This window comes from Gorilla gorilla, chromosome 7, assembly GCF_029281585.2.
Source record: "Gorilla gorilla gorilla isolate KB3781 chromosome 7, NHGRI_mGorGor1-v2.1_pri, whole genome shotgun sequence".
NCBI lineage: Eukaryota > Metazoa > Chordata > Mammalia > Primates > Hominidae > Gorilla > Gorilla gorilla.
The window spans coordinates 125683238-125970538 of record NC_073231.2 but is presented as its reverse complement, the minus strand read 5'-3'; the positions used below and the strand labels follow the sequence as shown (position 1 = coordinate 125970538).

General features: G+C 42.8%; 2 protein-coding genes and 1 long non-coding RNA gene across 4 annotated transcripts; 1 reads left to right on the top strand and 2 right to left on the bottom strand.

Annotated features, from left to right (window-relative positions):
* Positions 1-66070: 66070 nt before the first annotated feature.
* Positions 66071-244866, bottom strand: DEPTOR (DEP domain containing MTOR interacting protein). The gene is made up of 9 exons (XM_019032870.4): positions 244561-244866; positions 191729-191907; positions 190383-190506; positions 154898-155076; positions 118502-118687; positions 117111-117245; positions 113351-113421; positions 111099-111203; positions 66071-67407 (listed from the first exon to the last, which is right to left on the bottom strand). The coding sequence occupies exons 1-9, from the start codon at positions 244680-244682 to the stop codon at positions 67279-67281; spliced, it is 1230 nt and encodes a 409-aa protein (XP_018888415.1). The 5' UTR covers positions 244683-244866; the 3' UTR covers positions 66071-67278.
* A 4662-nt stretch (positions 244867-249528) lies between these two features.
* Positions 249529-262175, bottom strand: LOC109028103 (uncharacterized). Its single transcript, XR_010135036.1, has 2 exons — positions 262049-262175; positions 249529-249863 (listed from the first exon to the last, which is right to left on the bottom strand). It is a non-coding gene; the product is annotated as an uncharacterized lncRNA (long non-coding RNA).
* A 232-nt stretch (positions 262176-262407) lies between these two features.
* On the top strand, positions 262408-286367 carry DSCC1 (DNA replication and sister chromatid cohesion 1). 2 transcript variants are annotated; one of them, XM_019031863.4, is made up of 9 exons: positions 262459-262797; positions 265206-265374; positions 267919-268053; positions 273926-274016; positions 277252-277390; positions 278175-278227; positions 279070-279224; positions 282618-282766; positions 286019-286367. In XM_019031863.4, the coding sequence occupies exons 1-9, from the start codon at positions 262616-262618 to the stop codon at positions 286125-286127; spliced, it is 1182 nt and encodes a 393-aa protein (XP_018887408.1). In that variant the 5' UTR covers positions 262459-262615; the 3' UTR covers positions 286128-286367. The 2 variants fall into 2 exon arrangements, with proteins under 2 accessions (XP_018887409.1, XP_018887408.1); XM_019031864.3 differs by lacking the exon at positions 267919-268053 and having other exon boundaries at positions 262408-262797.
* The last annotated feature ends 934 nt before the right edge of the window (positions 286368-287301 follow it).

Genomic DNA, 287301 nt, shown 5'->3' with positions numbered 1-287301 from the left:
TAGATTCTTTCAATCTAGCAATTCACATGCTTCGTTTCTAGAAAAATCTCCTTAAGCATCTTATTAATGAAATCCTCCCTTCTATTTTTCTTTTCTTTTTGTCTGGATTTCCTTTTTCAGATAATAGACCTCTGAGAGTGATACTGTAATGTTATTACTTTTTCTTTACTGTTTCTCTCTTTGTCTTTTTGTTCTACCTTATGGATGTTGTCACTTTACTTTTAAATTTTATTTTAATTTCTTGATTTCCTGGCCTTAAGAAATTCACCCATATTGGCCTCCCAAAGTGCTGGGATTATAGGCATGAGCCACTGTGCCTGGCCTTATATTTTAGTTTCTAATTTCTGCTATTACATTTTGATTTCCAATAAATCCATTTTGTGTTTTTTAAAGGTTTTTATAATAGTATCCTATCCTTGTTTCATACGCACAACCTCTCTGAAGATATTAACAATTGTGTTTTTTTAAGCTTTTTTCTCTCTGCATAGACTCTATATTTTCCAAAAGACTTCGTCTGTTTGTTTGTTTGGAATTCCATCTCCACATTAGGAACTTTACTTAGATTTCTGCTATTCCTTGGTGGTCTGAGTATGAGAAAGTATCATGTGGTTCCAAAAAAAAAAAAAAGTCTGTGTAGAGAAGAGCAAGAGAAGGTATACAAAATGTTAACATTTGATGAATTTATGTAAAGACTATATGAGTATCCTTTGTACTAATCTTTCAACTTTTCTGTAGTTTTTTGTTTTTGTTTTTGTTTTTTTCAAGATGGAGTCTCACTCTGTCTCCTAGGCTGGAATGCAGTGGTATGATCTCGGCTCACTGCAACCTCTGCCTCTTGGGTTCAAGCGATTATTCTGCCTCAGCCTCCTGAGTAGCTGGGATTACAGGCACTCACCACCATGCTCAGCTCCTTTTTGTATTTTTAGTAGAGACGGGGTTTCACCACGCTGGCCAGGATGTTCTCGAACTCCTGGTCCCAAGTGATCCACCTGCCTTGGCTTCCCAACGTACTGGGATTACAGGTGTGAGCCACCATGCCCACCCTGAGATTTTAATTTTTCAAAGTAAAAATCTGAGATATAAAAAGAAAGGAGAGTAAACGCAGAGTGGGAGATTGGAAAAGGAATTGGAAGCTGAACATAAGCCCCCGCTTTTTAGGGTGACCTTCACTGTAGCCCTTTGTTAAGAAGCCCCAGGGTCAGTGTCTTTATTCCTTCCTCTTGGGCTGGCAGCTTCCTCAAAGTGTGCACTTCCTGTCCCTTGCCTCAAGGACAAAGTCTGGCTGCCAGAGTTCTGATTGAACGAGTTGGCTTGAGGACTTCAAAATCAGCACTCCTTATGCATATGGCCTCTTAATCCTCTATTGTCAGTAGCACGCCTGTTCTCTTCACTGCATGGGTTCACTCACAGGCTCAAAACTCCAGGTTTTTCCATCTCCAAACAATAAACCTGTTTTGTACCAACATACAGGAGTGTAGCATTAAGGAGAGGGACTAGAAATTTGCCCTCTTAAACATCTTCCACCCAATCCTTCTTATTTTAGCACCAACTCTTTTTATCCCATGGCTCTGGGCTGAATATTTCTGTCCTCCCAAAATTCATAGGTTGAAGCCCAAACCCCCAATATGATGGTATTTGGAAGTAGTGCCTGTGGGAGGTAATTAGGTATAAATGAGGTCATGAGGGTCGAGCGCCCCGATGAGACTCATGCCCTTACCAGAAGAGTAGACCAGCTAAGAAGCATCTCTAAGGGTCTATAAAGTGGTACTATTACACTCCTTATTTGCAGAAGAGGGAACTAGGGTGGAGAGAGGAGATTACCAAGATTACTATGGAGTCTGTAAATGGAAGTGAGAATTCAAATGTCACCAAAGCTAATATCCTTAACACTATGCTGATCTATTTCCCCATTCACATTCTTTTAATCAACTTAATTTCATGTTGCCTATTTTTTCTCTTTTAAGGAAAATTACTTGACTATTCTGAGGAAGCCACAATAATAACACACACCCCCAAAAAACAGTAAAAACTGATGACAAGGATGAAGCATTGTTACCTGTTACCTGTTGCCTATTGGTCAAGCCAATATGTTGCTAAAGGAAAAGAAAGAAGTGGTGATTGCACTGTACATCGAGCCTAAAGCTATGTCTCAGATTATTTCCTGCTATTCAGGCTGTTGCTCCCATATACAGCATAGTCCATAGATTCACCAAGGCTAGCCTCAGGCCTCTGGTGAGACTTCCTCCAAGAACCTACACCCCAGAAAAAAATTTTGGATAACATATAACCACCAAGATATATCCACTGAGACTACAGAGAAATTTAAAATATTAATAGGAGCAAAACTTTAAACCAAAGGAAAGACATCCTAGGGCAGCATTTCAAGAATCAGCCTTGGGAAGATTGAAGAGGGCCAGAAAGTCCTCACTGAGGACATTTTAGATTTTCCAGAGAAATGAGAAGCACACAGAGCTAGAAATAAAGAGAAAACCACAGAGATCTCTTCTTTTAGAGAATTGAGAGAGCAGAGAGACAGAGAATGCATGAGATAGAAAATCTCATATGGGTCTGGGTTTTGGAAAATTCTGTTCATTATGCTGTGGTGAAGTGTTCTGCGAAATTTGTTATTTGTTTTGTTTTCAGATGTTATTCATGTAAGTTGTGGTTCAAGTTAGTATCTCTTCTGATCTATGCCCTTTGACGTGTTAATTAATTGATGAAACTTTTGTTCTCAAACTTTTTACTATTTCAATCCAAAACCTTCAGATTTGTCTGAAAATTCACCATGGGCCACTAGACTGAGAATTTCTCTACCCTGGAATAGCCTCAGTACAGAAGCTTAGAGGAAACCAAGCTGAGCACTGAAATCAGTTGGCAGTGCCCTGCTCCCTCCGTGACTGTATTCACTTAAAGTTGTCCAGATTATGTTCTCAGGATCAATGACCATTTTATTTGTGTCCCTAGCACCTGGCTTAGCATATATTATCAATCCAAAACATGTTCTCTGAATGAATGAACAAAAGCAAGAATGAATGACCAAACCACCATATTCCAGCAGAGCACCATGATGGTTTCGAGCTTGTGTTCGTCTCCAGGCTTTGCCCTCATGAGTTGGGTGTCATTAACTAAGTTATTCAAGATATGCCTTCTCATTAACTTATGCCACAGATATTACTGCTGGGCTCTGAGTATGCATGGGGTGAGCAAAACAAGTTTGTTGGCCTTGTGGAGTCTAGAGTCCAGCTACACAAACACAGACTGACAAAACATGAAGTGCTCTGATGGTAGCAGGCTGAGGGGCGAGAGTGCAGGTATTATGCAACTTATTCAGGTAGAATGATCAAGAAGTACATAGGTGAGGAGGTGACCTTTAGGCTGACAAAAAGAGAGACAGCCAGCCTTGAGAAGATATGAAACAAAAGCATTCTGAAAAGAAAGAAAAGCTTTTATTAAGTCCTTGGGTTTTCAACCAAACAATTGAAAAAAAGAACAAGAAAACAAAGTCATCGGGCAAGAGAGAGCTTGCATAGGCCCAAATTATTTTGAATGAGCAGAGTTTGGTGAAATCAGAGGAGAGACTTAAGACCAGGTGGAGTGGCTCAGAGGCTTTGTAATCCCAAGACTTTGGGAGGATCACTTGAGCCCAGGAGTTGGGAACCAGCCTGGGAATAAGATCTTATCTCTACAAAATAATAATAATAATAATTAAAAATTAGCCAGGCATGATGACACGTGCCTATAGTCCTAGGTACTCTGGAGGCTGTGATGGGAGGATCGCTTGAGCCTGAGAGGCACAGGTTGCAGTGAGCCCAGATCATGCCACCACAGTCCAGCCTGGGTGACAGAGCAAGACCCTGTCTCTAAATAAATAAATAAATAAAGATGGGTGATGTGAGACACAAGAGGTGAACAAGGATCAGACCTTGGACAACCCTGTATGCCAAGGTAAGTATTTTGACTATATCTTGGCAATGGAAAGTTTTAAGTAAATGAGGGAAACGAGCAACCCAGAGTTTCTTATTTAGCTGACCAGGAGCAGGGGCAGACATGGGTATTTTATCAGAACCTTCTCAGTGATTCTAGCACACAGCCAAGGTTGAGATCAACAGTCTGTATATTCCTGCAGGAGCAAACCCACTTTACTTACATCCTTCACCTGCTCTGATCCTCCCAGTGGTGGCTCCTTTAAACAGAATAAGGTGTAAATATATTAGCTTAGTAATCAAGTTCCTCCGTGTCTGCCTTAGCCTAACTTTCCTATCTTATGTCCACTCAACCTCCTGGACAAACTTTATAATGTAGATTAAGGATGTGAGTTCTGAAGTCAGACAGAGCCAGACATGTTACTTTATCCACATTGTAGCATGGTAGTTATAGTTACCTCTTATCATGTTTAGGAGATTTAATTTTATAATATCTGGAAAGCTCTTCACCTATTACTTAGTAAGCACTTCCTAAAAGTTTGCTCTTGTATTATTCCCTGACACCCAAATAGAATTTTCCTAATTCTGCCCTTTTTCTGATGTTAAACCATATGAACACTTTTCTATTCCCATCTACCTAAACAGAACCCACCCCTCCTTCAAGTTCCTGCTCAATACTACCCCAGGTAGAACTTATCTTTGGCTCCTTTGATCCCTTATAGTCATTATTGTGTATTTTTGAAAAAATATACATATTAATTTGAGAGAGCTCTGCTCTCAACTCTGATATTTAGATTCTTTCTTTCTTATCTGCCCAGGTGGAATGCATGCTTCCTTGGAGCATGTTCATTCATAATGCAGTGATTAAAAGCATGGATTCTTGTGCAGAATTCTGGCACCACTACTAACCTTGGACAAGACGCTTAACCTCTTTGTGCCTGTTTTTTAGTATGGTTAAATGGGAATAGTAAGAGTACCCACTATGGTACTCATGGGCATGTGGTAATTATCAAATGAATCAATCCATCTAATTTAATTAATCCCTTGAAGCCTTCAGAAGAGTGTCAGGGACACAGTAAGTCCTCACTGTTAACTAATATTAACTGTGCCAGATACCACTCTGTGTCTTCCACTATTTTTATTCCAGGCCTTTTGGGTAATGAGGCCCTAATATATGTGTGCACTTAAAATTTGCTCTTATGAAATTGTATAGGTAAATACACCAGAAATAAACTATATGAGTATTTGCACAAAAATGAGTCCTAAATGTTCAGCTAATAATGAGAAAAAGGCCGGGCATGGTGGCTCACACCTGTAATCCCAGCACTTTGGGAGGCTGGGGCGGGATGATCACCTGAGGTCAGGAGTTTGAGAGGAGCCAGGCCAACATGGCGAAACCCTGTCTCTACTAAATATACAAAAATTAGCTGGGTGTGGCAGCACACACCTGTAATCTTAGCCACTCAGGAGGCTGAGGTGAGAGAATCGCTTGAAACTGGGAGGCAGAGGTCGCAGTGAGCTGAGATCGTGCCACTGCACTCCAGCCTGGGCAACACGGCAAGACTCCGTCTCACAATAATAATAAGAAGAAGAAGAAGAAGAAGAAGAAAAATATATGTTTCTGACTAATTTGTAATGGCACTTTTATTCTCATCTCCATCAAAAGTTCACATCAATGAACGGTGTGGGTACATTATCAGAATTAACAGAATTCTAATAGCTTTGACATTTGTACCTTTAGAAGCACTCAGGTTAATGTAGTCTGCAAAAGTCTATAATCTTATGCTGTATTACTGTACAAATTCTTTTTCCTGAGTATTAGATTGCCATTATTTAAAGCTGAAAGAGTGACGTCCTTGTGAAGTGTTTCAGTTGAGATCATAAGCAGCACAGTGCCTTGCTCATAGTAGGGGTTTCAAAAAGGCTCGTCAACTTACATTTTATTTCAGCAGAAATCAGAAGAAATGGTCTTAGCTGACTGAGGAAGTCTTTCTGCTTTAGTTTCGTCTGTATGGAAACCACCTATTATAAGCCTGTTTTAGAGAAGCAGAAGTGCGAATATCAACTCCAACACAGGATCTTATTCATAATAGGGACTTGGTAAATGTTTGCTACATTGAATTGAACAAAATTAATCAGTTATGCCTCTTCAATCCTTCCCATGTGGCTGTCATCAGTTTTAAGGCATCTACCTAAATGCACATGTGCACCACATGCTGTCTAACCAAGAGAGCAGCTGGCAGAAGACTCAGGGGCCATTCACTTACTTCCATGTTCATCCATCCCCTTTGACCTACCAGGTGAAATTCTAGGTATCAGGGATACACAGCAAAAAAGTTCCTTCCAACCGGAGCTTACTCATGGGGGAGACTGACAGAAAACACATAACAGAGGCCGGGTGCGGTGGCTCACGCCTGTAATCCCAGCACTTTGGGAGGCCGAGGAGGGCGGATCACGAGGTCAGGAGATCGAGACCACCCTGGCTAACACGGTGAAACCCCAAAAATACAAAAAATTAGCCGGGCGTGGTGGCGGACACCTGTAGTCCCAGCTACTCGGGAGGCTGAAGTAGGAGAATGGTGTGAACCCAGGAGGCGGAGCTTGCAGTGAGCTGAGATTGTGCCACTGCACTTCAGCCTGGGTGACAGAGCGAGACTCCGTCAAAAAAAAAAATGAAAAAGAAAAAGAAAACACATAACAGAGAAATATATAATATAATGTCAGTGGTTAGTGCTGGAAAGAAGGGTAAGACCCAGGGGTGAAAATGGGCACAAGCTGCCCTTTTAGATGGAGGGGGGTCGAAGGCATTTAAGCAGGCAGCCACCCTTGGAATTAACTGGAGGAAGGATGCAGGGAGCCCCAAAAGCAGTCTCTGGGGATGTCAGAACAGCAAGGAGGCCTGTGGGGCATAAGAGGAAAGAGTAAGAGTGAGATCAGAGTGGGAAGAGGGTCCAGATGTCATAAGTATTGTAGCTGGGTCCAGATAGCGTAGACAGACTTTGGATTTTGTTCTGTGTAAGTGAGGGATTTCTGAACAGCACAATGAGATGGTCAGATTTAACTATCAAGATGCTCACTCAAGGCTGGCGTGGTGGTTCACGCCTGTAATCTCAGCACTTTGGGAGGCCGAGGCAGGCAGATCACGAGGTCATTAGTTCGAGACCAGCCTGATCAACATGGTGAAACCCCGTTTCTACTAAAAATACAAAAATTACTTGGGCATGGCGCCTGCAATCCCAGCTACTCAGGAGGCTGAGGCAGGAGAGTCGCTTGAATCCGGGAACCGGAGGTTGCAGTGAGCCAAGATCGTGCCACTGCACTCCAGCCTGGGCAACAGAGCAAGACTAGGTCTCAAAAAAAAAAAAAAAAAAAAAAAAATTAGCCAGGTGTGGTGGTGCGCACCTGTAGTCCCAGCTACTCCGGAGGCTGAGGCAGAAGAATCGCTTGAATCTGGGAGGTGGAGGTTGCCGTGAGCCAAGATCATGACACTGTACTCCAGCCTGGACAACAGAGTGAGACTAGGCCTCAAAAATAAGAATAAAAATAAAGATGCCCACTCAAGCATCCATATCTGACTTTCTCAGAAGGTTTTCTTATGAAAATCTTGCCTCTAAGAGTGATAATAAGAATAATTTTTATGAGATAGCCATTTCACTTTCAAAGCTTCCTGAAATAAACTATCACGCATGATTTTTATCACAAACCTATAAATATAGGAAGAGCATGTAGTAACATCCATTTAGAAAAAGAAATGGAGGCATGAAGAAATTAAATTAAGAAAAAGGGGATTTGTGATGATGTAGCCAGTCCCTAGGAGGCACTACCTCACCAGTATGAGGGCCAACTTGCAGCATAATTAATTGGATTAATATCTCAAACAACACAAAACATTTCCATTCAGAAATCCAGAGGAGGATCCAGGACCATAAAGGGTTAGATATATTCCTTGCTTAGAGGTATTCTGCACAGGGACTCAGCCTTAAACTAGAGGATAGATGATGAACCTTCAGCTTATTCCAAACCTCTGTGAAGTGAACCTGCCAAGTTTGATCTGTCAGCACTTGCGATAATGAAATAATTTATGAGGGTCTGTGATGATAGAATTGAACACGATTTAAAAATCTTTCCTTACTACACAGAACAAAAATGCACTTTCAACTGAAAGATTTCAAATCAACGATCGAAATAAATGTATCTGTCTGATCTTTGGAATGAGTACATGTAGCATAGTTGACTTACTGCTAGGGACCAATTAATATTCATTTGTAACACTGGAAGGACTTTCAGTTATCTTATTGAACACCTAAACACAACTACATCTTGGAGAAGAAAACAATTCTGTTGATGAGGGTGTGGGATTCTACTAAACCTGAATCATGTTTTAGAAAAAAAAGTTGTCTTTCAAAATAATAAGTATAGTGTACATATTGGTACAATTAAACTTCACAGTGAAAATGACTGTTGGTCATCACCAAGTCTGGGAGACTAACTGAAAGAAAGAAATTGATTTGGATGACCTTACACTGTCTTTCCTGTTTTAATAATTCTATGATGTATGCAAGTGGAATTTTCCTGGAGTCTCAAGAGTATTCTTTTTGTTTTTCCAAACTTTTTTATTGTACAACAGCAACCACTTCTACACACAGTTGATCTTTTTGGTGTGGCATTGTCTTGCAAATTTGCCCAGAAAAGGGGCTGTTGTGATGTCTTCAGAGTTCATAATTTCTTGGTATCCACACTAAATTTTGTATATTTTTTTACCTGGTCAATTCTAGAAAGACCCATTAACAAGATCAACTCTAAAAGAGTTGAAGCTGTGAAATTCTTCATCTGGAGTTAGTTAAGTTTTCTATAATGAGGTAGTGGAAAAAATAAGAGCTAATTCCAGCCAGGGGACACTCATACAAAATAATAGAATCATCCGCTGGAAAGCATTTGCAAGATCATCTCTATTTTCTGTTTCCAGGCAAGACATCATCTAAGCCATTTCAACTCCTCAAACTACTTGCAATGTTTTGGAAGGCTCCAATGAAACAGAACCACATTCTCTGCTCCCTTTCCATTGACAGCCTCATTATTGGGAAGAGCCTTTCATTTCTGGAAATCAGATAGCTCTACAGAAGACAGAAGCCTACCCCAGACTGATTTTGCCAACAGGCCAAAAAAAAAAAAAAAAAAAAAAGCTTATCTGTAAAATATGACTTTAAGTCTAAGCTGATGAATTTAAAAAGATACTGAAATAGTATTGAAAAAGACTAACACTATTCCTGCTTCGTATTGAAATATTTCATTCAGATTTATATGATTTTCAAATAGGTTTTTATATTTTCAGCTGAATAATCCATGTTTATTATGGAAAATTACAAAAGGGGAAACAAAAGAAAAAAAATCACTCATAATTCAACCTCCCAAGCAGCTACTGTTAATAATCACTTTTGTATAAAACAATTTCCTCTCTATGTAAAAATCTCTATGAATGTTTTCTAAGGATGGGCTCATACTTTTTACAATTTTTTAACTTTTCGTACTCACTGGCCATTGCACCACCATCTTTCCATGTTTAAAAATAGATATCTATCAACACCTGTGAAAATAAGGGAAGAAAAATGATAGAAATAGATATCTATATGATAATTTTAATTCATTTTAAATTAAATGTATTTGATGTTTCAGAAATCACTTTAGATTTCCAAGTCTGGTGAAACTAGGACAGCCTGCATACTCTTAACAACTTCTCCACTGAAACAACCAAAAAGCTATATAACATATTTAAATAGGCGCTTTCTAAATGTATTGTTAACCTAGTGAGAAAGTTTTTAAAAATCCATAAAGGTCAAAAATTAATAAAAGTCTCCTGGGAATCCAGAAAGGTGCACAAACACTCAGGCATGCTTTTGTCCTGGGGCATCTGCCAAACCCTGGAGACTGAGTTTTGCTGTGACAGCCACTCAAGCTCAAGGCTAGGGCCCCCTAAAAAGGAATTTTTCCAGGAGATCCTTACAGAAAGCTGGCAACGTAAACAGTCGTACCTTCCATGGAAGTGAGATCCAGAAATAAACCTGCTCTCAGAGCAAACAGTAAATGATGTATTTATTTATTTTTAATCTTGGACCTGGCTAAATAAGTGAGGAGAGATTTTCTTCTGAGATGTACAGCCCTAACACAGCCTTCATCCAGTTTTGTAGCCTGAATTCATATGATGTGTGTGAATTTCAACAGCTCATGGCTAAGAATTATTTTAAATTGGTTCCAGGTTGATATTGGTCCTAAATACCTAGCAAAAGCAAATTCAGTCCTTTCTAGAGGAGCTCACTTTAAACATAGGCCTTGAACAATTCCACGGATAGTGTTCCAAGATATACAAATACATGATTTTTTTAAAAATCACAAAACCACATAAGGAAGTAAGACACTGTAAGCAATAGCCAGCAGAAATAAAACAAGTGGACAATAGACTCATATATACAAAGACTTTAGGTAAGATGATTAATAAGCATGCAATAAGTTATGTTTAAAATATTTAAAGAAGAGAGATAATTGAAAATATGAGTAAGAATAAAAGATTATTAAAATAACGGTGTATATTTGGAAGAACAAAGAGTTTCTAGAAAAGAAAAACCTAGTATTTAAAAAAATAAAAATTCAATGGATCTAGAGAATCGATAATAAAACATATGATTTACAAATCAGAAAGATAGCAAGATATAAAATGAATATACAACAATCAATAGAGTATCCATCATATATATGCAAACAATGGAAGAGTGAATCCCATTTACAATAGCAATTACAATAGAAATAGCCTTAAGAAAATTTTAAAATCTACATAAGGGAAATGTTAAAACACTTCCAAAAACTTAACTTGTGAACTTAAACAAATAGGCAGAGAATGACTCAATGTCATAAAAATGTCAGTACTCCATAAGTTAATTTTCAGATTTAATAAAGCCCCCATAAAAATGCCAAAAAGATTTGATTATCTTAAAATGAGATAATTTAATACTAAAATTTATATGAAAAAAATAAACATGCATGAATAGTCAGGAAAACACTGAAAAAAATAAAGAGCCATCGAGGGACAGGTGGAGGTAGAAATCTCTGTCATACTCAAATATATCAGAAAGCCATTATAATTACAAGATTATTGTACTAGTTCATGAATAGACAGATTACTTAGTGGAATAGACTAGAAGGCACAAGTATATATGGAAATATAATGCATGATAAAGTCGACATCTCTAATTACTGGGACCTAGATAGACTTTTAGTAAATGATGTTAGGTTATGACAATTGAAAAGCCATATAGATGATAATATTGTATCCTCACAGTCTACACAAGAAAGAAAACCCCAATGGATTAGAAAACTCATTATAAAACTGAAGCCATGCAAGTATTAGAAGAAAACATAGATAAATACCTTTGAAATCTGGTGATGAAAGACTTTCAAAATATGTCTAAAAATCTAGATACAATAAAAGAAAAGATTCATGAACTCAACTCTATAAAAATTTTTAAAATTTTTAAAGAACTTTTGAATGACACAAAACTCTGTAAACAAAAACATAGACAAATGATGAACTGGGAGAAAATATTTTCAACACACATTGCAGATAAAGAACTAATATCATTAATATGTAAAGAACTTGTAAACATCAAGATTAAAGAAGGACCAAAACCTTATAGATAAATGGGCAAAATACATGATGTAGACAATACACCCCTAAAAAGGTACAAAATGTCCTTACACCTATGAAGAGATCTTCTATCTCATTCATAATTAAACCCAAATGAAAAAGAGTAAAACATTTCACATCTATCCAAGTGATCAAAATTAGTATGTACGATGATATACTCTGTAGGGTAATGAGCACTCTTATATATTGCTGATGTGTGTGCAAAATGATGCAATCTCCGTGGATTGAAATTTGGCAACATCTAACAAAACTCGATACACATTTTACACTCTGACCCAGCAACCCGACTTCTGGGAATTTGCCCTGAAGTTTACTTTCAACAATATGAAAATAAATACATAAAATGTTATTTATTAAGACATTATTTGTAATTGCCAAAATACTGGAAACAACTCAAAAATTCCTATATAGAAAATTGATTGCATGAATGATAGATCCTTGCAATAGAATACTGTGCATCTTTTTTTAAAAACAATAAGGAAAACCTATATGAACTGATATAAAATGATTTCCACGATTGATTGATTGACTGATTGATTTTGAGACAGAGTCTCGCTCTGTCACCCAGGCTGGAGTGCAGTGGCACGATCTCAGCTCACTGCAACCTCCACCTCCCAAGTTCAAGCCATTCTCTTGCTTCAGCCTCTTGAGTAGCTGAGATTACAAGCACTGGCCACCATGCCCAGCTAATTTTTGCATTTTTAGTAGATATGTGGTTTCATCATGTTGTCCAGGCTGGTCTCGAACTCCTGATCTCAGGTGATCCACCCACCTTGGCCTCCCAAAGTGCTAAGATTACAGGCGTGAGCTACCACACCTGGCCCGATTTATTTTTAAGAAAATAAGCAAGATACAAAAGCCTCAATGGGAAAAGGTGTCGTTCTCTGAGATCAAAAATGCCAAAAGAGTCTAGAATGACAGGAAAATTAAAAATATTGTTTTGGGTTGGGAGTGGTGGCTCACACCTGTAATCCCAGCACTTTGGGAGGCCAAGGCTGGTGGATCACCTGAGGTCAGGAGTTCAAGACCAGCCTGGCCAACATGGTGAAACCCTGTCTGTACTAAAAATACAAACTTAGCCAAACCTGGTGGCACATTCTTGTAATCTCAGCTACTTGGGAGGCTGAGGCAGGATAATCGCTTGAACTCGGGAGGTGGAGCGTGCAGTGAGCTGAGATCACGCCATTGTATTCCAGCCTGAGAAACAAGAGCGAAACTCTGTCTCAAAAAAAAAAATTTTTTGCTTTGAACTAATTAAGCTTCAGATGCCTTTGAACTCTTAATTTTGGTATGGTTTAATTTATTTATATTTTCCTTTATGGTTTACATTATTTGTATCTTGCACAAGAATTAAAATACACTTTCCCATAATGCCTTCTAAAATTATTTTTTGTTTGTCTTTAATCTAATCTGAAACTAATTTTAGCATGATGCAGTGATTAAATTTTATAATTATTTCTCCAAATGTATTTACTTAATACGTATACAGTATTTTATGTGTGTGGGCACCTTTCTGCATTATACAAATAGTAAAATTAAATTTTCATAAATACATAGCATGCTTATCCCTGTTTTACAGATGAGGGAACAGAATTTTGAGAGGTTAAGTAGCTTACCCAAGGTCACAAAGGAAGTAAGCAGTATAGCCAAGGATTTTATCCCAGACACTTTGGCTCTGGAATCCATGCTCCTGGTCCCTAATGAATAGCCAATTGTTCCAGCCAATTGTTCTCCTATTTCTCACTGACTTGCAAGTGTGCCAATACCACAGTTTTTACTGTGTAATATCTTGTTTCCCATAAAGTTCCACCACCTAATAACTTTAGCATCCAGTAATGATTCTTCCTAAGTCAATTTTTACTATATTTGGAATCCTTCTATATTCATTGCTTGGCATTCTACAGTAAGGAAGGCTATACTATTAATATCTATTTATCTATCTACCTCTAGATCCATGAATTTTTAATTTTTATTCAATGAACTATAATACATTACTATCATAATTTATTTTGATTCTCAACTTATTCCGTATTTGGCCAGTGGAACCACTTCAAACTGGCTCTGTGTCCTTTTTGACATGACCTCATCCATTTTTGAGCAGTTCTTTTACTTTCTGGAACAAGATGTCCCACGCTTACCTTGTATTTTCCTTTTCTCAGTCCTGGAATCAGCTATTTCTCCAAAGTGGTTCCTTTCACTGGGGGAGAGTATCTAGAAACCAAGCTCTGAACACTCTTGGGACAACGTTGCCTATAGGCTCTTTGCAGTTCGCTACTACGGGGCTTCTCTTATAACATAATTCTCTCTCCTTTCTCCACAGTCAGAAACATAACTCCCCAAAACATCAATCTATTTCCTCCTTTGCTCAATCATACAACACACACAAGATAGTTTCAGAATTGCCATACTCATACCATTACCAATAATAAACTCGCTAAATACAATTCAAGGTTTCTTAGTAGTTATTTTCTCTTTACATTAGTGATATTTAATCAGAGGATGGGATAGAGAAGTTATTCGGATTATTCTCATTTTCCATTAGGGTATGGGATTATGTAAAGAGACCAAACCTGTGGCTCGTTGGCATCCCTGAAACGTATTCAATAGAAATATGGTAATGTTTGTTTCTGTTTGTATTAAAATTTAGGTTTCATGCCCATCCATGTTGCTTTAATTTTGTGTTTTGATTATGCAAAACACTAGGTAGTTTATGATAGTCAAAACTATGTGCTGCCATGCACACTGCCACTGCTGGCACACACGAGTGCGGATCCTGCTGCCACCACCCCAACGAAGCACTTTTGCTGGCACGCTCCCTCACCCCATTGGAGTGTGGTTGCCAGCAAATCAGGAACACTCCTCAGCCCCTCCAATGCAGCAGGCACTTAACCTCGAGGGGCAAGAGAGCAAACCTGTGGGGCAGGTCTTAGCCCCCCAAGGTTAGAGCACAAAGCCTAGGAGTGTCGAACTGAGCCTTGGCCCCCTAAAATCATCCAGAAATAAGGCCAGTCAACTAAACCCAACTTATACCACAGTCAAACTCTGAAGGACATCAAAGAATATAAAAGCAAAAAAAAAAAAAACCCCATCTGAAGGAAAGCAACTTCAAAGATTAAAGGAACATCAGCCCACAGAGATAAGAAAGAACCAGTACAAGAACTATGGCAACTCAGAAAGCCAGAGTATCTTCTTACCTCCAGATGACCATACTAGCTCCCCAGCAAAGGTTCTTAACCAGGCTGAAATGGCTAAAGTGGCAGACATAGAATTCAGACACTGAATAGCAATGAAGATCATCAAGATTCAGGATGAAATCAAAACCCAATCCAAGGAATCTAAGGAATCCAATAAAATTATATAAGAGCTGAAAGATGAAATAGTCATTTTAAGAAATAACCAAACTAGCCAGGCACGGTGGCTCACGCATGTAATCCCAGCACTTTGGGAGGCCAAGGCAGGTTGATCACTTGAGGTCAGGAGTTCAAGACCAGCCTGGCCAACATGGTGAAACCTTATCTCTACTAAAAATACAAAAATTAGTGGGGTGTGGTGGCACACAACTGTAATCCCAGCTACTCGGGAGGCTGAGGAAGGAGAATTGCTTGAACCGGAAGGCAGAGGTTGCAGTGAGCTGAGATCACACCATTGCACTCCAGCTTGGGCAACAGAGTGAGACTCCATCTCAACAAAAAAAAGAAAGAAAAGAAAAGAAAGAAAGAAGGAAGGAAGGAAGGAAGGAAGGAAGGAAGGAAGGAAAGAAAGAAAGAAGGAGAAAGAAAGAAGAAAGAAAGAAAGAAAGAGAAAGAAAGAAACGATCCAAACCAATCTGATAGAGCTGAAAAACTTACTACAAGAATTTCATAATACAATCAGAAGTATTAACAACAAAATGGACCAAGCTAAGGAAAGAATCTCAGAACTAGAAGACCAGTTCTTTGAATCTATTCAGACAGACAAAAATAAAGAGAAAAAAAGTTAAAAGAATGAACAAAACCTCTGAGAAATGTGGGATTATGTAAAGAGACCAAACCTGTAACTCATTGGCATCCCTGAAACAGAGGGAGAGAGAGCAAGCAACTCAGAAAACACACTTAAGGATATTGTCCACAAAAATGTCCCCAATCTCACTAGAGAGGTTGACATTCAAATTTAGGAAATTCAGAGATCCTATACAAGACACCCATCCCCAAGACACACAGTCATCAGATTCTCCAAAGTCAATGTAAAAGAAAAAAATATTATTATTATTATTATTATTATTATTATTATTATTATTATTATACTTTAAGTTCTAGGGTACATTTGTGGGCGAAGGATATGAACAGACACTTCTCAAAAGAAGACATTTATGCAGCCAACAGACACATGAAAAAATGCTCATCATCTCTGGCCATCAGAAAAAAATCTTAAAGGCAGCCAAAGAGAAGGGGCAGGCCACCTATAAGGGGAACCCATCAGGTTAACAGCAGACCTTTCAGCAGAAACCCTACAAGCCAGAAGAAATTAGGGGCCTATATTCAGCAGTTTTAAAGAATATAAATTCCAACCAAAAATTTAATATCCAGCCAAACTAAATTGATAAATGAAGGAGAAATAAAATCCTTTTTAGACAAGTAAATGCTAAGGGAAATTGTTACCAGCAGACCTGTCTTACAAGAGACCCTTAAGGAAGTACTAAACATGGAAATAAAAAACCATTTCCAGTCACCACAAAAACACACTTAAGTACATAGATCCTTGACGCTGTAAAGCAGCTACACAATCAAGTCTGCATAACAACCAGCTAACAACATGATGACATGTTCAAATCCACACATATCAATATTAACCTTGAATGTAAACAGGCTAGACATCTCACTAAAGGCAAAGAGTGGCAAGTTGGATAAAGAAGAAAGACTCAGCTCTATGCTGTCTTCAAGAGACTCATCTCACATGCAATGACACCCACAGGCTCAAAGTAAAGGATTGGAGAAAAATCTACCAAGCAAATGGAACACAAAAAAGAACAGGGTTACTATTCTAATTTCAGACAAAACAGATTTCAAACCAAGAATAATCAAAAAGACAAAGAAGGACATTATATAAAGATAAAGATATAAAGATAAAGTGTTCAATTCAATAAGAAGACTTAACTTTCCTAAATATGTATGCACTTAACACATAAGCACCCAGTTCACAAAGCAAGTTCTCAGAGTCCTACAAAGAGACTTAGTTAACCACACAATAACAGTGGGCCACTTCAACACCCCACTGACAGTATTAGACCCATCACTGAGGCAGAAAACTAACAAAAAAAGATATTCAAGACCCAAACTTAACATCTACAGAACATTCCACCCAACAACAACAGAATACATTCTTCTCATTCTTATATGGCAAATTACCCTAAAATTGACCACACACTCTGCATAAAACAATTCTGAACAAATTCCAAAAAACCAAAATCATACCAACCACACTTTCAGACCAGAGCACAATAAAAATAAAAGTCAATACTAAGAAAACCTCTCAAAACCATGCAATTACATGGAAGTTAACCTGCTCCTGAATAACTTCTGGGTAAACAATAAAATCAAAGCAGAAATCAAGAAATTCTTTGACAGTCAAAACTATGTGCTTTCATGCACACTCTAGAAGAAATCTAAAACAAATGGATAAATTCCTGGAAACATACAACTTGCCAAGATTCAACCAGAAAGAAATTGAAACTTTGAACAGACCAATAATGAGTTCCAAAATTTTCAAACTGATGAAAACAAAGATACATCATACCAGAATCTCCGGAACACAGCTAAGGCAGTGTTAAGAGGAAAGTTTATAGTGCTAAATGCTCACATCAAAAAGTTGGAAAGATCTCAAATTAACAAATTAACATCACACCTAGAGGAGCTAGAGGAACAAAAGAAAACCAACCCCAAAACTAGCAGAAAACAAGAAATGACCAAAATCAGAGCTGAACTGAATGAAACTGAGATGCAAAGAAAACATACAAAAGGTAAATGAAACCAAAAATTGGTTCTTTGAAAGAGTAGATAAAAGTGATCGACTTCTAGTGAGACTAACAAATAAAAAAGAGTGAAGATCCAAACACCATCATAAATGACAAAGGGTTATTACCACTGATACAACAGAAATACAAAAAACCCTCAAAGACTATTATAAACACCTCTACGTACATGGACTACAAAATCTGGAAGAAATGGAAACATTCCTGGAAACACACGACTTCCCAAGATTGAACCAGGAAGAAATTTAAACCCTGAACAGACCAATAATGAGTTCCAAAATTGATTCAGTAATAAGAAGCCTACCAACCAGTAAAAGCCCTGGTCCAGATGGATACAGCCAAACTCTACTAGACATATAAAGAAGAGCTGGTACCAATCCTACTGAAACTATTCCAAAAAAATTAAGGAGGAAGGACTCCTCCTTAACTCATTATATGAGGCCAGTATCATCCTGATACCAAAACCTGGCAGAGACACAAGAAAAGAAAATTTCTGGCCATTATCCCTGATGAATATAGATACAAATATCAGGAACAAAATCCTAGCAAATTGAATTCACTAGCACATCAAAAAGCTAGTCCACCTCAATCAAGTAGGCTTTATCTCTTGGGTGCAAGGTTACTTCAACATATGCAAATCAATAAATGTAATTCATTACATCAACAGAAGTTAAAACAAAAAACACATGATTATCACAGTAGACACAGAAAAGGCTTTCAATAAAATTCAACATCACCTCATGTTAAAAACCTTCAACAACTAGGCATTGAAGAAACACATCTCAAAATAATAAAAGACATTTATGACAAATCCACAGCCAACATCAAACTGAATAGGCAAAAGCTGGAAGAATTTCCCCTGAAAACTGGAACAAGACAATGATGCCCACTCTTACCACTCCTATTAAACATAGTACTAGAAGTCCTAGCCAGGGCAGTCAAGCAAAAGAAACAAATAAAAGGCATCCAAACAGGAAGAGGTAGTCAAACTATCTCTCTTCACAGATAATATTTTATACCCAGAAAACCCCATAGTCTCTACCCAAAAGCTCCTAGATCTGATAAACAACTTCAGCAAAGTTTCAGGATACAAAATCAATGTACAAAAATTAGTAACCTTTCTGTACACCACCAACATCCAAGCTAAGAGCCAAGCCAAGAGCACAATCCCAGTCCCAATAGCCAAATAAAATAAAATACCTAGGAATACAACTAACCAGGGAGGTGAAAGATCTCTACAACAACAGTTACAAAACATTGCTGAAAGAAATCAGAGATGACACAAATGAATAGAAAAACATTCCATGCTCATGGATAGGAAGAATCAATATTGTTTAAATGGTCATACTGCCCAAAGTAATGTATAGATTCAATGCTATTCCTATCAAACTACCAATATTTTTCACAGAATTTGAAAAAGCTATTCTAAAATTCATATGGAACCAAAAAAGAGTCTGAAGAGCCAATAAATCCTAAGCTAAAAAAACAAAGCTGGAGGCATCACACTACCTGACTTCCAACTACACTACAATGCTACAGCAACCAAAACAGCATGGTACTGGTACAAAAACAGAAATGCTGACCAATGGAACAGGTTAGAGAACCCAGAAATAAAGTCTCATACCTACAGCCATCTGATCTTCAACAAAGTCAACAAAAACAAGAAATGGGAAAGAACTCCCTATTCAATAAATGGTGCTGGGATAGCTGGCTAGCCATATGTGAAGACTGAAACTGGACCCATACCTTTCACCATATATGAAAACCAACTCAAGATGGATTAAAGACTTAAGTATAAAACCTAAAACTATAAAAACCCTAGAAGAAAACCTAGGAAATACCATTCTGCACATAGGACCTAACAAAGATTTCATGACAAAGACTCCAAAAGCAATTGTAACCACAACTGAAATTGACAAATGGGACCTAATTAAAGAACTTCTGCACAGTGAAAGAAACTATCAGCAGAGTAACAGACAACCTGCAGGATGGGAAAACTATTTGCAAACTCTGCATCCAAGAGGTCTAATATCCAGAATCTATAAGGAATTTAAACAAATTAACAAGCAAAAAACAACCTCATTTAAAAATGGACAAAGGACATGAATAGACACTTCTCAAAAGAAGACATATAAGCAACCAACAAGCAAATGAAAAAATGTTCAACATCATTAATCAATGCAAATCAAAATCACAATGAAATACTATCTCATACCAGTCACAATGGAGATCATTAAAAAGTCAAAAAATAACAGAGGTTGGCAGGGTTGCAGAGAAAAGGGAATGCTTATACACTGTTGATGGGAATGAAAATTAGTTCAGCCACTGGGGAAAGCAGTTTGGAGATACCTCAAAGAACTTAAAACAGAACTACAATTTGACCAGCAATCCCATTACTGGGTATATACCCAAACAAAAATAAAATAAATATCTGCCTTAAAGACACATGCACACATATGTTAATCACAGTACTATTCACAATAGCAAAGACATGGAATCAATCTAAATGCCCATCAACAGTGGATCAGAGAAAGAAAATGCGGTGCATATATACCATGGAATGCTACACAGCCACAAAAAAAAGAACAAAATCCTGTCATTTGCAGCAACATGGTTGGAGCTGGAGGCCATTATCCTAAGAAAATTAATGCAGGAACAGAAAAGCAAATGCATGTTCTCACTTATAAGTGGGAACTAAACATTGAATACACATGGACACGAAGAAGGGAAAAATAGTCACTGGGGCCTACTTGAAGGTAGAGAGTAGGAGGAGGGTGAGGATTGAAAAACTACCTATTGGGTACTTCACTTATTACCTGAATGATAAAATAATCTGAATACCAAACTCCTGTGAAATTTTACCCATGTAACAAACCTGCACATGTATGCCTTGAACGTAAAATAAAAGTTGGAAAGAAAAAGGAAGCAGGTAGGGGGGTTTCTTTAAATTTATTTATTTATTTATTTATTTATTTATTTATTTATTTATTTATTTATTTTGAGATGAAGTCTCACTCTGTTGCCCAGGCGGGAGTGCAGTGGCGTGATCTCGGCTCACTGCAACCTCCACCTCCCAGGTTCAAGCAATTCTCCTGCCTCAGCCCCCCAAGTAGCTGGGATTACAGGCGTATGCCACCACGCCCTGCTAATTTTTGTATTTTTAGTAGAGATGGGGTTTCACCATGTTAGCCAGGCTGGTCTGGAACTCCTGACCTCAAGTGATCTACCCGCTTTGGCCTCCCAAAATGCTGGGATTACAGGTGTGAGCCACCACGCCCAGCAAGAAAAAAAACAGTTAAGAGAAACTATGATAAAAGGTATATTTGAGAAGTCACACCCTCCCCTATTACTCTTACAATTCTTCTCTATGGGTAAGCAATTTCCTAGTTTGTGGTTATTCTTAGTGTTTGTGAGGGTTTTTTTGTTGCTATTTTGGGGTTTTTTTGCAAAAAGAAAAATATAAGTATGCAGAAACACACACACACTCACGCACATGCACACACATACACCTATCACCTATTGTTATTTTTTCCTACTCTCATAGAAAAGGTAGCACTATTGTGTATTTAGGAATCATCCTCAATGCCTCAGTCTTTGTTGAATTCCATAGTCCTGTTAATCACCAAGACCTTCCCACATCCTCTCTTGCTTACTCTGCCAATCTATTTTCTTTTTCTTTTTCTTTTCTTTTTTTCTTTTCTTTTTTTTTTTTTTCTGAGACGGAGTCTTACTCTGTCACCCAGGCTGGAGTGCAGTAGCACCATCTCAGCTCACTGCAACCTTCACCTCCCTGGTTCAAGCAATTCCCGTCGCAGCCTCCTGAGTAGCTGGGATTACAGGCGCACACCACCACGCCCGGCTAATTTTTTTGTATTTTTAGTAGAGACAGGGTTTCACCATGTTGGGCAGAATGGTCTTGAACTCCCGATCTCAGGCAATCTGCCCGCCTCGGCCTCCCAAAGTGCTGGGATGATAGGTGTGAGCCACCACACCCGGCCTCTACCAGTCCATTTTCTATATTGAAGTGAAAGTAAACTTCTCAAAATATCAATCCAAACAGGTTACCCTCTACTTAATCTCCTTCAATAGTTTCTTGTTACTGTTAGGATAAAGTCAAACATTCTTAATATGGCCTAAAAGATTGCTTTTCCTACTTTGTAACTTTGTCTTGCTCCAATGTTGCCCTTTTAATGATACTTCTTAGAAGACAAGTTCCCCCTGACTCTCTTGCCATTAGTCATGTTTAATCACAGGAAAAGCTAATTCCTCTATGATTCCTGGTTGTGCTTATACTTGTAAACACTCATACCAATAAACTTCAGTTCATAATATTTATATCTAAGATTTATCAAGATTATCCCATGAACTCATTTTAATCAGATAGCAGATGGATAAAAATATTTGCATTTGGGAGAATAACCAGACATGGTCTTTTATCAAACAATTCTTCAGCAAATGGAGATATTACAGAGTAAACCAGAACAGCAGTGCTGTGAGTCTTGTCACATCTCCAGGCTGCCTATGAAGGTTGGAGAGGAGAGGAGAGACTGGGAATGTGTATGGAAACTGAAGAGAAGACCTTCAAAATATGTGTGCTATTTGACTCAGAAAATATAGTTATGATATTTACTTCTAGAATTATCCTAAGGAATGACCATGGTTATTTTTGAAATTTAAGAGACAAGGATAATCACAACAGCAAAACAAAATGGACAAAGTATGTGTTATATGTGTTAAGAAGGTCTGGAAGAATATAGACCAAGGAGTAATAAATCATAATTTCCTCTGGGTGATGAGGTGATAGTAATATAAATTTTATTCTTTTCTGTTTCTCTTTATTGCTAATGATGTCTACAATTATTGTACCTTGCTTTGATCATTTTTGGAGGTAATTTTTATTTTAAAAAAATTGTGTTGGAGTCTTTACTGAGTTTGCTAGCATTTAAAAATGTTCTCTCCTCCAAGAATAGAAGTTAAAATTCCAGAGACGAAGTAGCTAGTTGCAAAGGAGAGAGATGGGGAAACACTGAGGGGAAGTAAAGTTCCCTCCCCATCCTCAGCCCATCTATTCTGAAATTTAGCCAAGTCTTCTCCAGCCCACACTTCTGCCATGAAATGACTCCCTCTGCGTCACACAGACACCTGCAAGAGGCAGACTGAATTGATGTTTAGGCAGCAAGCCTAGGAAAAAGTGGAGGGCCCTTGCCAAAAACGAATTCAGATTCCTTCTGAGTTTAATTGTTTTCCATTTCACCATGCCTAGATCTCCTCTTTGTCTTCTCCATCCCAAGAATCTTCCTGAAGCTTGGGTACTTAGTCAGGTCTCAGGTGTGAACTATTTGGAAAGAAATAAACATTTTCTGTACCAAAAATGTGTCAGACTCTGAGTCAAGTGTTAGCTCTGAGCCCTCAACAACCTTAAGATTTCCCCCAGGTGTGGAGAGAATGAGAAAACCGCCATAATGGACGATATGTGAGAATCAGGCGGGAAGGTCAGTGGGGTCCAGTCCATCACGGGTAAAAGCATGATTGGAGCACAGCCTCCAAGAGATGCATTTCCATGATGTTTTCTGAGCATTAAGAGACATGGGCTTCCTTAAGACAAGAAAATGTGGGGCTGGGCGCCATGGCTCAGGCCTGTAATCCCAGCACTTTGGGAGGCCAAGGCAGGCGGATAACTTGAGGCCAGGAGTTCCAGACCAGCCTGGCTAACATGGTGAAACCCCATCTCTACTAAAAATACAAAAATTAGCCGGGTGTGGTGGCACACCTGTAATCCCAGCTACTCAGGAGGCTGAGGCAGGAGAATTGCTTGAACCCAGGAGGCGGAGGTGGCAGTGAGCCAAGATAGGGCAACTGCACTCCTGCCTGGGCGACAGTGTGAAACTCCATCTCAAAAAGAAAAAAAAAAAAAAAGAGAAAGAAAGAAAACATTATGGTTAGGTAGGTATTTCAACCTAGATGTCAGTGACTCTGAAAATATGTTTTGTTTTTGTTTTATAAACCTTGTGATATTGTCACCAACTATATCAGTGTTTTTAAAACTCTTTTCTACCACAATAAAGAGATTTACATCATAACCTAGCATACAGTCACATATACTCTAAAACACATTTACAAAGAAAATCTTCCCAAAACAATATACACCTTTCCTAAATGCAGAGGGATCATTACTATTCTGTCCTATTTCTACTTTTTATCATGCTGGTTTTAACCCACTCTGGTTTCAGAGTAGGCTAGTTTCAACCTGTGAAATATATTTCACAACCCATTAATAGATCCAAACCTGCCTACATTATTTACATAAGTTGCTTTAGGTGATGTTTTCCTGATATTAGCTTTTAAATTTTCATGGATTTATTTTTTACACAAAATTATATTTTGGCCAATATTTTCCAATACTATTATTATCACTACAAATAGGCAAGAGAGGTTGTTCTGTGTTTGTCCACATTATTAGTAAGTTTCTTATTCAGACAAAGCCTTCTCAACCTTCTGTCATTAAATATTCTGTCTTTAACTGCTTGTGTAGAACCTTTATCGTGTGGCTATTACAGCCATTGCATTTCTGAGTCATAATATTTGTGAAGCAGGGGAGAAGCTAGTTCTCTAAGGAATGCTATATAAAGTGAGTCTGAAAAATAGCATATTTCTAGTTTTTACAAGTATCCAGAAATTGTCCATTCTTCCTTGAATAATATGCATGTTTCTAAAGATAAAGCATTGCAGTGATTGTGTGATCTTAAGGAAGACATCTCCGAGTGACCGTTTCCTCACCTGAAAGATCATACAATCTCCTAGGGTAATTGGGAGCTTTATAGGAAATAATCCAGAGAAAGGGCGTGGTTCAGCACCAGGCACAACATAAGTTCATTTTGAGACATGACTATTATTATTACTATTAATGAATCCCTTGTGTTAAACTAAGTCCTCTAGAAAACAGAGCCTGAAACAAGAATTAAGATCCTAAAACGGTTTTGGGAAAGTGAGAACCCAAAAGGCAAAGAAAGATGAAAAGCAACACAAGGGGATGTGTTCCATGCTGTCTGCTGTTATGTATTTCATGACACATTGCAAAGAGACAAAGCAAGTTTGCCTTGCACAAAGAACCTCTCTAGAAGGGTTGCCAGGAGGAACTCCATCTCGGAGTAGCCTATGGAAGAGAGAATGGTGAGGAAATCTACTCACTCTACTACTCTATCTCTCTCTTTTTTTCCCATTGGTTATGTTTCACTCTGTAAGAAGCTAACTCCTCTGTACTTCTGTGTTGTGTCTAACCCCTTGGCAGTTGCTGAGGAAGTCAGAGCCCTGCTGGATTAGTCCGTTTGTGTTACTATAAAGGAATAGCTGAGACCAGGCAATTTATAAAGGAAAAAACATTTATTTTGGCTTATGGTTCTGCAGGCTGTACAGGCAGCATGGTGCTAGCATCTGCTTCTGGTGAGGGTCTCAGGAAGCTTACAATCATGGTGGAAGGTGAAAGGGGAACCAGCGTGTCACATGGCAAGAGAGAGAGCAAGAGAGAGGGAGGAGCTGCCAGGCTCTCTTAAACAATCAGATCTCACATGAACTCATGGAGTGAGAACTCACCTCATTATTGCGAGGACCACACCAAGACATTCATGAGGAATCCGTCCCCATGACCCAAACACCTCTCACCAGGCTCCCCTCCAACATTGGATGTCACATTTCAACATGACATTTGGAGGGGACAAAACATCCAAACCATATCACCTGCCCTGTTTTGTGGTGTTTCATCCCAGTCTCAAAATGGAAGACCAACCTGGCTGAGGTGAGGTATCACTACGAGAGAGAAAATTAGAGGCGACTGAGGATAGTAGTAAGAAAGCGTGAAAGGTCTGGGGCTCAGTGCACCTCAAGTGCTCTCACTGGACTCGTCTCAACCCTTAGTTCATGACACACTACTATCATTGTTCCGTACATGTTCACTTTTTTTTTCTTTTTTTTTTTTTTTTTTTGAGGGGGAGTCTCGCTCTGTCACCCAGGCTGGAGTGCAGTGGTGTGGTCTTGGCTCACTGCAACCTCCTCCTCTGGGGTTCAAGCGATTCTCCCACCTTCTTCAGAGTAGCTGGGATTACAGGTGTGTGCCACAACACCTGGCTAATTTTGTATTTTTAGTAGAGATGGGGTTTCACCATGTAGGCCAGGTTGGTCTCGAACTCCTGACCTAAAGTGATCCACCTGCCTCAGCCTCCCAAAATGTTGGGATTACAGGTGTGAGCCACCACGCCCAGCCTCACTTTTTCTTACTATGATATAATATGATAAAATGATACCTGTGAACTTATCACCAAGCTGAGAACTAGAATACTGATAATAAATTACAAATATATATCTACACTCATGGATATGTACATAAATATACATACACATATACATAAATAGATACATATACATGCTGTATTTTTAGTTTTAGTTATTTTGAACTCATTTTTTAATTCAATATTGAAGGATTTATTCCTATCGATACATGTAGTTATAATTGATTTTCAATGATACATAGCATTATTTGTGGGACTGAATTGCATCTATGTTCTCATTATCTAAGCAATGGGTTTTCAGATTGTTGTCCTTTTTATTTTCTTGTGAATAGTGATGCCAGTACAGGAATGGGAATGCTGGTTCACAGGGGTTAGAAATATTCAACCTCATGAGATACTGCCAAACTCCTTTCCAGTGTGATTGTGCCAATTTATTCTTCCTCCAGCAATTTATAAGAGATGTAAGAGATTTTTATGATAACATCTTTCTAAAGGTCGGTTTTGTTGGGCTTCTTAATCATTGCCAATTATAATGAAATAAATACGAAATGAAATTAAATAAATGTATCTCGGTCTCACAGTGGAATGCTACATATTATTAAAAATCAATTATATATGTAATCAAATATATATACATACATAATGAATAGGTGTAAAATGATGTATCATTAAGACATAGTAAAATGGCCTTATTTGGCCCAGCAGAGATAGAACCCTTGGACTTGGAATGAATGGACAAGGAAATAAATTTCTTTGTGACAACAACAACAGTAGCTAACAGTTACTGGCTGCCTGATACAGCCAGGTATTCTAATTTTATATATAAGGTTAAAGTAAATATGTGAGAAATATTTTTATTCGATTCATTTTACTAAAAAACAAACTGGGGTTCAGAAAGGTTAAGTTGCTCAAGCAAAACCTTAATTTAAAGCTACTTCATGTTAGGAATTAGGATTCAAAACTCAGTCAGTCTAGCTCTACACGCACAATGACAAGAGCAGGTATGACAGTTTGAATCTTGTAAAGGTTTCTTAGGGGCAACGCATCTATACATTTCTGCCAGCCCTGTAGGATTTCACTAGCAAAAGAGAGAGTAGAGGAAAGAAACAAGTTATACCACTAGGTCAGAAAAATAATTTTTAAAAAGAATGTTTTTATGTTCATGTTTTCTTTAACTTCTGTTATCTTCAGTTTTAGGACAGTCTTTCAAAAATGTCAGCCTCTCAATCCCTCAATTTTGGCTGGTGAATTCTGAGTGGAAGTAAACATGTGTTATTACTGAGTCAGGACAGTGTGAGAGACCAGATCGGTCAAGACCAATGTGATGATGGGAATGTTCCATAATCCACACTACAAAATATAGTAGCCAGTAGCCACAAGTGGAAAAAACTATCAGGCACTTGAAATGCACCTTGTGCAAAGAAGGGACTGAAATTTCCATTTTCTTTGATTTTAATTACTTTTGAATCAAATCTAAGTAACTGCAGGTGGCTACAGGCTGTGTAAAGCACAGTCCAGTTCTAGGGTTTTCTTTTTGTTGCAATGACCAATGTTGCTCCATCTAGCGGTTGGTCCATCAGCCTGAGAAGGGGCGACTCAGAACAGCGCTTCCCAGCTGATGGTTGATTTGAATGTGTGTTAAAAAGAAATAAACTTCTGTTGTTTTAAGCCACTGAGATTATTTTCCTGCAGTAAAACAACCTATCCTACGAGAGACAGGAGTAACTAGATGAGAGCTTTAATGGAAGGGTTGGAATTGAGTTTCCATTGCCCACTGTGGTGCAGGCATGGGTGGCCATGTGTTCCATGCACAGACACGGCCCTTCTAATGGCACCCTCCTGACACCTGCACTGTGGCCTCTCCAGCCCGGGGCACTACCCTAAAGAGTGAGAATAAAGCACGTAATGTTGGGTATCATATAACCTAATTTGAATTTCTGCACCACCACTTAATAACTGTGTAAGCTTGGGAGAATTACAAAAGCCTTTGAGCACTAGTTTCAGGGTCTCTTAAATAGCCGTAATGGTAGTCCTTAATTTATAGGATTGTTACGAAGACTAGTTAAGAGAATGTTTATAAATTGGATGACACATAGTAACTGTTCATAGAAAGATCAGCTACCTCTTCTTATTCTTACACTGTTACTCTCATTATGTTCATGGAAGTGCAGAGGTGCAGGAGCACACACACAATGGGGAGTCTGCACACACATGTCTTCAATCTCAAATTCTGACACTCATGAGCTGTCTGACCCTAAACTATCTAGTTTCTCTCAGATTACTCATTTCCAAAATGGATAATAAAATACTAAAGTGAAGGCTGGGCACGGTGGGTCACGCCTGTAATCCCAGCACTTTGGGAGGCCAAGGCGGGCGGATCGCCTGAGCTCAGGAGTTTGAGATCACCCTGGGGAACATGGTGAAACCTGGTCTCTACTAAAATACAAAAACTTAGCTGGGTGTAGTGGTGTGCACCTGTAGTCCCAGCTACTCAGGAGGCTGAGGCACGAGAATCTCTTAAGCCCGGGAGGCGGAAGTTGCAGTGAGCCAAGATCATACTACTGCACTCCAGCTTGGGCTACAGAGTGAGACACTCAAAACAAAAGCAAAAACAAAACTAAAGTGGAGTTGCTATGAGGGTTAAATGAGAGAGTGTCTTGAAGTGCCTGGTACATAGCAGATGTTCAGCATGGACTCCTTTTATGTCCAAGCTGCTGCCTTTCCTATCTTACCCTCCTCTCTGCATCATACTTACCATTCTTTCTCTCTCTTTCTCTGTCACACATACAAACACACACACACTCTCTCACACACACACACACACATCTGTATATCCTTCCCATTATCTTATTTAACCTGGCCATAAACAACTGGACAGTTTCTGGCTACAGTAATAATGCTTAAACCATTCCAAACTCACCGCATCCTGCCATATGTCAAAGGAACTGACTAAGGTAAGCAGTGGTGCAGCTGGCAGTACACCAGGGCCACCATGTAGCCAGCCCTGAAGAGACAGTAAAGATGTCTCTTGAATTTCTAAGCTTATGAGATGGAGAAAATGTCATTGAATAATATTCCAGGAAGCAGGAAATATGTGATACGTTTCCTCACCCATCATAAGGATCAAAGCTGACACGCCATAACAAAGGACAGGTTAACAAGAGAAAAGCATAACAAATTTATTTAATCAAAGTCATCCATGACATGGGAGCCCTCAGAAATGAAGACCCAAACACCCAGAGAAAATGGTTCATTTTTATCCTTAGATTTAGTAAAGTGTAGACAGCCATGTGGAAATGTGATTGGAAAAACGGGTATGATCTAATGGTAATAGACTGGGGGAGAGTTAACCCAGCAAGGCCTGTCTGTTCAGATTCTTGCTGGCCTCTCTATGCAGCACCTCTTCCTCCTGGTATAGGACAGAAGCCCTCTAGAAGGAGGGTCTTATGACCTACTATCAGACAAGGTAGGTCAGAGAATTTCTTACGGCCAGTCCTACACAGAAGGCAGGGAAGGTTAGAGTAATATAGCTGTTCTATAACCTGCCCTGGGGAAGAAGAATTCTAATTTCTCTCTCTCTTTTTTTCTTTTTTGAGATGGAGTCTCGCTCTTCTCACCCAGGCTGGAGTGCAATGGCACACTCTTGGCTCGCTGCAACCTCTGCCTCCTGGGTTCAAGCAATTCTTCTGCCTCAGCCTCCTGAGTAGCTGGGATTACAGGTGTGTGCCACCATGCCCGGCTAATTTTTGTATTTTTAGTAGAGACAGGGTTTAGCCATGTTGGTCAGGCTGGTCTCGAACTCCTGACCTTAGATGATCCGCCTGCCTCGGCCTCCCAAAGTGCTGGGATTACAGGCATGAGCCACTGTGCCTGGCCTCAAATTATAATTTCTATGGCTTGCCATCAAGGAAAAAGGAGAGGAGACCTCAGGGCAGGAGAATGTTGGAGAGAAAGACTTTGCTTCTGAGGCTACTTCTGAGGCCTTCCAATCTCCTTTAGTTCTAAGTACTCAACAAGCCAAAGCATTGTATTTTGGGGTGTCATTTTCTGAGCTCCTACAGTGGAGTCAGCCTAACCTGGCACAGTTACTCCATGAGAGAAGCAATGAGACCTGGGGACGGGGCCACATTTCCTCGGTGACAGTGGATTATTATGTGGGGACAAAGTGGAGCTTGAAGAGAGAACCTAAAGAGATAATGAAATCTAGGGTCCCATCTCCCAAGACGCTGCTAAACATCATGAAATTCCAGGTGTGGTTGAATTTGTGTGCCTAAAGTAGAAGATGTGGAAACTTCTGCTCCCAATTGGAACTGCTACAGACTGAAGGAGACTAAGGAGAAATAACAACTAAATGTCATATGGAGTTCTGGATAGGATCCTGGAACTAAAAAAGGACAATAGTTGAAACACTAATGAAACTGAAATAGAGTCTACATTTAGTTAGTATAGTGCCAATTTTAATTTCCTGGCTTTGGTAATTGTACTATGGTTATATAAGGTGTTTGCCTAAGAGGAAGGTTATTTGGGGCCAACCCTCCCATTGAGAATAAACAAATTTAAAAACTGGAATAAATGATTGAGGTATAATTTGTATGCCGCAAAATGTGCAAATTTTACATTAAAATTTATTGCATCAAAATATTTTTATGTAAGGCCGGGCGCAGTGGCTCATGCCTGTAATCCCAGCACTTTGGGTGGCCGAGGCGGGCAGATTACCTGAGGTCAGGAGTTCGAGACCAGCCTGACCAACATGGAGAAACCCCATTTCTACTAAAAATGTAAAATTAGCCAGGCATAGTGGCTCATGCCTGTAATCCCAGCTACTCGGGAGGCTGAGGCAGGAGAATCTCTTGAACTCGAGAGGCAGAGGTTGCATGTGGTGAGCTGAGATCGCGCCATTGCACTCCAGCCTGGGCAACAAGAGTGAAACTCCATCGCAAAAAAAAAAAAAAAATATATATATATATATATATATATATCAAAATATATATATATCAAAATATATATATATATCAATATATATATATCAAAATATATATATATCAATATATATATATCAAAATATATATATACATCAAAATATTAAAATACATATTTAGGCCAGGCACGGTGGCTCACGCCTGTAATCCCAACATTTTGGGAGATCGAGGCAGGTGGATCACCTGAGGTCAGGAGTTCAAGACCAGCCTGGCCAACATGGTGAAACCCCATCTCAACTAAAAATACAAAAAACTAATTAGCTGGTCATGGTGGTAGGTGCCTGTAATCCCAGCTACTTCGGGAGGCTGAGGTGGGAGACTCACTTGAACCCAGGAGGCAGAGATTGCAGTGAGCCGAAATTGAACCATTGCACTCCAGCCTGGGCAACAAGAGCAAAACCCTGTCTCAAAAATAAATAAATAAATAAATAAATAGAATACGTATTTATCAGGCTGGTGGATCACTTGAGGTCAGGAGTTTCAGACCAGCATGGTGAAACCCCATCTCCACTAAAAATACAAAAAGTAACCAGGCATGGTTGTCCATGCCTGTAATCCCAGCTACTTGGGAGGCTGAGGCAGGAAAATCGCTTGAACCCAGGAGGCAGATGCTGTAGTGAGCTGAGACCATGCCACTGCACTCTAGCCTGGGTGACAGAGCGAGACCCTGACAAAAAAAGAAGGGGGGGAGGGCAGTATTTTTTAAACATTTTGGTCTTTTTTTTTTTTTTTAAGAAGAAAAGAAGGGATGGAATGTCACACTTATTGTGGCTCAGGAAACCAAGCAATAGAAATCATTTTAAAGTCTTTCAGATCCTAGGCACTAAAATTTGTGCCTGGGCCATGTTCTCCACAATTCTCCAAGGGACAAGGTATCCCCAAGTGACATCTGGGCTATTACAGGGTAGTTTGTCTGAGTGGCTGCAGTATTCCAGATGAAAGAATGACCACTCTAAGGGAATGAGGTTGGCATTTAGAAGAAGACTTTGCTCTTCCTTAAATGAAAAGTCAGGAATATTTAGTCCAATAGGAGCTGAGCGGGGCCAGCAAGTCCATGTTCCAAGTCCAGGAATGATTCTCTTAGGAATAAGAAACAGCAAGTATTGCCTTTCTCTATTGTTAAAATGATATTTACATTTCTCCAAGGATATTGTAAGAGAGCTTTTAACTTAATGAGGTGTAGTAGTAGCTACTCATTTGATTTTGGCAGTTAGGAAGATGAGTGAGCCAAAAAAGAAATGATAGAAACAAAGAAAATTTTTAACAGGTCAATAAGCTTTAAATTAAAAATTTATTTTAAAATCAAAACAGAAATTAAATGAACCCTGCAAAAACACAAGGGGGCAGCATTTCATAACATTACAAATAAATGCTGAATCAGCTTTTTGGGGTAAAGCTATATACAAATAAACGCAGAGGTTATCAAGTGAGTCATCCTAAGTAACCTTAAGTCACAGAGCTCAAGAGTAGCAAAACAAGGACAATCACTAATGCTTCCTACTATCGAGTATTTTTTTCTTTTTTGGGGGGGGACAGGGTCTCGCTCTGTCACTCAGGCTGGAGTACAGTGGCGCGATCTCGGCTCACTGCAACCTCTGCCTCCCTGGTTCAAGCAATTCTCCACCCTCGGCCTCCCGAATAGCTGGGATTACAGGCGCACACCACCATGTCCAGCTAATTTTTGTATTTTTAGTAGAGACGGGGTTTCACCATGTTGGCCAGGCTGATCTTGAACTCCTGACTTCAGGTGACCCGCCTTCCTCAGCCTCCCAAAGTGCTGGGATTATAGGCGTGGGCCAGCATGCCTGGCCTCACTGAGTATTTCTCCACCCCATGTTGTCTCCTATGGTGTTCCTGGATTAAAGATCCCTGCTACATGCTGAAAACGACTGACTTCTCACCAAAAGACCCATGGGTAAGGTTTCTATTTTCTGTGGACACCAATTAGGGCATAGGTGACTGACACCTTGTCACTAAAGATGAATAGTTCAATTGGAGTAAAACATGAATCAACTTCCAGAACAGACCTATGCTCTCAATGTAATTATGCACGAATCTTCAACATCAAGGAGGCCTTAAGGAAATGGTTAGGTTGAGACAGTTTTAAAAATGTATTTTGCAAATGTTAAAACTGTGCATTTTCATTTCTCCCTTGAATCATGTTTTATTGCATTCTCTTACCTACCTGCCCTCTTTAGAAAGACAATGAAATCAGGCTTTCTGAGGAGAGAAAACAAGGATTTGCTATAGCACTTTGTAGAGCCCATCTTTAAATCAAGGTCAGGGCTGGTGGATGAATTTGCAGTTTTTCGTAATGTAGGGAAGCTTCCTTTTCTGCCCATGACAGTCAGGCCCTGGGACTTGCTGCTCTATGCTTAAAGGTGGCTACAATGTCAGAGAGTAGGCAAAAATCTTGCCTCTTCTAACTGAAGGGACTGTGGGAAGAAGGTATACAGAAAGAAAGGAGGAGGATGAAGTGGTCGGTGTGTTTGTTTTGGGTTTTCTTCTTGGAAATAGAGCCTGAAGGCTGAAGAAAGCCAATGGGAAGAGAGATTTCTACCCTCCTTCATACTCAGGACTCTAGAAGTGATGGCCACTCCTTAGCTGCCCAACTAGGCAATGGCCACTTCAAAGTAAACCTGGCTGTCCTTCGTGGTTAGTAGAGAAAGTAAATGACTCTGAGCTTCCCCAGACAATTTTCTGTAGAGGGTCCACGAGATCCTGAGGCTCCAAGAGACCTTGGAAGGCAGCAGTGTGGAGACCCTGAAGGTGTCCTACGTGCCCACTGTGGCAAAGGATAGAGCTGCCCCAAGGCAGAACCCGAATGTGGGTGGCAGAGCCAGAGGGCCAGGAGGAAGACATGGTGGAACCAGGGTAGCTGTAGGGCCAGAAAGAGCCAAAGTGAGACTGAGACAGCCAAAGAGGAGCCCAGGCCCTAGCCAGGCAGAGAGAAAACAGATTGCAGATTACAACAGCCACAGCCTTGCTAAAAGCTGAACATAGAGAAATGTCCTCCTACTTAGGACAAACTCCTTATTAAGTTGAAAGCAGGACAGCCTTCCTCCCTCCCTTTCCTGAGGATGCTTATTAGCCTACTTCTTCTTTTCTGTTTGATTCACTAATAGTCCCGGTATGTCCCTATTTCTCTAGGGACTTGATATCAAGTCCCTGGTACTGAAGCATAAATCAACTTGAATGACATTGAACTGAAAAACTTATCTCTTTGTTAATTCCCAGATGGTGTTCCAAACTTCTGCGTCCCAAGACAGCTTCACCCTTCCTGGGGAATGCCTTATGACCGGGCACACTGCCTGGGAATTCAAAAGGAAGCCACTGATTCTCCCACTCTTCTGGGAAGTTTAGGCCTGGGGACCAGCTATGAGTCCAAACTCATCCACCCAGGGTGCATCATGTTTTCGTGCTAATAGGATGCTCGTCAGCCTGTCTTGCGTAACCTGGACATTCTCTCACATGCCCAGTGAGATAAGTGGCCACAAGTATGCAGTGAGGCCTTTACTCTGAGACCTTGACTACTGCTCTGAGGAATTATGTTCCCAGATAATGATGTTCCCAGAAGAAATAGTTCAAGCGACTACCAAAAACACTGCTCCTGAACCTCTTTCTGCAAGGCAGTGGGAGTCGGTATGCCTGCAGGTCTGAGGCTCTGGGATAACTCTCTCCACTGGCCTAGGCAAGAATTCAAGAGACTTGGTAAAGGAGTCCCGTGAGTGGACAAGAGATTTTGATGTTTGTTTGTTAGTTAGTTAGTTAATTAGTTAGTTAGTTAGTTAGATTTATGACTGCTAACTCGGCCACACCTCCTGAATTCAAACCCCATCTCTGCCACTTACGGGGTGACTTTAGGAAAGTTCCTTAACCTATCTGTGCCTTGGCATTCTCATCTGTATAATGAGGATAGCAACACTACCTGCCTTAGAGGGTTGTTGCAAGAATTAAATGGGACACAACAAGATATTCCATGTAAAGTATATGGTGTCTGACACATAGGAAGGTCAATAAATGTTACCCATTATTATTATTAGCTTAATGGTATTAGCTTCCTTAAAGAGACAAAGCTTACATAAACTCTAGAAAGCAACATATCTCCATGTCTAGATAGAAGTAATCAACACAAAATTATACTTCATTAAAATTTATGGGCACAGATTCTAAACCCTAGCCTACTAAATAGCCAAGCCTGTATGTAAATAATATGATTCCCTCTACCTTTATTTCTAGGAAGAATTATCAATGTTCTTTGGTAAATTATCTAATCAAGACTGTACTTATAAATAAGGTGGCAAATTATTAGTAAGACAGCATTCAGGCCAGGCACTGTGGCTCACACCTATAATCCCAACACTTTGGGAGGCCAAGGCAGGCAGATCACTTGAGGCCAGGAGTTCCAGATCAGCCTGGCCAACATGACAAAACTCATCTCTACTAAAACTACAAAAATTATGTGGGTGTGGTGGCGCACACCTATAGTCCCAGCTATTTGGGAGGGTGAGGTAGAAGAATCCCTTGAACTCGGGAGGTAGAGGTTGCAGTGAACTGCTATCACACCACTGCACTCCAGACTGGGTGGCAGAGTGAGAATTTGTCTCAAAACGAAACAAAACAAAAAAACAGGCCAGTTGTGGTGGCTGATGCTTGTAATCCCAGCACTTTGGGAGGCTGAGGTGGGTGGATCATCTGAAGTCAGGAGTTCGAGACTAGCCTGGCCAACATGGTGAAACCTCCTCTCTACTAAAAATACAAAAATTTGCTGGGTGTGGTGGTGCATGCCTGTGATCCCAGTTACTCAGGAGGCTGAGGCAGGAGAATTGCTTAAACCTGGGAGGCAGAGGTTGCAGTGAGCCAAGATCGTGCCATTGCACTCCAGCCTGGGCGACAAGGGCGAAACTCTGCCTCAAACAAACAAACAAAACAAAAAGCAGTACTCTATAGATGAATTGTGACTTTTAGAAGATGCAGAGGCACAGCTTCTGCCAGCTTCTGATCCTTTCGATCCGGGATTACAAAGGTGTGAGTTAAGGGGATCATTGGGCCTGCAGAAGTGTTTGTTTCATTAGGGCAGTGGTTTGGTTATATTTTGCTTTAACACAAAACACTGTTGTGAATTTGAATGCTTTAGGAGGAGCACGCTGTCTGCAGCTAACCACAGTCCCTCTACTCACCATTGCCTTATCCCCTGCCTCTGCACACATTTCCATACCCACATGCCAACACGGCATTTGAGTTTACCACCTCTTAAAAAAAAAAAAAAAAAAACAGAAAATAGCAACAAAAAAATTTCAGGACCACTGGGATTCTTGTAACCAGTCTTCTCATTGCAGAAGGACTATTGTTCATACACAGAATCCACATACAACAGCGATCCACCAGTTCCCAAATCTGCCCTTCCTTCCCTCTTTCTCTTCTTCGCACTTCCCTTTCAGCTCTCCAACCAGTTTGCAGACTTGGATTCAGCAGAAGAGGGGCGTTCCTATCAATCTTTTCAGTGTTTCTCACGATTTAAATAGGTAAGACAAATTACTTGCTTTTTTTCACAGTTCTTAAAAGATGTGACTCTTGGCTGGGGCTTTTCCTGAGTAAACAACATGGCAACAGGGAGATCCAAGCCTTCAGGTATCTTCTGACTTATTGGGCAGCTGTCGGCACAAAGACAACCCCAAGCTGCAGGCTGGATGGGAGAAGCTTCCAGATTTTAGATCTCCTTTTTTTTTTTTGCTTCAATGTTTTTCATATAGAGCCAAAGCTCTTGGTGACACCATTTTTAATTCTTGTATTCATGTATCATACGTCATGGCAAGTTCTCTGGAACTGAATTGTTAAATTTGCTGAGAATTTTAACATTCCTTCTATCTTTATATACCTACATTCAACTGTATATTCCCTGTTTAATTATTGCATTGTCTCAAAGATTGTTGGGTTTTGCTTTTTTTTGTTTTTGTTTTTTTGCTCTGCAACCAGAAGGAGTGAGGTAGGGGCGCAGGTAGAAGAGCACTGTTCTAAGTTCCAGTAATGTGTCTTCGTTATTGTATCTAAGTTATCTTAATGTATCTAAGTTAACATATCTAAGCTATCAGCTGTGACACTTTGGTGGTATTCTCCATGACAGTTTCACAAAGTCTCATTTCCTTCACATGGAAATAGAGCCAACTAATAATTTTGAATCCATCATCTTGTGGTAAGAGCTTTTGTTACCCGGTATAGTCAGGAAAAAAATTTAAAAATAAATAAGTTGATAAAAGCCCTACAAGGCCTATGAGAGAGATTACTTATCTGCGTAAGACCACTGTAGGGCATGATTCCAGGAAGCATCATTCCTCACAGTTTGTGTGAATGTTGTCGCCTACAGCTGTGCAGGATGCAACCAGCATGACCCGCACACGTTGGCCGTGTAAAATGTGGTATTTCCTGCTCTGCGTCTAAATATGTCTGTTTTAAATAGGTAAGTTCTATCTGTTACATCAATCTACTTATAATAATTGCTAGAGAGTATTTTTTAACTTGGGGCTTTATGAAACAACAATAAAATTTGTTGAGATGAACTGAACCTACACTCTACAATACAAATTATTTATACTTTACTGTGCAATTAATATACCATAATTATGTAGCTCAAATTCTCGTTACTATTCAATGGTATTCTACCAGAGAATGCCAATTACTCTCCTTAACCAGGAAATGCTGAAAATCATTAGTTTATGTTAGTAAGAATACTGGCCTTTTCTGCTGTGGTACAGATTCTCTTCTTTGTTTTTCATTTAAGTTCTTCCTTTTTCTTTTTTTGAGACAGTCTCGCTCTGTCGCCCAAGAGTCTGGAGTGCAGTGGCATGATCTCGGCTCGCTGCAACCTCTGCTTCCTGGGTTCAAGAAGTTCTCCTGCCTCAGCCTCCCAAGTAGCTGGGATCATAGGCGTGCACCACCATACTTGGCTAACTTCTGTATTTTTTAAAAGAGAGATGGGGTTTCACCATGTTGGCCAGGCTGGTCTCAAACTCCTGACCTCAAGTGATCCACCCGCCTCAGCCTCCCAAAGTGCTGGGATTACAGGGATGAGCCACCGCACCAGGCCCAGGTTGTCTTCTTTGAATTGCCCAGGGTTTGTTGAAACTGTTATATGTGTCTCACAGTGTTCTTTGCTTGCATATAACTTTCTTATGCCAGTGCCTTCATCACTGTTTGCAGAAAAATCTTATATACCCTCTTATGATATTGCCAGTGAGGTCTTGCTTACCTCCGGTATGCTCTGCTTACTGCTGGAGCCATGTTCCCCCATTGTATTAGCTTCCTAGGGCTGCCATGACAAAGTACCAAAAGCTGGGTGGACTAAACAACAGAAATTCATTGTCTCACAGTTCTAGAGGCTAGAAGTCCAATATTAAGGTGTTAGCAGGGTTGGTTCCTTCTGACGGCTGTGAGGGAAGGATCTCTTCCAGGTCTCTCTCCTTGGCTTGTAGGTGGCCTCGATCTCCCCGTGTTTCTGCACATCATCTTTCCTCTGTGCATGTCTGTCTCTGCATCCAAGTTTGTCCTTGTTATGAGGACATTAGTCATTGGACTAGAACCCACCCTGATGACTTCATTTTAACTTGATTACCTCTGTAAAGACCCTATCTCCAAATAACATTATGTTCGGAGGTATAGAGGGTAAGACTCCAACATCTCTGTTTTAGGAGAGGCAATTCTACTCATATACCCATTTTCCTGGAAATAGCTTTTCTTTTCTCTTTTTTTTTTTTGACAGAGTCCTGCTCTGTTGCCCAGGCTACAGTGCAGTGACGCAATCTCAGCTCACTGCAACCTCCGCCTCCAAGGTTCAAGTAATTCTCTTGCCTCAGCCTCCTGAGTAGCTAGGATTACAGGCACACACCACCATGCCCAGCTTATTTTTTTTGTATTTTTAGCAGAGACAGGGTTTCACCACGTTGACCAGGCTGGTCTCGAACTCCTGACCTCAGGTGATCCACCTGACTCAGCCTTCCAAAGTGCTGGGATTACAGGCGTGAGACACCGAGCCCGGCTGGGAATAGCTTTTCTTTGTTTGCTAAATATTACAGCCTGGCTGTACCCTGAACATCCCACTCGGCTCAGTCACTTGGGGTTTCCTTCTTTCTGCCAGAGCAATCATTTGCTGCTGTTGTATCAGCGAATGTGATTAGAATTATCTCCCTTTGTTGAGAAGACAGCCTTGTGTAGAGTTCTATTTTGTTTTGTTTTCCCTTTGAGCAGAAACATGGGCATTATGACATTTTTCTGTGTGAATCCAGCATAATAATCTCCAATTGGCTAAAGTTGGAGTTTACTATTAACTGTTTCACTTCCACTTGGATATAAGCCAGTGATTTTGAAGTTTATGACTGTGACCCAATCACAGTCATAGGAGAGTTTTGAAATCAATATATAGGGTTCTGACTAGCATTTTCTGGAAGGCAGTATAATTTTTTTTAAAAAAAAGGTTTTAGGCCAGGCACGGTGGCTCACACCTGTAATCCTAGCACTTTGGGAGCGCAAGGCAGACGGATTACAAGGTCAAGAGATTAAGACCAGCCTGACCAACATGGTGAAACCCCGTCTCTACTAAAAATACAAAAATTATCTGGGTGTGGTGGCACGCACCTGTAGTCCCAGCTACTCAGGAGGCTGAGGCAGGAGAACCTCTTGAACCCAGGAGGTGGAGGTTGGAGTGAGCCGAGATTGCACCACCACACTCCAGCCTAGGCAACAGAGTGAGACTGCCTTAAAAAATAAAGTAAAAGGAACAGAATAGAATAGGGTAGGGTAGAGTAGACTAGTACCTAGTTGAATTAAAAAGAAAAGAAAACATCAGAATGTATCTACATGGTAAGGGTACATGCTTGTGGCAGTCATTCATGCTGTTCATCAGTTGTTTTTAGTTTCTTTCCCAGGCACATGAAGGGATGGCATTTCCCCACTCCTTGAAGTTAGGTGTGGCCAAATGACTTAGCCAATAACATGTGAGGAGAAGTGTTGTGTATCGCTCCAGGTGAAGCTTTAAGAGCCACTACAGATTTGCTGTGCTCCCTTTCTCTCTACTGCTAATGTTGGTGACCTTTGAGATGGAGGCTGCTCCATCCTGAGTCCTGGGATGAAGAAAAAAATGGAGCAGGATTCCCAGCCACCTCATGATGCGCACAACACAAGCCAGAACAAAATTTTTATTGTTTTAAGCCCCTGAGATTTGGGGTTGTTTATTACTGCAGCATAACCTAGTTGATCTGTTTCAGTATGCTGTGTAAAACTTATATTTCAGTTACATATGTCATTATACAAAATGAATCCTTTTTTTTTTTTTTTTGAGAGAGAGAGAGAGTTTTGCTCTTGCCGCCCAGGCTGGTATGCAGTGGTGTGATCTTGGCTCACTGCAACCTCCACCTCCCAGGTTCAAGTGATCCTCCTGTCTCAGCTTCCTGAGTAGCCAGGATTACAGGTGCCCGCCACCATACCCAGCTAATTTTTGTATTTTTAGTAGAGATAGGGTTTCACCATGTTGGCCAGGCTGGTCTCGAACTCCTGATCTCAGGTGATCCACCCGCCTCAGCCTCTCAAAGTGCTGGGATTACAGGCATAAGCCACCACACCCAGCCCAAAATGAATCTCCTACTGTACATTGTAAGCAAGAAGTTTGATAGCCACTAACATAGACTGCATTTTTATCTTATGTCATTTATCTTATATTTATCTTGTATCATTTTTATTTATCACAAAATAGATTCATTTTGTATGATGATATATAAAACTGAAATATAAGTTTTATGGAGTATACTGAAACAGTTAGATCGAGGTTATGCTGCAGTAATAAACAACCCCCAAATCTGAAAGCGACCTCAGAAATAATTCTAGTTCAATGCTCTGGTTTTAGAAGACTACTGAGGCTAAAAGATGTCAAATAATTTATCTGAGGCTAGGCCTGGTGGCTCATACCTGTAATCCCAGCACTTTGGGAGGCTGAGGCAGGAGGATCATTTGAGATCAGGAGTTCAAGACCAGCCTGGCCAACATGGCAAAACCCTGTCTCTACTAAAAATACAAAAAATTAGCTGGGTGTGGTGACACACACCTGCAGTCTCAGCTACTTGGAAGGCTGAGGCACAAGAATTGCTTGAACCTGGGAGGTGGAGGCTGCAGTGAGCTGAGACCATGCCCCTGCACTCCAGCCTGGGCGACAGAGCAAGACTCCATCTCAAATAATAATAATAATAATTTACCTGAGGTCACAGTGTAAAGGAGGACCACACTCAAACATACATTTGACTTCCAAGCCAGTGCTTTATCATAAGTCTGTGCTTTGGAGATAATCATATGAAAATTCTTTGAAACTACAAAACCTCATAAGAATGCAAAGTAATGACAGTATCACAAGAAGGGATAGAGAGTAAGGTGGTTAAGAGCCTAGGCTTTGTCAAACCTGGTTTCAAATCCCAAAGGACATTATTTAATCTCTCTGAACCTCTGTTTTCTTATTTGTGAAATGAGGATACTTTTCCTTATTTCATATTTTCTCATGAATAAATGAGATGATCAATGAAAAGTTCTTAGCACAATACCTGGCCCACAAAGTGTTAATATATTATTAGTAGTAAATATAATACCAAAGAATCTATGTTTTAAAAATAAAAGGCGAAAGCTACTCTGGGCTGGGCACGGTGGCTCACGCCTGTAATCCCAGCACTTTGGGAGGCCGAGGCAGGCGGATCACGAGGTCAGGAGTTAGAGACCAACCTGGCCAACATAGTGAAACCCCATCTCTACTAAAAATACAAAAAAAATAGCTGGGCATGGTGGCAGGAGCCTGTAATCCCAGCTACTCAGAAGGCTGAGGCAGGAGAATCGTTTGAAACTGGAAGGCGGAGGTTGCAGTGAGCCAAGATTGCACCACTGCACTCCAGCCTGGGCGGAAGAGCAAAACTCTGTCTCAAATTAAAGTATTACCCATATGATATAGATAGCAGTTTCTAACCCTTGTGTTGCTGACATTTTGGGCCGTCCTGTTCATTATAAAAAGCTTAACGCACCAGATGCTAGTAGCACTCAGTTGTGATGACCAAATATCTTTGGAGACGTTGCCAAATGCCCCCTGGGGACAAAATCAGGCCTGCTTGAGAACCACTGCTGCAGAACCTCCGCTTAGAGTTTTTCAATTACTACTTTTTTTTTCCTCCAAGTTATTGGTAGAAAAGAGAATTACTGCTTTCTATTAGACAACAAAAGCAAAAGCACAGAACAAGTTTAACCCCTCTGAGAGAAAGGTATCTGTGCTTCCTTATTGTTACATTTTATTGAAGCCACTAGATTAATGTCTATCTCACCCACTAGAATAAAAGCTTCACAAAGGTACTATGTCTGGCTCTTTTCTGCTGTGTCTCTAGGGTGCAAAGCACCAGACACATAGCAGATGCTCAATAAAAATATCACCAAATGGGGCGTGCACAGTGGCTGACACCTGTAATCCTAGCACTTTGGGAGGCCGAGGGGGGTGGATCACCTGAGGTCAGGAGTTTGAGACCAGCCTGACCAACATCATGAAACCCGGTCTCCACTAAAAATACAAAAACAAACAAACAAACAAACAATTAGCTGGGTGTGGTGGCAGGTGTCTATAATCCCAGCTACTCAGGAGGCTGAGGCAGGAGAATTGCTTGAACCCCAGGGGATGGAGGTTGCAGTGAGCTGAGATCGTGCCACTTCACTCCAGCCTGGGCAAAATAGCGAAACTCTGTCAAAAAAAAAAAAAAAAAAAATCACCAAATAAGCAAATGAGTAAATGAGAGAGTAACTTTTCTCTGCAGTCCCTCCTACTAATAGGAAAACAGTTCCTGCAGGATCAATAGGTTAGAGTAGGTTTGTGGAAAGTAAGTTCTTTCCGGCTCCATCCCTAAAATAAAAAGGTTCTCTCAAGACAGTCTATTCTTGCAAACAATAAGGTCTTGTCCAGAGCACAAGTCCTCAGATGGGGATTTGGAAAGGTTAAAGAGAATCCCAGTTTTTAGAGTCAGCTATGAGGACGCAATATGATGACCCTATATGGAACTCCCAATAGTATTCCAACATGAGGAACTCCTTTCAGGTCAAACTGACAGAAAAGCAAGATCTACAGTATTTTCAAAATTCCCTGTGGCAGTAAGGACAGGTCCCATATTGAACACTCTCCCATGGGTCACAGCCATAAACTTCAAAATCACTGGCTTATAACCAAGTGGAAGTGAAACAGTTAATAGTACATCCTAACTTTAGCCAACTGAAGATTATTATGCTGGATTTTCACAGAAAAATGTCATGGTGCCCATGTTTCTGCTCAAAGAAAAAACAAAAACAAAACAGAACTCTACACCATTAGAGTCTGTCTTCCCAACAAAGGGAGATAATTCTAATCACATTCACTGATACAACAGGAGCAGATGATTGATCCGGCAGAAAGAAGGAAACTCCAAGTGACTGAACCGAGGGGATGTTCGGGGTCGAGCCAGGCTGCAATATTTAGCAAAGAAAAGCTATTTCCAGGGTAAGGAAAGGTCCCATGCTGAAGATGCAGTGTGAAGAGGGCCAATTTTGTAGTAGGCAGTAAAAGATTGCAAAGCCACTATAGATGTGACTCCACTCCCCTCCTGCTGCTTGTGATTGTGGGCTACTCCCCAGGAGCAGAGCTGCATGAATAATGATGTTTTTGTGTTCCAGGTCACTCTGCCCTTGTTATTTCTCACATGTAGTGGTTGAGTGAGCCTGAAAAAAATATACACCTTCTCTTCTAAAGCCATGCTATCTATTTACTCAGCTCGCGACTCTGCCTGGATACACAAGACCAATAGCAGTCATTGTGTTTTATTCTAACTTCTTTTTTGGATACCAGCTGGTAAACACAGCCTTCTCTAACTATTCTTACAATCACACAGTCTCATCAGCTGAGTGGATTTTCGTGATTCTTGCTGGCACCCACCCAAAGCTACCACTTTGTCTTTCCTGAGTCCAATAGCTGGACTCAATCTTTTTCTTTTTCTTTCTTTTTTTTTTTTTTTTTTTAAGACAGAGTCTCGCTCTGTCACCCAGGCTGGAATGCAATTACATGATTTCAGCTCACTGCAACCTCCGCCTCCTGAGTTTAAGTGATTCTCCCACCTCAGTCTCCCAAGTAGCTGGAATTACAGGTACCTGCCATCATGCCTGGCTAATTTTTGTATTTTTTTGTAGAGACGGGCTTTCACCATGTTAGTTAGGCTGTTCTTGAACTCCTGACCTCAGGTGATCCACTTGCCTCAGCCTCCCAAAGTGCTGGGATTACAGGCGTGAGCCACCGCGACTGGCCTGGACCCCATCTTTTTCTACGGCTTCCTCAACCCCACCTCAATTTACTTTTCCCCATTCAAGTCTATGACTTTGCTGTCGTAGATGAATCTCATTTCTTCCCTTCTCCAGCAGCTTTGAAGCCCGTGTTTATTATTTCCTACATGCTTCTCTGTATGTTTTATTTATCTGTTTCTTACTTTTGTCCTTAAACAAAATATGACTCCTCTTTCTCTCTCCTCCAGAGATGGCCTCTGTAGGATCTCCCAGCAGCCAACGGTAAAGAAAAGACTGTCTTGACAAACCAACAGAAAATGGGCAAAGACTCAAATAGATATCCTCCAAGGAGAATGTCCAAATAACCAATAAACATATAAAACGTGCTTAGTGTCACTGGCCTCCAGGGAAGTCCAAATTAAAACCACAATGTACTACCACCACACACTCACCACAGTGGCTGAGTTTAAAAGGGTGGAGAAAACACCAGGTATTGGTCTTAATGCTCATACACTGCAAGTGGCAGTATAAATTGGTACAACCACTTTGGAAAACTGCTTGGCAGTATCTACACAAACTAAATATATGCAGTTCCCTACAGCAATGAGTGCTTAGGCCCATCCAAAAACATATTCTAGTATGCTCACTGCAGATGTATAATTGCCTCAAACTGGAACTACCCAATATTCATCAACCTAAGAATAGAAAAATAAATGGTATTATATTCCCACATGGAATATTACATAGAAATGGGAATGAATTGGCTGGGTGCAGTGGCTCATGCCTGTAATCCCAGCACTTTGGGAGGCCGAGGCGGTCGGATCACGAGGTCAGGAGATCGAGGCCATCCTGGCTAACATGGTGAAACTCCGTCTCTACTAAAAATACAAAAAATTAGCTGGGCGTGGTGGCGGGCGCCTGTAGTCCCAGCTACTCGGGAGGCTGAAGCAGGAGAATGGCACGAACCCGGGAGGTGGAGCTTGCAGCGAGCCGGGATCGCACCACTGCACTCCAGCCCAGGTAGCAGAGTGAGACTCCGTCTCAAAAAAAAAAAAAAAAAGAAATGGGAATGATTGTACAGCCTCATGCAACGTGAATGAATCCCACCAACAAGATGTTGAGTAATGGAAGCCAAACACAAAAACAATGTACACTATATAATACCATTTAGACAAAGCCCTAGAACAGGTGAAAACAAATCTGTACTGTTAGGAGTGATAACAGTGGTTACCCTTAGGTTAGAAGGGAGGTGGGTGCTGGTCATACAGGTGTGTTCATTTTGTAAAATTCATGAAGTGGTACCATTATAATCAAGGCACTTTCATTGTTTTCTTTTTTGACACAGGGTCTCACCATCATAGTTCACTGTAACCAAAAACTCCTGAGTTCAAGTGATCCTCCCCACTCAGCCTCCAAGTAGCTACCTCCACATCTGGCTAATTTGTAATTATTTTTGCAGAGACAGGGACTTGCTATGTTGCCCTGGCTGTTCTCAAACTCATGGCCTCAAGGGATCCTCCTGGCTCAGCCTCCCAAAGCTCTGGGATTACAGGCATGAGTCATCGCTCCTGGCTACTTTTCAGGGTTTACGTTATATAGTATCAGGGATCAGGTTACCTGGAGGTTGACTGAGATTAATATCTGTGGATGAGAAGTTGACTGGGGCAGATGCTCTCAGGAACAGTATCTGTGAAAGAAGAAAGGCAGCAATGAGCACAGCAAGCAGATGAACCGAGAGACAGTCAAAGGCCTCAGCCAAGCCCACTGGAAACTCTGGAGCTGTGATGGCTTTTCTGCTACAAACCCTGCCCTGTGGAAGTAGCCAGCAAGTGGCCCTTCCAGGTTATCTTAAATTGGGCTTTAAGGGCTGGGTCTTTACATGTCCACATTGATTACATATCAATTTTTTAAGAGGTGTCTTCAAGTATTTGCAATGTAGTCAGTCCTTTCTTTAAAATTGTGGGCTACCACAGGGACGGGAGCATGACCTTGAACCAGGCAGCTCTCTTTAGCAGAGGTCATTTTTGGAGAGAGGCTCAGATGAGAGCTACTGACCACCAGCACTCCTAGCAGCCAGGTAAATGAGTGTCTCAGTCCAGAAGGAGGCCACAGCAACCAGTGCATATGTGAATAAAAAGTTTAAAAACAAAGACTGTGTCTTGGACAATGAAAGAAGAATCAATTGAAAGAACAAACGAACATATGGGACACACAAGATGTACAGTGAACATATACCGGCACTGAAGCGATTTATCAACCACCAGTCATTTGTTTCATTATCCCGAACTCTGGGCCAAAGTGGGCTATTTCATTAGCTAGTTATCATGAGCAGATGTTAATACGTGTGTTTATTCCCATATTGCTTAGTTCCAAGAAGAATTTCCTGTGACTTGCCCAGATACTTACAACCCAGCCAGAGAAACTTTACTTATTAGTAGCGCATTATGGAACTTCCCATATACAATGTGGCATTCCAAAGAGTGGTTGAGCACTTTCAGCCTTGCTGGCTACTTCCAAAGGGCAGGGTTTGCGAGCAACATTCCTGCTGTTCAGTACTGTGGCAAGGATAGCCCTATCCGCTCCAACAGGGCTTGGGCTGAGCTGGTGGATTATTTACTAGAGTTGAGGCTGCAGTTTTCTGGAAGGCAAAGATGACTGAGAGGTTGAAGAGCTCTCTTCAGTAAACAGTGTGTTCCCTGTCGTGGCAACGGGCCCATTGCGAAATCACGTTCCACTGGGTCTCACTCTTCTCCCTGCCACTGGACTGAATCATCTCTTTGGGTGGGAGCCCACAGTCACTCAATCAATCTTCCATACATTTATCCACTCCTTTTTCTCCCAGAGAAAGTCTGGGCTGGGGACAAGCAGATTCTTGTTGAGTTTTAGCCACCAAGAACTCTTCTGCAAGGTAGAGAGGATCATATCACGGTGGCAAAAAGTAGCGTCTCTCTTTGTTCCAAGTTTCATCATAAACGGTTGTTGAATTAGGGTTCTCTAGAGGAACAGAATATATAGTGTGTATATATATATACACACACACACATATAAGGGAGAGATTATTAAATATTAACTCACACAATCACAAGGTCCCACAATAGGCCATCTGCAGGCTGAGGGGCAAGGAGAGCTAGTCCGAGTCCAAAACTGAAGAAATTTGGAGTTCGATATTCCAGGGCAGGAAGCATCCCACATGGGAGAAAGATGTAGGCTGGGAGGCTAGGCCAGTCTAACCTTTTCACATTTTTCTGCCTGCTTCATATTCACTGGCAGCTGATCTGGACGGTGCCCATCCAGATTAAGGGGGGTCTGCCTCTCCCAGCCCACTGACTCAAATGTTAATCTCCTTTGGCAACACCTTCGCAGACACACCCAGGATTAATACTTTACATCCTTCAATCCAATCAAGTTGACACTCAGTATTAACCATCACAGTTGCGCTTTCCAACAATGGAGATGAAACAGGAACTGGGGCAGGTAGAACTGGGAGCCTAGCCAATCTTGGATGGAAGGGAAGTCTGCCTCTAGCTGCCCTCTTTCCTAAAGTTTTTCTATGGAGTCCTTGCTTTCCTTTCTGTTCCCCAACTCCTCAATGAAAGCCTAAGGTGCCCAGGGTGCTGTGGCTCTGCCAGTGGCTTTTCAGGACAAAGCCAAATGAGAAGAGCACCACAAAATCAGATCTATTCCTCTCCCTACATTACCACCATCATTTCATTTGAGAGGTGCTAGTGGCTTATAGGAACACTGACCCCTGGGGCCTCACATACCTGCAATGGGCAATTACATACAAGACTATAAAGGGATAGAGCGGCCCCATGGCTCTTTGTTAAAGCAGATTGCAAAGGGCTTCCAAGGTCTCAAGGGTCATGGTTCAATCCTTTCCCAGGTAGCTCCAGAATGTTTTATGTAACACTTAACAGTTCCCATACTGCAAGTGGACTTGGCAGAGACACTCTATAAAAGGCTGCCTGAGTGGATATTTATGGTTTTGTCTTCCAGAAAAGCCTTTCTTTCAAGGAAGTGCTGCTCCAAATTATTGGGACTATGGATTCATAGGACTCCTATGTCTTCAACACAGTAAACACATGTGACCCAGATGAACCCATGGTAGGTTAGGAATCCATCTCTTTATCCACAGAAATTGGCCCAGGGATAGTATGTGATGTAGGTCAGACTACTTGGAATTCTTGGACAAGATATTTTACACTGGAGCAAACAAAAGAAGTATCCTTTCCTTTCTGATTGGTAACCTGTAAGAATTCGAGCCCAGAGCTTCTGTCAGCTGTGCACACACACACACAAAGAGAGAGAGACAAAGAGAAAGATACAGAGAGAGAGATAGACCCCTGGCAGGCAGCCTTTCAGGTTTATTCATCATAACTTCCTTACACTAGGATGAGAAGACATCCAAATGGGTATAGGGCCCATTTGTCCCAGTTTACACCTGTTGTTCCAGCTTAATCATTAACTTTCTTTCTCAGAAGTATAGCTCTTTCAGTCTCAGAAGTGCCCCAGGTGGATGATAAATTATTTAATCATTGTTCCTGTTGCAATGTGGTTAACTAAAGCAATACAGCCTTTTTCTTTTCTCTTAAAACTGGTTCAAGCTGGTTTTCTGTCACTTGCAAGCAAGAAACATTATGACTGATCTACCACTCTTTTCTGAATTAATCAGGCAATCTTTTCCACAGTACACCTTCTGAATCTGATTGCTTGCATTCTTGCTTGAATTCTTTGGCAGATGCCTGATTCTGTGTCTGGTGCTTGGTCTCCAGTTCCTCTGTGGAATTGATACCGTGGACTCTTCCAAGCTTACTCAACCACCTTGTCCTAATCATGAGTTATTTACTCCCTATGTCACGAAAGGCCACTATAGTCCACAGATTTCATCCAAAAGCTCTAGGACCATGCTGAGAGAGGAAAGCAACCAAGACAGGCCTGGGGAACAACCTGGGTGAATAAACTTCAACTCTTTTCTACACCTTTATATTCTTCTGCTCAAAATTCAAAGTCCTGGAAGGGAATGTTAATTGGTATAGCTTGGGTATGGGACTCATTTTCACTAGGAGAGACTGGGGCACCATGATAGATATCTCACAAGAACCACACAAAATGAAGGAAAGGCAATTTACTCCCAAAATACAGGTGTTAGCAAAAGAATAGGAATAGGTACTGGGGGATGAAAAATATATTCAACAACGTGCATTTAATAATTCAATAGTATAGGCAGCTATTTGTATGTCTATACCATTGAGAGCTGAGTGAACAATTAAAATACATATGATTGGTGCTCAGAAGAATTGGGGTTGATCTTTCTGGAATAATCAAGAATCCCAAATATGATCACCCCAAGTGATAATTTACCTAGTCTTGATCTATTGGACATTTCCACTCTTCATAATCATGGCAAAGACATTTTGGGCTAGTATTTGTAGGAAGTTTTGGTGGTTTCTTTGATATCCTCATCCCTTGTCTCAAGTCTACCCTGTTGGGTCCTCTCTATCCTGGTGGCCCCCTTAACCCACATCACATGAAAGCTGGCTTCTAGCATCCTCCTATGGTTCAGTCTCCAGCTTGAGCCCTTTTCCTAGTGTAAATTCTGTGGCTCTATGCTTCTGCCCTGTTCTCTTCTTTTGACTTCTGACCTCATGATTTGTTTTCCTATTTACAGCACATCTCACCGCTCTGACCCTCCGGCACTCCCTCTAGAGCTTCATACTGTGGTTCTCTAATTTCCCAACATCCTTAATCTGTAAAAGCCCAAGGCTAATACATTATTCAATCCTGAGTCCTTGTACCTTAGCATTGATCCTTGCAGGAGGCACCTTCAGTGCTTCGCCCTAAGCTGATGAAAAATGTAGTGAACAAAAGTACTGGTCCTGAAGTCAGAAACACCTGATTCATGTTCCAGGTCTGCCATCGTCGTCGCTGTGTAAACCTGGGAGTTAGTCTTTCAGCAGAATGCCCTGTAGCTTTCCAGAAACTCTGCACACAGTTTTGCAGATTTGTTTTTGTTGTTGTTTTTTTCTTGTTTGTGTTTTTTTTGAGACGAAGTCTCACTCTGTTGCCCAGGCTGGAGTACAGTGGCATGATCTCAGCTCACTGCAACCTCTGCCTCCAGGATTTAAGTGATTCTCCCACCTCAGCCTCTGAGTAGCTGAGATTACAGGTATGCATCACTACGCCCACCTAATTATTGTATTTTTAGTAGAGACATGGTTTCACCATGTGGGCCAGGCTGGTCTCAACTCCTGGCCTCAAGTGATCCGCTTGCCTCAGCCTCCCAAAGTGTTGGGATTACAGATGTGAGCGACAGCGCCCGGCCCCTTTCCATTTTTCATTTTGTCTCCTAATGTATTTCCACCAAATGTATTGTGTAGATTATGCTTTTTGGCTCCATCTCCAATTCAGGTCCAATACCAGCACCTGGACTTGCTTCTGAATATATCTTATTGCTGCCCGGGTGCTGACTTTTGGCTGTATTTCCCATCTGTCATCCTACATGAATACACCAGCAGATACAGCCTCTCCAAATGAGCTCCACAGTGCTGCTTCCATTGTACAGTTTTGCCCCCACACTCATATTTATGCTTGCCCCCAGTGTAGCCAGCATCTCAGAGACCCCCATTGTAGCCAGCATCCCAGAGAGAGAGCTCAGCATTCAATGAGCGCTGGAAGAGGCTGCCACAAGCTGATAAGGAGACGTAACAGATTGTGAGTAAAAATGGGGAAGGAAACAGTAAAAGACAGGCAAAGTCAGTTGGTGGTCATGGAGAACAAACAGCAAGGAGATCAAAAGGAAATAGCCTTGCACTTTAACTCCTAGTCAGCATGAATTTTTAAAAAGGGAAGCTTTACGTGAACTTAATCTAGAGTCTAGACATTAACTGTAAAGAAATGTTTCCACCAAAAAAAGGAGGGTATTGAATGAGAACTTGTATTTTTATTTTTTGTGGTAGAATTCTTTTTGGGGTGGCAGGGGTTAGGAGCGGGGGCAAATGAGAGGCAGTCTCTGTTCACGCAAGGAGGGGTGTCAGCCCTTACAGACCCTCCGATTGTCTGACCTCACCAGAGTTGCCAGATGAACCAAGGCATGCTTTGTTTCTGGACTTAATCTTTTTCATATTAAGAGGTTTACATCATCCAAAGTCATCCATGATGTAGTTGATGTGAACAGAGGCCATTTCCTACTAGTAAGAAGAGAGTACTTCAGTCCCTGGTTGAAATTGGCTAAAGGGTGTTGTGTGCATTCAGCTCCCCCTTCAGACAACTGGGAGGGAGCTGGAATCAGGAAGCCCCCTAACAATTATGGGCATTGTATTACACAACCATAAATATGCACAGCCATTGAGCTGTTTTTGCTCTGGCACTAATGATCTTGAATTGTTCACAGCTACTTTCTCTCCTGATAAAACTTTGAGGTAGTCAGTAACTTGGCTAGGCAGTCTTTCTAAGCTGGCTGGATGACACGTTCACCTAAGTAAAAACTCCAACACATTCTTCTGGACTTCTAATTCACATAAGAAAGGCACAACACATCCAAGAATGAAGGAGTTGTCAGGAATTAAAAGACAGCAGCAACTCTCCCATCCTGAATTAAGATGAATGTGTTTTTTCCTTCAAATGTGTGTGTATGAGTGTGTGTGTGTGTGTGTGCACATATGTGTCAGTGCAAAGTCCAGCTGTAACACAGAGCCCTGACCTTATGACTAGTTGTTTTGCATGTTGGAGGTCAAAGGGGAGGTAAAAGATCAAAATATAAGATGGAATTGGGCCAGGTGCAGTGGCTCACACCTGTAATCCCAGCACTTTGGGAGGCCGAGGCTGGTGGATCACTTGAGGTCAGGAGTTTGAGACCAACCTGGCCAACAAGGTGAAACCCTGTCTCTACTAAAAATACAAAAATTAGCCAGGCGTGATGGTGGAGGCTGCGGTCCCAGCTACTCAGGAGGCTGAGGTGGGAGAATAGCTTGAATCTGGGAGGCAGAGATTGCAGTGAGCTGAGATCGCACCACTGCACTCCAGCCACTCCAGCCTGGGTGACAGAAAAACATTGTCTAAAAAAAAAAAAAGTTTAAGGTGGAATTGATGAAGCATTGTGAGAGGTATTAGAAAGTGATTACATGGGACTATGTACACAAAGTAAATAATATACTTCATAATGTACTGTGAACCCAGAACATCTCAGACAGGTCTCAGTTAATTTAGAAAGCTTATTTTGCCAAGGTTGAGGACACATCCATGACACAGCCTCAGGAAGTCCTGACGACATGTGCCCAAGGTGGTTGGGGCACAGCTTGATTTTATATATTTTAGGGAGACATGAGACATCAATCAATATATGTAAGAAGTACATTGGTTTGGTCTGGAAAGGTGGGACAACTTGAAGCAAGGGCAGGAAGACTCCAAGCAGGAGGGAGCATCCAGGCCACAGATAGGTGAGACACAAATGGTTACATCATTTTGAGTTTCTGATTAGCCTTTCCAAAGGAGGAAATCAGATATGCATCTATCTCAGTGAGCAAGGGGTGACTCTGAATAGAATGGAAGGCAGGTTTGCCCTAAGCAGTTTCCAGCTTGAGTTTTCCCTTAGTGATTTGGAGGGCCCAAGATATCTTCCTTTCACAGCTCAGAAAACACTTAGCATGTATGTGACACATCATAGATGTTCAATAACTATTGATATTGTCAGTGAGAAACTTTCTAGAGTCTGGAATCCTGAGGATTTGGCTTGATTCATTTTATGGTGGTTCAGTGACCTCAGATCTTGTGAAAAAAATTAAAAAGGTCTCTGCCTCTCCTCCATCCTTGGGGTAAACCCATACTTTATTCTCTCTGAACTCTAAGAAAGACACCAGGTTAAAGGTCTCCTGTCCTCCACCAGATGTCAGTCCGGACCTATGGGTGTCTTAAGAAGGACCTAGGGAAAGAGAAGATACAAGCTCGCTTCCAGGAATGAATGAAAAGAGAGTAGAATGTCTCTTACAGGCCATCTGAGAAAGGAGGCAAGAAACAGACTTCAGCAAGACTTCAATTCTAGGCCCACTTACATTTCAGGAAGGGCAAGGGATATTTACAAATTTGCAGAAATGTTTACAAACATATACTTTCATTAACAAATGCTCATCAAGAGGCTTTGTGCTGACCGTTTTAGGCCCTGGGCATGTAAGAATTCATTGATGTAGTTCCAATACTCTAGAGCTCCACGACTTGCCAGGTTACTTTTTGGTTGCCCACCTGTGGTGTTGCAATTTAATATTTACCATAGCAAAGGTCTCCAGCAAATCAAAGAGTCAATCATCGTGTTGAATGAAATGAAACAAAATACATGGATAAAAACAAAGGGTCTGGGTGTTGGCTTCCAGAATAAAACCTACAAAGGAATCTGAAAAATAAGCTACTACACTCCCAGTTTGGGAGCAAGGAAAACCCAGCAATGAACCAAATGATAGGCAGTGATGTTAAGAAGAAAGAGGAAAGCAGGTGCAATCACCAATGCCTGCAGAAGAAAAGCAAGGATGTAATGGCAGCCACCAAGTTACAGGAATGAGCCCTAGATCCCTGCTGCTCAGGAGGGGGCTGGGTTTGGTCTCCAACAGCAACACCGAGAAAGTGGGGTCCAGGTGCAGTGGCTCATGCCTGTAATCCCAGCACTTTGGGAGGCTGAGGCAGGGGGATCACTTGAGGTCAGGAGTTCAAGACCAGTCTGACCAACCTGCTGAAACCCTATCTCTACTGAAAATACAAAAAGTAGTTGGGTGTGGTGGCGCATGCCTGTAATCCCAGCTATTCAGGAGGCTGAGGCAGGAGAATCACTTGAACCTGGGAGGTGGAGGTTGCGGTGAGCTGAGATTGTGCCACTGCACTCCAGCCTGGGTGACAGAGCGAGACTCTGCCTCAAAAACAACATCAAAAGAAAAAGAAAGTGGGGTGCTCCCAAAGAACAAGCTCTTGCTCTAGATTGTCTTCTTCCAGCATGTGCATGAGTGACCTTGTGCTTCTGGGCAAACTGGATGGAACTAGGAGGCAGATGCCCTCAGTAGTCAGTGACTGGGTTCCAAGCCTGGCCCCATGGCTTGTCCAGTACATGACCTTGTACCATTGACTTAACCTTCCTAGAGAGCTGAGTTCCTTGCCTATAAAAAGAGGATTTTGGCAGGGCACAGTGGCTCATGCCTGTAATCCCAGCACTTTGGGAGGCCGAGGCTGGTGGATCACTTGAGGTCAGGAGTTTGAGACCAACCTGGCCAACATGGTGAAACCCCATCTCTACTAAAAATACAAAAAATTAGCTGGGCATGGTGGTGAGTGCCTGTAGTCTCAGCTACCAGGAGGCTGAGGCAGGAGAATGGCGTGCACCCAGGAGGCAGAGCTTGCAGTGAGCCGAGATCGCGCCACTGCACTCCAGCCTCAGTCTCAAAAAAAAAAAAAAAAAAAAGAGGATTTTATTAGAACCTACCCCATGGACTTGTGAGGATTAAATGAGACTATCTGTAGAAAACATTTAGTAGAGGAGCTGGCATATATTTGGTGTGCAATGAATATTAAGTATCAGTATGAGTTATTTCAAAGACTTTCTGAGTTCCTAAGGACATAGCAAAACAGCACACTTACTGATTAAAAAATGGTCACTTACTGATCAAAAAAAGTTCTATGATTTCATATTTTTGTTTCCATTTATGTAATAAGTTGGGAAGTGAGCACCTACTATGTGCAGGAAAATATATAGGAAACAAACAAACAAAAATAATAAGTTGGGAGGGTATGAAGTATTGATGAGAAGATGGAAAGCAAAGAAGGTGGATGGGTAAGTAGGGAATTGAATGAGTGGATTGTCCTGTGCTTGCAATAAAAAAATAATACATACTTTAATGGCATGAGATGGTATACATGAAGCATGAAAACACTAGAAAATTTTTAACATCTTGTGTAGTCCAGGATGGCCAAGAGAAAAATCTGAAAAAACAGGGGTTCTTTCTCTAACACAGACAGGCTGGTCTGACATTTGGTGAGTCCCATCTTCTTTAGAGCTTCTCACACACTCATTTTCTGCTGCTGCATACCAGACCTGGGAGACTCTCTGCTCAATAATTAACTAGTCTTGATATTTCCATGTCACACCATCCATGGGTTTTTTGGGTTCAGGAGTAGGGGCTAGTATTCTGCTTCCTTACCTTTCACAGCTGCAGAAATATCCAAATCTTTTAAAACCTGGGCTCACACTTACCCACACATTTTCAAAATTGAGTTAACAGGCCAATTGCGGTGGTTCACGCCTGTAATCCCAGCACTTTGGGATGCCAAGGTGGGTGGATCACTTGAGCCCAGGAGTTTGAGACCAGCCTGGCCAACATGGTGAAACCCTGTCTCTACTAAAAATAAAAAAATTAGCCAGGCATAGTGGCACGTGCCTGTAATCCCAGCTACTCGGGAGGCTGAGGCAAGAGAATTGCTTGAACCTGGGAGGCAGAGGTTGCAGTGAGCTGAGACCACGCCACTGCACTCCAGCCTGGGCAACAGAGGGAGACTCAGTCTCAAAAAACAAACAAACAAACAACAACAACAACAACAACAAACATTGAGGTAACAGAGCATACATCTTCCCTCTCTCTTTCTTCCATCCTCTGGGATTGAATCTCAAGAAGTGTCAATGGCCACCTATATTAAGTTTCAATTATGAATTGGCCTCTGTGGACCCAGTCATCTCAGACTTCAAGAAATTTAGTATTTCACCCCAAGGGAGAAAAGCACATTTTAGAATAAGATAGGGAGTCCCTCTTGAGGCAAAGAGAAAAATTCACATAAGCAGAATGACATGCAAAAGAAAAAGAGAGTTGTCAGGTCCTGGAACTAAGAAAATAGACACTTCAGCCAAGTTCTTTACAGAGCACTCCTTTATTTTGCTCAGTGCATTCCATGACAGCAGTCTGTGCTTCCATCTCTGACCGCAGAAAGCTTGTGCTAACAGAAGCACATGGGGGTGGTGTTGCTTACATAATTCTGGCATGAATCTCTAAAACCTGTAGACTTAGGAGGCTGCCCTCAAAAGACAAATAATGTCTTAATTAAGGTGTGTTCAGGAAAAGAACCTCCTTTGTCATCAAAACTAAATCTCCAATATATCCTGAGAAAGAGTGTTTGCTGTATAAAATACTCAGTACACAAATGTTGATTACTTTGATTGCTTTTCTAACAGGCTGTAAAACTGCGGAGAGTCTGATAAGGTAGTAAGTAGATAATATTAAGCAGTGTTTTAAAATTATTCTGTATGAAATTTTAAATTTTAAAGACTGAGAAGTTATTTACTTATAACTTTTAGTTTTAAAAACTAGGTAGCTGAATAAGGATCCAATGCAAAATTATTTTTGCCTTCTGCGAATTTAGAGCCAAAAATCCAGGCTGGAGTGCAATGGCGGATCTCCGCTCACCGCATCCTCCGCCTCCCGCGTTCAAGCGATTCTCCTGCCTCAGCCCCCCGAGTAGCTTGGATTACAGGCATGCGCCACTACCCCCGGCTAATTTTGTGTTTTTAGTAGAGATGGGGTTTCTCCATGTTGGTTAGGCTGGTCTTGAACGCCCGACCTCAGGTAATCCACCCGCCTTGGCCTCCCAAAGTGCTGGAATTACAAGTGTGAGCCACCGCGCCCGGCCAGCAAAGCTACATTTTCTACCAACCCGTTAATTTCTTTCTCAGTACCTGAGGAATATAGGGAAAGCAACAGAATGGGTGATTTCCTTTACTGTACTCCATTGAATATAGAGTTTATCATATGTATTTTTCTAATACTTGTATTATTGTCTTATGACAATTAAAACAACTAACATGCATATTGCCAGTGTATTAGTCCATTCTCGCACCACTATAAAGATACTACCCGAGACTGGGTAATTTATAAAGGAAAGAAGTTTAATTGACTCACAGTTCAGCATGACCGGGGAGGCCTCAGGAAACTTAAAATCATGGCCGACGGGGAAGCAGTCACCCTGTTCATAAGGCGGCAGGAGGGAGAAGACAAAGCAAAGGGGGAAGAGCCCCTTATAAAGCCATCAGATCTCATGAAAACTCACTCGCTATCGCGAGAACAGCATGGGGGAAACCACTCCCATGATCCAATCACCTCCCTCTTTTGAAATGTGGGGATTACAAATCCAGACGAGATTTGGGTAGGGACACAGGGACAAACTATATCACACTTGTATTATTGTCTTATGATAATTAGAACAGCTAAAACGCATATTGCCGGTGAAGATATAAACGTATAGACAATGTAATGTTCTTGTGCATTAGTGTGGGCCTGCCAAGATGACAGGTAATTAACATAATATAGTATTAATAATGATAACAATACCTATAGTTAATTTAGGAGCACCTACTATGTGCCAGATACTGTACTAAAGCTTTACATGTATTCATTCATTAGCCTTAATAAGAGATTACTACAATACTTCACATGAGATTATTATCCCACTTAAAAATGAGAAAACTAAGGTGCAGAAGATGGGCTGAAAAAAAGCATTGGGCTGAGAATTTCTGAGCATGAATTTTAGTCCCAGCTACACATTAGTTGGTGTGAGTTTTGGGGCAAATCACTTCTCTAGAGTGCATTTTCTCTTTTGTTTAGTAGGTACGAAAACAAGAAAAACATTCAATTATTGATTAGGTATTATGGGTCAGTCACAGGGATAAGCATTTTACCTGCATCATCTAATTTAACCCTCACAGTAGTCAAATAGAGTAGGTACTGTTACCCCCCTTTTACAGATAAGGAAACTGATGCCTGGAGAGATTGAGTAACTGGATGTGCTCCTGAGTGTTACAGCAGGAATCTAAACCTGGACTTCATTTATTTATTTTTGTTTTTGAGACGCAGTCTCGCTCTGTCGCCCAGGCTGGAGTGCGGTGGCGCAATCTCAGCTCACAGCAACCTCCACTTCCTGGGTTCAAGTGATTCTTCTGCTTTTGCCTCCTGAGTAACTGAGATTACAGGTGCCCACCACTACTCCTGGCTAATTTTTGTATTTTGTTGTTGTTGTTTTTGGTTTTTTTTTTGAGACAGAGTCACTCTGTCACCCCGGCTGGAGTGCAGTGGCATGATCTCAGCTTACTGCAACCTCCACCTCCCGGGTTCAAGTGATTCTCTTGCCTTAGCCTCCCGAGTAGCTGGGATTACAGGTGCCTGCCACTACACCCAGCTAATTTTTTGTATTTTTAGTAGAGACGGGGTTTCACCATGTTGGCCAGTCTGGTTTTGAACTCCTGACCTCGTGATTTCCCCACCTTGGCCTCCCAAAGTTCTTGGATTACAGGTGTTAGCCACCACGCCCGGCCTAATTTTTGTATTTTTAGTAGAGATGGAGTTTCACCATGTTGGCCAGGCTAGTTTAGAATTCCTGACCTCAGGTGATCTGCCCGCCTTGGCCTCCCAAAGTGCTGGGGTTACAGGTGTGAGCCACTGCACCCGGCCTGAACCTGGACTTTATGTCCCCAGAGCCCATGCTGTTAACCACTATGATCTTGACAGTCTTGGTTCCTTTAGACTTCCTGTTTTCTCTGCAACGCTTTTCTTTCAGATTTCTCTAGGGCTGGCTCATTCCCATACTTTAGGCATTAACTCAAACCATCAGGTTTGCAGAGGCTTTTGCTCAGGGCTGTTGCACTCCATAACTCAGAAAGTGCTGTTCTTATAGACTGTAATGTTAATGGTGCCTCACTGGAATTGTAGACCCGGAAGCCCCGTTTTTCATTCACTTCTTGAAACCTGGTCATTCTCTATCACTCATTCAGTTTTATTTACTCCTTAGCACTTACCCCTATCTAAAATTAACTATTTCATTTATATAACTTACTTATTGTAAGAATATGCAAGCTTCGTAAAGAAAGGGATCTGTCTTACTGCTGTGGGCCAAATATTAAGTGACTGGCCATAGTAGGCACTTAATAAATCATTTGTTGCATGTTCCTGACTATGTCATACCAATTCCTAATAATTCTGGCCTCACTCAAGTCACAGAGTTGTAAGGTAAAAGTTTCAAAACATCCTGGGTATTATAAAGACAGTGATGTAGCAAGTTAGGATGGCAAACTACTTCTTAGGGTTTCTGTGCTTTAAAGTTTACTAGCTTTGCAGCAATGTAGAATCCTTAGTATCAACGACAAAATAAACACTTATTTGATCAAAATTAAGAAGTTTCAAACATCAAGTGTTGGAGAAGATATTGATTACTGTACATCTCCCCCCACCCCCACTTTTTAATTTTTTTAGACAGAGTCTCGCTCTGTCACCCAGGCTGGAGTGCAGCAGTGTGATCTCAGCTCACTGCAACCTCTGCCTCCTGGGTTCAAGTGATTCTCCCGCCTCAGCCTCCCGAATAGCTGGGACTACAGGCATGCACCACCACGCCTGGCTAATTTTTGTATTTTTAATAGAGATGGAGTTTCACCATGTTGTCCAGGCTGGTCTCGAACTCCTGACTTCAAGTGATCCACCTGCCATGGCCTCCCAAAGTGCTGGGATTATAGGCGTGAGCCACTGCGCCTGGCCTATGCATCGCTTTTATGTTTTACTTCAACCAATTTGGAGGCTAGCTAGATGCGACTTTGTAAAGTTGAGCGTTCACATTTCTTATGACTCAGCAATTTTTCTCCTAAGTGGATTCCTAAGGGAAACTCCTTCACTTGGACCCCCAGGAGATGCTATGAGAATGTTCACAGTAACCCCACTTATGAAAACAAAAATGGAAACCACCCAAAAGCCCACAGACAAGGAAATAGATAAATAATTGGTGGTCTGGAAATTTATGAAGCTGTGATAAATGAATGAATCACAACTATACACAAACATTTGAAAGAAACTTAATAATATTAAAACTGGACGAAAACAACCAAGTCCTAGAAGATTATATAAAACTTGGTGATGTTTTAATGAAGTTCATTTTTTAAAAACATAAACAACCCTTAAGAACAAAAAAAGCAAGAAAATTATAAACTCAATGCTCATCATTGTGTTTTCCTTGGATAAGGAAAAGTGGCTGGGAAAAAGAATACAGGTAAGTGTAAATTATTATCTGTATTCTGGTGCTTGGGTTGGATGGAGGTTTCTAGCATTAAGCCACCTGTTTTAACACGATGATTTTTTATTTCCTCCTATATGTGGAGACTTCCAGGATTCAGGCTCAAAGGTGACTCTCGAAGGATTATCTGGGTCCAAGGGCATGTCTACTCATTTTTGTATTTATAGTACCTATATACAATGTTCAGCAAAACCCAAGTCCTCAGTAATGTTTCCTGAATGAAAGAATGAATGAGTGAGTGAATTACAGAAAATTCAAAAATATTTTTAGTTATTATTGAGTATAGTCTGAATAACCTCTCACCCCAATACTTAACAGTAACCCATACACGCATGAAATTATGTAATTGATTTCCTAATTCATTGGGAAAAAAATTAACATTCTGCCAAAGCAGTAAATAATCACATAGTATTTTTCCACATAGAATATTCTATTACACCAATCAATACTGACCTAGGTAGGGAGAAAATAATTCTGAATCCAGCAGAGTACCAAAAAAGCTTTTTAATGCACTATTTGTTTTCCAGGCAAAAGATCTTCAGAAAATATCCGTCATTAAGTAGACTTACAAATGGCACTTTTGGCTACATAGGAGAATCAGATATGAGACCCATGTGTTTTTTCTGATAAGCTAGTAGTAGGTCAGCTTTATAATACAACCCTTTCTTAGAATAAAAAATGGCTAATTTGTTTTAAAAGACAGGAAAAGCTGAAACCCTAAAGTCATTGTTTTAAAAAATGTGGGCCAGGCGCAGTGGCTCACACCTGTAATCCCAGCACTTTGGGAGGCTGAGGCGGGCAGATCACGAAGTCAAGAGACTGAGACCATCCTGGCCAACATGGTGGAACCCTGTCTCTACTAAAAATACAAAAAATTAGCTGGGCGTGGTGGTGTGTGCCTGTAGTCCCAGCTACTCAAGAGGTTGAGGCAGGAGAATCACTTGAACCTGGGAGGCAGAGGTTGCAGTGAGCCGAGATTGCGCCACTGCACTCCAGCCTCGTGACAGAGCAAGACTCCGTCTCAAAAAAAAAAAAAGTAACATTTATTTCATGCTATACAGCTATGTGTTTTCATACAATAATTTTAAGTATTATGGTATACATTTTCATAAGAGGAGCAAGTAAATCTCAACATAATTTTAAAATAAAGATATATATTAAGTATCTTTAATATTTATTAATGCATTTGACAATACCATATGCTGTTTTTGATGACAAATTTCATTTTGGTACATGGCAGATTTGTCCTTTTGGTACTGAACTGAAGAAAAAACATGTCACACCTGAAATTCTGCCTTAAGTGAGTAAAACCATGGTCAACTACATCAATAGATTTCAGCCAACCAGCAAAATTGAAATGTTTTAGTCATTCTGATTATTTGTAATAAAAATGAAACAAGATTAATAGTCAACAGGAGAGAATAGTTAATATCATCAGTTTAAAACAGGTCTTTTTATTTTTTCGAGATAGTATCTTGCTCTATTGTCCAGGCTGGAGTGCAGTGGTGTGATCACAGCTCACTGCAGCCTCAACCTCCCAGGCTCAAGCTATCCTCCCTTCTCAGCCTCCAAGTAGTTAGGACTACAGGCACGTGCCATCACGCCTGGCTAATTTTTTATTTTCTATAAAGATGGGGTCTCACTCTGTTGCCTAGGCTGGTCTCAAACTCCTGGTCTCAACCTCCCAAAATGGAGGGATTACAGGTGTGAGCCACTGCACCCAATCTAAAATAGGACTTAAAGCAGATTACTTATACCACATATTCAAAAGAAAATAATATTTGGAAATGTAAGATATCAATCTGAACTGAAAACATTTTTAATGTTAATTCCTGTCTCTCCAATGCAGCCACCTTTCATATGATAGTGTGAGGTTGATCACATCTAATCTATGCAAAAATGGGTATCTTCTTCATGTTATCCACCATTTCCCAACTAGTCTCTATATTAATTTACACAATTATTTCACAGAGATTAATAAAACATCAGATAATAGAATCAACCCAAAAGGCAACAGCATTTTTCTTTCTACAAGGGAACATGGCTTTCAATGTACACATCCTATGCTAATGAAGAAACAAAAACTACTTTCATCTCCGTAGCAAAAACATAAACACAAACACCTGGAAAATCATGGTTTTTTTTTAAAGGGGGCAAAGAAAGACATTTCAGAGGTTCTCAATGAGTGAAACCTCACGCACAATATGCTTTCCTATTTGAAGATTATACACACACACATATATGAAAAGCTATTAGAAACACTGCTTATTGTTAATTTAGGATAAATCTTGGTATTACATTTAGAAATTGGAATTTTACATTTCAAGCAGAACAACTGTGAAAATATCAGGCAAAATACTTATTTTTTTAAAGATATCATTCAGCAATGAAGACTTGAGTCAATTGAAATATATTCCCCCAGCATCAAGGTAGATGGCACCACTTTCAGTTTACGAATACTCCAAAACCAAAGGCTTATTTTGGCCACGTTACCATCCACTGCAGAAGGCTATAGCATAACAACTATAAGACTGGAAGGCAGAAGACTATAGCATAACAACTATAAGACTGGAAGGCAGAAGACTGGCATCTGGCACAAGCTCTGACCCAACAAGCCTCATGAGGCTGGGCATGCCGTGAAACCATTCCACACCTGTATCTTCATTAGTCCAGTGAAAAGACGAAGCAGGTGGGCATGGTGGCTCATGCCTATAATCCCAACACTTTGGGAGGCCGAGGCAGGCAGATCATTTGAGGTCAGGAGTTCGAGACCAGCCTGGCCAATCTGGTGAAATCTCATCTCTACTAAAAATACATAATGGGGCATAGTGGCACATGCCTGCAGTCCCACTACTCAGGAGGCTCAAACAGAAGAATTGCTTGAACTTGGGAAGTAGAAGTTGCCTTGAGCAAAGATTGTGCCACTGCACTTCAGCCTGGGGGACAGAGCGAGACTCCATCTCAAAAAAAAAAAAAAAAAAAAAAAAAAAGACAAAGCTGTGCTCTATGTGGTGTGGCCCTGTGTAGCACAATCATTTTAGGATTCTCTGACTTTGAAGTTCTTGTTAGGCAATAGGCTTTATTTACAACTTAATTTTTACAATTCTACCCAAAAGTTGGCCAGTTATTTGGTAGAATTTTACAAGTACCAGTAATTTGGTAGAATTTTGGGCAGAATTTTATAATTCTACCCAAAGGTTGGCCAGTAATTTGCATCTGGATAGCTAAAAAGCTTTCAATAGGGCTTTATTCAACAAATAGTGGGTACCTACTCTTCATGGATTGGAAATGACTACAAATTCTTTGAAGCTCCTTCCATCAAAAGGTGGGGTTTATTTCCCTCGATTCTGGGCTAGCTTTCAAGTCAAAAGAAGATCTTGTACTTTCTGTTCTCACCCTCTTCAATCTCGGATCTCAGCCTGGGCTGGCCATGGGGAAAGGCCACGTGGAGTAGAACTAAGGAATTTCAGCCGACAGCCCCAGCCAACTTTGAGACACATACATGAGGCCAGTCAAGGTCAATCAGCCTCCAACCAATCTGCTCACTAACCACAAAGGTGTGTGGAGTCCCAACTGGCACCCATGGAGCAGTGGTGGATCACGCCGGCAGAGCTCTGCCCAGACTGCCAGAGCACAGGATTATAAGCAAATAAATGGTGTTGCTATAAGCCATGATTTGAGGTGGGTTTTTACTTTTATTTTTTTTAAGCCATGATTTGAGATGGGTTTTTATTTTTATTTTTTTTGAGACAGAGTCTCACTCTGTCGCCCAGGCTGGAGTGAAGTGGCACAATCTCGGCTCACTGCAGCCTCTGCCTCCTGGGTTCAAGCAATTCTCCCACCTCAGCCTCCCAAGTAGCTGGAATTACGGGTGTGCACCACCACGCCCAGCTAATTTTTTGTGTTTTTAGTAGAGACGGGGTTTCACCCTGTTGGCCAGGCTGGTCTCAAACTCCTGACCTCAAGTGATCTACCCGCTTCGGCCTCCCAAAGTGCTGGGATTATAGGTGTGAGCCACTGTGCCTGGCCGGGTTTTTATTTTTTATTTACTTATTTATTTTTTTGAGTTGGAATCTCGCTCTGTTGCCCAGGCTGGAGTGCAATGGCACTATCTTGGCTCACTGCAGCCTCCACCTTGTGAGTTCAAGCGATTCTCCCACCTCAGCCTCCCAAGTAGCTGGGATTACAGGTGCTTGCCACCACACCCAGCTAATTTTTCTATTTTTTGATAGAGACATGGTTTCACCATGTTGACCAGGCTGGTCTTGACCTCCTGGCCTCAAGTGATGCACCTGCCTCAGCCTCCCAAAGTGCTGGGATTACAGGCATGAGCCACTGCACCCCACCCTTGAGGTGGGTTTTTAGACAACAATAGAGAGCTGACACACTACTCTGTGGCAGGAATTGTGCCAGGTGAAGAAAATACCCTGGATACTAAGACATAGCCCCTGTTCTGCAGATGCTTAGAGTCTACTTAGGCAAACAGACATGTAACAGGGGAATTTCAAAGTAAATGTCATCAGTGCTCTAACAGGGCATAGGGAGGACTTAAGGATCCATGTAAATTTAGAGAAGAGGCATCAATCCTAGAACTGGGGAGCTGGTGAAGGCTTCTCAGAGGAGATAATTTCTAAAGGGAGTTTACATGAAGAAAGAATTTTCCAGGCAACAGTAAGACAGAACATTCTTCTTTCCACGAAGAAGAAAGTACGTGTGCAAGGGCTGGAGGGAGTGAGATAGGGTCCCCAGGAAGGTAGGGGTAGTCTTTTTAATTGCTGTGTAAAGATGTCAGGGGTGGGCTGGAGGAGTGGCTAAGGGAAAGCTCTCATGGCCTTTGGCTTTTGAACTTAGGGTGATGGGAACCAAAGAAGGAAATCCTCTCTCCCTTCTTTCCTTCCTTCCTCACAGCCAAGAGGAGATCGTGTGCAATAGATACAGAGAAATGCTTCTCTGGTGCTTAGGTTGGCTGAAGGGAAGTTCTATTATGCCAAGGTCCAAGATAATGGGTAAAGCAGGTAAGAAGAAGATACCATTTCTCAAAAGGAGATACCATTTCTCGAAAGGTATTCCTTCTTCTTTTGTCACTTAATGAATACCTGAGCACAGAAAGCATTTAAGACTCATCTTGTAAAGATGCTATAAAAAATTTTTTTACGCCAGTGGTAAGGTTTCCCACTTTATTAGTTTTGTGGCCTTGGGCATATGACTAACCACTTTACAAGTCAGTTTCCTCATTTGTAAAATGGAGATAATGACCGTATTGACTTCACAGGTAAATAAGGACAAATGGCGTAAAGTCTTAGCATAGAGCCTGGCTCAGAATAAACCCTCAATATAAGGTCCTTAAATGGGGAAAAGTTGAGGGGAGTAACATGGGATTTAGCGTTAAACCTGTGTTTACATTCAGCCTATTTCACTTAGTAGTTCCTGCAGCCGTGTGAATTTAGAGACCATTTTAAAACTTGCTCAGGCTTAGTTTCCACATCTGAAAAATGTGGATGTTAATATCTACCTTGCAAGGTTGTATTGAGGGTTAAAGGATATCATATATATTAAATGCACAGAGCCTGCCATACAGTACAAATGCACACCCACAGAGGTGATAGTATTTCTCAAATGTATATCAACAGTATTACTGTTAGACATTCTCCATCACTCCAAAATCCTATTCTCTGACTAAAGCTACAAATCAGAAAAGTTGGATTACCAGAAATATATATATATATATGTCTATAACGTATTTAGCACGGTAGGTCCATTCCACCAGTACCTATACATTCCGATAACCTAATGAAAAGAAATGGCTGTGGTACAATTCTCATATTTTATTTTGTTAATGCATGATAAAAAATTAACCTCATCATTCAGATCCATTACTTGGAATGAAGAATTTAGTATTTCCTGACTCCCTAATTTGGCACTTTGAGGAATTTCCTCTGCACGCTGAGCCCCAAAATGCGCTATTTTCTAGACCAAAAATGAAAACGTGCGTATATACAAGTGAGCTGAAAAGTTACAACACAAGATGATCATTTTGGTGAAAAATAATCCCCCCAAATAAGCAGCATGTCATGTCCTTAGAATATGTTACGCTAGAAAGCTAGTAAAAATTCAGGCTAAGGAGGCAATTTAGAGTTCAAGTTTTATCACATATCAGCAAAGTTTTAGCCTTCCCTTAAAAACAGACACCTTCAAAGTGAAATCTTGCCAGAAGGGTTGATTTTTAATTATGTGTATATACAAACTTCTCTATTTTAACATTCAACATATTCAGGCTTAATTCTAGAAAGATGCTATAGCTGATTTATAAAACAAAATGATTTAGGATCGGAAAGAAAATAGGGGCACACAATTTCATGTAGTCTCTCCCTAACTACCCCCACCCATAGCATCGCAAGGTTTTTTTTTCCCTAATGCGACAATTGAAACCTGTATTAACTTAAAAGTTGACACTAAAGGCAGGAATTAAGAAGTCACTTTTTATGGCTTTTAAGCACTTGAATGCTTTAGAACCCCCTTGAAAATGCTAGTGAACAGGTCTTATTCCTTTAAATGTTGCTTTGATTTCAATCTTGGTGAAATCTAGATTCCCTATTAAATAGCTGCATGCTAATTTTGGAGAAAGTACAATTTAAAACCTTTAACAACTACTCTATTGACTCTGAAGAAGGGGACTTTAGCATGTCACTGTTTGGGCTAGAGAAGCATTTCAACACCTTTCTGCAAACTAAGATAAAAAACAATGAATGAGAGCTACAAATAGAAATCTAGTAAGGCAGTTCTATCATATAGGAAAATGGTTTCCCAAATGTTTTCTACGCTGACATTTTTTTAAAAAGATATGATACCCGGTTCTTCCACATTCAGTGTATAAAACTCAACTTTAGACATGTATGTGCGGAGAAGACTCGTATGTCCAAAACCATCCATTTGCATGGCAATCTTGTCTTTGCATTGCTTTGTGTCATTCTGGCTTCCGTCACCCACAGGCCACTGGAGGGCTGGGAGGCCCAGGAGCTCAGCACTCTAACTCCTCCATGACTTCCATGACAATCGTCCGTGGGCCCGTCAGAATCAGATTGCTCACGGTCCGGTAGTCTACATGCAGGACATTGAGCCCGTTGACAGAGACGACAAACTGACAGACCTAAAGGAAAGATGCAAAGAAAGAGCATCTATTATAGCGCCTGGTTTTGCACAAAGCTTTAATAAAGACAGTGTGTAGCCCTAACAGGTAACTTCATTCTTAAAATATCCAAATGTATCCAGCTGACGACTCCAATTCAATAATTTCCAAGGAGCTACACATTTTCTGGAAGGCAGTATAATTTAAAAAAAAAAAAATCCTTTTAGTGTTTTACAAAATTTGGCTTAAATCCTAACTCAGGAACATACTAGCTTTAGCTAGGTATTTAAATTTCTGAGCTTTATTTCCCTCAACCCTAAAATAGGAATTAATAATAATAATAAGAGTAATACCTACCTTATAAGACTGTTGTAAGAATTAATGACATATATAGAGTTTCTACTTGCAGTAATTCACAGGCACGCTTGCTCCCAATTATTAATTATTAGTGTTGAGGACTCAACCAAAGAATGTAAAAAATACCAAAACACCTTGGGAACCATCATTTCCTTTTATTGTTTTCTGTGTGGGTAATATCGATATAAACTTAAACATGATATTAAGTCCAAAAATATCTATACTTATTACTTAGATACAACAAAATTGGAGAGTACTGAGAAGAGTATTGGAAAGCTCTGTCACTGTGGAAAAGATGAGGGGACTTAGAATCAAAGATACAGATTTAAGTTATAGGTCCCTTTGGTGGAATACATTAATCAAGTAATTTCTCCTCTTCTATGTTTCAACGATATAAATGCCTCACTTGTAAAACAGGTAAAAATGCCTATTCTCACAGGCTCACACTAGATAGTGCATTTGAAACCTCTTTGCAAACACCAAGCACTACACCGATGCTGAGTACTATTAATTTCTTTCCTTTCAAAAAATACCCACTTCTTTCACGGTCACAGGCAAAACAAAATGGAAAGCGGGCAGTAGTACACAGACTGCTTATTTACTCAATAAACACTCGCTGTTGTCATAAACCTCGATACTTTGCACTCCCCAACCTACATGACTAGGGTGTTTTCTCCACATAAGATCACACTATTACTGTTTCTCTTTTCTTGGTTCCACAAATTTGTCTTCATGGATTCAGGGTACATCTTATACAAAATCAGCAGTTTTCAACCATGATGGAGGTCACAGTCATAATCAAGGTCACACAAGCAGGTCACAATCTATCCTGAACTAGGCCACAGTAATTTGCAAGACAATTTAGCAGTAATTTGCAATTTAGCAGGCATCAGCCTGGGCTTTGTTTTTTTCTGCTGCAGCAGACTCATGAGCCAAAGAATGAGAAGAATTTCACCTCCTTCCCAACCCAGAGCTTTAGACCCTAGACTTGGGAATTTCAAATCACTTGTCTTTTCCACAGATACAGGGGTTTCTTTTTCCAAAAAGATGAATAGCCTTTTTGCACTGCCAAATAAGAGGGCAGGAGCTGCCAGGTGAGTGCCCTCTCCAGCTGACCCTTCGCAGGCTCCCTGAGATTAGCCATGTCTCCGCATCGCTCAGGGATCACATTTCACCATTTACTTTTTTTTTTTTTGACATGGAGTCTCCCTCTGTTGCCCAGGCTGGAGTGCTGTGGCACGATCTCCTCCATCTCCCAGGCTCAAGCGATCCTCCCACCTCAGCCTCCCGAGTAGCTGGGATTACAGGTGTGTGCCACCATGCCTAGCTAATTTTTTGTATTTTTGGTAGAGAGGCGGTTTCACAATGTTGGCCAGGCTGGTCTTGAACTCTTGACCTCCGGTGATCCTCCCACCTTGGCCTCCCAAAGTGCTGGGATTATAGGTGTGAGCCACCGCACCTGGCCTCAGCATTTAGTCTTAACCACAATTGTGTGTCCTCTGTCACACATCATGTTTGTTTTAATTGACCAGCATTTAAAATTTAGAAAATCTGCCAGGCACAGTAGCTCATGCCTGTAATCCCAGTACTTTGGGAGGCCGAGGCAGGTGGATCAGCCTGGCGGGTGGATCAGCCTGGTCAACACAGTGAAACCCCATCTCTACTAAAAATACAAAAAAATTAGCTGGGCGTGGTGGCGGGTGCCTGTAATCCCAGCTACTTGGAAAGCTGAGGCAGAAGAATCGCTTGAACCCGGGAGGTGGAGGTTGTAGTGAGCCGAGATCACACCATTGCACTCCAGCCTGGGCAACAACAGTAAAACTCCATTTCAAAAAATAAAAGTAAAAAATAAAATAAAATTTAGAAAATCTTTGCATAAAAATCCAGACTCTGGGCTGGGTGCGGTGGCTCACATCTGTAATCCCAGCACTTTGGGAGGCCGAAGCGGGCAGATCACCTGAGGCCAGAAGTTCAAGACCAGCCTGGCCAACATGGTGAAACCCCATCTCTACTAAAAATACAAAAATTAGCCAGGTGTAGTGGCACACCTGTAATCCCAGCTACTCAGGAGCCTGGGGCAGGAGAATTGCTTGAACCTGGGAGGCAGAGGTTGCAGTGGGCCGAGATTCTGCCACCGCACTCTAGCCTGGGCAACAAAGCAAGACTCTGTCTCAAAATAAATAAATAAATAAATAAAAACCCAGACTCTGGCTTCTCTGGGACAATCAGAAGCTGTGATCATACCAGGTGTAGATGGCCATGTGGCCATGGCTGAGTAGAGCCTGCCTGTTCTACACATGGCATGGACACTCACTTGCCACAGTCCTTAGGGCTTCCTATCTTCCTAACACCTGGCTGACAGGCATGTGAGTTTGTGGTCCCTGATCTATGGCCACCAGAGGGAAAAGCGTTGAAGACAGGGTGACTTGAAGCTTCAAGAACTGAAGGACCCCAATGTTTGTCAACAGATGAAAGGAGGTTGGGCGTGGTGGCACATGCCTGTAATCCTAACACTTTGGGAGGCTGAGGCAGAAGGATTGCTTGAGCCAGCCTGGACAACATAGTGAGACCCCGTCTCTACAAAAAATATATATCTATATATTTTAAAAATTTAAAAAGACAGATGAAAGGAGAAATATAATTCAGTATATCCATACAGTGGAATATTATTTGGCCATAAAATGGAACATACAACATGCTACAACATGGGTGAGCCCTGAAAACATTATGCTAAGTAAAAGATGCCAGTCAGAATAGACCATAGAGTGTAAGAGCCCATTTATATGAAATGTCCAGAGTAGGCAAATCCACAGAGACAGCAAGTAGATTATTGATTACTTAGGGTTGGGAGCAGGGGTGGTGGGGTGGGGCATGGAAGTGGTTGGTAATGGGTACGGGGTTTCTTTTAGGGGTGATAAAAATGCTCTAAAATTGTTGTAATAGTGACATAACTCTGTGAATATATTAAAAACTACTGAATTCTACAGTTTACGTGGATAAATTGCATGGTATGTGAACTATATCTCCATAAAGCTCTTAGTTAAGTAATGAAACAAAACAAAACAATAAACATTGAAGGGAAGAGGGCCCTGATGCTAACAGTGGGTAGATTCTTGGTCTACAAGGATCTCCCTTCTGTCTGGAAGGGAGAGGCTGGTTTGGTTCAAGATGGGGTCCTGTGCACCTCTTGATTGCAGAGCTCTTGGAGGCCTCAGAAGCTAGGACGGTCAAGGCTGTATGTGTGGGAGGATGAGCATCTGGTGAACTCTGCACAGGACCTTTACCCAGGTGTTCAGGGGTAGGAAAAGGGCAGTCAGCTGGGCTGTCTGGCCAAGGGCCAGTGGCACCAGTCACAAATACTGGTCAGGGTTCATTTTACTGGACTGCCTAAAAGCCCTGGGATAGGGGCTGTGGTGGGTTATGGTGCACATGATCTCAAATGGGAAGGACACAGGCAAGGGACACCAAAATGATCTGACATTGAACTTGTCATCAACCTTGGTGATGGTCACTTCAACTGAATTTAATTTTAGAAAAACAGGCCGGGCACTTGCAGTGGCTCACGTCTGCAATCTTAGCACTTTGGGAGGCCAAGGCAGGCGTATCACTCGAGCTCAGGAGTTCAAGTCCAGCCTAGGCAACATGGCGAAACTCTGTTTCTACAAAAATAAAAATAAAAAATTAGCCAGGTGTGGTGGCACACGCCAGTAGTCCCAGCTACTTGGGGGACTGAGGCAAGAGTATCGCTTGAACCCAGGAGGTTGAAGCTGCAGTGAACCAGGATCATGCCACTGCATTCCAGCCTGAGTGACAAAGTGAGATCCTGCCTAAAAAACATAAAAAATAAAAAATAAAAAAATTAGAAAAACAGAAAAAGGTCATTTCTTGTTTTTGTTTTCTAAGTGCATGCACACACACATTTCTCAAATGCCAAAGTTTGTGACTAATTCACTCTTTCATAAAGTAAGGCTGATTCAGGGCTACCCTAGGCATAAAGACAGTCTCACTCCCTTGCGTTCCCACATGCTGTCCAGAGCAGCCAGTCAAGAGTGGGGTCAGAGCAAGCACACCGTGAACTGCTCATTTCACACAAACCTTCTTACTTGTGCTGCCACCTGAGCACATCTCTAGGGTTATAGAGGATCAGGTGAAGACCCTCTGTCACAGGTGTTCTGGAGAAAAAGCCCATGACATCTTGTACCAACTAGTGTGTGGAGAACTTAAATAAGATTTATTAGGTAGGTGCATAAGCAATTGTGGTTTTGCAACTTTTAATTGCAAAAACTGCAGTTACTTTTGCACCAACCTAATAAATACCAGCATCTTTGCCTTCATGAAGCTTACAATTTAGTTTAGGAGGCAGAGTATCACAGGCAGGATCCTTTTCAAAATAGCAGGCAACCTCTCAATCCAGTCATATATTAAAAAACCTAGTATTTCTCAAGTGCCAATCCAAGTACTTTACACACTTAATAAAAATTGTCCTAAAAGTCATATGGTGACACATCTGTTGGTTTTTGGTTATCCAGCTTCATTTCACTACAGTTGACTTGATATTCTTTTCAGGTATCACCTTTCCTCTGCTGTGGGCAGTATGGATAGGAATGTCAACCAACATGCTCTGCCCTCCCCCTATTCACAGGGTCATCTGACCCTAAGCTTGGCCAATCAGACTCTGTCTCCTGGACCACTGACTGTGGAGCTGAGTAACACAGGAAAGTTCATTTGCTCTGGTATTTGGGTCCCCAAATCTGCCTTGATTCCTGTCCTTTATCAAGCTTGGTTCTCCAGGCTAGGCACGGTGGCTCATGCCTGTAATCCCAGCACTTTGGGGAGCCAAGGCCGGTAGATCACCTGAGGTCAGGAGTTCAAGACCAGCCTGACCAACGTGGTGAAACCCTGTCTCTACTAAATACAAAACATTAGCTGGGCATGGTGGTGCATGCCTGTAATTCCAGATACTTGCGAGGCTGAGGCAGGAGAATCACTTGAACCTGGGAGGCGGAGGTTGCAACAAGAGCAAAACCCCCATCTCAAAAAAAAAATAAATAAAAAAAAAAATAAAAAGCTTGGTTCTCTGGATCTGCCTTTGTTTTACATACTTAATATCTTTCTAATCAATTTCTTTTTTCTTTTTTTTTTTTTTGTTAGGCTAGCTGATTTCTGTCACTGGCAACCCACCATCCCCAATGCAATCTCTTTTTTTAAGACAGAGTCTTGCGCTGTCCCCCAGGCAAGAGTGCAGTGGCAGGATTTTGGCTCACTGCAACTTCCTACACCCGGGTTCAAACAATTCTCATGCCTCAGCCTCCCAAGTAGCTGGGAGTACAGGCACACACCACCACGCCCAGCTAATTTTTGGATTTTTAGTAGAGACGGGGTTTCACCATGTTGGCGAGGCTGGTCTTGAACTCCTGACCTCAGGTGATCCACCCACCTCAGCCTCCCAAAGTGCTGGAATTACAGGCATGAGCTACCATGCCTGGCCCCCAGTGCAATCTTTATAAACAAACTAAATGTCAGAGAGGTTAAATTATTTGCTCAAGTTCACACAACTAAGTGCTGTATCTGGAATCTGACCTCCAGGATACTCTACAGGCCTACATAAGAACAAATTTATAAAGTAAAATATGTATATGCAAGTTCTCAGGCATGCACAGAATAGTGGATGACAAACGTTTCTTCTCTTTAATTGTTAAACAGTCCCTAGGGCCACTCAAATATCTTACGGTATTGATGTTTAGCTTCTTTCAGCTTCTTAAGAAGGTTTTTATTCAATTAAGGTTTTGGGTTTCTTTTTGTGTCACTAAAAATTCTGAATAATATGTAAACTTAGATACTTATTTCAAACTTTTTCCTTGAATAAGGCAAAAAATAATGCCTTCAAAACATTTATCATGTTAATATTCAAGGTAGTAATTTTAGATTTAGGCTGTTAGGGCCAGTCACGGTGGCTCATGCCTGTAAACCCAGCACTTTCAAAGGCTGAGGCAGGCAGATCACTTGAGGTCATGAGTTTGAGACCATGGGTGATGGGTGTACCAAAATCTCACAAATCACCACTAAAGAACTTACTTATGTAACCAAACACCACCTGCTCCCCAATTACCTATATAGATAAAAAATTAAAAAAAAAAAAAAAGAGTTCTAGACCAGCCTGGCCAACATGGTGAAACCCAGTCTCCACTAAAAATACAAAAATTAGCCAGGCATGGTGGTACATACCTGTAATCCCAGCTACTCGGGAGGCTGAGGCAGGAGAATCACTTGGAACCTGGGAGGCAGAGGTTGCAGTGAGCCAAGATTGCACTACTGCACTCCAGCTTGAGCAACAGAGTGACACTCTGCCTCGATAAAATAAAATAAATTTTAAAATTAAAAAAATAAAAAGAAAAAAATACGCTGGGCACAGTGCTCACACCTGTAATCCCAGCACTTTGGGAGGCCAAGGCAGGTGGATCATCTGAGGTCAGGAGTTCGAGACCAGCTTGATCCAACATGGTGAAACCCTGTCTCTACTAAAAATGCGAAAATTAGCCAGGCATGGTGGTGCATGCCTGTAATCCCAGCTACTTGGGAGGCTGAGGCAGGAGAATTGCTTGAACCTGGGAGGCGGAAGTTGCAATGAGCCGAGATAGTGCATTGCACTACAGCCTGGGCAACAAGAGCAAAACTCGGTTTCAAAAATAAAAAATAAAATAAAAATAGATTTAGGCTGTTAGAAAAGACGTCATCTGTCCCTAAGTGGTCTGAACAACTGCTGTGGTTCCAGTAATTCCAATGTCCTGTTAGTAAAAATGTACAAAATGATCTAGAAATGTAGGTATTACTATGTAACATATTCAGTTATAATGAATTTTCATTTAACATCTGTGGTACACTATGTGTTGCAAATCAACACACATTATGAGTAACCACAGGAAGCACTCAGCCTGGGGGAAATTATTTCTCCTCTGTATTCAAAAGCACACAGGCACAAACACACAGAACGCGTGACTACCTCTGAATGGCGGGCGGCCACCTTAGGAACTTATTACCTTCTACTTGAGGTGGGGTGACTTAGATGCCACCCACTGGTGGTAACAAGAGTTCAAGTAAGGTTGCAATACTTTTTTTTTTCCTTATAATTATTTTTATCGGATCTGTTTCCAAAGATGGGATTGCATTTCCCTAGTTCTTGGAAAAGGGATCCATCATGAGCTCATATAACTGCTCTGTAACTCATCTCCCACAAGGAGGTAGTACCTTCACCTTCAAATGAAGGGATAAGGAGCAAATTCTTGAATGAAAAGGAAGAACAAAACTTTCACAAGTAATATGAAGCCTAGGTAAGTAATGTCTCCAAGCAAGTGGGCACTGGAGGAAAGTTCTAAGAACCGCTGGGTGCAGTGGCTCACGCCTGTAATCCCAGCACTTTGAGAGGCAAGGTGGGTGGATCACCTGAGATCATGAGTTCAAGACCAGCCTGGCCAACATGGTGAAACCCCGTCTCTACCAAAAATACAAAAATCAGCTGGGCGTGGTGGTGCATGCCTGTAATCCCAGCTACTCTCGAGGCTGAGGCCCAAGAATTGCTTGAACCCAAGAGGCAGAGGTTGTAGTGAGCTGAGATGGCGCCACTGCACTCCAGCCTGGGTAACAGAGTGAGACCCTGTTTGAAGAATTTAAAAAAAAGTTATAAGAACCTAAGTTAGCCTTGTAAGAGTTAACAGGAAGCAGGAGGCAGGACTCAGCACATTTCAGGGTGTGATCAGGTTGGGATAAATACCTAGGCTGAACTCCAGCCTTCCTCCTGATAGGAAGCCAAACTTACTAAATAATCTTGCCTACAATTCCTCTCCCTGCGCCAGTCCTGGCAGATGTACGATAATCCTCTGGATAGACTGAGTGCCCATGGGATTGTTCAATTGCACATTTGTTCTTATAGGCTGGCGTCCCATCACAATGATTCAATTGTTTCATCCAAAGTGGGAGTGAAGTTGGGGAGAAACACTACACCTATGATTACATAATTGTCTTCTCACTGTCATGGAAGTCTGTATTCACTAAGAAATTTGCATCCCAGAAATTGTTGCATTCATGTCAATACCTTCTTGTTTTTTTCTTTCTGATCTGGAAGGAGAATGAAGGATTGAAGGGGAAGGCTGCTTCTGACTATCCCTGAAAATAACATACAACATTTAACAATACAGAGAAAGACTCAAACAGAAAAGAATGATAAGATACACACAAATAGATGTGGAAAATGACCAGGGAGAGCTGAGATCTGCTTAGTAGAGTAGGAAAGGCTGCCCGATTAAATGATACAGAAAGCAGAACAAGATGTTAAGTAGCAAGCCATTACTAAAATCTTAATCGAGTAGAGCACTCATTTGTGTTCTAGAGATCATCCTGATCCAACTCCCATAAAAAGTGGAATTCTTTCCTACACGTCCCTACTAGGTATCCAGCCCATCGCTCTGGAATACTTACGTTAGGAAATGCACCACTTAGTGAGGAAGACTTTTGGAGTCCAGTTGCATGTTAGAAGTTCTAGCTATGCATTTGGTTAACATTTGGGCCATTTTTCACTGCTCAATTGCTCAAGTGAAAAAGCACAACCAAATAACAAAAAAAGTGGCTCTCAAACCATAGTGTAAACATGAGTCACCTTTGGGATCCCATTCTAAGTATGACTTCTCAGATCTTATCCAAGACCTACCAAATCAGACCCTCTGGAAGTATGTCCCAAGATTTGCAATTTCATTGAGCTTATCAGGTAATTTGTGTACAGAACTACATTGAGAAACAGTGCCGATAATTATCTGCTAGGACTCTTTTTTTTTTTTTTTTTTTTTTTTGAGATGGAGTCTCACTCTGTCGCCCAGGCTGGAGTACAGTGGCGCGATCTCGGCTCACTGCAAGCTCCAACTCCCAGGTTCATGCCATTCTTCTGCCTCAGCCTCCTGAGTAGCTGGGACTACAGGCGCCCACCACCATGCCCGGCTAATTTTTTGTGTTTTTAGTAGAGACGGGGTTTCACCATGTTAGCCAGGACGGTCTTGATCTCCTGACCTTGTGATCTGCCCGCCTTGGCCTCCAAAAGTGCTGGGATTACAGGCGTGAGCCACCAAGCTCAGCCCTGTTAGGATTTTTTCTATCAAAAGTTAGTTTAAATGCTCATCGCATACCTGTTAGTATTATAAGAGAGCATTCTTTCACCATGAGCATTAACTGCCTCATGCAAGAAGAAGGCTGATGTTTTAGTTATTAAAATTATTACTTGCCTAAAGGTCGGGCATGGTGGCTCATGCCTGTAATACCAGAATTTTGGGAGGCCGAGGCGGGCGCATCACTTGGAGTCAGGAGTTCGAGACCAGCCTGGCCAACATGGTGAAACCCCATCTCTACTAAGAATACAAAAATTAGCCAGGTGTGGTGGCATGTGCCTGTAGTCCCAGCTACTTGGGAGGCTGAGGCACGAGAATTGCTTGAACCGAGAGGCAGAGACTGCAGTGAGGCGAGTTTGTGCCATTGCACTCCAGCCTGAGCAACAGAGCGAGACTCTGTCTCAAAAAACAAAAAACAAATAAAAAACAATAAAAGTATTACTTGATGAAAGTCTGTCTCATTTTTAGAGCCAAATTTTGCTATTTTTTAAACTTCAAAACTAATAATGATGGACAAAAATGACTAAGTTTAGAACCATTATCGGAGATAATAATCAGGCTCCTGAGAATAAGGACTCAGGCTTTTTGGCAGCCAAAATATCAAAAAGAAAAAGGCTGAGACTGAAGCAGAGCAACAAAAATCATGAGTAGGTTAAGAAATATTTGAAAGCCGTTGAAATTTAGATTTTTGAAAGAAAAGTTATTATTTTGATTGTTCCTATTTCTTTAAACTTTGCTCCAAATCACACATCTGGCTTTCATAACATGATATCAGATTGTGAAAGCAATGTCATACACATTTAGATAAAGCACTATCTTCTTATGATTTGTTATTTCTCCTCTCTGTCCTGTACCTGAGGAAGCCTAGCCATTGGGTCCATCCATGTCTTCGTCTGTTTGGGCTGCTACAACAAACATCAAATACCATAAACTGAGTGGCTTATAAACAATAAATAGTTACTTCTCCCATTTCTGGATCTTGGTTAAGTCCAAGATCAAGGTGCTGGCAGGTGTCTGGTGAGGGCTGCCTCTTTGTAGATGGCACCTTCTATGTCCTCACATGGTAGAAGGGGCAAGGAATCTCTTTCCAGCCACTTTCATAAGGGCACTAAACCCATTCATGAGGGCTCTGACCCAGTGACCTAATCATTTCCCAAAGGCCCCGCCTTCTAATACCTGATCACTTTGAGAGTTAGGATTTTAGCATATGAATTTGGAGGGGGTGTAAACATTCAGACCATAGTAGTTCATATCCCCAGACTACTTCTTAGGTCACAACTTGCCAGTCAGCATGGGCAGTGCTATAATAGCTAATAAGAACATCTAACAATTTTCCAAAACTCTTTACATGTGTAATTTCATTAAAAATTCCCAACGCAGGTCCTATTATTTTTATTTCCATCTCACGATTGAGGGGGTAGATTCAGAAAGTAAAGTAATTGGCCCAAGTTCACAGAGCTAGTAAGTGGTGAAACCAGGATCTGACTCGAAACTTGTACACTTAAGACCTCGGCTACTCTGCCCCGAGTAGTGGATAATCAGCTTCCCCCAAATAGGCACAGATACCACATAGATGAGCATACTAGCCTGGTGTCTAAGCACCTCTTTTCTTTTCTTCTTATTTATTATTTGTTTATTTATTTCTCTTTTTTTTTTTTTTTTTTTTGAGATAGGGTCTCACTTTGTCACACAGGTTGGAGTGCAGTGGTGTGATCTTGGCTCACTGAAACCTCTGCCTCCCAAGTTCAAGCTATATCCTCCCACCTCAGCCTCCTGAGTAGCTGGGACCACAGGTGTGTGCATTCATGCCAAGCTAAGTTTTGTAGAGACAGGATTTTGCCATGTTGCCCAGGCTGCTCTTGAACTCTTGAGCTCAGGTGATCCACCTGCCTCGGCCTCCCAAAGTGCTGGGATTACAGCCCTGAGCCTTTGTGCCAGGCTATAGTGAATTTCTTTTTTTTCTTTCTTCTTTTTTTTTTTTTTTTTTCTTGAGACAGACTCTCGCTCTGTCACCCAGGCTGGAGTGCAGTGGCACAATCTCAGCTCACTGCAACCTCTACTTCCTGGGTTCAAGCAATTCTTGTGCCTCAGCCTCCCTAGTAGCTGGGACTACAGGTGTGCACCACCACATCTGGCTAATTTTTTTGTATTTTAGTAGAGACAGGGGTTGCATCATGTTGCCCAGGCTGGTCTCGAACTCCTGGCCTCAAGCGATCCACCCGCCTTGGCCTCCCAAAGTGCTAGGATTATAGATGTGAGCCACTGGGCCCAGCAGAATTTCTTAAGAACACTGCATTTGACTTTTCCTGCCATCATGCCTGAAAATGGAATAATGCTCACTTGATAATCATCATTATCACCACCATTGCCAACACCATTGCCATCATCTTTATAGATGGAAGAAAATGATGGGGAATGTGACAGGGGCATTTTCACTCTTTTAACAATAACCTGGACTCATCTCTACACCTGGGCCATATCTGGCAGGGGCATATAGCGTCTTACCTTCAGCCAGAGTTCAAATAACAAATAACCATGTGTATTACAACCTAGAGGAGAAGGAGGAAGTTCCCTCCCCCTGTTGGCAGCCCCATTCTTCTGCTAGAGTGACACTAGGACGTAATAATAAGGTGAAGATTAGTGTCTCCTGGATGAAGAGTTTAAAGATTCCAGGTGGAACGATAACACATGAATATAAAGTGTATAATTACCCACGGTGACAACGCTTCAGCCAACAAGCTCCCCCCACACACCATTTGTCACAGTGACTGATGGCATCACCTAATCTCTGCCTTTAACTGACAGTACCAATTCCACTCATATTCCTTCTTTGTTGTTGCTGCAATCTTTGCTTCGTAATAGAAACAGGACAGCAGAGGATTAAATAATTTACTATCTGTCTTCTGTAGGTGGGTGAGAAATTCGGTATGAGGCGATCGACACAACATGAATGTTACTATGTTCAAGGGGGGCACCCTTCACTTGCCTAGAAAGCTTGGCTTAACCATAGCAAAAATGAATTCCTTAAGAAGTTTATCTTCGGCTGGGTGCGGTAGCTCACGCCTGTAATCCCAGCACTTTGGGAGGCCAAGATGGATGGATCACAAGGTCAGGAGTTCGAGACCAGCCTGGCCAATACGGCGAAACCCCCTCTCTACTAAAAATACAAAAATTAGCCAGGCATGGTGGTATGTGCTTGTAGTCCCAGCTACTAGGAGGCTGAGGCAGAAGAATCGCTTGAACCCAGGAGGCGGAGGTTCCAGTGAGCCCAGATTGCACCACTGCACTCCAGCCTGTGTGACAGAGTGAGACTCCGTCTCAAAAAAAAAAAAAAAAAAAAGAAGTTTATCTTCAGGAATACTCTCATTCTCTTCCTTCTTCTCTCCTCCATGATGGTTCCCCCAAAGCTAAAGTTAAGTGTAGGGTAATGAAGAAAACATTGGATCAGGAGACTGGAGATAAGCTCTAGTCTCAGCCCTGGACTTCATGAGCTGAGTTGCTGTGAACATTCAACTTCACTTCTCAAAGTGTTCATTCTCCATCTGATAAATTGAGTAGAAAAAAAGTATACTTATTAGGAACTTTAAAGTATATTTCAGTTCATGGCTTGGTGCGGTGGCTCATGCCTGAAATCTCAGCACTTTGGGAGGCCGAGGTGGGCAGATCACTTGAGACCAGGAGTTTGAGACCAGCCTAGCCAACATGGTGAAACCCCATTTCTACTAAACATAAAAAAGTTAGCCAGGCATGGTGGTGCACACCTGTAATCCCAGCTATTAGCCAGCCACTCAGGAGGCTGAGACACAAGACTCACTTAATCAGGGAGGCGGAGGCTGCAGTGAGCTGATATTGCACCACTCACTCCAGCCTGGGCAACACAGTGAGGCCCTGTCTCAAAAAAAAAAAAAAAAAGTATATTTCAGTTCTTAAATTTTATGTTAGAAAAATAACTTCTACTTGTTAGTGATTGAAAAACCCAGTTACTATTAACAACAACCAACAACTTTGGTTTACTGTTTACAAGAACTAGATCAGGCATTTGCTTATATTACATTTGTAAAGAAAACACTCTTCTTGGATATGTAAACTGAGGTTCAGAACAGTACAAATGAAAGAATGTAAGAAGAGAGTCTCTCTCATGCCCACAAACAGACAAAAAAGCTAAAAGATATATCATAAAGCTATATTCTTTTAGGACAGTGTAGTATTGGTATAGACAGATAGACAAATATAACAAAATTGAAAAATCCAGAAACTAAACCCCATACACAGACACTTGACTTACGATAAAGGGAGCTGCAGAAAAGAGACCTTTTATAAAGATAAAAGGTCCAATCCATGAGAAGGCTATGAAAATTAAAAACATACATGCACCCAACAAAAAAGCCCTAAATTACATGAAACAAAACTCACAGAATCCAAGAGATAAACAAGTATTTTGACAATAATAGTTTGGTCCTACTTTCAATAAAGCATAGGACAGCTAGGCAGAAGATCACTCTAAATATATTATATACACATACATAATCTATGACCAGTAATTCCACTCCTAAATATGTACTCAATACTACAACTATATCATACTTAATTCATATAAAGTTCAAGAGTATACAAATAATATATGGTCTTAGAATTTTCTTGGTAGTGGTTACAATAGCAGTTCATTTTGTTTTTTGTTTGTTTGTTTGTTTGTTTTCGATGGAGTCTTACTCTATCGCCCAGGCTGGAGTGCAGTGGCAAAATCTCAGCTCACTGCAACCTCCACCTCCCTGGTTCAAGGGATTCTCCTGCCTCAACCTCCCAAGTAGCTGAGATTACAGGCACCTGCCACTACACCCAGTTAATTTTTGTATTTTTGTAGAGATGGGGTTTCACCGTGTTGGCCAGGCTGGTCTCGAACTCCTGACCTCAGGTGATCCACCCATCTTGGCCTCCCAAAGTGCTGGGATTACAGGCGTGAGCCACCACGCCCGGCCTAGCAGTTCACTTTGTAATAACTGGAGATGTGTATAAATAATTTGTACATTTTCTATATAGTTCAATAAAAAATTGCTTTAACTCCCACCTTTACAATTTATAAGTTGTATGACTTTGGGCAAGTTAGAAATTCTCTGAGTTATAATTTACTCATCTGTAAAATGGGGATCAAGTTTATTATGAGGATCAACTCTAATTAAGTACTAATCCCAGTGTTTACTACCACTGAATGTTAAATAAATATTGGTTTTCCTCTTCCATCCTTTCCCATGCACAATCCCTGCTCCCCAAAATGGCCAAGATGATACAAATTGTTGAAAGGCAGACAAACCATTGCATGGGTCCATACCCAGAAAAGCCTGTTGGGATTCTGTCTTGGAAACGGCAATAGGTGTTAAGTGATGATGTTATTCATTCAGATCACAAAGGAAAAATTAAAATAAAAACAAAAACCAACACAAGGTATGAGAGAGAATTTGCTTCAATCTAAGAGAACCTCCCAAGGACAGAGAATCCAGAAGCTACTATAAACAATCAGCATACTTTTAAAGGAAACAGAGCAGTCAAATTCCGTTAAGGAATCTCTGATCTTGACCATAAGGTATCCACATTAACCAAGTTGCTTTAGAACTGAAACAGCTGTACAGTGTAACTAGACTCCTGGATGGTCCTTCACCAAAATATTAGACAGAGATGTAAACTGAGTCAAGATTGGCTTGTATCTAGGAATTCCTTACATCTTTAGAATGTTTCATATTCATGAAAACACTCACATTCAGCAAGGACACTACTTAGGAGTTTTGGATACTGCTGTAGTAAATAAGTTATGTGTTTGTGTCTAGTGCACACAGCCCTGACAGCAGGACACTGTTCCTGGAAGAAAAAAAAAGTAGAAGAAAAGAAAACTTGCAGCTGTATGTTCAGTCCCATAAATCTCTCCGCCAAGTATGCAACTGGCTGCGGAGTGACTGTGTGGGAGGAGGCAGGGATCCAGTTCTTGGACAAACACAGAATTCTCTCCAGAGAACTAGTCTTCCTCTAAGCTTTATGCATTTTAAGCAGCTATAGGGCTATGCGGTGCCCCCAAAGAACAGACTGTGCAATTGACCTTGAAAGAAAGCCAACCATATGTAAGAATGACTAACTTTCACAATAAGACAACAACAATAAGTAGCATTAAAGCATTTTTGTTTCAAATTGAGAAGTTTGTAATGCCTGCTGGTCTCATACAGAATCTGCCCCCTTTCAGCCCCAATCAATCAAAGCTCTGTTTAAGATCTAGGCTCCCTCTTGGTATGCTCTGCTCAGCAGAGTGGGTCAATCACAGGGTGATTGTGGTGTACATAAAAGAGGGGTAGGTATGGGGAACCCTGGTTCAGTCCATACATACTGGATTCCCAAAGTTAGGGCAAAAACTTGCCTGCCTGGGAATTCTCTCTAGAGGCATAGATCAGGCTGAAAGGAGAATTTGTGACCGACACTGATGTCACCTTCCCATCGGCAGCTCATGACAGCTCTAGAAACAATTCCAAGGGCCGCTTGCATTAAGGACAGACAGCATTCTCTCTATCTGGTGGTTTCTGAATGTTATAAGAAGTGTTCAGTTGCATGGCCAGGTCCAGTTGCTCATGCCTGTAATCCCAGCACTTTGGGAGGCCGAGGCGGGTGGATCACCTGAGATCAGGAGTTCGAAACCAGCCTGGCCAACATGGCGAAACCCCATCTCTACTAAAAATAGAAAAATTAGCTGGGCATGATGGTGGGCACCTGCTATCTCAGCTACTTGGGAGGCTGAGGCACGAGAATCACTTGAACCTGGGAGGCGGAGGTTGCAGTGAACCAAGATTGCACCACTGCACTCCAGTTGCTGAAAAGAAGGCAACATTTACACACTATAACCACAAGATTCTGTGGACTCCCTCCTTTACCACTGAAGGAAAGGTATCTATCACCTAAGAACAAATTCTCACTCTTACATTCCTACACTCCCATACAAAATTTGCTTTTACTGTGGATATAGGAAGTTCTTTAGAATACCCTGTATAATTTTGAATGGGATGGGAAGGAGGGGTTCCAACAACAAGAGACACATTCTTTTCTTTCTTTCTTTCTTTCTTTTTTTTCTGGGCAGGGTCTCACTCTGTCTCACAGGCTGGAGTGTAGTGATGCCATCTCCGCTCACTGCAACCTCTGCCTCCCAGGTTCAAGCGATCCTCCCACCTCAGCCTCCTGAGTAGCTGGGACTACAAGCATGCACCACCATGCCTGGCTAATTTTTTTGTATTTTTTGTAGAGACAGGGTTTTGCCATGTTGCCCAGGCTAGTCTCAAATTCCTGGATTCAAGTGATCTGCCTGCCTCGGTCTCCCAAAGTGCTAGAATTCCAGGCATGAGCCGCTGTGCCTGGCCAAGAGACACAGTCTTAACACATATATCACTCCCACACAAGCTTATAGCAAAGAGGAAAGAGATTCCACAAGGACAAACTTTCTCCCTGATATCAAATTTTTTTCCTCTGTAAGAATCTTTTGCCCAATTATCTGTTTGGCTTTAATAAATGTTTATCAATAACTATTTAACACCCAGAAATTATTTTTCTTTTTTCCAGATTATGCCAAAAATGCAAAATTAATATAACAAAGGTTTTAAAAGATTAAGTACTAAACAAGATGCAGTATTAAAGTTACTAATCATAGCCGGGCACAGTGACTCACGCCTATAATCCCAGCACTTTGGGAGGCCAAGGCGGGTGGATCACTTGAGGTCAGGAGTTCAAGACCAGCCTGGCCAACATGGAGAAACCCCATCTCTACTAAAAATACAAAACAATTAGCCAGGTACGGTGGCCGGCGCCTGTAATCCCAGCTACTTGGGAGGCTGAGGCAGGAGAATTGCTTGAACCCTGGAGGTGGAGACTGCAGTGAGCTGAGATTGCGCCACTGCACTCCAGCCTGGGCAGCAGAGCAAGACTCCATCTCAAAAAAAAAAAGAAAAAAAAAGAAAAAAAAAAGTTACTAATCATGCAACTAATCACATTACAGCTTTGTTTTTATAAATGCAATGCATTTTTTCATATTTATATTTCATTCATAGGGGGTGATTTAGGATGTGTTGGTGACATTATCTAACCTGTAAGGGTGAGTCAACATACCCGATTCTCCTTATTCTTCCTCCAAGGTGGCGCTGCTCTGATCTCAGCTAAGAATACAATGTGTGTGTGTGTGTATGTGTGTGTGTGTGTCTGTACATGCTTTGCAGAGACACACAGTTATACCACTATCTTGTTGGTAGTGTTTTGGTGGGAAAAGTAAGAGGATTATAAATAGGACTGAGCATGGAGCAACCTCTTTTTGGGTGTGATGAGATCGGGACTAAGCAACCTTCAACATCCTTTGCTGGATGCCCCCAGGGGAGAGAGCCAAGTAGCTGGTTTCTGCTCCAGAGCCCCTTTGTCTCACTCTGTCACCCAGACTGGAGTGCAATAGTGTGACCTCGGCTCACTGCAGCCTCCACCTTCTGAGTTCAAACAAGTCTCCTGCTTCAGCCCCCGGTGGAGCTGGGATTACAGGCGTGAGTCACCTGCCCCTTCATTTGTCTACCAGTACATAGCTATATTCAGGACCAAGCAAGTTGTGGGACAGGGATTGGGGTTGCCAATCAAACTACTCAGGACTGACTCAGTTCAAGAAGTCACTCTAAAGGCTTAAGAGAGTGCTCCATACTGACTTGGCTAAAGATTGGGAGTAAATCCTTGCCTGGCAATTAAAACGTGGATGTGGGCCAGTGAGTCATCTGTGTCTTGTCATCTTTAGGAGCCTAGCACACCAGTCAGAGAAATCTATGGATTTGGAGATTGAGATCCCTCCAAATCTTCGTTCCTAGAGAACATCTAACCTCTGGCAGAGTGAAAAACATTTTGCCAATATCAGCCTGATGGAAAGCTGAGGATCAGAAAAGTCAGGTAATATCACACATTTGAAGGGTGCTGTGATATAATGAAAAGACCAAGGGCTCTGGAGCCAGACAGACCTGGGCTAGCTTGGCTTCTGGCTCTGCCATGTAGTTACACAACAAGAGGCTGTGACTCAAACTCTTTCAGCCTCAACTATAAAATATAGCTCACAGCTAGACACAGTTGCTCACACCTGTAATCCCAGCACTTTGGGAGGCAGAGGTGGGTGGAACACCTGAGGTTAGGAGTTCGAGGCCAGCCTGACCAATATGGTGAAACCCTGTCTCTACTAAAAATACAAAATTAGCTGGGTGTGGTAGTGCATGCCTGTGATCCCAACTCCTTGGAAGGCTGAGGCAGGAGAATTGCTTGAACCCGGGAGGCAGAGGTTGCAGTAAGTTGAGATCGCATCATTGCACTCCAGCCTGGGCAACAAGAGTGAAATTTTGTCTCAAAAAAAAAAAAAAAGAATTCCATATCCAGTAGCATGTATTAGGTATGACACTCACCAAAAGCTCTCTAGCCCCCTTATTAGCCCATCCTCACTTCTCTTTTACTGGATGACTCTCACATTCATTCTCCCCATTCCTGGCTCACACTTGCACCGAGCACATTTTCTGGACCAGTTATGAGGAAGAACATGAAACAAATAAGAGGGTGCAGCTTTGTGGTGTCAACTTGGCCAAACCAGAGCTACATTTTTCAGATTCCCTTTCCTGCACAGTTCCAGATTCAAGTTGACCAGAAAAGAATTTTCCATAATACCTGGAAGGTAGAAGTGAAGCAGCCACCATGACTCGTGGCTGTTAGGGTTAAATGTAGTGAGAGGTAGACGCAGAGGTGCTGAAGGATTTCAGCTCGGCTTTGCTCTCCATTGCTCCACATGCAGTTCTGCTCCCCAGCTGATGGCCCTACCGACCAACAGTGGACTCAAGGCCCCCACCAGCCAACAAGGTCACAGCCTTCATCACCAGCTTCACTTGTGGTCCCACTTGGGAACCTTCAGGAATGAAAGTTAGTGTTGGCTGGGTGTGGTAACTCACGCCTGTAATCCCAGGACTTTGGGAGGCAGAGGCAGACAGATCATTTGAGGTCAGGAGTTCGAGACCAGCCTGGCCAATGTGGTGAAACCTCATCTCTACTAAAAATACAAAAAAATTAACTGGGAATGGTGGCAGGCACCTTTTAAGCCCAGCTACTCTGGAGGCTGAGGCAGAAGAATTGCTTGAACCTAGGAGGCAGAAGTTGCAGTGAGCCAAGATCGTGCCACTGCTCTCCAACCTGGGTGACAGAGCAAGACTTTGTCTCAAAAAAAAAACAAAAAAAAAGAAAGTTAGTGTCATATAAGAATGAAGTTTTGGAAAGTATAAGTAACTGAAGTGCTTGCTGAGGGCTCAGGGAATATGGAATAAATATTAGAAAAGGAAGTTATTAATACAGAGGCTAGATGCTGATGGGTTACAACCTGTTCTCTGAAGTGAGAGGTAAAGGCGGAAGTGCTGTTAGTTTCCAACTTGTTCTCACTCTCCCGCACTCTGTGTCCAGCTCTTCATCCCAACTGCCAGCCCTGCTAACAGGGAGAAGCCTCAGCTCACCACCAGGTCCTTTCCTTTTCCCAGACTGGTAAAAAAGGACTCATCCCTCAGACTTGAGACAGAGGATGAAAGAGCCAGAACTCAAGTCACAGCGGTGGGAATTGAAAGGAGGCGTAAAAAATGGAAGCTCCCCAGGTTTGAGCAGGGAGGCTGAGGAGACAAGAGAGCTCCCAGTATCAAGGCTGCCTAATTTGAAGAAAAATGTTGGCAATGATGGAAATGGGGGAGGGGATTAACAGGAGAAGGAAGTTTAAGGCAAAGATGAGTAGAGACTTAGAGGCATCACTGTGTTGATGAGATGTGCTGGCACTGGTGTCTGGGATGGGATGGAATATGGGCAGAAGCTCTGAGGAAGCATGGGGTGCAGTCAGCTTTGGGAGGTGATGGATAAAATGGAAGGGATGGGCGTGAAATCCTTACAGCATGATGGAGCACATAAGTAAATGCAAATATGCATTTTATTATTATTATTATTATTATTATTATTATTATTATTATTATTTTGAGACGGAGTCTCACTCTGTCACCCAGGCTGGAGTGCGGTGGCGCAATCTTGGGTCACTGCAACCTCCACTTCCCGGATTCAAGCGATTCTGCTGCCTCAGCTTCTCAAGTAGCTGGGATTACAGGTGCACGCCACCACACTTGGCTAATTTTTGAATTTTTAGTAGAGACAGTTTCACCATGTTGCCTAGGCTGGTCTTGAACTCCTGACCTCAGATGATCCACCCACCTGGGCCTCCCAAAGTGCTGGGATTACAGGCGTGAGCCACCGTGCCTGGCTTTTAAAAATAATTTTTTGTAGAGATGGGGTCTCACTATGTTGCCCAGGTTGGTCTGAAACTCCTGAGGCTCAGGTGATCCTCCCACCTTGGGCCCCCAAAGTACTGGGATTACAGGCATGAGTCACTGTGCCTCACTAGTATTTTTAAAGTAAACTTTATTTTTTAAGATAGTTTTAGGTTCATAGCAAAATTGAGAGGAAGCTATAGGACTTCCCATATGCCTCCTGCCCCACATAGGCACGGTATCCCCCATTATCAACACCCCCCACCTGAGTGGTACATTTGTTACAACTGATGAACCTGGAGGTTGCAGTGAGCTTAGGTCAAGCCACCGCACTCTAGCCTGGGTGACAGAGCGAGAACCTGTCTCAACAACAAAGAAATTGATGAGGCTGGGCATGGCGGCTTACACCGGTAATCCCAGCACAAGGCGAGTGCATCACTTGAGGTCAGGAGTTAGAGATCAGCCTGGCCCACATGGTGAAATCCTATCTCTACTAAAAATACAAAAATTAGCTGGGCGTGGTGGCATGCCTCTAATCCTAGCTACTGGGGAGTCTGAGGCATGAGAATTGCTTGAAACAAGGAGGTGGAGGTTGCAGTGAACCAAGATCACACCACTGCACTCCAGCCTAGGCAACACAGTGAGACTCCAGCTCAAAAAAAAAAAAAAAACAAACAAAAAAAAAAAAACTGATGAACTTACACAATACATCATTATCACCCAGAGTCTATGGTTTACACTGGGGTCACTCTTAGTGTCGCACATGCTATGGCTCTGGTCAAATGTATAATGACCTGTACCCACCATTATAGTATCAGACAGAGTAGTGTCCCTGCCCTAAACATTCAAACAGGTACTTTTTTTAGTAATTTCTTTTAATACATATCCTATTTCCACAATATCAGAAATAACGGAAGAGAAAGGACATTTGACTCCTGCAGGATTGGAGACACTAAAATCTGTTCTCCGCAGATACATCACAGCCCAGGATTCCAGCTTACACAGATGAGGGTCCGCCATGGTATTTGGCCTCCCCTGGCTTGGCCAAGGCAGGGGACACCCATGCACCCCTAGGCTTAGGAGGATATGGTTTGTGTCTGGTCCTGATTACTCTGGCTCTAAAAAGTGAAACTTGATCTCATTAACCCAGCTGTGGGTACATGCAGGCAGTCACCCCACCCAGAGCACAGGGCAGTTAAGGCCCCAGCGATCAGCAATTACACAGCTGGCCACATCTGGCCATGATAAAGACAGCTTTCTCCTCAGAGATGCAGAGGGCCTCTCTGGGCCTCCCTTATGCAGATAGCTGGCATTCTGCACTCTCTCCATCCCAAGAGTAAGGCCCATTTAACACCCTGCTCTGTGAACTTTTCACCAGTCAGCACAAACTCCTGCCAAAACGGACTGGATATGGGTCTAGGTATTATGGAGAGGGGTGGGGAGAAGTAAACATTTTCTTTTCAGCAGAAAAAAATCCATATTTTAAAACTTGGCTGGGTGCGGTGGCTCACGCCTGTAATCCCAGCACTTTGGGAGGCCGAGGTTGGTGGATCACCTGAGGTCAAGAATTCAAGACCAGCCTGACCAATATGGTGAAACCCTGTCTCTACTAAAAACACAAAAACTAGCCGGGCATGGTGGTGTGCGCCTATAGTCCCAGCTATTTCGGTGGCTGAGACAGAAGAATCACTTGAACCAAGGAGATAGAGGTTGCAGTGAGCCGAGATCATGCCACTGTACTCCAGCCTGGGTGACAGAGTGAGACTCCGTCTCAATAAATAAATAAATAAATGAAATAAAACTCAAGACTCAAAGCATGTTTGAATTAATAAGATATTGCCCTCCTTGAACCTTCCTCAGGATAGTATGAAGGATATTTTCCTGTTCTTTAAAAAAGTGTCCGTTGCTCAAAGAGAACAGTAGAGGCTTTCTAGGATACAAGACCAAAGCCATTCATGGGTACCTTCACTGGGTATGGTACATGAAACAAGAGCTATGTTTTACATTGGCAGTTAGACGGGCCAGGTGTCTTGCATGTCACATGGCACAGGTATGACAATTCAAAGTAACCAAGATGAGTGCACGAGCAATATTGATTTTTTTTTTTTTTTTAGATGGAGTTTTGCTCTTGTTGCCCAGGCTAGAGTGCAATGGCGCGATCTCAGCTCACTACAACCTCTGCCTCCCAGGTTCAAGCGATTTTCCTATTTCAGCCTCCCAAGTAGCTGGGATTATAGGCACATGCCATCACGTCTGGCTAGTCTTTGTATTTTTAGTAGAGACGGGGTTTCACCATATTGGTCAGGCTGGTCTTGAACTCCTGACCTCAGGTGATCCTCCTGCCTCGGCCTCCCAAAATGCTGGGATTACAGGCAGGAGCCACTGTGCCTGGCTGCAATACTTAATTTTAAAAAACTGTTTTTAGATTTGGAGGGGCTGGGCACGGTGGTTCATGCCTATAATCCTAGCACTTTGGGAGGCCGAGGTGGGTGGATCACTTGAGGTCAGGAGTTCTAAACCAGCCTGGCCAATATGGTGAAACCCATCTCTATTAAAAACACACAAAAAATGAGCTGGGTGTGGTGGCAGGCGCCTGTAATCCCTGCTACTTGGGAGGCTGAGGCAGGAGAATTGCTTGATTCACTGGAAGGGGGAGGTTGCAGTGAGCCGAGATCGTGCCATTGCACTCCAGCCTGGGTGACAGAAAGATACTCCATCTCAGGAAAAAAAAAAAAAAAAAAAAAAAAAAAAAAAGATTTGGAGCTGTTTCTTTGCTTGGTTTGCTCCAAGAAAATTTTTACATCAAGTGGAGCTAATAAATTCCCAAATGTGTGTGTAAATGATACTGTGCAAAGAAATACTGCAATGTCAAAAGTATATCATTTAGGCCAGGCGTAGTGGCTCATGTCTGTAATCCCAGCACTTCAGAAGGCCGAGGTGGGCGGCTCATTTGAGGTCAGGAGTTCAAGACCAGCCTGGCCAACATGGTGAAACCTCATCTCTACTAAAAGTACCAAAAAACATTAGCTGGCCGTGGTGGCACATGCCTGTAATCCCAGCTACTCAGAAGGGTGAGGCAGGAGAATCGCTTGAACCTGGGAGGTGGAGGTTGCAGTGAGCCAAGATCATGCCACTGCATGCCAGCCTGGGTGACAGAGCAAGACTCCATCTCCAGAAAAAAAAAGAAAAAAAAAGTACATCATCTAAATGCCTTCACAATATATTTCATAAACAAACTGTGGAACACCACCTTCCATTTGAATTTGAGGCATGAAAATCAATGCAGCCCTTTATCCAGCAACATGACCGGATTACGCAGCATCATATCCATCTTTAAGAGGTCTGAGCCAGTAGGCTGTCTCTAAGCTCCACTTTAAAATTGCCTGGGAGTTTCCAAACTGCGCTGATGTCTGAGCCTCACCCCAGACCAACTGAGTCTGTATCTTTGGGTATTTTCTAGAAGTTTCCCAGGTGACTCCGACACGTAGTAAAAGTTGAGAAAATCTAGTCTGGGCATTCACCCAAGGATCTCTGTGTTCTTGTTTATGCTTGTTTTAAATAAGAGGATTCTATTCCAGCCCAGTACCTGAAAATGGAATTCATGGCATGAGAGAGTTAGAATTTACTCTTTTTTTTTTTTTTTGAGCTGGAGTCTCACTCCCATTGCGCAGGCTGGAGTGCAGTGGTGCAATCTCGGCTCACTGCAACCTCCACCTCCTGGGTTCCAGTGATTCTCCTTCCTCAGCCTCCCGAGTAGCTGGGATTACAGGCACCCACCACCACACCCAGCTAATTTTTGTATTTTTAGTAGAGATGAGGTTTCACCATGTTGGCCAGGCTGGTCTCAAACTCCTGACCTCAGGTGATCCACCCGCCTCTCCCTCCCAAAATGCCAGGATTACAGGTGTGAACCACGGAGCCGGCCTAGAATTTACTCTTAAATTGGTCCTGAACAACCTCTTTGGGTCTCCATCATCTTACATGTGAAACTGAGTTGGTAGTACTTAACTCACCTCTATTTCAGAAAGTTGGGAAAATACAATGAGAAACGTGACATCCTCTGACAAATGTTTTACAAAAGAAAGGCATTATTATTATTATTATTATTTTATTTTATTTTTTTTGAGATGGAGTTTCACTCTTCTTGCCCAGGCTGGAGTACAATGGCACAATCTCGGCTCACCGCAACCTCCGTCTCCCAGGTTCAAGCGATTCTCCTGCCTCAGCCTCCCGAGTAGCTGGGATTACAGGCATGCATCACCACACCCCACTAATTTTTTATTTCTAATAGAGATGGGGTTTCTCCATGTTGGCCAGGCTGGTGTTGAACTCCCGACCTCAGGTGATCCACCCACCTCGGCCTCCCAAAGTGCTGGGATTATAGGCGTGAGCCACCACACCCGGTAGGCATTACTATTATTAAGAACAGTTGAATATAATATAAACTTTAAAAAGTCTAGATCATATTAGTCTCTGAAACAACTATGATAGTAGAAGTGGAACATAGGACAGAGAAGGGATGGAAAATTTATATTATGAGTGCCCAATGGGCCAAGCCCTGAAGTGAGTCTATTTCATACAACTTACTTAACAGCATGGTCAGGAGTGACCAGATTCCACTTCTGTTTATCTCAGTTGACCCTGGATAAGTCATTTCAATTCTGGGCCTTACTTTCCTTACCTATAAAATTAGGATGCTTGGCCGGGCACAGTGACTCATGCCTGTAATCTCAGCACTTTGGGAGGCTGAGGTGGGTGGATCACCCGAGGTCAGGAGTTCGACACCAGCCTGTCCAACATGGTGAAACCCTGTCTCTACTAAAAATACAAAAATTAGCCAGGCATGTTAGTGGATACCTGTAATCTCAGCTACTTGGGAAGCTGAGGCAGGAGAATCGCTCGAACCCAGGAGGTAGAGGTTGCAGTGAGCCGAGATCACATTATTGCACTCCAGCCTGGGTGATAAGAGCAAAACTCCATCTCAGAAAAAAAAAATTAGAATACTTGAGTTCCCTGCCCCCCTTAAAGTGACCACGCAACACAATTCCAACCAACGAGCTGTGAGCAGAAATGCTATGAAAGTTTTCCATCTGTCTCATCAGACTGCTACAGCAAAATACCATAGACTGGGTGGCTTATAAACAACAGAAATTTATTTCTCGTAGTTCTGAAGGCTACAAAGTCCAAGATCAAGGTGCCAGCACATTTGTAGTCTAGTGAAGGCCCACTTTCTGTTTCATAGATGGTGCCTGCTGGCTGTGTTCTCACATAGAGGAAGGGGCCAGGAAGCTCTGTGGGGCTTTCATATAAGGTCAATAATCTCATTCATGAGGGCTCCACCCTCCAAACCTAAGCACTTTCCAAAGGCCCCATTCTAATACCTCACATTGGGGATTGGGTTTCAATATAAGAATTTGGGTGTGAGAGGTGAACGCAAATATTCAGACCATAGTACCATTCTAACTAAAAAGGAAGAGACGTTTAGGGTGTAAAACATGTAAACCCAGTGAATAACCATGAAACAAGAATTCCAGGAGGAAGACACAGCAAGTACAAATGCCCTAAGAGAGTCCAGGTGCGGTGGCTCACGCCTATGATCCCAGCACTTTGGGAGGCTGAGGCAGGCGGATCACCTGAGCTCAGGAGTTCGAGACCCGCCTGACCAACATGGCGAAACCCCGTCTATACTAAAAATACAAAAAAATAGCCGGACATGGTGGTGCATGCCTGTAATCCCAGCTACGTGGGAGGCTGAGGCAGGACAGTCACTTGAACCCGGGAGGCAGAGGTTGCAGTGAGCTGAGATCATACCACTGCACTCCAGCCTGGGCAACCAGAGTGAAACTCGGTCTCAGAAAAAAAAAAAAAAAAAAATCAAAAGCCCTAAGAGAGAAAGCTACCACTGGTTTCAGGAGCTAAAAAGCTATAATGGAGGTAACGAAGGAGGAAGGCAGATCAGGTAGGACTGTTTGGGCCAAGGTAAGGATGCAGTGGGAAACCAATGATGGATCTCAAGCAGGAGTGTGGCATCATTTCCTGATTTCCTTTGGTTGCTTGGTGGGGAATGAATGATAAGGGTGCAAGAGTAGACGAAAGGGGACCAGCTAGAGCCACAGTAGTACTGGTAAGAGATGACTGTGGTTTGGATTTTGGGAAATGAAGAAAGATGCATTCAAGATGCATTCTGGAAGTATCTATAATCGGAGGGCAAAGAGAAAAGCAAGCATGACTTCTAGGTTTCTGGCCCCAGTAACTGGGTGGATGGCAATGATATTTACTGAACTGGAAGAGACTGGAGGAGGAACAGGAATGTGCAAAACAAAGCATTCAATCAACTGAAGCTCCATAATTCCTGTTCCAGTAATCTGACCCTCTGCCAAACAAATGTTTTCCCATTTTGGCTTTCCATCATTTCTCTCTCTCTCACAGGCTCTCCTTGGAGAACCATAAGCTGTAACTAGAATGCCAACAATATTTGATTTCATCTGGCAGAAAAAAAAATGGTGGGTGGAATTAAGAGACTCTGAAGCTAAAGACAAAATGACAGACCCAACACTTGACTTTACAGTCTTCATCACAAAATTCTGAAAATGAGTGAAATGTCCAAATATGCCAAAATATGTATTTGAGAATCCGTCTTTTACCCAGTAATGTTCCTGCCAAATGCACATATCACAGTCTGTAATTAAACATTACATTTAATTAAAATCTGTGTGGATTAACGTAGCTTGTAATTAAATATTTGCACGTCATTAATATCTGTCTTGTCACTAGATCTGAAGCCCCCTGAGGGCAGGGACCTCACTGGCTTTGCTCACAACTGGATCCTCAGTACCTGCCACAGTGTACTATATGCGGTAGGTACTCAATAAATACTTGTTGAAGGATGTTTGTACATTTTTTTCCGGTCAATGACAGAAACTATTGGTTTCTCCCCTGTATCCAATGCCCTGACCCCTTTTCTAATAGAACCCCCATTATTTTTCTGGGCACATGGCCACTGTGTCCGTTTCCTAGGACTACAGTAACAAAGTACCAAAAATTAGATGGTTTTAAAAACAGAAATTTTTTTTTTGTCTCACATTCTGGATGCTAGAAGTATGAAATCAAAGGTTCAGCAGGGCAGGCCATGCTCCCTCTGATGGCTCTAGGGGAGCATCATTCCTTGTGTCTTCCAGCTTTTGGAGTTTGCCCACAATCCTTGGCACTCCTTGGCTTATAGATGCACCACTCCAGTCACATGGACAATTCCCCTTCGTGTCTTTACATGATCTTCCTTCTGAGTATGTCTGTCCCTGTGGCCAATTTCCCCTTCTTAGAAGGACATCAGTCATATTGGATTAGGCCCACCCTTATGACCTCATCTAAACTTGACTACCTCTGTAAGGCCCCTATTTCCAAAGAGAGTCAGATTTTGAGGTACTCAGGGTTAGGACTTCAACACATGTTTTTGGGGGACCAAATTCAACCCCTAACAGCCATCCAGAATAAATTCTACATTCCCCAGATTCCCTCACACCTAAGTACACCCATGTGTGGTTATGTCCTAGCTAATGGGATGTAAAAGAAGTCATGTGTGCCACTTCCAGAGGTGTCTTTTATTTTTGTTTATTTATTCATTTTTGAGACAGAGTCTTGCTCTGTCACCCAGGATGGAGTGCTGTGGCACAATCTCGGCTCACTGCAACCTCCACCTCCCAGGGTCAAGCAATTCTCCTGCCTCAGCCTTCCAAGTAGCTGGGACTACAGGTTCATGCCACCATGCCGGCTAAGTTTTTGTATTTTTAGTACAGATAGGGTTTTGCCATGTTGGCCAGGCTAGTCTCAAACTCCTGACCTCAGGTGATCTGCCCACCTCAGCCTCCCAAAGTGCTGGGATTACAGGCGTGAGCAACCATGCCCAATGAGATGTGTTTTTTAAAAAAGGACGGTGCCCTCTGCTTCCCTTCTTTCCTCCTGGGTGGCTAGAATGCAAACCTAATCACTACAGTTCTAGCAGCTGTCTCAGACCTTGAAGTAACCTTGGGAATGGAAGCCAAGCAAAGTAAAAAAAAAACAAAATAGGTGACTGAAACCATGGAGACTCAGCTCAGCCCTGAACTGGCTTCCTTCTGGCTTTGACATGAAAACAAAACAAAAAAACAAAAAAATCCAAAATGCTAAAATACTAATCTTAATCATTGTTTTGGAGGATTTATGACACTCATAAATGAAGCTAATTGTAACTGATATATAGAATCTTATCTAGGTAACATCCCAGCAGATATAGTAAAGGCACTCTCATGTTTATCTTTACTTCCCAAGATTCTTGGGTTGGTCACTGCTATGGACTGAATTGTGCCCTCCCACCCCAAACTCAGATGTTGAAGTCTTAATGCCCAATGTGACTGTATGTGGAATAAGAAAATAATTAGGCTGGGCGTGGTGGCCCCGTATCTACTAAAAATACAAAAATTAGCTGGGCATGGTAGTGCGTGCCTGTAATCCCAGCTACTTGGGAGGCTGAGGCAGGAGAATCACTTGAACCCAGGAAGCAGAGTTTGCAGTGAACCGAGATTGCGCCACTGCACTCCAGCCTGGGCCACAGAGTGAGACTGTCTCAAAAAAAAAAAAAGAAAAGAAAAGAAAGTAATTAAAGTTAATGAGGTTATAAAGGTGGGACCCTATAGGATTAGTGGCCTAATGAGAAAAGATGCCAAAGAGCTCACTGTCTCTATCTTCCTTGTGGACACACAGTGAGAAACCGGCCCTCTGTGAGTCAGGAGAAAGGCCCACCTCACCATCCTGGCTCCTGACTTCAGACTTCCATTCTCCAGAACTGTGAGCAAATTAATCTGTTGTTTAAGCCATCCAGTCTGTAGTTTATTATGGCATTCCTAACTGACCGATACTGTCATGGATAAATTCAAGAGTACATCTTTGAAAAAAGATGTCTAGCTTGGGTTAGATCAGCTTTGAATCTCTTCCAGGTACAGGTCAGTTGAGTGTAGTCCCTGACTTTACAAGTGGGGGCAGTTTCAGCTGAGTGCAGTGGCTCACGTCTGGAATCCCAGCACTTTGAGAGGCCAAGGCAGGAGGATTGCTAGAACCCAGGAGTTCAAGACCAGCCTGGGCAACATAGGGAGAGTCCCATCTCTAGAAAAAAAAAAAATTAAAATAGATTAAATAAATAAAAAAACAAAAAGTGGGGACACTTTTAGGACTTATCTAGCTTTGAAGAGTCCTCCAAAGGGGTGACAGATTTGGCCTCACACTAGTTATTTGGATGTGACCTGGAAAAACAGAGTAGCTGCCTAAGTTCTGAGGACTTAGGAGCCTCAAGACTGACCCTTTCTCAGAACTGGCCCTTCTTACTGTCTTTAAGGATCCAACACAAAGAGTTAAAAGGCAGAGTAAAAACCCATAGCAGATCAATTTAGGAGAAGCGCAGGATTGTACCAAGATGTTTAAAAAAATTTCCATGTATCTGCTTTGGAAAAGAGAACTTTTCCTACTGTTGTGAATAAAAATGTTTAGTGTCAACAAAACATTAAACAAACTTATCAATTAGCAAAAATGAACCCACTGATACGAATGTAGTAGTCAATGGGGCTTGAACTTGTAATACCAGCATTTGCTGATTTTGAGATGCACATTTTAGCAACTCTGAAATCAAAGCATATCTTACAAGCCATGCACCTTTTTTTTTTTTTTTCAGATGGGGTCTCGCTCTGTCACCCAGGCTGGAGTGCAGTGGCAGGATCACAGTTCGCTGTAACCTTGAACTACTGTGCCCAAGTGATCCTCCCACTTCAGCCTCCCAGGTAGCTGGGACTACTACGTGCCAGTAGTGGCTGACTACGTGCCACCAAGCCTGGCTAACTTTTTCTGTAGAGGTGAGGTCTTGCTATGTTGCCTAGGTTGGTCATCAGACTCCTGGCTTCAGGTGATCCTCCTGCCTCAGCTTCCGTAAGAGTTGCAGTTAAAGGTTTGAGCCACCACACCCAGCCACAATCCATGCATCTTGTATTTGATGAAATATAGTAGACAGTGTTCACTGAGTGTCCACCACATGATATGGGCATGGGCTTGATACCTCATACACACTTTTTTATTTATCCCATGACTATGCCATGAAGCAATTATTATTGCTACTTAAAAATGAGAAACCTAGACTTAGCTTTTCTAAGACTAGAAAGAATTGGAATAGTATACTGCAATATGGCAGAAACATGTGATTACATAGACCCTCTCCCTCTGTTATCCCCTTTTAGCTACTATTTTGTTACTTTGTGTTTTGTTTGCAAATATAAGTGTATTTAAGCAACAATCAGCCAGAAGACTCTGAGTAACACAATTATTTAAATAAGCAATATAATAAATGACACCCAGAAATATTTATTGTTGATTATGCAGCAGCTACTGAGCTAGGACACATATTCCATGTATTTTTTATTTATTTATTTTTTTAGACGAAATTTCGCTCTTGTCACCCAGGCTGGAGTGCAGTGGCGCAATCTCAGCTCACTGCAACCTCTGCCTCCTGGGTTCAGGTGATTCTCCTGCCTCAGCTTCCCGAGTACCTGGATTACAGGTGCCTGCCACCATGCCCGGCTAATTTTTTTGTATTTTTAGTAGAGACGGGGTTTCGCCATGTTGGCCAGGCTGGTCTCGAACTAATAACCTCAGGTAATCTGCCCGCCTTGGCCTCCCAAAGTGCTGGGATTATAGGCATGAGCCACCGCGCCCGGCCCACGTATTCCATTTAATCATGACTATTATCAGCCCTACTTTATTTTATTTCATTTTATTTTGAGACAGAGTCTCGCTGTGTCACCCAGGCTAGAGTGCAGGGGTGTGATCTCAGCTCACTGCAACCTCTGCCTCCAAGGTTCGAGTGATTCTCTTGCCTCAGCCTCCCGAGTAGTTGGGATTAAAGGCACATGCCATCACGCGCAACTATTTTTTGTATTTTTAGTAGAGACAGGGTTTCGCCACATTGGCCAGGCTGGTCTCAAACTCTTGACCTCTAGTAATCCACCTGCCTCGGCCTCCCAAAGTGCTGAGATTACAGAAATGAGCCACCGTGTCTGGCCAGCATCATTTTAAAGGTGAAGAATTTGAGGCTTAGATTAGTTTAAGTAATTATTTTTTGTCCTATAAAAGTGGTGAAGCTAAGACTCAAACCCCCACGTCTGACACTTAAGGCAAGGCTCTTCGACAGCAGCCCTCCTGCCAGTCACAAACTAGAAACTCAAGCCCTAGGTGAACACAAACATGGGCTGGAAGACAAAGGGAATGTGATGTGTCAGATGAAAAGAATGAGAAGGAGGCCAGGTGTGATGGCTCATGCCTGTAGTCCCAGCTACTTGGGAGGCTGAGGTGGGAGGATTGCTTGAGCCCAGGAGGTGGAGGCTGCAGTGAACCATGTTTGCACCACTGCACTCCAGTCTGGGTAACAAAGTGCGACCCTGTCTCAAAAAACAAAACAAGCTGGGTGTGGTGTCTCTCGCCTGTAATCCCAGCACTTTGGGAGACTGAGGCAGGTGGATCACTTGAGATCAGGAGTTTGAGACCAGCCTGGCCAACTGGTGAAACCCCGTCTGTACTAAAAATGCAAAAATTAGCTGGGCGTGTTGGCATGCGCTTGTAGTCCCAGCTATATTTGAGAGGCTGAGGAAGGAGGATCGCTTAAACCCAGCAGGCAGAGGTTGCAGTGAGCCAAGATCATGCCACTGTACTCCAGCCTGGGTGATGGAGTGAGACTCTGTCTCAAAATAAACAAACAAACAAGAAAAAACAAACAAAAAAAATGAGAAGAACTGGCAGGAGAAGTCAGAGATGCTTCTGGAGATTTCGGAAAGTGGGGAACATGCAGTGCTGGTGATGGGGGATACCGGCGTGAAGGTGAAATCCAATGAAATCAGTCAGAAAGGACCTTGGTCCCCAGTAACGAGCAGTGTGGCAGTGACTTAGATGAGGTTAGGAACAGGAACTTGGGGGACATGGAAGGAGTGGGCAGGATTCCAGGGTGACAGGGCAGAGGGCAACTCGATCTGGGAAAGCTGAACCTCAGAGAACTCAAGACATATTTCTAAGACTGAAGAATTATTCAGATTTATTTCACAAGCTGGTTATGCCTCTGAGATGTGCCCATGTACACAGACTGTGGTGAAGGAGGGAAGGACGACATGGCTGACCGGCATGAGGGGCCCTGCAGGCATTACTTCCTTTAATCCTTCACCAACCCTATGAGGAAGACACCACACATATCCCTAGTTAACAGATGAGCAGGAAGCCCAGAGAAAGGAGACAATTTGCCAAAAGTTACATGGGCGTGAGGAGTGGAGCCAAGATTCTGTCTGACTCTAAGAGCCTAAACTAATTTCTCGTGACAGGATCACATCAGTGGTTGCCTCTGCTGAAAGAGGCTGACTTGAAAGAGGCACAAGGGGGTCTCTGGAGGGAGAGATGTGTTCTGTGTTCTGATTGAGAGCGACACCAGTGTGCACATCTGATAAACTTACCAATCTATACACTTAAAAGGTATGCATTTTATTTTATTTTTTATTTTTGAGAGAGTCTCACTTTGTTGCCCAGGCTGGAGTGCAGTGGTGCAATCTCGGCTCACTGCAACCTCCTCCTCCTGGGTTCAAGTGATTCTCTTGCCTCAGCCTCATGAGTAGCTGGGATTACAGGCATGGGCCACCATGCCAGGCTAATTTTTGTATTCTCAGTAGAGACGGGGTTTCACCATGTTGACCAGGCTGGTGTCAAACTCCTGACCTCAAGTGGTCCGTCCGCCTCAGTCTCCCAAAGTGCTGAAATTACAGGCATGAGCCACCACAGCTGGCCAAAAGCTGTGCATTTAAAAAACGTCCTTCTTCCTCTCTAGGCTATAAACCCCGTGAAGGTCTAACATAATGCCTAGCACATGGTAGTGCTCAGTGAATAGTGAGTGAACAAGGAACTGTGCACTGTCATCGCTGTATTACTGAGGGCATCAGAGCCTGGCACAGAAGAAGAATCCCTGCAAAGGAAGGACACAGAGCAGAAAAGCGCTCTGTGCTGAGACCCTGAGAAGCTGCCCTCTCAGGCCACCGCTTCACAGCAAAGTGGTCATCTTGCTCCTCCCAGTCATGCCCAGTGGTGGGCAGTGGCTCATTGACCCTATCATTTTCTGTTAACTGAGAAGCTACAACTCTGCAAAAGTGAGACATAGCACTGCATACAAAACAATGCCGTTTATCCCATATGACTCTCCTGAACTCCACTGGAAAGGAACTACATTTTTTTTTTCTTTTGAGTCAGTCTTGCTCTGTTGCACAAGCTGGAGCGCAGTGGCGTGATCTTGGTTCACGGCAACCTCCACCTCCCGGGTTCAAGCGATTCTCCTGCCTCAGCCTCCCTAGTAGCTGGGATTGTGGGCATGTGTTACCAGGCCCTGCTAATTTTTGTATTTTTTAGTAGAGATGGGGTTTCGCCATGTTGGCCAGGCTGGTCTCGAACTCCTGACCTCAGGTGATCCACCTGCCTCGGCCTCCCAAAGTGCTGGGATTACAGGCATGAGCCACCACGCCCGGTTATAACTACATATTTTTAAAACATCACCTCAGGATCTATGTCCTAGGGAAAAAAAAAAAAATCACAGAAGGCATTTTCTCATTTGTGTGGATAGTTACTTCACAATTTGCTTCTTTAGTTCCCAAATTATCTTAGCCAAATTAATTAGGAACCTGGCCTCTCTTGGTTCAGGGGGAAAATTCCATGAAATAGACAGTTATGTTGCCATCAGAGGGAAAGACCAAAAAGCAGGATTTTGACATTTTTTCCTTGCTATGAAAAATAAGAAATTTTGAAAGAGGAGAAAAAGGACATCATGGCCACTAATTCTTTATTCTGACTCAGATGGTTCTGTTTCTATGTAAATATGCAAAGAAACAGATAAACAGAGAAAAAAGGCCCAGTTAAGTCCACATCCATCAATTCATCACGGCAGGAAACAAGAAAAGAAGCCAGGAGGCTTGAAATCCCTCTGAGACTTGGCACAGGGTAGCGTGAAAACTTGAACACTGTTTCTCACAGGATTTAATTATTCCCATAAGAAAAAATAAACTTTCCAGAAAAGAGCAAGGATATCTTTTGTTCCTGATTTGTAAGTAGGGCTCAAATTCCTTCAGAGCTTGAAGGCTGAATGGTTTGCTCTGACGAGTGTTTGATTAAACTACCAAAAGTGACGATTTGGGATTTTTCACTTGGATGACGCTGCTAGATCTAGTCCTGACCTAAGTGAGCAGCTGATGCCAAGAATGAAAATTATTTATTTGATCTTCTCCAAAACAGCCCAGGTGAACACGTGACCACTCCAACAAGAATACAAATTCTCTCTGCGGAAGACACGAAAGGTCACGCATCTATGAGCAGTTTGCCAGGGATTTCAGGGTTTAATAGAATATGTCATCTGTTGGGCTCCACCTCATGGGTTTGCATTTTTTGAAATAATAGAATAGGAAGCATGTGGCTGTTGGGGGAGATAAATCAGATTTGAATCTAACTCTGACATTTACAAGCTGGGTGACCTTGGGAAAAGGATAAGCTGGGTCTCGGTTTCCTCATTTGTAAAGTAAGGCGAACACTACCCACCCAGCTTCAGCAGTTGTTGGAACAGTGAGAGATCATAGGGACACAATGCTAGTGGTCACTAAGTGTATTTCCTGAGCCTTTCTTTGGAAGTATCAGTTCATTGAATCATTTAGTAAATTTGCTTCCAGCACATACTAAAAGCCAAGAATTGTGCTAGGTATTGAGAATATAGTAGTTAAGACAGACAAGGGCTCTACATTTAGACAGCCGTTGAGAACAGATGGACAAGTAACATATAAATACATATAGTCATATTCTAAAAAATATGATGGAGACAATAAGACAGGTGTTACAGACTGAACATTTGAGTATTCCCAGAATTCATACATTGAGGTTGGGTGTGATGGCTTAAGCCTATAATCTCAACTTTATGGAGATTTTGGTATCCCGAGGTGGGCAGATCACTTGAGGTCAGGAGTTCGAGACCAACCTAGGCAATATGGCGAAACTCCATCTCTACAAAAAGTATAAAATTAGCCAGGCATGGTGGCATGATGTGCCTGTGGTCCAAGCTACTTTGAAGGCTGACAGGAGGATCGCTTGAGCTCAGGAGGTGGAGGCTGCAGTGAGCCATGTTCAGGCCACTGCACTCCAGCCTGGGCGACAAAGCAAGACTCCGTCTCAAAAAAAAAAAAAAAAAAAAAAAAAAATTCCACGGCCAGGCATGGTGGCTCACACCTGTAATCCCAGCACTTTGGGAGGCTGGGGCAGGTGAATCACTTGAGGTCAGGAGTTTAAGATCAGCCTGACCAACATGGTGAAACCCCGTCTCTAATAAAAATACAAAAAAATTAGCTGGGTGTGGTGGTACACACCTGTAATCCCAGCTACTTGGGAGGCTGAGGCAGGAGAATCACTTGAACTCGGGAGGCGGAGGTTGCAGTGAGCTGAGATCGGGCCATTACACTTCAGCCTGGGCAACAAGAGTGAACCTCCATCTCAAAAAAAAAGAAAAAAAAAACTCATACATTGAAATTCTAACCCCCAGTGTGATAGTTTTAGAAGGTGGGGCCTTGGAAGGTAATTAGGTCATGAAGGTTGAGCCCAAATGAATGAGATTAGTGCCTTTATAAGCAGAGACTAGAGAACTTGCTCTTGCTCTCTCTGTACCATATCACTGTTGAAAGAGTTATTAAGAAGTTATTTTAGGCAGATAGAGAGAAAAAGGGGTCCTAGGGAAGTTTTTGTTTTTAAAGCAGCTCTTAGAGCCAGGCCAGCAACCTTTAATATGCAAATGGCGGCCATTAGAAACTGGGTCCATCCAAACATGGCGATTCCCTGGCCTTCTTGCCCTTGCCCCACATGTTCCTGGCAACATGGCCGCCCCCACCTATCCCAGCATGTGTAGAACATCAGGGTGCCCTGCATTTGCATATTAAAAGGCTAGGGTGGGAGGGCAAGCTTTTTCGGGCTACGTGAATGACATGCCTCGTCAAACCAATCCCCGAGCCCTGTGCAAATCAGACACCACCTCCGCCAGCCTACTTATAAAACTGGCTGGTATCCATGGCACCTGGGGTCTCCTCTTTCGGCTTTGGAGCCCCCCTCCCTCTGTCTCTGTACGGGGGAGCATCTATCTTCGGCCTCCTCCCATCTTTCTTGCCTATTAGATTCTCTACTTCTTAAAACCACTGCACGTGTGTCCATGTCGTTTTTTCCAATTTGACTAGAGACAAAGAACCTGGTGTTCCTCCACTCATTGGAGCCATATCATCATTGTTGGGATATAGCGAGATGACCACCTGCAAACCAGAAGGCAGACCCTTACCAAACACCGGGCCTGCCAGCACCTTCATCTTGGACTTCCCAAACAAATGTTTGTCATTTAAGCCATCAATTCTAATCAGCAGCCTAAAATGACTAAGACCACATGGTGATATGAGGAGAAGTGATTGGAGAAAGACGGGAGGAATATCACAGGGTATTCAAGGAAGGTTTCTCTGAAAAATTAACATTTAATCTGAGACTTGAAGGACAACAATGGAACCAGCTGTTTAGCTCTAGGCAGGAGAAAACCCAGTGTCTGGGAGGAACAGAGAGAAGGCCAGGGAAGGAGATAAAGGTATGATAAGTAGGGCCCAGATTATAGACTTTGTAGACTACAGAAAACATCTGAGTTTATTCCTATTGTGATGGGGAGCCATTAGAGTATTTTGAGTGCCTGAGTCTTTTAATTAGATTTTCTTGAGAGGCAGACATAGGCATAATCATGATGTATTACGGAAATGTAAAAATTCTCCCTGACTAAAGCAGAGGATGTCTTCTAGAGGATCATGTAAAATAAGGTTATCATAGATAGTATTGTCCAGAAATGGGTTTAGACTTGATGTGATTAAAAAAAAAAGATTATATCATTCAAGGTTGTGACATGAAACCAACGTTAATGTTTACACAATATTCATTACACTGTAACCTACAGAATAGCTTGGGGGTTGGGCATGGTGGTTTACGCCTGTAATCTCAGCACTTTGGGAGGCCAAGGTGGGCAGATCACTTGAGGTCAGGAGTTTGAGACAAGCCTGGCCAACATGGTGAAACCCTGTTTCTACTAAAAATACAAAATGAGGCATGGTGGCACACGCCTGTAGTCCCAGCTACTTGGGAGGCTCAAGCAGAAGAATCGCTTGAACCCGGGAGGTGGAGGTTGCAGTGAGCCAAGATTGTACCACTGCACTCCAGCTTGGGCAACAGAGTGAGACCCTGTCTAAAAAAAGGGGAAAAAAAAATAGCTTGGGGAAGGAACTGGCTTCCCTTTCAAAGTAGCAGCAAAGAGATAAGAGACAGATTTTTTTCCTCCTGGAATGATTTCTTCCCCTAGGATATGAGTATCTGGATGCTGACATTAAATGAGCTCCTGTAGCGAAAGAGCCTTGCACGGCTCAGGGTCAGGTACATAGAAGAGACAGTTCCTTCTCTCATTTGCTCCTTTCACCTTTGCATTGAAAGGAAACCAGAAGCCCTGGATATAAAATTCTTCAAGGATGAGTGAAAAGTCATCAAAGGAAAAATGCAGGAAACAACTTCTTGATGTAAATGCATTGCATGGGTTGATGAAACTTTTGATGATTTCCATATTTCATGCTCCATTCTAGAATTGTAGTGCCAAACAAAAGTCCTCCAAGCCCGACGTTTACAGATTTTATTTTTTAAGTAAAAGAACTTTCAAAATAAGAGTAGCTCAAATTCAAAGATGCTTGGTCAAGCCTAGCCAACATGGTGAAACCCCATCTCTACTAAAAATACACAAAATTAGCCGGGCATGGTGGCACGCCTGTAATCCCAGCTACTCGGGAGGCTGAGGCAGGAGAATCGCTTGAACCCAGGATGTGGAGGTTGCAATGAGCCGAGATCCCGCCACTGCACGCCAGCTGGGCGACAAGAGTGAAACTCCATCTCAAAAAAAAAAAAAAAGTAGTCATAGCAAAAGTGTGAAAATCTCACTGGATGGAGTGGCCACAAAGGCCCAGATACAGGGCTCTGCCCCCATTCAAAACCTGGGGAAAATGAGAACCCTGACTAAAGGGAGAGCCTGACATTCAGTGTAGGAAGGGACACTGAGGCACTTTACACTATCCTAGGTCAGCTCTGGACAGTCAGAGATGCCAAAAGGAGGCATGTGGTCAGAATGTTGGACAATTTCCACCACCCAGACCTAGCAGGTTAATCAGTGCCCAAGTGGGCGGATCCTTCCCACAGGGCACCCCAGGACCCTCTTGACGACTACACACCCCAAACTCTGCAGTTTTCCGAGTTGAAGATAGCAGCAATGACAGCTTGCTGGGAACAAGCCTTTACGAATAGATTATACAAATGGCTTCTTTGTAAGTGAAATTATTCTATGACAAATGGTAAAATAGGAAATAATTGAGTCAGTATTTTCGGTAAGAAAATAATGTACAAAATAATTTCTAATGAATATAAGCAGCTAAACTATACAGAAGGACATGGTATTTGCTATCATTGTAATTTAACCAACAAACAGTAATACTAAAAGTGTATATCTCTGTATAGTCATGCACTGCATAATGATGTTTCAGTCAACTACGAACTGCATATGTGATGGTGGTCCCATCATCTTTTTTTTTTTTTTGAGACAGTCTCGCTCTGTCACCCAGGCTGGAGTGCAATGGTGCAATCTTGGCTCACTACAACCTCTGCCTCCCGGGTTCATGTGATTCTTCTGCCTCAGTCTCTTGAGTAGCTGGGACTATAGGCACCCACCAGCATGCTTGACTAATTTTTGTATTTTTAGTAGATACTGGGTTTCAGCATGTTGACCAGGTAGATCTCAATCTCCTGACCTTGGGTGATCTTCCCACCTCAGCCTCCCAGAGTGCTGGGATTACAGGCATGAGCCACTGAGCCTGGCCTCCCATCATCTTATAAGATTGTAATAAAGCTAAAAAATTCAGCTGGGCGTGGTGGCTCACACTTGTAATCCCAGCACTTTGGGAGGCCGAGGCGGGCGGATCACGAGGTCAAGAAATCGAAACTATCTTGGCCAAAATGGTGAAACCCTGTCTCTACTAAAAATACAAAAATTATCTGGGCGTGGTGGTGCATGCCTGTAGTCCCAGCTACTTGGGAGACTGAGGCAGGAGAATTGCTTGAACCCGGGAATTGGAGGTTGCAATGAGCCGAGATCGTACCATTGCACTTCAGCCTGGGCAACAAAGCCAGACTCTGTCTCAAAAAAAAAAAACAAAAAACAAAAAAAAACAAAGAATGCTTTAAAAAAAAATTCCCATTGCCCTGTGACATCACAGTTGTCATAACATTATAGCTCAATTCATTACTTTTTCTATGTTTAGACACACAAATACCATTGTGTTACAATTGCCTACAGTATTCAGTACAGTAACATGCTGTACAGTGTTTATAGCCTAGGAGCAATAGGCTATATCTAGGTATGTGGTAGGCTATACCACCCAGGTTTGTGTAAGTACACTCCATGATGGTCACACAATGACAAAATCGCCTTAAAACCCATTTCACAGAACATAACCCTGTCATTAAGTGGTGTATGACTTTATATCAATTCCAATGCAGTTTGGCCAAAAGCATCTTCTTAGAAGGGTTTTAGGGCTATATCTTAACAACAACACTGATAAAGATTCCTTTTGCATGTTTCCCTTAAATGATAAAATGTTATGTTAAACAATTTAAACAAGGTTTTTTTTTCCTCCTGCCAGGTTTGTCAGAGTTTTCAATATGCTAATGTGCTTTGTAAATTTCTAAGAGGGGGATAAAGTATGTGGCAGTTTAAAACTGCTTTGGCCGGGCGCGGTGGCTCACGCCTGTAATCCCAGCACTTTGGGAGGCCGAGGCGGGCGGATCACGAGGTCAGGAGATCGAGACCATCCTGGCTAACACGGTGAAACCTCGTCTCTACTAAAAATACAAAAAAAAAAAAAAAAAAATTAAAACTGCTTTGATCAGAGAACCTCAGGACAGATGTTTTGCTGGACCAGGGAGCTGTGTAATAATACAGTGATGGAAAGGCTGCTCTAATGAACTCTGTAAAGCTCTATAACATAAGAAAACCACTGTGTACCTCTGAAGAAACTAAACATATAAACCATATGAAGTATTAGCTTATGAAATTGAAAAAATATATCAGGTAAAACATCGATCAGGGTATATACGTTAAAGAGTTAGTTAATGAGTTGACAATGCCCAGAACGGTTATGTATGTACATCAACAAAGATAAACTAAATCAATTAATTTCACTGTACACTTGGCTAAGCAAAACAAGGTCTTTAGTTGCAATGTAAATAAATTCATTGCTTTCCTCAAAAGAAATGCTCTTTAAGCCAAAGCATCATGCGAGTGCACACTCAGAACTGAAGCATTGTGCCAAAAAAAATTTATACTAGGTACTTTATTGTGGAAATAAAATATAAAATCCTTCCCCAGCCAAGAGTTCCATTAGAAAATGAAAAATTCAGCCTTGGCATGGACACAAATGCTTGCTTTTTTATGATCCTGGCCAACATTCCTACTCTGAGTTGCTTTGGTGCTGTGCCTGCTGCAGTCCTGGGAAGGTAGAAGGGCCCTGCCATGCACCACCTTAGCAAGCAGGGCTTCCATGGCTGCCCCAGAGCACAGGACCCCAGGGCCTGTGCCTCCCTGACATGAGTGAGGTGTTCAAATCAAAAGGTGGAAGCAGCCCCTAATCATACCAGCGCTGATTACCTGGGCAAGCAGTAAATGTGCTCTTTGCTTCCTTGAGCCATTTTCTGTTGCCCACTTATTTTTTCCAGCATGCAAACCAATGCCAGAGAGCTGATGCTGGAAATCAGAGAGGCGGCAATCCCAATCATGCTTCTTGCTACTCTAGGAAAAGGCTGATGGAAGAGGATGAAAGTATTGAATAAATGAACAGGGGAATGATCTTTAGCTTTTAAGCCTTCTGCATCCTCTTATGGTTTCAGATAATCAAGACAGAAATACCCTTTTGTGAAACATTTCACAGACAGTAGAACAAAGCTGTGCTATATAAAGGTATTTCAAAGCAGAAAACCTCAACATCCTCTTAAATAAAAACAATGTAAATAGTATATATACACACACAAGAAGTCTAGAAGAATATAAATCAAAATGTTAATGGCTAGGTTTTATAGGATGCCAATTACACACTTCAAATAAAGCTGCTTTAAAAATGTTAACAGTAGTCATCTCTGAGTTAGGGAAGATTAGAAGTAATTTTAATTTTTTTCCTGCTTGCATATATTTTCCAAATTTTCTTGACTGTATATGTGTCTTTTTTTCTTCTTTTTTTTTTGAGACAGAGTCTTGCACTCTGTCACCCAGGTTGGGGTACATTGGTGCGATCTCAGCCCACTGCAACCTCTGCCTCCCGGGCTCAAGCAATTCTCCTGCCTGAGCCTCCCGATCAGCTGGGACTACAGGAATGAGCCACTACACCTGGCTAATTTTTTGTATCTTTAGTAGAGACCGGGTTTCACCATGTTGGTCAGGCTGGTCTTGAACTCCTGACCTAAAGTGATCCACCCGCCTCAGCCTCCCAAGATGCTGGAATTACAGGCATGAGCCACCATACCTGGCATGTATATGTATCATTTTAGTACTAAAAAATATGTAAAAGTTATTTTCAAAAATCTTCCATAATTCATTCATTAATGAATTGTTGTTTGAGTAGCTCTTTGTACTTTATCAAGGTTTCCACACATTTAATCCATAAAACAATGGGAAATAGTATGATTGTCATTTCAGAGAGGAGAAAACAGACTCTGAGATGCTATAAAACTTGTTCAAAGTCAAGGAGCTAGTAACTAACAGGACTGAGATCTAGATCTCCAGATCTCTTCCAAAGTTCATGGTTTTTGTTTTCTTTTTCTCAATATTGGCTATGTCGTATGGTCTGTTATGTTCTACCGGATACATAAACCCCACAGGAATACACCTTGCATAGAATGTGCAAGCATTGGAGTTCTTACACAAAGATTTAAGCAAAGGGAAATACATAATTTTTCAAATTCAGTATTGGTTGAGGGGAAACATGTAAAACACCAGGGGAGGTTTGGAGACCAAACCTCCAAACACCAGGGAGGTAGGAAAACTTGCTCTCCTGGTTCCTATATCACATGTGCTTGGCTTCATTTTAACCCCATTCAGAAAGGGAAAAGGAAATTTGACAAAAATGAAGCCAAAACGCTTAGGGAGAAAAAGTACACATGGCACCAAATAATGAAATTAAGCTAGAGGTATTTAGACACTGCTAAATGTTGTTTTGTTGTTGTTGTTGTTGTTGTTGTTTTGTTTTGTTTTAGAGACAGAGTCTCGCTTTGTCACCCAGGCTGGAGTGCAGTGGTGCGATCTTGGCTCACTACAACCTCTGCCTCCTGGGTTCAAGCGATTCTCCTGCCTCAGCCTCCTGAGTAGCTGGGATTACAGGTGTGTGCCACCACGCCCGGCTAATTTTTGTATTTTTAGTAGGGATAGGGTTTCGCCATGGTGGCCAGGCTAGTCTTGAACTCCTGACCTCAAGTGATTTGTCTGCCTTGGCCTCCGAATGTACTGGAATTACAGGTGTGAGCCACCGCGCCCGGCTAGACACTTCTAAATGTTTATTAGAGGAGAGGGAAGACCCGGGGAAAGGTTAAAGACTTTGGAGAACAAGAAAGAGAGGGCAGAAATAGAAAAGGACGCAAAATAAGATGGGTTTGAATCCCTAGTAAGAATCATGGCCAATTTAGCATGAAGAACCCAAGACAGATATAAAAGAGGGTGAGAAAGACCCGTTAGTACCTTCATTCCTGCTGCGGCTGCAGGGCCACTGGGGTCTACAGCCTGGATGTGGCATGGCTTACTTCCTCGCACCACAAAACCCCAGCCAACCGCGTCACCAACAATCTAGAGAGGAAAACCACAATTAGCAAGCAGCCGACTGTCTCCGGCAATTTGCTTATTCTTCTGAGGGAGAGAAAACCAGCCCAGGATTAAGTATACACTGTGACGTATTTTCCTCCGTTTCTCTCTTCCCTGCCAGGGGATTGGAACACTGCTTCTATCACAAACACAGGCATCTCCCTGTAGAAAAGGTGGTAAAAAAAATCTAACCTGTTTGGCAGAAAGAAGATGCTCCCATGAGGGCACGATTCAATAAACAACTGGAAGATTTTCTCTTTCTTAGGCTGTTATACAATTTAATGTCAGACTCCAATAGAAGGTTTAGAAAAAGTCGTAACGTGGTTGAAATGTCTCTCCAGATACAATTTCTGCTCTAAGTTTGTTCTTTTCCCCAGTATCCAAATGATACACTCTTGATCCTGCAATGTCATTGAAGTCTAGCATAATTATTGAAATTACTAATGGTGGGAAATAAAGAGACCTGGCTTTTTTTTTTTTTTTTTTTTTTTTTTGAGACAGAGTCTTGCTCTGTCACCCAGGCTGGAGTGCAGTAGTGCAATCTCAGCTCACTGCAACCCCACCTCCCAGGTTCAAGCGATTCTCCTGCCTCAGCCTCCTGAGTAACTGGGATTACAGGCATGCAACATCATGCCTGGCTAATTTTGTGTATTTTTAGTAGAGACAGGGTTTCACCATGATGGTCAGGCTGGTCTCGAACTCCTGAGCTCAGGTGATCCACCCGCCTCAGCCTCCAAAGTGCTGGGATTACAGGCGTGAGCCACCACGCCCAGCCTAGCCTTGGCTTTCTAAAAACACAATATTCTCCACCAAGGGGGGAAAAGAAGTGAAAAAGTACATAAAGTTCACAATGTACAAGTAGACTCTAATCCAAAAGTTGTTTGGAATTAGAGAAGGCCTTTTCTGTAGAAATCATTATTAGAGCTGGCAGTTTAATTCCCTGGACAGCTCCTAGCCACATCTTTCACACAGATCCCAACCAAAACACAGCTGAAACACATTCACAATCAATTACTAACAATGTTGGCATTTAAATTAAAAATCAAAAATAAATACTTTCAAAATACAATCTACCCTCTCTTGAATGCTGGAGACTGAGGAAAAACAGGGAGGCAAATGAAAATTTTTGTGGAAATGCTCAAGATTTTCAGGCACTTCCGTTACTTTACAGTTTGCTGTTATTTGTATATTATACTCAATTTCACTTCCGAAGGTGGAGTTTATCTTTTCCTCTGGTACAGACATGTTGTCAGCGCCTTTCTCCTATTAACTCCTCAGCATTCAGAATGTGAAGTAGCCCTCAGCAAATGTTTGCAGCATGACTGAGTGTGGATAGAATTCTCCCCCAGCCTGAGGCAATGCCACTAAAGTTAGAAGATGAAGGAGGAGAAGTGTTTTGAAGAGGGTATGAACGTGAATTTGAGGAGATTGACAGAAGGAGACACAGGAAGGGGAGTGGGTGCGGTGATGCTGAGAGGAGCACTTTCATTCCATTTGAAGAAATCCAATGTAGGCATTAGGAACCTAAAGAACCTCCAAGAAGGGGCAGGTGGTCCGGAGCTGCTCACAGCAAGCCAGAGGCTCGTGTACCTCAAGGCATGCACACATTGTGGAAGCACCCTGCCTACGGTAGAAAAATTTATCCCACAGTTTCCTTTCTCTACCTTAACACTCCCCTAATGTTTTAAATAATTTCTAGAATTAATTATAATGCAGAAGGGATTATTGGAATCATTTGCACTTCCATTTGCCATAAAATCTAATAATAATTTAAATGACTAATGGTGGGAAATAAAATCTAAAATTATTAGATTTTTAAGGTAAATGCAAGTGCAAATGATGCCAACCTTAAAATTTGCAATTAAATTAGAATAAGTGCATAACGGAAATCTTTTCTTTAACAAAGAACACATCAAAAAATTTTTAAATGGTATATTAATAATAAAGCATGTGAAGTCCTAATGCACCTTAGTGCCTTGAGGTCAAGAAAGCCTAGTATCATAATTATGCTAAAAACAAAAAGAAAATTAGAAAAATAGTTTTCATTTCAGTCTATAAGCTACCCATTGACACATGGACACGGTGCAGAAAAATGGGCAGCACGGGAGAAAAAGGCCAGACCATCAGCCTACCGTGAATGTCTTCCTTGCATACGGAGCCCCGGGAGTAAGGAGTTCCTCAGAGGTGACAGGTCTCTTCAGCACTGTCAGACAAACACAATGTCAAGACATAAGCACTTCCAAGTCCTCTATCCATGCATTCAGCAGCTATTTATTGATATCTCGTAGGTGACCATCAGTGAGAAAAAGTGGCAAAGATCCCTGCCTCACAGTTTATATTTTAGCTGAATGGAGACAGAAAATAGCAGCAAACATAAATAACCCTAAACCTACCTTACAAAGCTAAGGAAAAAAAGAAAGGGAAGGAAAGCAAGAGTGCCAGGGGTGGGGATAAGGGGGCAGGTCAATTTTTTTTAAGACGGAGTTTCGCCCTTGTCACCCACGATGGAGTGCAATGATGTGATCTCGGCTCACTGCAACCTCCGCCTCCTGGGTTCAAGCAATTCTCCCGCCTCAGCCTCCCGAGTAGCTGGGATTACAGGCACCCAACACCACATCTGGCTAATTTTTGTATTTTTAATAGAGACAGGGTTTCACCATGTTGGCCAGGCTGGTCTTGAACTCGTGACCTCAGGCAATCTGCCCGCCTCAGCCTCCCAAAGTGCTGGGATTACATGCATGAGCCGCCCGGCCTCACTTCCTTCTTAACACCTAGGACTGCATGTACCCACTGCTTTCTGCCCTGAGTAATAATGCTAGTGAACTTTTCTGAGTACTCAACATACGCTAGAGAGGCACCATGTGAGGTGAATATATTAACTCACTTAATCATCACAAGAATGAATGAGTTAGGATCATTGTTATCCCCATTTTATAACTGCAAAAACAACCTTAGAAAAGTTAAATTGATTGTGTCCAAGGTCCCAGAGCGAATGGGTGGCAGAAGTAGCATCAAACTCAGGCATTAGACACCAGCACCCACACTCTCAGCTACTGTGCCACACTTACTCTGGGCCATGCTGTCCTGCAAGCAAAAGAAAGGGTCTAGAATCTCAGGAAGATAGTGGCATGCTGTCCTCCTGAGATACCCGTTCACATCAGCTCACTGCTGTTGCCCACCAAGATGGCAGACAGCAGCCAATTCCTGACTTGCGGCTGCCTAAAACCCACCAATACTGAACCCCCCCATCCATCCTGTGCTCACTAAGAACTGGAGAGGGGCTGTCGTATCCTCCCCAAGTAGCCAGGGGGTCAGGGGACAGAGACCATTCTAATCCAGCTCTGCAGACATTGTGAACTTGAAGTGCCACAGAGAAACAGAAAAGGCCCCAGGCAAGGGGCCTAACCTGGTGAAGTGGCATCCTCTGATCCCCTTTGCTAGTGACAGTCAGAAGTCAGGTACCAGTCCTGGAAAGAGTGTGCAGCAGACAAGGAAAGGCAGCATGGGGCGAGGCCTGATGATCTACCAGGCAGCTGGACCTTGCCCACTGGTTACATGAACGGCCTTCTGGCCTGAGAAGCACCCTCTCAGTGAAAGGCAATCCAGTGCTTCTTGTTGAGGTGACAGCTTGCTGATCTTATCACCTTTGCTTTCAGAAATCTCATAAAAGCAAAAATTAATTTATGTTCGCCAAACAAGAGGGAGTAGGTCAAATATCAAGATGGAAACAATCTCTCAGCAGATGGATGGGAGGTAAGAAAAGTGGTCAGTATTTGAGGACTGAGATCTTTTTTATTCCCTGTCAGATAACTCTCTCTCCACTCCCCATAAACCCTCAGGGGGCTTATGAATTTGGATACATGAATCACACTGTACTATTTGGCAGCAGAGCTGACCATTCATTTTAATGCAGTTCTCTTTATTATGTTGAAAAATATAGAAACTTTGAGGCCTAGGGAAAACTTTTTTCTTTTCATATCCTTGGAAGCTTATTTGCTTATCACAATGACACTAATAACATCAATATCTTTAGTACTGTTTTTTTGTGTCTGGCTTAGGGCATTTATATACAGTACTAAAACAACATATCCTGGTGTATTTCAGATAATTAATTTTTAAATGCATCACTGTGAAGGCCTGATCATCTGCTTGAGAAAAAAAAAAATCACAGATGAACTCACTGGGTCTTGGGAATCCTCTTAAGAGTGAGAGAGAAGTTTGTCAAACTATGGGTAAGAAGTGGGATTTACAAACCACAACTCAGTCCTGACAGCTCTTGTCCTTGGAGACCCATGAAAGGAAACAAGACCTTTTTCTTCTGCCTGCATAACAGTAAACGCTTCCCTTTGACCCAGAGGCAAGGAGAAAGAGGAAACAATACTAACCTACCTCAGGGAACATGGATTTTGTTGCTAATTTCAGTAATTAACACTTTTTTCATACTCCATCATAAGCAATCAAAAACATGTAAAATGGTTATGGCACCACTGACCCTTTTATTGAAACTGAGATCTTTTGCTTTTAACTTTGAGGATGCCTGTCAGATTTCTATGAAGGCTTCAAACATCCCATTTCTAAGAATTCAGTTCTCCTTTTTCATTCTACTTTAGCAGCAAGCTCCAGTAATTGAAAAACCCAATACTCAACGACTCTTCAGCCAGGACAGTGTGCAAGCAAGCTTCTTCATTCACTTACAGGTTACATTTATTCCTGCTGCTAACACTCCAGAAGGCAGCAAAAAAAGAAAAAAAGTTAGATCAGGAAAAAGAGCCACCTTCCTAGATAATACCATTAGATGACAGAGTTTTCTCTCAAAGCCTTTTGAACTGCATCAATTAGCCCTTATTCTTACTAACATGAAATGTTTTGTTTTTTTCTCCAAAGAGGTGGTGTTTTCATTGAGTTGGGGGTTATGACCTGTCATCTTTGTATCCCCAAGATCTGATGATGAGGAAACAACATGAACAAAAGGAACAGAGCCTCTTCCTCGAAGGTGATGACAGACTGAACTGGGGGTGGACAGTGCCTTAAACAAATGCGTTTGAGAGTGTTCTCTGGCGGTTACTGTAGTGATGGACCACACATCCTCATCCTGGCAAGTGAGGACATTAGGTGGGTAAGGGATGGTGAGAAAGGGTAGTTTCAATGGATTACCAGTTCCTGGGTGGCTGATGAACTGATTGGGTGGAGGAAGGATTGTTTCTAAGTACATGTTCACCAACAATTTTGTGCCTAGATTTTTTTCCTGGAATATAAAGGCCATGGAGGTTGATGAACAGATTTTGAAACCACAAGGCACCCAGGGTCAATTCCAGGGATAGCTGGGTTTGCACACATCCATGCTTCTTCCTTAAGGGTGTTGGGCCCCAACAGATCTTTGCATCGGCTGCATTCTGGGGAAGTGCTGTTTCCCCTGCTGTGAACACTGTCACACCCTGCCCAAAACCCCCTTCAGGGCTCAGGGACTTCTCCCAGCTCCGAGAGTGCTAATGGCGACAGCCCTCAGCTGTCTTGGAGACCATCTCTCTGAAGACACCTGCTTTGCCCAAGGTCATGCCCTCCTCCCAGGGGCAGCCAATACCTAATAAGTGGCCAACATGTGGATCTAAAGGCCCAGCCCCCTCAACACAACTCCAGGCAACTTGGAAGGGCCATCCCAGCTCCAGAGGTCTTACTGGGTCAAAGATAGCCTTCATTGAGACTGGGCTACAACCCAATTTCTCCTTCAGCCCAATTCCTCCTTCCCTTCCATTCAACACGTGTGGACCCCAAGAGCATGCTCTAACTTATTGGAACCCACACACTAGTCTCCCGCTATCTCAGATTCTGCTTCCCAGGGACCTGCCCAAGTCCCCACAGTCTTAGGAGCGGGGCCACCTTTCGGGCACTCACCAGACTTGGGGTTGCAGAGCACAGGGGGGCTGCTGCTGAGGGTGGGGCTGCTACTGAAGTAGCCACTGCTGCCACAGCTGCTCATGCTGCTTCTCCTCACTGCAGACACGATCTTGATCTCCTTGCTGGGGCTCACTGTGTAGGCCAGAGAACACACACAGTCACCAAGGGGGTGGTCTCGGCTCACTAGAGCACATAGGCTTTCAACTGCAAGGTCCAGAGGGTCCAGGAGAAAGCACACTGGTCTTAGTGGCAGAAAAACAAGAACTTGAGTTGCAGCTCTGCCACTTACTTTATATTATATATATATATATATATATATTTTTGAGATGGAGTCTTGCCCTGTTGCACAGGCTGGAGTACGTGACACAACCTGGGCTCACTGCAACCTCTGCCTCCTGGGTTCATGCGATTCTCTTGCCTCAGCCTCCTGAGTAGCTGGGACCATAGGTGTCCGCCACCACGCCCGGCTAAATTTTGTACTTTTAGTAGAGATTTGTTCTCTGTCACCCCCTGATAACGGGTGGATAACCAGTCACTTTTTTGTGGTTACTGGTGTAAATGCCCACAGAAATAATCTTCTTATTCATCTTTGAAATGGATAGCTTTTCAAAGTTGTGATTTACAAAACTGAATAATTAAATGATATATAAAAACTACTTGTAAGGCCGGGCGCGGTGGTTCACGCCTGTAATCCCAGCACTTTGGGATGTCAAGGCAGGAGAATCAGGAGGTCAGGAGTTTGAGACCAGCCTGGCCAACATAGTGAAACCCCATCTCTACTAAAAATACAAAAATGACAGGCATGGTGAAACGTGCCTGTAGTCCCAGCTACTTGGGAGGCTGAGGCAGGAGAGTCTCTTGAACCTGGGAGACAGAAGTTGTGGTGAGCCAAGACTGCACCACTGCACTCTAGCCTGGGCAACAGAGCGAGACCCTGTCTAAACAAATAAACAAACAAAAACTTGTATTTATTTATTTATTTTTAAATTTTTTGGACAGACGAGGTCTTGCTATATTGCTCAGCCTAGTCTCAAACTCCTGATCTCAAGTGATTCTCCCACCTCAGCCTCCCAAGTAGCTGAGATTACAGGTGTGTGCCACCATGCCAGGCACGAATGGCTTGTAAATGAAAAGTAAATAAGGTATGAGTGAGAGCCTAGAGGCCTTCTATAATTCAAATACATAATTTTATAAAACAGAGTCCTGGCATCTAAGTTGGCTGTGCAAGAAAAACTTAGGGTTTCGGAATTTTTTTCATACTTCTTGGTTATGAATAAGTAAAAATTCTACGCTCTGATAGAGAACAGAATTTCACAAAGGTGAGTCATGGCTCCACTATTTCTCAAAAGACAAACACTTGAGCTCCAATAAACGCCGGGATGGCATACCTGACATAAAGCTGGTAGATTTCCGATTGTCATGGCTCTGCTTCCTCAGGCAGAAGGGACTGTCATGAGTTTCCTGGGAGGAGGGGGACTTTTCATTGAGCAGCTCCATCAGTCTTCGCCTCCGCCGGAAGTTCATTCTGAACTGGTAGAGAAGATTGCTGTCCACAAATGGGTGCTTGTTGGACACTGGGGAGAAAAAAGAAAACAACCAATGAGGATTATCTGGCATCCTGGCCACTGAGCGCTACAGCCAAAGGACTGCAGGCAACAGCGGCAAAAGTCTCAAGAAAGACTTCTCTTCCACAGATGCCACATAAGCTGCCGCCCATCCGCCCATGGTCCCAAGTTCTTTCCACATGGCATGCACTTTAAAAATTTGCTAACCAATTCCTCTGGGGGACTTTGCCTGACCTTGCTTTCAATCTGAGTTCTATTCTTCCTAGTGTTCTCCTGGCTCCTGTGCTGCCTCCACCAAAGCACTGATAACACTGCACCCTCACTGTCTGCCCCTTCTCTTTCCCTCTAAACTCTAAGCTTGTTGGGGCAGTGATCATGGCTTCACTTACTCATGTGTCCCCAGTGCCCAGCAGAGAGCTTGTCTCATAGCCACACTCGATTCTTTTTTTTTTTTGAGATGGTGTCTCGCTCTGTCACCCAGGCTGGAGTGCAATGGCATGATCTCGGCTCACTGCAACCTCCGCCTCCCAGGTTCAAGCGATTCTCCTGCCTCAGCCTCCCGAGTAGCTGGGATTACAGGTGCCCACCACCACACCTGGCTAATTTTTGTATTTTCGTAGAGACGGGGTTGCACCATGTTGGCCAGGCTGGTCTCGAACTCCTGACCTCAACTGATCCACTCTCCTCAGCCTCCCAAAGTGCTGGGATTACAGGCGTGAGCCACCACGCCCAGCCCCTCAATTCATTTTTTAAAACTTTTTATTTTGAGGCCAGGTGTGGAGGCTCATGCTTGTAATCCCAGCACTTTGGGAAGCCAGGATGGGTGGATCACTTGAGGTCAGGAGTTTGACACCAGCCTGGCCAACATGGTGAATCCTCGTCTCTACTAAAAATACAAAAATTAGCCAGGTGTGGTGGCATACACCTGTAATCCCAGCTATTTGGGAGGCTGAGGCATAAGAATCACTTGAACCCGGGAGGCAGACATTGCAGTTAGCTGAGATTGCACCACTGCACTCCAGCCTGGGCAACAGGGCAAGACTCTGTCTCAGAAAAAAACAAAATAACTTCTTATTTTGAAATAATTATAGACTTACAGAGAGTTGCACAGAAAATACAGAGACCACACACTGTATGATTCCATTCATATGGAATGTCCAAAACAGAGGCATTTCTAGAGACAGAAGTATACTGGTGGTTGCCAAGGGCTGGAGGGGGGCCTTGGGGTTGGTTTGGGAGGGGTATTAGCTACAGCACACAATTTCTTTTTGAGGTGATGAAAATGTTCTAAAATTGCCTGTTGTGATGATTGCAAAACTCTGTAAATATGCTAAGAACCACTCAATTGTACACTTTAATGAATTGCTTGGTATGTGAACTATATCTTCATAAAGCTGTTAAAAAAAATCGGCAAAGAGTACAGAGAGTTCCTGGGTACCCTTCACCCAGATTTTCCCAATGGTAATCCCTTACATAAATAACTATAGTATAATATCAAACCAGAATGTTGACATCGGTACAGTCTACAGCCCTTATTCAGATGTCACCAGCTTTTACATGCACTGATTTGTGTGTGTGAGTGTGCATGTGTGTGCAGGAGCACATATAGTTCAATGTGGTTTTATCACACGTAGAGATTTCTGTAACCACCACAACAATCATGGCAGAAGAACTCTCTCCCTGTGTTTCCCCTCTATGGCCTCCTTCACTGAGTTCCTGATGCCTGGCAACCACCTTTGCTCTCCATCTCTACAATGTTATCACTTTGAGAACATTATGTAAGTGGAATCATACTATCTGTTGCCATTTATGTTTGCTGTTTAATACATAAATAAATGGTTACCCAATAATAAAGCCTGCTTAGTCCCTAAGGAAATCTATACTTTATTTATTTACTAATTTATTTAGAGATAGAGACTCACTCTGTTGCCCAGGCTGGAGTGCAGTGGCACGATCATAGCTCACTGCAGCCTCGAACTCCTGGGCTCAAGCGATCCTCCTGCCTCAGCCTCCCAAGTAGCTAGGACTGCAGGCACACACCACTGTGCCCAGCCAAAATCCACACTTTAGAGTGATATAAACATGCCAGTGTGTCAACTTGAAGTCAGTAATAACAAGAGCTAGCCCTCATACAGCATGTCCTATAAACCCAGCATGACTTTAAGTAAGTGTCTTACATGTTCTAATTCCTTTAATTATCACAACAGCTTGGGATACAGGTACCATTATTTTATTTCCTTTTTTTTTCTTTTTTTTTTTTGAGACAGAATTTCACTCTTGTTTTCCAGGCTGGAGTGCAATGGCACAATCTCGGCTCACTGCAACCTCCACCTCTCGTGTTCAAGTGATTCTCCTGCCTCAGGCTCCCAAGTAGCTGGGATTACAGGCATGCGCCACCACACCCACACCTGGCTACTTTTGTATTTTTAGTAGAGACGGGGTTTCTCCATGTTGGCCAGGCTGGTTTCAAACTCCAGATCTCAGGTGATCTGCCCACCTCGACCTCCCAAAGTGCTGGGATTACAGGCACAAGCCACCGCGCCCGGCCTATTTTATTTCTTTTTTATTTTTTTTTTCCTATTTTTGATGAGGAAACTGAAGTCCAAAGGTATTAGGAAGTCACCCAAAGAAGACATAGTAAATGGCAGAGGTAGAAATATAATACAGTATCTGATTCCAGAGTCCAAGTTCCAAACCACTGCTCTTACTGCTTCTGTGAGAAACAATTCCTTCTCCAGATCGTCATAAAAATCAAAACCATGTCCCATAAAACTGCTCATGTATGACTATTAGTCTGGATGTACATCCAATTCTATACCATTTATATCTTAGAAATCCATTGAGATTTATTTATTGTCTCAATTTTATACTTTGAGTTCATGATTCTTGGAGCTATAGTGCAGGTGGTACATCAGGCCCCAAAAGCCATGTTCCTGGATCATTTCTGTCGTCTGTAGAGTCATCAGGGACTCTGCAAACTGGTCACCATCATGCGGAAGTCTCATGCAACTTTCCCCCAAAAGCAAAAAACTTGCATAGATGACACAAAAACAGAAGACACACAAATATCTAATTAGCACATGAAAAGAGGCTCAACCTCATTAGTCAATATGGAAATACACAGTAAAACCCCACAATGAGGCCAGGTGCAGTGGCTCATGCCTGTAATTCCAGCACTTTGGGAGGCAAAGGCTGGTGAATCACTTGAGGTCAGGAGTTGGAGACCAGCCTGGCCAAGATGTTGAAACCCAGCCTCTGCTAAAAATACAAAAATTAGCCAGGCATGGTGCGTGCCTTTAGTCCCAACTACTCAGGAGGCTGAGCTGGGAGGATCGCTTGAGCCTGGGAGGTGGAGGTTGCAGTGAGCCAAGATCACTCCATTGCACTCCAGCCTGGGTGACAGAGCAAGACTCCACTATTTTTTTGTTGTTTGATCATCCATCCCTTTATTCAACTACCATGTATTGAGTTAGGTTGACTATATACCAGATACTTTCCTTGCCCAGTGTTTTAGGAAAAAAATGATAAAAACAGAAGTTAAACAAAAAATTCAATCCTGGCAACTTTTTTTGGATTGTAAAATTCAAAATGTTATAAACCACTAGGAAAATAATCTAGATAATAAAAACCCATTAAGAATCATATTAATGCATTTATCAGTCATGCTAACTGGTTCAACAGTCTCTTTTCTATTTCACAAACAGCATCACATCCTCTCTAGGTCAACATCAACACATGCAATCTAGGGTTGTAACTATATTTATTATCTACATATGTTAATGAACAATTATTCTGGTCACATAAATGTCAAGTCTCACAACATGGGTCCCTACTAAGAGAGCACCAGTGCCAGCATTTAATCTAATAATCCATATGGGTATTCCACAGTTTTTAAATGGTGATATTCACTTTGGCCAAATGAATAAAGTTGGCCTCAAAGACAAGTATAGTTAATTCAGTGGTATTTCTACATGTTCTTAATAAATAATCTGGACAGGTGTGGTGGCTCACACCTGTAATGCCAGCACATTGGGAGGCCAAGGTGGGAGGATAGCATGAGGCCAGGAGTTCAAGACAAGCCTGGGCAACATATTCTGTCTCCAAAAATAAAATGAAATTAAAATATTAGCCAGGCATGGTGGAGCATGCCTATAGTCCTAGCTACTCAGGAGACTGAGGCAGGAGGATCGCTTGAACCCAGGAGGTTGAGGCTGCAGTGAGCCGTGATCACACCATTACATTCCAGCCTGGGCAACAGAGTGCGATCCTGTCTCAATCAACCAGTCATCAATGAATGCTCATGCATGTAATCCCTGCACTTTGGGAGGCTGAAATGGGAGGATCACTTGAGGCCAGGCATTCAAGACCAGCTTGGGAAACATAGTGAGACTCTGTCTCAAAAAATAAAATATAAAATATAATAAAATCATAAATAAACCAACCATTCTTGAATTCAGGAGAGGCTCACCTAATGCAACCTGGACCAAAAAATAAGTCAATCACACTTTGATATGATAGCTACCAATGTGGCTCTCTTGTGGATAGTCAAATTTTTACATAAATTCACTACATCGCTATACTCAGTAATGCTATAATAAAATTTTGCAGGTAAGTTATTTCTGGCAACCTTCTGAGTTTATTGAGATTTTTTAAAAATCCTCAAGTTGGCTTTGGCAACAGTATCTTAAAATTATAACCTGCAAATATATAGCCCTGTATACATTTATTAAGACCTACTGTTTTCTCTTTGCACAGTGAATTACATAAAATATTGGCTCTGTATAAATAAATCCAGAAAAGCATTCTAAATCCAAAAAAAATCTATAACAGACTTCAAAGTACTTTGAGATTATTTTTAAATGAAATAGAAATTTGACTGCTGACCTAATTATGTATCTCCTCCAGCTTTAATTACTGACCCAGTGTTTAGTTTACACCCAGTCTCCATCTTATACCTCCCCACCTCTATACCACCTGTAACCAACAGGGCAAACATACTATCTAAGATCAAATACAAAAGTCAACTTTATATAGTCCTTCTTCATCACATTCTCTCCCCAATAGAACAGGTGACCTCCAACATGAGGAAGTCAGGTAACATGAAGGCCAGATGAGATAGTCAACTATAAGTGTTCAGCATAATGCCAAATACATTGTAAGTACTCAATAAATTATACATTTATTATTTTACAACCACTGTTGTTTTTTACTGTTATCATCATCTATTGATGATATGCTGACATTTGGCCTAGGAGAATTCAATTTTATGGGATATAATATTTAATTTTCAAGGATTTTCAAGAATTTTCAATTCATCTTCAATTTTCAAGGATGAATTTGGATCCGAGTGTCTCAGGAGCAGCCACCCTCCCTGAAATGAAGGTTGCCACGTGTTTATTCACCTAGCTGTGTGGCTGGCACAGATGGAGTCGAGTTCTCCTCTCAGCATACAAAAGTGACAATTGTATGTATCACTTGCATTGTTGCCAATAAGTTATTAATATTTTGCCTTTTTTCTGTCTTTCATTAAAAGTTTAATGATATAAACAGTTTAATGACATAGAGTTTAATACATTTGCTTTGTGTGTGAGTAAAGTTTTAGGTTTAATATATATAATCACAGCTTCAAAAGCTGAAGGAGTGCAGGTAGACAGCCATATTATGGCACCAATAAATCACACGTGACATCCATTCATTTATTTGACAAACTGAGCACCTACTAAGTACCATACTCCATCCCAGCTACTGATCTTAACATTGTGATTGAAATATGACACCTTCATCTGCTCATCTCTTTATGCTCACTAATACCAAAGCCTGCTAAAGGAGACATCATTTCACACAAGAACAAGGCAATTAAGTTGGAACTTTATTGACAATTTTTATGCTGAATAACTTTGAGAAATTTCTTTTTCTTTTCTTTTCTTTTCTTTTTTTTTTTTTGAGACAGGGGAGCCTTGCTATGTCACCCAGGCTGGAGTGCAGTGGCATGATCTTGGCCCACTGCAACCTCCGCCTCATGGGTTCAAGTGACTCTCCTGCCTTAGTCCCCTGAGTAGCTGGGGTTATAGGCACCTACCACCATGCCTGGCTAATTTTTGTATTTTTAGTGGAGACAGGGTTTCACCATGTTGGCCAGGCTGGTCTCAAACTCCTGACCTCAGGTGATCCACTCGCCTCAGCCTCCCAAAGTGCTGGGATTACAGGCATGAGCCACCGTGCCCGGCCTACTTTTAGAAAATTTATCATACAACGAAAAGTACAAGTTTTACAGCCAGGTATCTTCAGTTTCAATCCTAGCTCTGCCACATTTACTATCTGAGTATTTGGGCAACTTGTTCAATTTTTTGAATATATTCCATGCGAAGGAAAAATGAGATAATTTATGTAAGAGATATGGCACGGCATCTGACATAGAGTGTTGTAAGCCTTCTTCATTTTAGACTTCTAAAGATTGACTTCACACTTTGCTCATTTAAGTTCCTATGCAGAACTCATTTCCTCTATCTTTTCTGCCTTTTTTTTTTAAATTTACTACTTATTCTGAAATTCTAATTCTTCTAACTTTTTTTTCTTTTTTCTTTTTTTTTCCTTTTTTTTTTTTGAGACAGAGTCTCGCTCTGTTGCCCAGGCTGGAGTGCATTGGTGCAAGCTTGGCTCACTGCAACCTCCACCCACTGAGTTCAAGCAATTCTCCTGCCTCAGCCTCCCAAGTAGCTGAGACTACAGGCGTGCACCACCATGCCCAGCTAATTTTTTGTATTTTTAGTAGACATGGGGTTTCACCATGCTGGCCAGGCCGGTCTTAAACTCCTGACCTCGTGATCTGCCCACCTTAGCCTCCCAAAGTACTGGCATTACAGGTGTGAGCCACTGCGCCTGGCCTAACTTTCTTTAAAGAACACATTGCCCTTCTCTGAGCAGTTTGTTACCTTTTTACCTATGAAAAACATATGAAATCATAACCAGATATACAGCTAAAGTTTAGTGAGTGCACCACTGGAAGATATTCAAACTTGAGAAGTTGATGGAAAGCAAAAAATAAAGCAGTGCATTAAGACACAGTAAGGTTTGGGAAATAACTAGATTATGAAAGTCAAAGATCGTTTTTATAGTCATAAATTATATAAGTAGAGGCTCAAGAATCAACAACAGCTAAATGACATAGAGTTTATATTCCAGAGGGAGAAAAGTTGATTTTTTTGTACACTTTTTTGGGACAGTCTTGCTCTGTCATCCAGAGTGGTGCAATTTTGGCTCACTGCAACTTCTGCCTCCAGGGTTCAAGCAATTGCCCTGCCTCTGCCTCCCAAGTAGCTGGGATTACAGGCATGAGCCACCATGCTCAGCCTGATTTTTTTTTTCTTTTTCTTTTTTTTTCGAGATGGAGTTTTTGCTCCGTTGCCCAGGCTGGAGTGCAATGGTGCGATCTCGGATCACTGCAACCTCCACCTCCTGCGTCAGCCTCCCGAGTAGCTGGGATTACAGGCGCCTGCCACCACACCCCACTAATTTTGTATTTTTAGTAGAGATGGGGTTTCACCATGTTAGTCAGGCTGATCTCGAACTCCTGACCTCAGGTAATCTACCTGCCTCAGTCTCCCAAAGTGCTAGGATTACAGGTGTGAGCCACTGCACCTGGCCTCAGCCTGATTTTTTTCCTACACATTAACATGTAATTCTCCATACTGAATATAAAAATCCTTGCTACATAAACAACTTACTTTTTGTTAAACACAGAAAAAAAATAATCCATGATATGGAAAAAAAAGTAAAGAGAAGGAAGAAAAAAAGCATGGGGAACAGTTTGTTTGTGCCTGTAAGTCTTAAATTTGTTCCAATTCTACATTTCTCAGATCCCAGTGATATACAGGACCTTCATATTATAGTAAATGCATACATACCATTTGATAAATTTCATTTTTTGCTCCTTGGAACTATTTATCTGTAAATAGGACAAACATTCAAAGAGGCAGTGTTCAACATCTACATTCAATATCTAATGTTCCAGTTGTGATCTTACCAGTTGTAATTGAAAACTGACAATTTGTTACTCATCCAACTGATAATTTCTGGGACTTTCCAAGCCTTCCCTTTTGCTTTGGTAGAATTCTCTAGGGGCTTGTCTTGACTTCGTATTAAATGGGATTTAAACTAGGAAGAAAAGCAGACGTAGCCAGAAAGCTAGAGCCACATAAATACAACAGGATCTCTGTGTAGGAAAGTTGGAACTCTAGAAGCACTCAATTCACTATTTGGTCAAAGAAAAACAGATCCCTATACACCGTTAGGTTTAACTGCAGAAATCATGAGGGAAATATCATGTAGTTTACCAAAATAATAAAGTGACATGGTACAGATATATTCTTCTTTTTGTGGATAACATGACTACATTTTCCTCCCTTATATATTATTAGGATGATTTTAGCAGACAAAGAAATAATAGAAGCTGATTACTTAAAAGGGGGAAAATTGGCTCCCATTCAACTCATGCATGCAGTCCAAGGATGAATATAAAAAAGTATCATCTTGAATTCTACAGGTTCTCCTGAATATAAAAATATTTTAGCTGGGCGCAGTGGCTCACGCCTGTAATCTCAGCACTTTGGGAGGCCGAGGCAGGTGGGTCACCTGGGGTCAGGAGTTCGAGACTAGCCTGGCCAACATGGTGAAACCCTGTCTCTAGTAAAAACATAAAAATTAGCCAGGCATGGTGGTGCACACCTGTAATTCCAGCTACTTGGGAGACTGAGGCACGAGAATCACTTGAACCCAGGAAGCAGAGGTTGTAGTGAGCCAAGATCATGCCACTGCACTCCAGCCTGGGCATAGAGTGAGACTCTGTCTCAAAAAAAAAAAATTTAGTCTACTTATCTAGTTGGAAGGAGTAAGGCACATACTTTCATTCATCCTTGAAATGCTTGCTCATAAATGATATAACACAACAGGCATCATGAAGCATGTGAACTGAATCCAGCACTATGATAGCACCACATAGGGAATGCGCAGATATCAACTGTGCCCTGGATGACACATCATCAAACATTTTTAAAAGGTGGTCTTGGACTTACGGTCACGTAAACAACTTAGTAGACTGAAAACAGACTTAAACAGAGAGGGAATAAAGATGATGATTATCCTACTGAGGAAGAAGAAGGTCAGCAAGATGGGGCTAACTGCAAACCAGTGTCAAAGTTACAGAGGTCATCAAGATCACCTTAAAGACATAAGACCCTCACTAGCTGCCAGCTCACTGCTTCACCAAGTGCATGAGGGTGGCTGGCGCTTCTGTGAAGGATCATTTTTTTGGTCACCAAGGATGGCACTCTATCCAACCATTCACTCCTTTTCCTCTTATTTTCTTAGCTACTACTGATCTCTGATAGACTAGCCCTGATAGACATTGCTCAAGATCACAGATAAACTGCAAGGATAAATGGATGGTAGACCTATTCCTTAGACTTGGTGTTTCTAGAAGGTGAGTAAATTCTGCATACAAAAGTACTGTGGTTTCCGGGCCAGCAAGACTTAAGCTTTAACTTCTTTCACACATCCAGGGATAGATTTGCAGTATTTTGTCTTCTGGGTCCTGCTAGATCACAGTCCGACAGAGTCCAAGCATCTGACATCATTTAGTATATTTCATAATTTAAAAATGGTCAAGACTGAAGAAATATTCATAACATGCTTTTTAATCATGCATTTGTAGAAAAACCTTATTTAAGAATTAGTTACACAGATGCTTGAAGGCAGCATGCTCGTTAAGAGTCATCACCACTCCCTAATCTCAAGTACCCAGGGACACAAACGCTGCGGAAGGCCGCAGGGTCCTCTGCCTAGGAAAACCAGAGAACTTTGTTCACTTGTTTATCTGCTGACCTTCCCTTCACTATTGTCCTGTGACCCTGCCAAATCCCCCTCTGCGAGAAACACCCAAGAATGATCAATAAAAAATAAAAAATAAAAAATAAAAAAAATAAAAAAAGAATTAGTTACAACAGAAAAGTTAAAGCTATTTTTTTTTTAAGAAAATCTGACTGGAGGCTATTAACCTTAGTACACTTATGCAGGAACAGAAAACCAAATACCTCGTGTTCTCACTTGTAAATGGGAGCTAAATGATAGGAACTTATGAATGCAAAGAAGGAAACAACAGCCAAGCCAAGCGTGGTGGCTCATGCCTGTAATCTCACCACTTTGGGAGGCTGAGGCAGGCAGACCACTTGAGGCCAGGAGTTCGAGACCAGCCTGGCCAACTCAGCAAAACCCCGTCTCCATTAAAAATGAAAAAAGATTAGCCCGGTGTGGTGGCACACGCCTGTAATCCCAGCTACTTGGGAGGCTGAAGCCCAAGAATCACTTGAACCTGGGAGGAGGAGGTTGCAGTGAGCCAAGATTGTGCCACTGCACTCCAGCCTGGGAAACAGAGCAAGACACTATTTCAAAAAACAACAAAAAAAGACCAGGCCCTGGGGCCTACATAAGGGGTAAGGTGGAGGTGGGAGGAGGAGACGAGAAGAAAAGATAACTATTGGGCACTGGGCTTAATATCCTGGGTGATGAAATAATATGTACAATAACCCCCCGTAATACATGTTTACTTACATAACAAACCTTCGCATGTACCCCCAAACCAAGAATAAAAGATTTAAAAAAAAAAAAAAAGAAAGAAAGAAAGAAAAGAAAACCTGAGCTGTACACTTAAGGCCATCTCAACCATCTCAAGCCATCCTAAATGGAAGCAGTAGTTGAAGGAGCCCTATTTCCTAAAGCAGCAAAAGTCCTTGAATCGACTTTTCAAAACAGTAAGCAATTGTTTTTAAGTGCCTACTCCATAAAAACGGTGCTAGCTGCTTGGGATACAAAACTCTCCAAAAGGCAATAACAACAGTGAGTCAGAGGACTGAAATAATTACTTCCTTAGCACTGCCAACATTAAGAAGAGGATATGAAAGCAGGAAATTGATTGTAGGACATAAAGTCCTATTAACTGATATTACTGAAACAAAATACTTCACATTCACAAAGTTATAACCCACTTACACTTATTTAATTGATTGAAGGGAGGCAAGAGGATGGAAAAGAGGTAAAAGGATTCAAAGTAACTTTAGTAAAGATAGAAAACCAAACATGACACTGTGATTGTCTGAGTGCTGCAGCTTCTGTGTCTTACTGCCAGAAATGTAAAGGCAATAAACAGATGGAAAGTCAAACTATGTTTTATTCTTCTGTATGTATCATTAAACGATAGCTGGGGTGGCCGGGCATGGTGGCTCACGCCTGTAATCCCAGCACTTTGGGAGGCTGAGGCGGGCGGATCACCAGGTCAGGAGATTGAGACCATCCTGGCTAACACGATGAAACCCCATCTCTACTAAAAATACAAAAAATTAGCTGGGCATGGTGGCGGGCGCCTGTAGTCCCAGCTTCTCGGGAGGCTGAGGCAGGAGAATGGCGTGAACCTGGGAGGTGGAGCTTGCAGTGAGCTGAGATGCGACACTGCACTCCAGCCTGGGTGACAGAGTGAGACTCCGTCTCAAAAAAAAACTAAATAAACAAATAAAAATAATAGCTGGGTACATTCCAAAGACTAGAAAGAACCTCTACTGTTAGTGATAACATGCAGAACAAGAGGTAGGATTTTCAAAGATAATCTTGTTTATCAGAGACTAGATTGTACTGTAAGTGCAGAGAAGCCTAAAAACAAAATTATTTCATCTGGCAAATGGAATATCTCAGATACATAATTCAACAAAAGAAATCTGTAACTCTATTCTAGATCTTTTGAAATTATTGGCAAAATAATTAAACCCAAAGGCCCGATCAAAGTATTTCAGTGTCGATTTACTTAACAAGCACGTAACAGCAGAGAGTATGTATAAGATACTGTTCAAGACCAGCAATGGACGAGGTCATCAAATACATTAAGCTTCACCCACTCAGGCATCTGATAATGAGAATGTAGATGATAAAAATAATGATAATTATCAGCTATCATTTACTGAGTGATAGATAGCCTGTGCACGGCCCTGTGCCAAGCACATTACAGGTTTATATCATTTACTTCTCAAAACAGTACTATGAGAGAGTTATTATATTCCCATATATATTATATTCCCATATTATGATTCCCAGTTTACAGATAAGGAAACTGGGGCTTAGACAAGGCAAACTTGCCCATGTATCTCAGAGTCACTAACAAGAAGATCCAAGAGAGAAGTGCTGACGGACTCACCCCAGGTCTCACCCCTGAACCTCCACACTAGACTGCCTCCCATTTCAAGGTGTGATCATGGAAACGAGGAGGCAGACAAGCTTGCAAAACAAGAGAGTGGAGTCTGCTTTGCCCACATTTATTCCTGTTTCCAGGTTACAGAAGGTAATTTGGCTGGAAATGTTTTCCATAAAATTCTTAACCAATGGCCCGGCACGGTGGCTCCTGCCTGTAATCCTAATATTTTAGGAGGCCAAGGCACGAGGGTCACTTGAGCCCATGAGTTTGACACTAACCTGAGCAACATAGTAAGACCTTGTCTCTATTTATTTAAAATAATTTTTTAAGAAATATTCACCACCATAAAATGCTAATTACTTTGGAATTGCTTACCAAAAGAATGTGGCAGCCAGGCACGATGGCTCATATCTGTAATCCTAGCACTTTGGGAGTCCAAGGCAGGCAGATTACTTGAGCTCAGGAGTTTGAGACTAGCCTGGGCAACATGGTAAAGCCCCATCTCTATTTAAAAAAAAAAAAAAAGAAAAAAAAAAAAGGATATGGCTATAGCACAGAAAACATTGCTCTGATCTCAGATAGCCCAGGGTTGAATGCCAGTTTCACGATTTACTTAATTACTTAACTGCTCTGAATTTTAGTTTTCTTCATCTATAAAATGAATTGGAGGAACAATGAAACAACATATGTAAAAGGCCTAGTAGGCCGGACACGGTGGTTCACACCTGTAATCCCAGCAATTTGGGGACCCGAGGCAGGCAGTTCGCTTGAGGTCAGGAATTCAAGATCAACCTGTCTAAAATGGTGAAACCCTATCTCTACTAAAAATACAAAAATTAGCCAGGCATGGTGGTACACACCTGTAATCCCAGCTACTCGGGAGGCTGAGGCAGGAGAATCACTTGAACCTAGGAGGCAGAGGTTACAGTGAACCAAGATCACACCACTGCACTCCAGCCTGGGCAACAGAGCAAGACTCCATCTCAAAAAAATATTTGTAAAATAAAATTTAGACCTGGGCAAGATGGCCAAACAGGAACAGCTCTGGTCTGCAACTCGCAGTGAGATCAACGCAGGTGGGTGATTTCTGCATTTCCAACTGAGGTACCCGGTTCATCTCACTGGGACTGGTTAGATAGTGGGTGTAGCCCATGGAGGGCGAGCAGAAGCAGAGTGGGACATTGCCTCACCCAGGAAGCACAAGGGGTCAGGGAACTCCCTTCCTTAGCCAAGGGAAGCCCTAAGGGACTCTGTCATGAGGAACAGCGCTTTCCAGCCCAGATACAATGCTTTTCCCACAGTCTTCACAACCCGCAGACCAGGAGATTCCCTCGGGTGCCTACACCACCAGGGTTTCAAGCACAAAACTGGGCAGCCATTTGGGCAGGCACTGAGCTAGCCGCAGGAGTTTTTTTTCATACCCCAGTGGCGCCTGGAACACCAGCGAGACAGAACTGTTCACTCCCCCAGAAAGGGGGCTGAAGCCAGGGAGACAAGTGGTCTAGCTCAGCAGTTCCCAACCCAATGGCGCCCAGCAAGCTAAGATCTACTGGCTTTAAATTCTCACTGCCAGCACAGCAGTCAGAGGTCGACCTGGGACACTCAAGCTTGGTGGGGGGAAGGGTGTCTGCCATTACTGAGGCTTGAGTAGGTGGTTTTCCCCTCACAGTGTAAACAAGGCCACTAGGAAGTTTGAACTGGGCAGAGCCCACCACAGCTGTGCAAACCCATTGTAGCCAGGCTGCCTCTCTAGAGGCAGGGCATCTCTGAAGAAAGGCAGCAGCCCCAGTCAGGGACTTATAGATAAAACTCCCCTCTCCCTGGGACAGAGCACCTGGGGGAAGGCGCAGCTGTGGGCGCCGCTTCAGCAGACCTAAACGTTCCTGTCTGCCAGCTCTAAAGAGAGCACTGGATCTCCCAGCACAGCACTTGAGCTCTGCTAAGGGATAGACTGCCTCCTCAAGTGGGTCCCTGAACCCCGTGCCTCCTTACTGGGAGACATATCCCAGCAGGGGTCGACAGACATCTCATACAGGAGAGCTCTGGTTGGCATCTGGCAGATGCCCCTCTGGGACAAAGCTTCTAGCGGAAAGAACAGGCAGCAATCTTTGTTGTTCTGTAGCCTCCACTGGTGATACCCAGGCAAACAGGGTCTGGAGTAGACCTCCAGCAAACTCCAACAGAGCTACAGCAAAGGGGTCTGACTTAGAAGGAAAACTAGCAAACAGAGAGGAATAGCATCAACGTCAACAAAAAGGACATCCACACAAAAACTCTATCCGAAGGTCACCAACATCAAAGACCAAAGGTAGATATATCCACAAAGATGAGGAAAAACCAGCACAAAAAGACTGAAAATTCCAAAAACCAGAATGCCCCTTCTCCTCCAAAGGATCACAACTCCTCACCAGCAAGGGAACAAAACTAGATGGAGAATAAGTTTGACAAATTGACAGAAGTAGGCTTCAGAAGATGGATAATAATAAACTCCTCTGAGCTAACAGAGCATGTTCTGACCCAGTGAAAGAAGCTAAGAACCTTGAAAAAAATGTTAGAGGAATTGCTAACTAGAATAACCAGTTTCGAGAAGAATATATATAACCTGATAAAGCTGAAAAATCACAGCATGAGAACTTTGTGAAGCATACACAAGTATCAATAGCTGAATCGATCAAGCAGAAGAAAGGATATCAGAGATTGAAGATCAACTTAATGAAATAAAGTGTGAAGACAAGATTAGGGAAGAAAAGAATGAAAAGGAACAAACATAGCCTCCAAGAAATATGGGACTATGTGAAAAGACCAAACCTATGTTTGATTGGTGTACCTGAAAGTGACAGGGAGAATGGAACCAAGTTAGAAAGCACTCTTCAGGATATTATCCAGGAGAACTTCCCCAACCTACCAAGACAGGCCAACATTCAAATTCAGGAAACACAGAGAACACAACGAAGATACTCCTCAGGAAGAGCAACCCCAAGACACATAATCATAAGATTCACCAAGGTTGAAATGAAGGAAAAAATATTAAGGGCAGCCAGAGAGAAAGGTCGGGTTACCCACAAAGGGAAGCCCATCAGACTAAGAGCAGATCTCTCAGAAGAAACTCTACAAGACAGAAGAGAGTGGGGGCAAAATTCAACATTCTTAAAGAAAAGAATTTTCAATCCAGAATTTCATATGCAGGCCAAACTATGCTTCATAAGTGAAGGAGAAATAAAATCCTTTACAGACAAGCAAATGCTGAGAGATTTTGTCACCACCAGGCCTGCCTTACAAGAGCTCCTGAAGGAAGCACTAAATATGGAAAGGAACAACCAGTACGAGCCACTGCAAACACATACCAAATTGTAAAGACCATTGACACTATGAAGAAACTGCATCAACTAACAGGCAAAATAACCAGCTAGCATCATAATGACAGGATCAAATTCACACATAGCAATATTAACCTTAAATGTTAATGGGCTAAATGCCCCAATTAAAAGATACAGACTGGTAAATTGGATAAAGAGTCAAAACCCATCGGTGTGCTGTATTCAGGAGACCCATCTCATGTGCAAAGACACACAGAGGCTCAAAATAAAGGGATGGAGGAATATTTACCAAGCAAATGGAAAGCAAAAAAAAAAAAAAAGAGCAGGTGTTGCAATCCTAGTCTCTGATGAAACAGACTTTAAACCAACAAAGATCAAAAAAGACAAAGAAGGGCAGTACATAATGGTAAAGGGATCAATGCAACAAGAAGAGCTAACTGTCCTAAATATATATACACCCAGTACAGGAGAACTGAGATTCATAAAGCAAGTTCTTAGAGACAATTCAGGATATAGGCATGGGTAAAGACTTCATGACTAAAACACCAAAAGCAATGGCAACAAAAGCCAAAATTGACAAATGGGATCTAATTAAACTAAAGAGCTTCTGCACAGCAAAAGAAACTATCATCAGAGTGAACAGGCAACCTACAGAATGGGTGAAAATTTTTGCAATCTATCCATCTGACAAAGGGCTAATATCTAGAATCCACAAAGAACTTAAACAAATTTACAAGAAAAAAAAATCCCATTGAAAAGTAGGTGAGGGATATGAAGAGACACTTCTCAAAAGAAGACATTTATGTGGCCAACAAACATGAAAAAAAAAGCTCATCATCACTGGTCATTAGAGAAATGCAAATCAAAACCATAATGAGATACCATCTCATGCCAGTTAGAATGGCGATCATTAAAAAGTTGGGAAACAATAGATGCTGGAGAGGATGTGGAGAAATTGGAATACTTTTCTTTTTGAGACAGAGTCTCACGCTGTTGCCCGGGTTGAAGTGCAGTGGCATGATCTTGGCTCACTGCAACCTCTGCCTCCTGGGTCCAAGCGATTCTCCTGCCTCAGCCTCCCAAGTAGCTGGGATTACAGGCACCTGCCACTATGCCCAGCTAATTTTTTGTATTTTTAGTCACTATGTAGGCCAGGCAGGTCTCAAACTCCTGACCTCGTGATCTGCCCGCCTTGGCCTCCCAAAGTGCTGGGATTACAGGCGTGAGCAACTGTGCCCGGCCCAGGAATGCTTCTATACTGTTGGTGGGAGTGTAAATTAGTTCAATCATTGCGGAAGACAGTGTGGCGATTCCTCAAGGATCTAGAACCAGAAATATCATTTGACCCAGCAATCCCATTACTAGGTATATACCCAAAGGATTGTAAATCATTCTATTATAAAGACACATGCACACGTATGTTTATAGCAGCAATATTCACAATAGCAAAGACTTGTAACCAACCCAAATGTCCCTCAATGATAGACTGAATAAAGAAAATGTGGCACATATACACCATGGAATACTATGCAGCCATAAAAAAGGATGAGTTCATGTCCTTTGCAGGGACATGGATGAAGCTGGAAACCATCATTCTCAGCAAACTAACACAGGAACAGAAAACCAAACACTGCATGTTCTCACCCATAAGTGGGAGCTGAACAACGAGAACACATGGACACAGGGAGGAGAACATCACACACTGGGGCCTGTTGGTTGGGTGGGGAGTTAGGGGAGGCACAGCATTAGGAGAAATACCTAATGTAGATGACAGGTTGATGGGTGCAGCAAACCACTATGGCAGGTGTATACCCATGTAACAAACCTGTCCCAGAACTTGAAGTATAACAAAAATTAAAAATAAAATAAAATTTAAAAATAAAATAAAAGGCCTAGTAGCGTCCCTGGTCCATAGAAGGATTCCATAAATATTAGCCATGTGTGCTTCCATGCAAGGGCCCAGGGTGTCAGGGCCAAAAGGATATCTTTCCAAGGTAGAAGCCTTTTCAGACCTTATTTTTATAGAAGGGTCTAGAAGTAACTCTAGGTGGTCTCAGGGAACAGACAGTGGGGATACTGAAATAAAATCCTTCCCAGGAACCCCAGGATGTGAAAGTTTCTTCCCAAAGGCTCACTCCTGCATGGCATTTTCTTAGTATTCCCAGGAAGGTTACCATATTAACTTGCTGGTGATTTACTGCACAGTAATTTATCAGGTGCTGCTTTTGAGACTGAAGAGATAAAGTCAGTATGTCAACAGACCCTCAAAGGAGGAAGAGGCTAAAGTTCGGAAAAGGAAGATAGCAGTGGCAAGACATAGTCTTTTTTTTAACTGTCTTTATATATTTTCTATATTGTTCATAGCTTTAAAAAAGAAGATGCAGAAAAAAAAAACCCACCTACTTTTTAAAAAATAAACTTTAAATTTTAGAATAACTTTAGATTTATAGAAAAGCTGCAAAGAAGGCCAGGCACAGTGGCTCATGCCTGTAATCCCAGAACTTTGGGAGGCCGAGGCAAGCGGATTACTTGAGGTCAGGAGTTTGAAAGCAGCCTGGCCAACATGGTGAAACCCATCTCTGCTAAAAATACAAAAATTAGCCGAGCATGGTGGCGGGCACCTGTAATCCCAGCTACTAAACAGGCTAAGGCAGGAGAATCGCTTGAACCTGGAAGGCAGAGGTTGCAGTGAGCTGAGATGGCGCCACTCCACTCCAGCCTGGGTGACAGTGTGAGACTCTGCCTCAAAAAAATAAGTAAATAAATACAAAAATTAGCTGGGCGTGGTGCTACACACCTGTAATCCCAGCTACTCGGTTGCAGTAAGCCAAGATTGCACCACTGCACTCCAGCCTGGGAGACACAGAAAGACTCCATCTCAAAAAATAAAATAAAATAAAAAGAAAGAAAAAAAAGAAAAGCTGCAAAGATAGTACAGATAGCTCCCTTATGCCCTTCATCCAGCACCCCCAAATGTTAACATAACTATGGTACATTTGTTGAAACTGAGACATTAACATCGGTATACCCATCTGCTTTTAAATCTAGCTTAGAGCTATAAGGAACTCTTTGTGTTGACACAGGAAGAAAGCTGTTCCTTAAAAGCGTATGTTTCATAAGGAAGTTTGCTTAGTTATTTAATGAAAAAGACATTTGTCCTTGTAGCTGACAGTGCCAGCTGCTTATTCAAACCCAATCTCTCTTTCTTCCTCCTTAAGAATTTTGCTCAGGGCAGTAGTGTGCCCAGCCAAAACCATATGAGTCACCGACTGCCTTCCAGCATGGGATGACCATGTGACACAGTTCTGGCCCATGAGATGTAGGATGAAATCCCTGGGACAGACTGCTCTTCCCAGATAAAAAGCAAAGTCTTGCTAGGTGACACCTCTCTGCTCTTAACTTTTTGCCATTCCATGTTCTTCCTGCCCAGAGTGCAGACGTGAGGCCTGGTGTACACTAAGAACAGGAGGGAGAGAGATGGACAGCGCCTTTGTGGGGAGTCTCAGTGTCAGCCTGGGATTCTAGACCTGGGGGCATCTCACTTCAGGAGGCAGAGAAACCTCACTGCTTAAACTATCTTTACTGCACTTTCTGTTATTTGTTGCTAAACACAACCCAGCTAGCACCCCAAATTCAAGTCTAGAGACATAAGATCAAAAGCTTAGGAAACAAACACTTTCTATCTCTTTGAAGCCCATATCGTGTAAGAAACTATGCTTGACTCAGAAGCCATGAAGCTGCTTAGACAGGAAGTCAAGCTGTCAGAAGACATGGCTTCTAGCAATGTGGCTCAGATTCCCCTGCAACAGAACAGGGGAATGTTCAGTTATGTTATGTTCAGTCCTTAGGCCTCAATTTTTCCATCTGTGGAAGAGAAATTACGATACTGTATTCTTTTATCCAAAGCAAGTGAAAGTAATAAATATGTAGAAACCAATCTCTCCCTGAAAGACATGGTCTCCATAATGCTAATATACCATTAATAATATTGTTCTGCTGTCAGTAAAACTCCAAAGGACCTCACAATGAAAACTAGGATTTTTTTTTTTTTTTAGAGATGGAATCTCACACTGTCGGCTGGGCTAGAGTGCAATGGCATGATCTTGGCTCACTGCAACCTCCGCCTCCCAGGTCAAGTGATTCTCCTGCCTCAGCCTCCTGAGTAGCTGGGATTACAGGCGCCCGCCACCACTCCCAGCTAATTTTTTGTATTTTTAGTAGAACGAGGTTTCACCATGTTGGCCAGGCTGGTCTCAAACTCCTGACCTCGTGATTCGCCTGCCTTGGCTTCCCAAAGTGCTGGGATTACAGGCATGAGCCATCACGCCCAGCCTGAAGACTAGGAATTTAAGAGAATTGCCAAAATCAAGTCCAGTCTAAACAATAATAGCCAACTACATTTTTTTTTTTTTTTTTTGAGATAGGGTCTTCCTCTGTTGCTTGGAGTGCATTGGCACAATCACTGCTCTCTGCAGCTTTGACCTTTCCAGGCTCAAGTGATCCTCTCATCTCAGCTTCCTTAGTAGTTGGAACTACAGGCGTGCACCACCACACCTGGCTAATTATTTTGATATTTTGTAGAGATGGAGTTTCACTGTGTTGCCCAGGCTTGTCTTGAATTCCTGGCCTCAAACAATTGCCTGCCTTGGCCTCCCAAAGTGCTGGGAATACAGGCGTGAGCCACTGTGCCCATCCTACATTTTTGACTTCTGGAAATATTAAAAAATCAAAGGTAAAGTAAAAACAGAGTGGAAAGAAAAAGTAGAAAATTTAAGCTGCAAATTGACCTGAATAGACTCCCCCTAAAATATAATTGGTAGTGTAGAATTTGGTGTTAATTCAATTTGGAAGCCATACATTAGCAGTTTGATGGACATTGTTTCGATTCTTTAGGAGAACCTGTTAAACAAGCACAGGAATTGTTTCTCATGGAGGCCATAGAACAGTTGTTTGGAACTTGGATTCTGGAGTCAGACACTATAGTTCTATTTCTCCTCATGCCATTTACTGTGTTTTCTTTGGGTGACTTCCTAACACCTTTGGGCTTTAGCTTCCTCATCAAAAACTGAGAGAGAAAGAAAATAGGATTGTGAAATCATGGTGCTGGGGAAGGGAGAACATTCGTTGTTACCTATGTGGCTGGTACCCACTTTATATGGATGTCCAAACTGGCACTGTAAAAATACAGATATCAGAAATCTCAGACATAGAGGAACAAAGATCACAGAGATAAGGGACTGAAAAATGAAATGCGGCTGGGCACAGTGGCTCACGCCTGTAATCCCAGCACTTTGGAAGGCCGAGGCGGGTGGATCACCTGAGGTCAGGAGTTCGAGACCAGCCTGGCCAAGATGGTGAAACCCTGTCTCTGTTAAAAACACAAAAATTAGCAGGCTGTGGTGGCACATGCCTGTAATCCCAGCTGCTTGGGAGGCTGAGGCAGGAGAGTTGCTTGAACACAGGAGGCGGAGGTTGCAGTGAGCCGAGATTGCACCATTGCACTCCAGCCTGGACAACAAGAACAAAACTCCATCTCCAAAAAAAACACAAAGAGAGAAAAGAAAAGAAGAGAAGAGAAGAGAAGAAAAGAAAAGAAAAGAAAAGCAAAGCAAAGAAAAGAAAAGAAAAGAAAAGAAAAAAGAAAAATGAAATGCACACAGGTCAGGACACCATGCTGCCCTCTGCTGGTTTCAAAACGGCCTAGAGCTGTGTTCTCCAAGATGGCAGCCACTAGCCACGTGAGCCTTGAAATGTGAGTCTGATTAAAGTGAAAAAACATACTGGATTTTGAAGACTTAGTATAACAAAATGTAAAGTAGCTAATTTGTATTTTTCATATAGATTGCATTTTTAAATGATAATATTTTGGAGATGGCGAGTTAAAGTATATTATGAAGATTAATTTAACCCATTCCTCCTTTTTTTTTTTTTTTTTTTGCTATTTCTACTAGAAAATTTAAAATCACATATGTAGATTGTCTTGGTGGCTCCTAGCATATTTTCATTGGGTAGCCCTGGTCTGGTGGCTGATTTCCCACAAGAACAGAACAGCCAACCAACAAACAAGTTCACCCCTTTCATTGGGTACAGTACCTTGAAAGCCATTTGCCATAGAAGATGATCCTTGTCCTGAACAAGCAAATGATCAAGAGTTGTTCCAGTTTTTCTCACACTATCTCCCCCATCCCATTTCCCTTATTTTGATGAGGAAGCACATTTTGTTCCCACTTAAGAGGAATCCCCCATTGAGATTATGATTTCAGCACCAAGAAGGATTTCAGAGTCACAGGAGTAAGCCAGTGGGGCAAAACCAACACCCACCCCTTCCCCAGTGGCCTGGAGGCTTTGACAACTGCCAATATGACCAAAACCTGGGACAGCTTGGGGAGTGGCTAAAATAAAATTTAAAGAATATGAACCCTGATACGCAGGCCTTCCTTGGATGGAAGCGGGGGTGGGGTGAGCTCTTTGTTGGGTTAAGTGTCATCACTCAGAGGAGAAAGAAAGTAAAGGGAAGCTTTCTAGAAAAAAAGCTGGGCCGGGTACAGTAGCTCACGCCTGTAATTCCAGCACTTTAGGAGGCCAAGGCGGGTGCATCACGTGAGGTCAGGAGTTGGAGGCCAGCCTGGGCAACATTGCAAAACCCTGTCTCTATGAAAAATACAAAAATTAGCCATGCCCATAGTCCCAGCTACTTGGGAGGCTGAGGAGGGAGAATTGCTTGTGCTTGGGAGGTGGAGGTTGCAGTGAGCCAAGATCATGCCACTGCCCTCCAGACTGGGCAACAGAGCAAGACTCCACCTCAAAAAAAAGAAAAAAAGCTGGATGAAAGGTTCTAGCCTTTAAAATGTTGATTTTAAAATAACATACTAATTAATAATTTTTAAAAACATTACTCTCTAAATCAAAACTGATTATGAATATTAATCAACACACATATTTTTCCAATCATAGTCAGGATAGATGTATGTGAGTGTAAGTGAAATTCCTTCTTAAATTTCATCTTCATACCGTTCCGTGGTCACACTGATGAGTTTGCTTATGCTCAGTTTTATTCCTGGTAGTTACTCCCTGGCATTAACATACTTGGACTTGTTTATCCATTCCTGGCTGGAGCGGGGGTGAGCAGGGAGCAGGGAGCAGGGAGAGGGAAGATAGAAAGAAGGAGTTTTTCCAAAGAACCAGAGAGCCAAACAGAAAAGACGACCCAGATGTACTGAGATGAGAGTTATCAGCTAAGAGAAACTGAATTACAGTGAGCGGCTCAGAATTAAAAGCCAGAAGAAGCTAGTGGAAAAACTTCTAGAGGAAGAATCATGAGTGACAGCAGTGCAGCAAGGCTGAAGCAGCTGAGAGTAATCATTGTTTATACCTGCAGAAGGAGAGCCTGGGTCCCAGACAGGAATCCCAGCCCAAACCCCCTAGCCACCCAGCTGGGAGGGGGCTGATACTAGAAACTCACCCAAGGTTGACACAAGGGTCAGGGCTAGAAAAATGGTCTGTGATGGAAAGAGAATGGAAACAATTCACTGCTTAAAGGAGAGCCTCTCAACTTTTGGTCCCCTTGTCTCCTCAGCCCCCGCCTCCCATTGACGAGTATGATCTAGCTCACGTTCATCAGGAACTGGAACTTAATACCACAGCACTCTTTGACCAGGAGAGAGATGAAGCATATCAGAATCTGAAGTTTGAACTCTCTGTTCCACCCAGGAGACTGAGAAACCTGATATGCTCTTCTAGCGAGCCTGAGACCTCACTCTACAGGCCCCACTGAAAATGACCACTTAAACCCTGCTGAGGATTTAAATGACCAGATAAGGCCAAGCTGAGCACTCAGTAGGAGCACACTTTCAATATACCTCAACTGCATAGAGATCTTGTGCTTGCGTTTTAAGACTTCTGTGTGCTGTTGTAAAAGATCATGCTTGGGCAAAGTGAGGACCACATACTGCAGGGGACACTGGGTGACAAGCTGTCAGGACTGAGGCAGGGATGGGTAGGAACACAGGCTTCAGAAGCAAGCATAGGTTGTACCTCGAGAAGCAGTTTATATACAATGGACAAAGATTCTACTAATGTCAAGAAGGAAAGAAATATTCATAGGTATGACACTGTTTACAAAAGAAAAACCTCAAATGGGCATGGTGGTTCATGCCTGTAATCCCAGAACTTTGGGAGGCTGAGGTGGGAGGATCACTTGACCCCAGGAGTTCAAGATCAGCCTGGGCAATATAGCAAGACCCCATCTTTAAATTAAAAAAAAAAAGAGAGAAAGAAACCTCTCGTCTGTGTGCATAACACTCTTCTTTCAAAATATTACATAAGATAAGGCATCCTGTATTCGTTTCATACTTTCTGAAAAGTTAAGGCTTGGTGCCGTTATAGGTACATTTTCCTTTAACCTAAACCAATACTATATTGTGTGCCAATGTCTTGGCCCTCTATCAAGCAACCTGTTCCTTTCTATTTACATTACAACAGCATTCTGGCTGTGTCTATTCTTCCTCCTGCATTGGATTCAGCTATAATAGAAAGTAACACAGGGCCAAAGCATATGAGAGAGCACAGTGGGAAAATGCCCAGAAAGTCTAAATTGGGAAAGTAAAAAATTAGATTAGATTACAGCTGCTGCTAAGATTACACTTGAAATGTTAAATATTGAAAGTAGATTGAGAAAATACTCTACCCAGCTTTTTTTTTTTTCTGTTCAAAGTTGAACATTTAGGAGCTAAGAATGATTATACCAGTTGCAAATGCCTCAATGTCTTCATCTAAAAAAACAGAGAGATGGTCATGTGCAGTGGCTCATGACTGTAATTCCAATACTTTGGGAGGCTAGGGCGGGCGGATCACTTGAGGTCAGGAGTTTGAGACCAGCCTGGCCAACATGGCGAAACCCCGTCTCTACCAAAAGTACAAAAAAATTAGCTGGGTGTGGTGGCACGTGCCTGTAATTCTAGCTACTTGGGAAGCTGAGGCAGGAGAATCGCTACAACCCGGGAGGTGGAGGTTGCAGTGAGCCAAGATTGCACCCCTGCACTCCAGCCTGGGTAACAGAGTAAGACTCCATCTAATAAAAAATGGCATAAAATTTAAAAAGACAGATAACAGTATCAAGTGCATTGATTGCTTGTGAAGATTAAATGAGTTAATAGCAGTAAAGAACAGCCTGCCAAGCACTCATTTTCCTGTGGAAACAGGGCTTGCTTTTTCTTTTTTCTTTGCAGGGTGTGCGGGGGAAGGGTGGAACAACTACCCCCATTCTCCCATTTGGTGAATCTGTCAGTCAAAGGGTCCCCACCCAGGGTCAAGAGGTGAGCCTGTGACCCGACCCAGCCAATAAGGGTCCTCTCTAGAACATTAGCATCTGGAGACGGCAACTGCATATGCAGAAAACAGAGCTGATTCACCTGGCCATAGGTGGCTGGAAGGGATTACTTTTTAGTCACTAGTTCCTGGTTCCTGGATCCCCAGAGTTGCTTCAGTTTCTCTTCAGGTAGCCTTGTTTTCAACATTTCCTTTAACTATCAGCTGGCTCTGCCATATATTTAAAGGAAGTGATGATTGGAGCTGCTTCTATTCAAAGAAAGCTTGCTGGTATAAACACCAGTATTGTGCCCAGCAAAGGCCAAGTCCTCAGTAAGTGGTCACTTTTGTCACTTGTTCATTCAATACATTTTTGCTGATACGATATATATATATCATATTTTTTGCTGATACGATATATATATCGTATTTTTTGCTGATACAACATATATATGCGCCAAACCAACAGGAATACAGAAATGAACAAAACAACTTCTCTATCCTTAAAACATTTACTCTCTAGTTAGGGGTAAAGAAAGGCTAAGACACAGGGTGCCATCTGTAAAGAAGTCTCCTCCATTTCTTCTTGACTTGAAAGTCCTCTTGGCAAGAAGTTAGCAAATGCAAATCAGAGAGCATGAGTAGGGGGCTGGGAGTGGTGGCTCATCCCTGCAATCCCAGCATTTTGGGAGGGCCAGGCAGGTGGATTGCCTGAGGTCAGGAGTTCAAGACCAGCCTGGCCAATATGGTGAAACCCCGTCTCTATTAAAAATACAAAAATTAGCCCAGTGTGGTGGCACACACCTGTAATCCCAGCTACTCAGGAGGCTGAGGCAGGAGAATCACTTGAACCCAGCACAATCTTGGTTCACTGCACTCCAGCCTGGGCAACAAAGCGAGACTCCATCTCAAAAAAAAAAAAAAAAAAAAGGAGCAAGCATGAGTAGGAGAGCAGGAGAGCCATGATAGAGAGGAAGGGCGGGTGGGCAAGCAAGGCTAGGTTGGCACTGTTAGACGCTCCCCTGGACCAAGCTTCAGTCAAGCTCCTTTGAGCCCTCTTTTCTACTGGGCCTCCACCTTGCTGCTCCCTTCCCCCTCCACTCCACCCCCCATCCTGCTGTCTTGGCTTACCCAGCCCAGTTTTAGCAAATAACCCTGATAAGTCAGTATACTGAAAATCCCTCACCCTTGATACCCAATCAAGTTTGTTATCTCCAACTTTGATTTCTAAGTCCTTGGCCTGTCTTGAGCAAGAATCTCTCTGCCCTAAGTCTCCTATTTAGTAATTTTCCATCCACTGACTGACCCTGCGCTGTGCTCCTTGACTCTAAATCCCTACTTGTCCCTGTATTTTAAGTTGAGCCCAATCTGTCTCCCCTATTGCAATACCCCTATTGTAATTATCTTAAACAAAGTTTTCCTTACTTTTCTAACAAGTGTCAATAATTTTTTTCTTAATGCCATATAGTCTTGAGAAAGTTGCAATTGATGGGGTTCAGGACATGCCACCCTGAAATATGGCTACCTGGCATAAGGATTGTTTGGTACTGGTTATTTTGAGAAGCTGCAGACACAGCAGTAGCTCCAAAAAGTTGTCCTTTCAGAAATGTACATCTGTAAAGGAAATGTCCTTTTGTCCTTTTTTAAAATTTTTTTTTTTTTTTAGAGATGGGATTTTGCTATGTTGCCCAAGCTGGTCTCAAACTCCTGGGCTCCAGCAGTCCTCCCGCCTTGGCCTCTAAAAGTGTTAGGATTACAAGTGTGAGCCACCATGTACAGCTAGGAAATGCCCCTCTGTAAAGGTCTCTGCCTCTCTGCACCAGGAACAGAAAGAAAATTAAGTCACTAGAGACTCATAATAAATAAAGAAGGTGTTGACCTAAATCTGCATAACAAACCATACATTTGTATAAGGTGCTTTTTCTGACCCTCTGGTTTTAACTGGGTTACATCTTTATTTCTTTGTTTCAGGGAATAATGGTATTTAAGCCTGAAGTCTGAACTACCCACCCCCCAACCTTTTTTTTTGAGACAGAGTCTTGCTCTGTCACCCAGGCTGGAGTGCAGTGGCACGATCTCGGCTCACTGCAACCTCTGCCTGCTGAGCTCAAGCAATTCTTGTGCCTCAACCTCCCAAGTAACTGGGATTATAGGCACACACCATCAAGGCTGCCTAATTTTTGTATTTTTAGTAGAGACGGGGTTTCACCATGTCAGCCAGGCTAGTCTAGAACTCTTGGCCTCAAGTGATTCACTCGCCTCAGCCTCCCAAAGTGCTGGGATTACAGGTGTGAGCCACCACGCCTGGCCTGAACTACTCTTTTGAGATCTATCCTAGAGATTTACTCATTTCTCTGGATTTTCACCCATATTTACAGAGGGCATACATATTAAACTTCTGTTCATTTTTCTCTTGTTAGTCCGTCCTTTGTTACAGCAGGTCTCAGTTAAGAACTCATGAAAAGTAAAGAAAAAATTATTTTTCCTCCTCGGTGTAATCTTGCCTTTAGCCTCAATCAGTACCTTCTTTCTCTTTTTTTTTTTTTTTTTTTTAAAGAGACAAGATCTCACTATGTTTCCCAGGCTGGTCCCGAACTCCTGTCCTCAAGCAATCCTCCCTGCTCAGCTTCCCAAAGTGCTGAGATTACAGGCATGAGCCACCACACCCAGTTAGTACCTTCTTTTTCTTCCTTCCCTCTCCTCTTCCCCTTTTTCCCCTTTCCTTTCCAGCTGGGCTATTCCAGGCTTAGGCTGATCTCTATCAATTATCTTAATTAATGGAGAGATGCAGTTAATTTCTGTCTGGATGTGGCCTCTAGCTTCCTTTGCTGCAGATCCCAAATTCTCTCTTCATGGCCAGCAGAGCAAATGTCTCTGCTACTGTCTTCCACTGAAGGATGAGATAATCATAGCTACTCTCAAGCAACTGGGAGGATTAAAAAGATAATGTATGTAAAACTGCTTTGTATATGGCACAGTATGATATAAATATATGTTTAAAACAAAAGAAAAAGAAAGAGGGCTTAGTGTTGAAATTGTTGAAGTGCTCTGACTAAAGTTCTAAAACAGGAAATTATCCACCCAGACACAGCAGCGGTAGCCTGGTAGGCCAGGGTCAGCTGCTGCAGCTGTGAGCAATTTACCCACATGATTATCTGGTTTCCACCTCCCTCCATTTAAGGCTGCTAAAATAGCTGGATGGCAACTAAGGGAGTTGGGAAAGATAACTTATGTGAGTAAAGAAGTGTGTTCAGGCCCTTTGCAGTGGCTCACACCTGTAATCCTGGCACTTTGGGAGGCCAAGGCTGGAGGATCGCTTGAGCCCAGAAGTTCAAGACCAACCTGGGCAACTTGGCAACAACCCCCGTCTCTATGAAAAATTTAAAAATTAGCCGGGTGTGGTGGTGAGCACTTGTAGTCCTGGCTACTCAGGAGCTGAGGTGGGAGGACTGCTTTAGCCTGGGAGGTCAAGGCTGCAGTGAGCCATGATCATGTCATTGCACTCCAGCCTGGTCAACAAAGCAAGACCCTGTTTCAAAAAAAGAAAAGAGGCCAGGTGCAGTGGCTCATGCCTGTAATCTCAACACTTTGGGAGGCTGAGGCGGGCAGATCACATGAGGTCGGGAGTTCGAGGCCAGCCTGACCAACATGGAGAAACCCTGTCTCTACTAAAAATACAAAATTAGCCGGGTGTGGTGGCACATGCCTGTAATCCCAGCTACTCAGGAGGCTGAGGCAGGAGAATTGCTTGAACCTGGGAGGCGAAGGTTGTGGTAAGCCGAGATCACACCATTGCGCTCCAGCCTGGGCAACAAGAGCGAAACTCCGTCTCAAAAAACAAAAGGGTATTCATCCCATTTCCCATTTGCAAATGTTACCCAAAAATCTCAAGGTCCCTGGTCATTGTTTGGAGGAAGAGAATATTGTAGATTTCAGAGGTTAATAATCTTTATAGTATAAATATCTGCCAGGCTATGTCGGCTGATTCAGCTGATGCAATAGAACTTGAGAATTTTTTTCTAGTGGGGCCTGCAGTTAGCATCTCATCTTCTTTAGTGGTTAAGAGTGCAGGCTCTGAAGCTAGACTGTCTTGATTTGAATCTTGAATCTACCACTCACTAGCTCTCATCTTCAGCACATTACTTTTTTTTTTTTTTTTTTTTTTTGAGACAGAGTCTTACTCTGTCACACAGGCTGAAGTGCAGTGGCATGATCTCGGCTCACTGCAACCTCTGCCTCCTTGGTTCCAGCAATTTTCCTGCCTCAGCCTCCCAAGTAGCTGGGACTACCGGCGCATGCCACCACACCCGGCTAATTTTTGTATTTTTGGTAGAGACAGAGTTTCACTATGTTGCTTAAGCTGGTCTTGAACTCCTGACCTCAAGTGATCCGTCTGCCTCAGCCTCCCAAAATGCTGGGATTACAGGCCTGAGCCACAATGCCCAGCCTTCAGCATGTTACTTAACCTCATCTCAAAAATGAGAATGATTATGATACCTAACTGACAGGGAAATACATAACGTGAATAGAGTTCTTAGAACAGTGGCTGGGATATAGTAAGAGCTCTATACATTTCACCTATTATTTAGAGTAGATCAGATCATGTACAAGAGCTCGCATTTGAGGGCCATAAGAGGTAGATGCTGTGTTAAAAGCTTTTGCCAAGTGCAATCACTTAATTCTCCCAACAATTCTGTGCAGGAAAGAGTTACCATAGCAGCCCCAATACAGAAGGGCCGGCTTATGGGGCTAGCCCATGGCTAGCACCTGGGAACTTGGCTTTTGGAAGGTTCCCAAGTCACTAACTGATAAGGACCTTGCCCACCTGGTGCACTGAATTGTGTTGTATCGGCCTGCCTAGACTGTTTGTACAAACAGTGTGATTTATGGAGAATACTTGCTTTCCTTCTGAGAGTCTGCAATGCTGCTGGTTGTGGCTGGCTGAGCAAGGAGAGTGTACCTATGAGAAAAGCCCCCAGTAAAAATCTTTGGCTCTGCCCCTCAACATGGGTATTAGGACTCAGAAACAGACACCCCAAAATATGGCACTTTGATATGCTGAACTGAAGAAAACTCTACGATGTCTCCAAACTTCTCCCCTGCTTCTGCCCCTCAATCCTCTGTGTCCCCCAAAGCACTGGATAAAGGTCTCTGAAGTTCCTTACCTGCCTAAGTCTGGACCTGCCAAAGAAGAAAACAATTTACCTCTGGTTCCTTCCCTGAGTTTTCATTAACTGAACTCGTATGACAGGAAGAAAGACTGAAGCCTGTCGACAAACCTGGTCAGACTTTTGCCAGGTCTGCTCTGCTGACCCAATGGACTTAGTAGCAGGCCCTTGTATATTCTTCAAGCCTACTGAATCCTCCTAAAAATCATTCACACTTCCCCATCTCCCTTTCCTCTAAGAAGTAGGATAGATAGCCTCTGTACCCCATTGGAATATTAGGTAATCACTGTGGTTCTCCTGGTGCACACACTAATAAATTGGTTTGCCTTTTCTCCAATTAATCTGTCTTTTGTGAGCTGATTTTTCAGCTAACCTTCTTTTTTTTTTTTATTTGAGACGGAGTCTCGCTCTGTTGCCCAGGCTGGAGCGGTGGCGCAATCTCCGCTCACTACAAGCTCCGCCTCCCAGGTTCACACCATTATCCTGCCTCAGCCTCCCGAGTAGCTGGGACTGCAAAGCGCCCGCCACTATGCCCGGCTAAGTTTTTTTGTATTTTTAGTAGAGACGGGGTTTCACCGTGTTAGCCAGGATGGTCTCGATATCCCGACCTTGTGATCCGCCCGCCTCGGCCTCCCAGAATGCTGGGATTACAGGCGTGAGCCACTGTGCCCGGCCGATTTTTCAGCCAACCTTCAGATGGCAAAGGGGATGTTTTCCCTTGGCCCCTACGAGGGCTCCCCTGGCGGAGATATTGCACACATGTTACTGCATTTCACGGCTAGAGAAGAGAGTCCCTTCAAGAAGGAAGAACATAGGAAACTGTGCCTGGATTTCTCCACACTTCACCCGATGTGCCCTTGTCTCTTGCTGACCCTGCTGTGTATCCTTTCACTGTAATAAATCTTAGCCACGAACACAACTACACGTTGAACCCTTCTAGTACACACTGAACTTGTGGATGTTCACAGGTCTCTGAAAAAACAAACTCTCAAAGGTCTATTATGTAACTCTAATTTTATAGTTTCAAAATCCGAGGAATGGGAAAGTTACAAGATGCAGACGTGGCCACTTAGTAGGTGAAAAAGCCGCATCTAAATCCAGTCTGTCTCCTTCCAAAGACTGTGCTCATTCCATCATGCCAGGCAGCCATACCCAGTCACATACATCCCAGACCAAGGCAAGCTTCTTTCTAAGACACAACACCTAGTAGCTACAGGGTAGCTCTGCAACTTGAGAAAATCTCTTAAAGGATTTGAAGACCAGATTTCTTCACTGTAAATCTGCAATAATAATACTAATGCCACAAAATTGCTGTGAGGATTTAATAAGTACAACATACAAAGCATATGTGTGAAGCACACACATATTAAATATACAGTATATTAAGATCTATAAAGTAGCCTAATGCCTTTATAGATGGTACACATCTATAAATTAAAAAGCTAGACAAATATGTATAGATGTGGTCAACATACAGACATTTGTATAAATATGTACATATACATGCATATATATATATATCCACATAAATACACATGCATGTTAATTATTCATCTAACAATTTCTGCCTTGAGTAAAGCGCACCAGTCACCATTCATAGATGAAGCTAGTTAGGATTTCACAGGTAAGCCTGATTTTTACACTTACTGGTTTCAAAATAGGGAACCACTTTTATCCAGAAACCTTCTGCTCAAAGCCTAAAGGCTGACTTTCCTTAATGTTTAACCTATGAAATTAATTATTAGCCAGACGATTAAAAGCTTTGCTCAAGACACTAACTGGTACTTACCATGAGCTCTAACATACACAGGTATGGTGGCCATATTTTCATAACTCCAAGTTACAACCTGTGACCTAGCAATGAATTACTGTGCTGGGAAACTGAAAATCCCTCAGAAACCCCAGTTGCTATGTAGAATATTCAGTACTCCTACAATCACGGAAAGCATACTTCTGTGGTTAAGATTTATTATCGGCCAGGCATGATGGCTCACGCCTGTAATCCCAGCACTTTGGGAGGCCAAGGTGGGTGGATCACCTGAGGTCAGGAGTTCGAGACCTGCCTGACTGACATGGTGAAACCCTCTGTCTACTAAAAATACAAAAAATTAGCCAAGCATGGTGGCACATGCCTATAATCCCAGCTATTCGGGAGGCTGAGGCAAGAGAATTGCTTGAACCTGGGAGATGGAGGTTGCAGTGAGCCAAGATCGCACCACTGCACTCCAGCCTGGGCAACAAGAGCAAAACTCCATCTCAAAAAAAAAAAAAAAAAAAAAAAAAGATTTATTATCAAAAATGCATTTGTTTTATCCTTTACATTGTACCTTTATGGTGTTTCTGTTTATAGCATTACAAAGTTACACTGTAATTGAAGCATAATTACTTATCCCTTGGAAATCATTTAGAAACCATTCACAGCATCCTCTGTCTTCTTTCTAAAGCCAAGGATATACAGTGTGGGTCAGTACATTCATAGTATAAGAGGCTGGTTTTCTCCTAGAAGTTGGTATCATCTGACTTTTTTTTTTTTTTGAGATGGAGTCTTGCTGTGTCGCCCAGGCTGGAGTGTAGTGGCGTGATCTTGGCTCACTGCAACCTCCGCCTCCAGGGTTCAAGCGATTCTCACTGCCTCAGCCTCCCAAGTAGCTGGGATTACAGGCATCCACCACGACTCCCGGCTAATTTTTGTTTTTATAGTAGAGACGGGGTTTCACAATGTTGGCCAGCTTGCTGAGCCACCATGCCCAGCCTCATCTTACTTTTTCTCAGTAGAGCAAAGATATGAAAGAACCAACTGTAATCCAAACCTACCATTTTTCACTGGGGAAAACCCCAGTCATCCCACCCAACTCCAAGGTCACACTTACTAGCAGTAATATCCATTTGGACATTACTACCTGAGTGGCCTCAGACAAGCGATTTATCCTATTGGTGCCTTCACCTCCTGATTTGTAAAATGGAGATAATAAAAATACTGGCCCTATAGTATTGTACATCTAAACATTTGTTAAGAAGGAAGCTCTCAGGCCAGGCATGGTGGCTTACGCCTGTAATCCCAGTACTTTGTGAGACCGGGGCAGGCGGATCACTTGAGGTCAGGAGTTCGAGACCCACCTGGCCAACATGGTGAAATCCTGTTTCTACTAAAAATACAAAAATCAGCTGAGTGTGGTGGTGCACAGCTACTCGGGAGGCTGAGGCAGGAGAATCCCTTGAACCTGGCAGTGAGCCAAGATCTGCCACTGCATGATCAGAGCAGTAACTGTCCCAAAAAATAATAATAATAATAAAAGAAGGTAGCTCTCATATTAATGTTCTTATCACAATACATTTTTTAAAAAAAGAATATCTACCTCATAGAGTTTATTTATTAATAAGTTAATAAGGGTAAAAGGATTAGCACAGTGCCTGGCATATAGTATAAAATAAATAAATAAATGAAATAGATAGCACATCTTCTACTGTTCTCTAATTGCTTCTATAACCATCTCACAGTCCTGACAATACTATGAACTGCTTAAGGTCAGGGATCACACCAGCACTGTGCTTCCCTGTCCATCTTCCTTTCCTCAGTGAACTTAAACCAGAGCTAGACATGTTAGGCCACCAACAGACAGCTGTGAGTCCAACTGTGGCAGAACTGCACAGGAGAAAGCAGCCTGGAATACAGTGTCACTCACTCTAAGCAATGCCTCTAGATCCATGGCTTCCAAAATATTTGACTCCAATACACAGTAACAAATAATTTTTAGGTTGTAACTCAATATACACCTGCATATGTCCCTATGTTTTATAGTATATATCTAAATGAAATATAAGTACTGTAAAACAATACTTACTCTTTTTTGGGGGGGGGGGACGAAGTCTTGCTCTGCCACCCAGGTTGGAATGCGGTGGCACAATCTCAGCTCACTGCAACCTCCACCTCCAGGGTTCAAGCGATTCTCTTGCCTCAGCCTCCTGAGTAGCTGGGACTACAGGCACATACCACCACACCCAGCTAATGTTTTGTATTTTTAGTAGAGATGGGGTTTCACCATGTTGGCCAGGCTGGTCTCGAACTCCTGACCTCAGGTGATCCACCAGCCTCAGCCTCCCAAAGTGCTGAGATTACATAAAATCTTAAAATATTACTCTAACTTTCCCTCTGCCTTTCTGTATAAAAACAGGCCATAAAGAAATTATCTGACCTACGTTGGTTAACTGTAGGTCATAAGACTCGCATTCCAAGCCAGGCAATGGTGGCTCACACTTGTAATCCCAGCACTTTGGAAGGCTGAGGCAGATGGATCACCTGAGGTGAAGACTGTAAGACCAGCCTGGCCAACATGGTGAAACCCCATCTCTACTAAAAAATACAAAAATTAGCTGGGTGTTGTGGTGCACGTCTGTAATCTCAGCGACTCGGAAGGCTAAGGCAGGAGCATCACCTGAACCTGGGAGGCAGAAGTTGCAGTGAGCCAAGAGCATGCTACTGCACTCCAGCCTGGGTGACAAAGAGAGACTCAATCTCAAAAAAACAAAACAAAACAAAACAAAAAAGACTCCCATTCCAGAAAGGGTCCTGCCCTACACCCAGGAGGAATGAATGCTGCAGAGAGGCCAAAAAGAATCTATATAGACAGGCCTTGTTGGGCTGCTCTACTCAGTCTATTAACTTTAGATCATACCCTTTTTGTCCAATAATATTTCTACATAACTGTCCATACTTTGTTGAACATAAGCATAACAATGGATGATTTTCCCTGTATCTCTGGCTTTTCATTCTGTAGGCTGCCATACATGTTAATAAATTTGTATGCCTTTTCTCCTATTAATCTGCCTCTTGGGCCCGGCACGGTTGTTCACGCCTGTAATCCCAGCTCTTCGGGAGGCCAAGGTGGGTGGATCACTTGAGGCCAGTAGTTAGAGGCCAGCCTGGCCAACATGGCAAATCCCTCCCCTAAAAATACAAAAATTAGTGCGCCTGTAATCCCACTGTAATTCCAGCTACTCAGGAGGCTGAGGCATGAGAATCACTTGAACCTGGGAGGTGGAGGTTGCAGTGAGCTGAGATGGTGCCTTTGCAGTCCAGCCTGGGTGACAGAAGGAGACTCTGCCTTAAACAAAACAAAACAAATCTGCCTCTTGTCAGTGATTTTCAGCAAACCTTCAGAGGGCAAAGGGGAAAGTGTTCTCTTGGTCCTTACATGTATAACCTACGCACATCCTTTTGTATACTTCAAATCATCTCTAGATTACTTCCTGAGTAGCTGGGATTACAGACGTGCACCACAACACCCAGCTAATTTTTGTATTTTTTAGTAGAGATGGGGTTTCACCATGTTGGCCAGGCTGGTCTTGAACTCCTCACCTCAGGTGATCCACCCACCTCAGCCTCCCAAAGTGCTGGGATGACAAGTGTGAGCCACCGTGCCCAACTTGGAATGGGAGTCTCATGACCTATAGTTAACCAACGTAGGTCAGATACAATGTAAAATACCTGATACAATGTAAACACTCTGTAAGTAGTTGTTACATTGTACTGTTTAGGGAATAATGATGAAAAAATGTCTATGTGTGTGTAGTTCAGACACAACTTTTTTCCAAAGATTTTAAATTCATGGTTGGTTAAATACACAGATGCAGAATCCACAGATACAAAGGGCTGACTAAAACACTTCTTAACCAGTAACTTACATTGCATCATTATGATTTGGCCCTAAACGGAAAGTGATACTTTTATGAAGTCTCTTTGGCTTAACTCTTCACTGTGGCAGCTTACATCACGGTCAGGAAATGTTTATTCTCTAACAACCAACCTTCTGGGAGGCATCCACTTCCCAACTCCATATTATACTTGACTTCATGACTTGCTTTAGCCAGTTAGATACAAAGTTGTGATATTACATCACATCCAAGCAGCAGCTTTTGGAAGTGCTATAAGAACCTGCCTGCCCTCTTTAGCATCTGCAATAATTTATTAAAAACAACACATCACAGACAGTGGATATTCCTTTAGTCTGTGTCCCAGAATGGAAAGGCGTGGAGCACAGACCTGAACTTGACCCCCAACTTGGAGACAAGCTGAACATAAGCAGAGGTGCAGCTGACTTACAGATTCATGAGTGAGAAATAAGTACTTGTTGTTGTAAGACACAAGATTTGGGGCTGGCTGTTTGTTCCTGCAGCAAAAGCTGCCCAATACACTCACCATGCTGGATGATGCCATGCTCCATAAGCCGGTGGCAAAGCTGCTCTGCCTCTTTCCTCGTGGTGGCCTCACCTTCCTGAACCAGCCAGTCCAGGAATTCAGATGCCATGAAAGTGCGCTCATACTTGACCCCTTCCTCCTCCCTGGGCTGCAGGAGTGTGTTTTCAGGGCTCATCAGCCTGGGAAGAAAAAAAGGGAAAAGAAAAATAAACCTATACGAAAGGAAAACAGCTCATTTGAAATCATAGATTTCCATGAAGTACTACAGCAAAGTTGTCAGACAGACAGATGCAGCTGTCAGGTGACACCACACATGTAATTTCTTTTTTCTTTCTTTTTTTTTTTTTTTTTGAGACAGAGTTTCGCTCTTGTTGCCCAGGCTGGAGTGCAATGGCGTGATCTTGGCTCACTGCAACCTCCGCCTCCTTGGTTCAAGCAATTCTTCTACCTTGATCTCCCGAATAGCTGGGATTACAGGCATGTGTCACCACACCCAGCTAATTTTGTATTTTTAGTAGCGACAGGTTTTCTCCATGTTGGTCAGGCTGGTCTTGAACTCCCAACCTCAGGTGATCCACCCGTCTCGGCCTCCCAAAGTGCTGGGATTACAAGCCCAGCCTACCACACATGTAATTTCTAATTGCTTCAGAAGCAAACAAGATGCATTTTCTCCTAGTAATTTCAAAAAAAAAATTGGAAATGCAATCCAAAACTCTACGATTAGCAGACTGCATTCAAGTTAGCAATCTTCAAAAGAGGTTACAATTTCATGTTCTACTCTACCATTCTGAAAAAGCTAGTATTTATTTCCTAATTGCATTATTTCACTTCTGTGCTAAGAAGACTAGTGCTGTGAACTCAGTGTGTCCTCGCTAATTTTTTTTTTTTTTTGAGATGCGGTTTCACTCTTGTTGCCCAGGCAGGAGTGCAATGGTGCGACCTTGGCTCACTGCAACCTCCACCTCCTGGGTTCAAGCGATTCTCCTGCCTTGGCCTCCAGAGTAGCTGGGATTACAGGCACATGCCACTACACCCGGCTAATTTTTGTATTTTTAGTAGAGACGGGGTTTCACCATATTGTCCAGGCTGGTCTCAAACTCCTGACCTCGTGATCCGCCCATCTTGGCCTCCCAAAGTGCCAAGATTACCAGCGTGAGCCACCGTGCCCAGCGGTCCCCGCTAATTACATATGGTGAATCTCTAGTCGCTAATGTGATGACATTTGCAGGTGGCACATTTGGGAGGTAGGTAGGTTACAAGGCTGGAGCCATCGTGATGGCATTAGTGCCCTTATGAAAAGAGACAAAAGGGAGCTTGCTCTCTTTCTTTCTCTCTGCTCTTGCCACGTGAGAACATAGCCAGAAGACAGCCATCTGCAAACCAAGAAGCAGGATCAAACCAAGAAGCAGCCACCTGCAAACCAAGAAGCAGGTGTCACTGGATCTGCTGGCACCTTGATCTTGGACCTCCCAAACAAATGTTTGTTGTTTAAGCTACTCAGCCTATGGTATATTTTGTTACAGTAGCCGGAACTAAGACGACTACATAGGTGACTCTTTTGAAATCCTCCCATACTCACATAGCTTGCTTCTCACACCTGTCTTCCCAGGCATTCCTCAACTCCTCTGGATTCCATTTTCACATCTCCAAAATAGCTCCAACTGGGCCTATAAGTGTTCTCCTATGCATCCATATATGATGCAATGTAACACAAATGTCAGTCCTTATTCTGGTTGACATTAATACCAGTATATGGGGCCGGGATTGGTAGCTCACACCTGTAATCCCAGCACCTTGGGAAGCTGAGGCTGGTGGATCACTTGAGGTCAGGGGTTTGAGATTAGCCTGGGCAACATGGCGAAACCCCATCTCTACTAAAAATACAAAAAAAATTAGCCAGACACATTGGCACATGCCTGTAGTACCAGCTACTCAGGAGGCTGAGGCAGGAGAGTTGCTTGACCCAGAGGCAGAGGTTGCAGTGAGCCAAGTTCGCACCACTGCACTCCAGCCTGAGTGACAGAGGGAGACTCCCTCTCAAAAAAAAAAAACAAACAAACAAACAAACAAACAAAAAAAAACCAATAGTAGAAGGTACTGACCACTGCCCTTGGCTAGAGGGACATCAATCACACTCTATTGGTTTTCGACCTGCCCTCTGCTCCTACCTCTTACTCAGCTACCCTTGTAGCTTATCTGCATCTCCCTGGACTTTAAAGGCTGGAATTCCTTGAGATTCAGTCCCTACATACCTCTTTTCTCATTCCATAGTCTCTCTAGTGAGCTCCTCCATTTCCCTGTCTTCGATTACTATCCACATTCCAGATTCCCAAATTTATATTCCCAGATCAGGCCTATCCTCCCAACCCTACAGCTTTGCATCCACATAGATTTCTCAAAGCCACCTCAAAATCAACAAGCCCAAAACTGAGCTCATGTTCTTCCTTCCAAACCTGGTCCTGTGCCAGTCAATGCTTACACTGTCCAGCCAGAAAATGAGGCATTGTCCTTGGCCCCTCTCTCTTCCTCACCCCCTGCCCAGTCATCAACACGAACTGTGAACTTGAACTCCTAAATCTCTCTCATGTATGTCTAAGCCTTCCCATCTCAGGCACTGCCACTACCTTAGTCTAAAATACCAATACTTTAACCTAGACAACTACAGTGTTTTCTTAATTGACTATACTATGCATCCACTCTTATTCTCAACCCAACCTTGGACCCCTAAGTCTACACATAGCTATTAAATTATCTTTTAAAAATTCAAACCTGATAATGTCCTTCCCCTGTTGAAAATACACTTCAATAGCTTCTCATTGCTTTTAGGATAAAGACCAAAATTCTTCACATAGCCTATAAAGTATGCGTGATCCTGCCCTCTTTCAGTTCCTCAAACATACCATGCCCCATCTACCACAGGCCTTTGAATTTGCCATCCCCATGGCTAGAATGCTCTCCCTCTCTTCTCCCCACCACACCCTCCCATACCTACTTGACTTCTTGTTTTGCATCTTGGTTATGGTTAGGTCTCAATTAGACCATCTCATTGCTCTCTGTACAGTTTCTGTGATTATCAGATTAAAGACAGGTCAATTATAGGCTCCAAGAAGGTTGAGTCCATGTTTATCCATAAAACTTTGGGGTTTTTTGTTCTTGTTTTGTTTTGTTTGAGACAGAGTCTTGCTCTGTCACCCAGGCTGGAGTGCAGTGGTGCAATCTCAGCTCACTGCAACCTCCACCTCCCAAGTTCAGGTGATTCTCCTGCCTCAGCCTCCCAAGTAGCTGGAACTACGGTCATGCACCACCATGTCCAGCTACTTTCTTTTTTTTTTTTTGTATTTTTAGTAGAGATGGGTTTTCACCATGTTGGCCATGCTGGTCTCAAACTCCTGACCTCAAGTGATCTGCTGGCCTCGGCGTCTCAAAGTGCTGGGATTACAGGGGTGAGCTACCACACCTGGCCCATAAAACTTTGTTAAATTAAAAATTGAACCATATAAAATGTCACAGTCATTGTCTCATCTTCCTCTGTAAAATTATTCCTGATGAGTTCCTGTCTTCCATATGAAAGTCTGGCTGTCTCTTTTAAAAACCTTCATTTCCTTTGAAACTAACAATAATATACAATACAAATTGAACTATTTCATTCTAGAGTAGGAAGAAACCTTGGAGATCATTGTAGTCCAAACCCTCTTTATTCACATGAGAAAAATGTAGTTCCCATTCAAATGAGAAAAATGGAACTGCAGCTTTCAGTGTGGTGGGAAGGAAACTTGCTCACGGTCATGGAAACACTCACTCTATACCTATCAATCATTGCATTTGGAGGTAATTAGGCCCTGTACCTGAATGCCATATGACGTTTATTTTCAATGCTTTTAGACTCAGAGCCCAACCATGCTGTAGAAAGAACACTGGACAAGGAATTCAAAGATTTAAGTTTATCCCAGTGAGTCACTTAGTAGCTTTGACATGTAAGGCAAGCCACTTTTTTTTTTTTTTTTGATACGGAGTTTCGCTCTTGTTGCCCAGGCTGGAGTGCAATAACGCAATCTCAGCTCGCCGCAACCTCTGCCTCCTGGGTTCAAGCGATTCTCCTGCCTCAGCCTCCCAAGTAGCTAGGATAACAGGCATGCACCACCACACCCGGCTAATTTTGTGTTTTTCATAGAGACGGGGTTTCTCCATGCTTGTCAGGCCGGTCTCGAACTCCCAACCTCAGGTGATCCACCCACCTCAGCCTCCCAAAGGGCGGGGATTACAGACGTGATCCACTGTGCCCAGCCACTTTTCTTTTATTCAGCCTTGTTTTTCTCAAGAATATAATGGTAGAAAGAACATTGGACTATGCATTCAAAGATTTAAGTTTATCCCAGTGAGTCACTTAATAACTTTGAGATGTAAGGCAAGTCACTTTTCTTTCTTTCTTTTTTTTTTTTTTTTGAGATGGAGTTTCACTCTTGTCACCCAGGCTGGAGTGCAATGGTGCAATCTCAGTGCAACCTCCGCCTCCCGGATTCAGGCAATTATCCTGCCTTAACCTCCCAAGTAGCTGGGATTACAGGCACGTGCCACCAAGCCCAGCTAATTTTTGTATTTTTAGTAGAGACGGGGTTTCATCATGTTGGCCAGGCTGGTCTTAAACTCCTGACCTCAGGTGATCTGCCAGCCTCAGCCTTCCAACGTGCTGGGAGCCACTTTTCTTTTATTCAACCTTGTTTTTCTCAAGACTATAATGGTATCCTTACCCAGCTCTTGTGAAAATCATGAGTGTGAATGAAACAACTTTGTAATAAGAAATAATGTACAGTGTACATAAAGTGTTATGCTATGTAAGTAATCATTGTACCTACATTGGGGCAAGATGAATTTCTGCCTTCACAGCTATGAACTGATGAAAATGGAGATTCCTTTAAGGTCCCTTCTCTCTTCCTAGAAGAATGATTAGAGTTCTATTTGAAATCCATGGAAGGGACTCAGGATTAGAAATTAGGTGCCTGGGACCCAAACACAGCTCTGCTACAAACTAGTCATGTACCTTCTCACTGTCTCCCAAACTCATATTAAATGAGGAAGATACCTGTTCCACTTCCTTCACTAAATTGTTGTTATCATCAAAAATCTTGGGGGCAAGTGAAGTTCTAAGTATATGAATGTATACTGTTTTTTTTTTTTTTTGAGAGGGAGTCTCGCCCTGTTACCCAGGCTGGAGTGCAGTGGCATGATCTCGGCTCTCTGCAACCTCTGCCTTGCAGGTTCAAGCAATTCTCCTGCCTCAGCCTCCTGAGTTGCTGGGATTACAGGCGTGTGCCACCATGTCTAATTTTTGTATCTTTAGTAGAAATGAGGTTTCACCATGTTGGCTAGGCTGGTCTCGAACTTCTGACCTCGTGATCTGCCCACCTCAGCCTCCCAAAGTGCTGGGATTACGGGTGTGAGCCACTGCGCCTGGCCCATGAATGTATACCCTTATTAAGAGTATAAGAGTATACAAGGTATAAGCATCTAATAGATCTCATTAAAGACCTTCTCATTCAGCATGTAACATAAGTCACTTAAAAATCTTATTTAGAGGCCAAGCACAGAGGTTCACACCTGTAATCCCAGCATTTTGGGAGGCCAAGGAGGGCGGATTACTTGAGGTCATGAGTTTAAGACCAGCCTGGCCAACACAGTGAAACCCCATCTCTACTAAAAACACAAAAATTGGCTGGGTGTGGTGGTGCATGCCTGTAATCCCAGCTACTGTGGTAGGAGGCTGAGGCAGGAGAATCACTTGAACCTGGCAGGCAGAGGTTGTAGTGAACCGAGATCGCACCACTGTACTCCAGCCTGGGCGACAGAGCAAGACTCCGTTTCAAAAAAAAAAAAAAAAAGATTATTTAGATCTTTTCCCAAATCAAACCTCTTCTGCACTTTAATCCATGCTTAGAAATAGCCAACAGGTGGCCAGGCGCAGTGGCTCACGCCTGTAATCCCAGCACTTTGCGAGGCCGAGGCAGGTGGATCACAAGGTCAGGAAATCGAGACCATCCTGGCTAACACGGTGAAACCCTGTCTCTACTAAAATTACAAAAATTAGCTGGGCGTGGTGGTGGGCGCCTGTAGGCCCATCTGCTGAGGAGGCTGAGGCAGGAGAACAGCGTGAGCCCGGGAGGCGGAGCTTGCAGTGAGCCGAGATGGCGCCACTTCCCTCCAGCCTGGGTGACAGAGCGAGATTCTGTCTCAAGAAAGAAAGAAAAGAAAGAAAGAAAGAAAGAAAGAAAGAAAGAAAGAAAGAAAGAGAAATAGCCAACAGGCTTCTTTCTCAAAGTTAGTAACAGCAGAGTTGGTATAAGCGATATGAATTTTATTTAATATAATAATGGACAACCCCTTCTTAGAAGGTGGTAAGGACAACTGTCACACGTATGTCAACGCAAGTGACAGAAACATAAAAACACTCTCTAGGAAACTGTATGCAAAGATGGACACAGTAGTTCCTCATGTGTCTTCCAGTGTGACTTCATTGCTTCTCCCATCCAGATGCTGAGTCCATTTCAATTTCCCTTGAACTTGGGCTAGCTTTGTGACTTGCTCTGACCAATGGGATGCAGTGAAAGTGAGGTTATTCTTCTTCTTCTTCTTTTTTTTTTTCTTTGAGACAGAGTCTCGATCTGTCACCCAGGCTGGAGTACGGTGACGTGATCTCGGCTCACTGCAACCTCTGCCTCCCGGGTTCATGCTATTCTCCTGCCTCAGCCTCCTGAGCAGCTGGGATTACAGGTGCATGCCACCACACCTGGCTAATTTTTGTATTTTTAGTAGAGATGGGATTTTACCGTGTTGTTCAGGCTGGTCTCAAACTCCTGACCTCAAGTGATTCACCCTCGGCCTCCCTAAGTGCTGGGATTACAGGTGTGAGCCACCATGCCCGGCCACGTTATGCAACTTCTAAGGTGATGAACTTGGCCTAGCTTTGTGACTGGCTTTGACCAACAGGATGCAATGAAAGTGACGTTATGCAAATTCTAAGGTGAGGCTTTAAGAGGCCTTACAACTTCCACCTTTGCCCCTTGGAATGCCCTCCTGAAATCACCATGAAAGGGGGCAGGTCTAGCTTATTAGAGGGGAAGAGGCCACAGGAGGAGGACCAGGTTGTCCAAGCAACAGCAAGCACCAGCTCTCAGACATGTGAATGAGGGCATCCTGGACCTTCCAGCCCAGCTGACCCTTCAGCAAGCAGACGAATGTGCCCAGATGAAACCAATAGAGTAACCACCACGCAAACCACAGAATCAGAAGAAATAACACATCATTGTTGTTTTAGACTGCTAAATCTTAGTATGACTTGTTTTGTAGGAATAGATAGCTGGAACACATTTGTATGAATAAGCAGTGGCAAAGATACATGAAACCACACACACTGAGGCATGTTACATAGCTCGGGAAGTCACAACAGAATGACGGATGAACACTGAAGTTCCAGGGAATAAACTGAATAGAATAAAGCCACATGGAATGATGACAAGAATCTAGAAAAGAAAATAGAGGCCGGGAGCGGGGGCTCATGCCTGTAAAATCCCAGCACTTTGGGAGGCCAAGGTGGGCGAATCACTTGAGGTCAGGAGTTCAAGACCACCCTGGCCAACATAGTAAAAACACCCTGTCTTTACTAAAAATACAAAAATTAGCTGGGCATGGTGGTGCATGCCTATAATTCCAGCTACATGGGAGGCTGAGGCAGAAGCATCGCTTGAACCCAGGAGGCGGAGGTTGCAGTGAGCCAAGATTGCACCATTGCACTCCAGCCTGGGTGACAGAGCAAGACTCTGTCTGAAAAAAAAAAAAAAAAAAAAAAAAAAAAAGAAAGAAAAAAAAAATAGAAGGACCCATGTGCATGCCCAGGCAAGAAATACCACCATTCCTTCATTTCTTTTGACCCTCAAATAAGCTGTCTTGGAGGACAAAATGGAAGAAAAACTAGCGTCCTCAGTTTTCTGGTTTTAGATATCACTTTCTCTAAGAAATCTCCAATTCCTACAAATCCGGACCATGTACCATTTCTAAGGTCCCTCTCGAAGCCTAGGGGAATTACTTGCTCACTTGGTTAGAAGCTTTTTGAGACCAGAGTCCCTGTCTATGTGGTTCACAGTTTTTTCCTAGCACAACAAGTTTTCAAAAAGCTAAGGGAATAAATTAAATTTAATTATATGCATTCTCTTGCTATACATCATTATCCAAGTATATAGTAAAAACAACCCCAAGCTGGGTGCAGTTGCTCACTCCCACCTGCAATCCCAGCACTTTGGGAGGCTAAGGCAGGAAGATCCCTTGAGCCCAGGAGTTCAAATTTGCAGTGAGCTATGATTGTGCCACTGCACTCCAGCCTGGATGACACAGCAAGACCCTGTCTCTGGCCAGGGACAGTGAATCACGCCTGTAATCCCAGCACTTTGGGAGGCCAAGGCAGGTAGATCACCTGAGATCAGGAGTTCAAGATCAGCCTGACCAACAGGGTGAAACCCCGTCTCTACTAAAAATACAAAAAAATTAGCTGGGTGTGGTGGTGGGTGCCTATAATCCCAGCTGCTTGGGAGGCTGAGGCAGGAGAATCACTTGAACCCAGGAGGCAGAGGTTACAGTGAGCTGAGATTGTGACATTGCACTTCAGCCTGGGTGACAGAATGAGACTTCATCTAAAAAAAAACAAAACAAAAAAAAACCCTGTCTCTTAAAAAAAAAAAAAAAAAAGGAGACCTGTGTGGAGATAATCAAGAGACTTTGGCACTACTGATAGTCTCCATTTAAGACACAGACACAGACTCCTGGCCTTTATCCCTGTTTCTGACCACTCTGTCCCTTCCAGTTCAGTGATTTTCCTTTCAGGGAATGGGGAGGGCCAGTGGATGGGGTTAACTTGTGTCATTTCTTGTAACTAGAAACATGACCTGCCAGCCCTCTAGAGCTCCTACTAAGTATCTGGTGGCCTCTGGACAAGTGACTGGTTAGCTGCTTCTGCCAGTGTGAGCTTTAGGACTGAGGCCAGCTGGCATGCCTGCTTGGATTGGATCAACTTGCCATTTACAACATGCTCCACCAGCCTTAGCGCTTCCTTATTTCATTTCCCCTTATAATCAACTAATGTCCCCATCCAGGTTCTTATTTTGAAGACCACGCCTTTCGTGGGATTTTATTTTAGGATTAATATGTAGTCACAATGTTAAAGCAAGAGTTTGACTTACTACTTGTTGCAATTATTTTTTGCCATATGACAAGCTACTCCCAAACTTGGTGGCTTAAAATAACCATCATTTAATTATATGTTAGTATTGTATGCATTGTCTGGGGTTCACCTGGGCAGTTCCTCTATGACTCTAGCTTGGGATCACTCACAATTGCATGCAGATGATGGCCAGAAGTGGATCGTTGGCTCTGCGGTACCCCTCAAAATAGCCTCTCTCCAGTAAGGAAGTCTGGACCTGGTGATGCGGGGCTCAAGAAAGAGGAAGCAGATGCTGCCAAGATGACTTCTTCTCCTTCTCTTCTCCCGCACCCTCCCCTTCCTTCTTCTTCCAGCTTTACTCAGAGATAATTCACATACCATACAATTAACCTATTTAACACGTACAATTCAGTGGTTTTTAATATATATCTCATGGCTTATATAAAAATTATGTCAGCAGGGTGCAGTGGCTCACACCTGTAATCCCAGCACTTTGGGAGGCCAAGGTGGGTGGATCACCTGAGGTCGAGAGTTCGAGACCAAACTGACGAACATGGAGAAACCCTGTCTCTACCCAAAATACAAAATTAGCTGGGCATGGTGGCACATGCCTGTAATCCCAGCTACTTGGGAGGCTGAGGCAGGAGAATCACTTGAACTCAGGAGGCAGAGGTTGCGGTGAGCCAAGATCACACCATTGCACTCCAGCCTGGGCAATAACAGCAAAACTTTGACTCAAAAAAAAAAAAAAGAAAGGAAAAAAATTATGTCAAAATGGATTATGGAACTAAACATTAAGAGCTAAAATTATAAAACTCCTATGTTTGAAAGAAAACGTAAGTAGCAAGTTTCCATAGGCTTGGATTAGGCATGTTTTCTTAGATAGGAGGCCAAAAGCACAAGCAACATAACAGAGAAATAGACAAATTGGACTATTTCAAAATTAAAAACTTTTGTGCTACAAACAATACCATCAAGAACAGAATGGGAGAAAATATTTGCAAAGTCTATGTCTAATAACAGATTTGCATCCAGAACATAATAACTCTTAAAATTCAATCGTAGAGGACGGGTGCAGTGGCTCATGCCTGTAATCCCAGCAGTTTGGGAGGCCGAGGTGGTTAGATCACCTGAGGTTGGAAGTTCAAGACCATCCTGGCCAACATGGCAAATCCCTGTCTCTACTAAAAATACAAAATTAGCCAAGTGTGGTGGGGGGCACCTGTAATCCCAGCTACTCAAGAGGCTGAGGCAGGAGAATCACTTGAACCCAGGAGACGGAGGTTCCAGTGAGCCAAGATTGTGCCACTGCACTCCAGTCTGGGCAACAGAGCAAGACTGTCTCAAAACACACATACACACACACACACACACACACACACACATACCAATATTTGCCTGCTGCAAGCACTCACCAGGTTTTGCTTGTGCATGTGAGCTGATTTCCTCCTTTCCTGGATCTATATCTGACTCAGATTTCCCAGACGCATATTAACCTAGAGGGAAGGCAGCACTACAATAGAAGGAACTACTACATTTAGGGGCCAGTACAAGAATAGAAATAAGCTGATAGCGATCTCCTTGTACACTGGGAAAAAAAATTCAAAAGAGCTGAGGAGGCCCTATGTAACCTGGGAATAGATGTGAATGATGTACAGGAGCAAAAGCCAGGGAGGGAGACAAAATGGCCTGTGGGGCTTAGGTCAAAAAGATGCTTCAGAATTTAGAAAGAGAGCTTTAAAAAACAAGTCATGTGTTAATATGATCAATTATTTTTAAAAGCAAAACAGACTGGGCATGCTGGCTCACACCTTAATCCCAGCAGTTTGGGAGGCCAAGGTGGGAGGATTACTCGAGCCCAGGAATTCAAGACCAACCTGGGCAATATGGCAAAACCCCATCTCAACAAAAAATACCAAAAGATTAGTTGGGTGTAGTGGCACATGCCTGTAGTCTTAGCTGCTCAGGAGGCTGAGGTGGGAGGATCACTTGAGCCCAGGAGTTTGAGGCTGCAGTGAGCTGTGATTGCACCACTGTGCTCCAGTCTGGATGACAGAGTGAGACCCTGTCTCCAAAAAAAAAAAAAAAAAAGTTAATTATTCATTCACCCAAATATTAAAACCATTACCTTTGCCAGGCATGGTGGCTCACGCCTGTAATCACAGCACTTTGGGAGGCCAAGGCGGGTGGATCACCTGAGGTCAGGAGCTTGAGACCAGCCTGGCCAACATGGTGAAACCCCATCTCTACTAAAAATACAGAAAATTAGCCGGGCGTGGTGGTGGGCACCTGTAATCTCAGATACTCGGGAAGTTGAGGCAGAAGAATTGCTTGAACCGGGGAGGTGGAGGTTGCAGTGAGCCAAGATCGTGCCACTGAACTCCAGCCTGGGTGACAGAGTGAGAATCTGTCTTAAGAAAAAAAAAAAAAAAAAAAAGAAGCTCTCTGACCTATCTTGTTTGACTGTAGGTCATAAGACCCTCATTCCAGAGAGGGTCTTACCCCACAGTCAGAAGGAATGCATGCTCAGAAAGGCCAAGAAGAATCTAGATAGACGGGCTTTACTGGGTTTCCCCACTGAGTCTATTAACCGTAGATCATACCCTTTTTGTCCAATCATATTTCTTTCTTTTTTTTTTTGAGACAGAGTCTTGTTCTGTCACCCAGGCTGGAGTGCAGTGGCACAATCTTGGCTTACTGCAACCTCCACCTCCTGGGTTCAAGTGATTAAGTGATTCTCGTGCCTCAGCCTCCCATATAGCTAGGATTATAGGCGTGTGCCACCATGCCCAGCTAATTTTTGTATTTTCAGTAGAGACGGGGTTTCACCATGTTGGCCAGGCTGGTCTCAAACTCCTGACCTCAAGTGATCCGCCTGCCTTGGCCTCCCAAAGTACTGGGATTACAGGCGTGAGCCACCACGCCCGGCCTCCAGTCATATTTCTACACAACTGTTCATAATTTCTTGAACCCTAGCATAAAAATGGACAATTTCCCCTGTATCTTTGGGTCTTCATTTTAAAGGTTCCTATGTCACATAAAACTATCCATAAATATATATGCCTTTTCTCCCTTGGCCCCAACAGCAAGAAAGGGAAAGTTTTCCCTTGGCCTTGACAGCAAGAAAGTATTAATTAGGGAGAAATGCTCACACGAGCATTGATATTTTTAAGTACTATGCTATTGTCTATAGAGCACATGTTACATAGCTAAATTGATATAATGTTCATAATAATTTGGTTTGGAACTAATAAACAGCTGCTCAGTTAATATTTATGAGTAAAACTACTGCATACTGGAAAAGGTGAGGAACAAGGGAAGAAACAGTACTTTATAGTCTGACAACGAGGATCTTCTACCCTCCTTCACCAGCCTTCATATCAGACACTGAATAGAACAAACTCAGTCTCACCTTGGTTCCTTACTCATGGTGTTCCCTCACTTCTTCCCATTTTCACTTCCCTGAAGAAATTGAAACTACACGTCCTTTGCAGGGACATGGATGAAGCTGGAAGCCATCATCCCCAGCAAACTAACACAGGAACAGAAAACCAAACCCACATGTTCTCACTCATCAGTGGGAACTGAACAATGAGAACACATGGACATGGCCCGGGGGGAACAACACATACTGGGGCCAGTAGCGGTGGGAGGGGACGGTGCATGCAGGGCTTAATACCTAGGTGCCAGCAAACCACCATGGCACACTATTACCTATGTAAGAAACCTGCACATTCTGCACATGTATCTTGAAACTTTAGGGGCTCCTTGTACAGTAATACAGGTTGTTCACTGTACAAGGGAACCTAGGTTCAGGGGCTGAAATCCAACTCCAGGCCTTCATGACCAGTCCTGTGTCCTGTGTGGAGGTGAGGGGCTGCACCAGCCTGACGGAAAGAGCAGAAGGTGCCTGGCTGTCATTCATATAAAGTGTCAGTGGAGATAGTGGGACTATTTTAAATGGACAGATTAAGCCCTAAGGTCTCTGTGAACATATCCCAACTAAGGAGCAATCAATACAGGTCTTGCCCTCTCTTTGAATTTCCTCTCTTTTTTTTTCTTTTAAAGAAATTCTTTGACTTCCTCTTTTTTTTTTTTTTTTTTTTTGAGACAGAGTTTCACTCTGTCACCCAGGCTGGAGGGCAGTGTTGTGGATCTCAGCTCACTGCAACCTCTACCTCCTGGGTTCAAGCAGTTCTCTTGCCTCGGTCTCCCCAGTAGCTGGGATTACAGGCGTGTGCCTCCATGCCCAGCTAATTTTTGTATTTTTAGTAGGCAGGGTTCTGCCATGTTGCCCAGGCTTGTCTTGAACTCCTGACTCAGGTAATCCACCCATCTCAGCCTCTCAAAGTGCTGGAATTACAGCGTGAGACACCACACTCGGCTTGAATTTCCTCTAAATTTTTATGTACTATTTTTATCCCTCCAGTGAAACTAGAACTTTCTGAAGAACAGGCACCATGTCTTAAATGTTTTTATTTCTTAGAAAACTGAGCCCAGGGAGGAGGTATACATTAGGTGCTCAACAAATAGCTTCTAATCAACTGACTAAAAACTAAGTGAATACCATAAGCAACAGTAATGGAGGGTGTTATTTGTTTTTGGAAATAAAATCCCTTCCTCTTTGCTTGCTATCTCAAATTAGCTGAAAGAAAGATGAGAACTTTTTAGTGTTGGTTTTACGCTCTGAAGAGACTGATATTCTGGAAAGCTGTAATTTTCACATTCCCCATGGGTTTTAGTGTTGCCTTCAACAGCCATTTTCAGAATCTGAATCAGCTTTACATAGAAGCCAAGTGTGGATTCTCAGGCCATGGCCATCCTGAAAGGCCACATTCAACTATGGTTTCATCACCACAAAATTATATAAGAAGGAGAGAAACCAAGTGCTTGTACCCTCAATTCAAAACAATTCAAACCTCGGTGAGCCTTTTCAAACAAATGTCAAGGGAAGCTGGGTTCTAAAACCTATTATAAAGGCTCATTTGACAGGAATGGTTATTATTTATTCTGAATGCTTTCATAATTATTAGAAAATAGAAGAAATTGATACCAAAACAGAGAAAGAAAGAAGGAGTAAATAAAGATATTTAGGAGAGGTAAGATGAAGTGATGAAGGAAAACTGATGACAATCTGGGAAAATTTATGTGTGTGTGTGTGTGTGTGTGTGTGTGTATATATTAGATAGTGTCTAACCCTGTCAGTGGTGTGACCACACCTCACTGCAGCCTTGACTTTCCAGGCAAAAGCAATCCTACCACCTTGGCCTCCCAAAGTGCTGGAGTTATAGGTGTGAGCCACTTCACCATGCCAAATATATTTAAAAGATATAAGAAACATGGCAGGGTGCTGTCGCTCATGCCTGTAATCCCAGCACTTTGGGAGGCCGAGGTGGGCAGATCTCTTGAGGCCAGGAGTTGGAGACCAGCCTGGCAAACATGGTAAAACCCCATCTCTACTAAAAATACAAAAATAATTAGCTGGGCATAGTGGTGCACGCCTGTAATCCCAGCTACTCGGGAGGTTGAGGCAGGAGAATTGCTTGAACGGGAGGCGGAGATTGCAATGAGCCGAGATTGCACCACTGCACTCCAGCCTGGGTGACAGAGCGAGATTCCATCTCAAAAAAAAAAGAAAAAGAAGAAAAGAAAAGATTAGCAAGGTGTGGTGATGCACACCTGTAATCTCAGCTACTCAGGAGGCTGAGGCAAGAAAATTGCTTGAACCTGGGAGGTGAAGGCTGCAGTGAGCTGAGATCGCACCACTGCAGTCCAGCCTGGGCAACAGAGCAAGACTTCGTCTCAAAAAAAATTAAATTAAATTAAATTAAAATTTAAAAAAAGAAACAATGATAAAATATTGAACGCAATGATAAGTAGGAACTGCCTTTCTACATAATAACAGGTTAGGTGATAGCAGGGCTTCTCTGTCCCTCATATTTGTAGAAGCAATATAAAAAGGCAAGAGAAGCAGTCTCTGCTTTCATTATTCAACCAAGGTGTTTTATATTATTATCTAAACACAAATTTTAAATCACTACTTTGGTATATCTATGGTCAACTGATTTCAACAAGGGTGCCAAGGCCATATAACGGGGAAAGGGTTGTCTTTTCAACAGATGGTGCAGGGACAGTTAGATAGTCACATGCAAAATACTGAAGTTGGATCCTTAACCTCATACTGCATAGAAAAAATAACCCTAAATAGATTTAAAAGCTAAATGTAAAAGCTAAAACTACCCTTCTTCTGGGATTACAGTCTGGTCGCAGTGGTTCGCACCTGTAATCCCAGCACTTTAGAAGGCTGAGGTGGGTGGATCACCTGAGGTCAGGAGTTCAAGACCAGCCAGGCCAACATAGTGAAACCCTGTCTCTACTAAAAATACAAAAATTAGCTGGGCGTGGTGGCGTGCACCTGTAATCCCAGCTACTCAGGCGGCTGAGGCAGGAGAATTGCTTGAACCCGGGAGGTGGAGGTTGCAGTCAGCCAAGATCACGCCACTGCACTCCAGCCAGGGTGACAGAGTAGGACTCTGTCTCAAAATAAAAACAAAAATAAAAACGGGCAAATGATCTGAATAAACTAAAGGAAATATAAAAATTAGCCAATAATTACATAGAAAGATTTGCATCAGGGAACTGCAAATAAAAACTATAATGACATAACATTTCATATCCGCTAGTTGGATAGAAACAAGACAGAGAACAAGTTTTGACAGTGATATAAACTAGAAGCCTCATACACTGTTGGTGGGAATTTGAAATCATGCAGGCACTTCAGAAAATAGTCTCACAGTTCCTCAAATCGTTGAACACAGAGTTACTGTATGATCCCACCATTCTACTTCTAGGTATGTGCCCAAGAGAAATGAAAACATATATCCACAGAAAACCTTGCATATGAATGTTCATAATGATATTATTTATAAAGGCCAAAGAGTAAATACAATCCAAATGTCCATCAACTGATGAAACTGAAAATGTGGTGTATGCATACAAGGAATTAGTTGGCTATAAACAGAAGTGAAGTACTGAAACAAGCTACAACATGGAGAAATCTTGAAAATATTATACCAAGTGAAAGAAGACAGTCACAAAAGGCCATACATTATATTATTCCATTGATATAAAATTATCAAAATACAGAAATGTGGCCGGGCATGGTGGCTCATGCCTGTAATCCCAGCACTTCAGGAGGCCAAGGTGGGTGGATCACCTGAGGTCAGGAGTTTGAGACTGCCTGGGCAACATGGTGAAACCCTGTCTCTACTAAAGTTACAAAATTAGCTGAGTGTGGTGGCGCATGTCTGTAATCCCAGCTATTTGGGAGGCTGGGGCAGGAGAATTGCTTGAACCTGGGAGGTGGAGGTTGCTGTGAACTGAGATCACGCCATTGCACTCCAGCCTCGGCAACAAGAGTGAAACTCCGTCTCAAAAAAATAAATAAATAAAAATTAAAATTAAAAAAATAGAGAAATGTATAGAGACAGAAAGTAGATTAATGTTTGCTTAGGGATGAGGGGGTAGATGAAGGCATAGGGGAGTGATAGCTATGGGGTAAGGGGTTTCTTTTTGAAGTGATGAAAATGCTCTGAAATTGACTGTGGTAATGGTTGCATACATCTGTGATTATACTATAAACAAAGTTTTTAAAAAGTATAAAATTAACTTATATGCTTTAAATAGGTGAATTGTATGGTATGTGAATTATGTCTTCATAAAGCTGTTAAAAATCAGTATTTGGTACTTTCATTTGTTCATTCATTTAATAAATATATTTTTTAATTCTTATTTTATTTTAGTTTTTATTTATTTATTTTATTTTTTGAGACAGAGTCTCACTCTGCCACCCAGACTGGAGTGCAGTGGCACGATCTTGGCTCACTGCAGCCTCCACCTCCTGGGTTCAAGAGATTCTCCTGACTCAGCCTCCCAAGGAGCGGGATTACAGGCACCTGCCATGATGCCTAGACCATTTAAATATCTATTGAGCATCATCTGTCTCCCAGGATATGCAGAAATGAAAAGATGTGGCCCTTACTCTTAAGTTGCCTACTATCAGATGGGGAAGCAAACGTTAAAAAACCTATGTGCAACACAGACAAATGCTGTAACAGAGGTACAGGTACATACAAAATGAAGGGGAAGCAAGAGAATGAAATACTTAAGTGTCAGAGGGCACTTTCGAGTTCCAAGTTAAGAAGAAATGGAAGTTGGTCCTTCGAGATGGTGAGAGGACACAGGATCAAGGAGCAAGTACAAATGCATGGTGCAAATGAGAGGTCAGGACAAATCATGTGGTACTGGGCAGGGAGAGGATGGGGGAGGGCAGGAGAGCAAAGCACAGGGAGCTAAGCATGGGCAGCAGGTAAAGATTAGGTCAGAAATGCTTCATTGCCTATAGGTGATAGCCATGGAAAAATTCTGAGCTCAAGAGTGTCAATCAGGATAAAGATGACAGCATAATGATCCTTTTGTACTGTGATTATCCATCACCTTTTCACTTTCATTATGGCAACAGCGCTTTCAGTTCAGCAAGTGTCTCAGGCACGTACTGGTTACGCCGCCCTGTGCTAGTCACTGGGAATATAAAGATAAGGCAAAATTTCCACTTTGGAAGATCAGGAGGAAGCAAAGTAAACAAACCTCTTGAAAGCTGGGAACTGCTCTTATATATAATGATTTCACCCACTGGCTAGAAACCAGAAGGGGTTCATCAGAGCCAAAGCATCAGTGACTAACTTCAGTCTAGGGTCGATGGGAAAAAGAAACACTCAGCAAGCAGGAGCCACTGGTGTGCAGACAGATGCGTGGTGACTCTCAACCATCTCAGCATGGACTAGGAGAAAGGAATGGCTTGCAAAAGCAGAATATGATTGAAAGGGAAAACTTCACAGTTCTTTCTGAATACATCTGTCCTAGCACAGGAAGGAAATATAATGAGTACAAAACAGTACTCCAGAGCCACACAAAAGGTGTTGGGATGATCTGGTCTATTACCTTGTCCCCCTTTCTTGCCTATGAACATCCATGGCTCCGGAGAGGTAGTGGCAGGAGGGAAGCCATCCTAGGACTTCTAAACTGCAGTTGGGTGCTATGATCCTGAGCTGCTTCTTGTACATAATGAGGACAATAATACTTACCTTAACAGAATCATTGTGAAAATTAGAGCTAATCTGTTTAAAGCATCTAGCATATTGCCTAGCATAAAGTAGCATGAACAAGTGATATACAAGGTTCATACACACACGCCCCTCAGAGCTGACCCTTGCAGAGGCTGGATGACAGTCTGAACTGGCCAGAATAACAAATTCCAGGCATCTGGAGAGGGTGAGGGAAGAAGGGCAGCATCAGGTGGCAGGTGAAACAGAAAAGCCAAGAAGTTAAGTTACTTAAAAGAATGTTTTATATTCTAGAAGAAACTAACACCGATGCAAAAGTTAATTTTGTTTAGCATATTAAACCTTGGTAGAATACAGAGAACATTTTTTTTTAATTTTTTATTTTTTGAGACAAAGTTTTGCTTTTGTTGCCCAGGCTGGAGTGCAATGGTACAATCTCAGCTCACCGAAACCTCCACCTCCCAGGTTCAAGCGATCCTCCTGCCTCAACCTCTCGAGTAGCTGGGATTACAGGCATGCGCCACCACACCCGGCTAACTTTGTATTTTTAGTAGACATGGGGTTTCAGCATGTTGGTCAGGTCGAACTCCTGATCTCCAGTGATCTACCACCTCGGCCTCCCAAAGTACTGGGATTACAGGCATGAGCCACTAAACCCAGCCTCAGAGAACATTTAAAAAAAAACACACAAAACAACACTATTTGGGTGGTGGTTCCACAGGTATGTTCAGTTTGTGAAAATGAATTGAGCTGCACACTTATGATATGTTCAGTTTATGGAGATTACATTTCAATAAATTTAACTTTATCATTAAAATTTAATTACAAATTTAAATTTAATAAAGTTAAAAATGTTATTCGGATTTTCTTTCTTTCTGGACTGAAACACTCTTTTGTTAGGGGGTCTGAAATTATTAAATGTTTTTTGTCAATTTGGTGCCTTTTTCCATTTTGTGGAACAATGCCTTTGTTTTCCCTCCGAAGCTCTGTGTGAAGGGACTGCAATTAAGTGGGGATGTTTTCATTTAGCAAACAAAGCAAGAAAAACAATACAGCAACTACACCCCTTGGAATCATCTCTGCGCTTAACAACAAAGCGCCCGACCAACCGAGGGAGCCTTGGTTTGCATGGACAAAGCCTTTCATCACGGAAGAATATCCTCCTCCTTTAAAAACTCCCAGCCATGCCTTCCACTGGTATCACTCTTCAAATATCCACTTTTACTTCAATACGTGCCTCTTCTCTCAGAAGGCCCCAACCCCATTGCTGCTCTGTCTGTGTCTTAGAACGTTTAGCACAGCCTAACCCTGCCCCGTGTGCCTTCATCCATTGGCTCTAGAATCTCCACACTTAAAAATAAATAAGAGGGATTTTCTCTAGGAAGGACTCTGAGTTTTAGTCTCTCTTCCAGATGGAATCAACTGACCCTCTGTGGCAGCTAGGGTTCTTGGATTCAAAACATGCTGAACATGGCATTCAATTTCTATAGGTTCACTGCAAAGGAATTCAACTTTTTTATTTTTAATGCAGAATTGTGGGAAAGTGAAGAGCCTATGCCATGAGCAACTTTTGGCCAGAATCACTCTTTAGCAAATGGAGTATTGAAAGCATCTACTTAGCCCATCTCAAATTAACCTTCCTTATTTGTAAATTGGTGATGAAAATATTTTCTTCTTAGAGGTGTAGGAAGGATTAAATGAACTAATATGTAAAAAATACTTAGGAAGTTGCCTAGAACATAGAAATCCTCAGTAAATGATGGCTAAGATTATTATTCTTACCTTCTGAATTTTTATGATCAGAACCCACAACCAATAAACACAAATAGAGTGACCTAGAATAATCAATATCTACTACTAGTTTTACTGAAATTTCAACGCTCTTCAGGTTACGAAAAGGAGGAAGGGACTGCCTATTGATTTCTTTCCTAATTAAGAATTACCATGCATTCATCTATCTATTCATCTCTTCAACAAACATTTATGGGGCATACGCTATGTACATATACCAAAGTTGTGTGAGGCCTCAAGGTGCATGACCTCAGAGAGCTTATAGTTCAGCTGGAGAGACTGACACATCAAGACTCAATCACCCTGTTGAGATGGCTGCTGTGCTGGGACCCAAGGTGATACAGAAGCAGAGAGGAAGGGTGTCAAAATAATTCATTATAGGCTGGGCGCAGTGGCTCACGCCTGTAATCCCAGCAGTTTGGGAGGCTGAGGTGGGCAGATCATGAGGTCAAGAGATTGAGACCATCCTGGCCAACATGGTTAAACCCTGTCTCTACTAAAAATACAAAAAATTAGCTGGGCTTGGTGGCACGCACCTGTAGTCCCAGCTACTCGGGAGGCTGAGGCAGGAGAATTGCTTAAACCCAGGAGGCGGAGGTTGCAGTAAGCCAAGATCGTGCCATTGCACTCCAGCCTGGTGACAGAGCAAGACTCTGTCTCAAAAGAAAAAAAAGAAAAGAAAAGAAAAGAAAGAATTACCATGCAATCATTTATCCATTCATGTCTTCAACGAACATTTATGGGGCATATGCTATGTACGTATACCAAAGTTGTGTGAGGCCTCAAGGTACTGAAATATCAAGACTCAATCACCCTGTTGAGATGGCTGCTGTGCTGGAACCCAAGGTGATACAGAAGCAAAGAGGAAGGATGTCAAAATAATTCATTATAATCCAGCTATATTCCATGCTCTTACAACAGTGGCCACTAAGTGTATCACGTGCCAACTTCAACCATCACATCATGCATAGTATACAATCAGAAGAAAACAAAGCAAAACAAAAAGAGCAAGTGGCTTTTCCATTTATAGAGTGTGGATAATTCTGCCTGCCTGTCCACTCAAGGAGATGGGAGATGAACTCGTCTCACTTTCCAAGTGGATTTCACAGGCTCCCAGCCAGAAATAACAAGGCTATGCAAATGGGTTAATAAAAAAGACAATTTAGGCCCAGCGCAGTGGCTCACGCCTGTAATCCCAGCACTCTGGGAGGCCGAGGTGGGCAGATCACGAGGTCAGGAGATCGAGACCATCCTGGCTAACACGGTGAAACCCTGTCTCTCCTAAAAAAAATACAAAAAATTATCCGGGCATGGTGGCGGGCGCCTGTAGTCCCAGCTACTCGGGAGGCTGAGGCAGGAGAATGGCGTGAACCCGGGAGGCGGAGCTTGCAGTGAGCCGAGATTGCGCCACTGCACTCCAGCCTGGGTGACAAAACGAGACTCCGTCTCAAAAAATAATAATAATAATAATAAAAATTAAAAAGACAGTTTATAATAAAGGAACTACCAAAGCTATGGGTAGGGTTAAGGGAAATTATAAAGGACGGTGAAGCTCCTGGGCTGACAGAACGGGGTGGTCATTAACAACTCTAGGCCTCAGGATTGTAGAGAGAGACCAGTTTCCAGAGCCCAAAGGGGACAGATGTTAAGGGGAGGGCTGCATGACAGTAACCGTGACTGATGTGGTTTGGCTCTGTGTCCCCACCCAAACTCACCTCGAATTGTAATCCTCATAATCCTCACATGTTGAGGCAGGGACCTGGGTGGGAGGTGACTGGATCATGGGGGCAGTTTCCCCCATGCTGTTCTCGTGATAGTGAGTGAGTTAGGGCTGATGGTTATATAAGTGTTTGACAGTTCCTCCTACTCTCTCTCTCACCCTCACCTGCTGTCATGTAAGATGTGCCTGCTTCCCCTTCTGCCATGATTGTGTTTCCTGAGACCTCCCCAGTCATGCAGAACTGTGAGTCAATTAAACCTCTTTTCTTTATAAATTACCCAATCTCTGGCAGTTCGTTATAGCAGTGTGAGAATGGACTAATACAGTGGCCTTCAATGGCAGGGAGGAAGCAGGGGAATAAATACGCTGACCTCAATCTCCTTCCTCCCACCTACTTCCTACTAGTGCCTCCCACTGACTGAGCTGAACCAGAAGCCAAAGGGCAATGGACTCCGGTGAAACCGTCCATGTAAGTTAGCCTCTTGGGGACACAGCAGGTTGGAAAAGGATAGAGAATGGATCTGGAAGGACAAACAGAAATGTCCCACATACAAGCTGAATATCTCACCATGCTGAATACAATTCTAGTGTAGGAAGGCATGTGTTTTTTATGCAGCTTGGGTAGCACAAGGATACTTTAGACTACATGCATTGCATTTTTCCTTGTTTATTAGAAACCTAGCATATCCTGCATTAGATGAAACTCCACTGGATTTTATCATGTCCTCACAATATGCCTGTGAAGTATGCATTTTCTTCCCATTTTCCCATGAAAAAACAGAGACTCAGAAAAGCTGAATGTCTTGCTAATAAGGGGCAGGATAAGAACTCTGACACGTCCTTCTTCAACTCCAGAAAACTTAAATGATTTCTGCATTCTATCAAGTTGAAAAATTACTACAGAGATGGATTAGCAAAATCAATGTTACAGAAACTTGGTTCATAGCCCTGACATTACATAGGATTAGGGAAACTTGGCGGAAGTAGCCAGCACAGTCAATCTCCACCATCAATGAGTCCAGTCTACCATTCAAATAGCAATATATTTACCTTTAAATCAAGTCACGGCCGGACGCGGTGGCTCACGCCTGTAATCCCAGCACTTTGGGAAGCCAGGGTGGGCAGATCGCCTGAGGTCAGGAGATCGTGACCAGCCTGGACAACACTGCGAAACCCTGTCTCTACTAAAAATACAAAAATTAGCCAGGCGTGGTGGTGCACACCTGTAGTCCCAACTACTCACAAGGCTGAGACAGGAGAATTGCTTGAACTCACCAGGAGGTGGAGATTGCAGTGAGCCAAGATCATGCCACCATACTTCAGCCTGGGTGGCAGAATGAGACTCCATCTCAAAAAATCAATCAATAAATCAATAAAAAATAAATCAAGTCACTTCTACATAATAAGCCAGAGCTAGAAATCTGCAGATGACAATCTAGGGCTGATGGCTTCTGGCAAGCACAGCTGGCCGGCTGCCTGTTTTGCATGTTAACAAATTGCCATATATGTTACAGCAGGGGGAGGGGGGCATTACAAAGAAACAGTAAGAAGGATGTGATTTCCAAAACTAGATCCAAGAAGTTGGCATGAGCCAAGTGACAGACACTTTTCCCCCCACTCATTTAAAAATTGATTAAGCTGCATACCGTTTACCTTTATTTAGTGGGTTCATTACTGTTGCTGCCTGGGACTGAAGGAAAAAGTTAAGATCATGGGTCCTAGAGCTGGAAACCAGGGTTTGAAGATGCTCTCCCACACTTTCCAGCTGTGTGAATTTAGGCAAGTTAGCTAACCTCTCTAGACTCAATTTCCCTATTTTCCAAAGGGAGAATAACCATATTTATCTTCTTGGTTTAGAACGAAGCTTTTAGAAGATACTTGTAAAGTTCTTGGTATACAATAAGCATCAGTAAGGGCTACTCGCCCCGGGTTTGCTGCCTTCATCATTATCAACACCTCCAGGCTTACTCTGCTATCTCTTCAACTCCTCTGATCAAAAACATCTGGCCCCAGCTGATTAGCTATCATTTTGGCTTTCTCTTGCTTGCCAGTACACTGATAAGATAAGCCTGTCTGTTCCCCACTCCCTGCCTTTTTGTGTGTTTTAAAATACCGATTTACTTTATTTTTTATTGTGGTAAAATATACACAGCATAAAATTTACCATTTTAACCTTTTTTTTTTTTTTTTTTTTTGAGATGGAGATTTGCTCTTGTTGCCCAGGCTGGAGTGCAATGGTGCGATCTCTGCTCACTGCAATCTCTGCCTCCCAGGTTCAAGTGATTCTCTCGTCTCAGCCTCCCAAGAAACTGGGATTACAAGTGTATGCCACCATGCCCGGCTAATTTTTTGTATTTAGTAGAGATGGGGTTTCACCATGTTGGTCAGGCTGGTCTTGAATTCCTGACCTCATGTGATCCACCCACCTCAGCCTCCCAAAGTGCTGGGATTACAGGCATCTGCCACCGCGCCCAGCCCCATTTTAACCATTTTTAAGTTCAGTAGCACGAAGTACATTCATAGCAGTGTACAACCATCAGCACCATCCCTCTCCATAACTTTTTCATCTTCCTAAACTGTACCTCTAAACCCATTAAACAATGACTCCCTATTCCCCCTTTTCCCCTGCTCCTAGTAACCACCATTCTACTTTCCATCTCTGTGAATTAACTGTTCTAGGTGCCTCACACAAGTGAGATCATATAATATTTATCCCTTTTGTGATGAGCTCATTCCACCTAGCATAATGTCTTCAAGGTCCATCTCTGTTGTGAAGCATGTGTCAGAATAATTTTTCTTTTTTTTTAAATTATTATTATTTTTTTAATTTGAGACAGAGTTTCACTCGTCACCCAGGCTGGAGTGCAATGGCGCGATTTCGGCTCACTGCAACCTCCGCCTCCTGGGTTCAAGTGATTGTCCTGCCTCAGCCTCCTGAGTAGCTGAGATTACAGGCACCCACTACCACGCTCGACTAATTTTTGTATTTTCAGTAGAGACGAGGTTTTGCCAAGTTGGCCAGGCTGGTCTTAAACTCCTGACCTCAGGTTATCCACCCACCTCAGCCTCCCAAAGTGCTGGGATGACAGGCATGAGTCACTGTGCCCGGCCATATTTTTCCTTTTTAAGGCTGAATAATATTCCATTCTATGTGGCTATCACATTTTGTGTATTCATTCATCAGTGAACACTTGGGTTACTTCCACTTTTTGGCTATTCTGTATAATGCTGTTTAGAAATATGGGTGTGCCAATATCTCTTCAAGATCCTGCTTTTCTACTTTTGGGCACATACCCAAAAGTAGGATTGCTGGATCATGGTAATTACATGGTTTTTTTGCTTGGTTTTGTTTTGTTTGAGATGGAGTTTCGCTCTTGTTGCCCAGGCTGGAGTGTAATGGCGCCATCTCGGCTCACTGCAACCTCCACCTCCTGCGTTCAAGCGATTCTCCTGCCTCAGCCTCCCAAGTAGCTGGGATTACAGGCATGCACCACCAAGCTTGGATAATTTTGAATTTTTAGTAGAGACAGAGTTTCTCCATGTTGGTCAGGCTGGTCTCGAACTCCCAACCTCAGGTGATCTGCCTGCCTCGGCCTCCCAAAGTGCTGGGATTACAGGTGTGAGCCACCGCGCCTGGCCTGGTAATTACATGTTTACTTTTTTAAGACACTTCTATACCATTTGTCATAACTGCTGCACCATCTTACATTCTCACCAGCAATGCACAAGGGTTCTAATTTCTCCACTTACTCACCAACACAAATTTGTTTTTTTTGTTTGTTTGTTTAAAATAATAGCCACACTGGCCGGGTGTGGTGGCTCACACCTGTAGTTCCAGCACTTTGGGAGGCTGAGTCAGGCGGATCACTTGAGGTCAGGATTTCAAGATCAACCTGGCCAACATGGCAAAACCCCACCTCTACTAAAACTGGGCATGATGGCACATGCTTATACTCCCAGCTATTCGGGAGGCTGAGGCAAGAGAATCACTTGAACCCAGGAGGTGGAGTTTGCAGTGAGCCGAGATTGCACCAATGCACTCCAGCCTGGGCGACAGAATAAGACTCTGGCTCAAAAACGAAAAAAGCCATACTAATAGATGTGAAGAGGTTGCCTCCCACCACTTGTTTTCCAATAGCTCTGTGTTCACACATGCATTTTACCAGCAGTTCCTTGGTATAACCAAATATGTAGACACTGACTAGTTGTTCTACTCCGAGGAAAGAGGACTGAGCTCAGCTACCTGGATGAAACTAGACATGAGGCTGCCTCCTGAGACGGCCCTTCCCCGGCAGACCAAGCTTGCCGCTACAGAAGATGAACGAGCCAACAAAGTTAGGTGACCTAGGGCTGGTTATTTCCAACATGCAAGCACACCCTTTGACATACTTTAAATGACATTTATAATTTATAAGACATTGTTTACATAGAGAAATTATACAGTATAAAACTTTTGTTGAAATTTAGAGTTATAAAACACTGAGTTTGCTTTATGTAGTCTCTTCAGTCCCCAAGACCCCTGATGGGCAAATTAAAAAGCATCTGAATAACCTGTCAGGCTAGACAACTTTGCATGGCTTCCTATAAAGAAATTAGAGAAACACAGAGAGAGAGAGAGAGAGAGAGAGAGAGAAAGAGAGAGAGAGCAAGAAGGAACACAATGAAAAGAAAGAAAGAGAAAGAAAGAGAGAAAGAGAAAGAGAGAGAGAGGGGAAGGCAGAGAGGGAGAAAGGGGGAGGGAGGGAGGGAGGAAAGGGAGGAAGGAAGGAAAGAAGGAAGGCAGGCAGGCAGGCTGGGTGTGGTGGCTCACACCTGTAATCCCAACAATTTGGGAGGCCGAGGCAGGCAGATCACTTGAGGCCAGAACTCTGAGACCAACCTGGCCAACCTGGCAAAACGCTCTCTACTGAAAATAAACCATTAGCCAGGTGTGGTAATGCACACCTATAATCCCAGCTTCTGGGGTGGCTGAGGCAAGACAATCACTTGAACCCAGGAGGCAGAGATTGCTATGAGCCAAGATTGTGCCACTGTACTCCAGCCTGGGCAACAGAGCAAGATTCTGTCTCAATTAAAAAAAAATTGAAAAAAGAAAGATACAGATTTCAGGAGCATCTAACAAACATGTATTTCTAGGTGAAAAATTTCCCATGGCTCTAAGCTGCACATGAACAATAAAACCACTTAAATTTTGTTCTAAAGTTATTAAATACCCTGTGGGAAGAGATGATGGCCCTTTAAAATTAGCATAGGCTTAAAACTTTTAAAACTAACTTCTTTTCTGAAATCTTTCATATAATCCATTTTCAAATTTCATGTTTATGACATTTACTTATAAAAGTTAAACAGAGAAACCTATAAGGTAGTCTTGATTACACAAAAAATAAAGAAATAAGAGGATTGGTGAGGATAATTACGGTTACTCCAATGATCAGCTACGGAATCCAATTTACTTGTACACTTTGCGGTAGTTGTTAGGAGATAATTCTTTATGGGTCTCTCAGATTTCTTTATGTCTTATAAGCAGAAGCACTGACAGCTTTTGTTCCAGACTAGCTTTTCAAGAATTTTTGTAAAGTGAACAGACCTAAAAGATAAAGGTAGTATTTCTTTCTGGAGCAACAGGGCAGATTTGTTTTCTGCCAGCATAATGAAGATAACATCTTCCTTATCTCAGACAGAGGGCAAGTTTGCTTGAAGACCATTATAAAATATTCAGGTTCCTGAAGCTTTGGGTTCCTCTGCTGTCACACAGCCCACTCACTGCATGTGCAGGTATCACTTGCCCCTCACTGTGCTGTTCTGCGAGAACTATGGCTTGGGAATTGATTCATTAAAATTGATGATACGCTGGCTGTTGCTCTTCCTGAGAGTAATGAGCTGTCTTTGTCCAGAGGTCTTCTGTTTTTTGCCAGTATCCACAAAATGGTGGCAGCAAACTTGTGAGCTTGCAAGTAGGGTAAAAATCTCAGACTCCTAACAGTTCTTGACATTAGTTACATAGTGTAAACATCTCTGGTCACACAAACAAAAAGTTACAAAAGGTAACAACTTTAACCCACTCACATTGCAATCTTAGGACATTGTTCAAATAAACCAAGAAGGCCGGGAACATTCATTCTAAAATTATATGTAACCACTAGGGCAGCACAAGTAAACTGTGAAAGTGCATATCTATGCATATATTAGAAAATATGTATATGTTTTGAGACAGTCTTGCTCTGTCACCCAGGCTGGAGTGCAGTGGTGCAATCATGGGTCACTGCAACCTCTGCCTCCCGGGTTCAAGCGATTCTCCTGCCTCAGCCTCCCAAGTAGCTGGGACTACAGGCACCCATCACCACGCCTGGCTAATTTTGGTATTTTTAGTAGAGACTGGGTTTCACCATATTGGTCAGGCTAGTCTTGAATTCCCGACCTCGTGATCTGCCTGCCTCGGCCTCCCAAAGTGCTGGGATTATAGGCGTGAGCCCGGCCAGAAAATATTTTCATTACAGTTTGCAATTTGTAAAACTCAGGATCTCAGTTTAAGAAACATTTCTTTTTTAAAAATTACTTTATTTATATTATTATTTTTTAGACAGAGTCTCACTCTGTCACCCAGGCTGGAGTGCAGTGGTGTGATCTCAGCTCACTGCAACCTCCGCCTCCCAGGTTCAAGCAATTCTCCCACCCCAGCCTCCCAAGTAGCTGAGACTACAGGCGTCCACCACCATGCCAGCTAATTTTTGTAGTTTTAGTAGAGATGGGGTTTCACCATGTTGGCCAGGCTGGTCTCAAACTCCTGATGTAAAGTGATCTGCCCACCTTGACCTCCCAAAGTGCTGGGATAACAGGTGTGGGCCACTACGCTTGGCCTTATTGTAAAATTAATAGAAACAGTCTCACTATGCTGCCCAGGCTGGTCACCTGAAAAACACCTCTATACTGGAAATAGAACAAGATGGAGACAAAAGCTTGAAGACTTTTTTTTGTTTGTTTTTCACTCCAGTTCCTTACCTAGGGTCTATCTCAGTCATTAAACCTCTCTCCACAGCTCATGTCCCCCATTTTTATAATGGGAATAATTATGCCTGCTGGGTATAACTCAGAGAGTTGTACAGAGGATCAAACAAATTAATGTATATGATGGTTTGTGGGCTCTAAAGAGGCCAGACAAGGTGAATCTCTGGCTATTGTTGCTTGTTATTAAAAGCAAGCTCTGTGTAGCTCATGGTACAGGCTCAGCAGCTCATAGCGATCACAACATGTAGACCCCTTTGTTCATTCAACAAATATTTATTGTCCCAGGCACTGGGAGAGAACAGGAGAAAGATCCTAACACACAGGGTAGAGAAACTTCAGATAAGATAAAACACGCAGAAGGGCTTTGCCTCTTTGGATGTACTTTCTCCCTTTTATTTCTCTTTGGTCCTGTGGAAAAGAAATTGAAGGAAGCAGTGGGAATTCAATAGACATCTAATGGCATACGGGCTTGTTAAGCCAATTCTTCATCAGGTCTAAACTCCTAAGCAGGATAAAGAGACTAATAGTAGCTGGAGATAGAAACTCCTGCTGCTGAGAAAATCAAGGCCCTTTGGATTAAAAAAAAAAAAAAAAAAAAAAACTAGACTAATGTGTCTATGAACCAGATTAAGAGGGGATTTAGTTCCATATCAAAACTGAGGTTGAATTAAAATTAAGAAGTCTCTTCTACGTTTGAAGATAAAATCAAAGTTAGTTTAAAATATACATTTCAACTACTGGGTTTAGTGAGGAAAAACCAAATTGTACCTCAAACACACACTCACTTTTATAGCTGATTTTATTTGTTACTATACAGAGGTCTTGATAATCCTGAATTCAACTTTTTTCTTTTCTTTTTTTTTTTTTTTTTTTTGAGATGGAGTCTTGCTCTGCTGCCCAGGCTAGATTGCAGTGGTGCGATCTTGGCTCACTGCAACCTCCGCCTCCTGGGTTCAAGCAATTTTTCTGTCTCAGCCTCCTGAGTAGCTGGGATTACAGGCACATGCCACCATGCCTGGCTAATTTTTGTATTTTTAGTAGAGACAGGATTTCACCCTGTTGGCCAGGCTGGTCTTGAACTCCTGACCTGAAGTGATCTGCCCGTCTCGGCCTCCCAAAGTGCTGGGTTTACAGGTGTGAGCCACCGTGTCTGGCCAGCTTTTTTCTTAAATAAATCTATTTTGCCAATCAAGTTTTGCAGTGGGGAACATGTACTCAAAACACTTTCTACCATCTTAAGGCCGCGGATAGAGATTCAACATTGTTCTTTTAAGTTATGAGTACTATCCTGCTTATAAAGGTTTCCTTTGAGAAGTAAAAATTGTACTGTTTGGGAAAATGTGACTTATGTTCATGTGTTGAGTGTCTTGGGTACTTGTGCCCATGCAAAATTAAGTGGAGAGCTGTAAGCCCCTCCCGAAGAGAAAAAATGCTATGCCTTATTCTTTGCACCCTCAGTCCATTTGCTGGCCATAATGAAGACTCAACAGAGCTTAGAGCTTGTTGATGAAAGTGTATTGTGCCCTGAATGTACTTAGATGAATTCCTCAAAATGACAACATCAGGGCATCAATCCATAAGCACACACCCTTTCTCATACTCCCCCAAAGCTGGCAGCAGGAGGTGAGCAATAGCATACACTCATATCTGATGCGGGCCCTGTCCTGTGTGCATACTCATTAGTCCATTTTACCCCCACAACAAGTCTATGAGGTCAGGATGGTCAGTATCTCCATTTACTAGATAGGCAAATGGAGACAGAGAGAGATAAAGCCACTTGCCCCAAGGCATGGAGCCAAGATTCACACCCAGGTAGCTGGGCTCCTGGGCTGTTATCTGCTATGCAAAGCTGCATCTTAAAATAATTTGAGAAAACAAGAATAGGTGTCACGTATTTATATTATTATTTACTACTCTAATAACAACAGTTAACATTTTCTAGGCTCTCAGTCCATGTCAAGCAGTGTGCTCAGCACGGTACAGATGGATCTCGGTCAGTCCTCCCAACAGCCTTTTCCAGCAGTGGGTCCCAGCCTTATCTCCAAGGTAGATTGCAGATCACAGAGATTTAGGCAGCCTGCTGAAGGGCACAAAGCAAGCAAGTTGTGAAGCTGGGATGGAAGACCCAGGCTGTGTGACTCCAGAGCCTACAGCCATTGCCACTCACTATGCAGGACAATCCATGCCTCCAGTTACTCTAAAGCTTTCCTCACTCACACTGGGGCAACTTGAAAGGGCCAGCTTCTTGCTTCTTCATTAGTGTTTGTTCCAGCATGTCTCAAGTAAGGTAACTAGAGTGACACACATACTAAGAGCCAGCAGAGTTACTGAAATTGTAGTTTTGAGACCTGGGTTTACCCTACCAATGAGCAGACTGAGAAACACCACTATGGGTTAGAAAGCCAGGGTACCCAGGCCGGGCGCAGTGGCTCATGCCTATAATCCCAACACTTTGGGAGTCCGAGGCGGACAGATCACTTGAGGCCAGGAGTTTGAGATCAGCCTGGCCAACAAGTTAAAACCCCATCTCTATTAAAAATACAAAAAATTAGCCAGGTATGGTGGCACACGCCTGTAGTCCCAGCTACTTGGGAGGCGGAGGCACGAGAATCGCTTGAACCTAGGAGGTGAAGGTTGCAGTGAGCCGAGATCATGCCACTGCACTTCAGCCTGGGTGATAGAGTGAGACTCTTATAAATAAAAATAAAAATAAAAAAGAAAGCCAGGGTTCCCAAAAATCAACATGGTTCAGCAAAACCTCAGTCAGAAACCACAAAGTTTCACAAAGTCCTATTTATAACACAGAACAAACAAGCAAGAAAAGAGCCAAAAAGAAATACTGACAATACGCCCACCCCCTCAGAGCTGCTGAGACAGCAGCAGCCCCAACACCTGCCACCCCAGGTTTATGTCTCACCCCGTCCCTCGCAAACTGTGTCAACATCACATATAAATTACTTGAATGCATTGGATCCCAGATGCTCCCTCTGAAAATGGGCCAGTAAAGTAATGCTCCATCTATTTTAAAAAGAAGCTTAGGTAAAATAATCTAAAGGAAGTGCATTAAGAAGCTTAACTTACAAATAATAAACATTGTGTGTGTGTGTGTGTGTGTGTGTGTGTGTGTGTCTTGCTCTGTCTCAAAGAAAGCCGGCTTGAACTTCCCAGGTTCAAGCGATTCTCCTGCCTCTCAGCCTCCCAAGTAGCTGGGATTACAGGTGCCGGCCACCACGCCCAGCTAATTTTTATATTTTTAGTAAAGATAGGGTTTCGCCATGTTGGCCAGACTGGGCTCGAACTCCTGCCCTCTGGTGATCTGCCCACCTCAGCCTCCCAAGGTGCTGGGATTACAGGCATGAGCCATCACATATTACTTGAGCCACCTTCACAATTAACTGGAAGCCACAGGAGTCAGTGATTTAGGGAAAGGGGTGAGAGCGGCATGAGTCCTCTAGGCAGAGGGAACAGCACATGCAAAAGTATATCAGATTGCCACTTCCCCACTCCCTCCTCTCCAGCGGCCTCCCATTACATTTAAAATCACCAGTCCTTACCGTGGTTTTAAGGGCCTTATTATGAACTGGCCCTGTCTCATCTCCTACTACTCTCCTCTTTACTTCTGCCCTCTGGACACTCTGGTCTCATTACTGCCCTTAAATATGTCCAGCACTTTCCCATCTCAAAGCCTTTATCCTTACCGTTCCCTTTGCCTGGGATGTTCTTCCACCAGATATCTGCAAGGCTTCCTTTATTCAAATGTTGTCTCTTCAAAAACGTCTTCCCTGATGTCCCTATTTAAAGTACCCCACCACCCTCAGTAAGTCTATTTTTCTTTCTTGCACCGAAGACACCTGTATTATACTCTGTCACATCTTCATGTGTCTGTGCCTTTAATGTCTGCCTCTTCAACTGAAGTGCAAGCTCATGAAGGCAGGGGCTTTGCTACAGGAATTTCTGGTGTCTTTAGCTGTGCCTAGCATGTGGAAAGGGCTCAATCTATAATTTGTTGAATAATTAATGCATTAATGCATCTCCTGAAGGGAAAGAAGATGCTCAGAGATACACAGTGCTGTGTGACTGGCCCATAGGATGGAAGGGAGATCCAACAGAACATGAGGCTGGAGTAAGTCTGCTTTTTAGAAGGTGTGAGCAACTTTAACTCTTCTTCTTACTATCTTGCCATCATAACTATCCCATTAAGCAATAACAGTTCTCTGCCAGACATTTTCAATTATAGCTGATCCCTGCCCCACAGTGTGGTTATGCAGATCCCAAGAGATAAGCTGCAGCTAGAGAAGAGTGTTATAGGTGCAGTAGCTCATGGCTGTAGTCCCAGTGCTTTGAGAGGCCAAGGCAAGAGGATCACTTGAGGACAGGAGTTTGATATCAGCCTGAACAACATAATGAGATCCTGTCTCTACAAAAAGTTAAAAAAAAAAAAATAGCTGGACATGGTAGCATAAGTCTGTACTCCCAGCTACTTGGGAGGCTGAGGCAGGAGGATCACTTGAGCCCAGAAATTGAAGGTTACAGTGAGCTATGATAATGCCACTGCACTCCAGCCTGGGAGACAGAGCAAGATCCTGTCTTTATAAATAATAATAATAATAATAATAATAATCTTTTTTAATTTAAAAAAAAGGAAAAGCGTTTACAGAATCCACTGGCATTCATCCATGGAGATGACATGCATGTTTTGGCCAACATAGAATCATTGTTTGAAAGGAACATCATTGTAATTGAAATACCTAACACCTGCTAGAATTTTACAAAAGGAACTAAGAAATTAAAAGAAAGTAGCAACAAAACAAATGCACATGCTCAAGTAAACAAATGGAGGTTCTGATGGATCCCTTCCATTCAAATTCATGTGAGTCAGAAAGATGAGAGAGTTTCTCCATTTCAGTATAGAAAGCAAGTGATAGTAGACTGAGTACAAATTAGGACATCAAATGGTGATCATTCCACCTCAAGAAACGGAGACAAGAACTGGGACAGAGCGCATAACACAGGAAGGACACAGTCGAGGGTGGCCATCAGTACTGTGCTCGTATTTGGAATGGCTATCATCTGTGAGGTCTTACTACACACCAGAGACCCTGAGCTAAATACTTAAGCACTTGACACAGCTATCCTTTAACTCCCACAACAGCACTAGGAGGTAGGTTCTATTGCTGCTGTCATGTCACTAACAAGGACACTGAGCTTTACAAAGGTAAGGTGACAGGGCTACACTTCAAACTCTGTCTGGCTTTTAACCATCATGCCAATTAATCTGACCACTCAGATACCCACCCAGACCCTTACCCCCACCCACTGTACAACAGGCTCTTTTATGTGACAAATATGTTTTGTTTTTGTTTTAGTTTTGAGATGGTGTCTCACTCTGTCACCCAGGTTGGAGTGCAGTAACGTGATCCCGGCTCACTGCAGCCTCTGCCTCCTGGTTTCAAGCGATTCTCGTACCCAGCCTACCAAGTAGCTGGGATGACAGGCACTCACCACCATGGTGGGCTAATTTTTGTATTTTTAGTGGAGACGGGCTTTCACCATGTTGGCCAGGCTAGTTTCCAACCCCTGACCTCAAGTGATCCACCCACCTCGGCCTCCCAAAGTGCTAGGATTACAGGCATAAGCCACCGTGCCTGGCCGATAAATATGTATTTTTCAATTCCCTCAAGTCTTGTAAGGCAGCCAGGGTTACAAAGCACGTGCCATTGCTTCTGCACCCCTTTTTCTAATGGTTGCCCTGGAAAACTAAATTAGGAAGGCAGAATGGTAAAGAGGCCACAGAAGTAGCAGATCAACCCAGAGATGGCCACTCAGAAGATTCGAGACCCACCAACCAAATACTCCTGTGCTACACTATACTTATCTCTTGAAAGAGCTGAAACTTGTTCCTCATAGACATCCAGCTATCTGAAGTTCTCTCACTACTCATCTCCTGGCCTGACCAATTCCCCTGCTCTCGATGCTGCTTCTCCAGTCACTTACAAGCCTGAAACTCCAATTTACATAACAACAGTATTTAAAAGAAAAAAGGGGGCCAAGCACCGTGGCTCACACCCGCAATGCTAGCACTTTGGGAGGCCGAAGTTGGTAGATCACCTGAGGTCAGGAGTTTGAGAAAAGCCTGGCCAACATGGTGAAACCCTGTCTCTACTACAAATACATAAATTAGCCAGGTGTGATGGCTCACACCTGTAGTCCCAGCTGCTCAGGAGGCTGAGGCACGAGAATCACTTGAACCCAGAAGACGGAGGTTGCAGTGAGCCGAGATCATGCCACTGCACTCCAGCCTGGGCAAGAGTGAGACTCAGTGCCAAAAAATAAAAAATAAAAATAAGAGAGGAAAGGGGCATCCACATCATTTGATGGTAAACAAAAATTCTGGAGCTTTGTAGAATCAACTTATATACAGAAAATAAGATTTAAGTAAATTCTTTATTAAGAACCTTATGAAATTGACTTATTTTCTGGCAAAGAGACAGCAAATGCTTGATAGTTTTCTCATATGGAAAAGAACAGTTATGTAACCAGCCCACATAGAAAAGCCACGCTGAAATCAACATAATGAGACTGGCACAGTTCTGCTTCTTTCTATAAGTCAAGATTACAGGGGGGATTTCATGTGGAACATACTTTTCATATAGCCTCTGTCCTCTCATAAAGGCCTTCACTTCATTATCCAATGGGAAGGTGCCGTCATCCTTTCTAAAGCGGTAGAAGAGTTTGACATCCTTGAATTCCTTATGCTCATCACACACTGAAACACAATATGCACAGAGAAGCAAATGAGAAAAAAAATCGCTCATTTAATTACTCAAGCGAAGTATGATGCTAATTAAGAATTATTTCACTACCAAATTCTTCATGCATGCAAATATGTACCATATGAGCTAATACTTGTAAAATAGTTACATAGTACTTGGTACAGAGTAAGTCCTCAGTATTTTTAGCTATTATTATCACCGTCACCATCACCATAGTCATCATCATCATCATCATCATCATATTTAGGAAGTTCACACAATTCAATTCATCATGCAATCCACAAATTCTTCTAAAGCATATTGGGGCATGCATCAGCCTCAAAGAATGTGAAATCTAGTGAGGTAAGGAGAAATGTCAACTGTAATTGAAATATGGTATGATAAGGCTACAGAGGTAAGGAGAGAGTGCAATGGGATCCCAAAGGAAGAGTACCCAGTGCCCCAGGAACACAGTGACACAGCTTTCGAAAAAGAAAGCTTCCCTGAAGAGTTTGCATGTAAGTGGAGACCTGAAGAATGAATCAAAACTGGGCAAAAAAATGAGGTGAAAGAGTATTCCAAGAGAACGATGACATGTGCAAAGGTCGAGGCCAGGATGAGAGATTTCAAGAAGACATGTTGGTGAATCTTCATTGAACCCACTGAGAGTAACAGCAAATACTTGGAAACCATGTAAATGCCCACTGAAAAACGTATAGTGGCATAATTATACATATGTATTATACAACAGCAAAAATAACAAATAAGACATACACTATCAACATGGATGAAGCTCACAGTGTGTTGATCAAGTTGCAAAAGAATAAATATGCACTTCTATAATGATAGAAAACTTTTAAAACAATATGATGCATTCCTTAAAGATGCATATACAGACAGGTATAAAGCAGTACATAGAAATAACCCAAATGCCAGCTGGGCACAGTGGCTCACGCCTGTAATCCCAGCACTTTGGGGGGCTGAGGCGGGCAGATCACCCAAAGTCAGGAGTTCGAGACCAGCCTGACCAACAGGGTGAAACCCGGTCTCTACTAAAAATACAAAAAAAAAAAAAGAACCCAAATGCCTCTTAGAGGCAGGAAGAAAATGCAATCAGGGAGAGGTACGCTGGAGACAAAATAAAGCAAAATGTTTTCTTTCTTAAGTGGGTATGTTCATGAAAAGATTTAGTCCTTCCATTTCTCTCCAGTCACCTTGACTCGCCACCACACTCACCATGGTGAATAATGCCCCGGTCTGCTAATTTCTGCATGAGTTTAATTGCCGTCTCTCTGTCGGAAGCCTCTTTGTGTTCAATCAGCCAGTCAATCAGTTCTTTTGCGACAAAACAGTTTGGGTAGGTCTTGAGATGATGACGTCTATCTTTAATAACCTTTTCTTCATGCAGCCTGAGCCTGAAAGAAAAATTAGCAATTACTTTGGAAATTTTGATGACAGCACAAATTATTAAGCCAATCCCAGACAGTAATAACATAACAGAAGTTCTAAAGGCATGAAGGTGTCATTGAATATCTTTAGCTCGCTTGGTGATTTCCATACTGTCAGAGTTCAAAGGCTCCAGAAAGTGACTGCAGCCTCTGATCTAGATGACAGAGGTAAATATGAGGGTGAAACAATCACAGCCAACCCAGAACCCTCCTGCCACTCCTGAGAGTGAGAAAAGCTCTCCATCCCCTACTCTGCCTCACTCCTTGCTTTTTCTCTCTCCGGTGGGGTTATTGTTTCAACCAGCAAACAAAAACCCTAGAAATACGCTGAAACAAAGTGCACCCTCTTTATCACAAATTGTTCAGGGCCCACCCTACTTGTAGTCATTCATTCATATAACTAATATTAATGAATGTCTACTACCTGCCTGTTAGGTACTTCTAGGCACTACAGACATACATCAGGGTGTGGTGGCTCACATCTGTAATCCCAGCACTTTGGGATGCTGAGGCAGGAGGATCACTTGAGGTCAGGAGTTTGAGACCACCCTGGCCAACATGGTGAAAACCCATCTCTACTGAAAATACAAAAATTAGCCAGGTGTGGTAGCAGGTGCCTGTAATCCCAGCTACTCAAGAGGCTGAGGCAGGAGAATCGCTTGAACCTGGGAGGTGGAGGTTGCAGTGAGCTGAGATCGTGCCATTGCACTCCAGCCTAGGCAGCGAGAGTGAAACTCCATCTTAAAATATATATAATATATATATTTTTATATATGTAATATATATGTGTATATATATATGTATATATGTGTCTTGAGCTACTACTAGCCAATCTTGCCATCATAAAGGAAGAATCTGCCTAGAAAGAAATACAACACAGAGCAAAGTGGACCAGATAGATAAAGAGATAGAGACAAAAGAGAGAGACAGAGAGATTACAAACAACCCTGTTTGAGCACCTGAATTCAACAGTTCATGAAGCCACCTAACCTGGGTTTAAATTACATGAATCGATACATTCCCTGTGCTTTAGTGAGTTTATTCAGGTATCTGTTACTAATACCAATATTGTCCCAATACACCCTCTAGCTGAATGCTAGCTTGTGGCTCCATGGCATGGAATGTTGCCACAGTGGTGCCTTCAGAGACCACGTAAATGGCCAGAGCTATGTTCTTTGCACCCAGTGGTTCCAGAACTTCATAAGGTCTGTTTCTCATTCTCCTATCTCCTTTCCCTGTCCTGCTGTGATATGCATATGTTGTCCTTGTTCCTAAACTCAAGCAGTTCCCCTAATCTGCTGTTTCTGCTCTGCCATGGTCTGCTAAGTAGTCAGTATTTAGGATTTAAAATATTTTGAGCAAAAGCCTGATATGAACATCTACGAAGAAAGAAAATGGCTCTCCCTCTCCCCCTCCCCCTCCCCCCTCCCCCTCCCTCTCCGCCTCCCTCTCCCCACGGTCTCCCTCTGATGCCGAGCCCAGGCTGGACTGTACTGCTGCCATCTCGGCTCACTGCAACCTCCCTGCCTGGTTCTCCTGCCTCAGCCTGCCGAGTGCCTGCGATTGCAGGCGCGCGCCGCCACGCCTGACTGGTTTTCGTATTTTTTTGGTGGAGACGGGGTTTCGCTGTGTTGGCCGGGTTGGTCTCCAGCTCCTAACCGCGAGTGATCCGCCAGCCTCGGCCTCCCGAGGTGCCAGGATTGCAGACGGAGTCTGGTTCACTCAGTGCTCAATGGTGCCCAGGCTGGAGTGCAGTGGCGTGATCTCGGCTCGCTACAACCTCCACCTCCCAGCCGCCTGCCTTGGCCTCCCAGAGTGCCGAGAGTGCAGCCTCTGCCCGGCCGCCACCCCGTCTGGGAAGTGAGGAGTGTCTCTGCCTGGCCGCCCATCGTCTGGGATGTGAGGAGCCCCTCTGCCTGGCTGCCCAGTCTGGAAAGTGAGGAGCGTCTCTGCCCGGCCGCCGTCCCATCTAGGAAGTGAGGAGCGCCTCTTCCCGGCCGCCATCCCATCTAGGAAGTGAGGAGCGTCTCTGCCCGGCCGCCCCGTCTGAGAAGTGAGGAGACCCTCCGCCCGGCAACCGCCCCGTCTGAGAAGTGAGGAGCCCCTCCGCCCGGCAGCCGCCCCCTTCCGAGAAGTGAGGAGCCCCTCCGCCCGGCAGCCACCCCGTCTGGGAAGTGAGGAGCGTCTCCGCCCCGCAGCCACCCCGTCCGGGAGGGAGGTGGGGGTCAGCCCCCCGCCCGGCCAGCCGCCCCGTCCGGGAGGAGAGGGGCGCCTCTGCCCGGCCGCCCCTACTGTGAAGTGAGGAGCCCCTCTGCCCGGCCACCACCCTATCTGGGAGGTGTACCCAACAGCTCATTGAGAACAGGCCATGATGACAATGGCGGTTTTGTGGAATAGAAGGGGGGGAAAGGTGGGGAAAAGATTGAGAAATCGGATGGTTGCCGTGTCTGTGTAGAAAGAAGTAGACATGGGAGACTTCATTTTGTTCTGTACTAAGAAAAATTCTTCTGCCTTGGGATCCTGTTATCTGTGACCTTACCCCCAACCCTGTGCTCTCTGAAACATGTGCTGTGTCCACTCAGGGTTAAATGGATTAAGGGCGGTGTAAGATGTGCTTTGTTAAACAGATGCTTGAAGGCAGCATGCTCCTTAAGAGTCATCACCACTCCCTAATCTCAAGTACCCAGGGACACAAACACTGCAGAAGGCCGCAGGGTCCTCTGCCTAGGAAAACCAGAGACCTTTGTTCACTTGTTTATCTGCTGACCTTCCCTCCACTATTGTCCTATGACCCTGCCAAATCCCCCTCTGCGAGAAACACCCAAGAATGATCAATTAAAAAAAATAAAAATAAAAATAAAAATAAATAATAATTTAAAAAAAAAGAAAGAAAATGAGCATTTTGGGCATGGAATTTATGACATCTATTTTGGTCGCTCAAAGGCTATCTTATGTGCTTTATTACTGCTCTTTGGCTGAGTGCTAAATAATTGGGAATAAATGTTAATGATGCTTATTTACTGTACAATGTTCTACCATCTGCAAATATTTATTATCTAAAACTTAAGAGTCAAGTCATACTATAGGATTGGCTAAGGAAAGGACATAGCAATGAATCCACTAGTAACAGAGATGAGGATATCAGTGATATCAGGAAAATACTAAAGGAGAGGTATCCAGTAGACCCAGAAAACATTCTCATAAGATGGTGGTGATAGAGTAGGGCTGCCAGGTTTAGTAAGGAAAAACCAGACAGGAAACCCAGCTAAATTTGAATTTCAGATAAACAGCAAACCATTGTGCAGTAAAAGCTTGACCCAAATATTGCATGGGACCTACTTATACTTTAAAAAAACAATTTATTATACTGTATCTATAATTCAAATTTTAGAGGGCACTCTGCATTTTCTGACAACCTTATGGGGGATATATTTTATTAACCTTGAAGGTTAGTACATTAGGATTAATGTTTTATGCTAAAAAAGAAAGGAACCTACACTGATGCCAGAAGATACTTTGAGTCCTTAGGGCTTCCTCTTCTAGGGAAAGCTAGTTGTGTGATTTTTTTAGAGCACCTGAATCATCATGTTTATCGAAGTATTCCAGAAGATACTTCAACCCATGTGCTTGGAGCCAGACTGGCCTTCATTTGCCAAGGACCAGGTAGGAAATGGGAACTGTAAAGATTATAAATTGGTAAAGCTGGTGGAGTGAAATCGGAGCACAGAATCTCCCTTTCTTCATATTAAGGAAGATAATTTTTTAAAAAAACAGCAAACAGAAGTTGCCAGACAAAGAAAAAGAAACCCTAACTACATAAATGTTTTTAATTGGCATCCTAATCAAATTAATGCTGGAACAGAAAACCAATACCACATGTTCTCTCTTCTAAAAGGGAGCTAAACATTGTGAACACATAGACATCAAGAAGGAAACAACAGGCCGGGCATGGTGGCTCACGCCTGTAATCCCAGCACTTTGGGAGGCCAAGGCAGGTGCATCACTTGAGGTCAGGAGCTCAAGACCAGCCTGGCCAACATGGTGAAACCCCATCTCTACTGCAAATACAAAAATTAGCCAGGCACGGTGGTGCATGCCTGTAATCCCAGCTACTAAGGAGGCTGAGGCAGGAGAATTGCTTGAATCTGGGAGGCAGAGGTTGCAGTGAGCTGAGATTGCACAACTACACTCCAGCCTGGGCAACAGAGCAAAACTCTGTGTCAAAAAAACAAAAAGTAAACAGGCAACAATAGACACTGGGGCTGATATGGTTTGACTGTGTCCCCACCCAAATTTCACCGTGAATTGTAATAATCCCTGTGTGTCAAGGGCAGGGCCAGGTGGAGATAATTGAATCATGGGGCAGTTTTCCCCATACTGTTCGCGTGGTAATGAATAAATCTCGAGATCTGATGGGGTTTTTTTGTTGTTCTCATTATTGTTGTTGTTATTATTTTCGTTTGTTTGTTTTTGAGGCAGAGTCTCACTCTGTTGCCCAGGCTGGAGTGCAGTGGTGCAATCTCGGCTCACTGCAATCTCCACCTCCCGTGTTCAAGTAATTCTCCTGCCTCAGTCTCCCAAGTCGTGGGGATTACAGGTGTGCACCACCACTCCCAGCTATTTTTTGTATTTTTAGTAGAGACGGGGTTTCACCATGTTGGCCAGGCTGGTCTGAAACTCCTGACCTCCAGTGATCCACCCACCTCGGCCTCCCAAAGTGCTGTGATTACAGGCGTGAGCCACCACACCCAGCCTTGATGGTTTTATAAATGGGAGTTTCACTGCACAAGTTTTCTTGCCCACGGCCATGTATCTTCCTTTACCTTCTGCCATGATTATGAGGCTTCCCCAGCCATGTGGAACTGACAGTCCATTAAACCTCTCTCTTTTATAAATTACCTAGCCTCAGGTATGCCTTTATTAGCAGCATGAGAATGGACTAATACAGGGGCCTACTTGAGTGTGGAGGGTGGGAGGAGGGTGAGGACTCAAAAACCACCTATTGCCTACTATGCTCATCACCTGGGTGGCGAAATAATCTGTACGCCAAACCCCTGCAACATGCAGTTTATTCATGTAACAAACCTGCACGTGAATTCCCTGAAACGAAAATAAAAGTTGGAAAGAAAAAAATAAAAAAATAAAACTAAATGAATAAACAAACAAAAGGAATCATGATATAATAAAGTGATTTAGGCTTGTATTACCGATAGGGTAGATTAGCCTTAAAATGCTCTCTACCCATTGAAATGACCAAAAGGCTTTGTAATTTTTGAATAAAGGGAAAAGATGAAAACATAAATAAAGTAGCAGCCAAAAAAATAAGCAGGAGATTTTAGAGTGGCAAGGTAAGGCAAGTAGACCCTCACCACCCAGAAGCCTTGTTGCTAAGTCAATGAAATCCTCAGAATTTTCATTAATAACCCCAAAGTTTGAAGAAAAAAAAACCCATAAATAACTGAGTTTTCTGTCTTCTGATTAGGAGACAGTTGAAATGGCTGTTGGGGAAAGATAGGTGCAATGAAGGAGATGAAGAACTAGACCTTTTCTCTAACAGTGAAGCCTCCCAAACTCAATAATAAATTTGGGGACCATTGCAGCAGCAAAAATATCCCTCCATAGCAGTGGGATCCATCTCTGACTATGTGAAATGAACCCTAGGACAGGAAGTTGAACAAAACCTCAGAAGCAAGACTCTCTTCTTCCATCACCAGGAGCCCTTAAGCTGTAAAACAATGGAACAAATAATTAGCTATCAAATTTAGCTCAGAGGGGAAAATGACATTCTGAGATGACTTAGGAAGGTGCTAAGGAGATGTCACCTACCTTTATTTCCGAGCACAGATAGAGTATGGACAGATTGAAAGCATGGACAAAACTGTCTGCATTAAGCATAAACATCATGGGGAAAAGCAAACAGCTATGTGATACTGTGAAGCAAAAATAATACCAAAAAAAAAAAAAAAAAAGAAAGAAAAAAGAAAAGAAAGGAAAAACAGAGGGAAGAGAAAAAGAGAGTATTCAGTAGATAAGAAGAACCCTGTCTGAAAGAAAACACAATTCAAGAAACAATTTCCTTAAAGTGGTCTGAACTATAAAAAAATTTAAAACAATTTAAAAAGAACATAAAGTCAAGAAAATAAGGATTCAAAGATAAAATAATTATGAAGAGGGAGATATAGATCTTGGAAAATAAATGGATGTCAGTTTAGCAAGCAAATTATAAACTGTCAGGACAAATAAATCACATAGTTGAAAAATGAAATTCTTATTGAAAAAATACTTCAATAAAGAAAAAGCAATTAAAGCAGATAGGCTGGGCATGGTGGCTCACACGTATAATCTCAGGACTTTGGGAGGCCAAGGCGGGAGGATAACTTGACATCAGGAGTTCAAATCAGCCTGGGCAACATGACAAAACCCCATCTCTACAAAAATACAAAAATTAGCTGGGTGTTGTGGCACACACCTGTAATCCCAGCTACTTGGGAGGCTGAAGTGGGAGCATCACTTGAGCCTGGGAGGTGGAAGTTGCAGTGAGCCAAGATCATGCCACTGCATTCCAGCCCGGGCACCACAGAGAGACCTCATCTCAAAAATAAATAAATAAATAATAAACAAATAAATAAATACAGCAGATAGAAGTTAATAGATATGGAGATTTTTTAAGCCACTAAATTAATTTATAATATTACCTCAATATACATAATAAGTCTAAACAAAACCAACTAAAATAGCCTCCAGCGCACAGCTCCAGGGAAGACCTAGGTGATCTTCAGAACAAAAGAGGTGGCAGGAGTATTTCCCAGCAAGCCAATGAGGTTCAGTTCTTCCTTTTGACAACCAGCCCATGTTCGGGGATGGTGTTTCAGGAAGTGCAGACCCACCAACTCTTCCTGGGTCTGAAATACTTCCTGGAGAGAAGCACTACACACTATCCCTACTGTCCCACCAGGGCTTGCTACATTTCCACTCCACACAGATTTGTTCATTTCTGACTATCACAGATTTCACCCCAAAATGTCAGTTCTGAGGATAATGAGAAAAACGGGATTAGGAATACAAAGACTTGGTTCTCATCCTGGTGCTGCCAGTAACTCTACAACCTCTGAGCATCAGAGTTTTTACTGGTAAAATGAAGATAATCTTATGCATCTATGTGCTAGGGACAGTTTGAACTGCTTTGTGGGCATTAATCCTCATAACAACTCCCTGAGGCAGTCAATTCTAAAACCACAAATGATACCTATGTAGAGTTGTAATTATTAATAATAAAAACTAAGCACCGGCTTAAAAAAACAAAAAAACAAGTTTACATAGGGTGTGCTAAAGTCATCCCATGAATCCTTCTAATTAATTCAGTGACAACGACACTGAGTAATTTGTTTAACATGCTCAGAGTGGCAGAATGCAAAATATTAATTCTTAGATGTGATGTCTGTCAGGAATCCAAGAATAATGAAGACCAATTTACTTAGAAATTAAAATGTGGAACAAGCTACTATGTAATTTGTTATATATAGTAGGAGAAAGAATATATTATGAGCCAAGAGAAGAGTTTTAGCTCCTGTAAACTTTCCAACCTAAGAGAATTATCAGATAGTATTTATCTTTTTTTTTTTTTTTTTTTTGAGACAGTTTCACTCTTGTTGCCCAGGCTGGAGTGCAATGGCGCCATCTTGGCTCACTGCAACCTCCACCTCCTGGATTCAAGCAATTCTCCTGCTTCAGCCTCCCGAGTAGTGGGAATTACAGGTGCCTGCCACCATGCCCAGCTAATTTTTTGTATTTTTAGAAGAGACGGGGTTTCATCATGTTGGCTAGGCTGGTCTCAAATGCCTGACCTCAGGTGATCCACCCACCTCGGCCTCCCAAAGTGCTGGGGATTACAGGCCTGAGCTACTGCGCCCAGCCTATTTATGTTTAAATACTACAAAATAATTAGCCGGGTGTGGTGGTGTGTGCCTGTAGTCCCAGCTGCTCGGGAGGCTGAGGCAGGAGAATTGCTTGAACCCAGAAGGCAGAGGTTGCAGTGAGTCGATATCATGCCACTGCATTCCAGCCTGGGTGACAGAGCAAGACCCTGTTTCAAAAAAAAAAACAAAACAAAAAAAAAACCAAAAAAACTACAGAATAGAACCTTTCAGTTACTATCCTTCTATGACCCTGGAGCTCAGGGCTAATTCTTGAACATTCCTGATTTCCACCAGTTCCCTGCAAGGGTGGAAGGGGAGAAGCACTACACACTATTCCTACTGTCCCACTGGGTCCTGGTACAGTTCCATGTTTAAGAAAACTGAGTATGATGGGGGGGAAATAATTTTGGATCCAGGATATAGCCTAGAACTCAATATTTTTAGACATGTCACCAGGGTTAAAATCTATAAGAACTGTGCTATTATCTTTTTTCTTTTGTAGTCAGAAACACAGACTTCTAAAAATGAGCTTTGAAAATTGTATATTCCAGAAAAACTGTCCCAATAAAGAGATAAAAATTTTCACACTGCACACATATGTGTTTTGCCTGGCACAGCAAATACTTAATATTTGGTGAACAGATGAATGTATAAGGACACTAATAGAAATGATGTTATTTTCAGCTGGGCATGGTGGCTCACACCTGTAATCCCAGCACTTTGGGAGGCCGAGGCGGGTGGATTGCCTGAGGTCAGGAGTTCGAGACCAATCTGGCCAATATGGTGAAACCCCATCTCTACTAAAAATACAAAAATTAGCTGGGTGTGGTGGCACATGCCTTTAGTCCCAGCTACTACGCCGGCTGAGGCGGGAGGATCCCTTGAGCCTGGGAGATGGAGGTTGCAGTGAGCTGAGATTGTACCACTGCACTCCAGCCTAGGTGACAGAGCAAGACCCTGTCTCAAAAAAAAAAAAAAAAAAAAAAAAAAAAAAAAAACTCAGTGCTAAAAGTCATCGAGGAAACTGGACCATCAGGAAGGAGAGGGGAGTGGGGGCAGCACAGAGAAGCCAAGAAAGCAACAGGAAGCCCCTGAAGCAGCAAGAGGGATGCAAGAGGAACAAGTTGCAGGAGTTCCTCAGATCCTTAGAGTTTTCCAGTTTCTCTTCCAAGCCATGTGCACTTGTATAATAACCAAGACACTACCAATCCCCTCAGGGGGCTGAGTGGGACTCGACTCCCTGGATCCAAAAGAACCTCACCTACCCAGGAGCTAAGGAGGCCTTCCACCTTGACCCTAGATCCCCTCTTGAGCTTCCTTGTCTCTCTCACCTCCCAATCACATGCATTCCTGCTTTGTACTCTGAATATTCTGAACTCTTCTTCAGCCTCTGAACATGCTAATCACCCTCCATGCCTCTGCTTAGAATGCTCCTTCTTCCTGCCTTCAATAATTCATAACCATTTGACTTATCTTCAAGGGTCAGCTTTTCAAGGGCACCTCCTCTGTGAACGTTTTCCCAGCCTTCCAAAGCCAGAAAACAGCCTTCTCTCTCCTCTATTGTCCCACAATATTTTAGCACCAACAGTAAAGCATTCATCACACTGTATTACAACTAGATGACATCAGGGATACTAAAGGGGAGCTGCTTATTTATTGTTGCAATTCTAGTGCATAGCAAATAGTAGGAGATAGAAATCTCATTGATGTGAAAGTTAATTCGTGCATATTATGTATTCAGCATGGTGGGAAGCATAGATAGAATAGTTTTCTGAGCAACAGAGTCCCAATCACATTAAACCATTGGGAAGAGTGACCATCTGTATTTTAGCTGCATTTTCAATCCCACTGGCTATGAAATATAAATTAAGAAAAAAAAAAAAACCTTCCTATTATTCATCTCAGACAGCTGGTTCACAGGCTTTAGATTCAAGGTGATTCTGTAATGTTCTATTCCTGTCCAGCTAACCAGCTGCTGAAATTGCATCAGACCATTTCCTCTTCCAGCCCTAAGAGAACAAACATTACTGGGTGCAGGGTGTTAACAATACCTGCAAAATCACTGTCCATCTGATAAGAAATGTAGAAATTGTTTTTCAAAAATAGCTTGCAGAGAACTGTGGCAGATTGTGGGACTCAGGGAACAAAGGGGAGATTGAAACCACATATTCTCATTTTAAAACAGCGTCATAAATCTCAGCCAAAGTAAACAGTTTAACAAACACAGCAAGCCAAATAGTGGGGCTGACAGTGTGAGCCTGTGATTTGGGCAACAGTACTGACATAGATATGCTTTAAACTACAGCTCTCCTCCTTTCCAGATGTTCTGCAACAGCCAATATCTGTCCTTGGGGATCTGAGAACCCAGGGAAAGTCACTCTTTATCACACACCCTTGAAAGACTCTGAGTCTAAAAGAAAAAAACAAAATGGAAATATAACACACTGCATTTCCTTTTAATATTTGAACTTATTTTCTAATTCAGATTTTAAATTATCAAAATAATATATCCTCACAGTAGAAAATAATTCAAATATATATAAAAATGAAATTAAAAGTCTCTTTTCTCGGTTCAGATGAAGAGACAATTATTAAAGCTGGGTTAACTGGCAATGAACTGATCACTGCTGAAGCTAGGAGATGGGGACATAGGAGGTCACTATATGTTTCTACCTACTGTGCAAAAAATATGTTTCAGGTTTTCCTCCACCTCCACTTTCCAAAGGAACCTAATATAATAGCTGCCTATGTATTCTTACAGAAATCTTCTAGGTATGTGTACACATATGGCTATATTTGTATATTTTTTACATGAAATGGGATCATAATACACATTTCATGTAGTTTTGCTTCAAGAAAATGCTTGAATTCTCCCAACCTGATCAGAACAAAACAACAAATACAGATAGAAATAAGAAGGAAAGAGAATAGAACTGGTTTATATAAACAGAGCACAGGTGATTCTGTAGAGCCAGAAGCAATTGGTCTTGGACAACACACACACACACACACACACACACACACACACACACACACACTATGCAAATAGCTGCAGTAACCACTTCATAAGGTGTTCCATGGCCAGGCGCAGTGGCTCAGGCCTGTAGTCCCAGCATTTTGGGGGTCTGAGGCAAGCTGATCACCTGAGGTTGGGAGTTCGAGACCAGCCTGACCAACATGGAGAAACCTTGTCACTACTAAAAATACAAAATTAGGCTGGGCGCAGTGGCACACGCCTATAATCCCAGCACTTTGGGAGGCCAAGGAGGGCAGATCACAAGGCCAAGAGATCAAGACCATCCTGGCCAACATGGTGAAACCTCGTCTCTACCAAAAATACAAAAATTAGCTGGGCATGGTGGCACGTGCCTGTACTCCCAGCTACTCAGGAGGCTGAGGCAGGAGAATCGCTTGAACCCAGGAGGCGGAGGTTGCAGTGAGCCAAGATCGTGCCACTGTACTCCAGCCTGGTGACAGAGCAAGACTCTGTCTCAAAAAATAAATAAATAAAATAAAAAACTGGCTGGGCATGGTGGCACATGCCTGTAATCCCAGCTACTCGGGAGGCTGAGGCAGGAGAATCACTGGAATCCGGGAGGCAGAGGCTGCAGTGAGCCGCAGTTGTGCCTTTGCACTCCAGCCTGGGCAGCAAGAGTGAAATCTGTCTCTAAATAAATAAATAAATAAATAAATAAATAAATAAATAAATGTGGTCCATGCCAAATGTTTCACTAGCAATGGCTCTGTGAATAAAAAACAAGTCAGAGTCCTAACTCTTATACAGAGCCCTTCCAGGACTCACGTCAAGTTAATACAAAGCAAAGTTCTATGCAACCTCAGTGTCTTGTCACTGCAATGGATTGAGAGGATAAACACACCCAGGAAGTAAAGAGGTGGGCTGCCCCTCCACACCTGTGGGTTTTTCTCGTTAGGTGGAACGAGAGACTTGGAAAAGAAAGAGACACAGAGGCAAAGTATAGAGAAAGAAAAAAGGGGGCCCAGGAGACCGGCGTTCAGCACACAGAGGATCCACGCCAGCCTCTGAGTTCCCTTAGTATTTATTGATCATTATTGGGTGTTCCTCGGAGAGGGGGATGTGGCAGGATCATAGGATAATAGTGGAGAGAGGGTCAGCAGATAAACACGTGAACAAAGCTCTCTGCATCATAAACAAGGTAAAGAATTAAGTGCTGTGCTTTAGATATGTATACACATAAACATCTCAATGCCTTAAAGAGCAGTGTTGCTGCCTGCATGTTCCACCTCCGCCCTAAGGCGGTTTTCACCTATCTCAGTAGATGGAATATACAATCGGGTTTTACATCGAGACATTCCATTGCCCAGGGACGGGCAGGAGACAGATGCCTTCCTCCTGTCTCAACTGCAAAGAGGCGTTCCTTCCTCTTTTACTAATCCTCCTCAGCACAGACCCTTTACGGGTGTTGGGCTGGGGAATGGTCAGGTCTTTCCCTTCCCACGAGGCCATATTTCAGACTATCACATGGGGAGAAACCTTGGACAATACCTGGCTTTCCTAGGCAGAGGTCCCTGCAGCCTTCTGCAGTGCTTTCTTTCCCTGGGTACTTGAGATTAGGGAGTGGTGATGACTCTTAAGAGCTTGCTGCCTTCAAGCATTTGTTTAACAAAGCACATCTTGCACAGCCCTTAATCCATTTAATCCTGAGTTGACACAGCACACGTTTCAGGGAGCACAGGGTTGGGGGTAAGGTTATAGATTACAGAACAAAATGGAGTCCCCTATGACTACTTCTTTCTACACAGACACAGTAACAATCTGATCTTTCTTTTCCCCACAAGGAAGGAAGCATGTTTCATTCTGAATCTCATATATCATGTACTGTCTTTGAAATCAACATGGAGTATTAGCAGAGTGAGACAATGTAACACATATAAGAGGGCATGTTTGCTCATTTCTGTTTGCCAACATAATTTCACAAAGCCCTTGACTCTAATAATGTGCAGCTCTCTAGAAAGATACTTTGAAGACAAAACAGGATAGAGCACACAGCCCCGTAGGTCTCTTGCCGGGGTCACTGTACACTTTAAAAGGTAAATGAGGCCCCACACCATGGCTCACGCCTATAATCCCAGCACTTTGGAGGCCAAGGCTGTCAGATTGCTTAAGCCCAAGAGTACGAGACCAGCCTTGGCAACATGGTGAAACCCCATCTCTAGCAACAAAAATTTAAAAATTAGCTAGGTGTGGCGGCACACGCCTCAGCCTGGGTGACAAATCCAGACCCTGTCTCAAACAAACAACGAATCAAATAAATAAACAAATGATAAAGGACTCTAGTCCTTGCCTTTTCCTACCCATAAGATAACATCTGAAGGGGTTAGTAATTATGCCTCTGTAATCTACAACCAGATGCACTCTTACATCCAAACCTTGATGTGATTCAGCTTAATGTAATTTCTGAACAAGTCTGATGTGATTTTGCATGTACTGAACCTCCACCACCTGTATATAAGCAATGGGCTGAAATACTGTGCAGGGGCAGTTGGATAGAACCTTTCTAAACGGCTGCTCCTGAGCTGCTGACCCCTGTCTATAGTCCTCAGTAAGCCTTCCAAATAAAACTAACTTTAATTCTTTAAAAGCTTAACTTTTTCTTTGGTGGACAGCAGACATAGTAACAGTAATAACCTTACATCTGAATGGCGCCATAATACACTATCAGAGCTGAGCCTTATAACATCCCTGTTGGCTGGGCACCGTGGCTCGTGCCTGTAATCCCAGCATTTTGGGAGGCCCAGGTGGGTGGATCACTTGAGGTTTGGGGTTTCAGACCACCTTGGCCAATATGGTGAAACCCCCATCTCTAAAAAAAAAAAAAAAAAAAAAAAAATTAGCCTAGCCTGGTGGCATGTGCCTGTAATCCCAGCTACTCGGGAGACTAAGGCAGGAGAATCACTTGAACCCAGAAGGTGGAGGTTGCAGTGAGCTGAGATCGCGCCACTGCACTCCAGCGTCCACCCGTTATTCGCTGTGTAACTTTGGACAAAGCCTTCAACTTCTCAGTGCCTTTACTTTCTTATCTGTAAAATGGGAATGATAGAGAATGTCTCATAGGGTTATTGAGAGGATTAAATGAGAGTCAGATTTTGCCAGAAGTGCCATCAAGAGGCCACTAAGTAGCATTTCAGCTTTTTTTTTTTTTTTTTTTAACAAATAAAGTCCTGAATCAAGGAAAAATTGATTGGCAATTACTGGAGAGACTTGGCTGTTCTCTTTTGTTAAAGGATTAGAAACAGAGCCCTTCTGGTGGAGTGGTAAGTCAAAGCAGAGAAAAGTCCAGGTGAGAGAGTACTTGGCCACTCCCTACTGCGAGGTTTGCTGGAATCAACCTCATCTCTTCTACGGTATCAACTTAACTGATAACCAAAATCACTGAATTGTCTTAACTGGAAAGAAATGTCAGGCAATCTAGTTCAAGTCCTTGCCAATATCACTGTTTTACAGCTGGAAAAACGGAGACTTACAGAAGTTAGGTAACTTGCCTCTTTTCCCAGATAAGAGTTAAACCTTGACCTCCTGACTGCTACCAGAATATTGGTTGGGCGCCACTGTGGAAACAGGAGTTGCTAATCTAGTGCTTTAACCAAGAGTGGACCGCTGATGAGAGAGCTAGTCTAGAATCTGTTTGTGACAGCCCTGCAAGTCATTTCTGGAAACACCCAGATTATACTCACTCTTGAGAAAGACACTGCATTGCCATGAAATGTTTAGTCCTGGAAACTGAAAACTTCTTCCCTGAGAAGAAACAGTCTCAGGGACAATTTCAGACAAAGACAAAATATATAGAAAGATCAAATATAAAAACATTATTTAAATAATAACTAAAATAGGCTGGGTGTCGTGGCTCATGCCTGTAAGCCCAGTGCTTTGGGAGGCTGAGGCAGGCATATCACAAGGTCAAGAGATCGAGACCATCCTGGCCAACATGGTGAAACCCACCTCTACTAAAAAATTAAAAAATTAGCTGGGCGTGGTGGCACATGGCTGTAGTCCCAGGCATTTGGGAGGCTGAGGCAGGAAAATTGCTTAAACCCAGGAGGCAGAGGCTGCAGTGAGCTGAGATTGTGCCACTGCCCTCCAGCCTGGTGACAGGGCGAGACTCCATCTCAAAAAAAAAAATAATAATATTGCCCAATATACCACCCCCTCATGGAATATAAAAAATACACACCAAGTAATCTGCAGACTGCTGCAACTATTATAGTCAGAGAAGGTGAGAGCAGTAATTCTCACAAATAGACTGTGTTAGAATCACCTGAAGGGCTTGTAAAACACAGAAGGCTGAGCTCCACCTCCTACGGTTTGTAATTCAATAGATTTGGGGTGGGCCCAAGGATTTGCATTTTTCAAAAGTGCTTGGGGGATTGGCAAGCTCACGCCTGTCATCCCAGCACTTTGGGAAGCCCAGGCAGGCGGATCACCTGAGGTCAGGATTTCCAGACCAGCCTGGCCAACATGGTGAAACCCCGTCTCTACTAAAAGTACAAAAATTAGCCTGGCGTGGTGGCAAGCACCTGTAATCCCAGCTACTAGGGAGGCTGAGGCAGGAGAATCACTTGAACCTGGGAGGCGGAGGTTGCCATGAGCCAAGATCGTGCCACTGCGCTCCAGCCTGGGCAACAGAGTGAGACTTCATCTCAAAAAAGAAAAAAAAAGGCTTGGGTGATGCTGATGATACTGATTAGGGACCACACTTTGCAAACCCAGGGGGTTGGAATGAAACAGAGCCAACATTGCATTATGAAATAAATAAGAGGGTGGGCATGGTGGCTCATGTCTGTAATTCCAGCACTTTGGGAGGCCGAGGCAGACAGATCACCTGAGGTCAGGAGTTTGAGACCAGCCTGGGCAACATGGCAAAACCCCGTCTCTACTAAAAATACAAAAATTAGGCATGGTGGCACTCGCCTGTCGTCCCAGCTACTTGGGAGGCTGAGGAAGGAGAATCGCTTGAACCCAGGAGGTGGAGGTTGTAGTGAGCCAAGATCGTGCCACTGCACTCCAGCCTGGGTGACAGAGCAAGACTTCTCAAAAAAAAAAAAAAAAAAAAGAAAAGAAAAGAACAAAAAAGGAAAAAAAAAAGAAAAGAAAGACTGGGTAGGTATTAAAGCCATTCCCATTTTGATGGGGAAGAAATTTAAACTAGGAAGCCTCATGATTTAGAAGGGAAAGCAGGAGGGCTTGTCCCGCTGATGGGACAAGGATGGGAAAGGATGCACAGAGGTGATCCTAGGGCATGGTAAGCCAACTTGACAATTGTCCAAGCCTCGATGGAACAACAGAAGCCAGGGCCTGTGTTGTCTCTAGGAGTCAGGACACCTAACTGAAGAGTGTGCATTGCTGGTTTAGGTAACATGGCCTGGGGAGATCTCTCACCCAACTAAGACCTCAGCTTCCTGAGGAAACTGACTGGCTTTATCTCTAAAATCTCTCAACTCAAACTTCTCAGGTTTTTATGGACACCCTGATGAACCATGAGAAATAAAAACCTTTTATCTGAGGAATATGAGCCCCTTTAAATTATCAGGCTTAGAAAGACATTTAAAAGGTAACAGCAGTCACATCCCCACTCTCACTTGAGCTAAATAATTACCTCTTGAAGCCACTTACTTTGTAGGCTATAGACTGACACTAAGTAGCCATAAAATGCCATACACCCTGTAGTTCAACGATGTACAGCCAATCACCAATCAATGTTATTTCTGTAAACCAGTGAAAATGCCTGATGAACAACTTTTGTCATTGCCCCCTCTCTTTGTTTGTCCTCTTTTTTCCTTAAAAATGTGAACCTCTCTTTTGTTTTCCAGACCACTCCCCAAGGCAACTAGGAAGTGCCTGGTGCTGTAGTCCTCAAACTTTGAGCTTGAATAAACACTCTTTAAACTAGATTCTGGCTGCGTGCAGTGGCTCATGCCTATAATCCCCAGCACTTTGGGAGGCCGAGGCAGGCCGATCACTTGAGGTCAGGAGTACAAGACCAGCCTGGCCAACTGGGTGAAACCCCATCTCTACTAAAAATACAAAAATTAACTGGGTGTGGTGGTGGGTGCCTGTAATCCCAGCTACTCAGGAAGCTGAGGAGGGAAAATCTCTTGAACCCAGGAGGTGGAGGTTGCAGTGAGCCAATATCGGGCCACTGCACTCCAGCCGGGGCAACAGAGCAAGACTCCATCTCAAAAACAAACAAACAAAAAACAAAACAAAAACAAAAAAACAAAGCTAGATTCTGATCCTTTTTATTATTTTAGGTTGACAGCCTCTAGGATACATCCTCACACACAAGATCAAAATAGAATCAACTGTGTTGGGCACATTTTGTACTGAAAAGGTCTACCGTAAGCCACAAGGCCAGGGAGCACAAAACAGCAAATCTCACTTCCTTTGGGCTTCCAAACAAGGATGGACACACTAAAGTGAATCTTGTGCTAAGCTTGCTGTACAAACACTGTGTGGGGTTATGATCATCTATTTTCAGTTCACAGGACAGACGCTGAGGCTGCCAAAGTGCCACAGGCTTTGAGTGTTGCACGTCTATAACTTGAGAATAGACAAGGTTTTTCTGGATTTAAAAATATTTCAAATCTTCAGAAGTGTTCTCAGGAACATCCGCAGCTATCGCGGAGGCAGCTTGCAGTTAAGGGGCTTGCAAAAATTTCTCAACCGAAACACATTTATTGATTCCCAACTGCACACCTGGCATAGCTTAAACAACTGTTCATGCTGGCCCAGTTTCTGGAGTTCAAGGATTATGTAACTGAAACAGGTGTTGTTTCTTCCAAATGGAAATGTTGTATTCCATATGTTAGGGAATTGTGTGTGTGTATGCCAGTCAAAGTTTCCTTAATATGTTAAAACTCAATCTATCCAACATTATTTTCCTCTTCCAATTTTAGCCCAATCCTTCCTTTCTGCCTCTTCCCTATATTTAGGCTACTCCCTTTTCAGAATATGCTCTCCCTCTTTTCCTATTTATCCACCAAACTCAAATGCCTCAGCCTTCTTCCATGATGTGTTCTTTCATCCAACAGATATGATCTACTTTCTAAAATGCTCATGTTTACCTATATAATATTTTGTATTACTTTAATCTTATTTGCATTAATTCTCTTCAATTATACTACAAATTTGATGAGTAAAAAACTATCTCATTCTTCTTTCATATTTCCCAAAGTGTGTGGGACAGGGCTTAGGGTAAATGACACTCCGTGAGTATAAAGGTTTGGATTTTCATCTTTGTTTCAGTCTGGACAGAAGGAAACCATAGTGTAGCACAGAATGCAAACCTTGAGCCTCTAGTGTGGGGTCCTTTGATAGCTGTGTTCATAGCTGTCATGTCCATGGAAGAGAAGGACTTCAGAATGTTTCTGCCATCACCTTTCTATTAATATGAAGAAGTATTTGGACTACCCGTGTGTGTTTAGTTCCACTGGATAAGAAATGTTACATGACCCTTCCTTCAGAAAGGAACATGTTATTCTTCACAGAATGTGTACACAGCAGGGGCCGGGTGTGGTGGCTCAGGCCTGTAATCCTAGCACTTTGGGAGGCTGAGGTGGGCGGATCACCTGAGGTTGGGAATTCAAGACCAGTGTGACCAACATGGTGAAGCTCTGTCTCTACTAAAAATACAAAATTAGCCAGGCCTGGTGGTGCATGCCTGTAATCCCAGCTGCTTGGGAGGCTGAGGCAGGAGAATCGCTTGAACCCGGGAGACGGAGGTTGTGGTGAGCCAAGATCACGCCATTGCACTCCAGCCAGGGTGACAAGAGGGAAACTCCGTCTCAAAAAAAAAAAAAAAGAATGTGTGTACATAGCATGGTCCTGGCTGTGGCTGAAGCTCTGTCAGGATCCAGGCAGGTCTGGATAGGTGTAGCTCAGGCTGGTTCACAGGGCGCTCCAGGAGACAATGGATAGCTGAGCAAAGAAGTCAGAGCATTAGCTAGCAGGGAAATTGATAGAAGGCCACGGTATCTGGTCAGTCCCAGAGATAAACAGCCAACACTGAAGGTGCTCCTGTTCACTAAAGTCCTGTGAGGCAATGGGCGGAGGCAGCTCTGCTGTGTTGAAAAGATAAAAACAGCACCCACCAAAAATGCTGAATACCGAAAATCTCAGACGCAGTGGTGGAAACATACATACACAAACATACACACACACACACCCCTCTAGGAAACAAAAAAGTCACAAATGATCCCAAACCACTTCACATTAAGCATTTTAGGGGTTAACTATCCCTTACTCATCATTAACTCATGTAGTCAAATGTTTAGGCCATCTTTGGTACTCAATGCAGACATCAAATAACACTTGGTACTGTGATTTATTTTTATGTCTAACAGAATGTGAGTTAAAATGAAGCCTGGGGGCTGGGCGCAGTGGCTCACACCTGTAATCCCAGCACTTTGTGAGGTTGAGGCGGGTGGATTACTTGAAGTCAGGAGTTCGAGACCAGCCTGGCCAACACGGTGAAACTCTGTCTCTATTGAAAATACAAAACTTAGCTGGGCACCTATAATCTCAACCACTAGGGAGGCTGAGGCAGGAGAATTGTTTGAACCCAGGAGGCGGAGGTTGTAGTGAGCCGAGATCGTGCCATTGCACTCCAGCCTGGGGGACAGAGCGGGACTCTGTCTCAAAAAAATAAAAAATAAGGCCTGAAAAACATTCAAAAACCCTAAAAATTTATATTTCACTACTGACAATGTAGAAAACAAAAATGTTTCCCAGGGCTGCATAATAAAATGCTATTTCACATATCTGATACCACCCTCAGGAAAATCTTCTTTTCTATGTCTGTTAGACACAGCCAGTGAAAAGCACCTTCTGGTAATCTGTATATTGGCTTATGCCAGGTTTGCATTTTCCCTTTCTTAACATAGGTGCTCTGACTTTTGCAGGTGTTCTACATACTTAGAGTCAAATTTTCAGACTACCTGTTTCCCAATGTAGCCCCTGAATACTCTTGGTATATGCCTGTATATGATGAGGCTTTGGTAGATACAATTTCATATATCTACATACACCTCTATCTGGATCTCCAGGTCACTTAAAACAGTTTGAGGATCAGAAAAAAATACAAGAGGTGCCAAAGCCATTATCAACAGCCAAGTGGAAATTTATGTCAGGTGTGAGTGAGACTTTAGGTGGTAGCTCCAGATTATCCAGTGTTCTATGTATCTGATACCTAATGAGGTTCTACATAATAATAAATCCAAATTTCATGTGCTCAGCACATTATGGCTTATAAATTACCTCTACATACTGCATCTCATTTGCAAAAACTTGATTTGGCAAACAAGCATGTAACCTAGTTAAGAGATGATTAACCTCTGTCTGTAGATGAGAAGAAGGTTCACTTCTGGTGATTGGAATTGGTTATGAATAGTTTGTAAGTGGCAAGGCCACATACAGAATCTAGAACTTAGGATTTTTCACTCATCAAGACTCATATTTGAAAGAGCATATTTAGTCTTATTAATATTTCTGCATGGTTTGCAATTGTTTACGTTAATGGTTTTATCTGTAGAGTTAATTTGCATATTTACACCTTTCATGCCACCCTAAAGGCTCTGTTTTCTCTCTGTAACTTTCTACTTTGCTATGGTAGATGGGCAGGTGTTCAAACCCTGCTGATGCCTATATAAAGACGGAAAACTTAACTCTATTTAGAGTCCCAAGAATGCTGACAGGGTGCCAAACACCTGTGGCTACTTATAAAATACAGCACTCATTAAGCCAAAGACAGTGTCTTCTAAAGATAGCTAGGTAACTAAAGATTTCATCAGTTATCTGTCGCATTCTCCTGACAGCTGTCATTTGAACTGGGGTGGCACTTGGCAAGAACTAAAAAGTCACACTCTATTAATTAGGCTACCAGAGGCAAGGTAGGGAAGCTGAAAGAGGACCCTTTGGAAATCATTAAGATTCTAGACAGCCTTTGAAAGTCTTTTCTCAATTTAATATAATCACACTACTGCACCTGTCTCCAATATCTTTCCATCCTAGCATTTGTTATTGTGTGAGATGCTAGGAAGCAAAGCCAATACGACAAACTCTCACTCCAGGCACCAAGAAGTAACTGATACTTGTGTTCTGAGAATTAGTGGGCTGGCTGTCATGGTTTTTAAATGAGGCCCTGGCATCTATTTTAGCCTAGGGCTCTGTTCCTTGGTGACTCTGATTTACATCACAGTTACATTTGCCCTGGAGGAATCTGATAACTCTCTGATTTATTTTTCCAATGATGTAAAATGTCCAGAAAATCAGTCCGCATTTATCAGACTTGTAATTTTCCCACTGATTACACAAGGGAAGCTCAGGGACAAACAGCTTGATTCAATAGCAACTCAAGTCCTCAATTTCTTTGTTTTAAGAAAAGAGCTGCAAGCAGCCTGGCCAACATGGTGAAACCCCATCTCTACTAAAAATACAAAAATTAGCCAGGCGGGATGACGCATGCCTGTAGTCCCAGCTACACTTGTCCCACAAGACTGCCCCCACTCCAGATAGCAATTGCAAGTAGTAGGCAGTCACCTGTATTTTTAACTGACTGGCTTTAAATCAAGATTCCCATCATCTCCTCCACAAGTTCAAATAATTTGTTAGGAAGGCTCACAGAAGTCATGGAAACACTTACTTACATTTATTGGTTAAAAAAAATTTTTTTTTCATTTTTTGTACTACCAGGGTCTCACTATGTTGCACAAACTGGCCTGGAACTCCTGGCCTCAAGCCATGCTTCTGCCTGGGCCTCCCAAAGCACTGGGGTTACAAGTGAGCCACTGCACCTCACCCATTTACTGGTTTTTTATCCAGTATATTAGAGGTGATACTGAGGAATGCCAGATGGAGATGGATAGGGCAAGGTATAGAAAGGGGGACACAGAGCTTCCATGCCCTCTCTTGGCCAGCCACCCTCCCAGCACCTACACATGTCAGCAACTCAGAAGCTCATCAAATCTCATTGTTCAAGAGTCTTACAGTTTGATCTCCGGACTCCTTCGGCCTCCACTTTTCCTAGTGGTTGGTGGGTGGGGTTGAAAGTTCCAACCCTCTCATCCTCTAATCACTTGGTCTTTCTGATGGCCAGCCTCATCATGAGGCTAGCTAGGCGTCCCACCCTGAGTCACTTTATTAACATAAATTCAGTTGTGCTAATAAGGGCTTATTGTAACAATAGACACTCTTATCACTTGGGAAATTCTGAGAGTTTAAGCTCTGTGAGGAACCAGGGACTAAATATATTTCATATTATATCACAGTAACTCAATTGCCCTCCATTGATTCATGGATTCTTATTTTCTTCCCTTTTTTTTGTTTTTTGAGACAGGGTCTTTCTCTGTTGCCAGGCCAGAGTGCAGTGGCATGATCTCAGTTCACTGCAACCTTCAAGTGATTCTCCTGCCTCAACTTCCCAAATAACTGGGATTACAGGCATGCGCCACCACGCCCCGCTAATTTTTGTATTTTTAGTAGAGATGGGGTTTCATCATGTTGGCCAGCCTGGTCTCAAACTTGATCGACCTGCCTCGGTCTCCCAAAGTCCACCACACTGGCCCTTATTTTCTTTCTCTACCTAAAAAGTCATCTCCCTAAGGGCAGGAATCATGGTGTCTATTTCTTTCTATTTCTTGATTTTAGTACAAGCAAAAGCTGTTCCCACAGGCCCTCAATAAATATTTATAGGCTGATAAAACATAAAATATTATCCGTAGGCATATGTATTTTAAAAATCATTCTGGGAAGAAAATATTTTTTAAAAAAATATCTAGGTTTCTTTGAAATTTTGTGAAGAAATCTGTGCCCCATATATTTCTTAAAAACCTCAAATTAATCTGTAATACAATGTTAATTGCACTTCACACAAAACACTACCCCTCAACCTTGTTCCAATCCATCCATTAGTAGGAAGGTAGTGTCATGGGCCAGATCTTATGTTTTGTTGCCATGTGAAAAAAACAGTTTTGTTGCTACAACATCATAGACCCCTGGATTCAAAAGTCAAACAGAAAAATATGCTTTTGGTGTTGTTATCATCACCAGTAAGAGCCACGGTGGGAGGAAGAATAGCCTCATTCTCTTCGCCTGCTTATACAAGGGCTATTTACCATGTTGATAGTCCTTTCATCCCTGCCAAGAGAGTCACAATATCCCTTTCATTAATCACTCACCACAGGCACCATGTAATGCACAGGAATACTATTGGCCCTGATGAACAACGCGAATGCTCTCAGAAGACACAGAGAAATTATGTGAGGGTCTTGACTACCCTAAGATAAACAGTGAGGGCTAGAGCTCAAAATCAAAGCTCTGGTGTCCTGCATAGAGCTCTGGGAAATCCTATGAAGGCCTTCCTTCAGTAAAGTCTATAAACATTTGTCACCAGCCATCACTTTAGGCTTATGGTCCAGCAATAGGGAAAATCAAACTCACTCCAACAATCCATATTTATTGGGTGCCTAGTAATGCTAGACAAGGGGTATACAGCAGTGAATCTGACAGGCCTGGCCTCTCTCACAGGGCTTAGAGTCTTAAGAGTGGTCTATAAAGGAGGGGCCTAAGACCAACCATTGGTGCACAGCTAGAAAACATCAGCATATCTATACTTTTTCTTAAAAGGATTTTAATTTTTTTTTTTCTTTTGAGTCAGGGTCTCACTCTGTCACTCAGGCTGGAGTGCAGTGGCATAATCTTGGCTCACTGCAACCTCCACCAGTTGGGCTCAAGTGATCTTCCCGCCTCAGCCTCCTGAGTAGCTGGGACCACAGACATGCACCACCATACCTGGCCTTTTTTTTTTTTTGTATTTTTAGTAGAGATGGGGTTTCATCATGTTGCTTAGGTTGGTCTTGAACTCCTGAGCTCAAGCAATCTGCCTGCCTTGGCTTCCCAAAGTGCTGGGATTATAGGTGTGAGCCATTGCGCCCGGCAAAATTTGTGTGTGTGTGTATATTTATGATATACAGAATGCATTAGTATACTAGAACATGTGTGTAACTGTTACATTAGGCCAGGCACAGTGGCTCATACCTATAATCCCAGCATTTTGGGAGGCTGAGGCAGGAGGCCTGCTTGAGCCCAAGAGTTTGAGACCAGCTTAGGCAACATAGCAAGATGCTGTCTCTGTAAAAATAAATAAATAAATAACATTTTAAAAATTGACCAAGTGCAGTGGCTTGCACCTTTAATCCCAGCACTTTGGGAGACCCAGGCAAGTGGATCGTTTGAGGTCAGGAGTTTGAGACCACCCTGGCCAACATGGTGAAACCCCATCTCCATTAAAAATACAAAAATTAGCTGGGCATAGTGACATGTGCCTGTAGTCCAAGCTACTCAGGAGGTTGAGAGGCAGGAGAATCGCTTGAACCTGAGAGGTGGAGGCTGTAGTAAGCCGAGATTATACCACTGCACTTCACTGTACTTCATCCTGGGCAACAAAGCAAGACTCTGTCTCAAAAAAAAAAAAAAAAGCCCATATAAAGCCCATATTGGGGAAAAATCTATGCCTAAAATATTTTTACAGATAAGAGATGGGCAAGCAGAAACATCAAAAACATCGAAAACCACTAGACGACAGGACTATTTCAACTTTCCTAAACATGTCATGTTATTTCAAACCTTTCTTTCCACCTGCTCTTGTCTCTGTATGGTGCTTTTCCCTTCCTGCACTGCACTCCTAGTAAAAACACCTTCAAACTTCAAACCTCACTCAGCTGTCACCTGCTGCAGGAAGTCTTGGCTATCTCACTCTCCCAGGTAGTCTGTCACTTCCATCCGGAGCTCCCATTGCACCTTGCACATCCTTCTATTGCAGAAATTCTCATGCTGGGTTGTAATTGTCTGTCCACATTTCTATCTCTGGCTGTAGCTGTCTGGAATCTCATGCTGTGAGCTTCTTGGGGACAAGATTCCAATGGTTTTCTTATTGCCATCAGGGGCTAGCACAGGGCCTGGCACATAGAAGACTCACAGTTTAGGTAAAAGGTATATTCACTGGCTGGGCATGGTAGCTCACACCTGTAATCTCAGCACTTTGGGAGGCCAAGGCAGGAGGACTGCTTGAGGACAAAAGTTAAAAACCAGCCTAGGCGCCCGCCACCACGCCCGGCTAATTTTTTGTATTTTTAGTAGAGATGGGGCTTCACTGTGTTAGCCAGGATGGTCTCGATCTCCTGATCTCGTGATCCGCCCACCTCAGCCTCCCAAAGTGCAGGGATTACAGGTGTGAGCCACCGCGCCTGGCTGAAATTATCATATCTTTCTAACAGCATCAGGGAGAGCTAAAAATATTAATATGTTTGTGTATCTTCTCACCTGCAATTATATAATCAGCTGATTCTGAAGTGGGAGTTTGTGTTTGTACCTAAATATTTAGCAGTTTCAATAGCACACTGAAGTGACAGACTGAAACATAAAAAGACCAATAGAAAGTTAATGGCTCATGAGAGAATTGCATAAATATCCTCGTCCATGCATAGATCTGAAACTGCAAACAACCAAATGAAATCAATTAAGTACAAATACTCTGCTTCTTACTCCCAATGTAGATTCCAAAGCACAGAGAGATTCAATTCTTAAAATCTCTGAGTCTTCCTACTTTTGCAAAAGGAAAGAGGAGAATGAAATTTCAATGCTTTGGAACTAAAAGCAATTTTACTTTCCACTAGGGATCAATCAACCTGCATTTCACATTTATTTATATTCTTCTCTATGCCTAGAAGAGTGAAGATGCTGTGGGAGTTGCAAAAATAGAATAACATCCAGCCATTTATATAACAAATGTGGTTAGAAGTCAAGCATTTTTGGGTATTAGAGCTCATACAAATGTGAGGGATAAGATGGTTATTCTATATCAAGCAGAATTAGCCTTTGCTTATACCTTGTAGCAGGCAATACTTTAATATAAATAGCTCTGTCTTTGTGCTTTTAGAAAAGAAAAAAAAAGTGTAAGGTCCAGGTGCACTGATTCACATCTGTAATCCTAGGACTTTGAGAGGCTGAGCCAGGAGGCTCGCTTGAGCCCAGGAGTTCCAGATCAACCTGGGCAACATAGTGAGACCTTGTCATTCCAAAAAAAATTAAAAATGAGCCAGGTGTGGTGGCACATGCCTGTAGTCCTAGCTACTCAGGAGCCTTAGATGGTAGGATCACTTGAGCTCAGGGGGTCAAGGTTGCAGTGAGCTATGATCATGCCACTGCACTCCAGCCTAGGCAACAGTGTGAGACCCTGTCTCCCCCCCAAAAAAAAAAGTTGTGGGGTGTGTAATAGACATTTAGGTTTTTTTTTTTTTTTTTTTTTAGATGGAGCCTCGCTCTGTTGCCCAGGCTGGATGGAGTGCAATGGCACAATCTTGGCTCACTGCAACCTCCACCTCCCAGGTTCAAGCTATTCTCCTGTCTCAGCCTCCCGGGTAGCTGGGATTATAGGTGTGCGCCACCACACCTGGCTAATATTTTGTACCTTTAGTAAAGACGGGGTTTTACCATGTTGGCCAGGCTGGTCTTGAACTTCTGACCTTATGATCTGCCTGCCTCAGTCTCCCAAAGTGCTGGGATTACAAGCGTGAGCCACTGCGCCCAGCCGACATCTATAATTTTTGTCACATAGAATTTATATTTACCCATTCCTGGTACTAATCTCTGTGTTAATTATGGTTCTTTGATTACAAGAAACAAGAACAAATTCTGGCTAATTTAAGCAAAGAGGGACTTTACTGAAAGGAAATAGAGGCTCTTATAAATTCAAGGGAAGGCTAAAAAACCAAGCTCAGAAAAACATAACCGTATAACTGTGACTATGCTCAGGAGTCTCATTAGGGAAGCATAGGAATTGCTAGAAGGATTTAAAATTAGATAGGTAAGATATTTCCAGAGACATTTAAGAACTTCTACATGAAGACTGCACAATCTTGAAATAGGTTTGCAAGTTTCTCTGAGCTATGTAGTGATTCACGGAGCACAAATTATGGTTGTCTCATAACAGATTGTGATTTTTAAAAAAATGTTTTACAAAACAAAAACCATTCCAATTGCCAATGCCAGAAAACTCATCTCAGAAAGCAGATACTTTATTTAACTGAAATTTTTGACTACCATTGTAAATACACATAGATTCTTGCACAGATTTAAGGCATTAACCTTCTATAAGTCTATGTTTAGCATCTGAATGAATGTATGCATGCCTTTTGGGTCCAATTGACAAACAACTTTTCCCACTTAAAGAAGATATGAAAGTGAATGAAGAGCAGGTAATTCCTTCTTCAGCCTTCATTCAGCTCCTAGATAAAATCCTGAGACAAAGAACAAGAATTAAAAGATATCGAAAGAGACTCCTGTGTTAGTAAAGTGCAATCCAGCTAAATAATAACAGGTTTCAAAAGTAATTTCTTGTCTCATAACATGAGGAAGTCTGATAACATTAACAAAAACAAGCAGCTGATAAATATATGACAAAATGAATAAATCACTCTGTTATAGGATAGGGAAAAGCTGAAGAACAGTATGACTTTCTATCTACAATACTACTTTTAAATTTATAGTGGCTGATAGAGGGTTCACCAAAAGAGATGGGAGAAAATTAAGTCAGTATTCCACATTTGGCTAAAACAACAATACATGTGGTCTCATATGAATTTCACCAAAAGGAATATGGGGTTTTGGCACAGGTTGCACAGAGAGAACCCATTAGTCCTTAGTGGCATATGTATTTTTAACGTCATCTCTGTATCAATGAAATAAGTGGTAGGCATCTATGCTGAGGGGAAAATAACTAGAAAACAAATGATTTAGGGTTCTATGTGGCTAATTATTTAAGTAAAGTATTTACCCTTAATCAAAACTATCACAATGTCCCTAAGCTTGCTTTCCTAAAATATAAGGCTTTTTTTTTTTTTTAGTTTTTATTTTTTTTGAGACAGGGACCCAGGCTGGAATGCAGTGGTACAATCTCAGCTCACTGCAACCTCTGCCTCCTGGGCTCCAGCGATCCTCCCACCTCAGCCTCCTGAGCAGCTGGGACCACAGGCACATGCCACCATGCCAAGCTATCTTTTGTACTTTTGGGAGAAGCGGGGTTTCACCACGTTGCCCAGGCTGGTCTTGAACTCCTGAGCTCAAGCAATCTGCCTTTCTTGGCCTCCCAAAGTTCTTGGGATTACACACGTAAGCCACCACACCCAGCCCAATACAAGGCTTTTAAAATTAAAATTATCATAATCAACACCAAACCTTTCAAAATCGATTTATAAATTTATAATCTCTTGTTTGGGAGAATGCCAACAATTTCTAGTAAATGTTCCTTAGTTTAACCATATAGAAACCACACAAACACATTCACACACGTACACAACACACATCTTTTCTTTCTTAGATATACACCAAGGGTTGGCAAAGGTTTTCTATGAAGGGCCAGATAGCAAATATTTTTGGCTTAGGAGACCACACAATCTCTGTTGCAACTACTTAACTCTGTTGTTGAAGCACGAAAGTAGTTGTAGACAATACGTAAATCAATGGGCATGACTGTGTTTCAGTAAAACTTTATTATACAGGTAGCCATAGTTGTTGCCTATTCCTCACATTGGCATCTATAATTTAAACATCTCTACATTTAAAATCATGTATGAAAATTTGTACATCTTCATTTCATAATTGAAAAAAAGTTACTTCCTGAATGTTAACTGAGTCATGTTGACCTATTTACTACTATTAATAGCAGGAGCAACTAACAATGAGTGTTTCCTACATGCTAGGTCTCATTCTAAGAACTTCAAATGCATGTACCTCAAATACCCCTTTTATTCTTCTTATTTTATAGAACAGTAAACAGGCCAGGCATGGTGGCTCACGCCTGTAATCCCAGCACTTTGGGAGGCCGAGGCAAGCAGATCAAACAGATCCTGTTTTCTACCAAATCTCAAGGTCTTGTGTGAAAAAATTCAGTTATAGTCATAAAATTATTGCCTCATCTATTCCTACAAAGAAAGTGGGAGGGTCTTGAATTAATTGTCCAGTGCTTACAGAAATTGAGAAATATCTTGAAAAGCTCTTATACTACAATATACCAAATAATTTTTTGATTTTTTTTTTTTTTTTTTTTTTGAGACAGAGTCTCACCCTGTCAACCAGGCTGGAGTGCAATGGTGCAATCTCAGCTCACTGCAACCTCTGCCTCCCAGGTTCAAATGATTCGCCTGCCTCAGCCTCCCGAGTAGCTGGGATTACAGGCGCCTGCTACCATGTCCAGCTAATTTTTGTATTTTTAGTAGAGACAGGGTTTCACCATGTTGGCCAGGCTGGTCTCGAACTCCTGACTTCGTGATCTGCCCACCTCGGCCTCCCAAAGTGCTGGGATTACAGGTGTGGGCCACCGCTCCCGACCTGGAATATGTTTTAATGATCCTTACATGAAATTCTGTTGGATAATCTATCCCTTATGTGTAAAACACATCCAGTCTGGGGATATGCATTTTTCTAGAGTTTCATGTCATAGAAACTCTTCGAGAACCTAAAATATAACCAACTATACTCATATTCTAGAACTTCTAATATTTTTAGTTAATTATAATCCATAGTGATATCTTCTTATATGTGTACATATACACATACACTGATCAGTATGTTGTCTGGTAATTAGGCATACATAATAGTATAAGTAAATAATTATTCATGCAACCAACCCAAGTTTTTGTAGCTTTTATTAGTAAATATTTCTTCATTTGCGATGTATTAATGTTGTTATTAATCATTTCCATATATGTAGTTTACACAATTATTATCATCTATGTAAGTTTAATTTTTGCCCAACACAGACACAAATATTCAAAGATTAGTCAAGGCTGGGCACGGTGGTTCATGCCTGTAATCCTAGCACTTTGCGGGGCTGAGGCAGGAGGATTGTATGAGGTCAGGAGTTTGAGACCAGCCTGGCCAACATGATGAAACCTCGTCTCTACTAAAAATACAAAAATCAGCCAGACAGTGGCACATGCCTGTAATCCCAGCTATTCGTGAGGCTGAGGCGGGAGAATCACTTGAACCCAGGAGGCAGAGGTTGCAGTGAGCTGAGATGGCGCCACTGCACTCCAGCTTGGGCAACAGAGCGAGACTCAGGCTCAAAACAAAACAAAACAAAAACACAAAGAAACAAAGAAAAGTCAAAGTTCAAAGGTCCAGGCTCCATGTCCACAATAGCTGGGGCATCTCTGCCTGTGACCGCCACACTCCAACAGCTTAGGGCTGAGCCCAGCTGTGTCCTCAACCATCAAAGAGCATGGCCTTTGGAGGGAAACTGGAGCTGCAATCCCAGCTCCCACCTGCTCACCTTGTAACCCTGGGCAAGTTTCTTAATCTTTCTAAGCCTTTGCTTTCTCATTTCTAAAATGGGACTAATGATACTTACTCCAGGATTAAATGATACTGTTCAAATAAACTGCATGCCACTACTGGTCACATAGTATGGTTCAATAAATACTGGTTTTTATTTTTATTATTGTTGTTACTATTTATTGAGAAGGTTGAAAGAAAATCTACATAACACAAAATCCATAAATACTGCAAAAAAATAGCATAATAACAAAATTTACAACCTACTCCCAAGGAATAAATTAGCCATGTATCTTGGCGGACAGAAAATAGAGTGTTGGCCGGGCGCGGTGGCTCACGCCTGTAATCCCAGCACTTTGGGAGGCCGAGGCGGGCGGATCACGAGGTCAGGAGATCGAGACCATCCTGGCTAACACAGTGAAACCCCGTCTCTACTAAAAAAAAAAATACAAAAAATTAGCCGGGCGTGGTGGCGGGCGCCTGTAGTCCCAGCTACGCGGGAGGCTGAGGCAGGAGAATGGCGTGAACCCGGGAGGCGGAGCTTGCAGTGAGCCGAGATCGCGCCACTGCACTCCAGCCTGGGCGACAGAGCGAGACTCCGTCTCAAAAAAAAAAAAAAAAAAAAAATAGAGTGTTAAAAAGTGTTAAACAATTAAAAAGAGTAAGAGGTTAAAAAAATAACCTAGTTTAACCTTTGATCTAAACATCCTTATCTAATAAGATAAGGTAAAGTTTAAAGTCCTCATTTCAAAGCATCGGTGTAAGTCAAAATGCATTTGTACCATGGAAATAATGGTATGTCTCTTCCTGGATTTTAAGCAGGAACCCCTGGATATATGAATGAATAGGACACCATACCTCACCTTGGAAAGTGTGCAGACATGCCAGCTGTGGAGGGACCCAAGGAATTGGTGGATGTGACCTCAGAGGCTCAGCTTGATCTGCTAGGCTGTGAGTAGGCTGGGACTAGTAGCCTGGCCTTTCCACAGCAGAAACTGCAGCTTCAATCAAGCCCCCAAGGCTTCAGCACTTACTCTTTCCCAGTTCAGTCTCTTCTGTGCCTGAGTTCAAAATACTTGTCCTCCAGAAATAAAGCCATTCAGCCATTCTCATGCTTATACTATAGCAGAGGGATAGGGTACCCCCTGAGGAACAGAAACATGCAGCTTGGCCAGACAGCTTGATGTTCCTGCCCAACTCATTGTAGGATAGTAAGAGGACAGAGGACTGCACGTCCCTTCTTGCTGATCCTTTGCATTTATGCGTGCCCAGTTAAGCTGTTCCTTAATCTGGACCATAAAATGTTGTGGTATTCACCTTTATCTACTTCACCACACAAACAGGACAGAAATGTGCAAGGCTGTAGACCCTCTGATGGAAGTCTATACAAGGTACTAAAAGGCTCAATGCAGGAAGGGCACCCATTCTTTTAAGTCACTAGAATAATGAGTCCAGCAATTACAGTTGTACTTCTCTTTCAGGTTTCAACTACTGCTTACACTTTCCATTCCTGAAAGTCTGAAGGAGAGGGGGAGACGGGCCTGCAATCACCTTGACCTTTATCCAGGAAGATTATCAAATGGGACATAGGGGCTCTTCAAGTAGAAAACATCTGCCCTGTGAGAAAAATATACCTCACTTTGACAACGTTCTACCATGGAATGCATTTCAGGTCACACAGATTCGATTCCCAAAGCCACATGGCCTCGTGTGGTACAAATGTCTACCTTCTAATGTATGCAAATTTTAAGTGACAAACTGCATTTTTCAGATGTAACCTTTGAAAAAGATTCTGAATAGACCCCAGGGTAGTTATAAATAAGTATTGTCTTTGTTACATACTATACTGAACTTTCTATGAAAGTCCAATTCCCAGGATTCTCCAGGCATATTAACTAACTGTGGCTATGTTCTATCAATAATAGTAAATTCAATGACTAACTTTTAAGAACTATTAGAGGCCGGGCGCGGTGGCTCACGCCTGTAATCCCAGCACTTTGGGAGGCAGAGGTGGGCAGATCATGAGGTCAGGAGATCGAGACCATCCTGGCTAACACAGTGAAACCCTGCCTCTACTAAAAATACAAAAAATTAGCCAGGCATAGTGGCAGGTGCCTGTAGTCCCAGCTACTTGGGAGGCTGAGGCAGGAGAATGGCGTGAACCCGGGAGGCGGAGCTTGCAGTGAGCCAAGATTGTGCCACTGCACTCCAGCCTGGGCAACAGAGCGAGACTCCATCTCAAAAAATAAATAAATAAATAAATAAATAAGAACTATTAGAGGCCAGGTGCAGTGGTTCACACCAAAGACATAATCCCAGCACCTTGGGAGGCTGACGTGGGAGGCTTGCTTCAGCCCAGGAGTTTGAGACCAGCCTGGACAACATAGTGAGACCCTGTCTCAACAACAACAACAACAACAAATTTTAATTAGCTGGGTGTGGTGTCCCAGCTACTCAAGGGTAACCTAAGGTGGAAGGATTGCTTGAGCCCAGGAAGTCAAGGCTGCAGTGAGCCATCATCACACCACTGCATTTCAGCCTGGGCAACAAAGGAAGACCTTGTATCAAAAAACAAAACAACTGTGAGGATAAATATTATAATAAAATTTCCTTTCACACAAGCTGTTAATAAAGATTGCAATGATTTCCCCAAAAGTATATAGATCCCGTTAGTATGACTACCATAGTGATGGTGGTCTTTCCCTCAACACCTGTCTATTTAGAAGCTCACGAAGATGAGATAGAGTTCTGGCCACTAGAAGTTTTCTCTGGCAGAGGCTGGAGAATCAATGGAGGAACACTGGTAGGGTAGCAGAGTTACAGGTGACAGAGTAGTGTTCTGAATCTCAATAACCTATGGAGAGATTTTTTTTTTTTGAGACGGAGTCTTCTCTGTCACTGGGTTCAAGCAATTCTCCTGCCTCAGCCTCCTGAGTAGCTGGGGTTATAGGCGCATGCCACCACACCCACTAATTTTTGTATTTTTAGTGAAGACAGGGTTTCACCATGTTGGTCAAGCTGGTCTCAAACTCCTGACCTCAAGTGATCCGCCTACTGCGGTCTCCCAAAGAGCTGGGATTACAGGCACGAGCCACCAGGCCTGGCCTAGGAGAGAAGATCTTTATGAGATTCATCCACCAACTTCATGCACTCTTAGTAAGTCTGGCTTCAACCAGGAAATCATAGACTACAGATAGACAGGAACAACATGAAGGAACCAAAAATGTCCAGATAATGCCCAAATTCTCACAGATTTCAAACTCCTCCCTGAATAAACGTTCTTCCAGAACTGCTGACAAGTAGCCAAACCAACTTCCTCTCCTTCTCTGTGTTCCCCTTTAGGGAAAGAAATTATCTAGCAGCTGAATAACCATCCAAAGCAGAGGAAGACAATTGAAGAGATTTCCCCTGGTTAATTAAGCATATAAATAATCAAATAACTTTTTGTCCCATGATAAATGAAATGGCTCAATAAATCCTGGTGCATTGGGATAGTGGTTTCTAAAGAATTCCTGCCCCTAACCACTATACCTTCACTTGAAAGATGTAATTGTAAATTATAATAAAGTCTGCCAGGCGCGGTGGCTCATGCCTGTAATCCCAGCACTTTGGGAGGCCGAGGCGGGTGGGTCACCTGAGAACAGGAGTTCGAGACCAGCCTGGCCAACATGGTGAAACCCCGTCTCTACTAAAAATACAAAATTTAGCCAGGCATGGTGGCGTGTGTCTGTAATCCCAGCTACTAGGGGGGCTGAGGCAGGAGGATTGCTTGAACCTGGGAAACAGAGGTTGCAGTGAGCCAAGATCATGCCACTGCACTCCAGCCTGGGCAACAGGGCGAGACTCCGTCTCAAAAAAAAAAAAATTATAACAAAGTCCTTAGTAATCAGACTCTGCTCTTCTTGGCTTAAAGCTCTCATTAGCGCAGACTCAGCAAATGGTGAACATGTAGACAAATGTGTTGGCTCCAAGCCCAGCTTCTTGTATTTCATAGATGCTTCTCAATGGGTTTAACTGGAGCTTCTCTCTTTTGTAGTCAACACAGGCATAAGAAAAATCATGCTTTTCATATCACAGTTCCTTGTCAGTACTTGAGTACAAAAGGTTTGCTGCATGTGGACACGTGCTACCCATTTCATAGAATAAAAGACTAAACTCATACAGTATTATCTGAGCATAAAACCACTTTTATTTGGATTCATTCCTATTACTTATGTTTATGGTAAGATGCAGTACAAAATCAATGCCAAAGTTACTGTTGTAATGTCAATGCAATGATATACTGAGGTATAAGCTTAATCTTATTAATAGTGGAGAAAAATATTGACACCTTGATAATCAAAGGTAGCTCCAGGCCAGGTATAGTAGCTCATGCCTGTAATCCCAGCACTTTGGGAGACCAAGGCAGGCGGATCACCTGATGTCAGTAATTTGAGACCAGCCTGGCCAACATGGCAAAACCCCGTCTCTACTGAAAATACAAAAATTAGCCGGGCGTGGTGGCACGTGCCAGTAGTCCCAGCTACTCGGGAGGCTGAAGTGGGAGAACTGCTTCCACCCGGGAGGTGGAGGTTGCAGTGAGCCAAGATTGCAGCACTGCACTCTAGCCTGGGTAACACAGCCAGACTCTGTCTCAAAAAACAAAACAAAACAAAACAATAAACAAAAAAACAAAGGTAGCTCCAACAGAGGCTGAGGGGATGACAAATATATTGAAACACATGACCTGAAAGACCTTTACTCAGTTGAGTTATGCAAGTAAAGAACATTTTGCAGTTTTCCCAGAAGTCTACATCTTAATTATTCCTTAAGTAGCTTTGCTTATACAAAGAGATGACTCTTATACAGCTTTGGCTGGGACTCTCTCTGAGTGGAGGTGTTTCTTGGAAAGACATCAAAACTCAAGTAATACAAAAATCATTCCATGAAATTTGAACGTAAGCCAATTGCCACTTCAGTCATATGTTGAGAGCTCTATTTTACTTTATTACTGAGCAAATCTTTGCTGGGGGGGACAGGCATATCTTCCAAGTAAGGGAATGGTTTGGGGTGAAGGAGTGAGCATGATGAACAGGCCGTCCTCATGGTGAGGAGGTTTACCAGGACAATTACATTGTAAGTAGTAAAGAAGAAAATGTACACTAACATCTCCTAATTTTTCTCAGCCTGTATCTTTTTCTGTGGAATATTTTCTTCAACCAATGAAGGACATTGCTGTGCCTTAATATCTAGTGGGTCTGTGAGTTAAGATGATTCAAAAAGATCAAAGCTCACAACTTTTGTGGATGGTGAATGGCAGACAGCCCTGTCTTCAGTCTTGATTGCTGCAGGTGGCCATTGCATGACTATAAAAGAAGTCTTCATGAAGACGTCGTGAATGCTCAGAGTAGAATCAAGGAAATTTAAGAGAAATAGACCTGAGTCTACAGCCATACCACCCTGAACGTGCCAGATCCCATCTGATCTCGGAAGCTAAGCAGTGACAGGCCTGTAATCCTGTGATTACAGGCCTGTCCACAGGATGTTCCAGTGAGCCAAGATTGCACCACTGCCCTCCAGCCTGGGTACTTGGATGGGAGGAATAGACCTGAAATTCTGATCAAACCCTCTCCTGAAATTTAATGTTACATAAGCTTAAGACATCCCCATTATTGTTTAAACCATTCTATATATTGCCCTTTTGAATTAGTACCTAAATGCATATGTCTTTTCCTCCTTCCCATCCTACTTAGACTGTGACCCGAAGTCACACAGAATAAGCCTTACTTCTTGATATTTTACAGGGCTACTTCCACAGCTGTATGTATGTATTCTGAGAGGTCTGGATTCAAAACCAATAAACCAAGCTCCCATACTTACCACATGTGTGACCGTGGCAAGTTGCTCATGCCTTGGTTTCTTCCATTTTAAAATGGAGATAATAAAATTATTGTAAGAATTCAAGGAAATAATGTACATATAAAAGCATAAAATAGGACATGACAACATTGCTATCACTATTATTTAACAAATGACTGAATTGTTGCATTTCTTCAAAACTCACATATAGGCCAGGCATGGTGGCTCATGCCTGTAATCCTAACAATTTGGGAGGCCGAGGTGGATGGATCACCTGAAGTCAGGAGATCAAGACCAGCCTGCCCAACATGGTGAAACCCCACCTCTACTAAAAATACAAAAATTAGCTGGGCATGGTGGCGGACGCATGTAATCCCAGCTACTTGGGAGGCTGAGTCAGGAGAATCACTTGAACCTGGGAGAGGGAGGTTGCAGTGAGCCAAGATTGTGCCACTGCACTCCAGCCTGGGTGACAGAGTGAGACCCTGTCTCAAACAACAACAACAACAACAACAAACAAACAAACAAACAAAAAAACCTCTAACTTTTTGTCCCAAATTCATCTAAAAGTCATGAGAAGATCTTCATACTGTACTGAGCTACTGCCACAAGCTTGTTAGGTCAGAGGGGCAACCCAGAAGCTAAAGGGTCAATTCTGGCCTGGTTTCCCACAACATAGGCTCTTTATCACTTATCCTATGTTTATGGTCTTAAGCCCCCTTGCCCTGCACTCCTTTCCCTTCTCCACTCCTCTCCCCTCCCCTCCCCTCCCCATCCTCCCCTCCTCTCTCCTCCCCTCCCCTCCCCCTCCCTTCCCTCCCCTCCCCTCCCCCTCCCTTCCCTCCCCTCCCCTCCCCACCTCCCCACCCCTTCTCTCCCCTCCCGTCTCCTCTCCTCTCCTCTTTTTCTTTTCTGAGACAAGCTCTCGCTCTGTCACCCAGGCTGGAGTGCAGTAGCCCGAACATGGCTCACTGCAGTCTCGACCTCCTGGGCTTAAGTGATCCTCCCACCTTAGCCTCCCAAGTAGCTCAGATCACAGGTATGCACTAACACACCTGGCTAATTTTTAAAATTTCTGTAGAGATGGGGTCTCCCAGTGTTGCCCAGGCTGGTCTGAAACTCATAGGCTCAAGCCATCTTCCCACCTCAGCCTCCCAAAGTGCTGGGATCACAGACGTGAGCCACTGCACCCAGCTTCTGTGGAAGTTTCTAAGACAGTTATCTTCCCTTGTGTTAGAAGCATGACTTACTTTTTTAAGTGTCTTTCTTTGCCAAGGATGCCTGATAACATCTTCAATACTCCCTAACTCCTCCACCCTTAGATTTTGAATAACTTCGTTTTAATGTTTCCCAGTTTTTATATCTATTGAATTATCATCAGTATATTTATTAAAGTTATTGTGTACAAATTTTTAAATAAATTCATTATATGAATAATGTATGAGACATGAGATTTTCATAATATGTGCTTTTGCCCTTTTCCGCCCAGGCATCCTCCCAACTCCCACTCCTATATGATATACACCCCTTCATAAAATTGATTTTACCTCAGGACAAATACAAATGAACAGATAGAGAAGTCTTTTTTTTTTTTTTTTTCTGAGACAGAGTCTTGCTCTGTCACCCAGGCTGGAGTGCAATGGCATAATCTCTGCTCACTGCAACCTCTACCTCCCAGGTTTAAGCAATTCTTCTGCCTCAACCTCCTGAGTAGCTGGGACTACAGGTGTGCACCACCACACCTGGCTAATTTTTATATTTTTAGTAGAGACGGGGTTTCACCATATTGGCCAGGCTGGTCTCAAACTCCTGGCCTCAAGCCATCTGCCTGCCTCGGCCTCCCAAAGTGCTGGGATTACAGGCGTGAGCCACCGTGCCAGCCTTGGATAAAGAATTCTTGTTTATCAATCAAGATTGTTGATTGTTGACTGTTTATCAAACTAGTGATGAGGCACTGAGAAAAATCCTGCCCAGAATTCAACAGGAAGACAGAGCCCTTTATGCCACTGTTGAGTCAACTTTTGGCTTCAAAATGTACAATCCAATCTTTTCTATAGCTTTTCGACACTTCTGCCAAGTCGAGAGCTAAAGGGAGGGGAGGAGAGGGCTTGATATATGACAATTCTAATAGTATAGTATCATAATTCTAAGGAAGCAGTATAATTTCAGAAGAAACATAGTTACCTACGAGTGTGGCATCACTTGGTTATTCTATTTGGAGGAGTTGTTTCTCCTAGAAGGAGAAAAATATGATGTTGTGTTCTCTTTGTTCTCTTTCTAATAAAACAAATAACATTTTAAATTAATTGTTGTAGTAAAAAAAAAAAAATAAATAACTGAGGCCCAGTACAGTGGTTCACCTCTGTAATCCCAACACTTTGGGAAGCCAAGGTGGGAGGATTACTTGAGCCCAGGAGTTTGAGAACAGCTTGAGCAATACAGTAGGACGTCGACTCTACTAAAAATAAAAAAAAATTAGCCAGGTGTGTTGGCACACACCTGTAGTCCCAGCTACTTAGAGGCTGAGGCAGGAGGCTTACTTGAGCGGGTAGGGTTAAGGGTGCAGTGTGCTGTGATCATGCCCCTGCACTCCAGCCCGGGTGACAGAGCAAGACCATGTGTCCAAAAAACAAAACAAAGAAAGAAAGAGAAAACAAAAACAGCTGCAGTGGCTCACACCTGTAATCCTAGCACTTGGGGAGGCTGAGGCGGGCAGATCACTTGAGGTCAGGTCAGGGGTTAGAGACCAGCCTGGCCAACATGGTGAAACCCCATCTCTACTAAAAATGAAAAAATTAGCTGGTCGTGGTGTTGCATGCCTGTAATCCCAGCTACTTGGTAGGCTGAAGCAGGAGAATCACTTGAACCCTGGAGGCAGAGGTTGCAGCGAGCTGAGATTACGCCACTGAACTCCAGCCTGGGTGACAGAGTGAGTAAAACTCCAGAAAGAAGAGAAGGGAAGGGGAAGGGAAGGGGAAGGGAAGGGGAAGGGAGGGGAGGGGAGGGGAGGGAGAACGGGAGGGGAGGGGGGAGGGGGAGGGGATGGGGATTGGGGGAGGGGAAAGGAGTGCAGGGTAAGGGGGCTTAAGACCATAAACCTAGGATAAGTGATAAAGAGCCTATGGTGTTGCATGCCTGTAATCCCCAGCTACTTAGTAGACTGAAGCAGGAGAATCACTTGAACCCTGGAGGCAGAGGTTGCAGGGAGCTGAGATTATGCCACTGAACCCCAGCCCAGGTGACAGAGTGAGTAAAACTCCAGAAAGAAGGGAAGGGAAGGGAAGGGAGGGGAGGGGAGGAGGGGGGAGGGGAGGGGAAGGGGAAGGGGAAGGGGAATGGGAAGGGACTGGTAAAAACACATAACCATTTCTCCATAGTCTTTAATATAATGTGGTTTTAGGTCATGAATTCCACTTAGTACACACACTTGGTAAAACTGGGCAGGATACATTTTGAGCTGCTCAAGAATAAAAGCCTTCTCTTATTTCACTTGGTATCTCTCACAGCTAGTACTGAGATGCCCGACAAATAGCAGGCACTGAGTAAATATGAGCTGAGCCAGTGAAGAAATGGTATCATTTGCCAAAAATAGGGTTTGTTTAAAAGAAATTCTCATAAAATTAGCTGAAATATAGTTGTCTATTATAAATTTAAGGATTACTATCACAGTGTTGACCTCCTGCATCATAGTTTTACATTTGCAAAGAAATAAAAGATTGTCTTTTCACTGGAGTATTTTCTAATTTGTTACACTATTTTTCTTTTTCTCAAAACAACATGTACTAGTGGCTTTTTCCCTTTCTCAAAATAGCAGAAAATTATATTAACCAGCGCAGTTTTTCTGGAAGTGGTAGAATAGGGTTGTGCGTGAATCGTGGAGTGACTCCTGTATGTGTCTATGTGTGTATGTATGTATCTGTGTGCGTGTATCTGTGTGTATATGTGTGTGTCTGTGTGTGTATGTGTATGTGTATGTGTATATGTATGTGTGTGTGTGTGTCTGTGTGTGTGTATTGGGGGAGATGCCTCCTTGGCTTGTGTCATTCCCCTCCCCTGGCTACAATCCCACCGACTCAGGAATAGGCATGTGACCTAACCAGCGAAGTCAGGGTGAACCTCAGGACTTGTGATTGGAGTCCTGAATGGAAATACTTCTCTTTCTCCCAGATGTTATTACAAGCCATATGAGGCCTGAAATTCCTGTTCTACCACTGGCTGGAAGATGAAGCCAACCAATAAAAGAGCTGGCACATGAAGGAGCTACAAGAGAGAACCAAAAGAATTGCAGAGAATGAATTAAATTTTAAGGCATTGTATCTCCTGAACTTCCACTTATAGGAGGCAACAGTTTAAGCTGATTGTTTCTTGCAGTCAAAAGCATTAAAAAATATCTGGATAGGGATTTGCGTTGTATAGATGTGCAATTGCTTTAGTCAATATTCATCAAATGGCATATTTTATTCTATATAAATTTTATCTCTGAAAAAAAGAACCAAAAGCAAAGAGTGAATACTAGTTAGTACACCGAGGGCTGAAGGTTTTAGGAAAAGTGTATTATTGTCTACAACGTACTCTGAGATACTTTCCAAAAAAAGATGAATTAATTGACAGATGGATAGAGGGAGAGCTAGATGGATAGTCATGTGATAAAGCAATACAGTGAAATGTTAATTGTGGAATCTTAAGTGGTGGACATGAGTGTTCACTATAAAATTATTTAAACTTTTCTGTACATTTGAAATTTTTCATAATACAATGTTAGAGGAAAAAGCTCTAACTTACTCCTGTTGCTTATACTTGGATGTCCTTAAATATTATGTGATGGCTTCTGGCTCTTCAAGTATAACAAGAGAAGAAAATGTTCCTTATCATGGTGTCAAGGCCTGCTAATCCTGTCTCATGACAACCTAGGCTATGCTCACTGTATAACAGTAGAATTTGTTTCTACTGTTAGAATTTATTTTATTGATGACTGGTTTGTAGAATGTAATTGGCAATGTGAAGGAAAATGAATCAGAGTCATACATTAGGTAATTCCCTCAAAACCACATCCATAAACAGTTTTATTATTGTCAGTTCCTCAGAACAAAATAGGAAGAGATTTGGTAAAGTCTTATTTTATCAACCACACTATAACTTAAGATGATTAAGGGGCATTTCACACTTCAGTGTAAAACACAGTCATATACCACTACAGGGAATAAACCCCACTTTTTGCAGTGAATATATTCTGTGTACATCACTTTCATATATAGAAAAGTTAAAAGAGAAAAAATAAGTAGCGCTTTAAAAAAAAATTCAGTGAAAAGAGGGTCCAAGGTTACCCCATTCTCCTTTCCTCTTGGGAAAGGAGAAAGAAACTAAGAAGCAAAACAATAGTTATTCAAATCAAGAAATTCAGGCCAGGCAAGGTAGCTCATGCCTATAATCCAAAATGGGCCGATTGCCTGAGCTCAAAAGTTCGAGACCAGCCTGGACAACATGGTAAAACCTCATCTCTACTAAAATACAAAAAATTAGCTGGGCATGGTGGTTCATGCCTGTCGTCCCAGCTACTCAGGAGGCTGAGGCACAAGAATTGCTTGAACCTTAGAAGCGGAGGTTGCAGTGAGCTTGAACCCTGGAAGCGGAGGTTGCAGTGAGCTTGAACCCTGGGAGCAGAGGTTGCAATCACGCCACCACACTCCAGCCTGAGCAACAGAGAGAGACTCTATCTCCAAAAAAGAAAAACAAAAAAAGAAATTCCGTCTTTACTACACTCATTATATGTGTTTGGAAATAGGACACAAACCTTATCTGTATAAGGAACTTGCATTTTAAGTAGCAAACTAACTCAAGATCCTCAATAGAAATATGTGCTCAATCCTTCAACATGAAAAAAAAAAAAGCCAATCCTTTAAAAGTATTTTTTTTCTTTGCAAATTGCCTTTTCTCATATTGGTTGTCCTTAAATCAGCAAATAATTCTTTATTTCTACACTGTCCCCCCAATACACTGTCTTCTTTGCTTTCGGACACCACTCACGACTCACATAGTATTCCTCCAGAATTTCAATGTTTGTTAGATGTTAGCCAAACTTCATACATAATAAAATGCAACTGGCCAGGTGCAGTGGCTCATGCCTGTAATCCCAGCACTTTGGGAGGCCGAGGTGGGCAGATCACTTGAGGTCAGGAGTTTGAGACCAGCCTGGCCAATATGGTGAAACCCCATCTTTACTGAAAATACAGAAATTAGTGAGGTGTGGTGGTGCCTGCCTGTAGTCCCAGCTACTGGGGAGGCTGAGGCAGGAGAATCTCTTGAACCTGGGAGCCGGAGGTTGCGGTGAGCCAAGATCATGCCACTGCACTCCAGGCTGGGCGACAGAGAAACTTCATCTAACCTAACTCTAATGAAACTAGGGTGGCATGCAATGAGAGAATGGCTATGAGAATGTTCATTTGTTTCTTACACCTTAAGTCAAGGTTAGAGTAGCTACTGAGCGTACTGTGCTAGGACTAGTCCTTCTGAATCCTGCCTGCTCTGCACACAAAGGACAAGGTTCGGTTCTCTATAGCTGTAGTAGTTTCATCACTCAAAGGAGAGCCTCATGGAGCTGGATGCTCTAAACAAGGCCAAGACATAGATACATACTGGCCCAAGGCTTACTCAATGAAGAGAGCTTCCGGGTAAATATGAGAACCCAAAATCTGTAGGTAAAAGTATTGCAGGGAGATAGGAGGACACAAGGATCAAAGCAAACAAACACAGTCAAACAGATCTGTAAGTAGCAGCCTGAGAGTTACAGGTGGAAAGACTTGAGCCTTGAGCCTCCCTCAGCTGCTACCTACCTCCTCCTCTGCAGCTGCCACGGGCTTCCCCAAGCTAGAGGCCGTGACATTTGTTCCCTTTTGCTACACCCTAGCAACAGCTGTTATCTGAAAAGTGGGAATACTAAAGCATATCATTCTTTTTTTTTTTTTTTAGACGGAGTCTCGCTCTGTCGCCCAGGCTGGAGTGCAGTGGCGCGATCTCGGCTCACTGCAACCTCCACCTCCCAGGTTCACGCCATTCTCCTGCCTCAGTCTCCTGAGTAGCTAAGACTACAGGCGTCTGCCACCACACCCGGCTAATTTTTTTGTGTTTTTAGTAGAGACGGGGTTTCACCGTGTTAGCCGGGATGGTCTTGATCTCCTGACCTCGTGATCCACCCGCCTCGGCCTCCCAAAGTGCTGGGATTACAGGTGTGAGCCACCGCGCCCGGCCCTAAAGCATATCTTGTCTCACACTGCAGGGTGTGTTTTCTCTCCTCATCTCCCCACCCAACCTCACAAATATTTGTAAAGCTACCAAAAAGTGATTCTCTGCAGCCAGCCCTGATGAAAATAGCTCAAGTTGATCCTGAAGGTACCACCTTGCAAGCATGCTATCTGCCCCACTAAATCCTCTCCCCAACTCCATCTTCACGATGTCCCACATGTATCTAATGATACATAGAAACAATCACTGCCATAAACTTCTAAGTTTAGTTAAGGCCGATAATACTAGAACAAGGATCTCAGATTTGGTACCCACCTCTCCTTGGTAGATAATGGAACACAGAAAAGTATAATTACCGTGTAGAAAGTAGGACCAATTGTTCTTTCCTTTGTTATTTCCTAATCACTAAACTCATGGAAACCAACCATTTAAGAGCCATCAATGAAGGGGAAATGAACTCCTGACTCAAATGAAAGCTAGAAAGAACAGGACAAGAAGCTGGTGCTGATGGCCTCTAATATCAGCACTTTGGGAGGCTGAGGTGGGAGGATTGCTGGAGTCCAGGAGTTTGAGATCAGCCTGCGCAACATGGCAAGACCCCATCTCTACCAAAAATACAAAAATTAGCCAGGTGTGGTGGTACGTGCCTGAGTCTCAGATACTTGAGTCTCAGATACTTGGGAGGTTGAGGTGGAAGGATCACAAGAGTCCAGGACCCAGAGGTTGAAGTGAGCCAGGATCATGCCACTGCACCTGGGCAACAAGAGTGAGACCCTGTCTAAAAAAATAAAAATAAAAATAAATAATAAAAAAGGTATAAAACAATGTATTTTTTTCTAAAATTTAAAAAATTAAAAAAGAAATAACACAACAGGACAGAAGAATGACCTTCCTTCACCTTGCATTCTCTTCTCTTGAGGTTTATTTAACTTATTTTCAGTTTTATTGATTCCAAAGCTGATGGAAGCCATAACTTATATCAGCAATGGCCTTTTAGAAAAGTAATTACAAGGCCGAGTGCAGTGGCTCATCCCTGTAATCCCAGCATTTTGGGAGGCCGAGGCGGGTAGAAAACCTGAGGTCAGGAGTTCAAGACAAGCCTGCCCAACGTGGAGAAACCCCATCTCTACTAAAAATTAAAAAATTAGCTGGGTGTGGTGGCTCTTGCTTGTAATCCCAGCTACTCAGGATGCTGAGGCAGGACAATCACTTGAACCTGGGAGGCAGACGTTGCAGTGAGCCGAGATTGCACCACTGCACACCACCTGGGTGACACAGTGAGACCCTATCTCAAAAATAAATAAATAAATAAATAAATAAATAAATAAATAAATAAAAATAGAATAAACATTCTACATGAATTAGGCTCTTGACCATTGACTCCAAATACAGGGACTCTTCATTTCCTAAAGCCCTTCTTTTTCAAAAATCTGTATAGGCAGTAATTTTCTGACTCCAGGATATCTCTCTGCTGTTTAAGAGAAGAAAATTTCAATCCTAGCTTCTAAGGGACACCCCCTAAGATATTCTTATACCAACCGTAAAGTTCCTTAGGTGCCTACTTGAATAAAATGAATTATTTCTCCTTTTCCTGTTGTGTATGCTCTAAATTCCTTATCTCATATTCGATTTATTAGAGCTTGATCTTTGATTCAATGGCCGATTTTACCTTTTTTTTTTAATTTTTTTTTTGAGACAGAGTCTCACTGTGTCTCCCAGGCTGGAGTTCAGTGGTGTCATCTCAGCTCACTGCAACCTCTGCCTTCCTGGTTCAAGCGATTCTCCTGCCTCAGCTTCCAGAGTAGCTGGGACTGCAAGCACGCACCACCACCCCCAGCTAATTTTTTTGTATTTTTAGCAGAGACAGGATTTCACTATGTTGGCCAGGCTGGTCTGGAACTTCTGACCTCAAGTGATCTGCCCACCTCGGCCTCCCAGAGTGCTAGGATTACAGGCCTGACCCACCACACCTGGCCTGTTTTTACCTTTTTTCTGAAAACTGCATTAACATTTGCAAAGTAAATTTAGGAAAGCAATTCAATATTTATTAAAGACGTTTTTATTAAAAAGACAATAGTAAGCCTGTAAGAGCCTGAAAGGCAGCCTCTTATAGAAAAAAGGCAAAGGTGACAAACAATTTGGAAGAACTGCATTTCCTCCAACTTAGCTAACTAAATTCATAGCCTAGTAAGTTGCTTTTGGGAAGTCAGCCTTAGTGATTGGATAAGATTGTTGTAATCAGCACACTTCATCTTGGTAGAGGAGCAAAAGTGAAATTAATTATGAATTAATGAAATTAAATGAATTAAAGTGAAATTAATGATTAATGCATTTTCTCTCTATTTAAGCATTCCCTTTATTATACATTCTTAATTCTCTTCCTTACCCTACTCCCATTCTCACAGATGGCAAAATAGAACTGCAATTTATCTTCCCATTAAAATGGTTACAAATTCTGAATCAGTGGAGTCCAAATGCACTTTTCAAAACCACATGTCAGGAAAGATTGAGTTTAATATTTAGTAGAGAAAGTGACAATCCTACCTTGTCAAAATATAAATACTCACAGGAATAAATCAGATTTTCCCCAACAGAATGGAAAAGCTACTTGTCTACTTTTTTGTTTACCAAAGTTGTCACACTGCAATGTGATATTCTCATATACATGATTCTGTTTTAAAGTTGTTTTAGTGTTTCATTTTTTTTAACCCTCTAAGTCACTAGTTGGGAACAGTATTGTAGCTTATCATACTGCTTAAGAGCAGAAACACTCAACTCTACCGTAACTTTCTGGCTGAATAATCTATGGCCTGTTGGTTTAAATGATCTTTTCCTCAATTTTTTAATCTACAAAATAAAAGTAATAAAGGTATCTGCTACATAGAGTTGCTATAAAGATTAAAGGCATTACCATACATAAAGTGCTTAGAAGAGTCCTTAGCAGGTAATAGGTGCCATGTAAGTGTTATTGTTATTATTATAATTGCTACCATTGCTAGAAAGAGAATAGTGATATTGTTGAGCTTCTTTATTTTATTTTATGTTATTTTATTTTATTTTATTTTATTTTGAGATGGAGTCCCGCTCTGTCACCCAGGCTGGAGTGCAGTGGCGCAATCTCGGCTCGCTGCAACCTCTGCCATCTGGGCTCAAGCAATTTTTCTGCCTCAGCCTCCCGAGTAGCTGGGACTATAGGTGCCTGCCACCACGCCCGGCTAATTTTTGTGTTTTTAGTAGAGACGAGGTTTCACCATCTTGGCCAGGCTGGTCTTGAATGCCTGACCTCGTGATCCACTCGCCTCAGCCTACCAAAGTCCTGGGATTACAGGCATGAGCCACCACGCCCGGCTAATTTTGTATTTTTAGTAGAGACAGGGTTTCTCCATGTTGGTCAGGCTGGTCTTGAACTCCCAACCTCAGGTGATTCACCCACCTCGGCCTCCCAAAGTGCTGGTTACAGGCATGAGTCCCCGTGCCCGGCCCTTGATTATTTATTTATTTAAGACAGAATCTTGCTCTGTCACCCAGGCTGGAGTGTCATGGTGCAATCTCAGTTCACTGCAACCTCTGCCTCCTGGGTTCAAGCTATTCTTGTGCCTCGCCTCCTGAGTAGATGGGACTACAGGCATGTACCACCACGCACAGATAATTTTTGTATTTTTATTAGAGACAGGGTTTGTCCATGTTGTCCAGGCTGGTCTGGAACTCCTGATCTCAGGCGATCCACCCACCTTAGCCTCCCAAAGTGCTGGGATTAATAGGCGTGAGCCACTGCACTCAGCCCTGTTTTTGATTATTATGAATAGTACTGCTATGAACATTTGTGTACAAGTTTTTATGTAGACATGTTTTCTCATTTCTCCTGGGTATATACCTAAAAGCAGAATTTCTAGGTCATATGATAACTCTATGTTTAATATTTGAGGAGCTGCCAAATATTTTTCCAAAGGGGCTGTACCATTTTACATTCCCACCAAGTAGTGTGTAGGGGTTCTACTTTCTCCACAATTTCTCCACATCCTCACAAACACTTGTGACTGTCTTTTTTGTTATACCCATCCTGGAGGCTGTGAAGTAGTATCCAAATGCATTTTTTTTTTTGAGACGGAGTTTTGCTCTTGTTGCCCAGGCTGGAGTGCATTGGCGCGATCTCGGCTCACTACAACCTCTGCCTCCCAGGTTCAAGCAATTCTCCTGCCTTAGACTCTCGAGTAGTTGACATTACAGGCATGTGCCACCACGCCTGACTAATTTTGTATTTTTAGTAGAGATGGGGTTTCTCCATGTTGGTAAGGCTGGTCTTGAACTCCCGATCTCAGGTGATCCGCCCGCCTCAGCCTCCCAAAGTGCTGGGATTACAGGTGTTAAGCCACCGCGCCTGGCCCCAAATGCATCTTTAAGATGCAAAAATAGAAATACATTGGGAGAAGGAAGTAAAATCTTTTATGACAAGGGAAAAACATGAAGAAAATTAAACAAAGGGTCCTGCAGTTAAGCTGAAAAAGGAAGCAAGAGATATTTTTAGGTCTGTTAGTTAATTTCTTGTCCTTATACAACCAACCGCCCTTTAAAAAGTATGAGGATTGGCCGGGCACGGTGGCTCACGCCTATAATCACAGCACTTTGGGAGGCTGAGGCGGGCGGATCACGAGGTCAAGAGATCGAGACCATTCTGGCCAACATGGTGAAACTCTGTCTCTACTAAAAGTACAAAAAAAAAAAAAAAATTAACTGGGTGTGGTGGCACGCACCTGTAATCCCACCTACTCGGGAGGCTGAGGCAGGAGAATCGCTTGAACCTGGGAGGCGAAGGTTGCAGTAAGCCGAGATCGTGCCACCGCACTCCAACCTGATGACAAAGTGAAGACTCTGTCTTAAAAAGAAAAAGTGTCAGGATTGGCCGGGTGCAGCTCATGCCTGTAATCTCAGCACTTTGGGAGGCTGAGGTGAGCGGATCACCTGAGGTCGGGAGTTGGAGACCAGCCTGACCAACATGGAGAAACCTCGTCTCTTCTAAAAATAAATAAATAAATGAATAAATAAAATACACAATTAGCCACAATCTCCGCCTCCTGGGTTGAAGTGATTCTTGTGCCTCAAGAAAAACAAATTTAAAAAATACAAAATAGGGCGTGGTGGCGCATGCCTGTAATCCCAGCTACTTGGGACGTTGAGGCAGGAGAATCTCTTGAACCCGGAGGCGGAGGTTGCGGTGAGACGAGATCGCGCCATTGCACTCCAGCCTGGGCAACAAGAGTGAAACTCCATCTCAAAAAACAAAACACAAACAAAAAAAGAAGTGTCAGGATTGCGGAGCCAGCCCCCAATTTCACATCTGGAGGTTACAATAGTCATAACAACACTCTTCTTGCTTTATTGATTTATTTTACAAAGTTTCTTCCCATGTTGTGCCCTATTTGATCCAATACCACAAATCTTATGTGGGAAGATATTATTCCCATTCTGTAGGGAAGGAGGATGCTTAGGACTAGAGAGGTTAAGTGACTTGCTCAAGAGGGCATAGCTACAATTAAAGAAAGAAAAAGAAATTGATAGAACTGGGCCTAGAGGCTAAATTTTTTATTTCAAATCCCAGTCCTTGGTTTCCTCTTATCACCTCTACCTCATCTCTGATGACCCAGAAAGTAATGCAAAGCGAGAGAAAGCAGAGGGGAACTGAGAGTGTGTGAAGCACTTAGAGGCAGGAGGCCTGGACATTGCAAAGCACTTACAATCCTGCAGTGAGAGGGGAGCTGCAGACAGAAGAACTCTTTGTGAAAGTGACAAGAATGACTGAACTTCCAACCCTCCAATAACTAGGAAACCAGGCATACGACCACTTTAATTCCTAAATTCTGACTATTATACTGCTCTGTACTAACAGAAGTATATTGAATACTTACGATATTCATTTAACTACTTACTGAGTAGTTACTATGTGCTAGTTACAGTGCCAAAACAGTTGAGATAAAAAACAGCAATGATTAAAATTTTCCAAAGTAGAATTAAGTGGCTAACATTTCCTAAGCCTTTTACATGTAGCATCTCATTTAATCCTCACAGAGCTCCTGAAGAAGTGTCATCAGAATAACATTTCGTAGAAGAGGAAACTGAGGCACAGAGAGGCTAAACATATTGTCCTAAAGTTACAGAATAAATGGTGGAGGCAGAATAAGAACCCAGGCAGCCTAGTTCTATATCCTGCGCTCTTCACCACCACCTAATCCTTCCTGCCCGATCTTACTTGGCTGGAAGTCACATGCAGTGATGCAGAGAGACCAATAATACTAATTAATTCCAGGAACTATTTGTTGAATGCTCATTAATACATGAAGCCCAGGGGCAAATTCTCGCAACTCCATGAAATACATTCATCTTCACTGTCTTTTTTCAAATGTGGAAACAGAGACTCAGAGAAGTGAATTTACTTGTCCAAGGTCACAGAACTCTACCTTAGCTAATGTTGACCTGGTGCTTACTACATATCTACCAGAAACTACCCTAAGCGCAACTCATCTAATCCTCATAGTAACGCTATGAGGTAAATTCCATTATTACCCATCGTTCTTCTTCTTCTTTTTTTTTTTTTTTTTTTTTTGAGATGGAGGCTCACTCTGTTGCCCAGGCTGGAGTGCAGTGGCACTATCTTGGCTCACTGCAACCTCTGCCTCCCAGGTTCAAGCAATCCTCTCACCTCAGCCTCCGAAGTAGCTAGGATTACAAGCATGCACCACCACACCCGGCTAATTCTTGTATTTTTAGTAGAGATGAGGTTTCACCATGTCGGTCAGGCTGGTCTTGAACTCCAGGCCTCAAGGGATCCGCCTGCCTTGGTCTCCCAAAGGGCCAGGATTATGGGCATAATCACTTGTCCAAGGTCCCACACTAGTAAGTAGCAAAGCCAAGATTCAGTCTAGCTTAAAGTCTTCCTTGAAACAACTTAATGCTGACACTTGCCTACATAATGGTGGAGCAGTCATTCAAACCCAGGTCTAATTCCTGCGTGACAAGGATGGCTCTCAAAACTGCTGCAGTGCAGAGAGGCGCTAGAAAAGTGGGGAATAACAAGTGCTCTGGGGACTGCGAGGAAGAGGCATTTAAACTGCATCTTGAAGGAAAAAGTACTTACTGGACAAAAAGAGCCATCATGCAATTTAATATTTGTAAAATAAATGAAAAATAAGTAACCCTATCCAACAGAAGACTTTTAAAAAGATGGCCCAGTAATGAAGAGCAGAGAAATTAAACTTTCTTTCCCACAGTAGGCTTTAAAGGGACTGAAGCCTGTTATCACTCGCCTGCTACAGCTTGGGCTTCTAAAACCTACAAACTCTCCTTACAATTCCCCCATTTTACCTGTCCCAAAACCGGACAAGTCTTACAGGTTAGTTCAGGATCTGCACCTTATCAACCAAATTGTTTTGCCTATCCACCCTGTGGTGCCAAACCTGTACACTCTTTTGTCCTCAATACCTTCCTCCACAACTCACTATTCCATTCTTGATCTTAAAGATGCCTTTTTCACTATTCCCCTGCACCCCTCGTCCCAGCCTCTCTTTGCTTTTACCTGGACTGACCCTGACACCCATCAGTCCCAGCAGCTTACCTGGGCTGTACTGCCGCAAGCCTTCAGGAACAGCCCTCATTACTTCAGCCAAGCCCTTTCTCATGATTTACTTTCTTTCTACCCCTCTGCTTCTCACCTTATTCAATATATTGATGACCTTCTACTTTGTAGCCCCTCCTTTGAATCTTCTCAGCAAGACACCCTCCTGCTCCTTCAACATTTATTCTCCAAGGGATATCAGGTCTCTTCTTCCTTACTCTACTCTTTACAACAGGGCTTTATGAAGTCACCCCCGCCTTCTTGGACTGCACCTCACAAACTTACACCACTATTCATCATCTACCCAACTCCTATAAAGCAACCCCTTCCCCATCTCCCTTCGCTGACTCCGTTTTTAGACTCAGTCCACCTGCATCCAGGTGATTAAAAAGCTTTATTGCTCACACAAAGCTTGTTTGGTGGTCTCTTCACACGGACACGCTTGACAGGTTTCATTAGAAAGTACTTTTGATGAAGGAAAAGAAGTTTTTATTCCCTTTAATTTTGACCACGTATTTTTAAAAATCAACAAAGAATCGATACGTGCAATTTGCCTTTTGTAACATTAAAAATCAGTTAATTCTGACTTCCAATATTGGTCTCCTTCAGAGACCTTTGCAAGACACTCTTTCAGGTCCTGAAACACAGACATTTAGAAACCAAAACAAGCTGGGGAATTCAGGCTAAGAACTAGAAGTAACAGGGGCCCGCGTACAAGTTGTGGCTCAAACGCTGCAGAGCTGGGTTTTCTTTTTCCTGGCAAACTGATTTATAACCACACGAAGGGCAGCTGCAGAACCAGTTAGACCATAAGTACTATTCCCAAACAGCCCTAGAGGAAGGACCATACAGGGATGGGAATGGCAAGGGGGATTCTGGGGTCGCCCTTGTTCCCAAGTTCCGTGAGACGCCGCAAGTCTTAATTCTTGCAGGAGCCAGGGTCCCCATGGATCCTGCTGCCCAAAACGTGCGAGCCCGGGGAGTTGGCACAGCCTCAAGGCAGCCCGACAAGGTGCCTCCACGCCCCCTTGCGGACCCAAATGATTGAGGACGATGTGCCAATTAACTGATAGGTGCAGGGTTTCAGAAATGCTCTCTCAGTTTAACCCCACAAAAGCCCTTGAATCAGCCCTGTTTTACAGATGTAAAACACCGAGGCTCAGGGGAGTGAAGGAAGACTTGTCAGCAAAAAGGAAAACCTAGTGAAGACTATCGTTGGTCTTGCTCCTTTCATCAAGGAGTAGAGGGGCTGGGGTCGCCTCGGGACCCCACAGCGACCCCTCTTGCTCCCTTGGCGGATGAGGCGCAGGCTGTCAGCCGGGAGGCCTGGCGGCGTCCAGGTACACGGGAAGACGGACAGCGCGGTGGGTGGCAGGGACTCTGCCTGGCACAGGGCTGCAGCAGCCAGGCTAGGGCGCAGCGCGCACCACCCGCTCGTCGGCTTCTGCCAGGCAGCCCCGCGTGGCGAGCGAGTCCTTAGGGACCGAGGCTGCAGCTGCTAAGCGCGGGCGCACCGAGGACCATCCATGCTCCCGCAGCCGTTCCGGCGCCCCACGCGAGTCGCAAGCCACGAGCCAGGGAGCGCGTGCGCGCAGGACTGCAGCGGGCACGCGTTGGCAGTGCCATCGTGAGCTCACTCGCTGTGTCTCTTGCCTTACCGTAGCTGTTCCCCGGTGACCAAGACCTCAGCCATGCGCTCCAGCTCCCTTTGCTGCGCCCCGCCACTCCCGCTGGTGCTGCTGTCACTGCCAGCACTGCCAGTGCTGCCGCCCTCCTCCATGGTTGGGGCCGTGCGGCTACCACTGGCTCCGCTGTCCGCCGAGGGTTTGGGTGCTCGGATCAGTCTGCCCTCACAGACGCTTCCCGCGCCATCTTTGTTCGGGGCAGCTCCGCTGCTCTGACTGGATTGGCTGGAGAGGGAATCCCTGTGGGTAGGCAGACGCGCTGGGCTAGTCCGGCCCCAGAAACTTGAGCTTGGGGGCGTGGCTAGAGCCCCTCATGGTCGGGGGGCGGGGCCGATGGAGGAAAATATAAACATCTGGGCGGGGCGCTGCTACTGAGCTGTGTGTGCTGCTGGAGGGTGAATTTGGTGAGCTCTCTTTACCCACAAAGCTCATGCTGTAGAATCCTGGGGACAGGCCTGGAGGTTATTAGTGTGAACGCGTTTTTATTGTACGTTCCACACCCCAAGTTGCCAGAGAGCAAAACATAATTCAACAATCTGGCCAAATGGTCAACAGTGAAGGTTATACATGTCATTGAAGGGCATGGAGAAATTAAACATTCTTCTCTCCCCAACCTCTCTCACCAAGGACGACTTGTTTGCCTTATGTTGTAATCAATAAGGAACGCCGGCCTAGGAATCAGGCTGACCTGGGATCCAGCTCCGCTCCTGTGATGTCCTATTTAAATGTGTTTAATCCTCCCTTACAAAGTAAAAATAATTGCGGCTACCACTTTTGACATCTGCTGCATTAAACATACTTCAGGTATGGTATTACCTCGTTTAATTATTACAATAAATCATAAAATAGGTATTGGTGTTTGTTTTGCATCAGAATGCAGGCTTGGAGAGGTGAAGTTACTTGTCTAAGGCAAGCAAATAATAAGTATAAGAAGAGCCGGGCACCGTGGCTCATGCCTGTAATCCCAGCACTTTGGGAGGCCGAGGCGGGCAGATCACCTGAGGTCAGGAGTTCCAGACCAGCCTGACCAACATGAAGAAACCCCGTCTCTACTAAAAATACAAAATTAGCCGGGCGTGGTGGTGCATGCCTGTAATCCTAGCTACTTCGGAGGCTGAGGCAGGAGAATCGCTCGAACCCGGGAGGCGGAGGTTGCTGTAAGCCGAGTTCGGGTGAGCGGAGTTAGTGCCATTGCACTCCAGCCTGGGCAACAAGAGCGAGACTCCGTCTCAAATCATCATCATAATAATAAGTATAAGAAGAAATCTAACCCAGGCAATTCTGGCTTCAAAGTTATGCTTTGAAAAGACTGAAAGACTGCCTCTTAAAATGGGGATACAATGGTATTGTCTACCCGTAAAAGATTATGAAAAGAAATTTGATTAGTACCAAATAAATGTTCTGATTTTCTGTTTCATGCAGAGTCGGAGTTGGTCTGCAGGAAGGCGAAGTAATGTTTATGGCAGTATTCATGTGTGTTGAGCATTTATTCTGTGCTTTACATTGTGCCAAACACCTTATCCTCACAAAACCCTGGAGTTTGGTATTATTTTCAACTTACAAATGAGAAAGCTTAAGTATAGAAAGATGAAGTAATCTGCCTAGAAAGTTAGGTAGCCCTTAAACCCTGGCCATGCTCAGCCCCACTCCAGAAAGAGAATAGTTGCCCAACTCCCTTGAACATCCAGGAGCAGACCAGCTCTGACTCTGCATGAGACAGATGTTAGGTGACTCTTTTGCCAAAAGAAATCATTTAAGTTTCTTAATTTTTCAAATAGGCTACAATAGACATGTAGACCAAGGCAGACATAGCTCTAGGTGACTGTGATTCTAAGAGCCTTATTCTGCATAAAATATATAAATCATTGAACAGAAGTCCCAGAGTTAATGAGATTAAAAGGTGTCTGTTGCTCATGTTCTAATCTTATAACTACTAAATAGAATATCAAGAGTTTGCACGGGCTTCTCAGTCAAACATGCAATTTCTATCTCAATTCTGTCGTTTGCTAATTTTGCAACCTTATGCTAGTTATTTCTCTTGGTCTCCCTTTCCTATCGATAAAACAGGAATAATAATTTCTACTTCATAGGGATGTTGTGTGGCTTAAATGAAATAATGTAATCCCAGTTCTTTGGGAAGTTAGGGGCGGGAGGATTGCTTGAGGCCAAGAGTTCAATGCCAGCCTGGGCAACATAGCAAGACCCTGTCTCTACAAAAAAAAAATAATAATAATTACCCAGGCATGGTGGTGCATACCTGTAGTCTCAGCTACTTGAGAGGCTGAGGTGGAAGGATCACTTGAGCCCAGGAATTCAAGGTTACAGTGAGCTATGATTGCACCACCGCACTCCAGTGTGTGTAACAGAGCAAGACCCTGACACTGAAAAAAAAGAAAAAATAAATAACATTAAAATTTCTATTATGTAAAGTTTCCAAGATCCATGTCAGTAACACAAATTTGTAAGTTTAAGATAAAAAAGCACCTTAACATAAAGAAAAGAAAATTCGAGTTAGGAAAATACCTGATGCTATTGTTCCAGTGACAGTGAGAGAGCATGATTTATTTTTCTTGCCTGATAAGAGGTGTGTGTAGGGGGCGGTGTGTGTATAGGTAGGTATATTTGAACAGGAAATGGGAACTGGTTTGCTGTTATTGTTTTAACCTTTTGACATATGACACACACCATGCTCCACTGGGTAAGAAGACAGAACCTTTTTCCTAACTTAGGGAAAAACTGGTGAGCCACATCCTGAGGACATGTCCACGACTGTGAGCCCAGGAGCAACTGGTTCCAGATAAACTGTAATTTTTTAGATATTGATCAAGGAGAAAAGGGCACTCATATGGCAACTAATTCAGCATAAATATTTCAGAAAAACAGAATTCTGACAAACCTTGGTTTGATTCTTGGCCATGTTTGGGCAAGCTCATTATCGTCTCTGAATTTGCTGTCCCTCTTTTGTAAAATTAAGATAATAACACCAATCTCATTGGGTTATTGGGAGGATTAAATAAAATTTACTGAAAGCACTTATTACGGGTGGGAACTATTAAGTGTGAGCTTTCTCTTCTAGCTCTCCACATTTTTCTCTTCTAGCTCTCCACACTTACCTCTTTCATGCCTTCTGTCTGTTTTGGTGCTTTGGGGCCAGTGCTTCTCAAAGGTTTGGCGGGGAAGATCCACCTGTGTGTGTGCGTGTATGCTTTCAACCCATTGAAGCCTGATACTTTGATGAAATACAATAATACAAATGAAGCCAGGTGCAGTGGCTCACGTCTATCATCCCAGAACTTTTGGAGGGTGAGGTGGGTGGATCACTTGAGGCCAGGAGTTGAAGACCAGCCTGGCCAACATGGCGAAACCCTGTCTCTACTAAAAATACAAAAATTAGCCGGGTTTGTTGGCAGGTGCCTGTAATCCCAGCTACTTGGGAGGCTGAGGTGGGAGAATTGCTTGAACCTGGGAGGCGGAGGCTGCAGTGAGCCAAGATCGTGCCCAGTTAGCAAACCACACTTGGAGTAGCACTGGTGTGATAAACACTTCCTAAGGGTCAGCAGCAATATAAAAAGGAGATGAACTTGAACTGATAAAATGCATGAAAGAATACTGTCAGCTATGAAGATTAATATGTTAGCTGTCATGATTATTGTTGCCTTTTAATATGCATTGGTATTATTCTTGCCTGATTTTAATTAATTAATTAATTATTTATTTTTTGAGACAGAGTCTCCTCTATCAGCCAGGCTGGAGTGCAGTGGCATGATCTTGGCTCACTGCAGCTTCTGCCTCCCGGGTTCCAGCAATTCTCCTGCCTCAGCCTTCTGGGTGGCTGGGATTACAGGCATGTGCCACCAGGCCTGGCTAATTTGTTTGTATTTTTAGTAGAGACGGGGATCTCACCATGTTGGTCAGGCTGGTCTCGAACTCCTGACCTCAGGTGACCTTCCCACCAGCCTCCCAAAGTGCTAGGATTACAGGCATGAGCCACTGTGCCCGGCCATCCTACCTGATTTTAAAGGCTAACTGAAATGCCACCTTCTCTGGGCTATTTTCCTGCACTTCTCCAAGCAGTTTATTGCTATTTATCGCCCAAGGGGTTCACCTTGCCCACTGCCTAGAAAGAGCCGATTCATCAAGACAGGGGAATTGCAATAGAGAAAGAGTAATTCACGCAGAGCCGGCTGTGCTGGAGACCAGAGGTTTTTTGTTGTTGTTGTTTGTTTGTTTGTTTTTAATTATACTTTAAGTTCTGGAATACATGTGCAGAACGTGCAGGTTTGTTACATAGGTATACATGTGCCATGGTGGTTCACTGCACCCATTAACTGGTCATCTACATTAGGTATTTCTCCTAATGCTATCCCTCCCCAGCCCCCCACCCACCGACAGGCCCTGGTGTTTGATGTTCCCCTTCCCGGGTCCATGCGTTTTCATTGTTCAACTCCCTCTTATGAGTGAGAACATGTGGTGTTTGGTTTTCTGTTCCTGTGTTAGTTTGCTGAAAATGATGGTTTCCAGCTTCATCCATGTCCCTGCAAAGGACAAGAACTCATCCTTTTTTATGGCTGCATAGTGTTCTGTGGTGTATATGTGCCACATTTTCTTTATCCAGTCTATCATTGATGGGCATTTGGGTTGGTTCCAAGGCTTTGCTATTGTGAATAGTGCTGCAATAAACATACGTGCGCATGTGTCTTTATAGTGGAATGAGTTATAATCCTTTGGGTATATACCCAGTAATGGGATTGCTGGGTCAAATGGTATTATGCAGCCAACAGACATATGAGGAAAAGCTCATCATCGCTGGTCATTAGACAAATGCAAATCAAAACCACAATGAGATACCATCTCACACCAGTTAGAATAGCGGTCATTAAAAAGTCTGGAAACAACACATGCTGGAGACGATGTGGAGAAATAGGAACACTTTTTTGTTTTGTTTTGTTTTTATTTATACTGTTGGTGGGGGTGTAAATTAGTTCAACCATTGTGGCAGACAGTGTGGCGATTCCTCAAGGATCTAGAACCAGAAGACCAGAGTTTTATTATTACTCAAATCACTCTCCCCAAGCATTGGGTGAGCAGAGTGTTTCAGGACAACTTGGTGGGTGGGGAGCCAGTGAGCCAGGAGTGCTGATTGGTCAGGGATGAAATCATGGAGAGTCGGAGCTGTCTCCTTGTGCTGAGTCAGTTCCTGGGTCGGGGGGGCCCCCAGATCAGATGAGCCAATTAATCGATCTGGGTGGTGCCAGCTGATCCATCAAGTTCAGGCTCTGCAAAATATCACAAGCACTGATCTTAGGAGCAGTTTAGGGAGGGTTGGAATCTTGTAGCCTCCAGCTGCATAATCCCTAAACTATAATTTCTAATCTTGTGGCTAATGTTAGTCCTACAGAGGCAATCTAGTCCCCAGGCAAGAAGGAGGTCTGCTTTGCGAAGGGGCTGTTATTGTCTTTGGTTTAAACTATAAACTAAGTTTCTCCCCAAATTATTTCAGCCAATGCCCAGGAATGAACAAGGACAGCTTGGATGTTAGAAGCAAGACAGAGCTGGTTAAGTTAGAAGTCTTTCGCTGTCTCAGTCATAATTTTACAAAAGCAGTTTCACTCTTTCCTACAAATGTACATCTTTTTCTTCTTCTTTGAGACTGAGTTTCACTCTTGTTGCCCAGGTTGGAGTGCAATGGCGCAATCTTGGCACACTGCAACCTCCGCCTGCTGAGTTCAAGTGATTCTCCTGCCTCAGCCTCCCGAGTAGCTGGGATTACAGGTGTGTGCCACCATGTCCGGCTAATTTTTGTATTTTTAGTAGAGACAAGGTTTCACCATGTGGCCAGATGGGTCTTGAACTACTGACTTCAGGTGATCCACCCACTTCGGCCTCCCAAAGTGCTGGGATTACAGGCGTGAGCCACAGCGCTCGTCCCAAATGTACATCTTCTTACAGAAGATTTAAATTGCTCTTAACCATTAATGGAAGTCCTGATTCTTTAGCTACCATAATTTTTATTCTCTTTGTGAATGGAAGATTGATAATTTAGCAATATTCTGTGCAGATCTTTCTGTTTGTAGATCTTTTAAAAATAAATGTAAAAAGCCGGGCACAGCGACTCACGCCTGTAATCCCAGCACTTTGGGAGGCCAAGGTAGGTGGATCACCTGAGGTCGGGAGTTCAAGACCAGCCTGGCCAACATGGTGAAATCCGTCTCTAATAAAAATACAAAAATTAGCCGCGTATGGTGGCACACACCTGTAATCCCAGCTACTCCAGAGGCTGAGGCAGGAGAATCGCTGGAACCTAGGAGGCAGAGATTGCAGTGAGCCCAGATCGCACCACTGCACTCCAGTCTGAGCGACAGAGGGAGACTCTGTTTCTAAATAAATAAATAAATAAATGTAAAAACAGAGAAAAGTACAATTTCCGTGGCTTTTGTCATTCACACCCATTTTTAATATTTTTGTCATATTTGAGTCATCTTTTTGTAGTGATAGAAATAAAACATTACAAATAAAACTGAAATCCTCTTGTCCTTCATTTCCAACCCTGCTCACCTCCCAGGAAGTCTTATTAATCTTAACCTTGGTTCCCGCATGGTCTTGAGTACCTTGATATATGCTGCCACCTAGTGATTGCTTTCGCAATGACACGAAATGCTTGTAGGTCTCCTACAGAAAAAGGGTCACCCCCCACGAGGGTTTGTTGGGAACTTTGAGGTGGAGGCTGTGGTGTGTCATATTATTGGGAATGTTACTGGGTTTAGTGATCAAAGACTAGGAATGCTAGATATTCTCACTTGTTTGGGACAACAACTCACAAAAAAATTGGGTTGTTCCAAATCCTGAATGTTTTTCTTATGAGGTATTTTTGTCACAATTTTAGTAGGTAGGCTGGGCTCGGTAACTCAGACCTGTAATCCCAGCACTTTGGGAGCCTGAGGAGGGTGGATCGCCTGAGCTTAGGAGTTTGAGTCCAGCCTGGCCAACATGGTGAAACCTCAAGAAAAAATACAAAAAATTAGCCGGGTGTGGTGGTGCATGCCTGTGGTCCCAGCTACTTGGAAGGCTGAGTGGGAGGATTACTTGAGCCTGGGAGGCAGAGGTTGCAGTGAGCTGAGATCGCACCACTGCACTCTAACCTGGGTGACAGAGTGAGACCCTGTCTCAAAAAAAAAAAAAAAAAAAAAATTAGCGTATAATCCTCAATGGTCAGGAATGTAACTATTGTGTACATTGAGAAAAGATTGTTCTATTTAAAATATTACTAAGAAAGGTTTATCACTGCATAAAATTACTCCTCTTTTGTGCCATTTGTGTGGCATACACACCTCCAGTATAACACAACTTCAGTCTGCATTTGGAGCTCTCACATGTGGGGTAATTCTAGGTGTGTGTTGAATAGGAATATATTACTTAGCCAAAGTTTAAAATGCCAAGTATAAAAAAGAATTGATGGCAATATTCAGCTAAATATTGTCTTAATTTTCTTACTCTAAAATTATTCATTATGAGTAGTTGTAAACATCTGACTACAACTATCTCATTAGGCCTTCTACTGTAATAATTTAAATACTGAAATATACATTATTACACATAATTTCTCTTTTTTAATACTCTATTAAGGGCATTATATTGATTTTTCAAATTACATACACAGCAAGGTTATCTATTAATTTAATGACAACAAAAGAAAATGAGAGTTACATATCTGTTTTTATTTATTTATTTATTTATTGAGACACAATCTCTCTCTGTCACCCAGGCTGTATGTAGTGCAGTCGCACAATCTTGGCTCACTGCAAACTCCGCCTACTGGGTTCAAGTGATTCTTGTGCCTCAGCCTCCCAAGTAGCTGGGATTACAGGCTCCCACCACCACACCCAGCTGATTTTTGTATTTTTAGTAGAGACAGGGTTTCACCATGTTTGCCAGGCTGGTCTCGCACTCCTGACCTCAGGTGATCTGCCCACCTCAGCCTCCCAAAGTGCTGGGATTACAGGCATGAGCCACCGCACCCGGCCACATATCTGTCATTTTTAAAGGAGACATTAAATTAGATGGGATTGATAATTTTTTAGGTGGAATTACAATAAGGTTATATTTATTGAGCTCTTGCTATGTGTCATGTTCAAAAAGTATTACATTTATATCTCAAAATAACCCTGTGAGTTGGCTATTTTCCTTCCCATTTTCAGATGAAGAAACTGAGGCCCAGAGAGGACTAGGCAAGTCTTCTGTAGTAGAGTAAATTATAGAGGTTGGGTTTGAACCCAGCCACTCTGGCTTTAGAGGCCCCGCTGGAAGTTCCTCCATTCTACTGCCTCTCCATAGAGACAGATCACTGAATCCCAAGCTCTTCCCACAGGCCAGTCGCTCTGTTCTATGTGCTTTACTGGCCTCATCACAACCCTGTGATGTAGGTGTTACTACCTCCAGGCTGCCCAGCCACTGAGAGCCCCGACTGTCTTCACTATTGGCTGTTTCAGACCATGAATGTGATGGTAACATCAACTTCACAGGATTGAATGAGAAATCCGAAGGAGCTTTGCAAGTGCTGTACATGGTATTAGTTCCATCCCCCTACGGGCCTGGATAATCAGCTAGTGCTTTATAACTACGTCAAATAAAGGGGAGCCAGGCACAGTGGTAAGCTACTTGGGAGGTTGAGGCGGGAGGATCACTTAAACCAGGAATTCCAGGCCATCCTGGGCAACATAGTGAGACTCCATCTCAAAAAAAAAAAAAGGAAGGGAGATGATGGCGGTTCTCTGAGATCAACCTGCTATGACTCCTGCACTGTCATACTCCTCAGTTAGCATCATATTATACTCTAACCATCAGTTAGCATCATATTATATGCTAACCATCAGTTAGCATACTCCAATACAGCATGGAATAGATTTTGTTTCTTGAGTGTATGTCTTCTCTCTCCTCCTAAATTATAAATAAGCATGGCACCTTTGTCATCCTCCTTTCTCTCTTTGTGGGGTCCAGCCCAGTTCTAGGCACAGAAAATGTATTTATTCAGTGCCTTGCAACATTAAAATATTATTTTGTTCTCAAATGAAAAATACCATTGATGAAGAAGTTATCAAACATCTTTACTTTTGTCCATCACAATAGATGACCTGGAAAATCATTGAGCTTGATATAAATATGTGTGCTTACTGGAAAGTTTTGCTTGATAAAGGGCCACAAGAGTTCTCTCAACAGAGGCACTGAAAACAAAAGGTCAAAACTTTGCAGGTTGTCATAATAAAGTCTTAATATCCCAAAACAAATACAAAAACAGTATTACAAGTATAACATTGGAAGTAATGCTGTCTTTATTTTATTTAATCCCAGCACTTTGGGAGACCAAGACGGGCGGATCACCTGAAGTCAGGAGTTCAAGACCAGCCTGGCCAATATGGTGAAACCTGTCTCTACTAAAAATACAAAAATTAGCCGGGCATGGTGGCAGGCACCTGTAATCCCAGCTACTTGGGACGCTGAGGAAGGAGAATTGCTTGAACCCAGGAGGCGGAGGTTGCAGCGAGCTGAGGTTGTGCCACTGCACTCCAGCCTGTGTGACAGAGCGAGAGTCTGTCTCCAAAAAAAAATAAATAAATAAAAGAAAGATAACTCTCCAATACTTCAGTTACATCTCTACATTTGTGGGATGTAACTAGAGCAGATCTTAGAGGAAAATTAATAGTTTAAAGTATTTATATTAGAAAAGAAAGGTCTAACACAATGATACGAATCTAGAAAAAGAAGAGTAAAGCAAACACAAAGTAAATAGAAATTAGTATTTCATAAATATTCCTTCTCTTTCTCTTACTTAGGGCAGGAGAAAACTTTTGGGGGTGATGAGAATGTGCGCAATATTAAAAACCAAATATGCAGAATATTCTCATCACCCCCCAAAAGTTTTCTCCTGCCTCTAAGAAAGAGAAGGTATCAGTGTGTACGTGTGCCAAAAGATTAAATTGTATACTTTAAACAGATGCAGTTTATTTTACTTAATTTATACCTCAAAAAGGTTGATTAAAAAAACAAAGGAGGCCTGAGGTAAAAGTGTGTTCTGTAAATTTAGAGAGTGGGAAGGTATGGGTTATGGGGTGTGGGGGCAATGGAGATTGCGTAAGGTCTTATTGGCCTTGGTAAGGACTTTGGGTTTTATTCTAAAGGAGATGAGAATCCATTGAAGCATTTTGAACAGAGAAATGCCAAGATTCTGACTTACATTATTGCAGGGACTGCATGAGGTAGCACATAGAGGGTACTCAGTTGTGTTTGTTTGTTTGTTTGTTTTGAGACGGAGTCTTGCTCTGTCGCCCAGGCTGGAGTGCAGTGGCCCGATCTCCGCTCACTGCAAACTCTGCCTCCTGGGTTCACGCCATTCTCCTGCCTCAGCCTCCCGAGTAGCTGGGACTACAGGCGCCCACCACCGCGCCCGGCTAATTTTTTTTTTTTTTTGTATTTTAAGTAGAGACGGTTTCACCATGTTAGCCAGGATGGTCTCGATCTCCTGACCTCGTGATCTGTCTGCCTCAGCCTCCAAAGTGCTGGGATTACAGGCGTGAGTCACCGCACCCGGCCTATACAGGGTACTCAGTTAAGTGCTTAACTCAGTAAATAATTGAGTAAATATTCCTTCACTTTCCTTTTCTAAGGCAGTGGAAGAAAAAAAAGGCAAAGCAGGCTGCTCTATAAAACATTAAATAATACTGCCATCTAGTGGGGGGAAAAGCCTGATTGTTTTATAAGCAAAATGTTGGAAGTTTAACAAAAGATGTGAAATTAAAATTTAAGCTACTCTATTTTTCATAGAATGAAATGAATCTTGCTGTAAACCAGAACTTGCTTATTTGAAACAAAGTAATACAGTTTCCAAGACACTGCTTTATTCTATTTCTCCAATTGCTTGCAATTCTTTCCTCTGGCAGATACTTCTTTCAAGGCTTCCACCTCAAATGTTAGTGAGGCTTTAACTTCAGCCCTTTTATCAGTTACACATCACACTGTCCCTGGATGATCTCAATCATAGGCACTCTCCGACCTGGGTTCACCCCTCCTTAGGCAACCTGGTGGTTCCCCGCTCCCGGGAGGTCACCATATTGATGCCGAACTTAGTGCGGACACCTGATCGCTATAGTGCACTACAGCCCAGAACTCCTGGACTCAAGGGATCCTCCAGCCTCAGCCTCCTGAGTAGCTGGGACTACAGGCACGCGCCACCGCGCCCAGCAATCATAGGCACTCTCATAACTACAATATATGTACACTTTAAAGCTTTATATTTTAGCTTCTGTTAAGACCTTAATTCAAACTCCAAGTTCACTGTTGTCCATGCTATCTCCAAATTATTATTATTATTATTATTTTGAAATAGGGACTGGGTGTGGTGGCTCGTGCCTGTAATCCCACCACTTTGGGATGCCGAGGCGGGTGGATCACTTGAGGTCAGGAGTTCAAGACCAGCCTGGCCAACATGGTGAAACCCTATCTCTACTAAAAATACAAAAAAAATTAGCCGGGCATGGTGGCAGACGCCTGTAATCCCAGCTACTTGGGAGGCTGAGGCAAGGGAATCGCTTGAACCTAGGAGGCGGAGGTTGCAGTGAGTCGAGATCATGCCACTGCACTCCAGCCTGGGCGACAGAGCAAGACTCCATCTCAAAAAAAAAATAAATAAAATAAAAAAAGAAATAGGGTCTCACTCTGTTGCTCAAGGTGGAGTGTAGTGGTGCAATCATAGCTCATTGCAGTCTCAAGCACCTGGGATCAAGTGATCCTCCTGCCTTAGCCTCCTGAGTAGCTGGGACTGCAGGCATGTGCCACCACAACAACTAATTTTTATTGTATTTAAAAGTTTTTTTTGTAGAGATGGGGATCTCACTACGTTGTTCAGGCTGGTCTCAAACTCCTGGCCTCAAGCAGTCTTCCTGCCTGGGCCTCCCAAAGTGCTGGCATTACAGGCAAGAACCACCATGGCCAGCCCTAATTACTTCTTAAATCCAGCCACCTTCATCACTCATTTGGCCTCTTAGCAGGTCTCCTTGCTTCTATTCTTGTCCCCCTTTAATCTGTGTCACAAAATAGAATTATCAACTCTTTCCTTCTCCTTTTCACTCCCTTCTTTCCTTTTTTCTTTCTTTTTATTCATGTGTGATTTATTGCCTGCTCATTTGAAGTTATTGTTTGTACATTGGGTTTTGTAAAGCTGAGGAAAATATTTTTAATGTTTTTAATCACACATATTTAATGCATGAATATGTTCTCTGTGTTAAGATATATAAAGATAAATAAGCAATCCCTTTTTATCTACCCTTCTACTCCTCTCCTTAGAGGTAAAGCATTGTTATAATTCATTCATTCATTCAGCAAATTGTTCAACAAATATATATCATGATCTACTACATGCTGGGCATTTGCTTAATGATAACCAAAATTTTATCTTATTGAAGTCTATAGTCTGACAAAAAAGACATTAAGTAATCACACAAATAAATATAAAATTGCAATTTACTTAAAACTAAAAACGAGAAGATTTTCTACCATGTGAGCCTATATTAGAGAGATTTGACCTGATCAGGGAGATCAGAGAAAGATTTCTGAGAAGCAACTACTGATTTAGAGCTGAGTGTTCCAATACAGTAGCCACTAGCCACAGGTGGATGTTTAAATTTAAATTAAATAAAATTGAATACAATTTAAAATTCAGTTTCTCATTCTCACTGTCCATATTTCAAGCACTCAAAAGCCACATGGGGCTAGTAGTTACCACTTCAACTGTGGAGCTATAGAACATTTCCAACATCTCAGTAAATTCTATCAGACAGTGTTATTGGCTAGAGAGTGAATAGGTGTTACCCAGATAAAGAACATAGGGAAGAAAACGCCAGACAGAGCACTGTACGGCAGGAGGCAATATGATATAAATAAAAACCTAAAAAAAAAAGAAAAAGAAAAGAAAGCCAGTGTGCCCAATGCTACAAAGAAACATTGAAGAGGAAAAGGGAAAGTAGTAGATGAGTTTGGTTAGGGTATATATGTTCCAAACTGCTGGAGGAAAAAAATCAAACAAAAGCAATCCAATGAAAGATAATGAAGAAAATAAGCAACAAAACAAATATGCCTATACATAGAGAAAGTAAAAAAGGTGGGAGAGATGAGGTCAAACATAACAGATACAAAAACCGTAAACCATGCTAAACTGTCTTAGGAAAGACACTACATTCATCACAGCAGTTGCAGGGGCCAGACAGGTGAATTAAATGCAGGTATAAGAGGAACCACTATCTCTGCATTCTTTAAATCTTTAAGGGTAGCATTAATTTTTGCCATTACCTCTGTTATGTGATGCTGTTTTTAATTTCTGCATGGAGTCAATTTCAGTGCTTCTATTTGGCCTTTTCTACTATAATAATTCTTTTTTATTTTTGTACAGGGAGTCTCCCTGTTGCTCAGGCTGGTCCTGAACTCCTGGGCTCAGGCAATTCTTCTGCCTTGGCCTCCTAAAGTGTTGGGAAAACAGGCGTGAGCTACCATACCTGGCCTAGTAATTCTTACTCTAGGAGTGAAAGACCTAAGGAGAGGCTGCCAAATACTAAATATGTCATTCCAAATGGGACCGACATTTGGGAAGCTGGGAAATGATCTCTGATCTCTGATTGACTCTTTTCTAAGAATTATCTCCCATCACTGTGAAGATAGTGTATTTACCATAAAGTCATGTGGTTTTTGCTCTATTCTGCCTCCTTGGGTGCTAACTCTTCTATTTGATGATTTTAGATGTCTCGATTTTGTGCTGTTGGATGTACACAAATGATGATTCTCTCTTCAGCTTTATATTTGAGAAGCCCTGTGCACCAGCTGTTCTGTGTTCTCTCCCTAACTCCAGAGACTGTGGGGAGGGAGTAAGGCCATACCTTGAATAGGGAGGTTTGGTGGTAGTTTGTCTTCTGGCAGCTGATGCTCCCCAGCGCTGCATGATTCACTAGCTGCAAGGTGGGGAGGGGGCGCATTTCTCAGCCTATCCAAGACCATTTCCCACACTGCTTTAGCTTACAAAGTTACTGCTAGCTTATTATAGCTGGACACGAGGGAACTACCAGCTTAGCTGCTCAATCAACCTGATACTTGCCCTAGAGCCATCACTCACTTCTTGTACCTAGGCTTTGAGTTTCCCTGATCTTTATTCACTTTACCTAGATGTACCAATTGCTAACATTTTGCCTCACTTTTTCTATCATTTTCTTTATCTTGCTAAAACCAAATATCTGATACTGAAACTTACTTGTCTATATAAGAAAGTATAAAAAGTAGATTTCCAAAATATAGAACAGGCCAGGCACTGTAGCTCATGCCTGTAATCCCTGCACTTAGGGGAGGCTGAGGCAGGCGGATCACTTGAGTCACAGAGTTCGAGACCAGCCTGGCCAACATTGCAAAACCCCATCTCTACAAAAAAATACAAAAATTAGCCAGGCATGGTGGTTCCCGTGCCTGTAGTCCCAGCTACTTAGGAGGCTGAGGTGAAAAGACAGCTTGAGCCTGGGAGGCAGAAGTTACAGCAAGCTGAGATGGAGCCACTGCACTCAAGCCTGGGCAACAGAGTGAGACCCTGTCTGAAAAGAATGAAAGAAAAAGAAAAGAAAGAAAATAAGGAAAGAAAGAAAGAAAAATCTGGGATGGGATAGCGGTGAGGGGATCTTATCAAAGAAATCATATAATAAAACTTCCCAGAACTGAAGAATAATATAAGTTTCCATATTGAGAGAGCCTGGCACAGACCTGAAGAGAACTATGAAGAAACCATTAGCAACTCCAGCCTACTGCTGCTATCCAGAAATATGAGTCCCATGTTGATAGATATCCTGATTTTTTTTTAAAAGACGAAAAACGAAAATGTTAATGAAAACTTTTCTAATTTATATGTGGGCTGGGCACGGTGGCTCACACCTGTAATCCCAGCACTTTAGGAGGCCGAGGTGGGCAGATCACCATCACCTGAGATCAGGAGTTCGGGAACAGCCTGGCCAACATGGCGAAAACCCGTCTTTACTAAACGTACAAACATTAGCTGGGCATGGGGGCACACACCTGTAATTCCAGCTACTCGGGAGGCTGAGGCATGAGAATCGCTTGAACCCAGAAGGCAGAAGTGAGCCGAGATCGTGCCACTGCACTCCAGCCTGGGTGACAGAGCGAGACTCCATTTCAAATAATAATAATAATAATAATGTGTAAATGATGGCTGAAATTAAACATGCCTGGCCACACAAGCATGAAAGTAGGGAAGGACGGGGCCATCTGTAGGTTTGGCTATCATGTGTGTGAAGAGTACTCAGGACCTGGAAAGGCAGAATGGACACAAAGCACAGAAAACCAGAAACCAGCAGAGGTTTGAGTATGAGCTTTGACAGGAGAGGGAGGGGTTGATGACCTGTGAGCATAGTGTAATGTCATTAGAGAACTTAATGTTCAGAAAATTAATCTGACTGTGGTATAGAGATGGAGGGGCAGTGGGAAGGGGGATGAAAAGCAGGAAAATCTGTTAGAAAGTCACAGTAATAAGAATAAGGACCGAAAGCAAGGCCACATTTTCAGTTTTTGGAATGTCTGGAAGTGACTGTGTTCCTTTTTTTTTTTTTTTTTTGAGACGAGAGTCTCACTCTGGAGTGCAGTGGCATGATCTCCGCTCACTGCAACCTCCGCCTCCTGGGTTCAAGCGATTGTCCTGTCTCAGCCTCCAGAGTAGCTGGGATTACAGGCGCCTGCCACCATGCCCGGCTAATTTTTTTGTACTTTTAGTAGAGACGGGGTTTCGCCATGTTGGCCAGGCTGGTCTCGAACTCCTGACCTCAGGTGATCTGCCCACCTCGGCCTCCCAAAGTGTCGGCATTACAGGCGTGAGCCGCTGCACCTGGCTGTCACTGTGCTCTTTATTGAATAAAAAAGAAGAGAAGAAGAGAGGAAAAGAAAAGGAAAAAAGTTCATACATGATTCTATAATATGAACTATGATTTAGTAAATAAAATTCTCATTTCATGCCATGAAACACAATATATGAGCAATATAATCAAGAGTACAGTGTCCAAGAGAACAGAATCAATTTTAGCTGATTCTGTTCTCATGAACAGAACTTTTGAAATTTATTATAACTGTTCATTTTTTTACCTGATAAAGAATATTTTTTTCCTGCTACCAGATGAATGATTAAGCCAGCTTCAATCGTTTTTTGAAAAGGTACAGAAAATTTCTTACTTTAGAAAAACATATTAACATAATTTTAAAGAATGAATTAATAAAAACTATCATCATTTTATCTTATGAGAGGAACACAGGTCCAGCTCCCTGCCAGAATATCAAATTAATGGCAATAATTTCATATCACTAATTGGAAATTAAATTCATAATGATTAATACATAAAAACAAAAAGAACTGCTGCCATTTATTAAGCAGCCATGCATTTTGGAATGTACATCTTAAGAATGTAGGTCTTATGTGCTTTTTTATCGATAAGGAAGTTGTACTCAGAGAAATTAGGTAAATTGCCTTAGGTCACAAAGTTCTGAAGAGAGTTGGGATTCCCAGCCATGCCTGTCTGATGTAAATGTCAGGGTTCTAGTTGACACTGCTTCTAGTTGTAGGGAATGTTTCCCATTTAATAGAGCAACTACAATGGTTGATTCTCTTCAATAATAACTTCTTATCAGGCAACCACTGTCACATTCAGGATTTCATTCCACCGAATTCCTATGCATTCAAATGTAAAAGAGGCTAGTGAAGAAGTAGGTCACATGAACCAATCTTTCCACCACCAACGAAAGCACTGCTCAGACTCCTGGGATGCCCTACTCTGGTATTTTCATATCATTTTACCCAAGAATTGAAAAAAAATGTCTGCTCAGATCCTTTGAATTCAACACCTTACCCACCACTTTCTTTCACTTCAAGCAAGGTCTGATTTGCACTAACTAGTAGGAGGTCACCATCTCTTAAGTGATTCCTCCCAGACTATTTTAGCTCTCAGGGACAGCCAGGGCCCTAAACGATTCCCTAAGCATCTCTGGGAAAGTTTACACATTACGCTGTTACAAGCAATTCATGTATGTGTGCATAGTGAAAACCTTTTCTCTTAAAACTCTTAATACTGAAGTTCCCCAAACCTTTGGAAAATGTACAAGTCACAGATGCTCCTGTGACTTGTGTTTTTCCCTTCGGGTGCGTCCTCAACCTTGCTTAAATAAACCTCTATTGAACGAGACCTGCATCAGTCACTTTTCGGTTAACACTAGGTATTCAACGAATAGACTAGTCCCGCCATTGTCTCCAGATATGATGGTGCCCTGACCCAAAGAAGCGAGATACTCCTTCCCAGGGCCTCGCTCCCGAGCATGGGTTATTTGCACAAAACCCCGCAGGAAGCTTTTAGAGCCACAGTCGGCTAGGCTGGAGTCAGACTCTTACCTCCTGACTCTGCCATCACGAGCAAGGAGCCTGCTTCCTCATTGGCAAAAGGGAATGACCAAGGCACCACCTTACAGGGTTGTGGCAACAGGCTCATGGAATTATACATGCCAAGTGGTTATCACAGGGCCCGCCACTGGCGGAAGGTGAGACAATGTGGACGGCGAGGAAATGGCAGCATCGGCTGGAAACCAGGGACGGAGATCGGGGATGGGGGGCGGGCAAGGGGACGGCGGAAAGGGTGGGCGAGGGATCCGTGTCCCAACCGGCCGAGTCACAGCTCTGCCCCTGCGAGCTTCCGCCGAGACCGCCCCCCGGGAAGCCGCGTTTCCTTCCTGCAGTCTCGGTCCGGCGTGGGGCACGGAGGGGCTCGCGCACCCAGAAGCCGGCAGGCCTTCCCGCGGGCGGGCCCGCAGCGCGCTCCGCCCCGGAAACACGCCCATGGCCGCTTTGGCGCGCTTTCGAAACGCTCAGGTTTCCTAGCTTCCCGCTGCTTGGGAACTTCTTTCTTGCCCGCCAAGCCCGCAGCCACCCGGGCGCGGCGGGACTCCTAGACCCGGCGCTGCGATGAAGAGGACCCGCGACGAGGTGGATGCGACGCTGCAGATCGCCAAGCTGAATGCGGCCGAGCTGCTGCCGGCGGTGCACTGCCTGGGCTTCGGCCCTGGGGCCAGCGGCGCTGCCGCCGGCGACTTTTGCCTGCTGGAGCTGGAGCCCACGCTGTGCCAGCAGCTGGAGGATGGACACAGGTGAGCCCTGGACACGCGGCGCCCCCAGCCTCGGGCCGGCCACGTTATTTTCTCAGCGGGGAAACTCGGGATAGGAAAACAGGGCCAGAGAGATGCACTGACCTGGCCGGGGGCTCATAGCAAGCTGCCTGTTCCCGAGGAGTCCACGCCTCCGGTGGGCCGTCCAGTTAGCTGCACTGCGGTGATGAGTAGCACTGGTCCAGCTGACCTTGGAGGCATGTGTCAGCGGGAGCAAGTGAGGAAATACTAATACAACCTCAGTGAAGTTTTTGAAGAGTTACCGGTGATTACAGGGACTCTACAGGACACCTGTCATTCTACCTTAAAATACAGTGGTGATACCCAATGTTTATAGAACTCTTGCCTTCCACTTATATTTATTTTACTCAGATGATAGATAGGAAGTGTTGGGAATCAGCTTACAGACTTGGTAATTGGGTGAGACCCCTACCCACCCCGAAGCAAACTTGCTTAGTAGGGATCTGAAGCTGTTTCTAATTCCAGGTCAGATACAAACTTGCTGCAAGATCATTGATTAAAAGTCGAGGTTGAGGTAGTTTTTTAAAGGCAGTCTTGAGAAGTCTAGAGAATCGTTATATCCCTCCACCCTGTGCAGCCCCAGCTCCTGCAAAATAGGGAGCTCCAGCTTGATTCTCTTTTGCACAATTGGTTCTCCGACACCTATATTTTATTAGGCTATTTTTTCTCTTTTTTCTTAATGGAATCCTTTAGGCTGTCTTTCAGTTTTCGTACTTTGCCCACCAAAGAGTATTAGAGTAAACTGGCCATTCTTCAGATACCTGCTATATACCTCAAAGTACCTTTAAGGGAACTGAAAGAACTTCACTCGTCTGTTTCCATCCCAGTTCAGTTGGTGGAGAGATGAGAAAGGAACTCAGGTGTGAGGACTTTGTCTCGGTCCAGTTCTAGTTAATCTACCTGGCAAAAACAAAACAAAACAAAAACAAAAAAATAAAAACAGGCCCTGGAAACGTGTGTTTTTAATTTTGGGGTGTAGGGAGTGATGGTATAAACAAAATATTTCAAAGTGGGGGTAGTGCAGTTAGAGAAATAAATGTTAAAGACTAGGGACTTGGGCCTATTAAGCATTATTAGCATTAGGAATCTAAAAAACCTTTTATTCTTTTTACTTAAATGAAGACTTAATCAAAAATAAATACACAGTCTGCTATTTCAGGTTTCTTATTATTTGTTCAAAAGAAACGAGTTGTGCACAGGAGAATTAAATGCTTTACAGACAAGGAAAACTGCTAGAACCAACTCCCCTGTCATTGCCATCATCTTTGTCTTTAATCCTTCCTTTTCCTCCTCTTCACCTTCATCCTTTCCTCTTCCTTCTTTTTTCTTTATCTTTTTTTTTGGGGAGAGAGTGGTGGGAACAGGGTCTCACTCTGTCAGCCAGGCTGGAGTGGAGTGGCACAATCATGGCTCTCCGCATGATGGTGCCGTGACTACTTGGGGTCAGGCGGTCCTCCCACCAGCCTCCTGAGTAGCTGAGACTTAAGGTGTGCACCACCACACCCAGCTAACTTTTAAATTTTTCTTTTGTAGTGATGGGGTCTTGCTATGTTTCTCAGGCTGGTCTCAAACTCCTGCTCTCGAGCGATCTTCTGGCCTCAGCCTCCTAAAGTGCTAGGATTATAGGCATGAGCCACTGCGTCCTTGCTTTTCTTCAAAATCCCTTTGTCAAAGTCTTTGGTTTAGTCCAGTTTGTAAACATATCCTTTTCATATTTTTCATTCACCACTGCATCCTTTTTTTCATAAGGTCCCAATTTTTTTGCAACACAACTTATGGTTAGGCCAGGATGTGCTCCTTTGATTGTGAGGGGGTACTCAGAACAAAACAAGGACGACACTTGGGTGGGGTACCAGAAGCAGCAGCTTGGCCTTCCTTGGGGAACTTGTTAGAAATACGGGACCCTGTGTCCCATCCTAGACCCAGTGTATCCCACTCTGCTTTTGAACAACACTCTCTAAGATGCCTATGCATAAAATTGAGAAGTACCACTTTAGCATGTTGTAGAAAATTGAGACAGCTTGACTGAAGCTTCAGGATGCTTTGTCTTGTGTTCTTTCCACCAGTTTGTACAAGATGCCATGTAGTGCCATGCCATGTAGTGCCATTTGGCCTCTTGGCCTCTATGGATCTGTCTTGCCCATCTTTAATTATTTTTCCTTAATGAGGCTCTGGGTGGGGCGTCTGTGTGGCTCTCAGTTGGCCCAATGCTTGCTGTGTGGAATCCAGCATTGTGCTAGCAGGGGGCAGAGGCAGCATCAAAACTTAATTCTAAGTTCTGTAAGCCTAGAGGGTTTGAGAACTGTTTATGATGAAAATGGCTACTGGATTGTCAATAAACTATATATTTTTCCCCCATTTTGCTACAGCCTTGTGATTCGTGGTGATAAAGACGAGCAAGCCGTGCTGTGCAGTAAAGACAAAACATACGACTTGAAGATAGCAGACACTTCCAATATGTTGCTTTTCATTCCTGGTTGTAAAACTCCGGACCAGTTGAAGAAGGAAGATTCACACTGTAACATTATTCACACTGAGGTGCTCTTTTCTGTACTCTGATTTATAAAAGTCTGAGAATGAAAACAGATATGGTAATTTGATCTTTAGTTAAAAAGTTTACGTGTAAAATCTATAATCAGGGAGAATCTAAGAAGTTCTTTAAAGAAATTTGAATTTCTCAGCATTATTATTATTATTATTATTATTGCTTGTTTGTTGGAGTCTTGTGAACTTGTCTGTGTTTTCCTATTTTGATTTTCAAGTCCCAATTTGATCTTTTTTCTATAATGTGCAAAGTTTGTTATTCAATGAGTCATTCTAAAAATTCTACCCATTTTTAGTAGATTTTGCTGTGGATGTGTTTTGAAAGGAGACTCCCTCAGACCGTAACTGGTTCATTTGGTAATATTTATGAGGTGGAGAAATGAAGAAATTTGGGCCAGGTGTGGTGGCTCACGCCTGTAATCCTAGCACTTTGGGAGGCCAAGGTGGGCAGATTGTCAGACCTCAGGAGTTTGAGACTAGCCTGGGCAACACGGTAAAACCCTGTCTCTACTAAAATGCAAAAAAATTAGCTAGGCGTGGTGGCGTGCACCTGTAATCCCAGCTACTTGGGAGGCTGAGGCAGGAGAATTGCTTGAATCCAGGAGGCAGAGGTTTCAGAGAGCCGAGATCATGCCACTGCACTCCAGCCTGGGTGACAGAGCAAGACTCTGTCTCCAAAAAAGAAATGAAGAAATTTGAGTTTTTGAAGGAAGTGTGTTTCTTAGCTTTGAAGTTGGTTTAGTTCATTAATATCTGTAGCCAAGTATAACAAACTTTTAATTATTTTGGAGAATATTGATGGCAGTAACCAAACAACTGTCTAAGTTGTTACATATATAAAACAATAACTAAGTTCTTACATACATAGCAATCCAAGCATAGCCCTTATTTCTTTGGGAATGACTTTAGGCTAACTATATCCTTAAATACAGATTTGGAGAGGAAAGAAGGGAAAATGCTGGGAAGCTTCAGTGATTCATATGATGTTACTAGAATAGAGGAACATCCAGTAAATATACTAGGTTGGTTTTTGTAGGTTTTAAGTCTTTCATTGTAATTAACTAAAAATATTGGCAGTTCATCCTATTGTAAAAAAGTAGTGTTATTTTTTCATCACTTATCTGTTTTGTAGGTGTTTTTGTGAGGGCATAATAATGTCTATGAGAATCTTTGAGCTCTTGCTTGTTATGGAAATTCTATGTACTGAGATTGGCTAAAACTTCAAGATCCACTAACCAAAGCCATAATCCATGATTGAACCTCAGATGCTTAAAGGGGTTAGATGAGAAACAGGCTGGGGTTGATAAATGGTGGTAGATACCCAGGAGTAACGGAGTGGTTGGGTCTACAGCAAATTGGAAAGCACAGTCCCCTAGTAGGTGGATGGCCACTACTCAGCTGCCTTGTGGGAAAGTAGGCCTAGCGCTGCTAGATTTTTGATTTATTTTTTCCAAGTAATTCTTGAAATTTAGATTTTTGGGGTGAAATCTCCTAATTTTTTAAATGTTGGCATCTAATTGAAACACTATGCCAAACCTTCCCCAGCAAACAAAAGCATACCACAATATCTGTGTATTGGATGTAGCCAGAAGGCTGCCATTTTTTTGTTTTGCTTTGTTTTTCCTGAGATGACAATAAAACAGCAAACCACTTTTAACTATGGATAAAATCAGTCTGTCAGATTTGGTCCTTAAGCTCTTCTTTGGGAAGCCTTAGATTCAGCAACATCTCCTTCAGGCTCTAGGCCTCATCTTGTCAATCAAGCCTTATCCTAGCTTAAAAGTAGAAGCATCCCCTGTCCTTCCATTTCAGAGTTGGAGGGCATCCCAAAGATAATCCAGTTGAGCCTTTTTTCTTTTATGAAACACTTGTTGGGCACCTACTCAGAGCTAGGAACTAGGCAAGTCCTGTAAGTGCAAGCAAGGATAACAGATATTCATCCATTCTCTAGCCTCTTATCAACTGGATTTTGAGTGGTAGGCCTCTCACTATTTCACAAATCGAACAGTGGAATTAGCTGCAGTTCTAAACATTAGAAAGATCTTGTATTAAACAGAAATCTCTGTCCCTTAACTTCTGCCTCATTTCAACATGAGCAACACACCCCCTCTTCCCTTTAATGTCCCTATTTGAAGACTATAATACCTTTTCTCTGTTTTCTGTTTTTTTGTTTGTTTGTTTTTTTGCCTAAGTATATTCATTTTTAGTTGTTTCCACTTGGTTTGGAGAATTGTCACCATCCTGTCATTTTTTCTGGGCATACTCTAGTTTTCAGAGTACATTTGAGATGTGACATTCAATTATTGATTCTTACAGTGTTGACAGTATCTTGTTAAGGGGATTTGAAAAGATGTTCTTGAGGATGCCCATCCATCTAGTTGAGATGGCTGGATAAATACCTTCCTGATACAAAGCAGAATACCTTGGAGCTTCCTTTTCTCTGTACTTGTTGAGGGGGCAGATTGATTAGTTGTAATTTTGTATGAAATTTTCCTTTAGAATGGCCCCTAAAAGGTTACTATATATTATAATTTCTAGATCTTTGGTTTTTCTAATAATTATTGGGAATTAAGAAGACGTAGACCCAAGTTAAAGAAGCTAAAGAAACTTTTGATGGAAAATCCATATGAAGGACCTGACAGTCAAAAAGAGAAGGATTCAAATAGCTCAAAAGTAAGACTCTTATTTTCACTTTTTTATTTGGAATTTAACAACTGTAATCAGAGGCACTTAATAGTCACATTCTTGCTTTTTAAAATTTATGTTATATAGCTGTTATAAATGCTTGTGTTAAAAAAGTTATAAAATTTCAAGTATACCCCAAAGCACACAGAGTAGTATAATGACCCCCATATATTTGTCATTCACTTGAACAATTAATGTCTTGTCAGTCTTCTTTCTTCTATCCCCTTTCTATCCTTCCATCTTTTTAATTTTTCTAGAGTATTTTAAAGCAGATCCTATATATCATAATGCCATTTATATAGCTAAGAGCTTCTCATATTCTTAACTTTGAAATAATAGTTTTTTTAGAGGTAAAAAATTTATTTAATTAAAATTATGACTAGATGCTCTTGAGAGGGGACATAATGGAAGGTAGTCTTACTCCAGTGTCAAAATTAACTAATTCCTGAAAGTATGGAAAAACATAAAGTAAAAAACAGTTTTAAAGTTTTTAATTTAAAAATTACAGAACTCTACTGGTATATGAGGACCATGTTTGTACTAGAAGTTCCCTTTTTTTCCAATGGACTCTTTCTAAAAATTTTTTTGGTAACAGCTTTATTGAGATATAATTCACATACCAAACAATTCACCAGTTTTAAAGTGTGCAATTGAATAATTTTTTGTACATTCACAGAGTTGTGCAACCATTACCACCATCAAGTTTAGAACATTTTTTTTTTTTATTTTTTTTTATTTTTTATTTTTTATTGATCATTCTTGGGTGTTTCTCGCAGAGGGGGATTTGGCAGGGTTACAGGACAATAGTGGAGGGAAGGTCAGCAGATAAACAAGTGAACAAAGTTCTCTGGTTTTCCTAGGCAGAGGACCCTGCGGCCTTCCGCAGTGTTTGTGTCCCTGGGTACTTGAGATTAGGGAGTGGTGATGGCTCTTAACGAGCATGCTGCTTTCAAGCATCTGTTTAACAAAGCACATCTTGCACCGCCCTTAATCCATTCCACCCTGAGTGGATACAGCACATGTTTCAGAGAGCACAGGGTTGGGGGTAGGGTCACAGATCAACGGATCCCAAGGCAGAAGAATTTTTTCTTAGTACAGAACAAAATGAAAAGTCTCCCATGTCTACCTCTTTCTACACAGACACGGCAACCATCCGATTTCTCAATCTTTTCCCCACCTTTCCCCCCTTTCCATTCCACAAAACCGCCATTGTCATCATGGCCCGTTCTCAATGAGCTGTTGGGTACACCTCCCAGACGGGGTAGTGGCCGGGCAGGGGGGCTCCTCACTTCCCAGTAGGGGCGGCCGGGCAGAGGCGCCCCTCACCTCCCGGATGGGGCGGCTGGCCAGGTGGGGGCTGAACCCCCACCTCCCTCCCGGACGGGGCGGCTGGCCGGCGGGGGGCTGACCCCCCCCACCTCCCTCCCGGACAGGGCGGCAGGCTGGGCGGTGGGCTGACCCCCCCACCTCCCTCCCGGACGGGGCGGGTGGCCGGGCTGAGGGGCTCCTCACTTCCCAGTAGGGGCGGCCGGGCAGAGGCGCCCCTCACCTCCCGGACCGGACAGCTGGCCAGGCGGGGGGCTAACCCCCCCACCTCCCTCCCGGACGGGGCGGCTGGCCGGGCGGGGGGCTGACCCCCCCACCTCCCTCCCAGACGGGGCGGCTGGCCGGGCGGGGGGCTGACCCCCCCACCTCCCTCCCGGACGGAGCGGCTGGCCGGGCAGAGGGGCTCCTCACTTCCCAGTAGGGGCGGCCGGGCAGAGGCGCCCCTCACCTCCCGGAGGGGGCGGCTGGCCGGGCGGGGGGCTGACCCCCCCACCTCCCTCCCGGACGGGGCGGCTGGCCGGGCGGGGGGGCTCCTCACTTCCCAGTAGGGGCGGCTGGGCAGAGGCGCCCCTCACCTCCCGGACAGGGCGGCTGGCCGGGCGGGGGGCTGACCCCCCCACCTCCCTCCCGGACGGGGCGGCTGGCCGGGCGGGGGGGCTCCTCACTTCCCAGTAGGGGCGGCTGGGCAGAGGTGCCCCTCACCTCCCGGACGGGGCGGCTGGCCAGGCGGGGGGCTAACCCCCCCACCTCCCTCCCGGATGGGGCGGCTGGCCGGGCGGGGGGTTGACCCCCCCACCTCCCTTCCGGACGGGGCGGCTGGCCGGGCGGGGGGCTGACCCCCCCACCTCCCTCCTGGACGGAGCGGCTGGCCGGGCAGAGGGGCTCCTCACTTCCCAGTAGGGGCGGCCGGGCAGAGGCGCCCCTCACCTCTCGGACCGGGTGGCCGGCCAGGCGGGGGGCTAACCCCCGCACCTCCCTCCCGGACGGGGCGGCTGGCCGGGCGGGGGGCTGACCCCCCCCACCTCCCTTCCGGACGGGGCGTCTGGCCGGGCGGGGGGCTGGCCCCCCCACCTCCCTCCCGGACGGGGCGGCTGGCCAGGCGGGGGGCTGACCCCCCCACCTCCCTCCCGGACGGGGCGGCTGGCCGGGCGGGGGGCTGACCCCCCCACCTCCCTCCCGGACGAGGTGGCTGCTGGGCGGAGACGCTCATCACTTCCCAGACAGGGTGGCTGCTGGGCGGAGGGGCTCCTCACTTCTCAGATGGGGCGGTTGCCAGGCAGAGGGTCTCCTCACTTCTCAGACGGGGCGGCCGGGCAGAGACGCTCCTCACTTCCCAGATGTGATGGCGGCCGGAAGAGGCGCTCCTCGTTTCCTAGATGGGATGGCGGCCGGGCAGAGACGCTCCTCACTTTCCAGACTGGGCAGCCAGGCAGAGGGGCTCCTCACATCCCGGAGGATGGGCGGCCAGGCGGAGACGCTCCTCACTTCCCAGACGGGGCGGCAGCCGGGCAGAGGCTGCAATCTCGGCACTTTGGGAGGCCAAGGCAGGCGGCTGGGAGGTGGTTGTAGTGGGCTGAGATCACGCCACTGCACTCCAGCCTGGGCACCATTGAGCACCGAGTGAACGAGACTCCGTCTGCAATCCCGGCACCTCGGGAGGCCGAGGCTGGCGGATCACTCGCGGTTAGGAGCTGGAGACCAGCCTGGCCAACACAGCGAAACCCCGTCTCCACCAAAAAAATACGAAAACCAGTCAGGCGTGGCGGCGTGCGCCTGCAATCGCAGGCACTCGGCAGGCTGAGGCAGGAGAATCAGGCAGGGAGGTTGTAGTGAGCTGAGATGGCAGCAGTACCATCCAGCTTCGGTTCGGCATCAGAGGGAGACCGTGGAAAGAGCGGGAGAGGGAGACCGTGGGGAGAGGGAGAGGGAGAGGGAGAGGGAGGGGGAGGGGGAGAGGGAGGGGGAGGGGGAGAGGGAGAGGGAGGGCAAGTTTAGAACATTTTTATAACCCCAGAAAGAAACCCTGTAGCCTTTAGCTGTCATCTTCCAGTACCACTTTCTTCTCTCCCCTTTCCCCTACGCTACCACTAATAAACTTTCTGTCTATATAGATTTGCCTATTCTGGACATTTCATATAAATGGAATCATATAATATGTGGCCTTTTCTGACTAGCTTCTTTCACTTAGCGTGATCATTTCAAGGTTCATTTATGCTGTAGCATGTATCAGTGTTTTGCTCTTCTTGCCCAGCTGGAGTGCAGTGGCACAGTCTTGGCTCACTGCAACCTCTGCCTCCTGGGTTCAAGTGATTCTCCTGCCTCAGCCTCCTGAATAGCTGGGATTACAGGTGCACGCCACCATGCCCAGCTAATTTTGTACTTTTAGTAGACATGGGGTTTCACGATGTTGGCCAGGCTAGTCTTTTTTTTTTTTTTTTTGAGAGGGAGTCTCGCTCTGTCGCCCAGGCTGGAGTGCAGTGGTGCGATCTCGGCTCACTGCAAGCTCCGCCTCCCGGGTTCACGCCATTCTCCTGCCTCAGCCTCCCGAATAGCAGGGACTACAGGCGCCTGCCACCGCGCCCGGCTAATTTTTTTGTATTTTTAGTAGAGACGGGGTTTCACCGTGTTAGCCAGGATGGTCTCGATCTCCTGACCTCGTGATCCGCCCGCCTCGGCCTCCCAAAGTGCTGGGATTACAGGCTTGAGCCATCGCGCCCGGCTGGCCAGGCTAGTCTTGAACTCCTGACCTCAGGTGATCTGCCCACCTCAGCCTCCCAAAGTGGTGGGATTACAGGCATGAGCCACCATGCCCGGCTGCAGTGTTTTATTCCTTTTTATTGCTGAATAGTATCTCATTTTATGGACATACTCATATTTTATGCATTCATTTGTCAGCTAATAGACATTTGGGTAACTTCTACTTTTTGGATATTAAGAATAATGCTTCTGTGAACATTCGTATACAAGATTTTAATGTGGACCAATGTTTTCATTTTTCTTCGGTATGTACCTAGGAGCAGAACTGATGGGTCATGTGGTGACTCTGTAGAAGCTTTCAAGCTGCCATACTGTTTCCAGAGTGGCTGCACTATTTTCCATTGATGTTGAACATCTTCTCATGGGCTTATCGACGATTTGTATATCTTTGGAGAAATGCCTATTCGGTTTCTTTGCCTGATTTTTAATTATTTATCATTTTATTACTGAGTTGTAAGCGAATTCTTTAGATAGTCCAGATACAAGTCCTTTATCAGATATATTATTTGCAAATATTTTCTCCCATTTTGTGGGTTGTCTTTTGACTTTCTTGCTTTTTTCAATTGGAGTAAAATATACATAACATAAAATTTAACATTTTTGGGGTTGGGGGCAATGGTTCACACCTGTAATCCCAGCAATTTAGGAGGGCAGGGTAGGAGGATTGCTTCAGCCCAGGAGTTTGAGACCAGTCTGGACAATGTAGCAAGAACCTGTCTCTACAAAATATTTAAAAATTAGCTGGGGCTGGCTGCACACCTCTAGTCCCAGGATGAGGTGAGAAAATAGCTTGAGTCCAGGAGGTCAGGGCTGTAAGTGAGCCGTGGTCACACCACTGCAGTCCAGCCTGGTGGCAGAGTGAGACTTTGTATTTAAAAAAAAAAAAACAAAAAGAGGCCGGGCGGGGTGGCTCACGCCTGTAATCCAAGCACTTTGGGGGACCAAGGCGGGCAGATCACCTGAGGTCGGGAGTTCGAGACCAGCCTGACCAACACGGAGAAACCCTGCCTCAACTAAAAATTCAAAATTTGCTGGGTGTGGTGGCACATGTCTGTAATCCCAGCTATTCGGGAGGTTGAGGCAGGAGAATCGCTTGAACCTGGGAGGCAGAGGTTGCGGTGAGCCAAGATCGCACCATTGCACTCCAGCCTGGGCAACAAGAGCGAAACTCTGTCTCAAAAAAAAAAAAAGAAAAAGAAGAAAAAATAAAATTTACCATTTTAAAGTATACAGTTCAGTAGCATCAAGTACATTCATAGTGGTGTGCAGTCATTAGCACTATCCATCTCTAGAACTTCTCCATCTTCTCAAACTGAAACTCTGTACTTGTTAAACAATAACTCCCATTTCCCCTGTCCCCTCAGCCCCTGGCAGCCACCATTCTACTTTCTGTCTCTCTGAATTTGACTGCTGTTAATACCTCAGATAAGTGGAGTCATACAGTATTTGTCCTTTTGTGGTGATAGTGTTTTGAAGTGCAAAAGTTTATTATTTTGATGATGTCCGATTGATCTACTTTTTCTTTTGTTGTTTGGGTTTTTGGTGTCATATTTAATAAGCCATCACCCAAACCCAGTGTCATGAAGATTTACCTCTATTTGTTTTCTAAGACATCCATTGATTTTGTGTAGAAATCATTACACGTTAACAAAAGAAACTGAGCTAGTGCATAAATATTGCCTTAATCTGTTCTATGTATTTATTCCTCAATATTCAGCAAGAAATCTAAAAACAAAATATTCTTCAAAGGCCTTAAAATATTTTTTTCTTTTTGCAGTATACAACTGAAGATTTGCTTGATCAAATTCAGGCAAGTGAGGAAGAAATAATGACCCAATTACAAGTTCTAAATGCCTGTAAGATTGGAGGTAGCGTTACTTACTACTATTTTCACAATGATGAAATTGGGCATCATAAGGGAGAGAAGTGTTTGGACATCTTCACCCTACTGCGTATAGTTTATTTAATATTCTTTTGGGTTTAAGGATGGTGTCATTTGGGCCGGGCGCAGTGGCTTACGCCTGTAATCCCAGCACTTTGGGAAGCTGAGGCGGGCAGATCACTTGAGGCCAGGAGTTTGAGAGCAGCCTGGCCAATGTGGCGAAACCCTGTCTCTACTAAAAATACAAAATTAGCTGGGTGTGGTGGTGCATGCCTGTAATTCCACCTACTAGGGAGGCTGAGGTACGAGAGTTGCTTGAACCTGGGAGGCAGAGGTTGCAGAGAGCTGAGATGGCACCACTATTCTTTAGCTTGGGCATCAGAGCGAAACTCTTTTCTAAAGAAAGAAAAGATGGTGATATTTGTCTTTCTTGTTGTAAGATAGAGACTTCATCTTTACATGAGGTCAATCTGCTACCAGTGACTTTAATCACACTTTGACTCCTTCCAATTTTTTTGAATTAGGTGGTAAAGGAAGAACCATGTTAGATTAAGAAAGGTCCAAGCTGGGCGTGGTGGCTCATGCCTGTAATGCCAGCACTTTGGGAGGCCGAGGCTGGCCAATCACGACGTCAGGAGTTTGAGACCAGCCTGGCCAACATGGTGAAATCCTGTCTCTACTAAAAATACAAAAATCAACCAGGCGTGGTGGTGGGTGCCTGTAATCCCAGCTACTCAGGAGGCTGAGGCAGGAGAATCCCTTGAAACTGGAAGGCGGAGGTTGCAGTGAGCGGAGATTGCGTCACTGCCCTCCAGCCTGGGTGAAAGAGCAAAACTCCGTCAAAAAAAAAAAAAAAAAGTCCTTAGACATCAAATAGTCTAATCTTTTATTTTTTATAACTGGTGAGGAAACTAGGGCCTAGGAAGGGCAACTAACTTGTCCAGGGTACATGTGGAGTTAGTGACAGCATATGGCATAGAACCCAGGTCCTTGAACTCCTAGCAAAATTAATTTTTTTTCTTTTGGATGGAGTCTCACTCTGTCACCCAGGCTGGAGTACAGTGGCGTGATCTCGGCTCACTGCAGCCTCCGTCTCGTGGGTTCAAGTGATTCTCCTGCCTGAACCTCCTGAGTAGCTGGGGTTACAGGCATGCGCCACCACGTCCAGCTAATTTTTGTGTTTTTGGTAGAGATGGGGTTTTGCCGTGTTGGCCAGGCTGGTCTTGAACCTTGAACCAGCTCAGGTGATCCTCCTGCCTTGGCCTCCCAAAGTGCTGAGATTACAGGTGTGAGCCACGGTGCCCAGCCCTAAAGCTTTTTTTTTTTTTTAAAGGCAAATGAAACCATGCATTTTAATGCAGCCCTCTGCATTATTAACTTGCAGCATGGGGATGGATACAATTTCTGTAGGGGGATGCGTAGATTACTTCTTGCTTTCTTCCTCAGTTTTACATCACACAATCCATTTTTTAAATGTTGTCTTTATGTTTTCAGAGTAAGAATAGAAACATTCTCCTTTAGAAATGGTGGATGTATACTTTTCTTTCTCTGGGGTGGTGGTCGTGCCATCAATTATAAAATGGCATTTCATGGCGAGGCATAGTGGCTCATGCCTGTAGTCCCAGCCCTTTGGAGGCCAAGGCAAGTGGACCACCTGAGGTCGGGAGTTCGAGACCAGCCTGGCCAACATGGTGAAACCCTGTCTAGTAAAAATACAAAAAACTTGGCCAGGCATGTTGGTGCATGCCTATAGTCCCAGCTACTCAGGAGGCTAAGGCAGGAGAATCACTTGAACCCGGGAGGTGGAGGTTGCAGTGAGCTGAGATCGTGCCACTACGCCTCCAGCCTGGGCAACAGAGTGAGACTCCATCACAAATAAATAAATAAATAAATAAATAAATAAATAAATAAATAAATAAAATGGCATGTCATAATCTCTCACAGGAATAGGAAAGGGATCTTTATGAAGCCCAGCCCTTAACTTGGCCCTCATCCACATTGTACCTCAGAGTCTATCATCTCTTTGGTGAGCTGGACTTTATGAGTATAGAAATGCCTCTGCAAGATAGCTCTGATGAGAGTTATAACTATGGTAGTGCAGCACAGCAGAGATTATCATGAATATTGAACCTATGACCTTCACCTCATTTGTATGACATTCTAATGAAATGACTGTACCAACTGCAGATTTCCTAATTTCTGTTTGGAATGACAAGATTATTGTGAGATAACTGAATGTCAAAGCACTGGAGAGAGGGGGTGCCATGGTATGTGCCTTTAATATCCCAGCTACTCTGGAGGCTGAGGCAGGAGGATCATTTGAGCACAGGAGTTTAAGACCAGCTTGGGCAAGAGTAAGACCCCATCTCTAAGAAAAAAAAAAAAGAAAGAAAGCACTTGAGAAAAGCTAGTCATATGTAAAGTACTCTTGAAAAACAACTTGATCTCCCTGAAGACACAGTTTAAAATGATTGGGAGAAAAGCTTAAAAAGAAGCACTGTTTACAGAAAATGAAGACTTTTTTTTTTTTTTGGAGACAGTCTCATCATTGCCCAAGTTGGAATGCAGTGGTGTAATCTTGGCTCACTGCAACCTCAGCCTCCCAGGTTCAAGCAATTCTCATGCCTCAGCCTCCTGAGCAGCTGGGATTACAGATGTGCACCACCACGCCCAGCTAATTTTTTGTATTTTTAGTCGAGATGGGGTTTCACTATGTTGGCCAGGCTGGTCTCGAAGTCCTGGCCTAAAGTGATCCACCAGCCTCGGCCTCCCAAAGTGCTGGGATTACAGGAGTGAGCCAGCACGCCCAGCCTAGTGTCTCTTTTTTGCAGTGAGCAAAAGTATGCTGTGACTTTGTCAATCTATTAGCTAGTTTACATAAAATGTTCTTTGGGCCGGCACGGTGGCTCATGCCTGTAATCCCAGCACTTTGGGAGGCTGAGGCGGGCTGACGATGTGAGGTCAGAAGTTCAGGACCAGCCTGGCCAACATGGTGGAACCCTGTTTCTACTAAAAATACAAAAATTAGCCAGGCATGGTAGTGCGTGCCTGTAGTCCCAGCTACTCAGGAGACTGAGATGGCAGAATTGCTTGAACCCAGGAGGTGGAGGTTGCAATGAGCTGAGATCACGCCACTGCACTCCAGCTTGGGTGACAGAGTTGAGACCCTGCCTTAAAAAAAAAAAAAGTTCTTTGGTAAATATAACTTTTGAAATTTGTAGGTTATTGGAGGATTCTTGAATTTGATTATGAGATGAAACTTCTGAATCATGTAACTCAGCTTGTGGATTCTGAATCATGGTCTTTTAGTAAAGTTCCTTTGAACACATGCCTTCAGGAACTTGGACCATTGGAGCCAGAGTAAGTATTTTAATTTCTTGTCTATCCAGATTTCCTTAAGGGGAAGGGAGTTCTTTTACAGATTGGAATTAAACCCAGGGCATAAACTACAATCATTATATTTTGATATCTTTGAGAAATGTTTACTATTACAACCGAAGAAGATTTGGGAATTTTGGTCACTGGGGTGAATACATGTGCATTATCTTGTTTGTTTTTGGCCATAAAAATATAAAGAAATAGGCTGGGCGCAGTGGCTCATGCCTGTAATCCCAGCACTTTGGGAGGCCGAGGCAGGTGGATCATGAGGTCAGGAGATCAAGACTGTCCTGGCCAACATGGTGAAACCCCATCTCTACTAAAAAGTACAAAAATTAGCTGGGCGTGGTGCCGCGTGCCTGTAGTCCCAGCTGCTCGGGAGGCCGAGGCAGGAGAATTGCTTGAACTCCGGAAGTGGAGGTTGCAGTGAGCCGAGATTGCGCTACTGCACTCTCAAAAAAAAAATAATAATAAAATGAAACAAACAATAAATAAAGTAAGGAAATAATATGTTTGAGCTATTTTATAATAATAAATTTATGCTTACATAATTGATGTTAAAATGTTTAGCATGGGGCCTGGCACATAGTAGCTTCCCAGTATATTTTAGTTAGTTCCTAATTTAAATAAAATATTATTTGGCAACCAAAATCACTTAGTATTTGAAATCTCAAATTTCTTTCTTAATTTTGAGTTGGCAATGGGGTTAAAATATAATGCATAAAAATGCTTATAACTTTTCAAGTGGGTGTTTTAAATTTTTCAGGGAAATGATAGAACACTGTCTTAAATGTTATGGGAAGAAATATGTAGATGAAGGTAAGATTTGGAAAGTATTCTCATTTAACTCTTATATGTTAAAACTGGCACACCTTTCTAAAGCCTGTCGGTGTTAAAAATAAGAACTCTGGCTGGGTGCAGTGGCTCACACCTATAATCCCAGCACTTTGGAAGGCTGAGGTGGGTGGATCGCTTGAACCCAGGATTTCAAGACCAGCTTGGGCAACATGATAAAATGCTGTCTCCACAAAAAAAAATCCAAAAATTAGCTGGGTGTGGCAGTGCATGCCTGTAGTCCCAGCTACTCAGGAATCCGAGGTGGGAGGATCACCTGAGCCTGGGGAGGTCGAGGCTGCAATGAACCTTCATTGTGCCACTGCTCTCTGGCCTGGGCAACAGAGTGAGACCCTCTCTCTCAGAAAAAAAAAAAAAAAAAAAAAAAAAAAAAAGCCAGTGCAGTGGTTCACGCCTGTAACCCCAGCACTTTGGGAGGCCAAGGTGTGCGGATCACCTGAGGTGTCAGGAGTTCGAGACAAGCCTGGCCAACATGGTGAAACCCCATCTCTACTAAAAATAAAAAAATTAGCCAGGCGTGATGGCACACACCTGTAATCCCAGCTTCTTGGGAGGCTGGGACAGGAGAATCACTTGAACCCAAGAGGTGGAGGTTGCAATGAGCCAAGATCATGCCAATGCACGCCAGCCTGGGTGACAGAGCGAGACTCTGTCTCAAAAAAAAAAAAAAAACGAACTATGGGGTTGTCGGAAGTGAGTTTAGGTGTATAATTCCTTTCAAGAAACTGCAGCAAAGAAAAGGAAACGTTAGTATAATATTTAATTGTAAGATGATAATATGAAAATATCTGATAACTTTTCCTTAGGCGAAGTTTATTTTGAGTTGGATGCTGATAAAATATGTAGAGCAGCAGCACAAATGCTACTTCAGAATGCGGTGAAATTCAATCTCGCTGAGTTTCAAGAAGTGTGGCAGCAGAGTGTTCCTGAAGGAATGGTAACTAGTCTTGATCAGCTTAAGGTAATAGCAATAGACATTGCCACCTTACTTCAACAGTTGATTAATTACTAGGTGAACGATACTTGAGTTGGAGCTGAATTTGGAATCAATTTCTTTTCTTAGACACCCATTAGGAGTGCATGTACATCCAATCCATCACATAGTCCTTAAAACCCAATAAAGTATTGGGGTATAATTTACATATTATAAAATACACCTTTAAAATATTTTTAATAATTTTAAAATAAGTTGCTCTCACTACAATACAGTTTTAGAACATATCTATCACCTCTACAAGATCGCTTGGGTCCATTTTCTGTTAATCCCTCTTCCTACTCAGTGTATCTCATTTTGTTCCGTTTCTCACCATTTCCATCACCCCTCTCCTAGTCCAAACTACCTTGATTTTCTGCCTCTAAACAGCAATAGCATCCCTGGGCATGCCCCTTGCACTTTTAATTTTTCTCCCTTCCAATCCATTTTCTGTGATGCTACTAGAATGATCTTTTGAAAATGCCAGTCAGACCAAGTGCGGTAGCTCACGCCTGTAATCCCAGCACTTTGAGAGACCAAGGCAGGCAAATCACCTGAGGTCAGGAGTTCAAGACCAGCCTGGCCAACATGGCCAAAGCCCATCTCTACTAAACATACAAAAATTAGCCAGGTGTGGTGGCAGGCACCTGTAATTCCAGTTACTGGGGAGGCTGAGGCAGGAGAATTGCTTGAACCTGGGAGGCGGAGGTTGCAGGGAGCCGAGTTCATGCCAGTGCAGTCCAGCCTGGGCGACAGAGCAAGACTCTGTCTCAAAAAGAATAATAATAAATAAATAAATAAATAAATAAATAAATGCTAGTCAGATCAGATGAATGTCCTGCTTAAATCATTTTATTTATTTATTTATTTATTTTTGAGACTGAGTCTCATTCTGTCACCCAGGCTGGAGTGCAGTGGCTCAATCTCGGCTCACTGCAACCCCCGCCTCCTGGGTTCAAGGGATTCTCCTGCCTCAGGCTCCCGAGTAGCTAGGATTACTGGCACCCACCACCACACCCAGCTAATTTTTGTATGTTTAGTAGAGACGGGGTTTTGCCATGTTGGCCAGGCTGGTCTCGAACTCCTGACCTCAGGTGATCTGCCCACCTTGGCCTCCCAAAGTGCTGGGATTATAGATGTGAGCCACTGCACCCGGCCTTAAATCAGTTTAATGGTCACCTACTGCACTCAGGATAAAAAACTCAGAATTCATGTCTTGGCCTATAAGGCCCTTCAGGATCACCTTCATAGCTTCATCTCTGGCTACTTCCCTTCTGCTCACTGCATACCAACCCTCTTTCAGGTTTTCAAGATCATCAAGCTCTCACCTACATTAGGACCTTCACACAAAGCTTTTTGTTCTAGAATGATATTCTCTCTTAATTTCATCTGGTCACCTCCTGCTCATCTTTGAGTCACTTCATCAAGGAGGCCTTCCTTCATTCTCTGCTTGAAGCAAAGGCCTCTGGTTTTACTCTTCGACAGCACGCTATTCTTTCCTTCATGGCACTCTCCCCTTAGCTTGAAAAAATGTTTATGTGGTTCACCACTCTCTACTTTGATGGCATTTTGTTTGCTGTTGCTTGCTAGTATGTAGCATACTACCTGGCATGTGGCGTATACTTGGTAAATATTTTGTTAGTTAAATGAAAAGATTTGCTTGGTATTTATGGAGTTCTTTTTATGTTGAGGCACCATGCTAGGTGCTCAGGAGAAATGTCATACCAGGTGTCATCATGGTGCTTAGCCTGGGAACTGGCAATGGGGGACACATATTACATGCATAAATCTGTTCTTACAATGCAGAGTGATCTACGCCGTGGGAAAGGCGTGCACACGATGTTATGAGAACAAAGAAAAGGGGCTTAGCCATCAGACTGGTCAATCACGGATGACTTTCTGATGGAATAGACGTTTTAGCTGCTGAGTATGGAAAGATGAACTGTTGCTCTCTAGATAGAGGGAAAGCCAGAGGTGGAAATCTAGGAGAGCACGGTCAAAGGTGGGGGGCAAATAAAAATTAAGGCATGTTGTACGGATGCATGGGCTGGAGTAAAGGATGCTTGTGAGGTAAGGACACTGTGGACTGCGCTAAGGAATTTCAACTCTTTCTAGAAAGCTCTTTGAGGCCACTGAGTGACATCAGTTAGAGGGGTTACCTCATCAGGAACTCATCAGTTTGGCCTTTTGAAAAGAATACTATGACAATAAACAAGATGGACAGATGGAAGGTTGGTTAGATTATGAAAAAGGATTACTGTGCAGGCTGTCAACACATATGCTCCCAACTAAGAAAGTACTGGCTAAAGAGATAGGTAATGGGGGAATGGACAGAGGAATCCTGAAGCCTTAACACCTATTATATAGACTTTAGTGACCACATAGGTGTGGGGTTTGACTAATGGAATCAAAGCCGATGCCTCGGTTTCCTGTTTTCCTAGGATAGTGGAACTAGAGCAGGTTTGGATGATAAATGAGTTCATGTATAGATTTGGATACAGAGGTCTGGGACTCAAAAGAGACATCTCAGCTGAAGATATAAGTATTATAGTCATTAGCAAGTAAGTGGTGGCTCAGGCTACAGGTTTAGATGAGGTTACTCGGTAGAGTGACAGTGAAGCAAGTAGAGTGGTTGGGATGGAAGCCTCAGGGAGCTACAACATCAAGTTATGAGGAAAGTAAGAAGACTGTGATGTCAGGGTTGGAGAGAGATTTAAAGGAGGAGGAGTAATCAAGAGTAACGAAAATAGACGTCTAGGGACTGGGCACAGTGGCTCACACCTGTAATCTCAGCACTTTGGGAAGTTGAGGTGGGTGGATCACTTGAGGCCAGGAGTTCAAGACCAGCCTGACCTACATGGTGAAACCCCTTCTCTACTAAAAATATAAAAATTAGCTGGATGTGGTGGTGTGCACCTGTAGTCACAGCTACTCAGGAGGCGGAGTCAGGAGACTCTTGAACCCAGGGGCAGAGGTTGCAGTGAGCCAAGACTGTGCCACTGCACTCCAGCCTGGGTGACAGAGCAAGACTCTGTCTCAAAAAGAAAGAAAAACAAAATAGAAAATAGAGGGCTAACACGATGAATCCAAGAAAAGGGCCCACTGGATTTGGCAATGACAGGTTACTGGTGACCTTTAGAACCAAAGCTGTCTTGATAAACTGCTGATGGTAGAAGCCAGATTGCAGAGGAGGAAAGAAGTCACTGCTTAAAGGAGCTCTTTGTATGAAAAAGGCGATTGTAAATCTCTGGATAGTTTAAGTTTCATGTAACTGACATTTTGAATATCTTGAGCTAAGCTAAACCTAAAGGTAAAAGAATGAGTCATGTTTAAACATTACAACATTACTTTAACTGCTCTGTTTCTTCTCATTTCTTGTAGGGTTTAGCGCTGGTGGATAGACACTCGAGACCAGAAATCATATTTTTGCTGAAAGTAGATGATTTACCTGAGGATAATCAGGAACGTTTTAATAGCCTTTTCTCTCTAAGGGAGAAGTGGACAGAAGAAGATATTGCTCCATATATTCAGTAAGTAATTTATTCAAGACGGATTTTGAGGGTTGTTCTTTTTATAGTCAGTGGCACAGCATTTTAGATTTATGATTGGAACACAATTTTCTTGAGTATTCCCTGAGGATACTGCTTCCCTAGAAACTCTTAGGTGGTGGCTGTCTTCTCTGTCCTCCATAATTACTGCTTCTGGAGGTGGAATATGTGTTATCTCTGTTCCTCACTATTGCTTCTAAAACCACTTCTCTGCTCTCATTCCTGGAAAACTGTCCCCTTTGAGGGACAAAATACAGACCCCACTATGACTCTAAGGCAAACACCCACCTCTGATTGCCACCTCATGCCTTACTTTATTTAACATTGTGGGAGAGGCCAGATTGCAGTAGAAAACGTTAGCCCCAAAGTCACTTCTTACAAAATCTTGAGTCCCCTAACGCTTGAAATCCACTAACACTACAACTTTGTCACTGCATCACACCTCTCAGGTGCTCTTTCTTCTCTTTACCCAGCTCGAATCCTGTGGCTAGTCTTCTTAGCTCTTACTGTCTACACTTTACTCCTGTGGCCCTCTCTCCCTCTTGCCATATCTCCCTGGCAAAAAGCTAAAAAGATTAGACTCAACTTTCTGCTTACCCTGTGCCTACACGTGGCCAGCTGAAACTTTTTGGAGAATACACAATGAAGCTGCCAGTCTTGCTTAAGAACCTAGTGGTACTTAACAACGGCCCCTCACCAGGCATGATTTGCTCATGAAACTTCTCTACCCTTGGAGCTTCTTCTACATCTTCTTTTCCTTTTTCATACCAGCAGTACCCTCTCTTTCCTTTTATGATCTTATTTTTTTCAGAACATAGAAGCAGTGAGGCCAGAACAACCTTCTTTCCCACTGCCAAATCGGCCAACCTCCTCATGTGTACACCTACTTCCTTTGCAGTCCTGTGTAGTGTATGAATTGTCCCTGCTCCTAAGGCCAGTCCTTCTGCACTAGGTCCATCTCCTCTGCCTTCTTAAAGACTTGGATCCTTGAGTTATCCCTTTCACCCTTTGTGTTATTAATGTCTCCCTCTTCTGGATCATCCCCATCAGCATACAAAATTCTGTAATACTGCCCATCTTGCAAGACAACAGTAGCAACCTACTGGACCCTATGTCCTTTGCTCTCCTTCATAAGAAAATGCCTTTTACAAGTTTCCCATACTCACTCTATGCTTTTCACCTCCCATTCTTTCCTTTACCCAATGACATCTTCTTAATCCAATGACATCCATCTTTCTACACTCAATGCTTAATTATTTGTCCTTGATTACTTGACTTAGCACTATTTGACAGTGTCTGCTTCCTCCTACTTGAAACACAAGTTTCTCCCCTCTTCCTTGGATGAGAGGGGAGAAAACCATCTCTTTTGTTGATGTCTCCCTGTTCTTCTTCTCAATCTCTAAATGTTGGAGTGCTCCAGGTCTATTTTTGGGCCATCTTCTCTTCTGTTTATACTTTTCCTTTGGTGCCCTCATCTAGGCCTGGAAACAAATTTAATGACTTCCTAATTTCATCTTCATACTTGCCCTTTTCCCTGAGGTCCAGATTCCCATATCTAGTTGCTTAATTTACCTTTCCAGTTGGATATCCAATAGGAATTTCAAGCTTAACATGTTCATAACAGAACTGTTGCTTCTCCCTCAACCTTAACACAGTTAACAGCACCACTACTAATCCAGTTACTTAAACCAAAGTCTAGGAATCATCCCCGTCCTTTCTTTCCCCTACCTTCTGGTTCAAACTATGAGCAAACCCTGATGGATCATCTTGTACCTGCCTCTGAATTGGTCTCTCTGTTCTATTTTTGCCCCCTTCTCCTTTCTCCTTCTTATACTGTTTAAATATTCAAAAATGACAATATAATGAGACCTCCATATATCCACTGCTCAGCTTCCATAATTGTCAACTCATTGGCTCCTTTATTTATTTGAGACAGTCTCACTCTGTTGCCCAGGTTGGAGTGCAGTGGTGTGATATCGGCTCACTGCAACATTTGCCTCCTGAGTTCAAGCGATTCTCCTGCCTTAGCCTCCCAAGTAGCTGGGACTACTGGTGTGCGCCACCATGCCCAGCTAATTCCTGTGTTTTTAGTAGAGACAGGGTTTCACCATGTTAGCCAGGCTGGTCTCAAACTCCTGACCTCAAGTGATCTGCCCACCTTGGCCTCCTAAAGTGCTGGGATTACAGGCGTGAGCCGCCGCGCCCGGCCACCTCCATTATTTAAAACTTAGATCACATTATACTTTTCCATTAATTAAAACACTCCTAGTTGCTTCCCATTATATGTAGAATTAAGTCACAATTCTTTTTCCATGTCCTTCAAGGTTCTACGTGATCTAGCTGTTGCCCCTTCTCTAGCTCATGTCCTCCTATTCCTCCCTCTCCTTATTATGTTCCAGTCATAATCTTCTCTTTGAGGTACAGAAGAGGAAACCAAAGTTCAGGAAGCATTGGTAACCTAGACAAGTTCACACAGGTACCTTGTATCCAGGTTCTCTGACTCTAGGCCCTGCTGTGTAGGCCTCACTGTATTACACTGCTTGTATTTCTAATTTAGAGGCTGTGTCATATAATAGAAATAGCATAGACTTTGAAGTTGTACAAACCTGGTGGCAGGATTTGACTCTCATTTATTACTTGTCTGAGCCATAGTTCTCATATCTAATATAGGGTTAAATAATACATTACTTCTAGTTTTTGTTTTTTGCTTTTTTTTTTTTTGTTTTTTTGAGACGGAGTCTCACACTGTCACTCAGGCTGGAGTGCAGTGGCGTGATCTCCGCTCACTGCAACCTCTGCCTCCCGGGTTCAAGCAATTCTCCTGCCCCAGCCTCCCAAGTAGCTGGGATTACAGGCGCCCACGACCACACCCGGCTAATTTTTTTCTATTTTTAATAGAGACAGGGTTTCACTACGTTGGCCAGGCTGATCTTCAACTCCTGACCTTGTGATCTGCCCACCTCGGCCTCCCAAAGTGCTGGGATTACAGGCGTGAGCCACCCGCCTGGCCTACTCCTACCTTTATTGTGTGGGTTAAATGAGACAATACATATAATGTACTTAATTTAATTAAAACTTAGAACCACTCCCCACCCTCTCTCTCCCACAAACACCTACACTTACGCTTGTTGAGAAGACAGATTCAGGGGGAGAGAGAGAAAATAAGTACATAGTACTGTATCATAATATGTTCCCTAAAATATTCATGTTATATATTTTTTATTGTTCCTACAGAGATTTGTGTGGAGAGAAGCAAACCATAGGTGCATTACTCACTAAATATTCTCGTTCTTCGATGCAAAATGGTGTTAAAGTTTATAATTCAAGAAGACCCATTTCTTAAAAGAACAACAGTCTTTTCTTCAGGACTCAAGTTGCTCAATAAAGTTGCTGGATACAAGAAAAATAACTTGTACTTTTATTTCTGACTTTTAGAAACCTAGTCTTCTAAGGCATTCTTCTCCTCATCTTAAGCATTTTGAAACTACTGTTATTTCTTAAATGTTATAGGAGGTAGCTTTAAAATTATATTTGTACTATGTACACAGTGTAAACAAGGACAAAAGAATTCTTTCCTATATTATGTCTGAGGTCTCTATGATTTATTTAAAGTTTGGCTTTTTATATTTAAAATGTCATTTCTTAATTTAGGATTTGATGTTCTAATCATTAATACACTTAAGTTTTCCAGAGAACTAAATAGTAATAGTTTCATACAAGAGAACTATTTATTCACTTAAATATCATTTCTCAAGTGAGTGAGTTCCCCTCTACTTTTAGCCTTCCACCCAAACTGGAAGCCACTAGGTGCTATCAATTATTTATATCCATTGTTTACATCCATGAAATTGGCTGAATAATTACTCCTCTGCCTGGCGTAGACATGCGCTTTGGGAAAAAAATGGGTTTATAATCCTATAATGAAGAATACTGGCACAGGCAATGCTCACTCGAAAACTTCAAGTAATTTCTAGTTGGTTTTGGAATGCTTGATAAAGTTCCTTTACAGCTTTATTTTCCTGATTTGTTTTGGTTTAGATCAAAGTTCAAATTAATTTTAACTTAGCTAATGAACTCATCACCAGGACAGCTGGAGGGGGTAGGCCAAGGTTAAATGGTCCACGTTTCAAAAATGTTAATGGCTAATCCATAATTAAAGAAGGTTTAACTGTTACTGAAGTTTTATTGTCATGAACATGAAATACAAACACGATGGCTTTGAAATGTCTTTCAATAAATGTTTCTGCATTTATATGGATTATATGATATATATACACAGTCTATATATCTATATGTAGTCTATTTATTTATTTATTTTGAGACGGAGTCTCGCTTTGTCTCCCAGGCTGGAGTGCAGTGGCATGATCTCAGCTCACTGCAAACTCGGCTTCCCGAGTTCAGGTGATTCTGGTGCCTCACCCTCCCGAGTGGCTGGGAATACAGGCGCACGCCACGACGCAGGGCTAATTTTTGTATTTTTACTAGAGACGGGCTGTCACCATGTTGGCCGGGCTGGT

Excerpts from the sequence above, each read along its gene's own strand:
- DEPTOR (XM_019032870.4), bottom strand. The coding sequence starts at position 244,682 with ATGGAGGAGGGCGGCAGCACTGGCAGTGCTGGCAGTGACAGCAGCACC. Across the intron at positions 113,422-117,110 it reads GCTCTGCAACCCCAAGTCTG|TGCTGAAGAGACCTGTCACC; the intron begins GTGAGTGCCCGA and ends TTTGTCTGACAG. Across the intron at positions 67,408-111,098 it reads CAGCCGCAGCAGGAATGAAG|GTCTGTCAGTTTGTCGTCTC; the intron begins GTACTAACGGGT and ends TCTTTCCTTTAG.
- DSCC1 (XM_019031863.4), top strand. The coding sequence starts at position 262,616 with ATGAAGAGGACCCGCGACGAGGTGGATGCGACGCTGCAGATCGCCAAG. Across the intron at positions 279,225-282,617 it reads CTAGTCTTGATCAGCTTAAG|GGTTTAGCGCTGGTGGATAG; the intron begins GTAATAGCAATA and ends CATTTCTTGTAG. Across the intron at positions 282,767-286,018 it reads GATATTGCTCCATATATTCA|AGATTTGTGTGGAGAGAAGC; the intron begins GTAAGTAATTTA and ends TTGTTCCTACAG.